The sequence below is a fragment of the Acipenser ruthenus genome, chromosome 1 (genome assembly GCF_902713425.1).
Source record: "Acipenser ruthenus chromosome 1, fAciRut3.2 maternal haplotype, whole genome shotgun sequence".
NCBI lineage: Eukaryota > Metazoa > Chordata > Actinopteri > Acipenseriformes > Acipenseridae > Acipenser > Acipenser ruthenus.
This window is the reverse complement of record NC_081189.1, coordinates 25,758,976-26,023,661: the sequence shown is the minus strand read 5'-3', so window position 1 is coordinate 26,023,661 and position 264,686 is coordinate 25,758,976. Positions and strand designations below refer to the sequence as shown.

At 36.7% G+C, this 264,686-nt stretch overlaps 5 protein-coding genes and 1 long non-coding RNA gene across 14 annotated transcripts; 4 read left to right on the top strand and 2 right to left on the bottom strand.

Moving 5' to 3' along the window:
* Positions 1-12,966: 12,966 nt before the first annotated feature.
* LOC117408683 (cysteine dioxygenase type 1-like) lies at positions 12,967-22,072 on the bottom strand. 3 transcript variants are annotated; one of them, XM_059022650.1, is made up of 5 exons: positions 21,840-22,070; positions 19,398-19,475; positions 18,765-18,922; positions 16,493-16,662; positions 12,967-13,772 (listed from the first exon to the last, which is right to left on the bottom strand). In XM_059022650.1, exons 1-5 carry the CDS (start codon positions 22,007-22,009, stop codon positions 13,743-13,745), a joined length of 606 nt encoding a protein of 201 aa, XP_058878633.1. In that variant the 5' UTR covers positions 22,010-22,070; the 3' UTR covers positions 12,967-13,742. The 3 variants fall into 3 exon arrangements, with proteins under 3 accessions (XP_058878633.1, XP_058878637.1, XP_058878644.1); XM_059022654.1 differs by having other exon boundaries at positions 16,496-16,662; positions 21,840-22,069; XM_059022661.1 differs by lacking the exon at positions 19,398-19,475 and having other exon boundaries at positions 21,840-22,072.
* Positions 22,073-30,311: 8,239 nt separating this feature from the next.
* On the top strand, positions 30,312-61,239 carry LOC117433313 (AP-3 complex subunit sigma-1). 3 transcript variants are annotated; one of them, XM_034057266.3, is made up of 7 exons: positions 30,312-30,603; positions 35,389-35,480; positions 38,225-38,336; positions 41,160-41,231; positions 47,029-47,136; positions 54,441-54,482; positions 60,635-60,771. In XM_034057266.3, exons 1-6 carry the CDS (start codon positions 30,535-30,537, stop codon positions 54,474-54,476), a joined length of 489 nt encoding a protein of 162 aa, XP_033913157.1. In that variant the 5' UTR covers positions 30,312-30,534; the 3' UTR covers positions 54,477-54,482; positions 60,635-60,771. The 3 variants fall into 3 exon arrangements, with proteins under 3 accessions (XP_033913157.1, XP_033914791.1, XP_033912507.1); XM_034058900.3 differs by having other exon boundaries at positions 30,313-30,603; positions 54,456-54,482; XM_034056616.3 differs by lacking the exon at positions 54,441-54,482 and having other exon boundaries at positions 30,317-30,603; positions 60,635-61,239.
* A 13,557-nt stretch (positions 61,240-74,796) lies between these two features.
* On the top strand, positions 74,797-98,638 carry LOC117399700 (aminopeptidase Q-like). The gene is made up of 20 exons (XM_034924737.2): positions 74,797-75,666; positions 79,045-79,187; positions 79,801-79,940; positions 81,194-81,320; positions 81,631-81,785; positions 82,615-82,728; positions 82,826-82,966; positions 83,744-83,809; positions 83,945-84,010; positions 84,607-84,776; positions 85,369-85,439; positions 85,630-85,766; positions 88,473-88,528; positions 88,933-89,080; positions 89,168-89,262; positions 91,989-92,099; positions 94,702-94,869; positions 95,194-95,334; positions 96,104-96,179; positions 96,728-98,638. The coding sequence occupies exons 1-20, from the start codon at positions 75,041-75,043 to the stop codon at positions 96,881-96,883; spliced, it is 2,907 nt and encodes a 968-aa protein (XP_034780628.2). The 5' UTR covers positions 74,797-75,040; the 3' UTR covers positions 96,884-98,638.
* Positions 98,639-100,972: 2,334 nt separating this feature from the next.
* On the top strand, positions 100,973-157,945 carry LOC117408713 (COMM domain-containing protein 10-like). Of its 2 annotated transcripts, none has more exons than XM_034924735.2 (7): positions 100,973-101,220; positions 101,800-101,890; positions 104,595-104,705; positions 105,994-106,149; positions 107,419-107,529; positions 157,290-157,349; positions 157,421-157,945. In XM_034924735.2, the coding sequence occupies exons 1-7, from the start codon at positions 101,192-101,194 to the stop codon at positions 157,442-157,444; spliced, it is 582 nt and encodes a 193-aa protein (XP_034780626.2). In that variant the 5' UTR covers positions 100,973-101,191; the 3' UTR covers positions 157,445-157,945. The 2 variants fall into 2 exon arrangements, with proteins under 2 accessions (XP_034780626.2, XP_034780625.2); XM_034924734.2 differs by having other exon boundaries at positions 100,984-101,220; positions 157,441-157,945.
* A 20,849-nt stretch (positions 157,946-178,794) lies between these two features.
* LOC117409078 (semaphorin-6A) lies at positions 178,795-236,419 on the bottom strand. Of its 4 annotated transcripts, XM_059022605.1 has the most exons (20): positions 235,930-236,419; positions 215,317-215,460; positions 214,398-214,515; positions 209,335-209,395; positions 208,848-208,910; positions 207,902-208,003; positions 204,549-204,639; positions 203,358-203,477; positions 202,603-202,691; positions 201,257-201,474; positions 200,168-200,299; positions 199,206-199,361; positions 198,451-198,624; positions 197,597-197,737; positions 197,283-197,360; positions 195,962-196,020; positions 195,550-195,570; positions 195,343-195,396; positions 191,929-192,087; positions 178,795-182,593 (listed from the first exon to the last, which is right to left on the bottom strand). In XM_059022605.1, the coding sequence occupies exons 2-20, from the start codon at positions 215,414-215,416 to the stop codon at positions 181,425-181,427; spliced, it is 3,105 nt and encodes a 1,034-aa protein (XP_058878588.1). In that variant the 5' UTR covers positions 215,417-215,460; positions 235,930-236,419; the 3' UTR covers positions 178,795-181,424. The 4 variants fall into 4 exon arrangements, with proteins under 4 accessions (XP_058878588.1, XP_058878597.1, XP_058878589.1 ...); XM_059022614.1 differs by lacking the exon at positions 191,929-192,087 and having other exon boundaries at positions 235,930-236,418; XM_059022606.1 differs by lacking the exon at positions 195,343-195,396 and having other exon boundaries at positions 235,930-236,418.
* Positions 234,986-245,441, top strand: LOC131736913 (uncharacterized). The gene is made up of 3 exons (XR_009328501.1): positions 234,986-235,215; positions 244,479-244,592; positions 245,348-245,441. It is a non-coding gene; the product is annotated as an uncharacterized LOC131736913 (long non-coding RNA).
* Positions 245,442-264,686: the final 19,245 nt, after the last annotated feature.

The window sequence follows — 264,686 nt, the reverse complement described above, 5'->3', positions numbered from 1 at the left end:
GTAATGTTAGACATTTATGGTTTTCTAAAAGGAAATGTTTGCCTTGCCCAGTGAAACATTTGGTCAGAGATGTATTACATAACATTTTACTTTGAAAATTTCCAGTAAGCCTTTCCACAGTGATGTAATACTTCTATAAAAAAAATAAATAGAATTTCTGACCAACTAGTTTTAAAGCAGCTTTAGTTTTCTGTTTTAATTCTCCTTTGGAATTTGAAATTACGCTGCTGAAATTTAAGGTACAGTTCAAACCGAGTTTTGTATTTCTAAAGTGCTATTCATTTAAGAGGGCATCTGCCTGTGGATAATTTAAACTCAGAACCTTTATAATAAAGGACTGTTTTCATAAACTTGAGTGTCAGGGACCATATACAATATATGAGTGTAACAGGGTCAAAAATGTCCTGTTCAAATTTATTTGTGTGTTATTTTTATAAAATTATTTTATGATTTGATTAGTGCATGCTTTGTGTTGTCTGACACTTTTTGATAATTGAATTATGACGTTATGTTGGCTTCTCCACCCGCTTCCCTATGTTTGCCCTGTTGAGCACCTAGTAATTGAATTATTGATCAATTTACGCACCTGAATATAAATAGCACATGTTTTCACAAACGGGATGACCATCCCAGGGTTTGTGTATCTGTGCAGGAGTGGGAATGCAGTGTTTGGAGCGGGGAACGACGAATGCCAGAGACGGAAACGGACCAGTAAATGGAGCATCCCGACAATAAGTATTGGGCTGATGGTATGCCGGTGTGGAATAATGAGTGCGAAAGGCCCGAGTGTTTTTAGCCTGTTTGGTAGTCGATTGCACAGGATAGGCTATATTGCGATGCTGGTTTCTCTCTCGCGCTCTCTGTGCGTGTTCCCTCCCCTGCACGGACTGTGTGTGTGGTGTGGGAATTTTTACTTTTATACCGTGGTATTGTTTTTAGTATGACAGTTTTACCGTGTCTTTGAATGTGTATCTCCACTTTGTTCCTGGGAGGCAGCGTTGTTGCATTTGCACTTTAATACATGATCTAATTCATGTGAACCTTGTTTAACTGCTTGAAATCTTGCTACCTGTTAATAAAAATTCCATTCACCTAATATCAGTACTGTTTGAAACTAGGTGTTGCTATTGGAAGTTTACAATAAACAAACGCTTGTTAAAATATCTGATTTTCTCTTGTTCCTACATTTTTAGATCTGTTATCTGAATAAAAAAAACCTAAAGGATCTTCTGTAATTTGTTCGGTGCCTTATCGCACTGAACTGGTGTAGTAAGGCTACATTAGTACTTTTACATTCAACACTTGCTACATCTTGTGATATTTTGTAGTTAGGCAGGTTTGTGGTGCGTTTGTACGTTTCCGTGACCTTGCAGGTGTTACATTTTGGCATAAATCGGTAGGATTCCGATTTTTTTTTTTTTTTTTTTTTGAACAGGTCTTTGTGGAACAGAGTCTCCAACATAACATTTTAAATGTGGTATATTGTTGTTATTTTAATACGTCCTCTGAACAGGGTAGCTGTAGGGGTGACGTCAGGCAAGAAAGAAACAGACAGGCAGGCGTTGAAATTGAGACGCTGTGGTGCTCAGTATGTTTAATGACACACAGAAAATAAAGGTTTGAACAGAACACGGCACTTGCGGCCAAAATAAATAGACAAACAAAATGAAGACAGTAACACACAGGGACGAACACTAAACAAACACGTACCGGGCTGGCCCTCCAGCACCATGTAGCAATTGCTGCTGCTGCTTCTTCTTATTATTATAACTCTTTTTTTAATCTCCTTACTCTCTTCCGTTCCTTCGCCCTGAACACACAACCCCAAGTGAGTGCTTTGTGAATTAATTCTGTGCAAGCCCGTGCTCACATATTATTACATACTTTAAATGCATGTGAAGTGCAATCCCCGTTCCTAAATACAATTATACATTTTAAACACTTGTGCTCATTACCCACATTATATCCTGTGTAACTACAATACATCAACATTAACACACCACACGCAACATATAACACATAAATGCACACAGGGGCGGGGCACATTGCCACATACAGCCCCCCCCCCCCCCTTTGTGCGCAGCACACATGGCCTCAATGGCCACCTCCCCCCTTAGTCTCAAAGTCCCTGTCGTATTTCCTGCCCAGAAACAGGGGCAGCAATGGTCCATGGGGGTGGCCATGGTGGAATGTCCTCCTCCCAATCCAACACCCCTAGTGGCCAGGCTGACCGTGCCCCGGCTGGCTCTTCCAGCCAGGACAGTCTTGGCTGCGGTATTGCTGCTTTATCCCTTTATCCTGCAGCAACTGCAGCAAAGCAGGGCTGGCAGCGACCCCAGGCAATGCGGAGCAACAGGCAGCCCCAGGCGATGTGAGGCAGGCATCCTTGGGCGGTGCTGTGAAGGCATCCCTGGGCAATGGCAAACTCAGCTGCAGCTCCTCTAGTGGTGGAGGGGGGAGAGGCAAGCAGTCCTCCCACAGCAGTGGAGGCGGAACCAGCAGGTATTCAACCTCTGCTGGTGGAGGTGGGAGCGGCAAGCCGCCCTCCCATGTTGGTGGAGGCAGAGGCAGCTCCTGCTGCTCTGTTCCTGGTGGTGTAGGAGGCAGAGGCAGCTCCTGCTGCTCTGCTCCTGCCGGTGAGGGGTGAAGAGGCAGCTCCTGCTGTTCTGCTTCTGGAGGTGGCGGAGTCAGAGGCAGCTCCTGGTGGTGGAAGCGGTTGAGGTGGTGGAGGCAGAGGCATCTCCTGCTGCTCTTCTCCTGGGGATGAAGGTGGTAGAGGTGTTGCAGGGGACTGGTGCGGCTTTCCCTCACTTGCAGGGGACTGGTGTGGCTCTCCCTCACTTGCAGGGAACTGGTGCGGCTCTCTCTCACTTGCAGGGGACTGGTGCAGGTCTCCCTCACTTGCAGGGGACTGGTGCGGCTCTCCCTCACTTGCAGGGGACTGGTGCGGCTCTCCCTCACTTGTAGGGGACTGGTGCGGCTCTCTCTCACTTGCAGGGGACTGGTGCGGGTTTCCCTCATTTGCAGAGGACTGGTTCGGGTCTCACTCGCTTGCAGGGGACTGGTGCGGCTCATCCTCTCGCTCTGGAGACAGTGGTGGGACCTCTTCCTCTAGCGCTGGAGATGGCAGTGATGGCTTCTCTCCCTCTGGCGCTGGAGACCTTGCTACCTGGGCTGCTGTTTAGTTTATCATTGCCTCCAAGTAGCTGAGGACCAACTCCACACCTTTCTCCAAGGTGCTAGGGGTGTGTTCCCTCTCATATGCCTCCCATCACTACCTGTCCATCAGCCACAGGACCCAGATGGTCAGCACTGTCCAGGATCCAGTCCTGCAGCCTGATGGCGTTTTCTGTCATTGCCCTTTTTTTCCCGCAGTACTCTTTCTGGCCTGAGTCTTGGCGACGCTGTTGTCCCGGTTCTGACACCACGTGTGAACAGGCTGGCTGTAGGTGTGACGTCAGGCCAGAAAGAAACACACACACAGGCAGTACTTGCAGTTGAAACTGAGACGCTGCGGCGCTCAGTATGTTTAATGACACACAGAAAATAAAGGTTTGAACAAAACAGAACACGGCACTTGCGCCCAAAATAAATAGACAAACAAAATGAACAGACACTAACACACAGGGACGTACACTAAACAAACAAGTACCGTGCTGGTCCTCCAGCACCACGTAGCAATTGCTGCTGCTGCTTCTTTTTATTATACCTCTTTTTTATCTCCTCACTCTCTCCCGTTCCTTCGCCCTGAACACACAACCCCGAGTGAGTGCTTTGTGCATCTATATATACTGTTGTGCCGGGATTCAATTACTAATTCATTATTCACTTGAATCCCAGCACGTGAACTAATTCTGTGCAACCCCGTGCTCACATGTTATTACATACTTTAAATGCATGTGAAGTGAAGTGCAATCCCCGTGCTTAAATACAATTATACATTTTAAACACTCGTGCTAATTACCCGCATTATAACCTGTGTACCAACTACAATACACCAACATTAACACACCACACGCAACATACAACACACAAATGCACACAGGGGCAGGGCACATTGCCACACTTCCTGTCGCTGTTTTTGTGTTTCCTAATGTTTTGCTTTGTTTGTTCTTCCGGTGGGTGTTTGTGCGGCGGCAGAGGCAAAATATACCCCCTATTTAAAGAGTTTGCCTGGCAGGGAGACCCTAAGGGATAAGGCTAGGCTGAGCGTGGGGACCGGTCCTTAAAGGAAATGAGAGGGGTGGTTGAGGCCAGAGGAGAGTGCCTGAGCCAATAGGCCACTTCCCCGGTTACCCATGTCTGCCTGAAAGCCTGGCTGTCAGCTCAAATGGGTAAGGGTGGTATGTGAGGCTGGGGATGCTGGTTGGAGTGGCAGAGCTCTTATGGAACGCACTCCTTCAGCACCTGTGTGAAGCGGCCAGAGAACCACACCCAGAAGACAGCAAGGGCAGGTTTTTATCCATCCTCTCCTAGGCAACGCAGGAGAATGGGGGCGTATAGGAGCGGAAGACGTGCTTCTGTCGCCGGGAGCTATCCCGCGTGGAGGGCGACTAACTTTGCAGTGGGGGCTCACTTTAACTAGACGGTGGTGGTAGTTTGGTAACAAAAGCAATTCCTTAGTCAGAGTGGTTAATGATTGGATTTATGTGGTGCTATAATGTTTCGACTTCCCAAAGTGAGCTTAAATTTAAAAAGCTCTCATACAGTGACTAAAAGTGAACGTTAATACTTCCCTTTGAGCTGTAAAAAAGTGTCAGTTACATGGGAACAAAAACAAAACGGGAATAGAGGCATGAGTTGATCATAGCATACATCTCAGCTGCATCAGCCAACTGAATTGAAATTGATAAAATTAAATGTAGGTATTTACATTACTGGTGCATTTGTTGATTTGTCGCAGGAGCAGCGCCACGCTTGGGCCTGAGGGGCCTGGGCCCACCCATTTTGCTCATGGGTTCCAGTTATGGAGTGATTGACAATTAGAAACATTTCATGCCAAACCGTATCAGACTGTAATCCGCTGAGGCGAGTCTAGTTCATCCTTGTGTTTCAAAAAATATATCCGTCCCACCCACCTCAGCACCGTTGTCATGGTTATAAAAATTTTTTTTAAAAAATTGGTGATTGGACGGCTGAGATATGAGATCTTACGTCTTCGATACTATAGTATAGAAATTACAGCGCGTCGGCAGCATACATACAGGAACTTTTCTTTCATTGCAAGGCACGCAAGCAACTAGCTTGTGCAGCTGCTGTTTAGTTATTTTTTTTTACATTTGCAATTAGCTATTTAATTACCTACACAGGGCAACATGTGGAGTAGTGGTTAGGGCTCTGGATTCCTTACTGGAGGGTCGTGGGTTCAATCCCAGGTGAGGAGGTACTGCTGTTGTACCCTTGAGCAAGGTACTTTAACTAGATTGTTCCAGTAAAAACCCAACTCTATATATCGGTAATTGTATGTAAAAATAATGTGATGTCTTGTAACAATTGTAAGTCTAAGAAATATAATAATACCAAATGTTTAGCCAACTTTGCAGTAAACCATAGCTATATTTGTGTCTTATGCATTAGCTATGTCCCGACAAATTTTGTAAAAAGAAAACGAACCGACGAATAACAAATGCGCCAGTAATGTAAATACCTACATTTAATTTTATCAATTTGAATTCAGTTGACTGATGCAGCTGAGACGTATGTTATGCTCAACTCATGCCTCTATTCCTGTTTTGTTTTTTGTTCCCATGTAACTGACACTTTTTTTTAAAGCTCAAAGGGAAGTATTAACATTCACTTTTAGTCACTGTATGAGAGCTTTTAAAATTTAAGCTCACTTTGGGAAGTCGAAACACGTTTGAGAGCTTTTGTCAGATGCTAACGTTATAGAATTTGTGCTGCTATGCCTGTTGGTGGTAAATCGGATTTCCGACTGTCAAAATGTTTTGGTAGAGTGTGCGTTCTTGCAGAATACGGTGCTATTTCTGACAGTATAGAGTCAAAGATCTTCTAGTTACTATAAAGATCTTTGATAGAATGTCCTTAGTACGCATATTAGTAATTACGTCATTGCGTTTACGTCATTGTCATAAACGGCCAGTCCGTGAAAATTTATGGCCCAGCCAGGATTTAAATTCTGCAGCCGCTACTGATACGTCGGTTCGTTTTCTTTTTACAAAATTTGTCGGGACATAGCTAATGCATAAGACACAAATATAGCTATGGTTTACTGCAAAGTTGGCTAAACATTTGGTATTATTATATTTCTTAGACTTACAATTGTTACAAGACATCACATTATTTTTACATACAATTACCGAATATATAGAGTTGAGTTTTTACTGGAACAATCTAGTTAAAGTACCTTGCTCAAGGGTACAACAGCAGTGCCTCCTCACCTGGGCTTGAACCCACGACCCTCCAGTAAGGAATCCAGAGCCCTAACCACTACTCCACATGTTGCCCTGTGTAGGTAATTAAATAGCTAATTGCAAATGTAAAAAAAATAACTAAACAGCAGCTGCACAAGCTAGTTGCTTGCGTGCCTTGCAATGAAAGAAAAGTTCCTGTATGTATGCTGCCGTCGCGCTGTAATTTCTATACTATAGTATCAAAGACGTAAGATCTCATAGCTCAGTCGTCCAAACACCAATCTTTTTTTTTTTTATAACCATGACAACGGTGCTGAGGTGGGTGGGAGGGATATATTTTTTGAACCACAAGGATGAGCTAGACTCGCCGCAGCGGATTACAGTCTGATACGGTTTGGCATGAAATATTTTTAATTGTCAATCGCTCCATAACTGGGTGGGCCCGTGAGAAAAATGGGTGGGCCCAGGCCCCTCAGGCCCAAGCGTGGCGCTGTCCCTGGTGGAACAGAGTCCCCAAGATAACATTTTAAATGTAGTATATTTTGTTGCTATTTTATTACCTCCTGTCGCTGTTTTTGTGTTTCCCTACTGTTTTGCTTTGTTTGTTCTTCCCTTGGGTGTTTGTGGGGCGGCAGAGGTACAATATACCCCATATTTGAAGTGTAGGCCTGGCAGGAAGAGATGGAGACCCTAAGGGATAAGGCTAGGCTGAGCGTGGGGACCGGTCCTTAAAGGAAATGAGAGGGGTGGTTGAGGCCAGAGGAGAGTGCCTGAGCCAATAGGCCACTTCCCCGGTTACCCATGTCTGCCTGAAGAGCCTGGCTGTCAGCTCAAATGGGTAAGGGTGGTATGTGAGGCTGGGGGTCCATCCTCTCCTGGGCAACGCAGGAGAATGGGGGCGTATAGGAGCGGAAGACGTGCTTATGTCGCCAGGAGCTATCCCGCGTGGAGGGCGACTAACTTTGCAGTGGGGGCTCACTTTAACTAGACGGTGGTGGTAGTTTGGTAACAAAAGCAATTCCTTAGTCAGAGTGGTTAATGATTGGATTTATGTGGTACTATAGTGGGATAGAATTGGGTCTTGCTGTATTTATTTTGTAACAGAAGCACACGGGAGGCTTTCTGCAAAGAGGGCGGTTGACACTGCAGAGCGGGCCCACTTTAACGGAGCAGTGGTGGTCTGGTGCTGACCCCGAGAGACGAGGAAATGGAGGGTCATGAAACGGAAGAGGACCCCTGCCAGATGGCAGGATACTGGGATGGAAAACCTCGACGGAAGATTGTGAGACTGTTTTGTTTATTGCACTCTGTTTTTATTGTGTTTTTTTAATATTCTGTCCTGGGCGGAGATGTCTTTAAAGGCGCGTGATGGTTACTGGAATTCATTTGACAGGTTTTGTAGGGTGCCGGATGGAGAAGCAGCGGGTGCTGGTGATGGGTTTGGCATGATTTGTTTTATTCACTTTAATTTTATTTTTAAACGCGAGGACATGTTTCGGAAAAGTGGGCAAGGGTGTAACAGTGTCAATAATGCCCTGTTCAAATTTATTTTACACTTGTATCTTATTATTTTATGATTTGATTAGTGCATGCTTTGTGTTGTCTGACACTTTTTGATAATTGATTTGTATCCCGTTATGTTGTCTTCTCCACTCGTTTCCCTTTGTTTGCCCTGTTGAGCACCTAGTAATTGAATTATTGATCAATTTACGCACCTGACTATAAATAGCACATGTTTTCACAAACGGGATGACCATCCCGGGGTTTGTATGTCTGTGCAGGAGTGGGAACGCAGTGTTTTGAGCGGGGAACGACGAGTGAGAGAGACGGAAACGGACCAGTAAATGGAGCATCCCGACAATAACTTAGTATTGGGCTGATGGTATGCCGATGTGGAATAATGAGTGCGAACGGCCCGAGTGTTTTTAGCCTATTTGGTAGTCGATTGGAGTTTAACAAGTGCACAGAATAGGCTATATTGCGATGCTGGTTTCTCTCTCGCGCTCTCTGTGCGTGTTCTCTCCCCTGCACGGACATTGTGTGTGTGTGTGTGTGTGTGTGTGTGTGTGTGTGTGTGTGTGTGTGTGTGTGTGTGTGTGTACTTTTATATTGTGGTAATGTTTTTATTATGACAGTTTTACCGTGTTTTTGAATGTGTATCTCCACTTTATTGCTGGGTAGCAGCGTTGTGGCACTTGCACTTTAATACATGATCTAATTCATGTGAACCTTGTTTAACTGCTTGAAATCTTGCTACCCGTTAATAGGTGAATGGAATTTTTATTATATCAATACCATTTGAAACTCAAGAGGGGCTATGGAAATGTAACTCATTTAATAGCTCTGCCCCGCTGTCTTGGATTAGACCTATTATTATTTAACACTAGCACACGGAACACATGCAAGCATTTATCATTTCAACACTCCTCTCTTTTGAGGCTGCCAAATGACTGGCAAGCCTTTCATTAGAATTGTTTAACGGAGAAGTGTCAAATCAGAGGCGATTAGAATTTGTTTGTAACAACCCCAGTTCTCTGGGAGGCTATTTCTTTAAGAGAGCCTTCATACAGGCAAATGTCCCAGGTCTCTTGTCCTATGTAGAACAGCCCTCCACACCTTGCAGAACTGCTTCTTTTGACTAGTCGTCTTGTGATAGCTAAAATCATTTCCGTCCCTTCTGATCCACAGCTCTCCGTTTTTTTCACTTAAACCAATTAGGCATGTTTTTTTCTCGGAAGTCTTGCATAATAACTGAACTATAACAGCACGGTAAGCTGACTAAATAGAATGCTTTACAAATCCAGGAATGAAGTTAACACAACAATGGTTTTTCAACTAAGGCTGAAACTGAAAATAAGCTTACAAGTTTCCAAATGATACATTGGTTTATTCAGGACTAAGCTTTTTCACAGATTATACCATGGCATTATGTACTTTTATTTTATGTAATGTTAGACATTCATGGTCTTCTAAAATGAAATGTTTGCCTTGCCCAGTGAAACATTTGGCCATGGAGATGTATTACATAACATTTTACTTTGAACATTTCCAGTAAGCCTTTCCACAGTGATGTAATACTTTTATATAAAAAATAATAAAAAAAATAGAATTTCTGACCAACTGGTTTTAAAGCAGCTTTAGTTTTCTGTTTTAATTCTCTTTTGGAATTTGAAATGACGCTGCTTGAAATTTAAGGTACAGTTCAAACCGAGTTTCCTATTTCTAAAGTGCCATTCATTTAAGAGGGCATCTGCCTGTGGATAATTTAAACTCGGAACCTGATTGGATGTTATGTTTATAATAAAGGACTGCTTTCATAAACTTGAGTGTCAGGGACCATATACAATATATGAGTGTAACGGGGTCAAGAATGTCCTGTTCAAATTTATTTGTGTGTTATTTTTATAAAATAATTTTATGATTTGATTAGTGCATGCTTTGTGTTGTCTGACACTTTTTGATAATTGATTTGTATCACGTTATGTTGGCTTATCCACCCGTTTCCCTACGTTTGCCCTGTAGAGCACCTAGTAATTGAATTATTGATCAATTTACGCACCTGAATATAAATGGCACATGTTTTCACAAACGGGATGACAATCCTGGGGTTTGTATGTCTGTGCAGGAGTGGGAACGCAGTGTTTGGAGCGGGGAACGACGAGTGAGAGAGACGGAAACGGACCAGTAAATGGAGCATCCCGACAATAAGTATTGGGCTGATGGTATGCTGGTGTGGAATAATGAGTGCGAACGGCCCGAGTGTTTTTAGCTTATTTGGTAGTCGATTGGAGTTTAACAAGTGCACAGAATAGGGTATAATGCGATGCTGGTTTCTCTCGCGCTCTGTGCGTGTTCCCTCCCTTGCACTGTGTGTGTATAGTATTGTTTTTAGTATGACAGTTTTACCGTGTTTTTGAATGTGTATCCCCACTTTGTTGCTGGGTAGCAGCGTTGTGGCACTTGAACTTTAATACATGATCTAATTCATGTAAACATTGTTTAACTGCTTGAAATCTTGCTACCTGTTAATAAGTGAATGGAAATTGTTTTATTATATCAGTACCGTTTGAAACTAGGTGTTGCTATTGGAAGTTTACAATAAACAAACGCTTGTTAAAATGGATCTGATTTTCTTGTGACTTGTTTCTACATTTTTAGATCTGTTACCTGAATAAAAAGAACCTAAAGGATCTTCTGTAATTTGTTCGGTGCCTTATCGCACTGAACAGGCGTGTTCAGGCTACGTTAGTACTTTTACATTCAACACTTGCTACATCTTGTGCTATTTTGGAATTAAATGCAGATTTGTGGTGTGTTTTGTAAGCTTCTGTGACCTTGCAGGTGTTACAGAAACAAGCCATTCTGAGTATAATCATGCTCCCCCCATGTTCATACTATCCCTTGACTTTTTTTTTTTTTTTTTTTTTTATAAAACAAATTTGCACATGAAAAGGAGTCTAACAAACTACTTGGTTCACCAACTAAAACATTGTGGTAATAGAAAAAAAAAATTAACTGAATGGAATAAAAAAAATATGTACGAATCATAACTTTGTATGGTCAACACTTGGTAGAGCTTAATCCTGTTTTCAATAAAGAATCATTATTTGTCAGACAAGTTGGAGGTCCTGACAGAAATTGGATGAGTGAAGAAAAGTCTGCCAAACACTGCTGTAAAGTAACTGATAACATGTTATTTTGATACTGAAGAACAGTCATAAAACACGCTGTCTCATTGCCTTTTATATTCATTAGAAACAAATAATGTTTTCCAGTCTGCCAAAATGTATTGCACAAAAAGAGGGCTACAGTACTGTGTTATTTTTGATTAAGTGTTGGATTTTAATGGGCTAAAAATCTGATGGACCAAAAAAATAAATTAAAAACTACTTATAAATCCTTGAATTCACACTGTCCTTCATTGCATTCCTGCAGATATATTCTGCTATTGAAGTAGTTACTGGAGTTAAGAGTCTATTCAATTTAACTAAATAATGCTGTGATAAATAAAAAGTAGTAAAATGAAACATCTAACATTGCATGCATGTCTCTGTGCTATATTTCTTTGTAAAGGAAATTTAAGTAACAAAGGCGAGTTTTGTGCTTAAGCGTAATGGCCAACACAAGGCTTGGTATTAATACAAGCATCTGTGTTTAGGACTTTTGCCTTTTATAGTCCTGTATAGGTTTGAGGTGGTAAATTACAAGTGGAAAGGGGGTGTGTTGTGTCACGTGGGTATGTGCTGTGAGTATTGCCAATACAAACCAGCTGATCCACATGTTAAACATGTCCAGTGAAGCTTTTTTTATCACATTTTTTTCAGTGGTTGTTGAACTTGAAGCATAACGAGGCACAGTTCATTGATGATAAGGAACTTTTGTTTTAACATGAAACCATGTTATGGTTGTCATAAATGCAAGCGTGAGCATTTTTATGGCTTGTTTTTGTTCACAGTTCAGATGAGTCCCTCCGGAGGTGAACTATTGTTTTCTTTATGCTTGTATCCAAGTTCTGGACTGATATGACAATATTATTGTGCATGAGTGACCTCTTAAATATAGGCACATGAGCTTATGTTTGCAAGAATACTGTATGGTAAATGCAGAAAACACGGTAAAATGCAAAATTACAGAAACAATTAAAAGTGGTACACTTTTTATATGGATCTTGCTAAAAAATAAAAGAAACTAGTAAAGTTCACTAGGCACAGTGGCATAGGCCTAGTCAAAACATTGGTGTACTTTACCAAGTTTCTTTTAGTTTTATCAAGATCTTACAATAGAAGTGTTTGAAATGATCAATACACTTTTATCTGGAGTTTATTCATCTTTTCTTTTCCCGTGTCCAAAGTTTTTGGATGTGCTCAAAGATCTTGGCTGCGAATGCTATAAACATTTGGTTACAGTCGGCCATCTAAGCACCATTCGAGCACTACTGCTGACTGGATTTGAATCGCAGACCTAACTATGACCCTATACAGTGTCGTCTTGCCAACCCACATTGCCACCTAATAACTCAGTGCTCACATCACAGGGGTAGCCCCTAATCTCTTGCCAACTATAAAATCCATGGAATCTTGGCATAGGAAATAGTATGGAGCAGTTTAGGAAGAGACCTTGTCTGCATGTTACTGCGCCTAGTTTGTTCTGCATGATTGACACCTGGCTGCAGAAAGCATATCGCTGCAGCTTGTGTTTTTCTTACTGTGCTTTCAGTCCATGATATCATGATACAGCATTTTTTCCTGGTACAGAGCTCTACATTTGATCTTTGGCACTACAAGGAACCTCCTGCCAAAGTTTAAATGAAATTATGTGTTATACGTGCGAGAATGTCTCTTGAGTTGAGCAATGATGTGTTTTTCTTTTTTTAACAGAAGATTTTATGAAATTGGATCCCTTCAGAGGCTAAGCGGCAGTGCCAAGTCTAGGATACAAATCGGTACCAAGGAACACATTTTGTATTAACACCACCATTTATCATACAGATTAATTCATAGAGTGTATTCCCTTTTTATACTAGGAACCACTAGAGTAATATATAAAAAAAACCTCAAACTTGGCCATGATAAATGTATTGGGTAGTACAGTGCAATTAGAAGCTATTTGATTTTTTTTTTAATTTAGCTCAAATTAAAAGGGAAGTCAAAAGAAGTTTACAGTATTGTTCAATGCATTTGTCATTTAAACACAATACAACATATTTCAATAATGACCAATCTTAAAGTAAATACTTCTTTGTAATCATGACTTTATTACAGCTAAAAAATAAAACATCTAAAAAAGGCTTTTACTTTAAAATATATATATATATATATATATATTCAGCATTATCAAACTCTACAATTTATCTGAAACAAGACTAATTTAGAATGATAGTAAAACAAATGTCTGACACAATCAACAGATCTACAGGTTTAATAAAAACATGTTACTTTTTTGTTTGTTAAAAATATAGTATTGTTCTACTCTGTTATTGATGGCACAGAATAATAATTAAAAAATAATAAACTCATTATTTATTACATCCACAAGAAGACAACCCTTACACTGAAAACTATAACAGTACAAAGTGAAATTTCACAGGTTTGGGAATAAGCTTGACTGAAAATAATTCTGTTATTGGCAGGGTGTTTCTCAGAGCTTACTGAACAAAGAGTAGATCTATCCCTCTGCTCACTCTCATGTCACTATTCGATGATTCAGTGTCCATTAATCAGCATTAGTTAGGATTAAAAAGTGATGTAATACATGTTGCTCTAATTATTGACACAGGCCTTCAGAATGCCTCAATTTTATCTTTCTGCATGGCCAACAAAGAATGGGATTTTGCCTGGATTGTCACCAACAAGGTTTATTCAATTGGGTCCTTCAGTTGTTTTCTTTTGAGACAGTGGTTTCCTGTAAAAGAAAAAGAAAATCAGTGTTAAAAAAAAACACAGCAAGCACCCACAGTAACAGAAGATCTCAAAGAAATAAAGCTGTTTTTATCCTTTGATGTTTTTTTCTGCATTTTGTGCACAAAGGAGTATAAAAACAGCAGGTGTAAATACCACCATTGCTTAAGTTATTAGAATAGGACCCTCCCTAGATATTTCCTCACTGTCAAGAGCCCCACCACTAATCACTGATTGGTCTAACAGAAAAGTTTTATGCCATTTATTCGAGAGCTTACCTTAAACAAAATATTTGGAAACTTTGCAAATGTTATTGAAAAGGAACTTGCACTTTAGATAGGATGCATGCGTAGCAGTTTCAACACTACCGGTATGCATTATCAGCACCGTGATTTAGCAATAAGTTACATGTAATCTGGCTGGAAGTTAGCACAGTGAAACAGATTTCATGAAAATAAACCACTTCCAAGGAATTCTCAGGAGTTTAAAGGTTATCCCTGGCAAGTGTTTTCTTTACATAACCTTAGTGAGGATGGTGAATCCATGCTGGCAGGCACTGCCCTGCAAACTCGCCTCTGTTAACATCACTGCACATTTCAAACGAACATTTGTACAACTTTATTTGCAGCACTGGAGGACTGCAGAGTTTCCTTTCCCAGTGGAATGAAACAATAAGATTCCCAAATTGTTTAACATCATTTCACTTCTTGAGTAACCAAACATTCAAAACAGGAAATGTTTTCAAACTTTCAAAACAGGAATACCTGCTTCACAAAAACAAAAAAACAAAATTGCAACACTTGGTGGCAACACCAGTGATTTTCCAAACTATATATATATATATATATATCATGTATTGTGCAGATACTAATACTTGTTACCTTTAAAGCTCTTTTGCTTTGGCATAAAAGGTGGAAAGGTCTCCAGCAATGTTCTTTGTCAAGTTTAGTAAAGGTTTTAGAAATGTAATGTTTTTAACAATGATTAAAAAAAAAAAAAAGTGTGACTCGCACTAGCAACGTGTTATACTTTCATTAGTGCGATAAGCAAAGAAAAATCGAAATTGCAAAATTCAACAATTAGTTTTATGAATATGGCCCTACGTATCTAATTGCAAATCTTAACCAGTAATTTGTCTGTTTACTTGACTTCATAAGTTGGTTGGTAATAAAACAATCTCTCAACCAGTATTATACATTTCAAAGCAAGTACAAATAAATATTATTACATTCATTTATGATGGAGGTTGTAAAGAAAGTCAAAGTACAGGTAAGACTTTTTTAAAGACATTTTTATTATCTGATAATTTCAGATAATATGTAAACAACTTAGGATTGTTAATTGCATTGTACTGAATAAATATCAGAATAAAACAAATGTGTACACACGCACATGTTTTATAAAGGACCATTTTAATTTTAAGAATTAAACTATGCTGTCACTGAACACAAAGGGCCAAATTCACAAAGCATTTACCAAAGTAGTAAGTTTGCACAATTTGTAAGTATAATAAAGGAAAGGCAAACCGATTATATCACAGAACAAGCAATAAATAATTAACCTCCTAAATTATCTATTTGAGGATTTTTAGAAAACCAAGGGAAACATTCTCAGAAGATGGCCTTTGCCAAAAGTAGTTATAGTATTTCAAATTGGTGAAATTACTCCTAGTATTCTCAGAAGGTTGTTATAGGTAGTCATAATATCAATATATATATATATTAGAGGTCGGCATGGGTACCCACCATGAAAAATACCCAGATCTTTTTCAGTTAATGATTTAAAAAAAAAAAAATACATACAGTATATTAATGTTTTAAGTACCATATAGTACACATACATTTAGTCTGTTCAGATTTGTAGACTTGTGTAACCTTTTTCAGTACTTGAAACATCTAAATAATAATAATAATAATACATCTCGGTTTAAATACAGTTATTAATGTTAAATGCGCTTCATGCTGAGGGATTCTTTGCGACATATATTGGCCATGTTCCGTTGTTGTTAACATGGCTGTTATGTTCAGTTTTTAAACTAATGCCGTCGTACAGCACCGCTATTACGTTATGGACTGTCGCAATAGCTACCGTAAATTGAGCCAGCTGGGTTTTGACGGCAGTCGCGTGAGACATGTGCGTCTGTTTGGTTAACAATGAAGTGCCGCTCCTGATCATCACTAAATTCTGTCTTGTGAATACATAACAATGGCATCCAAGCAAAGCACTGGGTGGAATTTATTTACCAAGCAGGAGAAAACGGAATGTGCAAACTCTGCCAAGGAAATATTTCATTCAAAGGAGGAAGCACACACTTAATGTGCTCCACATAATTTTATTTTTATATTATTTATTTGCTTATTTACTTTGAAATAAAGGCTACTTATGTCATCTTTTGGTACAAACCTATTTCATTTTCCTTTTCAGGGTATGAATACTTTAGAATTAGCATTTTTGGAGGAGTTTTACAAAAAAAATTGCTGAAATAATTAATTGTAGACATCTATTTTTTGTAACTTTTTTTTTCCCCTCATCCAGAAAAGCAAAACTTTTGCTACAAAAGATTTTCACAAAAAATATTTTTTGAGAAATTTCTAGAAATTATAAATGTCCATTGGAGTATGTAAGCTTTTGACTACAAGTGTGTGTGTGTTTGTGTGGCATTTTCACAACAAAGATGAAAGCAAACTTAAAATAAATAAGAACATTAATAAGAACTTAACGTACAACCTGAATTTTTTCTCCGTATTTGCTCCAGAATGTCATTTTGACAGTGTTTCTGTGCCCTGTGCTTTGATCGAAAGTGTTGCAGTGGTCGAATGGAGGGCTGTACAAGTGAAGGCTGACAGCAGGCTCTGTGTGGCTCACATTTTCCACTCTATGCAGGCCAATGGAATCTACAAAGGGCAGAAGAACCAGGTTACGTGGCAGCTTTTTTAAAACATTTAGTATAGACTTCATGCTGACATTACTGGTAGGATTTAAAAGCTGAAAGGCAGTCTAGAAAAATCTTTTTACTAGGGCATGCTGCTAGTTTATGATTAGCATGGCAGCTATTTCTTTCCATGTAAGACACAAAGCACATGCTGTGCTTGTAAATTTATACCCAAGCAGTGAGTCATACTGATCAAACATGTTGCAATAATTTGGCAGAGAAGAAGAGCCCAGGGAGCAGGCATAGGATTCCAATGAATACTTGATAGTCACTAAAAGTTAAAAGCTGTAAAAATGCGGCGTATGTGAAGATAAAACGGTGTTGACTACAGGTTTTGGCTGCAACATTCCTATGAAATGTGGATATTTTATACCTGAGCAAAGTGGCCAGGTAATCTTAAAGTAAGCTCCGCGGAGTGACTACTTATTCCCTCGGTAGGCGGGACCGAGGACGTCACTCCCCGGAGGGGCCTATCGGGAGTACTGACATAAAATGCTCAGTAGATACCTGACCTGTGGCAGGCATATCCCAAATGTATTGGTTGGTGGTCATCTTCTCTTTCGGAACCAAGGTTACATCCGTAACCTAACGTTTTGGCAATATGTTTTAAACAATGTCAATCATGCACTACTCTCTTTCTACATAAAGAAAATGGCTTTCAGAAGGCGGGCAGTGTGCAGCAAAGACATTGCTACTGACCAATCATCATTTTTGTGGACCTACGTAATAGAATACACTTGTTAGAGTGACTTGTGACTGGGGTGGGTTGAAAAAAAACAGCAACTCTATGGTGTGATAGATCATGGGCCGTATCTGTTACTTCTCACAATTCTCGGATTCAAAATGCATCCAGAGTTCTACAGCTAGGGCCAAAAGTTTTGCACCACCTAAAAGGATTTAGGTGGTGCAAAAGGATTGAGACATAATAACAATAACAATATTAAAAAAAAAACATATATGAACATAATTAAGATGTTTTATTTAACATCATGTAATCAAAGAAACAACAAAATGATATCGCAAAATTCTACCGTAAGTCTTACTACTGAAAACTAAATGTGGATTTCCTCACTTCAACACAGTAAGTTAAGCTTTGTACATGTCCCGGTATTGGTGAAATGTACATGCTATTTATTATAGAAACTGAAAGTGGATGCGTTTGAGTGGTGTTCATTTTTTATAACCGATTTTGCCAAATATAAAATAAAATTCAAGCCATAAATATTCTATATGTGTAAAATATATTCTAGTTTGATATGTATTCGCAGAGCAAGTTGAATTTGCAAAGCTTGACAAGTTATGGTCTTAAATTTATATACCATAGCTTTAGATACAAAGTAATAGCAGTTAGTAACAGCAATCAGTCACCCATCATTTAGTACCTTGAACCGTGAACTGGCACTGAATTATTGCATAACTACTAAAAGATAAAACTGCAATGCATGCAATCAGTGCAATAACACCTCGGATCAATAGATGTTATCAATGCATTCATTAATTGATTGTTTGGTCAGCTCCAATATCCAACCCTAAAGGCACATATAAATATATCCCAGTCTGTAGACCATCCATTATTTTATATATATCACATTTTACACATTATTGTGTTAAATTAAAATGTTCTACATGGTATGCTACATCCCCGACTTCAAAAGGTATAATACCATAATGGTGGGTTTTTTTTTCAGCTGGTTTAATAATACAAAATCCTCCTATACATAACATAGGAGTAACATTTGAATTGGGGCAGACACCAAGGTTGGAGATGCCGCAGTTACTTACCACTGTAATAACCAATGTAACAATGTAAAAAAAAAAAAAAAGATTCAGTTTACACAATAAGGTCATTACTGTATAAGCATGTATACACCTGGGTTCAAATACACTGTCCATCTATGTGGGTGTTGAACATACCACTTCAATTCAGAATAAAAACTGCTCCTGACCGCAGCTGACCAGGTTTTTCTTTTTTTTTTTTAACCACAAGCCAGCCTGCATGCATTTGATGTCATATTGCCCACGAAGTTAGACCATGTTTAAAAAGAAAATGTAAGTCATCCCTACCGTTGATATAAGCGCACTGGTTTTCATGTAAGATCCTTTCTGATTTCTTAGTCATCCCTCCATTCATTTTATTATCAGGCCATTCAAAGAGGGTTTCTTTCAATTGGCCCTGGAGCATCTTCATGAAGCAGTGGGAATCTGTGTGATCATGGATACTGCTACAGATGGGAAGGAATGGGAAGGAATAGAACTCAGTATATATGCCCAATGGCATGTACTGTAGTAAATTGTATATTCACATACATATTCCACCTTTCTATAATAACACTCTCATAACCTTTTTTTCAAGAAATTAGGTCAAGTAAACAAACTTCATAGCTATGATAATGCAACCAAAATATATTTGCCTGTTTGATTTATAGTTTCATCTGTTGCCATACCACATACCACTATGCTTTACACAAAAGTAAAATATAAATACATGTAAAACATTTAATGACACACAATTACCATTTACACAAAGGTTTTAAAATAAACTTCATGAATTCATTTAATAATAACACTATATAGACAAGTGATCAGTTATCCTCTGGTGCAACAATTTTGTCTCAATCTATTTATGGGGAAGACCTGTATGATCCAAACAACCATTCTCACAATGATTTGTTTGAGCAGAGTTTTTCGACTCCTCACCTGCCATGACCTTCTCCCCAACATAAAATGATGAGATTGAACTTTCCATTTCCTTCATCAAGAAGGTTCCTTGTGTATCTACAAGAAAGGAACACGGTTGCTTACACTTTGCATAGACCATGATTGTCTTTTCCTTATACTTGGTGTTATGGCTCTTTTACCAAGGTAGAACTAAGCAAACATGTATATAACATCTACCATTAAAAGTAAGCTACAAGTCAATTGGCAATTAATGAAGGTTACTGAGGAACACGTCTGTTCTGTTCTAAGTCCATGGAAGAAGAATATGAGTAGACCAACATGTGTCTATAAATGCTGGCAGCACAGAGCACAGCAAAGGGCTGACATTACTGTGCCCTGTGGGGATTAAACTTGAACACTGTTGGCCAGTTTGTATTGTGTGGCCTCTGTGTAGACAGAGAGATTATGTGGGGAAAAAAAGCATGTTCTTACAGAATTAGTAATTACAGACAATATACCATGCTGGCGATCCCCCTATGAAGCAGCTGTTAAATGAGATCAAAATAAAAAAATGTCATTGACAATGACAGCTGCTACAGCATGTACTGTGAATGTAAGTGACTGCATGTCACCTATTAGATTTGTCTGACACTACAAGCCTACAGACACATTTTTAACCACCAATACCCAGATGTTTGCGTTTAAAACATGTTTCACCATGATTTTTTTCATGGTTCAGCCACTATTAACATTCTCAGATTCAAACCATGTTCATCTACAAATCTTCACAGTCAAGACCACGGAGATTCAGCACATGGTTGTACATCAGATCATTATTCTAGTAATTTGATTAATAATAAAAAATAAAAATCTACTTTATATATAACCATTTTTTACTAAGCCAATGTGGGCTCATTTAGGCGAAGCACTGCTGAATGCATTTTCTATGGCTCCAGCAGGGGACTTCTAATAAGAGAAAGACCTTCTGCAATAGACTACTGTGCCCCCTTTGCTGGGCTGCATGCTGTAAATCACATTTGTACAGTTTTTGTCAAAGCTAAATTTGTAACAATATTACATATTTTTTTAAATTCAGTATTAACAATAAAGGATATTTGTTTGAAAGCTCTGTATGAAAAAAGTTACGTATTTAATTTAGGACAGATATACACATGTATTTAAAACACTATGTTAAAATAAGTGAATGTTTTTATAAATCAAAGCCTAAGAAAAATGCGTACAGTTTAAGTTTTGAGTGATGAATACTATAGTATCAGTTAAAAGTTTATGAATATTACATAACACTATTTTAGATAAAGTCATAAATACAGTATGTGTTCATGGTACAATCTGGAATAGCCCTCAGGATCAAACAAGTGAAGGCACATGTAAACTGAGAACTACCGAATCACTACAGCATTCATTTTAGGAAATCGATTGGAAGACCAGAAAGTTATTGTATGTAGTTATAATTAGAACTGATCATGCAGTTTGTATCGTTGTTATAACGTTGCTGTTACGCCACTTACGTTACCTAAATGTCTGCTTTGTGATATATTTCACTTGCTCTGCAGTGAGCGAGTTGTGAATCTGAGCCGTATGTACGGTGGGTGTTGGTCTCGACATAAAAACTGATTGGTGTATTGAACCCCGCCCCCGATTCTGCCTATAAACATTGCAATTTTAACTCAGTCACGAACAGCCATCGCTGGAATTCAAAACAAAAATAGAAAGCTTAAAAAAAAAAAATAAAAATAAAAAAGCCACCGTGTTACTTTCTAGATTTGTTTATGTATTTTTGTTACAGTGTTGTTTGCCCCAGTTTTTTTCTAAGCGGTATATATTTATTTTCAAACGTAGTAAGAAAAAAACATTTTTAGAAAAGTGGTGTGTTTTGCACCAGAGAAAAAAAAAGCTTATTAAAGCAATTGTTTATTAATTGATTGCTTCCAAAAATGTGCAACCAGCTCACAAAGGCATGACACAATTATTTAGGATAACTATGTATGCGCTGTGCTAACAGCAGATTAGTTAGAAATGGGCATAAATAAGAAAACAGAAAAAAAGTCTGACCGTCTTCAGTGACAAGTACAGTCTTAAGAAGGACTACCTTCTGTATTCTAAGGGAAGCGCAGCAAGAGTATCATAAAATAAAGCTTTCAGAAAGTAAATGATACCCAATTTAACCATTCGCGTGTCCTACTATATACTTCTGTGTTCGTTTGAGCACTACTGTACATGGAAGATAACACCGTAATAAAAATTAACTGACATAGAACATGTTAATATTAATACGTCTGGTTTAGATATGTCTGGTTTAGTGTATAAAATATTGCAATTCCATAGGTCCTGATAATAAATATTCCTAACATTTATATCAAGTACATTTATCTCATTAAAATAATAAAAAAGAACTGTGTTTATATAAATAAACATTTGCAGATTAAATAAATACATAAAACAATATATTTAAATTGATACCTGAACTTGTCAAACTTTGCATATGCCTTCCATTCCTGAGGTTTACTCTCATATGATTCCATTAGGTTCTGCACCTCTTCAACATTAACTGTATCGCTAGAAAAAATCTGATGCAAAACTTTAATTAAATCATTTAAAGTTTCTGGCTTCACCACCTTGGTTTGCTCCATAGTAAATTTTACTTGTGCTATATTCACACTCCACGGGGTTAACTGCTTGTTGTCAGTAAAATTGTACTGTATTTATACAATCGAGAATGAAATTCCATTGGACTGTACCAACTGTGACAAAAGTAGAGGATGTTGTAGCACTGCAAATATAATTGCTAATGTATTTCAGAAAAAGAAAAACAGATCATTTAAAACGAACAGAATATTCAAATAGTCAGCATAATTACTTTAAGAGTTTTGGTACACAAACATATTTTATTATGAAAACGCTTCCAAAAAAGTTCTACCCTTCAAAATCTGAGGGGCGGGTGATGATCCGAATGGCTAGTTCTGACTTTCTGATACTTTGTCAATGCCCGCTGTTGCTACGTCAGTGTGTTTTCAGGCGAAACCAAGGAGACAGATGACCGTGACCCCAAAGTGACAATTTCCAGATTCAATTTTAATCAGGCGTATTATTTTAATGTTGACGTGCAAAATAGAAAAACACTATTTTGAAATAATTACAGTTTCAGGTACATAAGAAAAAAAAGAAAAAAACACACGTTTAAATAAAAACCTAACACATATAGATATTTATGAAAAAACAGTAGTTCAGAAACATTCTGTACAATTGTTGTTTGCTTAAGTGTGTCAAAGGACTAAAGGTAAGTAAATGTCAGTTGCTTAATGCATGCTGGCTACACATTAACCCAGTTAACATGGACACACAGATACGGTGCTAGGCTTAATTGACAGTATAAATCAATATTTTCTTATACATGTATGGAATTGTACAGAGAATCTGGTGACCTTCATAAATTAAAAAACAGTTCTCATGCGGTTTAATTCCTGGTTGTGAAATTGTTGCTATACATTCTATTTATTTGGTCATTATTGTTAAGGGGACATACCGTCAATGCATTCAACTCAAAATACTGTTTTTTCTGCTTTCTAGAAAACCCATTTTGAATTAGTGTTTAAATCCTGCATATTTAGTGAACGCAAATAACATTAAAATCAACATCTGAATTTAACAAGCATCCACTTTTATTTGGGGGGGGGGGGGGGGGGGGGGGGGGTAGTTTCTTTGATTACATGATATTAAATAATAAATATAAATGATGTTCATAATTTTTTTTTTCCAGTTATGTCCCAATCCTAAAATTCTAGGCGATGAACAACTTTTGCTTATAGCTGTATATGCAAAATAAATAACCCCAGACGAAGTGGTCGCTTGTTATGTAGAAACAAAAATAAAAATAATTAAGTATTATCAATTATAAGTGAACAATTAGTAGTATATGGAGTAAATATGAAATATAAAATACATGTACTTGCAATTGTACATTTCTGCATATCTTGAGTATTCATTAACACCTGTTTCAATCCAATGTTACAAACTTATCTGAACTAATTAAATATAATCAGACTCCTTGTTCTTAATGATGATCTTATGGTTCTTTGTTTGTGTTTTATTCTTCAGTTTGAAATATCAATGCACGGGTATTTCCAATAGAGGAAAAGTCACTGCTGCTTCCTGGTTTCTGATCACCTCATCTGTCTTGTTCAGACTCACTATCTAGCTGCAATCAGACCATGGGACCTATTGCAAAGATATTTATTGCTTTTGAACTATTTGTATACCTTGAATGAAAGCAAACAGAAACAAACGAAGAACTAGGGAATGTTCACAACAATATCAATTGAATTACACGGAATGAACTATGTGTGTGTGAAAGACAGTAGATTAGAATAGTGTTGATCGCCCTAAACAAACCCTCAAATTACGAAACCACCTTGCAGCTCATTTTCTACATGTGGCGTTCCCTCAGACTGCACAGAAAGCAGCTGTTTGTGAACCTGTATAAACCACGTGTAGCGTATTTTGCCTACAGACAACATAACATTATCCTTAAATGCCAACTTGGTACAGGTTTGAAATATAAGTTGTCTTCGTGTTGTTTAGAATCAATTTATTCATCACAGCTGGTGCATCTGGTTACAACCCATTCCCCTGCAACACTGCCCCCCCGGTGGATGTAAGATATACCACATTCCTTTAAGATTTTAAATTTTTTTTTTTATGAACTCAGGTATGGGCAGAGCGTTGCAGGGGGAAGGTTAATGGTTACATTGCGCTACACCAGCTGAACTTAGAGTGAAGACATGTTCGAGAGCTCTACTGAAGCCTTTAAACCTTTGAGTTTTCTGAAAAAAAAATTATAAACAAAGTGAATCCAAACAAGAAGAAACATGCACACGATAACTATGTGCCCACTTTTTCTAAATGATCAGTCATTGCTTTTCTTCTTTCCTTTGCTATTTATTTTTGCTTCCGTTTCCTCTGTACAACCTGTAGCTGTTTTACAATCTTTTTCTAACCCTTTCCTCTGCATTAAACTGATTTCCTATTTCCACCCATGCCTTTTCTGTCTGTCCTCTGTAGTATCTTTATATTGCCTGATTATTTCGACAGCAGAAATGTGTTTCTATATTGGTACAACTACTGTAGATGCATCTACTGTAGATGCATTGCAAACAGTATATCATTCTGCAGAAATGTTGGATCATTTGAAATGGCTGGTGCAACCTTTTTCCAATTTCCTTTCAAGGAGGCATCAGGCATGTCACTGAGATGTTACAGAAACATTCATTTCTTGGAATTGACTTGCCTATTTGCAGTAACTGCTTTTCCTACAGTCGTAGTCACCAATATTTTTTTTATTTTATTTTATTTTATTTATTTATTTTTTTAGGTCAGACAGTAAGTTATAACAATACCTGTAATATGTACTGCACCCTGCTGTGCTGTTACAGTACCTAACTTCCCAGATCATTTGAATATAGGTTTAGTAAAGCAGGCTAGCACAGTGCTAAGTCACGCTTTAACTGGCAAGGCTTTTTTTTGTTTTCCAGTAAAGGAAGTAAAGGAGACTGTATTTTGTGGCAGATGCTGTAATAATAACAGTGGTGGCCTATTTAAAATGGACAATGTGAACATGGACTGTACAGCATTGTCACGTCCTGGCCAGTTCTGCAATAGAAATATCATTCAAAGTATATGTTTTACTTGGTTAATGTTGTTAATTGAAAATCAATGCTGTATCTGGGCACAGACTACATTAAATCTGTTATATATATATATATATATATATATATATATATATATATATATATATATATATATATATATATATATATATACATATGTGTGTGTGTGTGTGTGTGTGTGTGTGTGTGTGTGTGTGTGTGTGTGTGTGTGTGTGTGTATGTATCCAACTGAAAATCTCAGCAATTGCTGTACAGCTGGTAACAGGTAAGCGTTGGATATGGAACACACACTAATATCTAGCTGCTACTGTTCTGTATTTAAAACACTGGTTTACAGCTAAAAAGATTTGAAAGTGTAGACAACATCCAACTGACTTTAGAATATTGCAGTTAAAGAGGTGTATTGCTGGTAATAGCTGGAATGTCCCACTGGGTATACATATTTGTTTTTACCAATGATTTGACACTATGTATTATACTTTTATAAATACATGAACTGCTTAAAATGCAAAGGGCCTATTCTTTTGATGAAATATGATGGTAACCTAAAATACATTCGCTAAATTATAGGAGGCTGTGTGGTCCAATGGTTATCGAACAGGGCTTGTAACCAGGAGGTCCCTGATTCAAATCCCACCTCAGCCACTGACTCATTGTGTGACCCTGAGTCACTTAACCTCCTTGTGCTCTGTCTTTTGGGTGAGACGTAGCTGTAACTGACTCTGCAGCTGATGCATAGTTCACACGCCCTAGTCTCTGTAAGTCGCCTTGGATAAAGGCATCTGCTAAATAAACTAATAATAATATAAGCTATAGAACAAAATACTGTACCTTACACTTGTGGAAATGAAACGAGCAGGAACTTCACTTTTACACACATTGTGTATGCTGTAAGGCAACTGAACAAAACAAGACGTGGCATACTGGATTAATTCTTTTTGTTTGCAGTAAGCCTGCCATCTACTGGCCCCTAGTTCATACATTTTTTTTAAAACTTGCACTCCATCTAGTGGAATGAAATAGAACTGCTACTTATTTGTTTACTTTTGTGAGGTATGCAGCGTCTCACTATTCAAGTAGGTTTAATTAATATTTATAATAATATTAATTCAGTAATGTGATGCTGTAGCAAACATATTCCTGGAGGCATAATTCAAAGTAAATTATTACATGTTCTCCGTCTACAGAAACATTGATTGGATAAAGGATTCCTGTATTATTTTAGTTTAAGAAATATAACACACTATTTGCGCAGTCATCTCGATCTGTTTTTTTTCTGTTATTTAATTTTCCTATTCAGAAATTGCTTTGTGATCTAAACAAATGAAAGCACTAGTTATTCTGAGGGTGCTGTTTTGGATTCTTGCCTTTTTCAAGCGCTTTGATAAAAGTCAAAACTGGAACTGCAATCAGACCCTCTTTTGCAGCCCAGGTTTTCATGTGAGAACAGTTCAGTGAGAAGATACCAATGGTAATAATGTACTGTTGTGTGCAAAACGTGTTGACCACTGTACACCTTCAGTGGCACTGTATTGCAAAAGCTTGCCTGTATGCCTATGCCCTCCTCCCCCTTCCATGATGCCATTGAGTGTAATTACATGGAAATAGCTGGTACCAGATGTAACTACATCAGCCCTTTACCAGGTAATTACACCGTAGTTACTGTGTAATAATCGGCTACCTAGCTGTAACCTAAAGCACTTTGATCTGAAAAAGGAAGTCGGTTCAGTGAGGATCCTCAATAAGTTCAAAGACAGGTAATCAATACCTGTTTCCAATCATATGGAACCAAATCCTGACATTTATATAAAGGCATCACCATTGGAGAATATGGCCTTGCAACTTTGCTGTCAGGTCAAGACAGAAATTGCCATTAATTTACAAAATAAATATGACCAAACTTGAGACTTTAGAACACATCTTTCTCACTGTCGGACTGTGTATCAGGTCCACAGCACACTGCTGTGCCTTTCAGCTTTTAGTTTCAACACTCTTTCTCTCATCACTCTCCAACCCAACTAACCAGTTGGTACGCTTCCTTGCCCTACATACAGTACATATGCCCAGGGTTAAATGGGTAATCCATTATCCACCTGCAAAATAGCAAATAGCAAATGTCAGGTTTTGTGTTATACTGTTGTGCATGTATCTAGATACAAAGTAAAATAAACAAGAAGTGGAACCTTTGTTTTGAAATTCATGTGAAGATTCCAGTGGATATATAGAGTCAGTAGCAGTGCAGTGCTACCTGCCTTGTGGATAAACAGAATTGGTTGTAAAAACTTAGCAGAGATACTTTGGCTAAAGGCTGGTTGAATTCCCATGGTTGATGACCTGGAAACTTAATTCAGCACCCACAAGCAGTTCTCAAGTGAGGTGAATTCATTTGTTAATGTTGGGTCAGGGTACAGTTGCTGGAGGAAATTTCTTCAAGTGAAATACATTGAGGCCAATTTAATTTTGTAACTTGCACAAGAATTAAATTAATAACCAGTGATTACTTTTAATTGTGTTTCATATTCATATTCATATTCAAAAGAATATTAACTGTTGCAATGCAGACATAAAAATAAAAAGAGATATCAATGTAGTACAATTATAACACTGTAGGTAACACAAGTTTGTGATAGATTTCATGTGTGGATATATATATATATATATATATATATATATATATATATATATATATATATATATTGTACACCCCGCCCCTGTTTGGCTGAACGGGGTTTTTATACACATGACCGTCTCCAGATTAGCAGTAAATCAATCATCTGGAGACGGTCACATTCTGCACGAGTTTAGCATGGATGGGGCATTTTAACATGTTGCAAAACAACAATAACAAAACATTGTGTTTTTAAAATACCAAACCATGCATTTAAATAATAATGACACAACACAAATACAAAATAATACATATACACACAAGGGCGGAGTGTACCCCATCACATTATCTCTCTCTCTCTCTCTCTCTCTCTCTCTCTCTCTCTCTCTCTCTCTCTCTCTCTCTCTCTCTCTCTCTAGAGAGATAGATAGATAGATAGATAGATAGATAGATAGATAGATAGATAGATAGATAGATATGTACAAAAAAGCAATCATATCAGGACGTCGGACTACAAGTCCTTCTTCAGCTGGATGGACAAAGCAATATATTGTAGCATTTTGGGTTCTTTGGGATAGAAATTAGACTGAGGCTAGATTGAATCGAAAGGCTGAAGCCGTTTATTTTTACACAATAGTCGACAAAACAAAAGGCATAAAGAGAACATAAAGTAAGAGGAGTCGAAAATGAAAAATAAAGTAATTATTTTTGTTAATTTCTCTAAACAATTAGTCTTTCTCTCTCTCTCTCTCGCTACCTCTCAATCCACACTCTCTCTCACTTCCCTGGTCATTTTTAATCACCCCTTTATATCCCCTCAATCCCCGCCCCTTATGCCAGACCCCCGCTCGTCTTTCATGCCACCCCTGCAACCCATTCCCCTACACACACACAGCATGCACCATGCAACCACAGCACACACACACACACAATTACAACATTTACAACTATTTACGTTGCACATCACTGATCCCCCCCAGATCGCTACATTGCCCCTCCTAGCAGTGAGATGTTCCACTCACTGCCCTAACCTAGGAAACTGTCCTGTAGCCATCGCGGGACCTGACGGGGTCTTCTTCTCTGACGAGGGAGGCCCTGTGGGGGTGTTGGCTCTAACACAGTCCTGGTGGGCCCCTCCCCTGCCAGTGATGCCGGTGGAGCACCTGAGTCCAGTGGTGTAGGGTTGGTCTCCTCTTGGCCAACCCTCGGCTGATAGGGGGCAAGCCGGTCCCGGTGGAGGACCACTGTCCGCCCCCGAGTCCGTAGCCGGACCTAATACACCACCTCAGAGAGTTGGAGAAGAACCTCACAGGGCCCCTCACACTGGCTGGTCAGTTTAGGGCTCAGTCCCTTCTTATGCCAGGGGCAGTTCCGCCCCCTGTTCCGCACGTCGTAAGCTCTCTTCTGCTGAACAGTAGATCCACTGAGGTGCGCTACTCCCTCCTGAACATTAAAGCTACCAGCGTACACCCCATGGACTCCTGGACAGCTGTTCGGTAGGCGAGAGCCAGGGGTAAGTGGCGGTCCCAGTCCCATTGGTCCTGGCTGATCCAGATGGCCAGTTGCATGGCCAGGGTGCGGTTAATCCGCTCAACCAGCCCGTTGCTCTGCGGGTGGAGGGGGGTGGTGCGTATCTTCTGTATTCCCATCTGCCTGCACACCTCGGCAAATTGTGGCCCTGGTCGCTATGGAGCTCCTCGGGCACCGCAAAACGACTGAACATACCACCCAGGAGAGCATCGGCAACGATGGCCGTACTCTGGTCCAGTAGAGCATATGCCTTGGGCCATTTTGTAAAATAGTCCATAGCCACCAGCACAAACTGGTTCCTTTGCTCGGACCATGTTCGCTACAATATCATACTTGTACTTGCTAGAACCAAAGTCATTGTATTTATCTTGCTCTTAATTGTATTATTACTTGTACTGTGATTCTTGAAATGTATTTTTGTTTATGACTGTAAGTCGCCCTGGATAAGGGCGTCTGCTAAGAAATAAATAATAATAATAATAAATAATAATATATTTAAAAAAAACAAGCAAAGCTTTATTTTTGTATTAATTCCCAGCATATCCCATAGATAGAATAGACAACTTAACACATACATGTACAGTATTTAATGGCTTATTGATTGTAGACAGATACAATATAAGTACACTTCAAAATGTGGCCCCAAAAATACTACATTCGCTATATAAATTTATAAATTAAAGAAAATGATTGGGCTATTTTAACATTGCCGAGAAATGTTCTATAACGTGATAACCAAAAATATAGTGGGAAAGGTTCATTAAAATACTTTTCATTATTTCTGCCATTTATATGTTGCAGGGCATTGCCATATATATCAAGCAGTACTAGCAGTCAGGTTACAATGGGCACAGACACTATAGCTTGGTAAAATGAGCCATCTAAATTATGCAGTGGGTGTCAAAGATATCAGAAAGATTAAGTAACATTACACAGTGTGAATACAGTAAGAATGCAGAACTTAAATGCCGTATGGACAGGTAAACACTCACGCGCATACAAATGGAAGTAAGATATGATATGATAATATGTTTATCTTTGACGCTTTTAAATAAAATTAAAAAAAGATGAACCAACCGTGCAGTATCGTAATCACACGCGAGTCGATTATTGAGGCAATGGTTTAGCCTATTGGTGGAGAGTGGTTGCTTTTGTCCCTCTTCAGTTGCTGTAGCTGTGAAGATGAATTGACGTGGAGTGTTTCCGCCTTGCGATTGCAGAGAGGGTGTGTAGCTGATTTTCAGGTGGAAGCGGGGAGCAAAACAATTACAGACCGAGTCAGAGTGACAGTTACCCCACAGTCTAACACAGACTGACCCTCATACCTTGACCTCTGTCCTTTTATTCTGACACCATGATCAAAGCCATCCTCATATTCAATAACCACGGCAAACCTCGGCTCTCCAAATTCTACGAACACTATGTGAGTATCACATGATTGAATGATGATGTACTGTAGTGTGTAGCATGTAGCCAAAGTTAGAATGAGCAAGAAAAAAGCCGTTGTTATCAATCTACGAAACGATAAGGTCAAGTCTGTTGTGAGCAGCTTCGAGAAACATTTTTGTTCACATGGATTTCGGATTTCATTGTGTTTTTCTGCATCAGCAGGTGCAACCAGTCAAATAAATACTATTGTTTGACCTTCTCACACTCATCACAGTACTGATGTCTAAGAACAAAAGTACATATCTATCTATCTATCTATCTATCTATCTATCTATCTATCTATCTATTATAAATGCAGGACATTTTAATATACCGCTACAATGTATTGCTAAGGACGCGAATCTTCTTGCTGTCAGGTCTTGATTGCGCTCATTCGCCACTATGTGATTCATCATGCTCAATGACATCTAAACTGGTCAGAGGTGATTTCATAGGTGTTTCAGATTTTTTTTTGTGTGTGTGTGATGTGTCTGTGGGTTTAAACGTGTGTTTCAGGGTCTCATTTAAAATTATAATATTGTAGTTCATAAATCACAAACGAAAAACTTGTCTGACAGGAAATACCAGAAATATCCAGTTATTCACCATACTGTACTTTGTACATTGTTTTATTGGTATTTACAGTTTATAATGATCCAGACAATTTAATGCGAGTTTAATAGACGGGTTCCTGTTTTGTACATAATTGTGGCCCAGTTAACACCCACAAAAAGCAGGGTCAAGGTAGGGGTTTAAAAATGAAAACTTCAGTCAGCCCTAAGGTCCGGTTAAAAAGTGAACATTTCCACTCACATTAGCATTCAGTTGTTGGGTTTTTTAAATTTTTTAAATTTTTTTTATTGAAGTTATTTGAAGAAAAAAAACAGAGTTGGGTAAGGCTTCATTTCAATAGGCGGTAACATTCAAATCCACATTAATAACAATCAGCCACTTGTGCAGTTGCATTCTCTTTTCAATTGTCTAAATCACCTTTGTGAAGTGTAACCCCTCAATATGCAGAAACAGACAAAAAGGAAATTACATTGCAGTGTTTACCGTATATTCAAAATGTAAAGACAATGGGATTTATTGAATTGATCTGAACAGAAGCATATATATATATATATATATATATATATATATATATATATGCTTCAGACACCATTGTGTTAAAGTGCACCGTAGAATTAGTGCTTTAAAGTTGTAAGTCAAAGATCATTAAAATCACTGTGAAGACAAGCTATCGCATAGTGTCACCTGTTTGTACAACTGAATTATTCTGTAACGATTAAACAAAATAAATCTCTTTCACTTTCCCATCAGCTAGTTGGCATTAAATAGAAGTGAAATGTAAATTTAAGTCAAATACAATTTTATTTTCTCATTTGAAAATGACTTTTTTTGGTATCTTGATTAAAAAGTTGATCTAAAAAAATCTAAACTGACTTGTTCCTTGAGTGTCAAAGCACTGAATGGATTGGATATTTGTTTAGATGTGTGTGGGGGATATACAATACATTGTATAAGATTTCTTTTTTCACAGAATGCATAATTGTAGTTCTGAATAATGCTTGGAAATAATCAACTAATTGATTAGATCAGCAGATCAGCATTGCTAGGGGGATATTACATAGCCCTGCTCTCCAGTGTCATTTGCTGAACATCAGGATGTGTTACAGGCTCATGCAGCTGCAGATGCATTTCAAAAGAGACTTGATTCAGTTTGTTAGTAGCTTGGTGGAGTTGGTATGTTTTCCCTCCCCTCCCCCAGTTGACCTGCATATTCTCAGCACAATGCTGCATGTCACATGATTTAGTTCAGTCACATTCATGTAATAGGAAAATGAGCTCTGGAAATGGACAGACCTTCCCTTTTTAATAAACTACGAGGAGATGAGATTCAAGGGCAGCCACACCAATTGTTCAGGTTTGTATTCTTTTCTGGAAAACCTTGAATAACATTTTTATGCCTGGAAGTTTGCAAAGTGTTTACCATTATTTAAAATACTGCAGCTGTAATTAAAACACAGTGAGATACTGATATTTTGCACTAAATAAATGTATCTTTATTCCCCATCTTTCCCCCATCTTGCTCTTTTAGTTCATAAGTATCTGTTTGTCTTCCATATCTTTCTACATGTACACTGTAGGTACAAAATTGACCTATATGACATTTACAACTTTATTTTGTATGCAATCCATTTATTAAAAAAAAAAGTTCTATCTGTACTGTCATTGGCTGTTGTCATATTAGAATGATAATATGTACAAATATACATTGCTTGCTATCTCTTCAGTTAAAAAAAACATACTTGAATAGATACAAGCAAAAAGGAGGTAAATGTTGTGCAACTGTATTAGATATTGTTGACTTGCAATAAAAACACATTTCAGAAGTAGAAAGGAGTGTAAAAACGATTGTGATTTTCATTTGGATGTCTGTATATCAACACTAATGAGTCTGTCATCCAGCTCTAAATCCCTCTGTTTTGTAACCCAGTGGATTAAGTGAGTTGTCCATTTAAATCCCCATTCAGTAGATTAAGGCGACCAGTCTTGACTATGGAAATAGGGGGGTAAATAATTCAGTCACGGCTAAAGATATAGAGTTTAAACATATAAAGTCCTCTGTTTAATAGACTATAAACTATCACTGTGCAGCTGACAAGCCTGTACAGTAACAGCCTTTTGTTTTGCATTGCATTCCAATCACATACTAACTCAATGGCATTCCAGTCCAAACAACTGAACCTTAGGTCACACTAAGATGTGTTGTGTTTTTCTTTATAAAACGCACCTCTTAAGAACAGCCTCCACAATGCACCAGCCTGGGCTGTAGGAAGGCTCAAGTGCTTGTCAACAGTTTAAAGGAATGTACTTATGGCTCCCAAGTGGCGCATCCAGTAAAAGCACTCGCTAGAGTGCAGGATGCGCTCTATAGCCTGGACGTCGCGAGTTCGAGTCCAGGCTATTTCACAGCCGACCGTGGACGGGAGCTCCCAGGGGGCAGCGCTTAATTGGCCGAGCGTCGCCCGGGGGGAGGGAGGGTTAGGTCGGCCAGGGTGTCCTCGGCTCACCGCGCACCAGCGACCCCTGTAGTCTGGTCGGGCGCCTGCGGGCTTGCCTATAAGCTGCCCAGAGCTGCGTTGTCTTCCGACGCTGTAGCTCCGAGGCGGCTGCACGGTGAGTGTGCAGAGTGTAAAGAAGCGGGCGGCTGACGGCACACGCTTCGGAGGACAGCGTGTGTTCATCTTCGCCCCTCCCGAGTCAGCGCAGGGGTGGTAGCAGTGAGCTGAGCCTAAAAATAATTGGGCATTTCAAATTGGGGAGAAAATAATAAAAAATCTAATTGGCAACGACTAAATTAAAAAAAAAAAAAAAAAAGGAATGTACTTATTTTTGGGACAGGAAAAAAGTCGAAGTAGAGTTGGTATTTTAAGTGACAATATATCAATATATATAGACTAATAGTCTACCTCTGTGAAGTGATCGCATAATTCTATTCTGTTTTTCTAAAGTAACTGATTTAGTTGTTCTACCTCACTACAGGGGTGCAGTGTTATGCACTGGTTGTATGTGAAGTACTATTTCATCCCCAATCGAAAGATCATGGTTTTTGTTTTATTAATTTAATAATATTTTCAGTACAGTATGTTTGTATTTCAAGGTTCCTTTCATCACGCCATGCTGGCATCTGGCAAATTGTGTTCCCACTTATCAGTGCTTTTTAAAACTACCAGATAAACATCCTCAAGGGCAGTATTTTTAAATTTTTTTCACACAAATTATTGATTCAGGCAGACATGACTTTCTGAAAGAGCAACATCAAGAAGGGAACTGTCTTCAGTATAGAATGTATTATTACATAAGCAATGAGGGTCTTGTGAAGGCTTGTGCTTCCTCTGGGTGAATTGTGCTCGTCCCCTCTCAATGTCTTTATCAATTTAAGAATACTTGTTTGCCAAACTCCTGATGAACTAAGACACAAGTACTGCCATAGAAACGGAAATCACTTATCACACGATTCAGCATTGTATGTGCTGAAGATACACACTATGTGTTGTTACAGTGCATCATTTTGTAATTAAGAGTGTAATGAGTTGGCATCTCAGCCCATTGAATTGAATGGAAAGGCAAGGGTTGGATGCAAACCGTTTCAAAGACCAATGTCTTACCATTCAACTAAAGAACAAGCTTTGTAATTGAGAGGTATGTATGTGTCTTATGCGGATGCCAGTATTAGTAACTCATCAGCTGCTAGGAGGAGATTCGTTATAAGTGCATGCTGTATTTATAGGGATATAGTTGATTAAGGGTTTACCTATGTTGTATTTTCCCAAAATACAGTATATTATGCTTTCTGTATTTAAGTGTCACTAAAAATGGCCTGACACTGGCTGTGTTATTTTTTCACATGTCACACTTTTCCACATACAGGTAAACCACAGTAGCCATTGACTTTTGGTACTGGTGTCTACATATAATTATCAGTTTGAACTGGATCCATCCTGTAAGAGCTTGCTGAAGTTCTTCTGTTACTACAAAAGGCTTTTCTGTAAATGTTATTTTAGCGGGGGTTCTGTGGAAAAGTGTATACTCTGTTCAATCAGAAGTTTTGTTTAAGAAATTCAAAATACTTTTACTAGTTGGCAAATCTTTCCAAATCACACTGTGCTGGTTCTGATCTTATTCTTTGTTCTTGTTCGATCGTGATGTCATTCTTTTACAGTACAATTCACTCCTCTTCTAAACCTTTCATCTTTGTCTCCCCTCCATCCAGAGTGAAGATACAGAACAGCAAATTATCAGAGAAACATTCCACTTGGTCTCAAAAAGAGATGAAAATGTTTGTAATTTCCTGGAAGGTGGAATGTAAGTATTAACTTATAGGTGGCTTATAATGAAATTTCAGCCAGCAGTCATGTCTATAACCATTTTTGGAGTCATAGTACTATGATATTTATATAGTTACCCATTTTTATTTTGCAGCTGGTAAACCTTCGTAGAAAAAAAAAACATGTTCTAAAGTGTTTACCAGCTGCAAAAAACACTCAAACAAAAAGTATAATCTGGTTAGTAAACAGTAGATGTCCTTGTAAAGTAAGCTATCAAATTTAAACTATAACCGGTAATGCAAGCTGCTTTGTCCCATGAAACCTGATAGAGTTAGCCCAGATGGCTGACAGCTGCTATTGTACCTGGGGCAGGAAGGCATTACTGTCTCAGAAACAATTTGATACAAACTACTGTACTGTAGATACAAACATTCTATTTCCAGGGTTACCAGTACAATATATACACATCTCGGACAAAATATGGTTGTCGTTTTGCTTTTTAATGTACCTTTTTGTCATACCAGTACCTTGAATATACATTTCTCTTCATATTAAGCTGTGCCATGGAATGCTTTGTTTTGTTCGCTGAAAGTGCTAAAAATAATTAAACTAATGATTACTTATACTGTAACTTCCCCAGGGTATTTTGCTGACTTGGGGCTCAGAGACCAGTAGGTCATAGCACCTTGCTGTATCTGAGGAAAACCTAGACAATTTGCAAACTATCCATATGAAAAAGTGTGCCACTATGGATCCTTAAAACAGGGGTGCTGACTGTCTCCTTGAGGTACTATGAGGTCCAAAAGCAATAATATTCAACTTTTTTTTTTTTTTTAGCACTGGCTCAGACTGCAGTAACTTTGCAAGCAGTCGTTCACTGTACTGAACACCTGCAGGTTTATTTGCTTTAAAGATGCTTTGATAACAGCGGACCATTTTTGAAGGTTAAATAATTTTCTGTGCATTGTACTCCAGAATGTTTTTTCTTTTGATTGTTCATTGTTTGTTTTATACATGTTTTAAGTCATCAGTTTTTAGTTTTCGTCCACATACTTTAATAAGTTGAGGTTTGAATTGGGCTGTGGTTCTGGTTTCTAGTGGGCTGTATACACCAACACTGTTTTCAGTGATCCAGCATGTACCTCATTTGTAGCCTGCTTGTTTTACTCCTCACACAATCTTTTTGGTATATTTATTGATTTGGTACCCACCTATACAGGTACGCATCTCCTGAGTGACATTTACACGTACAATATATTGTAGACCCTGATTTGATGTGATACAGACATCTGAAATGTCTTTGTATGAGATAGTTTGGCTTCTATGAGCTGGAAGTCACATTAAGATTTACAACGTTCGAGCGAGGTAGATGACAGAAAAAAAAAAAAAAAACCTAAAATATTTAGACAGCAACATGATCAATTGATCAATAATATTACAAACACTGCACAGAAAACCTTTGCAGGCATTGAAATAATTGAACAATACCAAACTAGGCTACAATCAGTCAGTGAGACCTGGCAAATATGTCAGATCCCCTTGGATTGAAAGAACCACAAGTGAGTACCACTGGTAAACAATTTCTAAATCTTACTGCATGTCTCCTAGTCCTATTTAGAAAATACTGCAACAGTAACGTTCTCCCTGGAAACATCAGCTTTTTTTAGTGACATATGGGAAGAAACCCCGTGTGGGGAGCTGTCAGAAAAAAATCAAATAACTACAGGTTGATTCATGCTGTTTGTTGTGAAAAGTTGTCCTTTTGTATGCTACAGGTTATTGGACAAATGTTAAAATACAGTGTTTGTTTTCTGGCCCTGAATAAGGAACAAAAGATGAACATTTCTCACAGTGTTAATCTCCCCTGGCAGATGGCCTTGTGTGGTGGAAGATTAATATATCCATTTGAAGACACATGGCATGTGGCCAAATTGTTTCATCTTACTGAGACTGGCTTCAGAATGGAAAAAAGTGGCACATTAGCAGGTCAAAGCCCCATGTCCTTACCTGTAAAGTGATGGGGGCATTTTGGATTATGATTCATTTAACTGCTGCAGTAATCATTTTTATCCACAGGTCGTGCAAGTGTTTCCATAATTCATCATGAAAAGATTCACTGACCCGCTTTGCTCCTGTGAGCATTACATATGACTAGCCTCGCTAACGATGTGGAACAACATAAAATCACAATCAGAGCGCATCGAAAATGTGCCTTTTTTTGGAAATGTTTCTTTCTTTTCGGGTTAATATCTGTAAGCTTTTCTTAACTTGAACTCTTTCAGCAGATCTACGCACACGCAAATGCAAAGAAACTTAACATTTACAGACAGATATCAAATTATCGAAACGGTATATAACTAGCAAGAAACTACTGTCTAAACAATAAATGAACTGATGCTTCCTGTAATCTGTTGTTTTATGCCTTTTTGAAAATGTGCCTTTTCTTTGCACTTCAAAATATGTTCCTCAGTCATTTAATCCTGAAGTAAAACTGCAGTATCTGTGCTGTACACGAGGAATGAGGATATCAAATAGTGTATACTGACATAAGTATTTGTTGTTTGTATAACTTAATTTGTTTCTTTAGTTTTGCCTCGCTCTAAATCTCCCTTAACACTAATTTATGCTTTGTCTTTACAGTTAAGATATAGGATACCGTTGTCAAACTTGAAAATGCCTTAATTGAAGCCAATTATTTTGTTAGCTCTGGCCATCAATACTTTAATGTGTAACATTTAACCTTGTCAAAAGCTCTTGTGTTTTTCTATTTTTATTTTTTAGGTTGATTGGAGGGTCAGACAACAAGCTTATTTACAGACATTATGCTACATTATATTTTGTCTTCTGTGTGGATTCTTCAGAAAGTGAACTGGGAATCTTAGATCTAATTCAGGTATGTTACAAATGCATAAATAAAAAGACTGCTCAAAGAGCAGCTTGGTAAAAGTGTGAAGTTTCACATTTCACTTCAATGATTTGTTGTTATCTTGCTGTATTTCATTTTTCAGCCATTGCATCCCGGTGGCTTCTTAGAAGTTGAAAGCACCCTTGAAGCCTCGAAATGGCTCAAACATGTCTTCTCTCTAAATTCAGCGGGTACACTACTAGCGTGTAACCAGTAACCTGAGAAATACCACACAGATCCAATAGTGGCAGAGTGTTGCAATTCGACAGGTTCTGAGTTTTAAAAAAGTTAACATGATGCGATTTAAGGTGCCACACTTAATGTGTACACTGTTCATATTAGTTTACCACATCAGTCATGGAATTAATTTGGTACACTGTTTACTTTATGTATTATTTATTAGCACAGTTCCTCTCAAAGTCTGTATATTGGTGATTTATGAAAAACATGCTTGGTACTTTATATACTATAAGAAAGGCAGGTTTGTACTTTGAGCATGATCCCTGTGCTGCAAACTAACAAATAAAATACTCTGATGCATAAACTAAGCCCTTCCACTACAAAATTTTACACTATAAACAAATTACATTGGCTTTTATAGCTGCTGCTGAGGTATTTGGCCTGCTAAAAGACGTCAAAGCAATTAAATCAAAGATCCACCTTATATCATGTAAAAAGCGCCTTTTCCAGTAATAAATGTATGCATGCAATTTATAGAAAAGTGAATATGCTGGGTAGTCTGAGAGGTGACACGTTTGTGTCTTGTCTGCAGCATATAAAACCACTGTATAAAAAGAGGAGCAGGGACACACGTAACCTGCCTGAACAGTATTGCAGCATGTGATGCAATGCCACCAAGACTCAGTGTGTAGGTTACAGTAGCTTTTGTTTGTAAGGTGCAGTGCAAAATCTCATTTGTAGAAGTGCAATACAGAACTGAGAAATCTATGAGAAATTTTATCAGCCATGTGAAGTGTGAAAGATCAGTGACTGTTCTAGTTGCGAACCCTGTGATTGAAAATGGTGCCTTTAGAAATGGAGCTATGCAAACGTGAATAATTTTGTAGTGTGTGTATTACTTTTTGATCCGTTTGAATAAAATATAGAAAAGCATTGCTAATTGGCTTAATGCAACTTGAAGTGTGATGTGAAAAGCCACTGAAATATTAATACCTAGATGAATGAGGCACATCAAATATGAATGCAGCTTTGGGAGCTGGAGCGTGCATTTTTAAAAGCGTCATTGCAGTGTGCTAGCTTTTCGTGGTTTAAATTATCTAAGGAGGTAAATAATAGGATTCGGCAAGTAGGCAAATTGCAATATCTGACACCTTATTTATAGCAGACACCCATGCATTGGCATACATAACCTGTGGAGATTTAAGATTAGAAAAACAACAAACATGCGACATTCGTGTACGTATATAGCAATATTCATAATGAAACTTTTTATTGAAGACAATTGCATAGACAATCAATATTTAAAAAATAAAATTGTATATAAATGACTGGAAATGTTTAATTTCAATAAAAATGAATAAAGCAATAAACTTAAATATATGGTGTCATTATATCATATATGGAAATCATATGTTAACAGTAAACATAGAACTGTCTGTGTCTGCTGCTGCTAGAAGAATATATATTTTTGTGCTGGCTGTTGCATGTCTCTTTTTAGAAACTAATGTGGATTAGACTGTGAAAAATACAGGATCTGGACTCTCCACAACAGCACTCATAAGGGCACACTTCACAGTTTAATTACTTAGGCTATTTTTATTGTAGTATGTTGGGTCACTAGCAGAGAGGTGAACCAAGTCAAATTATTCTATTATTTGTATTTAAATTTAAAACTAAATTAACAAATATTAATGGTTAATTAACAGAAAAATGCATTATTTTCATTTCTATTGCCATTTAAAATAACAGAATTTTTAAATTGTATAAGTGTAATAACCTTGAATAAATAGTCACACAAGCTATTTCAATGTAGTCAAAGGGTTATAGTACAATAGGGTATTTATACAGCTTGATGTTTTGATGCATGAGGAAAACAGCAGAGGGCGCTATTTGTACATGAAAGCTTAGAAGGTGGACTGGAGCAGGCGTATGGGCTGCTTTAAAATCATTAGAACTGTGTATTCTGATAAGTACTGAAATCCTGTGTCCAATGTTATTTTCACTTTAACTGAAGTGAAGTCCTATTACCTGGAACACAGGAAGTGAACAGGGGGAGGTAACTATCATCAGATGTACATTATTGTGGCAGGTTAAACAGGCTTCACTCTGGGGGGGGGGGGGGGGGGGGAGTGTGGAAACTAAGGAACTACTACAGTGCGTTTCCTCAAGCTGCTACATTGTAACTGGCGCAGAATACAGTTTCTCTACTTCTAGGTTTTCCCAAGCACAAGGAGGCGACTGTCTTGCATCAGTGTCTAAAATGTAATGTCTGTGTACTTTATAGCCTATAGCTGGAATGGCATTTGAAAGGTGGTGTTTTGTTTAAATACATCAAAAGAAAAGAAAAGGGTGAAAAGTTAATCTTTGGCCTCTGCCAGGAATCAGTGTAGGTAATTGTCTTCCAGACCCTGAAGCTCAAGTTCTGGTTATGTTTTCCTTAGCTCAGTATGTAAGACCATCTTGTTTCATTTACTCTCCCCTCTGCACCCTGGACCCTTCCCAACATAGTGGGAGGTGGCCTAGGATATTGAGATATTCATGTAAAATATTGTATGCACTACAGGTATTTATTTTGATGTCTAGTTTTACCTAATTGCAACCTAACTGAAAAACACCCTTTTTTTCCAACAGGTATTTGTGGAAACACTAGACAAATGTTTTGAGAACGTCTGTGAGCTGGATTTAATTTTCCATGTGGATAAGGTACAGTGATAGAGTGTGCCCTTTTGTTAATGTTCATTTCATGGAAGTGTTGTATTGGGGAGAATGATTCAGATATTTGGATAGGGTGCAAAGACCTGATGTGGGCCAACCTTGTCTTAAACAGTGCTTCAGGTCTAAATTCTGCTTCTGGAGAAACTTGGGTGTGGAGTACTAGAGTATAATATAGTGTGTAGACTGTGCAAAGCATCTATTGATGCCTTGAACTTCATTGCAATTACATGTATTGTAATGCGTTGTATTCACTCTTGCCTGCTGGACATACTCTATGTATGTAGATACCATTAATTAATATATAAATAAATAAATACATTTTATGAATTTGAACAGAAACCAAAACAACTGACTGGAAATGGATGACAAAGTAAACATGGGTGCAGACCAGAGTTTTACACACAGCTAGAGAACCACTTGTTCAATTGTGGTGACTGGCTAAAGACATTCGTATTGAATGTTTAAGAATCTGGGGATACAGGGGGGCTCCCGCGTGGCGCATCCAGTAAAGGCGCTCCACGTGGAGTACAGGATGTGCCCTATAGTCTGGATGTCGCGAGTTCGAGTCCAGGCTATTCCACAGCCGACCGTGGACGGGAGCTCCCAGGGGGGCGGCGCACAATTGCCAGAGCGTCGCCCGGGGGGAGGGAGGGTTAGGTCGGCCAGGGTGTCCTCGGCTCACCGCGCACCAGCAACCCCTGTAGTTTGGCTGGGCGCCTGCGGGCTTGCCTGTAAAGCTGCCCGAGAGCTGCATTGTCCTCCGACGCTGTACCTCTTGGGTGGCTGCATGGTGAGTCCACAGTGTGAAAAAAAGTGGTCGGCAGACGGCACACGCTTCGGAGGACAGCGTGTGTTCGTCTTCGCCCTCTCGAGTCAGTGCAGGGGTGGTAGCGGTGAGCTGAGCTTCAAATAATAATTGGCCATTCCAAATTGGGAGAAAATAATAAAAATAATTGGCAACGACTAAATTCATTAAAAAAAAAAAAAAAAAGAATCTGGGGATACTGTATATTTAGTCCTTCAGTCTGTTCAACCTTCTATCAGTGTCACACTTGCACATGTACATGACCTTTATCTAGAGAACCGTTTATGCAACTGTAACAAAACTTTATAAGGACATATGAGAGTATGTGGAGGCATCTGTCCATCAGTCTGTTTGTCATAATTCCATTTTTACAAGTGCATGTAGGTTATGGTGACTGATAGCTCTGTGTTTTTACAGCAGTGTGAGGGGGTGCATGTCCCAAATTAGAGAGTGACATTAGGACGGGGCCCGCGGACCCCACGGGATTCCCACGGTACGGGAATGCATTTCTCTTTGTTTGTGGGTATGGATGGAACGGGTGGGACCGGGAATAAAGAGTTTTAAATCTCACGGGAAGGGATGAGAGCGGAACTGAAGGCTGCGGGAACGGGTGGGAGCAAGACTGAAGGCTGCAGGAAGTACAGTACCACAAGTAACCCTTGTATCAACGACGCTCATTTTAATTGACTCACCCCATTTAGTGATGTCACTGGCCCACCCATTCAATTCAACCACACTACATCTTGCTGTCGTTGATTGCAACTAACATTTACAGTAAAACTGTAGAATACCTAAAACCTTGGCAAATAATTGGATTAATTAAACTTATTGGGAGTTCAAGTTGGAGTAAAACTCAAAAGACTGTGGCCCTCAAGTGTTTGTTTTTTTTGTGTGTGTTCTCAACACGTTATGCATAATAAAACGGTTGAAGTAGGTTTATGTGGTTCTTGTTGTTCTTGCAATAGGCCATATGACAGTAATGAATTAAATTTTAAAAATTCAACAAGGAACAGGATGAGAATGAAAAACACAAGGAAAAAAATGTCATACAGCGAGAGGCTAAAAGAAATCGGTCTCTTCTCTTTTTCTTAAATATCACGACACGGGAGGGGACAGGACATTTTTTGATAAGACGGGAATGAAAAAAAACATGTACGGGATGGGAAAAAATTCTGGTGGTACAGGATGGGAACAAAATTTACATTGAAACATTTTTCACAGGATGGGATGGGATTGAAGTCAAGTTTCATTCCTGTGTCACTCTCTATCCCAAATATACTTGTTGAGATTTGAAAAATGCAATTGATGGCAATTTCACATTTCTTCAGAACAAAGATACAACCATTGCAGAACTCAAAAGCTGAACTTTTTTCTTGTTTTGGTAATTTTTGTTGAAGTTAGCAATTTTATAATGACACACAGCTGCATAGCACCTGGGGAATCTATTGCCTTTTCAGTATGTTGACAGTACCCAGGCAGGGGTGCGTTCAAACATTAATTCCCTATGTATGTTTACATGGAACTTGTTCAGCTACACTACTATTTAGACTACTACCCAAATGCATAGGAATTTATTGGAATAAAGGTTTGGTATGTCCATATGGTTTTGAGCATTCATTTACATAATACAAAATGTATCTTGTGCTAGAGTTGAGCTAAGCCAGTCTGCGTATAACCCTTATTTATAAAACACTCTAAAGTACTGTAATTTATTATACATATACTAGTGACAGTACTGGATATTCTGGATGGTATGGCGTAATGACCCAGTAACTCATAGAAATGTAAGCCTTCCAGGAAGGAAATAGAGGTAAACCCCCAATATTCTGGTGTTACTGGTGCTTATCTAAAAATACTAGTAGTTGTATTTCCATCTCTTGTTGGGGGTGTATTTCACAGGCGTTTTAAGTACTTTTTTAGGGGGGGGGGAGGGGGGGGGAGAGGAGGGATTAGAGGAATATAAGTCATTTCAAAACATCTCCTCAAAAAGTGTATTTCCAAGTTGTCTGGACAGCATTACCCAACTGTAGTACAAAGCCCCTCACTCTGTTAATCCCCTAGATAGCTGTTGGTATTTCCTATCGTTCTGCAAGACTGAAAAATATTTGGCTTTCCTGAATTCTGATACCTGAATGTCAATGCAGCATGTACATTTTAATGTTTTTTTTTAAATCCCGGTTCTGTAATCGGTCCCATTTGTATTTTGTTAAACGTCCACTTGATTTTGAAAGATTTCAGCCCCGACTGTTATATACCTTGAAAAGCAAATGTTTCCTCAATGCCAACAGAGTCAAACAGCTGTTTGCTAATCTGTCCAGTGTAATTGTCAAAATAATGACTTTTCACTTTTTAACTTATTTATCTCAAATCGAGTTGTGGATCATCTTCTTGAAGCTTTTGACTCCCACACAAGTGGAGTTTGTCTTCCTGCTGTGCCATGGTACGTTGTTGTATGTAATGTTTGTTAAAGTGTCAGTTTGATTTAAGAGAAAACACTCCGGTGCATGGATAACATCTGGATTTGGGCAGGGAAGGGGTTGTTCATTTCAGAAACAGCACATATATTGTCTATTTAATTAACTACGTAAAAAAAAAAAAGAGTTCTGATTTATGTTAGAATTTAGTAAGTAGATTGCTGGAAAATAATACTCAAAAGAACCATTTCAGTTACCTTTCTAGTGTATTTAACCAGCCTCCATTAAACCCAACATCTCACAAGAGCTCCACTTCCCACTGTGATCAAAACAGGACCTCACTTGACCATATAGAACCCATTATTCTTTTGTATGTGGATCACTGTTTTAACCTTTATTTAACTATATATTTCTGATGAGACCTCTCATTTGGCACATTTGCATGTGAAAATAGTGTTTTATTTGTAATAATTTTGAACTTTTAGACGTTATTTTATTAATTAGGAGAGACAGATAAATGCCAAGATCTTTTGTCATAGGCTTTGAAAAGGTAAAGACAACAAGAGGGGACATACAAGAGTGACACTTTGCCTGGATATAACAGGCTGCCCTAAAACTTTCCAGGAGTTTTTTTTAAAGACTTTGAAGAGGAAATGTTTTCCTCGACAAGTTTTATGTGATTCTTATGACGCATTCTTCAGTGGTTTATTTTTCAGCCACATATGGTGTAAATCATGCAGGTACATGCAGGCAGTGGTTTGTTTATCTGGTTCATTGGAAGCTGAGGATGTTCATGGAACTGGTGCCAATAACCACTGTCCTGCCGTCTTTATACCCGATTTGTGGAAAACTTTGAATCTTTTAGACAAGAAGCTGCCATCCTTCATCTTAAGAGGAACAGAACTGAAGCCAATAGGAGTGATATATTGCTGCAGTCTTGGCATTAAATATAATGAAGCTGTGGGTTCAAAAAGTCAACTTAGAACCCAGTGAAAACACATAGCTTCAGAACAAAATATACTGTTGGTGCTGCACGACTATTAAAACACACCTGCTTCTCTGCTAGTGCATTTTAGCTTAAACTTGCTAAGTCTTGATGTCCTTCAATGTCCTTTTTAAACATTTAACTCGGATTACAGCTGCGTAAACTGAAGACACACTGAAGACACGCTAAATTCTGCACCCTTGGGGTACAAATAAGATGCACTGTTTTATGGCATAGAGTGATTTTAGTTATTTAGTTATTTATCTGCCTTCATAGGATTACTTTTTTCCATCTTGAATGAGAAAATTATATTGAGAAATAAAACAGAATATATATATATATATATATATATATATATATATATATATATATATATATATATATATATATATATATATATATGATATTTATTTTTACTTATATAGTAATAGGGGACATTTGAAAAAATTGCAGTAAAACATCAAAAAACTAAATCTTCGATCAGAGAATTACATTTTTATTTTTATTTATTTTTTGTACAGTATCCTCCAGCTTTTAAATTTGTAAAGATATTCTGTAACTAAGATTGTAGTAATAGCAATATGATGCCATTGCCTTTTACATGAGCAAATACATCTGGCAATAAATCTCATAGAGTACATGTCTTCTCTGCACCTGTAAGCTATAATTCTCTCCCACCAGACCTTGGATATGCTGTTAAATCTTTTCATCATTATGACCAACTTTTTTGGGTTTGTTTGATATAAAAGTAAGGGTTTGTATAAAGGAGTGAGTGTTGTGTATCATTGTTTGACAGCAGTCTCCCTGAACATCCGCGTATCATCATCTTAACTGTACTGTAAATGATGACCATCTCTTCTGTATCTTACTAATTGACTGGCAGTCAGAGAGGTAAAGGCTTGCTGACTGCTAGACTGTCTTCTTTAGGGCAGGGCTGAGCTACATTTGCACTACAGGGCATGATAATATTCTCTGTTCAGTAGCTGCCTCACTTGCTATTTGGATTGAGGAATTTTAGGGCAGCAGTGTGGACTAGTGGTTAGAGCTCTGGACTCTTGACCGGAGGGTTGTGGGTTCAATCCCCAGTGGGGGACACTGCTGCTGTACCCTTGAGCAAGGTACTTTACCTAGATTGCTCCAGTAAAAAAAAAACCAACTGTAAAAATGGGTAATTGTATGTAAAAAATAATGTGATATCTTGTAAGTCGCCCTGGATAAGGGCGTCTGCTAAGAAATAAATAATAATAATAATAATCCAGTGATTTTGTCTTTTACAAGCACAAAATGCATGAAAAAATGAATATTTAGGGTAGTCCCTTTGATAGTTGGTATAGATAGATTTTACTGCTCATTGGGTGCATAGAACCATTTTCTTTACATTGGTAGAGTAATGCATTTTGAAATTTAAAAGTAAAACATTTTTAGAATCAAATATAACAATACACCATTAAAAGTCGTGACAAAATTTAGTTTTTTTGTTCTTTACTTGTTACTTATGGAAAAGTATTCTCAGTGTTTGCTTTTTATACATGACAGAACTGAAGAGTGTGGAGTAATTTCTTGTTTTTGTTTTGTTGAAAGGTTCACAATATCCTGGCTGAGATGGTAATGGGAGGAATGGTGCTAGAGACGAATATGAATGAAATTGTTACTCAGGTTGATGCTGAGAACAAAATGGAGAAGTCTGAGGTAAGAGCCCATATAGCAGACACTCTAGCTATTCTAGCATGCCTGTGGAACCCTGCATGTCCCCACTTCCCTGGGATGCCCTCATGCAAGGCACCAGGCCTGCTTCTGCTTCTTCTGCTATTGTTTCAGTGTCACTTCTGCACAGTGTGGTTTTGTAAAACATTAACATTTCTACCTCTGCTGCAATTTTAAGTTAGATGGTTCCTTTTTATGTACACTTTTTACCACCTCAGTATCTACCTCAAGCATCAGTTATCCAAACCTGCAGCGCACATAATGAATGCTCTTCAGTCTGTCTACATATATCCATATATCAGAGGTACAAAGCCAGCATCACACATCCTCTGCAAGTGCACAGATTGCTAATAGAAGTTTGATCTCTTAGCTGTGGACATAAGGCAGCTCCTTGCTCTCTTATAACAAAAGAAAAAGGTTTTGTAAGATTTGATGGTGCTTAAGTCAAAGATGTTAATAAATAAAATAAGATATACATTCTAACCTGAATGATTCACCCGCTGTTTTAAAGTACTGGGATAAGCAAATATTTGTCTTGTGTGTCGCCCTGATTTGCCTACATAAATGTGAATACACCACTTGATCCTTAAAAGATACAGAAGGACCTTTTTATTTTATTGTGTTGCATGTTCCCATGTGTTGCTACAACTGTTTACGTAAGGTGTGTGTATTATTATTATTATTATTATTTTTTTTTTTACATTTTGACCACTTTTTAAAACTTTTTAAAATTGCATTATGTGCCTCAAGATGGCTTCCCATGTACCCGCATGGACCTCTCAGAACTACATTTCCCACCATCCCCCTGCTCACTGGTAAATCCATCTCCGTTACATATGGGAGCAGGAGGATGATGGGAAATGTAGTTCTGAGAGGTCCATACGTATACATGGGAAGCCATCTTGAGGCAGGGAATGCAATTTAAAAGTTTAAAAAAAGTGGTCAAAATGTAAAAAAATAAAAAATAAAACAATACACACACCTTACATAAATAGTTGTAGCAACACATGGGGACATGTAACAATAAAATAAAACGGTCCTTATGTACCTATATATATATATATATATACAGTATATATAATGTATGTGTGTGTGTGTGTGTGTGTGTGTGTGTATATATATGTGTGTGTGTGTGTGTGTGTGTATATATGTGTGTGTGTGTGTGTGTGTGTGTGTAATTAGTTTAAAAATAATCTTAGTTAGTGCACTTCTAAACAGTATGGATTTTACCATGGCCTCATTGAAGATTTTACAAGTTTGTAACGTCTCATGTAGCAGAGCCATAAGGGTAAGGCCTAACAAGTAAGACATCCTGAAATGTAGTTGTCCGAGTTCACCAGGGACAGAAAAGGAAGGAGGGACATGGAGCAGGGTTGCTTATTTATATGTTTACATGTAACAACTTAGCAAGACAGAGAGATGGTTTGCTCTATTGTTTAGATTGGATGTGCTGTCTTGTAAACTAGCCATGTCCAATCTTGCTTTTGAGTAGTCTGGACAACTATAGTTCAAGTGAAGATGAAACACTTGAAAGGGGAAGGGCCTCAGCAACTGGCAGTACAGCATGGCAGTGATAGGGAAGCAGCTCATACTTCTAGCTGCTTTTAGAGCCACAGACATGCTCACTAATTTGTTTTAGGTATTGAATTCACATATAACATTCTAGTTCAAATTTGCTCATTACTCCACTAAATGGAACTATTATGAACATTGCCAATCCCCATGATGGCCTGTCCAGCCTTGATTTTTAACAACTCTTCTGGGAGTCCACTTTAGAAATTATTTGGATCTGTTCATATACTCTAAGAGAAATAATAGATTCACATTTACAAAAACACAAGTACAGTTTTCCACTTAGTTAATGTATGCTGTATCTCAATGATACCTTTCCAAGCACTGTATTGCTACAGAAGGCTCGATGATCCTGTGGGGTTTTCCTCCTAGAACTCACAACCCACAAGCAAGAAACTGATACCAGTGGCTACAGACTTTCCACCTAGGGTCTTAAGACATGCTGTCTTCCGCAGCAGATGTACGTATAATTACTTTAGCAGAGTTTACAGACATTATGTTGCGAGCAAAAAAAAGAAATATCTTAATTTTAAGACAGCAAACACTTAGTGGTACAAATACCAAAAATAAAGATGATGGTTGTGCCCATTTTTAAACAATATTTTAGCAAAATCAACTATTGTACGTGGTACAGCTGTACTGCAAGACTGTCTGGTACACTAGATAATGATTTCACTTGGTGTTGACAGTGTGCAGGGGGAAAAGCAGGGTCTTCAAATGTTCTGAACATCCTTTTCAATGAGAAGAGTGATGATATCCTGCCCTCCCTCTGCAAGTTCATTCAAGACTTGGCAAGAATGGTTAATAAAGCATTCCTTTGCCGATAGAGTACACAGGGTTCAAAACTGAAAAAGCTGTCCTAATTCAGGATTTAGAATTTTACAGGTGTCTTGCTGTAGTTGGAAATTATTTATATTGCCTGTTTCACAGACCCTGATTAGTACTAATCTTGGACTACCTAATATTCCTTTGGATAAGGAACCCAAGTGGTAATCAGGGTCTGTGAAAGCAGCCAGTACTGCAGTTAGATTGGTTTAGCATGGCATGTTTACTAGAAAGAGTACAACAAAAGTATTGTTTTTATGTCATTGTTTCACTATAGGTAGATGCACATAGTCTAACAAGTTTTTAAAAAAAAATATTCACAGGTTATAGTTTTCACTGATTTCACAAAATTGGTAACTGTGTTTGCTAGAAAGGTTTGCCCATCAAAACTTGAATTACAGATGAATATCTGTTTTTGTAGCATCAGGATTGATTTAACCTGTATGCCAACTTAACTGTTTCTCAGCCTCTGTCATTCCTAGGTAAAGATCTATTCTAGTGACATATATGACATTATCGAAACTATGTAGATTAGGATTTGTGTTAACTGTGATGCTAAATTACAGTAATACAGTATGTGTAAGAGTAAGTACTGTAGCTTCAAATACAATATTTTTTTTTGTTACTGTTCATGTGCCTTTTAATGATGTTTGCAATCATTCTTAGTGGTACTTATTGCGATTTACTCAAATATTGTGTAGGTCTGTGCTAAGGCGTCCAGGAGCTGCTCTTCAGTTGTAGTTACCTGTCTTAGACCTATGTTATGTAGGATTGATCAGATGTGTCTTTATATTAGTAAGCACCAGCACCATCTAGTGCACAGCAGTATATTGCCAGCAAAACTGTTGACAAATGGCAGCTCACCAGATGGCACTGGCTGGTACTTGTATGAAGACATTTTAGTTGATATTGTAGCCCAGGTTACATACATCTGAGGCAAGCAAGTAGAAATAAGGAGCAATTCCGGTGAGTGCAGCTAGAACCACTCATAAAAAGTTAAGGGTAAATGCATTCAGGGGACGAACATTTAATTTGAAGCTACTTGCAGTGCTCTTAAATGTATTTATGTATTTTAGATGACGTCCTGCTAATCTCTATCATAGCCTCAATGGTGCTCAAAAGGAGCATATCTGACCATGCACTTGAGAAAAGAACAGTAGCTACAGTATGTATACAGTCGTAAACTAAAAGTATTTGGGCAGTTTAAAAAAAAAAAAAAGAGAAACACCACAAAGAAAGTGATTTTTATAATTTCTAATTGTTCTATTAAAATATATAAATTAAAATAGAGCTTTATAATAAAACAACATTGTTACATAACATGCATAAAATGAAAAATAACATGCAAAAGCACATTTCATACTTTGACAAAAGTATTTGGGCAATCAACGTATTTCATATGAAACCCATTTGTTGCTAATTATTGACAGTTATCATTATTGAAAACCAACACCTGATAATCATAGAATAAATACATAATCAAGTGCTAAAAAATAAATTGGACAAAAATGGTTAAAACTAAAGAGTACAGCAACGATCTCAAAATGGCAGTGATACAACTAAATGAAAAAGGAGAAACTACCAGAAAAATAGCAGAAAGACTTGGTTTACAGAGGAAGCACTGTGTGGGCTGTTATTGACAAACACAGGAGGACAGGAACTACTGCAACTAGCTCCAGGTGTGGAAGACCAAGAACAATTTCTGCAAAATCTGGAATAAGAATTGTTCGAGCAGCCCGGCAAAATCATCGGATTTGCAAAAGATTTGACACAAGAATTGAGAGAAGGTGGTCAAGAAATTCAGGAGCAAACAATTCAAGGATATCTTAAGATGAATGTCCATGGGTGAAAACCAAGATGCAAACCTTTGTTAAAAACAAAACATTAAAGAAAGCAATTTTTAGTTTTCCATTGAATATTTGAAGAAGTCTGACGATTTCTACAACCAAATTTTATGGTCAATCCAAAATACAATTTTTTTCACCAAGAAAGCAACAATATGTTTTGGAGGAAGAGAGGAGAAGAATTTAAAGAACAGTTAATCATGCCCAGTGTTAAACGTGATGGAGGTTGTGTGATGGTAGGGCTTGTTTTTCTTCCTCAGGCACTGGCAACCTTTGTATCGTAGAAGGATCAATGAATGCTGCAAAATATCAATAAATTTTGCACTCATTTGTTACCGACTGCTAGAAGGCTTATTGGACGGAAGTTTGTATTCCAGCAGGGTATTGACTCTAAGCATTTTGCGAAGTCTACAAAGGGATTTCTGAAAAAAAGGAAGATTGCCGTATGTGTTGAAGAATGAGCAAAAATATCTCCAGAAGATGCCAGGAACGGTTTTCAAAATATATAAAAAAAAACACTGCAAGCTGTAAAGGAAGCAAAGTGTGGGCACACAAAATACTTTTGTCAAAGTATGAAATTAGTTTTTGCATTTTATTTTTCATTGTATGCATGTTATGTAATCATTTGCTGTTTTATTATAAAGCTGAATCTCTAATTTATATCTTTCAGTAGAACAATTTAGAAATTATAGAAATCACTTTCTTTGTGTGTTGTTTTTTTTTTTTGGTTTTTTTTTTAACTGCCCAAATACTTTTGTCTGCGACTGTAATTGTGAATTACACTAGAATGTAAGTTTAACTAAACTTATTGATTTCTAACTATCGACATCTTCTCAAATTACAGGAATAGCGGCAGAAATCACATTGGCTAACACATGTTCCAACCAGTGCAAATATGTCACCATACCAGCACGACTCGGAACTTTATATACCACTCTGACTGATTCATTTGACAACCAGATAACTTTGGTAGGGTAGGTATGGGGTGCCATTTTAGAAGCGCAGCAACACATTCATGTTTTTTTAAAATATGGTCCAGTATCCGCAGGTCCAGTCTACCACACTCAAGTCCTCTAGTAAATGTTATAAATTCCCCACTAAAAACAAAACAGCTGCATCCCAAGCCAATGAATCATTCATGCCAGATGTATACCTCGTCTTTGACTGTTCCTAAAGCATCAGATCTGTTCTCTTCTCTTCTCTCTTTGGACCTTCCATAGACTTGACTTCCTTAAGGATTGAAAGATGCTTTCAAATAAAGATAGTACTGTATATTGAGTCTTGCTATAGCTAATGGCTTATATCAAGGTACTGTTCAATGCAATATAGCTTGCATTATAGGGCTGTGTAACTAAATGCAAGAATTGAATAATACAGTTACATCAAAAAGTATCTGTGCAGTTAAGGTTTCTAACACTAACTGTACCTTGCTGTCTAATTGAACAGCAAGGTAAATAAAATTAGCAGTAAAATAAAATTACCATTTAGGAGACAATATTCAGTGTTTTGTGTGGTTTTTTGCATATTCTTAAGAGTAACTTGGAAATGTACTGGTATTTGGACCTGTATGTATACTTCTTGGTGAAATTGTATACTTAAAAACAAACAAACACTGAATGCTTTTTTTTATATATACAGTTGTAGTCAAAAGTTTACATACCCCAATGGAAATTTATAATTTCTAAAATCTTCTCAATCAAATAATTCTAGGAAAAAATCTTTTGTAGCAAAAGTTTTGCTTTTGTAGATGAGGAAAAAAAAGTCTTCATTTAGATTGGGACTTTGACTAGGCCATTCCATAACCCTGATTTTATTCTTCTTTAACCATTCCAAAGTAGATTTTGAGATGTGCTTTGGATCGTTTTTGTGTTGGAACATCCAGTTCCAGTCCCATAGAAAGATATTACCACTTCCATGCTTGACAGTAGATATGGTGTTCTTTTCTTTGTACGCCTCGCCAAACTTTCTCCAAACATAACGACTATCAGCGTGACCAAATAGCTCGATTTTTGTTTCATCACTCCATAAAACCTTTGACTAGAACTCATATCCCTCATTTTTGCTAACTTTAAGCGATTTGTCCTTTTGACATTTTCCTAAGAGTGGCTTTTTCCTTGGCCTGCGACATTGAGACCTTCACCATGCAATACTCGACCTATGGTTGAAATGGAAACCCCAGTCCCACTTGCAGCCAATTCATTTTGAATATCTTTGGCAGTCAATCTCGGATTGTTATTAACCTTCCTCACAATTCTTCTACTTGCTCTTGGTGGAAGAATCTTCTTTCTTCCAGACCGAGGGAGCATCGTGACAGTACCATGAGTCTTGTACTTCTTGATAATAGAAACAATAGTTGAAACTGGGACACTCAAGTGCTTGGATATCTTCTTGTATCCTTCTCCAGCTTTGACAATAAATGATTTTCTGCCTAAGGTCTTCAGATCGCTTTACTTTTTCCCATATTGGCTTATTGGCAATGACACCAATCATCCTATGCCTAACCCTTTTCTACTCTCTAAGAATGTTCACCTACAATCCAGCATTTTCTATAATTGTAGACATCTATTTCTTGTAACTTTTTTTCCCTCATCCACAAAAGCACAACTTTTGCTACAAAAGATTTTTCCTAAAATCCTTTGTTTTCGATAAATTTCTAGAAATTATAAATTTCCATTGGGGTATGTATGTAAACTTTTGACTACAACTGTATACTTAATTATAACAACCAACTAATGAGGTATCAACCTTTTCTTTCAGCCCCATGTGAGCCTAGGCATTGCCCAGTACTTGATGCTTAATTTTCATGAGTATTTGTGCTAGTAGTTGTTCTCTATTTCAGTTTAAATGTTTGTGCCAATACAGTAAAATAAAAAGTCAAAGTGACACATGGACAGTTTTGTCAGTAGGTCTATGGTTGGTCACATCACTCTTTCTATTACTGTGGTAGGATGTATTGTATTTTTAATCTTTGTGCTTTAAGAATCATTCCTAATTTCTTTCCTGAACTCCTGACTCTTTTCTAGTTCTTTCCATTCTTCTCTCTTACAGACCTTTATCTTTCAGTCTCCCAGGCAGGACAGGTAGATACAGGTACTGCTGACTTTCCAACAAAAGCCAAAAATCGATCCACATACTTGCTATACAGTAGTCTAAGAAATAGAAAGCAAAATGATGTCAGTTGGTTTTGCAGCAGACCCAAAAATGACATTCTAAAATAGATTTTCTTCACCATGCTACCCTTTTTGCACTGTTTGTATTTGTTGCCTTAGCTTACCCTGTATTTGCTTCTCTTACAACTTTTTTTTTTTTTAAAGGTTAGCTGCATCTGCCTTTGTCTTCCTTGTTTCTGGCATTGCAAAGAAAGCAAACCTACAGTCTGTATGGACTGTGGCTGATTTTTAAATTGGGTATTTGCCAGTTAGTCCATGTGGCACGAATGCAGTGCTTACTGCTGTACGGGTTAATAGATGCCAACAAGCATTAATTGGAGCTCAATGCCTGTACTTTAACATAAAACCACTTGCCTACCATGTAGACCCACAGATTTCAATAGAGGGGTGCAGAAAATTCAGATTAGACATGTAATGTAAAAATGCTTTACAAGATTTGCCACTGGGCAAATATCCTGTTTAAACGGCAATTACTTCATTGACCACCTGACGCCAAGTAAAATTTGCTGTATTAAAATATGACTCCCTTTTTTAAAAGGACCAAAAAGTGAAGGAAGTTAAGGCAGACCTACATTAAACCTAACATAATATTACATTCAGTCACGTATTGAAAGGCAACCTTCAGTCTGAATGGATAGCATTTAAGAGAGAGAACCTGTGTTTTTTGTTTTGTTTTTTTTGGGTCTCAAATCTCAAATCTAAGGAACCACCTGGAAAACAAAAAAAAAACACATCTCTCTCTTAATAGTATTATTCAGATGTAACATACATAAAGACTTAATGTTTTCTTTTGGTGCTGGTGCTCACAAAATTACACTCATTAACAGAGAAATTCAATCCGTGTACTGTGTCTTTGTACTCAACCCTGTCATAGTTTTTAGCCAACTTTGCTCAAAGTTTGTTTTCATTCCTAGGGAGGGTGGGTCAAAGTGAACTGATGTGTGTTTATACAACATAATACAAGTTGTTTTTGTAGTAACTGTAACCCAGAACCATTTAAGTTTAAAGGTAATTAAGGAGTGTTTTGACTCATTTCAGCAATAACTGGGTATTTTGGTGCTCTTGGGAATGTGGCTGAAGCACTAATCACCAAGTCAGACATTTCCTTTAGATGGGAAAGTGTGTCGGAGGTAAAAAGAAAAAGGAATACAAACTGTTTCCAATGTCGTCCAACACAATTTGATTCATGTTGCCAGGAGAAATAACTACTGACCTAAAACATACTTGACTTACTTTATCCCAGTAATCACTACGCAGACCGTCATTATCAATACTCTGCTGACATTAGTTGCCTTTTGTCATGCTTTTGCCAATTGTAATGAAGATTTGTTATCCTCAATTGAATTGCTTCTGTTCCTAAAAACCTCAGCTTTCCATACTGAGTATTAGAAAAAGAAATGTATTTCAATGTCACTTAGTCCAGTTCCTTATAAACACACCACACTTACTAAATATAATTAACTGCAGCAACTTTAAGAGTTTCTAGTGGGGAAGAAAAGGTTATCTAACTATTTTACTTTCTAGCCATCCACTGTTACGTGGGTACTGCTATTGAAGCCAAGCATATGCTTTCATGGTAATGAAGTCAGCTGGCTCTGAACCACAAGATGTAACTAAGGTCTAGTCTCTCCCAAAGTACACAGTAGTTATTCCCACCTTGTGACTTCATCCACCTCATACATTATTCCCAATTGCATGCTGCAATTTTAATTTGAACTGCAGCTGTGTGCTACAATAGTACGCTGCTGTAAGTTGTTCAAATGGCATCAAACAAACACATGGTGTTGCCTTTTTTCAGAGTTTAGGAAGACAAGAAGGTGAACCCAGTAATTACTGGAGGTCTTTATCACAAGCCTCACTTTATCCCATCTAGTTATTTATAACAAATGATCAGCCCAGACGGATAATGTAAAACCTTGTTATCCTGTGTTATCCGAACAGCTCCCTGGTACCCTGTGATGTAGTGTGCTACGCTGTTCTAAAACACCTTCAACCCTCTGCAGTACAGTACAATATAGGACATTATAGATTTGTACTGCATCATTTCTGGAGGTTTCTTGATTTGGTCCTGCGCTATTACCAATTTTAATGTAAGATTAGAGGTGCACTATGGGCTGCTCTGTGTTGCTGCTCAGTATTCCTCTATAACACACAATGCTTTTTGTATTTGTGCTTCTGTCTTTTGATTACACCCAGTGTCTTTGCATGTATACTAACTTGGTAGACATTGTAACAAAATAGCCAATGGGTTCAATTCAATAAAATATACAAAGTCTAAGTCATGTATTGTAGTTACCACTAATTACTAACACTAATTCTTCAGCTTATAAGACATTATCCATTAGTAGCTACTACGCTTATATCTGAAGAGTCTTCTCTCATAACCAAAGAACGAACAATTCTTTGGTTGAAATACCAGTGGGGAAATGGAAATCTCAAACATTTGAGGTAAAATTTGTTTTAGTTAACTTGTAGCTTTCTGATATTGATGAAACCGAAAGGTAGCTCTTAAACAGTTTTAAAAAAAAAAAAAAAAAAAAAAAAGAAGCGGTTAATCAAAATGTGTGATGTGCAGATTATCATTTATTGAATTGAAATCATAGCACGAGATAGGACTTTACAACTATAATTATATTTCTGCTGGCTTATTTTCAGCATATTTGTATTACAAAATACATATTTAAGTTTTAAACCCTTTCAGTTAACCCTTTCAGATTCTTTGCATGACACTGTTTCCCTTACCAGTTACCAGTAAATGTCCCATGACTGTGCAGCATGAGTCCTAATGTATAGCTATGGCCAAAAGTTTTGCATCACCTAGAATTTTAAGATTGAGACATCTATATGAACATAATTTCAATCTTTTATTTAACATCATGTAATTAATGAAACTATAAAATTATATCTCAAAAGTCTACCGGAAGCCATAATGGTAGTACAGTATTTCATGTTAGATTTCGAAATGTCATTTTTCAGTTTGTCAAAACTACAAAGCGATATGTATTCAATAATGTTAATGTAACATTATTCAGCGGGTTTCATTCGACTTTATGAAGCAAAAATAGTTAATTCTATAGGGTGATGCAAAACGTTTGGCAATAGCTGTAGTCTGTAGTGGTTGTATGCTTGCTGTCAATTTGATGGAACTGATTAAATGGAATGCGTGACTGTACAAATATATTTTGGAAACCCTATTACTAAGGATATATTTAGAATTTTGTATAATCTACATTAGTTACATGAACCCGTTGAATAAAATGTCACTCTTTATTGACTTGTGTAACTTCCAACACTTTAAGCAGTGTGAATGGGCTTTTGCACAGGGTACCACATGTCCATCTGTGCCACAATGCAGTCTGTAAAGCTTGATTTTATCCCGTTCCACCTGAAGTATGCAATCCAGTCCACTTTTTGAATGTTACAAAGATCAAAAATTGCATTTAAGTTTCATGCTTCCCACTTCCATTATATCAACAAGTATAGCATTTTACCATCTCTATTTATATGGAATGATTTTTGGGTCTCTTCCTCCATCAATTTGGAGAGTTTAGCCAGACCACAATAAGTGTCCCGGATTGATTTCAAACCCCTTTCATCTCTCTCCCTCCCAGTTACAGATGTACAGTGTAGGGAATACACCTTCTGTATAAAGGATTACATTTTTAAACACTTTGGAGTGAGAACCTAATCATGGTGGCAAGGGCCTAGACTGGGAAGTCACTACCTGGACATGGGGTTTCTTAAAAGTTTGTATCCACTTTCTGCAAACTAATAACATTCGAATATATATTTAGAATAAAATGTGATTTTAAAAATGCGATTCGTTTGTGGTAAAAGCATTTTGTATTAATAACAAAACCTTATTTTAAAATGACATTTAAATCAGGTTTAAAAAAATATTGTCGGGCTCCTGAGTGGCGCATCCAGTAAAAGCACTCGCGTCTGTCTGGATGTCTTCGGTTCGAGTCCAGGCTATTCCTTTGCTGACCGAGGATGGGAATTCCCAGGGGGCGGCACACAATTGGCCAAGTGCCTCCCGGGCGGAGGGAGGGTTAGGTCGGCCAGGGTGTTCTCGTCTCACCGCGCACGAGCGACCCTTGTAGTTTGGCCGGGCGCCTGCGGGCTTGCCTGTAAGCTGCCCAGAGCTGCATTGTTTTCCGATGCTGTAGCTCTGAGTGGCTGCATGGTGAGTCTGCAGTGTAGGAAAAAAAGAGGTCGGCTGACTGCACACATTTCATCTTCGCCGCTCTCGAGTCAGTGCGGGGGTTGTAGCGGTGAGCTGAACTAAACAAAAATAATTGGACACTAATAAATTGGGGAGAAAAACGAATTGGTGACTACTAAATTAAAAAAAATATATATTGTTTTCTGAATATTTATTTTTTCTTTCGTTTCACTACGATTTCAAGAAAATTAACTTTCGCCATGTAAGAATTTAAAAAAGTAAAAGAAATATTGAAAAAAACATGTTGACTATTGTCAACTGTCCAATTAAGTTACAGTAACAATTGCACAGATCAGTTACCATCTACTCCACAGACATTCCATGAAAAACATACAAGTGTATGAATCGACGTTTCTCACACATTGTGTTCTTAGTACTAGTAAAAGGTTTGAACTGCCCAGCTCAGTTAGTTCTGACACATACTTTACATTACTTGAAGATTGAAACCAAATAGTCCTGTATAAAATAGATTTTTCCTCAAAAATTGAAGAAATGTAATCTCTTTTGGGTTTGTGGGACTTGAACAGCTGCCTACCATAAAACATCCAACGTACTTTTGTTTCTTACAGTCTAATTTTTTTAATAGGGTCATGTGTTCAACACATTTTTTTTTTTTTTTTTTTGTAAATGTTCTGTTAGGAGCAATTTTACAAATTGAACAGCTTTAGTGTACAGTGTGGATTATTCAAACACAATCTGTGCATAGCGGTAGCATGGGTGTGCACTGGAAACTATTTGAGATGTAACTGACCCCATGGCAAATTAAAATGAGACTGATAAATCTGTGTATAATATGACAAAGAGACACCCATTTTGCTTCCTCGCCACTCGGATTCTCTTTTTCTAAGGTGGAATCTTTATGGTTGTTAAAGACGCAACTAAAGTTGGGGTAATAATTATGGATGATAAAAATGTTATTGGATATGTCCATGTGTTTTTAGTTACACATTAGATTCTTTAAAATATTTCCTATACAATAAAAACACAAATCATAAGAGTACCAAAAGTAAACTTTGCGTTGGGATACTGTAGCTTCTGGTGTGCAGTACAATATCAATATTGTTTCCTACTGCATTTTGTATGTCTCTTCCCATCAGTTATGCTTATTTTTTGTTCATATTATTCTCTGAATAAAGATCAGGATTGTTAAGGTTAGCTTTAAGAGTCTTCAAGTTAACCTGACCACTATCACCATTTGCTGGTTTGGAGCCTGAACTTGATGTGTTCATTCTAACATACTGTAAATGGTTAATTTGTGTATACCAATGTACCCTTTATGAATCAATAGTATCAGATATGTATGGTTTAGCATACGATATACCATAGTCTATGTACAGAGGGTAAAAGTGAAGGTTAAAAAAAAAAAGTCTGGTTCATACACGTCTCCTTTTTCATTTATGCAATTAAAAACAGATGTTCCTGAACAGATGTTTTGCAGAAATATTTAGAACAATCAACAAAAAAACACACAAATAGGTCACTATTGCATAAAGGAAAGTAATTGACCACCCTGATCTAGCAACAGGAGCAGTAGTCAGAACTATAAAGGTTCCACCTTAATTAGTATAAAATAAGTTCAAAGTCTTGATGACTACAGTGTTTATTGTTAAAATGTGAAATCTTTTGACTTGGCTTTTTCTGGGTATAAGACAAGACACCTAAAATGTGCATGTGCATCTTTTCAAGTAGTGTTTTGTATATGTACGTCTGTATGTTTTGTATGTGTTTCGTTTTATACTTCACACAGCGTAGGTTTGCTTGTCTATGTGAATGTATCATATCTAGTGTTTTGCATGTGTATACCTTGGATGGTTTTGGATCTAATAGTATCCTCCTGTTGTGTGCAGGCTGGTCTAGCAGGGGCTCCAGCACGGGCTGTGTCTGCTGTAAAGAATATGAACCTCCCAGAAATGCCTCGAAATATAAACATTGGAGATATCAGCATAAAAGTGCCAAACCTGCCCTCCTTTAAATAATGTGGCTGCTTCCAGTACACATGAGTTAACAAATGTTTACGATGCAACTGTTTACCAAATCAAAGAAAGGTTTAACTTTTATTATCCAGAAAAAAATGAAGGTACTGTGTGATTTTTTTCCTTTTGTTTTGTACATGATCTTATTGAAAATTAATGTTATTTTGTCTTGCTTTGTGACTTTATTAAGGAACTGGAAAGTTATTGTGTGCTTTCTTAATTGCATTCCTCTGCCCCTCAAAAGGCATGTTGCTGTGTCTTGGCTGCTCAGTATTTAAAAAAAAAAATCATATAGTATTTAAAACATTTCCAGGACTTTGTAAAACCAGTTCTACAAATTATTCACATATACATTGTTTGGTTTCTAAACCTTCAAAGCATTATTTTTATTTCCTTTTTTCCTGCTTTGCTTGTTATTTTACAGTTGTTGCATTTTTTTTTTCCTGTTGCAACGTAATAAAGTATTAAAAACAACTTTATTTTTGGCCTGGAGTGCTGTTCCCTTCCAGGTTTTATAGGTCAGAGGTTTAATTGGTTCAATGTAATAAGTAAGGACTCGGTTAGAACAAAGCACAGGAAGTACTGCCTACCACTGCACTAGAAATATGAGTCAAACTATACAGTATAATTATTTATACAACAAATGCTGAGAAATCTAGCATCAAATAACTTTTTCATATTCTTACAGGATCTCTTCTTGCATTTGTTATAATCCAACGGCAGTAAGACCGGGCAAATCGTGCTGTTCCAAATCACCCTGCATTGTTAAACAGATGTGGAGCTTGATCTAAAGAAATTCATTCTCATAATTCAGTTGTTTAATTCATATTTAAACATACTGGGCCCTATTTAGCAAATATGTGCGCAGCCACTTTCACTAGGGCAAAAATGACAGCCTTAGCGAACCGTCACGACAGCGTACGAAAACGAGATTTAGAACTCGGGTCTCATGCATGGGCTAACACATAGCGAATCATGCGCCCAGCCAATCAAAGCACAGTGGGGGGAGTAAGGTTACAACCAATAAGGATTCAACATTCCCTTTAAGAGGACCTGTACGTCTGCGATAGTGAACGCATGGCATTTTGAAACCCCTAAAAAGAAGAAAGGAAACAAAAGCAGAAGTGAGGAGGATGACCAACACCCCAAGCAAGGATATTGTTATTATTGTTGTTGTTGTTGTTGTTGTTTGTTGTTTTTTTTTAGCAGCCTGGAGGTGGAGTGTGAATACTTACGAAATAAAAAAAGTTATCTATAAGGCTTTGTCTGACCTGCCTGGCACTTGGAGCATCTGCAATTTCCACCACTGGGGCTTCAAGTTCAGCATCTGCTTCCCTCAGACCCTGTAATCTTTCCTCTAAGTTCAACATCACATCCATTATAGAGAGCTATGTTATGTAAAACACAACCAGCCAGGAGGAGTGTACTGTAGTGTTCCCCCAGAGACATCCAAACATCGGAATCACATTTTGAGGATTCCAAATGTTCGCTCAATTACAGTACCCACCTCTGCCACTGCCACTGACTGACTCACTGTGTGACCCTGAGCAAGTCACTTAACCCTCTTGTGCTCCATCCTGCGGATGAGATGTTAAATCATTGTCCTGTTGTAAGTGACTCTGCATATAATGCACAGTTCACAGCCTACCTCTGTAAAACGCTTTGTGATGGTGGTCCACTATGAAAGGCGTTATATAAAAATAAAGATATTATTATTAAGGCGGCTGTTTTTACATTACGTACCTCATTGGTGCTTGCAGATGGCTGTCTTGGCAAGTTGCTATTTCATTGGTCCACAAACAAGTACTGCAAATTAAAAAGTTATGGTGCAGTTCTACAGTTCACATTGCAGAAAACTGTGAAAATAATGGAACGAATGGAAGGTGCTGGCAAAAAATTAAGATACATATATATTTTTTTTCTGTTTCACTTGTGCAGCGAGCGAGCGATGGGGGGGGGGGGGGGGTGGTTGATCGCAGACATTGTTGACAAACCCTGTAGACCCCCACTCTCCTGGAATAATCCATACATTAGGATTAGACATAGTCTAACAGTAGACATAATAAATACTCGTCACAGTAACTACAGCCAGTAAATGTCAACTTTGTGCTTTTAAAATAAACATTTACAATATTAAATGCTTAGTATTGCAAATAGGCCCAAACGAGTGGATGATTAGCTCACGTTCAAGAGCTCTTGCCTTGTGTGTGCCGCACTGAAAGTATTTTGTGTGGCTTCTTTTGTAGGTTCAGTGTTTAGGCTTGTTATTGTTATTATTAAAGCTCAAACAACAGGGGGAAAGGAAGGTGCCACAAAAATAGAAATTAATAAGAACAATTGAAAGTGTTCATATTCTTTTATGACCTTTACCAATTAAAAGGGAGTTACTTTCTGATGTAAACAAGTTGCATTTGAGATCCAAAGGAACAAGAACATTAAAAGAAAACATTTATTTCAGCCCTTGTGCACAGGTAAGAAAAAAATTGATTTCACTTGAAACTAAATATATATTTCACCTCAACTTTATTTGACTGGATACTTCGATCAAGTTTCGCAGACCCTATTTTACCGTCCTGACTTGTCAAATAAAAAAAAAAAAACATTTACCTAATTTTGCTTGGCAGGTGCTGTTTTGTTCACTCAAGTATTGGCATCTCTAGGTTTGTGAAACCAGCAGTTAAAGTTCACGTAGTGTTTGGTATACATTCTAATTCCAGGTGTAATCTGAATCTTAACTTCATTCAATTTGGGTTCCTGAGCAAAAAATCCAACATGGCAGTGGATGCCAGATTCCTGCCACTTTTCAGCTTTTTATTTATTTATTTTTATTTGTTTTACTTCTCCTCACTTTCATCTCTAAGGACTACAGCTTTCCTTCCCCTGCTCTGCCACATAGGATACACAGTCAGAGTGAGAAGGAAGATGATGCAGTTACAGTGCCGGTACACTTCACTTTATTTCACTTCCGGCAGCCGCAGCAACACTTTCCTACCATGTAACTCCCCTGAGTCTAATTATTAAGTGAATGCATGAAAGCATGATATTGGACAATCATCTGAAACCCTCCGCTACAAAACTTGGTTTAAAGCGCTACTGGACGTGCCAATACAACAACGATCCAAAGCGCACATCAGAATCTACTTTGGTTAAAGAAGAATAAAATCAAGGTTCTGGAATGGTCTAGTCAAAGTCCCGATCTAAATCTGATTGAGAATCTTTGATATGAGATGCAGAAGGCTGTGCACAAAAGAAGTCCTCAGAATTTGAATGAACTGGAACAATTTTGCATTGAAGAATGTACAAAAATCACTAAAGAATCATGCCAAAAGCTCATTGACAAGTATCCTAATCGTTTAAAAGAGGTTATTATTGCTAAAGATGCCCCAACTAGCGTTTAATTTCACTTTCCTTGTCAGGGTATGAATACTTTTGAATTAGCATTTTTGGAGTTTTGCAAAAAAAAAAATGCTGAAATGCTACAAAAGATTTTTTCTATAATTATTTGTTTTCGAGAAATTTCTAGAATATCTAGATTATACATTTCCATTGGGGTATGTAAACTTTTGAACAACTGTATAATTAGTGTGTAGTGACAAAGTTTACCTGGTATAATCCCCCAACAAATATGTCTGTTCTTTTTCAGCATAAAACTATTTCTGTTTTCTTGTGTATTAGCTTTGCCAATTGTTATTTATCAAGAATGCAGAAAGCAGTTAGAAGGTTTCCAGTCATGCACTTGGGGACTCAGTAAAAGATAATGCAGTGTTTTATCAAGTTACTACTGGCTGATTCTGAGCCCTAATACCATACATTCATTATTGTAAATGGTTCACAGTGTGTTATATGTTTAAATAGCCAACACAAATAAAGACTTGGACAATACTACTAATTCAAGGGCTGCTGGGAATTATCAGTGACCCTGACCCTCAATTTTCATACCATTATTTTAGATGTAATTTGTTTTTAAGTGTAGTTTAAGCATGTGAGAACCTGGAATGTTTATACTTATTTCACAACACAAACCATTGCTGCTATTACCAGTAAACACTGTTACATTATAAATAAAAAATAGAGTAAGAAAAATTGTAAACTTGGTTTCTTTTCTGCAAGGAGAATCCGCCCCTAACCAACACATCATCAGCAAGCGCATAAAAGCTCTGTGTGTTATTCTGCCATGTCACTTCTTTTGTTTCGGCCTGTCAGTCACGCGCTGGGAAGCCGAAACAGGAATCGACAGCTTAGAGCCTGGAGGAAGGGCTACCCTTAGCCACGGATTCCCTGAGGTTTCCCCCTACATCAAAAATAAAAAATCTGTGAGTAGGGGTTTTTTCCTTACCTAGTGCTGAGTGGTTCTTATTTAGTTCTGTGGGTTGAGTGGTCAGGCTGGAGAGGCTGGGCTCTTTCCCCCAGTGCAGTCATGCTCTGGGGGACGGGCCGTGTCAGCTGCTCATTTTCATAAATTTTTCAATATTTTGGGGGGTAGGTGGAAGTGCGCCACTGGGGTGCGTTAATCATTTATTATTATTTTGGCGGCCTCGTCTTTTGGGGGGAGGTGGCCCATAGCCACTTCCTATCAGCAAAATGCATGTAACTGTTCATGTTTTTCCAGCCGGCCTCGCACAGGTAGCTGTCGAGGACCCACGGACGAGGCCTCCAGCCAAATTTATCATTCACTCAGGCCCTGAGCGCCCATCACAGTCATCGGGCCCTGAGCACCAATCACAGTTCATTAAATCATCTGAAATTGCAATCAATAAATCATTCATTCATTGCAGATTCTACGTGCTGAATAAATAAATATATTTATTATTTATAACAGTGGTAGTAAGTGTGTTCTTTAAGTTAAGACAGGTATATGATATAACCTGCAACTGAGTGAACTGATTGGTTAAAAACGATTCTGTGGTGTAATGGTTCTAGGATCTAGCTGTTAGAAAGTTTAAGTTAATAATCGTATGCAACTTTATATTTTACTGATAGTGTAGCACACTTTTGTTGGTAAATATCAATCAACAAAGTTCTTTATACAGGTTCTCAGTTAATGCCTGATACTATATATTTTTCCTTCATCTTGTTAAATAATTTCTTAATGGTCCCTTACGCAGTGCCTCATAGTCTATGACTATTACAAGCCTATTGAGTATCTGTAACATTTTTGTGTGTTATCTAACTGGAAGCCTGCTGCATTGCTTTTTATCAGCATACGTTTCTTTGAAAATAGTAAGTCTGGGAAAACAATGAGATAAAATCAGGCAGCGGTTTTAATAAACAAAATGACAGCTGGCAGGACATAACAGGCCCCTTCTTATTCTCGAATAGCTTAGTGCTTTTTTTTTTAATGATGATTGCAGAATCAGCAGGGAGATCAGGCATACAGCCAGTTACATCACCATGTGACAACCATGTTTTCTCCATTAGGGGAAATTAACATCATTAAAGCACACGCACAAAAACAAAACATTACAGCTTGAAAAAGGCTGCTATCACTGTGCAACGTGGGCCTGCTACACTGTACGATTGGAGAAACACCAGTCATACTAGACTCCAGTAATATCATTGCTGGTGCCTGTACTATAGTTGCAACCGTGTTTTTTATAGATGGGAAAAGGACATAATTTTAGTTAACTTTCATAAATCTAATTTGGTTCTTGTGGAGTATGTGGGGTGTTGTCACCCATGTAGATGTGACATTACTCATGGTACTCCCAATCTCTACTATGGGTAACAAATAATGTGAAAATAATTTAGGCTTAATTACTGTACCTTTCTGGAACAGACACTGTCACTCAACCCAAACAACCTTGCTTCCAGTTGAATGACAATAACGAAAACAGGTCTGGTCCAGCACTGTTTCAGACCTATGTAAAATCTGACATAAATCAACTCATATTACGGTGAAATCGTAAGTAAGTCCAGTCAGACAATAATAACCTTTACTTTAAGTCTGATTTGACTTATGTCCGACTGTGCTTGGGCTGAGTTGACAGTGAACTCAGACAAAATATATTGGTTGTCACTTGAGAAAGTTGTTTAGTTCTAGATAATGATCTATGGTAAAAATGATATAAGAAGACTGTGATTTTTTTCTTACATTTTTCTTGGGGAATAAAAAAAAACACTTGTTCAAACTACAGTATTACAGTATTTTAAATTATACTATTTTAAAAATAATACACAGAGAATCAATTTAGCTACAGAACATCATGTTCAACACATATGGGATTATTTACTTTGTTACTGAAGAAAATTGAGTAATAGATGATGGGCCTCCTGAGCTCTCGGAGATACAAATGCTTTTCCCTCATCTGTGCTGTTTATGATGTTCATCCCCCTTTTTGGTTATCCCCGAACACGACCCAATAGAAACTTCAGAACCTTCCTTAGTTACTCCATCTGGAGCTGGCAACTGACAAACCAGATGTTTGATGAAAATACAAGTAAGATTCTTTATTGACAGTTACATGAGAGCAGCTGGACAGTAACAGGAAACTGTCCTGGGTTTTGTGGTATTTCACCCGCTGCTCCAGTAAACAGATTGGAGTGTTTGGTGTCTTTTGATCACATTTTTTTTTGTATGTTTTGGTACTGTTGTTTATTACAATAGGAGGAAAACTACTTGGAAAAATTCTATCCAAAAACATTTGGCTTTAATTGAGATGAGAGAAGAATCTGTTTCTTAAGGATGACGATACATACTAGGAAGGTACTGGAGTGGCTAGTGGCGTGCCACTATCGAACTCCACATGAAACACAAAAATAATACATGAAATTTGAGAATATAAGTAAAAAAGTGACCCTTGGACGTGAATGGCTTCTTTTTATGACCTCCCTGTTTTTTAAGATCTTACCTTTGAACAAATTCCCCCAAAAATAAATTGAAAGATTGTTTTCTTCTCATGAAATATTTTTGGGATGACACAATCATACACCATCTGACTCACAAAGCATGGAATTAATCATTGCAGTCCCACCTGGAAGCATAGAAGAACATACTTTCAGATGAGGCTCATCGACATCATCAAGTTTCATCACGACCGTCTTCCATTCAGGACTGGTGGATCAAGTTACCAGTTTGTTATTATCATCAAAGGCATCCCAAAGATCATGACAGCAAACCCGATCAAGTTTGTTACCTGTAACTGAGACCCAGTACCGCGGTGGTTGAAATGGGACATTTATCTGTTTATCTGATTAATAATGATCTAAGGAGAAATAGCAACACTGAATTATATTAAACACACATAATAGGATATAAAACAGATGAACAGTTAAAGATTCTGAAAATGTAGCTGGTATAAAATATCCCTTTAGTGGTTTACAGTATTTAATGGTTGGTGGTATTAAGATCATTAGTAATTTCTTAGTAATTAGAGGATTAGATAGCCATCAGTCAAGTGGTCTCATGAGCCAATTTATCCACGTAAACAGAAGATATGTTCCTATTTAAGGCAGTTTTTTTTACAACAACTTTAGACAGATTGAAGGCAGCGACAAGGTTGTGCAATTTCTTTGATTTGAAACAAGGTTTGACTATCATTCAAGTTCAACAAAACTATTAATTAGAGCATTTCATACTTTACAAACAATGAAACCCAATGATAGACCTATTATATAAAAGTCCTGACACGGGTAGTTAGATATGTAAATGTTTTGAATCAAAGACTGCAAATTAAATCAAAGACTGCAAATCCTCATGTAACCTTTGTCTTATTGCAGTTAATCAGATAGTCTGGAACAGACTGTGTGGATTTGAAGCCAGCGCACATGGAATAACAGTGCAGAAGTCTGCAACACCCATTAATCATTTGTAGTCTTCTACAAAAAAAAGTGTGGTTTACCAAACGTGTGTTTGTTAAGATAGGATGCTACAGTACAGTGTGTTACATCTAGTCTATACAAGTGTCTTTCCTTTCCAGCAGGATATTTTGACCAAATCGGTTCACTTTTGTGAATATTCTACATCGATTCCGAATTTGAAACATGTAAAATAGATCCAAGTGACAGAATAATAAATCTACAATCACAATTTAAAATGATGGCATATATACCATTTAATTGTACATTTTAGGCTTAAGTTTTGGAACAACAAAAGGTGAAAAGTACAAAAAGTCAAGCAGCTGTTGTCTTTCTGAGGTTTTTGTCATTTCAATATTTGCTGGATGTCAGCTGGATATTAGTTTAAATGATTTCCTCACCAGGGGCTATATATTTCATTTTTACATCTGCAAATTTGACCTGTAAGAAAATAATTGTATGTAGAAAAGAATTACAGAAACACATTGCTGCCAAGTGAAAATCCCCCCCCACTCCCCCCCCCCCAAAAAACATGTCTTTACAAGTTAGTGTCATGTAATTGCGTGATATTTTTGATGTATTTTACAAGTAAATAGAAATCAGTTAGTGGCTGTTATTTGGATTACGAAGCTTGAGCTCACGGGTTAAAATAAAGTTTGATATCAATGAAACTGTTAAAGAAACCAACAACAGACTCAAACAGCTTTGTGACAGGCGCTGGTTTAGGCACAGCACGTGGAAACCCTTCTTGGATCAACCACACTCAGACTGAGAGAATGCTGCTATGCAATCTGTCCAGTGCGGTGTTGAAAAACAAAACTTCAACAAGTGGCTGCCTCAGCACGTAGCAAAAGCTGCAATTGTACGTACGTGCTGTTGATAGTAAAAATGAAACCAGACCATAGCAAAGCTTTATACAGTTGATTTAACTTTGATTTATTTCTTTAAAAGTCTCTACTCAAATAGTCCTGCATATAAGCATAAGTGATTTACATATATACTGTAGTCCCCTATTAGTGTAACTAATGGAAATCATAAAACAAAACATTGGTCTCTTTCTGCACAGCAGTAGTGCTTCCACTAGACAAACACAATACAAGGTAAGGTCTGTTGTCATCGTCATCAGCCGTATCTGTTCACGTACATTTTTTTTTGGTTTGTTTGTTTTCAGGGGCACCCTGTCAGCATCACAAAGAATCCTTGAATTTTTAATACATTTATCAGTAACTTGTGATAGAAGTACACTTGTGACCCAGTCAGGATAAGTAAGTCTTTGTTTTACAATAAAGTGATTTGCATATTTTAAATTGCTCGTAAATTGTACATTGAATTATCTTTTTCACCCTTAAACACATATATAAATGGATTAGAGAATGAACACAGGCCCCAATGAGCCTCTCTTACTTGAAAACAGATATTTAATAACATGTTTGGCTTTTATTTTAATCCACTGTACTGTGAGTTATTTTATTTCAAACAATTACATGTCATACATGAGCCAAAGCTAATTTCGAGCGCAAGATGATGCTGCCTCATTCTACTCCTTTAACTCTTGTTCATTATCATTAATAATAATATAATTATTATTAGTCATAAGAATGCCATCAGAAAACTTTGTAGTGCCAACTGTAAATATTAACGATGAACAAAGCTACAAAGGACATACACAAATACACAAAGTCTATAATTACTTTTCGAACCCTAGTGAATACTCTGGAAGCATCAACAGTACATGTGCTATGTTATTATTTTTTTTGTGTGCTTTATTCAATAATTGTTAAACATGTAAAAGCATGAGCTATTGGAGACACATGAATAGTAGCCATTGATTATTAAACATTTTTTTAGGATCCTCATTCAAAAAATGGGGATCCTTATGCACTGATCATGTCTGTCTGTCTGTCTGTCTGTCACACGCTACATGGTGAACACGATAACCTTGATTTTGTACCAGTCTTCATTTACATAGCCTATACTCCTAGCCTCCTGTAGACATATAATCAGATAAACTATTCATACAAAAATAACCTTTCAGGTGCTGTGTGATTATCACAAGATTGTGAGGACCCTCTGTATGTGTGTGCACTGGTTTGCAGGACAATCCGTAGCAATATTACCATATGCACAAATCTAAATGTATTCGTTAAAGGAACTCAGTTGGTTTAAGCCTGTAATGCCCATTTCTGTATCACATACGATACAATGCTCAGCCACCCCTCTGTACTATTATGTTTAAAATACAGAGTCACAAGCCAGAATTTTTCATATGCAGTACATTATGTCTTGTGTTCACGGACAGGGGGGGAAGCATTTTGTGCTGAAACTGAATCTAGTTACATAAATAAAGTAGCTTTTCTCATTTAAAAAATGCGTGGATATTAAGGAGTTGAAGAGTGACAGATGCGCATTTCTGATTTCCCCCTCAATTCTTACCATGTTCTTGAATACATTTTAAATTGGTTTGATGCAGCAGAAAAGCAAAAAACTAAAACGTGGAGGAAGGATGAAAACAGTAAGAAAGAGCTATTTGACAACCAAGGAGTGAAACAAGGGAAAGCATTTAAATATGTAAAAGTAAAATTTATACATTTTCTGGTAGTCATTTGCAAGTGTCTGGTCTGTGAATGTGTCTTGTAAAAGAACACACATTTTTTCAGAAGTCCATGACTTTATATCTTGTTTTTTTCCAAACACCATCTGCATGTAATAACTTTATGAGTCATGGAAAAATGTTAGATTTGTTTAAAAAACCACAAGTATCAGTGCCACATTTAAGAATGGTATATTAGTATATCTTTTTTCCAATAATTGTTATTCTTGTTTAGAGCATCTACCCGAAAAAACAATGCTAAATTAAGGAATATTATTCACAATGTGAACTATTAAGCTTTCTTTATATGTAAATTCTTAAGGCAATTTCACAAAACAAATTATTTATTTAGATTGTGCAGCTGGTGAGGAGACAACAAAGAACAAATGATTCTACGCAATGCCATTTTTTTTTTAAAATTACAAAAGTTTAATATCAGAATTTCTTCCAAATGAAAATACAGTGGTATTCACAAATACTTCGTACCCATTGAATTTGCATAATACTGCATTTGTCTGCTTATCATCTGCATGATATGTGTTCTTATACATCATTCATTGTCAGCACTAATATAATTCGGTGGTAGCACTAATGAGCATAATGCAGTCACCAGCATATTTTACCTTGAGACAGTGTCTTAGCAAGTCTGTACTGTACTGCAGATGTGTATAAGATTAGTGTTCTGTCAAAGATATATTTTGGTTGTTGTCCGAGTAACAATCCAGACTTCTTGTTGCCGGTGTCTGTGCCTGTTTGACGCTGACAATGGAGATGTTGCCCACGAGTGTACGTGGCAAACGTGAGTCTCAGGGACCGATGCGTTCACAGTAGAGCAAAAAACAGACCAAAGCCGTCACAGAGCCCCCCTCTGGACGGGCCGCTTTTAGGACAGCTGGACCTGGGCTGGACCTAGGACGTCTGCTTTTGCACTACAAAAAAATAATAAAAAGTGTTACCGGTGCACACCGTTGTGCACCGGTAACATTTTCATCCCTGAAAAAGGGATTTTGCTAGATATTTTCCATTGGAAATCTTTACCGGGGCTTTAGGATGCCATGAATGACCTATTGCTGCCAATTGTAACATCCCCCAACACCTGCAGTATATCTTTTAGTTAATTAAACCACGCTCATTGAACTCTTTGCTATTTTTTTTTTAAATCCCATTGAGTCTCACTGTACGAATATTTATAGAGTTATTTTTGGCACACTGATTTATGTAAAAAGTTTATTCACAGTTTTTCAGATAATAACCCCCCCCCTCCCCCCGCCAAAAAAAAAAAAAAATTGGAAAAGAGATTTCTTTGTTCATGTGCAGTACAAGATTCTGCTTCCACAGCAGAGCAGGTGCAATCTGCAAAACTGTTTGTCCAGCCAAAATCTCTGTATGTATAAGGTCATCCAACATGCAAAGCACATCTGGAGTAAGACTATGCATGTGGGTTGACTTTCTCCTGCATCCTCTCTTATTCATTTCCTCTTCTCACACAGTAGCCTACTGTCCTAAATCCTACTAATGTATGAACTGTACATTGTACCTCACATACATACAAACACAACGAGCCATAGTTTGAAGCAAGTACAAAAGCAAATGCTAACTTCTTGCTTAGTTGCATGTAGGAGCAGTAATCACCATGCAGGTACTCTCAGTGCCTGTGGATTCAAACAGGAAGCATAGTATTCATCTCTCCACAACAAAGTAGTGACGAGCATTGCCATCCATCTATGCAAACCAGGTACCACAATTCAAAGGGAAAGGGAAACAGCTGCATCTCTGTTGGAAAATTCTGTTGTAGACTATACGTTTTTAGGTAATTTGACAGATTATGCTATCATTATTATTATTATGAATTGGCCAATTAACATACATACAATTAACATAAAGCGACTTACAGAGGCTAGGAATGTGAACTATGCATCAACAACTGCTGCTGCAGAGTCATTTTACAATAGGACCTCGGTTTTACGTCTCATCCAAAGGACGGAGCACAAGGAGGTTAAGTGACTTGCTCAGGGTCACACACAATGAGTCAGTGGCTGAGCCAGGATTTCAACTGGGAACCTCCTGGTATCAAGCCCATTTCTTTAACCACTGGACCACCAAGCCTACCATATGAAACAGTATAAGTTTGAAAGACATTTACTAAATTGTATGTATTTATATATAGAGGCTGTTTGGTCCAGTGGTTAAAGAAAAGGGCTTATAACAAGGAGGTCCCCAGTTCAAATTCCACCTCAGCCACTGACTCATTGTGTGACCCTGAGCAAGTCACTTAACCTCCTTGTGCTCCGTCTTTCGGGTGAGACGCAGTTGTAAGTGACTCTGCAGCTGATGCATAGTTCACACACCCTGGTCTCTGTAAGTCGCCTTGGATAAAGGCGTCTGCTAAATAAACAAATAATAATATGTATGTATGTATTTATTTGTGCATATTTGCCTTTTTGTGTTTACAATTACATGTATTCTAAGGGGGTCTTTGTTCTGCAGCTTCAATAAATCAGACAAATGCATGTCTCTCGGGTGGCTGTAATAGACCAAATTGATTATCAGTGTGAAGGGATAACATATCTTTGATGTTCAACAGAAGTGTGAATGTAGCTTGACTCTGAAAATTCAAACCATGCACAGAAAACTTTCCCTTATCTTAATAGCCCCCAAGCTCTCTTCACAAAATATAGAGACGTGCAATTAACATATGTAAGGCTTTTTTGATCTGCCTTGATTAAACTGAAAAAAAAAAACTTGACATCTATGATATCTGTACCGTATATGATTTTGTGTACTTTGGTGTCTAACTTTTATTGATAAGATTCATAACTAAACTTATGAATCCTATAATAACCATGGTAAGAAGAAATAAAATAGACCTAACAGTGTAAGATATTTAAATGTGGGTGATTTATCAATGCACTTATTAACATGAACACATAAAATAAAAATGGAATGAGCCAAAAAACTGATTTTTACATTTTTGGATGGTGGTATTAAGATCCGCCACTGTTTTGATAATTAAAATGGGCAGCAGTGTGGAGTAATGGTTAGGGCTCTGGACTCTTGACCGGAGGGTTGTGGGTTCAATCCCCAGTGGGGGACACTGCTGCTGTACCCTTGAGTAAGGTACTTTACCTAGATTGCTCCAGTAAAAACCCAACTGATTTTTTTTATTATTATTTTTCTCTTTCTGTTTTTTTTTTTTTTTTTTTGCTACCCCTGTACTTTGCAGGGCTAGTTCTGAATATAAAAAAAAAAAAAAATCAACCAAATCATGTTTTGCAAGACAGCCTTCTTTTTTATGTTTACGGAGATGGGGTCATTTGCAGACACTTTCCAGGAATGTCAGTATTAAAATCTTAACATTAGAAATCAGGAATAAAGTATGTTATGTCTTTATCCAAAATGTACCATCTAAGCAATACATGTTTTTTGTCTTTCTTGTTCTTTTCGTCACTATGTTTATACACAAGCGTTAAGTATTTCAAAACCTGTAGTAAACCTGCATGGGAAGGCATTAAACTGAAAAAAAAATGTTGAGAGAAGTATTTGCGTGGAGAGCTGAAGTTTTAAAAAAGTTTGTATAACAATTCAGTTTCTGTGTTCTGACCATTTTAAATAGGCGTGGTTAACATGTCGTGCCGGTACTCCTCACTCCCGAGAATGGTACTTCAGTTCAGTTAAAATAAAGTTACATTTAACTTGATGACTCCCAGCCACTCTTTACAGAAAAAGTTGAAGCAATTGGGTTTTGACTGATAATAGCACAACCCACTTTTCATCGCAGCTCTGTGAATGTAAACCAAGACTCCTGGAGAGGAAAGCTTTCAATATATATATTTTTACATATAGCTGGCAAGTGAACGCTGAAGTCACCCCCAAATCAATACCATTAATCCTGCACTATGGGTCCCAAATGCAAAAGTGGTTTTTACGTAAGTAAAACAGCGGCAGTTCTGGTCACAGTGCTATTTGCTGCTTTATTGATTAGCTTTACCGTTTTGGCTGCTCTGTACGCCATATCAAGAATGGGACATGGCAATGCGACTATGCATGAAGAGCCAACGCAGGTACCGATACCTTTCAGTAGCACTTTTGCCGCTACCACCCAAAAGCCCAGTCGCCCCGGGATTTGGGATCACTACCGACTACCTCAGACCCTGGTACCAATTAACTACCAGCTGGAGCTTTGGCCGCGTCTAGATCCTGATTATGATGGGACTTACCGTTTTACCGGTGAAGCCAACATCACTTTCCAGTGCAAAGAAGAAACGGATATCATTTTACTTCATATTTCCCATTTGAATGTCACAGTCAGTCAACTGGAAATCGTTTCAGGAGGTACAGAGGTTCCTTTGGTCCTGGATGTTTGGAAAGCCGAGGTTAATCCTTATATGGTGCTCGAATTGAACACAACATTGAAGAAAGACAGTGTGTATGTGCTGAGGTGTGTTTTTACTGGAGCAATCGGGGAGAAAAGGCACATGTACGGACTCTTCATAATTCATTACACAGACGAAGGACAGAACATGTAAGTACCGGTAGCTACATGAAAGATTAATAATAATAATAATAATAATAATAATAATAATAATAATAATAATAATAATAAAAGTTACGAAAACTATATGCATTTTAAGCTCCTCTCTCTCTCTCTCTCTCTCTCTCTCTCTCTCTCTCTCTATATCAACAATGTTAGGAAACTAATATGACGTTTAGTGCATAAACAAAACTGCCACGTCCATATGTTTCGATTTGTAAAGTAAGTTAGGACTATATAACCAAATCACAACACACTGTAGTGTAACTATAGCATTGAAATTCTACTGTTGTTATTTATCTTATTTATTTATATCACATTTACTACACTAGAAACAACTAAATAGGTTTATATTGTTTAAGCTTATGTAATTTACTTTTAACGAACGTTCCATTAATAGACAGTTTCAAACAACATATGTCCGTGTGAAAAAAAAACTCATGTTGTGAATACAATTATCTATTTGGGCAAGTACAAAACATAAGTTTTGTTTTTTTTTTTGTTTTACTTTGCTGGGACACATAAAGTAATAAATGCAAACTAGCTGTAGTAGGAACTTGTTGACAGTCACGTTTGTTTACACCCCAGATGTAGTTTTAGCTAGAGGGGCAGCTTTTAGAAATTAACGGAAAATTGGCCAGTGTTAAATTACCTCTGTAGGAGTCAAATCCAACACTTTCCTAGTGTGCATATGGCTCCACGCTCCACTCTTCGGCTCCGGGCACGGCACACAATCAGCCAACAGGTGGCAACGGCGAGTCAGTCCAGCCGTGCCCGTTACAATATATTAGCCTGCCTTGAACTTCTCCAGCACGGACAGAAGCGGGGTCATTACAGAAACCGCCAATTAAAATCCCGAATGTTGATATAATTACTCTGGATTAGTGTACTTTGTTTTACACTGTGAAATATACCTTGGTTTAGATATGAAACAACACCGTGTGGTGTCAAATGTGAAAATGTAACCCCTGAAATCAGCACTGACGGTTAACACTGGGATTTCAACACTGGACAATTTGCTGTGCGGATTCCTCCCCTCAAAATTGGTTATATTAGTAACATTTTTGTGAAACATTAATTTATAGAGCTGATATTTTAAGCATGTTCTTTTAGTGCAATAAAAAAGCCTCTAAAATGACATCTTAATGGTAATACATCCACTTTCCAAAATGGATTGAGAATCAATCAATCAATACATCAATCTTTATTTTATATAGCACCTTTCACAAAGTGCTTTTACAAGATGCAGTAACAACAAGAACATTCATAATACATTAAATACAGTGGAAAGTGCATAATACATGATAGTAGTATAATACATGAAATAGTAGCAGCTAATAGCAGATATCAGGCTTAAAGAGCATGGAAAGCAAGAGAGAACAGGTGGGTCTTGAGAGCTGATTTAAAGCGAGCGACGGTGGGAGCATCACACACCAAAGCTGGGAGAGAGTTCCTGAGAGTCTGAGAAGTTTCAATTTGGCACAGGTGTCAGTTTTCATAAGGTATATTTAGCTCAGACATGTCCAACCATATTGATGAACAGGGATTTCTTGAGCCATACACAAACATATGTCACTAATGTAATTTTAAAATAATTCTGAATAAATAGTAGCAAAGAAAAAAAAAATGGATACAATGACATTAGATTTTACCTGACTAGGGAACAGCCTCAGCAGATTGTGCTCAATATTTTTTAAGCACAGCATGCTCTATGTTTACTGAATATTTACTCTACCTGCTTCATTCAGACTGCAGATTGTCCTTGCATGGGACACTTCCTATAAGAACCACACTGTATTGTGGAGCTCAGTGAGTCATATGGTTAAAGGGCCATCCGTTACAATTGTAATGTTATATTTTATGCATTTGCCATAGCACAACCCAGTACTGCCTATGTGATTGCCTACTAATGTTCTCCTTACAAGCACATTGACAGATACTGTCTGATTAGGTCTCAGTTGTGTTATTTACACCTCATGTGACCTCAAGGCCAAGGGAGTCCCCACCAAAACCCAGCTAGAAATGTTTCATTTAAGTTGTATTGATTTTAAGTCATAAGGCAAATACATCTAATTGTTTTGAAAAGCTTTAGTAAATATTTATTTGAAAAGCAAAATTGTAACACTTTTTGTAGTAGAATGTGCTCTTATTTCCATCTGGTTTTGACATGCTCAAATACAAGTAAAAAACTGTGTTGTGTGATGTAAATAACTTAAAATCGCATTTCAAGCAAAACAAACACAACGGAAATTTGGATCTAAGCAAATCTATGTGCGATGGCATCTGAAGGCAGTATATTGTATGTATGACCATAGGGGTCCAGAGAGGTGGAATCTGAATTTAACAAAAAAAAAAGTTGTATAGTGTTTTCAGGAAAATGAATAGACTGATCTTTAGATCTGTGTTGCATTTTTAAAAAATGTATTCAGTTATTTTTTTTTTAAATAAACAAATAAAAACAGACTACCTCTGTTTTTATTTGTTTATTAAAAAAAAAAATAACTGAATACATTTTTAAAAAATGCAACACAGATCTAAAGATCAGTCTATTCATTTTCCTGAAAACATCCTCCCTCTTAGTTAGTAACGAGACTTAGTGTCGAGACGAGTTATACACACGCACACTAGGGGTTCTGGCTTTGTTTTCTTCCGACTTTTCGCCTCTCCTTTACAAATTAATTTCACAATTAACAGTTTCTCTGTTTTAATTCAGAAACAAAACAAATTAAACAGTGCTCATGGTTATTTTAAAAAGGGAGCTACAGTTAAACACGACGAAAACACAAATATTGGTGAGTAAATGACTGAGGGCTAAGGAAAGGTCATGTGTGCGTGACGAACATTACCATTTTGCTAATTTGCATACGTTTTGCATCGTGTTTGGTATCGTTTACGGCAGTTGTGACAACACGCGTGAAGATGTCAGCACCCAGGAGGAAAGGAAAGTTTGCTTCCAAATGTTTTTTAAACCTAATTCCATTTAGAAAAATGTCATTGATCACACACATGAAGGCTAAGAAAGCAGATGAATTATATATATATATATATATATATATATATATATATATATATATATATATATATATATATATATATACAGTATATACAGTATATATATATATATATATATATATATATATATATATATAGGGCAGCTGGCTCTTTGAGCTAATATATATATATATATATATATATATATATATATATATATATATATATATATACGTCATGAAATTTGATTTATTTTTTAAAAAATAGAGACACCAACCGTACTGTACCATCAGCACATGCAGCTTGAGCAGTATTTTAGCTCTGAATAATCTTATTACCAAACATTGGATCAGTCTTATTTATTGACACTTCTTCCAGGTCTGTGGTTGCATCCCAAATGGAACCCACCTATGCAAGATCTGTTTTCCCCTGCTTTGATGAACCGGCAATGAAAGCCACTTTCGATGTCAGGATTGTCCATCTTTACAATTATGTTGCGCTTTCAAATATGCCAGCTGTTGGTGAGTATTGTCAAAGTAACAGCCAAGAAACTGTAAAGTACAATACTCTTTGACTACTATCCCATTTTATTAAAATTTACAGAAATGTGAGGGTGAAAAAAAAGGCCCTGTTCACAAAACTCCAAAGGAGAATGTTTAGTGAAGGACCAGTTTATTCTAATGTCGTTTTGTTAAATTAAATCAGGTTTGCAGTTCTTAAAACCCTTGTTTAAGAGATGGTTAAAAGTGTATTCTAATTTTCAAAGCACTGTTTAACTTGAGAGAATGGTTACTTACGCTTCAGAAACACTCCGTAAACCACTCTAATAGTGAATCCAATATCTATATGAACCACAAATGAGTGAAAAGTAACAATTAGAATGTCTAAATATAGGATCACTTACAGGAGGCATACAGGGTTTATCTCCATAAAAGTGTTTTAGTGACTATACTGTAAATTACAATGTCTTAATATCTAGGTTGTAAAGGTGGATGTTTTGCACGATAATAAAAGCAAAGAGAATAGACTGTCAAAAGTAATATATACATATTATAAATATGTATAAATAAATATGATGTCATGTTTTCATTATTGTAAATGATTATGTTTTAATTATTTATTGTTTTGTTTCAGATGTAACAATAAGAGAAGATGAGAATGGACATAAATGGAATGTCACAACGTTTAGTACGACACCAAAGATGTCCACTTATATAACAGCTTTTGTAGTTTGTGAATTTGATTATGTTAGCAAGTTCGAAGGAAGTAACGAGGTAAACATTCACCCTGTTAGAATTGAATTTGCTGTGCAGCAGTACCCCCCCCCCCCCCCCCCACCCGATATCTTGAAAATATTTTATTTTCTGCATTAAAGTAAATCTGCAATTGGAAGGTCTAATGATATTTGCAGGTAAATATACTGCATATTAACAAATATATTAATATATATATATATATATAATTTGCAGCATGTTTTTCTGTATAACAAATATCAGTACTGGCAAACAAACATTAGTACAGTACTTTAAACAAACATAGCTTGAAATTTATTCAGAAGCACCAAAATGACCATCCTTGTGTTCCCCAGAAGTATCGAATATATATATATATATATATATATATATATATATATATATATATATATATATATATATATATATATATATATATGAATGAAAGAATGTTGTTTGACACTGCCTTTATTATGTGCCAAACTATTTATGCAACAATATCAAAAACACTGACCTGCATACTATTCCCAGTGGAATATATATAAAAAAAAAACACCAAGTATATCCACCACAGTCATTATTTCTTCATTTTTATTCAGTTGTATCAATATCTGGCTTTCAAAATGATCTTCCCTTGCTTAATCACCATAATTATATAAAAAATGTATGTATTTTGGGGTTAAAAACACCACAAAGAAACCATTACAGGCATTTTCCAGTACTGGAGTTTCTCTTATTGAGCTCAGTGTTGAGCATCTTAACTTTGCTTCACGCTCCTCTTGTCCGAAGTGCATACAATGACATCTCTATAACAATAAGAGACACCATACACGTGACGTCTTAACTTACAGGCCTAAATGACTTATGAAGGAATATTTAAAACTTAAAAATCCATGTTTTCTCAATACTTAAACTTGAGTAGGCATCTAATGGCTGGCATTTTGTCTGTTCTAATGTATAGGAAGTTGTGTGTAGTCTGGTAACCATTAACTACTGGGTACGTGACAAAAATACAACTGATCTTACCACCAAATGAATTGCAGCCTGAATTAAATACAAGTTTGTGATGTTGCCATAGCTTTACAGTACTTAGTAAAGCCATTAATCAGGTTCTATATTTTAGAGAATAGTTGTTGCATTTACAAAAAACTACCTTTAAATGTTGGTTATGTGGCTTAGACCTTTTTGGTTATGCATCCAATATGGTGTCTTGGCTGACCAAAGATGACTGACCAGTGGCCCAGGAGTCTTTTTAATAGACACATAGATGTGTTGTTTACCATTTTTCCTCACAGATACGCGTTTGGGCTCGTAAAAGCGCTATTGAGAATGGTGAGGCTGATTATGCTTTAAATGTCACAGGGCCAATCCTAACACATTTGGAACATTTCTTTAATGTGAGTTACCCACTGTCAAAAACAGGTAACACCATTTTTAAAATCAACACATTCCATACTGTATTGAATTTAGACATTATACGCTTATTGATGGTACTGTATTTTATTTGTGTATACTGCAGTCATAAAGATGACTTTTCTAAACCCTATAATTCAATTTGAAGATATACATTGTTCAATTTTGTTTTTTACATAGTTACATCAGCTGTAATAGTATTTATAAAAAATATATAATCCATCTATGTATATTTTGACAGTTCTTGGGAACAATGCAAAATTGCTTATTCTGTGGCATTGACTCACTTTGACCATTACATTGTTTCTGTGTATTTCAGATCTTGTTGCACTGCCTGATTTTATTGCAAATGCAATGGAAAACTGGGGGCTCATGATTTACAGGGAGGATTATCTGTTACATAACCAAATGAAAGATTCTCTGGATCAGAGAGCAGTCATTTGCACTGTTATTGCACATGAGCTTGGACATCAGGCAGGTTATAGCAACACCTTTCAACTTACTATATCATCATTTGTATCATATTATCATGAAGTATAATGTACACAACAAAATCGTCTCTAGTAGGGGTGTGTTGAAACTCGTATTTTCCGAATAATTACCTTTAAGAAATTTGAAGTTGTTAAGTATTAATTAAATGGAATAAAACGTGTTAATTGTTTCCCTTGTTTGCACAATTATTGAGAATCGATCAATACCAATCTGACAGTGTTACTTAATATATAAGCTGTCGTGATCAAACTAACTAAAACTCATTTCTATTTTATAAGCGATTATTTGTTTTACCTTTCTTTTAGCCTTTTGATATGAAATCTTTTTTTTTTTTTCAGTTTCCTTAGTTTCCTTAGAAATGCATCGTCTCTGCAGTGGATTGTGGGACGTAGCTCTGGGCAAGGTGTTATCTGTGATTAAAAAAAGAAATGCATATCCCAGTTTCCTTCTTAAAGGTAATTCGGTAATTAGTTGTAAAATATGAGTATCAGCACACCGCTGGTCTATAGGAACACAGGATATCAACAGGGTATAGGTACTGGTGGAACTTAAATACATTCTCATATAGTGTATGCCACATAGTCTCCAAGTTTAGAGTAACAATCCTTGTTCTGAGACCAGCAGAGGTTTAAGTTTGGAAACAACTGTAAGGAAGTGCCTTTAAACTCTTTGTATTCGTTATGTTTTTCTCATTGTCTTACAATTGTTCTACAGGGACTAGGAATCCAACAAAAAACATTTTTTATGAGTTTGTGTATACGGTATTTATTATTACATATATTTAAACATGTGTCTTGTATTTACTTTATAGTGGTTTGGAAATCTGGTGACTATGAACTGGTGGAATCATTTGTGGCTAAATGAGGGTTTGGCGACATTTGTTGAGTACTTAGTCCCTCATTATGTGGAACCTCAAATGAAGTTGGTAAGTTATTAATATTATTGAGGCAACAATATTATAAAACCATTTCATTATAAAACTGTGGGTTGTTCTTATTTTTTTATTGTAATTGCTTTTCAAGAATGAACTACATGCTTTCGCAGACATGCAGGAGATGTTTTCAACAGATTCATTTCTGATGTCTCAGCCGCTGACTGTAAAAGAAGAAGAAATACGATCTCATCAGATACTCCCTATGTTTAATTTGGTGACTTACAATAAGGTATAGTATCTGCAGCAAAATACTTATACATTGCAGTGAATCAGGGAGTATGGAATGACTCAACTAAATCATTTACAAACCAAAAAATAAATGTTACTGGGAAGACTGCCCCATGCATTACAGTAATGGCTAGCTTAGATTTCCAGTCACGCATCCAGATCCCCAGCATCCTCACTTGATTCTTAGTCATTGTTCTTGTCTGGTTCTTAAAGTTCTTAAAGGATCCTAAAGATACAACAGGGCTATTTGACCAATTCCACACCCTATGTAAAGAAGTGTCTGCTTGCCTCTGTCCTATGTCTTTCTCCACTTAATTTTCAACTGTGGCCTCTAGTCCTGCTTTCTGTGCTGTGCCTAAAGTATTAGCCAGAGTTATTTTAAAGACCAGTTAAGTTGCTACTATACTGTGGAGATATTTAAACTGTGAGTTTTAATGTAGGAATAAAGTAAAAAAAAAAAACATAAAAAAAAACAAGTAACTTGTGTAGTACTGCTTAGCTTTTATTGAACCTAAACACAAGACTTACAATAAGCTGTCTGGATATAACTTACTTATGAATCTACTTTACAACCCTGTGGTTTAAAATGTTACATTTGTTTCAAAGAGCTGGTAACAAGTGCCCATTGATTTTCTCTGCACAGCATGAGCATTTGAAGCAATACATATTAAAAGGTTAAATGAGTGACTCATTGTGGCACATGAAAAGTATATGCTGATGGCTTTTTTTACCCTTTTTTCATTAATAATTCAGATGTTCTCATTTTTTTAATCCTTAGGGGGCTTCCATTGTGAGAATGGCTGCCAGTTTCCTGACTAAGAAAGTGTTCCAAAAAGGGCTCAGCGTGAGTTTGAAAAGGTCTTTCCTTTAGTTAGCAGGCTTTCCATATATAGATTAACAAGGCGTAATAAAAAAAGCTATATTTTATAACATTTTGTTTTTAACATAATAAGCTGTAGTAACGCTTGTTTCTTTACAGTCCTATCTTCAGAACTTCTCCTACATGACCGTTGAGCAGGATAACCTGTGGAATCACTGGCAAAAAGTAGGCTACTGTGTTAATTATATTTTAGGTTTCAAACGCAGTAGTTCTGAACACTACAGGGCAGATGATCCACACATGGACTTTGCATTTTAGATTGCAATTCAAATGGCTGGAAATGAATGGCATTCATAACATTGTAGTTAACAACACACATAGCGAGGCTACTATTTGTTTGCATGTGTAATTAAAAAAATGATAATGTTTTGAAGTTAAGAATTGCTTATTGTAATAACAATGTCATTGCATGTGTAGTGTTTTTTTTTAAAGCCCACTTTCATTATGAAAGAGTTTGCAGTTCATTAAATCCTTTTCAACTGTAGGGAGGGTTCATTCATTTATTTTCATTTTCATTGACCTAACAGAATGTTAACAAACGCTGTTAAAAAAAATAGACCTAAAAGAAAAGTCCTTGAAGTTTTGTGAATAGGGCCCGTAATTCTGTTGTTATAGTGTTAATGTCAAATACAATTAACAACAAAATCTAAAACATTTAAATCTATATTCAAAGTAAACTAATCCCCTGTAAAATGATAATTACTATATTAAAGTTATTCAAATTTCGAGTGTAATAAAGGTCTTTTTTGTGTTTTAAAAAGTCTGTAGACAGTCAGAATGAACTCCAGTTGCCAGCCCCTGTAAAAGATATAATGGACTCCTGGACATTACAAATGGGATATCCTCTTATTACACTGAATACATCTTCGGGTACAATTACTCAGGAAAAGTGTTTCTTAACAAAACCAGATAATCAAACTTCACATGGCAAGTATGTGTACTCTTTCTTTTTTAATCCAACATTGCTTTAGTGTAAACAGGCACAGCAATTTTAACCAGAGATCAAACATGTCCTCATACGACACACACAAGTACAGCTGAGCCCAAAAGTATTTCAATGTAACATTTTCCAATTCACTTCATTTCAATTTTTAGACTTTGTGCTACATGTCACAAGCTGTATAAAATTGAGTCAAGGGCTGTATTGCAAAACTAAAAACATCACTCTACCTCGACCCTCGCTGATCCTCCTCCAGTTAAAGAGGTCTGTAGTCTTTGACTTAGAGATCATGCTTTAGTGCAGTTAATGTCCTGCAACTCGTACTTTCATCAAAGCTTTTTGACATCTGGAGTGCCTTTTGCTCTTATTGGCAAAAGAAAAACCCTTTCAGTGTTTGTTTGGGAATGATGTCATGCTATATTTTGATTTTTGGAAAAAGAGAGAAACAAATATTCATACAGAGCCTTTCAAATGAGTAATGTCTTAATGTGCTTTAAAATCAACAAGCAGCATTAATGTGGTGTAACATTTTAAAACAGCACACCGTATAAATCATAAGGTTCTCATGTTATATTATTTTTAGTTGGTTTGTTCCTATAAATTGGATAAAGAATGGATCTGTGCAACCAATGAAATGGCTTGAAGGAAATAACAGTAAGTTGAAACATATTTCTGAAACATATTTATAATCTGAAGAGACTGATAAAGATGTATGGTCAAAATGTTTGTCATTGAATTTAAAAAGATGCATTTAGTATTACTACTTTACAATCTAGATTGGAATGTGTAGTTTATGAAGAGGAATGCTCTGTATTTAAATATGATGTATATGTTGTTATTTTAGGTCTATTCCCAGAGATGCAGGCTACCTCAGACCAGGACTGGATCCTATTGAATGTGAATGTTTCAGGGTATTACAGAGTGAACTATGACCATTCAAATTGGGAGAGAGTGCTGAATCAACTAATGAAAGACCCAAATGTAAGTTTTAGGTCTATGTGTTTCTATGGAAAGAAAGCGGGTCAAAAGCAAGCTGTTTAGTACATGTGTGAAATAAATGTGTTCTAATTCAAATTATTAAACTAATTGTAAATAATTTGCATAATAACTGCAAATTACTTCCTTGAAGGGAATATGCACTTTTGATTTCACTACCAGTTTGTATTTTTGTTTTTATGTTTTATAAAACATTTTGCTTCAGCCTACAAACTAGACTGTGATTGTCAACAGTATATTTCTCCAGCTGATTGTCTACTCTGTCCATTAATTAAATTATTAAGTGATTACAACAATATAACCAGAATCCGAAGTACAAAAAAAGTACATTTGCATATATTACATAATTTATGTAGACAGCATAAAAAGGTAAGGACAGTAAACAAAAAAAAAAACATTTGATATTGTTACACTTCAACTGAATTGGTCATAAAAATTAAAACAAGTCTGCACAAGCCACTCCCAGTATTATTATTATTATTATTATTATTGCATCACACATGAAGACATTCCAGTGGCTTCCAGTGGAACATCTTGATGGGTCCATACAAGTTCAAACAGCTTAATGATGTTTACTGTTGCCAAATGCACAGAAAAGTATGGAAAGGTCTAAATATTAGAAAATGGGAAATAGGGATAACATTTCATCCTTGCAAAGGAGAAGAAAGGAAATAACATGCAAGTATTGCTGTGATGTTCTTGTGTAACCACACACACATTGGCTATGTTTAAAACAACATTATTTACAGCATATGCAACACAGGCACACATCCAGATGACACTGCTGATAAAAACACTGAAATCTCACTATTAATCAGCAACATCTCAAAGCGCTTTACAAACAAACAAAACAGAAAATAAAAACAGTCATAAAAATGCCTTTCTATAAAAGTAGGTCTTTATGCTAGATTTAAAAGCATTAAGAGTAGCAGAATCCCTGTTCTCTTTAGGAATGGTGTCCAAAGTTTTGGGGCATAACAACAAAAAGCCCTGTCGCCCACAGAACGCAGGTGAACAGAGGGAACACATAACAATCCAAGATCAGTTGAAGGGGTGTAGACTCATAAGAGATCAGATAAATACTGTGGAGCCAAACCATGTAAAGCCTTAAAAGTAAGAAGTAAAATTTAAAAATCAACACGAAACCTGACAGGCAACCACTGCAGGGACTCTAGAACAGGAGCGATATGATCCCTTACACGTGACCTTGTCAGGATACAAGCTGCTGAGTTCTGAACATGTTGTAATTTGGACAGTGTGCTTTTGGAGATGCCTGCAGGCAGAGTGTTACAATAATCAGTCCTCAAAAAAACTAATGCATGAACCAGCTTTTCAGCTACAGAAGCAGAAAGCATAGGTCGCACCCTAGCAATGTTTCTAAGGTGGTAAAATGATGCCTTAACAGTATTCTGCACATGAGGTTCAAAAGTTAATCCAAGATCAAAAATAACTCCCAAATTTCTAATTGTGGATCTAAACTCAAGCATAGTAACATCAACTGAAAGGGTTAACAGCATTGGTTTTATGTAACTGGTGGGCAGTGCCTAGCAACATAACCTCTGTCTTGTCACAGTTAAGATGCAGAAAGTTTTGTGACAATATCTTAATATCAGAAATGCAACCAGCAAGCACAGAGGCAGCAACATCAACGTCAGATTTAATATGCACATAAATGTGGGTGTCATCTGCATAAAAATGATAATTCAGGCCATGTAATCTTAGTATGTGACCAAGGGGAAACATGTAAATACTAAATAGTAGAGGGCCCAAAATTGAGCCTTGTGGGACACCAGATGTTACCAGCCCAACCTCAAAACTAAAACCACCAAGAGAGACAAAGTGTTGACGCCCAGTAAGATAAGACTGAAACCATTTTAGTGCAATGCCAGAAATGCCAAACAAACTCTCTAACCTAACAAGTAGGATAGCATGATTTACAGTGTCGAATGCAGCACTAAGATCCAAAATAATTAAAATTGATAACGCACCTGAGTCAGCTGCCATAAGAAAATCGTTTGTAACTTTAACAAGGGCAGTTTCAGTACTGTGTAGTTGTCGAAAAACCAGATTGCAAAAGGTCATAGGTTTATTTGCAGTTAGATGGCAATTTAATTGCAAAGTGACAGCTCGTTGTAATATTTTACCAAGATGGCAGATTTGAGATGGGACGATAATTATTAAAATTATCCAAAGCAATGTTAGCTTTTTTAGGCACTGGAGTGACTATTATTGGAGGGATTAAGTTGACACAGCTTTAGCACACCATATTAACATACATTTATTTTGGCTATAAGGTCATCTTAAGGGAATCCTTTGTCCAATAATAACACGTACAATATAGTAACCATTCTCAGAGGTGGAGAGAAAAAAAGCTATGAAAAGTGTAATGGTTGAAATATATCTGCTGTAAACCATTGTGTGGCCATTGTGAGGTCAGTAACATTTGAATGTTTGTGTAATAATATTATTTTGAAATATTAGCATAGCCCACTCTTAAGTATCATAAAATGACAGCCACTGACACAGCACTTTGAAGTTTGTTGTAAACCCATGTTGTGGTAAAACACGGGCAGGGTTAAATGGATTTCAAAACAACAACATAGCCTGCTACCTCTTTGTTGTAAACCTCTGTTGGCGTTATAGTTGGTGTTGTTTTGTCTTTGGCTGACTCTCTTTCCTCATCTTTCACAGGCAATACCAGTGAAAAACAGAGCACAGATAATTGATGATGCTTTTAAATTAGTATTGTGAGTATTCAATTCACTGAGGTGATCTTTTATTGTGGTGTAGATTACAGTATATTGTGATGTATATTTTGAAAAAAGTATGCTGATTTTAAATGGCACACAAATAAAGAATATAGCCGACACAAATATAGCTAACCATTAACACTACATATTTTCCTGGTAAACATGTATGTGTTTTTTTTTTTTTATTAATAACATTTTTCTTGAAGTGAAGAAAACTTTGCCAAGCCTTACTTTCATATTCACTGCTGCACTTTCACGTCCAGTCCTTAATAAAAAAACACATGTCATAGAAAAAGACGGCTCCTTGTTGTTTTAAATCAGTGATAGATATTTATAGTTTGTATTTGATAAATTAATGTTTAAACATGCCTGTTTTAATACCTGTTTCCATTTCAATTTAGGTCTGGGTATTTAGATGTTGAAACTGCTCTAAGCACAACTAAATATCTCTCCAAGGAGACAGAATTTATGGTATGGAGTACAGCACTAGACATCATAGATTTGCATCTGAACTTTCTGTCAAACACTCATTTATATGGATTATTCAAGGTATTTAAAAACTAAACATAGTTCACATGCCCATCATATTAAACAATGTTTAACATTTTTTAAATAACATTTTTTTTTTTCTTTTAGCAATATTTGTTAAGAATATTTTCTCCGCTTTATAAATATTATATGGATTTAATAGGAGGAGATGTCTATAAAGTGAAGGATGATGCGTTTATGCAGTAAGTATCATAAAACAATTTTTTATTGTATTACCATCTTTTTATTTGCATTTGGTATTGTACAGTGTTGCCGTATTGTATTCCCTATTTCAAATTATTTGATATTTACATCGCATATAATTTGAATTGCATATACAGTACAATGTAAAATAACCAGACAAATAGGGGTGTAAGTAGGCTTATTGATTTTCTGGATAACTGACCAATGCCAAGACCAAAAACTACAGCAAGCTCCTAGCTTTGCATGTATTAAATACACAACAATGACAGTTATTAACCTTTATAGTCTGCCAAACCCAATTTAACGTCTAAGACCCCATTCACACTTGCGATTAAAGGTGGCCCAGGGCTGCCTCAGGGCCACAGTTTCTCATATGTGAACCCTCCAAAAAAGAAAAGGCAGCTGTGGGCCGGCATAGATTTAGGCCACCGTTTCGATGTGGCCCAGGGCCTGCAATTGCAGGACCAGGGCCAGCCTTTACTATATATGAACGCAAAGCAGACTTAGGGCCGCCTTTTTGTATCACATGACCAATGTGGTCATGTAGCTCAGTAGACAGTCCCATACTCCCACGCGTGTGAAAGGTACATAGAAAAGCGAATGCTCTGCTAGCCAAGACGGCAGTGGATCAATATTGAATGGTAATTATTTCTACATCATTCAACTTTAATTATAAAAGTATTAAATTTAAAAAAATCTATCGGGTTGACGTTCAGGTTGTGTCTTTCACATAATATATAAGCTGGTGCATTCATAATTAAGCTTAATTTGTTACAATTAACTTTTCTTCCTGTTATTTAATAACTAAGCAATAAATATAAAAATTGCAAGATTGTGGATCTCAATAATGATCAATAATGCTGGCTACATTGGCGACTCATGGCTTGAAAAACTGGTGGGGCACAGATTAAATAATAAACCCTGGCAACAGTGGCGTAGCCAGGATTTTTTTTCGGGAGAGGGTGGCAATGGTAACTTTTTTAAGGTGAATAGTCACAGTGGTGAAATTGGCAACCTGACTTTTAACAGAAGATCCAATAACCAAATACACTGTTGTGCAAAATAGTTAAAAAGAGAGATTCAGTTCAGAACACTTCCGTTTAAAAACAAAAAAGGAAATACGAAGCAAAGGACTTGAACTTTTAACATGCGCATCAGATTTCAATTTCACATCATGATAATAAATAACTATATATAATTTCATTCGTACTTATGGTTGTTCATTTCACATTTGGTGTTCAAAGCAAAGCAACCCATTTTATCTAATTTCACAAATCCTGACTAATGTAATTACTCTTTGACTGACGCAGGACTGCCGATGGTACCTAATCTTCTGGAGGTTCGGGGGAGGAGGGACTTGTGCACACAGTTGCATTAACTACATTGTATTACTACAGCGCCTTTAAAAACAAAACAAATGTACAAACAGCTGATCCAACAAAAAACTTGGGTTGATTGACAGCAAATCCAACCACTCATTTTTTTTTTTTTTGGTATCACACTTCACTGACATTCGCTAGTTGAGCTGACGGACACGCTGTAGCCTAAACAAATAATCAGAATGAAAACAAGTAGGTAACCAAACTCAGGAATTGAAACAGTTTTGCCGGTTTTCTCTCAGCAGCGTCCAGAACTGTTTTCATTCTGATTTATTTCTTTAATTATTCAATTAATAACAGGTTGTACATTTACCACTCCATCTCCAAGACCTGGATGGACTTGGTTACCGTCCCTTGATGAAGCTGGCTGCACAATCCGTGAAAAATGATAATCTTATTAGTAGGCTGGCTGCTGGAGAGGTCAGCTGGCAATAAGATATGTCATGAGGCGAGTGCATTCTATGTAAATACATAGGCTACTCATTACATAGTAGATGTCCTCTACCACATCTATGTGTGTAGTAGCTAGGCTACATAGCATATACAGTAATCATAGCCTATATGTTTCATGCATCTGTGTTTGGGGTTGAGCAAGTACAGCTTGCTTATGTTTTCTCATTGGTTGATAGCAACGCGGTAAATAAAAAGTTCTTTCCGTGAGCGAAAAGAAAAATCAGCGCCGCCCATGCCACGTCCGCCCCGCTATAATGGGAAGCGAAAAATATAACAATATTGCAATTTCTTACACATGTTTCAGTGTGAACGACCCTAACACAGTGGCTAAGCCACTGCCTGGCAGAAATCTGGGGGGGGGGGGGGGGGGGCACGTGACCAGGCGTGCCCCCCCTATGCGTCGCCACTGGCTGGCTACTTGGCATATTCAGCCACCATTGTTTATTTGATGCACCATAACATTAAGTCAAAATAATCAATAATATATATAGTTCTTTTTAAATATATACCATAAAATTGCTACTGTGCTGCATTGAAAAATATATATATTAATAAGAAACATCTGCTACAAATCAAGGATTATTGTATATTCTGGTAGTTCTTCCATTCTGAGTGCAGACTATCTTTCCATAAAAAAAAGCAATTTGGCACATTTTAGGACTGCTTTTCAGACATGTGAACGCACAAAGGCTCCTTAAACCGCAAATGTGAACGAGGTTGCAGACCTAAATATGCGGCGGCCCTGGGCCAGCACAGTACTGTGAACGGGGTCTAACAGATTTAAAAAAATCATGTGGATCCAAGTTGTGTTCCGGTTAATTAACAATTTCACTGCATAGGTTTCAGCATAATAGATGGTGCAATACTGTTTTTGTTCATTTGTTCTCTTGAAGGGTATCAGTGCACAGATCAGTGAAAACAGCATGCTGGTTGGGTCTTAAAGAATGTCTCCAGTTAGCAGCTTCACTTTATGGAAGATGGATGAGCAATTCTACTGAAAACAAGTAAGTGTGATTTTTAGACAGCAAAGATGGAAAGTCAATAAGATACCTATTGCTATGAGTAGCTGAAAAAGTACCCGAATTGTTTTCTATTATTATTAATTGGTTCTATCAGCTGCTTACACTGTGAATGTTTGTTTGTAAACTTGCATATGTAGTACAGTTCTCCCTTGATATTTTGTAATTCAGTCATTTACAAATTGTATGGCCTGTATCAATATTATTAATATTATTTATGAATTCGCCAACATCCAATATTTTCCTGACACTATAATATATTCACAGTTTAGTCAACGTATGTTTTTTTTGGCTGTCTTGAGATTTAAAACCTGCTCCAGTACATTGAATGCTCATTAGATAACTTTCACCATCATCGCGAGTTGGAGAGATGGAGTTCTGCCTGCCCGCCATCTCAACTGGGGCTCAGGGAATTCCAATGGAAATTGATTTGATGTCAATCTGCCGCTGATGGGAATAAAGTCCTTTTTCAAATCGCTATCAGGGTCGATCCCAGTGGCAGATTGTTCAGGTTCCACTTAGTACAGTATCACGTAGAAAATACTGCCAATTGACTCAAGATGATGACTTTTTTAATCCTAGTAAAAATAAAATATATGACTGTACTTCAGAAGTGGGATCTAAAATGAAAAGATGCTAAAATATTGTAGTCATATAACACAAACCGGAAATAATGTATAAGAATATAAATATATTTATTTTGTTTCTAGTGTAAGATGAAGGAAATTAACTGCAACCAGAACTAAAAAGTGTTTGTAAACAATTCCATGTAGCTTCCAGTGCTTATGAGTGACCTACTGTAGTTTCAATATAAATAGAGGATATGTCATGAAAAACTATGAATTACTGTATTTATGTCATGGGCGGAGTCGGCAATAACAAAGGATAAACGGTACCTTTTTGTGTGACAGTTTTCCAATAATGAACTGCATGGAAAAAACAACACTTTTTTTGTTGTTGTTGCAGAAAGAACTCTGTATACATGACACATTGTGAATGAAAGACAATGATTCTTGGTGGTAAAGCTCCCTCCCGACTTGTGAGGGCGCTAAGTATTGGGAACAGAGTACCCTGGACTGTTTTGCCTGACAATTTATATCCCGGGTTAAAAGGAAGTCGGTCATCTAGAAAGGGGGCGGGGCTTCGGTGCACTAATACATCGACCTGGAAGGGAATCGATGTGGCAGCCGCAGATTGGAGGAGCTGCTACAATCGTTTACCAAGGGGTCATGTATGACGGTACAAAAAGGGGATGAAGTGATGTAATCTGTTCCTTCGTTTTGGTTAGACAACAACCTGGAAGGACCTGTGTTTTGTGTGGAGAAAATCGGGAGTGTTTTGTTTGTTTATTGTCATGTCTGAATTATACTTGTGTGATTACTTAGACAGCTAAACACGATCCAGGAGCTGTCGCTAAAGGCCAGCACGAACCTGGACAACACTTCACTTTGTTTACACAATAATAAGTACTGTATTTTCACCATGAGCACTAGAGCAGCACTGTGGAATGGTGTTTGTGTTTGTGTATGTGTTACGTGTGGGTGAATTAAAACGGGACTGTTATTATTTCGGGGCAAACCCGCGGATTATAAATAAGCAATACACGACGCTGTATTGCTTTTCATTGACATTGTTATTATTTACTGTTGTTCGCCATCAGCATTGGGATTACAAAATACAACCATTAACCCTTTGCGGTCCTATGTTGGACCAGGTCCAACATTACAATTTTCCCTTTCCGGTCCGATGTCGGACCCTGTCCGACATCATCAAAAAGACGTAAAACACAGGTCTCTAGTCGTTTTTTCTCCGGAAAAAGCCAGGAAAACCATTCAATGGCCGAGTGAGACCGATAGGAGCCGAGAGAAGCCGAAAAAAAAACAGAAAAAAAACAGAAAAAAACGGGCGGATCTGAGCATTACACATAGCCTGGCACCACAGAGATAACATGGACATAAACAAACAAGATAGCTGATTCTGTATCCAGGGCTCAAAGAATATCACAGATTTTGCAGAGCTTTTTGAGATATTATAGTAATAAAATAATGACTTGGATCATATTATTGAGGAGTTTGGTGATAAAATGAGTGATCAAGAGATCATTTATTGGTATGCACGACTATGAAGAGGTATGTGAAAAATACAGCGAACAAGGGGTGGGGTGGGGCGGGGCTGGAGATGCAGTACTGAGTGTCCTGTTGATATGCAGTGTCTTTTAAACACGTTTTACTGTGAAAAAAATACTTCTAAACAGAGCGTCTAAAATAAACTGTGTGTGTGAAAATAAATTGGACCTGACGCGCCTGAAATGCGCTGAATAAATGGACAGCAAAGGGTTAAACAACATTACACCTTGATTATAATTGTCTATGTTTATTGATCACCTGCACACTGTTATCCACTTTGCCACACACGCAGAGTAAAAAAAAAGCTTTCCTGTTCCATAAATGGAATGACAAAATATACTGCAACAATATATTTTAGAATGTGACGTTTATGAGTATGAAATTAAAGTACCATTTTTTTTTACAACCAAAGTGGCGAAACGCAAAAAAACTAGTGCTTTTTTCTTTTTTTCCTTTTTCAGAATCCCATCATATTTAAGATATGATATTTATTGTTACGGAATTGCCTCTGGTGGTGTTAAGGAATGGGAGTTTGCTTGGGAGATGTTTCAAAGTCAGAATGGCACAGAACAAGATCAATATTTACTCTTTGCCTTGAGCTGCAGTAGAGAACCATGGCTTCTGAACAGGTAAAATTCCTCATTATAATGGTATTTCACATGACAAAATCATGACTGATTACACTGTTTGGTGAAAAAACTGTTTCCCTGGAGCACCCCTGAGTGAGTTCAGTGCACAGGGGGTCAGTTAACGTAGAGTACTCAGAAAACATTACAAACCAAAATGTCCTTGAGTTATTCAGCACAGGTCAGAGCTGATTAAGGATCAGCCTGCTGTCAATATGGCAGGTGGACCTGCATTTTCTATAATAGAGAGTATGTTTTTCATCTTACCATTATCACGTATTTATTCGTACTACGACCTTCATTTCAATTTCAACTTTGTTCTTGAAGGTACCTACAGTATTCACTGGATAGCTCATTAGTTCAGAGGCGATATACAGGATCTTTATTGAACTATGTGATAGAAAATGACATTGGTCAGTCATTAGCATGGGGCTTCATCCAAGAAAACTGGAAACATTTTCAAACAGAGTAAGTATCCACTCTATTTGTTTTATTTGTGTTTTTGCTGGATAATTCTTGCAAATTTTATATATATATATATATATATATATATATAACGTGTAAACTTCTTTATTTGAATATTGAATTTGAATGTCTTGTAAAGCAAAAGTAATATTATAATGACGAAAAAAAAGACTCAGAAGGCTGAGGCAATGAACAAGTTATATTATGTTTTGTAACCAATTAGTGGTGGTTAGAGGAGGCATTTTTCCAATGAGGACCCAATGATTCAGCGCATAGTGCAAAGCTAATAGGCTTCCCCACGTCACTGTCCTACAATAAGCATTGTGGAGTCGTTTGAGAGACATTTATTTGCTGGAATAGTTAGTAAGCACAGTAAAAAAGGGTATGGGTAGCAGTGTGGAGTAGTGGTTAGGGCTCTGGACTCTTGACCGGAGGAGGGTTGTGGGTTCAATCCCAGGTGGGGGGACACTGCTGCTGTACCACTGAGCAAGGTACTTTACCTAGATTGCTCCAGTAAAAACTGTATAAATGGGTAATTGTATGTAAAAATAATGTGATATCTTGTAACAATTGTAAGTCACCCTGGATAAGGGCATCTGCTAAGAAATAAATAATAATAATAATAATAATAATAATAACAGATACAACTATGGAAAACTATGACTCGTTTGTAAATAGAAGCAGTTACATTGTTGTATTGAGCTGGTTACTAAAGAAGCAACTAACAACTCCAAATACTGGGAGGAAACTTTAACTGTTTCTTACTTTTCAGGCATGGAGGCCATCAATTTACATCTGCACTAGGAGACTTGGCTGAGAGGTTTTCAAGTGAATTCCAGCTTGACCAGGTGTGAAAATGATACCATTACTGTAGTTTGGAAGGTGACAAGTCATGTGCTGTTTGCACCTCATTGAATGCTTACCCTTTTCACATATGGTTCATTGCAGTGAACCGAACCAAAGCCCTTTGAACTATATTTTTATCTGCTACATTTAACTCTGTTTCATATGCAGAAATGTAAGTGAAGTATTTAATTGTAATCTCCCATATCAATTATGTATTACAATTCTGCTTTGTTCCTGTTTACGGCTGTCCTCACAAATGAAATAATGCAACATTCCATGCTAGTTCATGGAGTGTTATTATCTTTATACAACAAGCACAATGTATGGAAAATAGCGAAAATATCAAGCTCTGCATCTGCATTGTGGTGTAATTATTCTGACGTTTGATTTGAATGAATGCCAGATAAGATCTGGTAAGAAAAAAGAAAAGATTAATCCGACTGTTGGGCTGAATTCACTGTGAGAGCTTTTTTCTTGGATCTTTTAACATATGCATATAAATGTGGTGATTGACTAAGTGGTATTGAAACCATTCTGTTTATATTTTCAGCTGGTGAAGTTTATTACTAGCACTATGGATGAACACAAGCAACACGAGGCTATTGAACACATAGAGGAAATGAAAAAATCCCGTATCTGTTTTAAAACCAAATATTATTCCAGGATTTATAACTGGTTAAAAGAGAATTTACGGAACACAGGTTAGTAGTGGCTCTCCTGAAGAAATCAGCCTGTGATTTTGTTACATTTGTATTTTCTTAATGTAACTGATAAAAAAAAATTAAATAAATAAAAACTGCTGTATTATATAATATTCCATCAATGTCAATTAATACAAATGAACATTTTAACCTTGCACAATAACAACTGCTACCATGTACCATTTCATTCAGATCTGCAAATTCGTGTTTTTGAAATGATGAATGGATTTAGTTATCTAAAAAACACAACTGGCCGAAAAAAATACTTACATTAAGAAAATATTTAAAACAACAAAAAAGTAGCACCATGCTAGTAGTTACAAAATGTAAGCCATTTCAGTTAATGTGGTTTTACTATACCATTCAACCTGAACTGTCACCAAAGGGATTACACATAGATGTCTGATATAGAAACAGTAGGTGGCTGCTAATTCTCAGTCCTTCACTTGTATTGAAAAAAACTCAAATATAAAAATGGTACAATAGTAAAAGAGGGTCTTGGCTTATTGAAAGAAATATAGGCTTATCTCTGTACAATATGTAAAATGTCACGTTCAGGTTAGTTATGCCAATTAATTTGTGCTGAACATGTAGCGTAAATGCTGGAAATTCCAGCAACTGCTGGTAAGTTGGTGACCAACAAGTGTTGGGGAATTAGAACAAATATTGACTGGCTTCCTTAACCTGGGTTAGCTATAATTTGATTACTTGAGGAGAGTAGACAACAATAGTTCAATAATTGTGCAGTAAAGGGATTTAAAATGATATTTTATCTAAATCAGCATAACTAATTATTTAACCAACACAAAGCCTCTTTGATCAGTTTGACTAATTGAAAACCAGTAAGCTAACAGTTCAGACCAGGAAAGACCTTTGACCTCTGGAATTAACATCAGGGTTTGTAGTTTTGTCCCACCCTTCTGTCAGTATAAAGTTATAGAATTCACTGCTACTTTTCGATCTGCCCATGAAACCAGTCTGTAAAACATCAAACTACTGTATGGCTGCCACCAGTTCCATCTGTAGTCCGATCTACAACACAAAGGTCAAAGATTGCAATGTCAGATTATATTACATTTTAAAATCATTCACCTACAGTACTTCTAATATTTCCCTGATAAAATAATTAACTGCAGCAGTGTGGAGTAGTGGTTAGGGCTCTGGACTCTTGACCGGAGGGTCGTGGGTTCAATCCCGGGTGGAGGACACTGCTGCTGTACCCTTGAGCAAGGTACTTTACCTAGATTGCTCCAGTAAAAACCCAACTGTATAAATGGGTAATTGTATGTAAAAATAATGTGATATCTTGTAACAATTGTAAGTCGCCCTGGATAAGGGCGTCTGCTAAGAAATAAATAATAATAATAATAACTGACAGTCCTTCTTTCTGCTACTCAAAGTTTAACATCCACATTTGCATTGGCCACAGTCATAACTAGTTTGATTTTGGCTTCTTGTTGATAGAAACGAACAGGACACATTTCAAAGAGCTTTCAACTCAGTTCTAGTAGCAGATGGAAATGCAGCATGAGATAATTAATAAAGGGCCTAACATATCAAAATGTGCCTAAGTACAGACTTCTACAGTACCAAATATAAAACAGATGTTCTATTGTTGTGTTAGTTTTTGTATTTGTTATACACCCCATTGTATATTTCTATATGAACTTCTTTCTTTGTATAAATTATTACTGTAACTTTCATAGTTAATAGTATTTTAAAATATTTGCTAAATAAGTCAATCTTAATAAAACAAATTCAAACAACACTGTGTCTGAATGGATTAAATGTATTCTATTGAAACATGCCAAATAATGTTACATCAGGATGTGAACAATGAATGTATTAGTGTGTTAGGTAAAAGTGTCATTTGGGGAACTTAGTGGAACATGGAATTGGGCACTTTTTCCTAGAAACATATTTGGCATGCTGTTTGGCATATTTACCAAAGTAATTTATGATATAGGGCCTAATTTTTTTAAATTGAAGAAGGAATCTATGAAAAAGACCTAGGAGTTTCTGTAGACTCAGAAATGTCTTCATTTAGACAATGTGGGGAAGCTATAAAAAAGGCCAACAAGATGCTCAGATATATTGTGAGAAGTGTTGAATTTAAATCAAGGGGAAGTATTGTTAAAACTTTACAATGCATCAGTAAGACCTAATCTAGAATATTGTGTTCCATTCTGGTCACCTTGTTACAAAAAGGATATTGCTGCTCTAGAAAGAGTGCAAAGAAGAGCGACCAGAATTATCCTGGGTTTAAAAGGCATGTCGTATGCAGACAGGCTAAAATAATTGAATCTATTCAGTCTTGAACAAAGACTGCACTCAAAATTCTAAAAGGTATTGACAATGTCGACCCAGGGGACTTTTTCAACCTGAAAAAAGAAACAAGGACCAGGGTCACAAATGGAGATTAGATAAAGGGGCATTCAGAACAGAAAATAGGAGGCACTTTTTTACACAGAGAATTGTGAGGGTCTGGAACCAGCTCCCCAGGTATGTTGTTGAAGCTGACACCCTGGGATCCTTCAAGAACCTGCTTGATGAGATTCTGGGATCAATAAGCTACTAACAACCAAACAAGCAAGATGGGCCGAATGGCCTCCTATCATTTGTAAACTTTATTATGTTCTTATGTTCTTATTTACTAAATGTTGCTAAATTTAATGGTTTTAAATTAGTGTGTATGTTCGTGATTGCCGGATTTACTATTGCAATTTTATTCATTACTGATATATTAAAATGAGTATACGCACTAATAAATGATCACTTTAACACACGCACTAAAATGAACGCCCTTTAGTAAATACCACGTGAATAGAGCTCATCTCATTATTCTGAGCTGTATTCACGTGGTATTTACTAAAGGGCGTTAATTTTAGTGCGTGCATTAAAGTGATCATTTATCAGTGCGTATGGAAAGTAGGCTTTAACCACTGATAGGCGTAGGGTTGCCATCCCGCCGGTATTTTACCGGACTGTCCGGTATTTTTATGTACTTTGACCCACTGTCCGTTTTTTTTTTGGAAGATGTCCGGTAATTCTAAGCATTCTAATCTACTGGATATATTCTTAAAAAAAATGTGTTACAATAAACGATTTAATATAACATGTTGTGCTTGTATGAGTGGAATTCAAATACTATAACACAGCGCTGTGTAAATGCACCAGAAAGAATTGAGGTAACAACGTAAGCAACCAAAACGCGGTACCGTCATGTTTTTAATTGCGTGCTCACCGCTGTGTGTTATCTGGTATGAGCATGCGCGCTGCTGTTAAGTTTGACAGCCTTTGAATGAAGAAGCGCGAAACTATTAAGTAGCATACTGTAACGTTAGTCACAATGGCAGAGACAAATGAAGAAGTAAACAATAGGAGGGGATGGGGCGTCCGGTATTTTCGTATCTCAAAGGTGGCAACCCTAGAGAGGCACGATTTAAACCTATTTTTCTCGGCTGTAAACCAGTGATGTGCACTTTGATTCTTTTTACTGACTCGATTCGTTTGGTTCAAGAGCATCCAGCTTATGTTCTTCCACAATGTGAGGGAACTGCTTGGTCATGCGGATCACTGAAAAAAGAAAGGCTAAACATTATAAAAGGCTGAATTATAATTACATTTAATAGATGTATATGCAGTTGTCCTCTTCGATTTTGTACAGTAATGACGCTAAAAAACAGAAACTAATAATATTGTTAAAAGGTTCCCGGGTGGGATTTTTCTGACCGGGAGATTGGTGTTCAAAACGCGAGGGTCCTGGTCAAAATAGGTGACTTGACAGGTCTGTATACAGTATACCCAAATTCAAATGCAAAGGTGCTTTATTAGCATGACAACATTAACAGTACAGTATTGCCATCGCAGTTAGAAAGTACAGTATACAATATAATACACCAATACAAGTAAATACATTAAAAGGAATAATTAAATAAAGAGGTAGCCAGTGCCCCTGTGCAGAATGTTCACTTTGCGTCCCTCGGGCTGTGACAGGCACAGACATACTGGAGCAGGTGATCACTGAGTCTGTACTTAGTCAGGGTCTGCCTCTGCTCTGTGTCTTTCGCCCTTGATCAGGTAATCTGCCAGGGTAAAGTCTATTGTTAGGGCCCGATAACATTCAAGTTTGTTTTGTATTTTCGTTTCTTTGTACCAATGAGTGCGAGGTAGTATTTGAGGTGAGAAGAACCGAAAAAGTGTTTGACAGTATCGGTCTTATTTGACCCTCTTGGGCTTCTGTCACAACAATTCTTACAGCTGACTTAGAGCACGTGACTCCCAGGAAGAGAAACACCGAGCACAGACAGAGGATGGCTGCGATAATTAAAGAAACTCAAAGGTAGCTGTTCATGAGTATTTTTTTTTATTACGATTATGCTGATCATTTGTCTATAAAGGTTTTTATGTTTTAAAGAAAATATTTCTGTTACCTAAACACTCATTAAATGTAGGAAATGGGTACCAACATTGAATTGGGTTGTAAAAGGTATCTGTTATAGACAAATCTTATATATATATATATATATATATATATATATATATATATATATATATATATATATATATATATTACATTTTACTTTTAAGAATTAATTGTGATCGCTTTATAATTTGACAGTTCTGCCTCATAAAGTCTTTATTTACAGAATAAAGTTGTATCATCTTACTGCAATGACACGACTTATTAAAAAGGAGCCGAGTCTTTATTGATTCAGTTCTGTGGATTTTCAAGCGACACGTCATACATTTTCTACACCACAAAATCATAACAAAGAAAATATAAAGTAACCACACTTGTTTGTTTTTGTTTCTTTTATACTGTTTATTACATTTTAAGTACATCCGGGTGTACTTTCATAATAAGATTTACAGAGGAATGAAACACACAATTCTGTTTATTTTTTATTTTTATATATAGCATAAAACAAGCAGTGACCCTTATCAATGGCATTGACCCTGGTAAATTCCCAAGACTGCTTTCCCGCATCCTTCAGAAGCTTCATTTAAAGGTATGGTATTGAAGTATTGAATTACTAGCAACCATTACATGTATACATGTGGTGTGTTCTTTCGGAGTATGTCCTGAACCGATCTGCACATCATTTGCAGTTGGTTTGAAGGTTTCCCTAAAATCATTTTTATCAGAGTAAGAGCTGCACAAATCTTCCATCTAAAGCTGTTCTGAATAGAATGCAGGAATTGAGTGTGTTTCCCGCTGCCTAATAGTAAGAGCTCGGTGCTGGATGGAGGGAGTCTCTTCCCTGTCGGAGAAATCCCAATATTCGACCTGAGAGGGACACCAGGTAATTTGTATCTTCAGATTGAAAATGGAAATGTAATTAAGAAAGAAATAACAATAAAAATGGCCAGTGGTAAAAAAGAACGGTTGGAATATTATATATATATAAGTTGGAATATATATATATATATATATATATATATATATATATATATATATATATATATATATATATATATATAATATACTACTCCTGTAGAAATGAACTGTTCTCAGTAATGCAGAATGACCTGTCTGTACAATCACCTATGTGTAGCCAGTGTAAAATAAAGAAGTGCAGTGCCATCTTATGGCCAGAAGGCAGTATTACAAGTCTTGAGGTTGACGCGGTGGCACAGTGCTGAGGTAGGCAACACCAGCTATGGAGGTTTAATAGGTAGAATTGAAGGATGAAGCAAGCGCTAAAGTGCAAGTACCAAATCAGAAGCAACTGACATTCCCTTTAAGAAAGCTGTGATTTTGATGAACAAAACAGTTCTTTATTGCCATCACACCATTTGTTAATGAAGTATTTAGAAATATTTACTTAATTGAATAATTTTGCACGTGTATTCATTTTATATATATATATATATATATATATATATATAGAGAGAGAGAGAGAGAGAGAGAGAGAGAGAGAGAGAGAGAGAGAGAGAGAGAGAGAGAGAGAGAGATACATACTTCTACTTTGAAATAAATGGCTTATTTAAGATTTATATGGGAACTGTGGTTTGGAATGTGGCTTAATGCTTCTGTGAAAAATAAATATTTGTAAGAAACATTTTTTTATATACATAGGCCTACACCACATACTTCATAATTTCTGGAAGTAATTTAGTTCAACACATTTTATATTTTGATATGAGCTTATTATTTTACTGTCAGTCTTCCAACTATCTCTGTATATGTTTCAAACCCGATACAAAGAAATGGTGCATTAAAAAATATTAAATGATCTGGAATCAATTACTAAACACAGGTATAAAATATGGTCTTATATTATTATTTAAAAAAAAAAAAAACAACACATTTTTTTTTATTTTTTAGAAACCTTCAACATTGTAGATCAGTACTAAAGTTTATGCAGCCTGTAGGAAGTGTTAGGTGGGAAAACAAAGCACAGGAACTGTCTTAAAAACCAATAAACTTTAATAAATGTAATGTTTAATTAAATAGCAACTGAGTCAACCAATACACTTACTAACTAATGTTTACTAACACCTGACGTGTGTGTGTGTGTGTGTGTGTGTATATATATATATATATATATATATATATATATATAAATAATGTACAACTTCTCTAATAGAACTTCTGCTAACTCAGGTAGCTGAATCAGTTACTTGAATGATAAAATAATACATTTCCTGTTGGCTTGCACTTCACCTATTCCTCATAAGGAATTGAAAAGTTGCACAGTGAGCTGTTTAATAGTGATGACCGCAGTACAGGCAATTCATCTTTGATGGATGCAAGCTGTGACCATCATACAAGAAAAGTGTCTGTATTAACAAATTACAAATACCAAAATAAAATGTTGACCTTAGGTAACAAATAAGTGATGGAGCAGCGCCCCACCCACGATAAAAGCACCAACACTCTGCTCCTCTGCGGCCCAATTGCACCTCTGATACTGTGTCACACAGCAGAGCCGTGTCCACTGTATGTCCTGTACAGAAGCAGTCAATCAGTCATTTACACTCATTTCAAGGTACTTATAACATTGTTTCTGATGTAGCATGCTGGAATGTAAGTTAGGTCATACAATAGTCAAATGCACTGATATCTAAGGAAATGAATACAATTGCGTAACTTTGTGTATTCCATTGTTATAAATTTGGTGTTGTGCTAATCCAATACATCAATGGAAAGGGAAGAATCTTTAGATTTCAAAAGCGTGGATATTATTTGTCTATGATAGTTTTACAAAATGCATTTGAAATAAACCACCTCTTACCTGGTTAGTTGAAAATGCAGTTTCCCCTGTCCACACCGACATCAAAAATCGCTCAAAGCTAACATGCAAATGAGGCTACATCCCTACCACCAATTCCAACCACTGACACTAACACAGACGGAAAAGGACAAGGCAAAGCATGTCACCAAAATTGCATGACAGTGCAAAGGCAGTTTGCTCAGTTTTTTCATCAAAGTTAACGGTTTGCCCCGTCATCAAAATCGGATCCCTAGACTTGTGTTGTGGTTACCTATCCAGTACAGTATATGGCTATGCTGCACAATTTGGTAATATATATATTTTTTTTAACTTATTTGGCCTTCTACTATCAGAGCAATATATTATATGCCTACTTTACATAGTATTTTTATATTAGTAGTATTTTTTATATTAGAAAAATTGTAGCATTTTATGCAGTTTATTGTATTGTTGATAATAATTGTGCATGGACTTACAGTAACACTTCATATTGCAGGCAGAACGTTCCTTTAGTGAGGAGGAAGAGGAGAAGCTACAGTCTGCTTTCTCACTGGAAAAACAAGATATTCAACTAATCCTAGAAACTGTGTCGTTTATTCTAGAACAGGTAACGTTTTTACCATCTGTAGATTCTTGTTAATTTTTAACCCCTGTTTTTTCAGTCCAGTTTGAATGTTACCTCACCGCTGCAATTCTACCAATCAGGAGAACTGAAGATCAGTGGGTGGGCTCCTTTCCCGATGTCAAGCCAAACACTTTTTTTTAAAGCTGCTGGACCTTATTCTGCTTTCTTGCTGCTGTTATAAGAATTTAACTTCCCAACTGCTCAGATTCCCCATGACTTCTGTTCATTTCTCACAATAAACTGCACATAATATGGGACTATCTGTTTATTTATTTATGCATCACTGTTTATCCTCCATTCTGTATGTCTGTCAGACAATCCTTCTGTTCTAGTATACCATTTGGAATAATTACACTGTACATTAAATATCTATTTAAGGGTCTCAACAGCTGGGGCTCTAAATACCACTGCTGTTTAGATGATTGCAATGGAATTGTTTGCATAGGAAGGCTATGAGAGGAAGGCTGAGAGTTTTGTCTCTGAAAGTGTAGGTATTTAAAACATCAGGGAGGACCCTGTTTTATTTATTTAATAGGTGATGGTATTTAGACCCACCGCTGTTTAGAATGATTGTAAGATAATGACTCCATGTGTGTTTTGAACTTCAATAATCTGTTGTTTTAAACTGGAACATTTAAACAATGCAGTCACATCTCTTAATTCATGATACATCCTCTATGGACTACTTTGTGTTTTGTTTTATTATTATAAAGCATCTCTGGGAGGGGAGCTTTTATGTTTTAGTATAACGCTTAGAGAGCTTGGCTTCATACTTGGTATTCCCACACCTCCTACTCTTACCACAACACTGTCAAACAGTGGACAACTAACTTCTTCATGAAGGAACCCTGACTGACACAAAATGGTCTCATGTTAATCAGTTCACTCAGAATCACTAATACATATCAGCTACAACAACAACCTTTATGCCCCGCGGTGGTAATCCTGGAAGTGTGTGGCCCATCATTTGAAATGGTACCGCCTCCTGCCAAGTTTCAGGTTCTGGGGTACATTTTTTTTTTCCCGCTGCAGCAGCACAAAGCAGGCAACTGTCTTTGTAATCAGCCCTGTATATTTAAGGTAATGCTCTGATTCTCCTAATTTGTTGATAACCTACTGTACTATTCAAACCCACTACAATAAATTTTAATGAGCAAGCTATGAGTCTAACACAACTGCTGTGCCTGGAATTGCTTCATCCTGGTTCACCAGTGTGCTGTAGTAGGATAACCCATCTCAGTATTTTAATGTATTTTGTGTATCTCTGCAGGCCGTCTACCACAATGTAAAGCCAGCTTCTCTCCAGCAACAGTTAGAAAATGTTCACCTTAACCCTGAGAAGGCAGAGGCCTTTGCCCAGGCATGGGCCACTACTGGCCAAGAAACTGTTGAGAAATTCAGACAGAGAATGTTTGCACCGAAGAAGGTAATAATAAAATGATATTAAATGCAAATGTATTATAATAATCTAATCTGAAATAGAATAGATAATAGTATAATAGCAGCAATATGTAAGATTTATTTAAAGCACATCGTATTATGGATTTTTAAAAAAATATATATATACTAGTATTTGCACAATGAATTTTGTAAAAAAAAAAAAAAAAAAAAGACCTCTCGACAGTATGGCAGTCATTTTTAAGTGATCAGCCAGTCTGTGGGATTATAAATTTGGAATTACTGCACATTTTTCCAATCAATCCTTCTTCAAAGTGTGCCCATGGGCCATTATGTGTCTAGTAGAAAAGTCCTTACTCATTACCCTGGCTTCATTAATTACTGCCTATCCAAACCATCACCTTCTATAGTTCTGTAGTTAAAGAACCAGTAATAATTTGACGAAAATGAATATATAATCTTTTGAAAGCCTACTGGGTTCAGCTATGCTGTCAGCTATGTAAGTACAGATTGTTTCATTTTGGGGGGGGGACGACAGACACCACAGCTGTATCCTGACACAGTGATATACAAACAGGACAGACGACAGATCTCTCCATATAGCCACATTGTGATACTATCAATAACCTCTGCTAAAGGATATTCACAGCAAGCTGTATTACAATTGGATAGAGGGTTCTAGACATAGTGTGACTGTGTCCATTATATCCATATAAAAAAGGATGAGAAAAATTGTTAGATTAAAAAGCAGAGGAAGAACAAATAAGGGACAGCCAGGAGAAGAAAGGGCTGAGGAGGTGGATGTTTTCAAGCTATTAATTGGATAGAATTAAATGTTTTGAGGATTAGGATTTGCTTTTGAACATTGTCAGCTACTAAGGTTTTATCAGCTGTTTATACCTAGACTCGTTTGTGTGTGTGTGGGGGGGGGGTCATGGTGAAATGTTTGATGGTACATTTTAATGGGATTCCTCTATGCTGGAGGTGTTTATTATTCTTTTCATATTCAATGCTCTGTATTGCTCTATAAATGGCATAACAGGTAGATTTAATACGAGGTCTTCTGAGTGTGGCAGACGAGAGTGGGGGATCTAAAGGTGTCACATTTACATATTCACAGTACATGCAGTTTAAGGTGATCTAGTTTTTTCGTCTTTTACAGCAGCGATTGTTCTTATTTTAGATTTACAGCTTTCCGGGGGATGTATTATTATTTAAGGACATTCAATTCAAATGTTTTTCTTTTATGAATATATTCATTCTTCGTTCTGTTTTGCACTGTTCCTTTTGTTTTAAGCTCGAGAGTGTTGGATGGCAGCTCAGCCTACAAATGGCACAATCCACACAAGCCAAAATGAAGTCACCTTGTGCTGTTTTAGAGCTTGGGGTCCGCAGTGAAGATTCAGAGGTAAACATCTACTTACATGCCTGTATGCTGTAAAGTGAAGTGAGACCATTCAGATTTTACATTTTTAGGTGTATCCTGTGTGGTTTCCATAAACATATGCTAGAATTTAAGTATTCAAAGTAAATATACAAGGTTTGAAGGCACAGAGATACACACTGGGAACCTGTGTTCATTAAGAGTCCTTTGTATATTCTTCTAGAGCTTCTTCATAATGTTAGGTTACGGATGTAAGCCTGGTTCCCTGAAAGAGAAGACGACCACCAACCAATACTTTTGGGATATGCCTGCCACAGGTCAGGTATTTACTGAGCATTTTATGTCAGAGCTTCCGATAGGCCCCTCCGGGGAGAGACGTCCTCGGTCCCGCCTCCCGAGTGAACAAACAGTCACTCCACGGAGCTCACTTCCTCTTTTGCATCGAACCTGCAAAAGCAACCGATGCGACCTCGCAAGGTTTGGTGGTCGTCTTCTCTTTCAGGGAACCAGGGTTACATCCTTAACCTAACATTCCCTTTCAATTCAAAGATGACCACCAACTGACTAATGCTGGTGTTTGTGGTTAACACTGTTGTGAAAGAGGTGCAGTGAATGGCAGTTCGGGGAGGGTTTGGGTTGTGTTTTTGGAGTAAAGGTAGATTTATTTGCTTAATGGTTGGGTAATAGAAGCAAATATAATTTCAGTAATTTAACCTTCAGAACTAATACAAAAATAATGTTAGGTGTTACTTTGTCAGTTTGGTATGTATGTGGCCTATATGCCTAATTTGTCCAGCTATTCCCTTTTTTTTTTTTTTACAAAACTATTTCATTAAATGAAAAATGCAAGTCAACTTTTAAAGTAATCTGTGAAAGGTTATCATGTAGCCCAATGCACATTTTAGTGAACCATGATTATAGCTTGTATTTTGCATGCTGTGTTTCACTGTGGTTATTACTGCATTTATGTTGTCTCTAGCATGGTCTGGCCAATTACATAGCAAACTTTTTTTCCCAGAGGCACATATAATTTACCTACTAACAAAAGTACTTCATTTAGGCCTGCTGATATATACCCTGCTGAGAACCAACAATGGCCCCTAGCAGAAAAGCACAGTTAGAAAAACACTGGTATGTGTGTGTGTTGGTAAAAAGGACTTTTCTAGCTATTGTAATTATGCAACTGTACAGCTGGTGGCAGTGTTGCTACACCTAAACTAGTTGTCTGTTTCCATGTAACAATGCATGTTTATCAAGAAGTTGCTAATAAACAAGTTGCTAATGATTGCTACTTGGATTAAAGACTGAGTTTGAAATACGTTCCAGCATTATAAAGTTTTTAAGATTGGATATGCTTCAGCACAGTAATAAGGAAAGGTATAAATAAATGAGAATCCTAACGTGATGGAAATATTCAGGAACCATTTGCCTTCGCAACAGTATTGCTGCCTTGTCTATGTGAAAAGCTCATTTAATTAAACAAAAGGGCCGGTTCCTTTTTACGCAATTCTAAACTCATATTGACCTTTTCAACAATTTCCTACTGCAGATTTTTCTTTAACCAGTGTTTTTCTTTTACCAAGAAGAATACATTGAAACTAAAATCTGTTTTTCTTATTGTTGGTATTTAATTGAAAGAGAGGTGGAGTGACATGTTTGTGTTCAAGTGCATTTAAAACCAGCTTTAAAATATTCTCAACATTGCACTGCTATTTTTCTTGCATGCAGTGTTGTGTGATTCAAAAGAAACATACATTCTTAGATATTTCAAGTATGCTGGCATTGAAATAATATCTTTCTATTAAAAAAAATGAATACAAAATGTATCTTCACAGATACTATTCATGTCTGAAGATAAAATAATAAAACAAATTTGAGTTAACAATTAGTAGTATCAGTAAGTAGCAAATCCATTTTATGACAAAAAATGTCAGCAGAAATTAAATTGGTTCATTTCTAATGCTTTACAGGTATTTGAGGCTGCAAATTCATCTGACTGTATATGTACAGTAGATGCCAATGTAATAAATGCATCAGGTATAAGATGGTAGTTTGAAGAAAAACTAAATAAATCTGAATATTTAACAATTATTGCTCTTTAATGAATAATGTACCAGTGTTTAAGGTGTGTAGCACTCAAAGAAGGCCTATTCAGCAATCTGTACAAGTCACAAAGACAAGTTCTTCAAGGTGCGCCGGTAGCAGATCTAATAGCTGAATGATACAGAGTATCCACAATTGTCAGTGAGGTCATTTCAACGAATAAACTGATAAAAAAAAGCACACAACTTAATATAAAAATGGGAGTATATGGGACTATAGTCAGTGAGTGCCCTGAAGCTACAAAATCTAATCAATGACATGAATGATCTTTATGAAGTACAGAGAAAAACTTGCAAGGTAGCTAGCTATGAGGTTACAAGGCATGAGAGTCACTACTTCAGCAAAACTGAAGGAAACAAACTGCATCATAAAAAAAAAATGTTTTATGTTATTGATTTGAAATGCAACCATTCCATGCAAGATTCTGTTTCTGTTCTCTGAAGAGCTTCAGAAAGCAGTAGAGTTCAATATAGTTCAACTGGCTGGTAGTAGACAGATGTTTATTTTAGGAAACTCAAATCCGAGTTGGAGTAGTGGTTAGGGCTCTGGACTCTTGACCGTAGGGTCGTGGATTCAATCCCTGGTAGGGGACACTGCTGCTGTACCCTTGAGCAAGGTACTTTACCTAGATTGCTCCAGTAAAAACCCAAATGTATAAATGGGTAATTGTATGTAAAAATAATGTGATATCTTGTAACAATTGTAAGTCGCCCTGGATAAGGGCGTCTGCTAAGAAATAAATAATAATAATAATAATAATAATAATAATAATAATAATAATAATAATAATAATAATAATAAGTCTGTCTAGAATCAAAACCCTCTCAAATGTTGTGCATCTGTGAAAACAGATAACATAAATTGGCCCTATCACTGCCTCTGTTTCACCTTTTGTCCGACAGTCTTTCCGTCTGTCAGTTATTTCCACTCTACTCATTGGCATATGGGTGAACTGCATTGAATTGCAGTGACTTGTGTCAATTTTTATTTTAATTATACAAGCTTTAAAATTGCACTAATTTCATTCAACCCTCACATGGAGAAACTTTGGGTCAAAGGCCATTAAAACAGGTGTTTTTATCACCTTGAGTTACACTTCTGTTTTTTTGCATTCGCAACACATGCACCCTGGAAGCCCTTTCTCCATTATAACCACAACAAGAAGAACCACCTCCTGAGAATTTGGTCCACCTGAGCTGGAATGACCCTATAGTGACTGGATGTGTATTCCACTATATGGGAATATTTTGCTTCTGACAAATGCGACAACCTGCATTAAAGTACAGATTCTAAGTAAGTCTAAGTCTTGCCCCTCCAGCTTGTCCCAGTAGCTATTTATGCAAATGTTTTTTGTAAATCCTACCTAATTTAGGTTCATGACAACTTTATAGACTTTTAATTTTAGCTTGGTTTTGTTTTGCGTTCTTTTCTTTATTAAATGTAACACTAGGGCTACCGTTGCTGGTATCCTAGTGTCAGCACTTGTGTTAATTAAATCTGCACACCTGCTCTGCGTGTCAGCACCCAATGCTCTGTGTCTGCCTCAGTATTATTCAGTGACGACCCACGTATGTAACCTCACCCTGTTACAGTAGTCAAAGAGTAGAGCTAATTAGGATCTGTGAAACCAGCCAATAGATATTTTTGACCTCATCTCACCATCCAGTTTCAGAATCCATAACAATAGTGTGTCACACAACACTCCTAGTTACTTAAAAAAGGTGTCTTGTTTAACTGGGCACAATTAATAAATAGCAAAGGAGAGATGACTGCTGCGCTATTCCAACTACTCATTTTGCCGATAACTGCAGTTGAACTGTAAAACAAGATTCAGTCTTACTCCTGTATTTTTTTTATCATTTCTTGTCATTAGCTGATTTTGTTTTGTGCATTTAAAAATGTCAAGAACAATGACTAAATTATTCTATGTTTATAAATGATATTGCACTTTTAGAATTCCTGTATTGATATTTTATCTTAAACAGATGTGTTCAGTAAAAACATTATTCAGATTCTACCTCCATTATTACTGACCAGGGGAATAGCAATTTACTGAAATCAAGTTTTGAGGTACAGTATTTTTTTGATTAACAAATATATTGACTAAAGGTAAGAAACCACACTTTTTCTATTGACCTCTTGTAAACCTGTAGTTTTGTCGTGATTTGCCGAACATAATATCCTTGACAGATAATAAGCAAAATGTAAAACAGGTGTTTGAGTTTAGACAATACCACAGTTTTAACAAAACTTATAAATGCGTAGAAAACTGTAAATGTGCTGTGTCTGAACTCGGTATTGGTATAAATAATGGTCTCCTTATGATCCTTTAGAGACATACGTTTTATTACAATCTCAGCTGGACCGAAACAGAAAGGAAGTGTTTCACAGAGAAGGTTTCAACAGCTGAGCTTTAGCATAGGGCATACAGGCTTTTTTTTTTTACATCAAGGTTCATGGAAACCAGACAACGTTTACATGGTTTATACGTTAACTGACAGCTATTTCCACATTTAGCCTTGTAAATCACTACAGTAGTGTGAGCTTTCTTTTCTTCAAGGAAAGATCCACTTATTTTTGCCGGGTCTATAAATTGCCTGCATTTAAAATGCATTTTGATTCTACACTTTTGTAAGGTTCCATTCTTTATAACTGCAGTCACTGCAGGATCAGACTACCGGGAACCAAACTGTGCTGTTGATGGGGTAGGGATTATTCCTCTAACCTTGATCATTCCAGTGGGAATGTTTTGTCTGTCCAGATCTGAGTCATTTTTTTGCATTAAGTACAAACTGCTGACTGACAGCATTTATAAGGATGAGAGCACTTGACATTAGGCAATGGAAAAACTGTAACATAAGACCGCTTGTTCATGGCTCATAAAATTGTTATTCACTTGGTCAAACAATGGGTGTTGAGATTTCTGTAGATAAAGTATAACAAGCCTACCAAGTTGTAGAAAAGTGTAATACGAAATGTCAATATCAAATCACCCGAAATCAAGGTAAGCAACTGAAGGTATAGTAACACCAAACATGGCATGTTACTTCTTACAGAAATATGCATTGTAGTGTAACAACAGGAAAGCGTATCAGACTGAAACCGCCAAACTCCACGTCTTCATCGTCTGAACCTTCCGCGATATTTCCCCTCAGGCATTATTTACTCATGGTTATTAAAAAATTGAAATTAATGGTGAAAATGTTACTTTCATCTAAAAGTTGGGGGGGCGGGGATAGTGTTGGCTTGGCAGAATCCGGTAGTTAAGTACCACTGCACAAAGAAGTATTTGTTATATATTTATTTGTTTATACACTTGTTTATACAACAGCTATGATTTATGGTACCATTGTGTTTTCTTTACAGGCTTTTACACTAATGAGTAAAGGCTATTATCTTAAATATAAATACAACCCTTCAGGAAAATATGGCCTGAAGTTATTATGCTGGATGTGCCCCTTACTCAAAGAACTAATGACTGAATACAGTGTTAAGCCACTCTGGCCTTTCATTAATGGGTCTGTAAAAGATGTGCTCATTTTACATTATTGTTGAAATTAAATGTATTTCTAAGCTTGTATTTCATCATGAAAATCCAGTCACCCTTAAACACCAAGGGTTTGGTAGCTGTGAAATGACTTCTTTCAAAATTAACATAATATATTAAACTGCAGATCATTAAATTGATGCAGTTCAAAGTGTCATGGTCTCTGATAATGAGTGAAGCAGAACTGTAAAGATTAATTGTAAAAGCTACTTGTTTGAGCTCCATAAAACCTACAGTGAGACTGACACTAGGAAGATGCCTGGAATAAAAGTCTTTCTACATGTCTCCTAAGATGTTAATGTACATTTTATTCAATATATGGTTCTTCAAAAAAGTTATAAATGTAAAACCCTTTCATTGTGTTTAATGTAAAGTAAATATAGTAATACATAGATTGTGAAATTGTTTTCTGAATGCTTGTAATTGTCATTTTCTGTTATCATTACCTGGGAAGCTGTTGTTAACATACTATCTGGCCACCTAGTATAATCACATCTGTATTACATAATTAAAAAAAGTGCACAAACTGTGTGTGTCACTTATTCTGATCTACTGTAAACATTTTCAATCAGAAAATAATGGATCTCTCTGCTGTCAGCCGCAGACTGAAGTCAACAGTGACATATTAGGAGTTAGTGGATAATCTGTACTTGTAAGCCTCTCCGCACCATTTCTTCTGATATAGATTGCCAAAATAATTACATTTCAGTATCCGAATGTTACAGAGAGCAAATATTTATATGTGTTGTCGCTATTGCAGCCTCAGTTTTAATGTGTAACTTAATTGCAAGCTGGATAAGTGCTTATACTATGGGGTGAACTACAGAATCCCCCTGTAGCCTCATTTATTTCAAATACAGTTCCAGGGCTAAAATATAATGGGGATTGTTTTGTAATGCTCCTGCATTTAACTCTTAACATAATTGCCTTGATTGAGAACATGTTACCACAATCTTGTTGCATTCTAGTGAATAAATAGAACAAAAAAGGGAAGTTGCAGAATAAGATGAAAGCTTCTTTTTTGAGTTCCTACCTCTAGTCTTGATCTTTCTTTTTCTATGTGTTTTCTCAGTTTCATGAAGTGAGATTATTGTTTGTCTCTTGCTCGTAAAATGACTTCAAAGGCTTATCTTGAAAGCAAGATGATGTATAATGTATTTTCCCCACAGTGCCTTTGAATTGCATAGAAGGCTGTGAACTCATTTATTATCATCACAGAGATACAAAATATAAAAATGATACCTAACTCCTCTTTGACCTCTGAAGAGGGCGCAGTGATTAGCTTGTTTGTCACCCTCTGAAGATCTGAAAGGAGTCTAATCAGGGTTTACATCCAGTCTTTGCCAATGTTGCCATCACTCCTGCTAAACAACACCAACTGGTGTAGATTGTGAATGCTTATGGGTGTTTTAAACCCCTGAATTTTAGCAGTTTGCGGTTTGACAGATTTTAACTTGTGCAAAGTCATTTGTATACTCTTCCACATGACTTGGATCTTAGATTGCCGTTAACAAGAACTGGTACACTATACAAGGCTCGGAGAATAATCAGAATCTGAATTTTCACTATTATGGATAGGGAACAGACATAGCTAAATAATAACAGTTAATATACAGTACAATACAGAGCTTGGACAACAAATGGGGAAACCCCTGCATTAGTGAATATTTTTAAAAGCAGCATCCCCCTAATTTGTTGTCTAAGCGAGGTAGAAAGATACAGGGGGCCAGGGAAAAAAAAACAAAACACTAACATGCACTGTGACTCTCACAAGAAAAATTAAATGAAGAGCAAATATTAATTTGCGGGCTATTAAAAGAAGAATATTGCATTCTGGTCAACAAAGGTGTCTTACTCAGTTATCAATACAAGGAGACACATGACAGTAGATTAATTGCCATCCCCATATTAATTAGCTTGCCATGTGTAGTCTTTCAGGATGATAAAAAAAAGTAGAACCACTTAGAAAAAAACAGGTTTTGATCTTTCAGACATGTATTATTTGTCTTTAGGGAGTGTAGTTTTAAGGGGAATCTTTGGTTCCTCTGGGGATCATTGTGTGTCTCGTAGAGTTTTCCCGGTACTCTTGGCTACATTGTAAAGAATAACTCTTCCATGACATCTTGAAAGATTACTGAAGCTTTCACCCGCTTGTGACTTAGGAAACAGAGACTGTAGATGATGTATCACCAAAGTGGTTCATGCAAGGTTGCTTTCATGTTAGCAAACTGGAGGCACTGTTTACGATAATGAATAGGCCTGAACTGCGTAAACTCCTCTGATCTGAGATTAAGTTTAATGCTGTTATGTGAAGCATTATAATACCCTTCTGCTGAAGAAAAGGCAGAATCAAATCTGTTTATAAGAAGCGTTGCACAAAAAACTAGTAGCATTTTCACCAACATTTTACAGTGATTTTAATAAGTTTGTTATTGTTTATTTAAGGGAAAGGTTATAAGACTGTTATGCAGGAATACATACACAACAGTAGACAGCAATGCTAAACCTGTTCAAGCAATCCACATTTTAAACTTTTAAATTGTGAATTAGATGATTACATTGTGCATTGGTATTGCAGTATACACACGTAGTAAGGATATAATGTCACCTGAGGTCAGGATTGTAAATATTTCCAAACACATGCTGTTACACCACCACATGAACTGTTTATAATTACAGCAGCCTTCCTGGTAGTCTAGAAACTCTAGAGGAACTCATTTAGGTAAATGCAGTTTTTTGATCCAAGGCTGAAGGGGTAAAGTAAGATTCTGGGACCAATGAGTAAAAGGATGACATTACATCCCCACTCATACACTTTGTTAAAAAATAATGAGGTTAATTAAATGAACAGTTCTTGTACTACTCTGAAATGTAGTTCTGTCATTGTAACGTCTTATACAGTCTTATATAGTTTCACTTACTTTTTCTTTAGGTTTAATTATGTATGTTCTATCTGAGATGTAATCTGGATGTAAGAAAAATAGTTACGCTTGTGGAAAATTAAGCTTTGATGTTGCCCAGAGCTTCAGAAATATTATACAGTACACACAGTATTATTGTGTGTTCTTCTGTAAATATGAACCATGTTTCATAGAAAGAAAAATGCTGACACTGTTATATGCAAATCTACTACCAAGGTCACCCTCCCATTACGCACCTGATATATTTCCCACATTGTTTAACTTGCAGTGAAAGCACAATGAAAAATGATGTTTAATATTATTTTATTTCAGCATTGAAAAATACAAAAAGGTGTACAAACCAGTTGGAATATACAGTTTAAGTATATTTTAAAATAAACCTGTTCAGAGTCCCAAACAGAAAAGGCCAGTCTCCGCTGCTGTATGCCTGCTTTATTTCTTATGTATTTCTTATCTTGCTGTTGGATTTGTCAGCTCCTGGTTCCCATTAAGGTCTATTAAAAGCAGGGTTTGCGTTTCTAACTTTAAATTGTTATTTACAGCATTGGCTACTGAACATCTTTGATACTCAAATAGACCATACTAAATACAGGGCATTAGTGTCTGGTAATCTTACAAAACAAATGTATATTTGGAAGGTGGAGGAAATGTGTTAGCAATTTCATGTTACCATGTACTTTCAGTCTTTTTTAAAAAAATAAACAGTTTGGTGTGTTTGTATTGATTTGGGGATGTTTTTTTTGGTCTTAAAAAAGAAAGACCACATATATTGTTGTGTCTCACAGTTGCACAGTATTTTCATGGGTATACTTTATTGTATTAATCATATAGTCAAGTTATTCCGAAACCTGTTATTTAAATTTTCTCTGTAACTATATTGTTTTGATGACTTACTCAAATTTTGTTAACTGCAAAAGTTAAGTTTAAATGTAATTACTTTACACAAATAATAATTTGGTACTTAATGGGTTAATCAAAGTGTATCCTGACATAATTTGTGTTTATTTCACGAGACAGTGAGTCCATCCAGCTTAACAAAGAAGTATGAGATCTTTGCAAAATTAGATTTTCAACCAGGGTACAGACAGAAAAGTAAGTTTGTATTAGAAACTGTGTGAAAGTGGGCGTTTGTCAAGACAAAGTTGCTGAATGTCTAGTTAAATGTAACCTTCCCCCCCGCCCTTAGAAACTGCTGCAAGAAAAGAAAAGTGTCTTCGAAATGACAGCTGTTTACAGTCACATTATCAAAAGACCATCAGAAACCATTAGCCTGCACTGTGGAGCTGTTGTAAGTTGTAATTGGTGGATGATTCATAGGTTGTCAGAAGTCTTTATAATGGGTTGCTGTCTGCAACTTCAAAAGACATTGAGGGGTAGGCAGGTCACAAATATTGAAAGTGGCAAGGTGTTAAGCCTGAGTTGTCCTTATCCTTTCACTTTCTTGATATATAACAACAGTCATCAGACGGCAGTTGCCTTGACAGTTATGCATACTGAAAGACCTAGGAACATTTTTATAAAACATATCGCTTCTTGCGGCTGATTATGATTATATTTGGAGCAATACTGTGAGATGCTTTGCATATCTGACTATTAATGTATGTATGGTTCCTCACTATGCTCCTTTAACGCAATGTAAAAGCACTGAATTAGTTGTTTGTATTGAGTTGAGAAGCTGAAGCTCAGCTGTGAATATCTGGCCGGCTGGGTGCCTGTTTCCCACAGGCACACTGTAAAATAGAAGAGACGCTTTCACTCTCAATGGCTGTAGTGTCTGCATACCAGAAAGATCAACTAGGGTGTCTTGGCAATAATTAAAGTTACCACACTGAAGCCATTTTCTTGAGTTATAAATGTAAACTATGAGACATTCCCGGGGTCAAGCTATAAATGTCAGTAATGTATTGTGGTTAAAAATGGATCCCTTGGATGTTGCATATATGTGTTTTAGATGGTTCTGAAAGCTCAAATTGGCCAAGTTGATTGTGCCTAGAGACAAATCTTTGTTCTGGTCTTTTGCTGTGTAAAGGGTTTTATATTTTCAAATGAAGACAGAAATGTTATTTTTTTATTGAAATAAGTTTTTTTTTTTTACTAAAACAATTGTTCCATATTTAATTCAGTTTGGGTCATCAAAGGCCTGAGAAAATACACAGCAAATAAGTCGCATTATTAACTGTATCCAATAAGTAGTTTATAATGGGGAAAATGTTTTTTTAATTTCAGGTGTCATTTAACAGAAATTTAGTAGAAGAAAATAACTAATTTTGTATAATAACTAAAATTGTAATAATAAAGTGTAGTAACAGTTTTTAATGTTCACTCCACTGGGGTCTATTTGAATTATTTAACATGCTAAACACAATAAAATACAGTAAAATTAGGCCCACAGAACACCTGATTCCCTTTTTAAAAATAGGTACACACGAGGACCAATTGTATGAACCTCCCACCACAAAAATATCCCATTTATAAGAATAAATTAGTAAATGTTCCTACTTTTTCACAACTACAGTGCTACCCCGTTATAACACGACCCATTAAGTTTTATTGTTGTTTACATTACCGTATTTAAACCCATTTTAGTTGAAACTGGGACATACAGTACTTATAAAGCTCTTGTGCTTGCACTGTATTTTTTTTTCTAAAAGTAAAAACAAACTGTCTGTTAATGTTACAAAACAAGTATGAAATAATACAAGTGTGTATAAACGTCCTTTGATTCTGTGTTATTTATTTACAGTTTACAACATTTATTATAAAAAATATACAATTTAAATGAGTGGTGTAACTGGTGGAATAGCAGTTTCTATATTGTAACAACCCGGGATTTATACTGTTGCAGGACTGGTCTACGGACCGTGTGTTTGTTTGTGTGTGTGTGTGTAAGTGTCTGTGTGTAAGTGTGTGTGTGTGTGTTTGTTTGTGTGTGTAAGTGTAAGCAAGCAGGGAAGCGGTAAGCTTGCCTCAGCTGGGATTGATTGACGTCTGGGTAGGCGGTGACATGAAAGCCCACATCAACGCTGACAGAGCTGACAGCTGAGTCAGATAAGCTGCTCTGTGAATGTGCAAGACTGCTTGTTGTTTTTGGTGTGGCCCAGGCTGACAGGGGCCAGGAATAATTGTCCCAATAAACCGTGGATTTGAGTACCTCCTTCATTTTCCACGGTACACTACAATATTAATTTGGCCATTGTAAATCATTTCGAGAGCAAAAATGCCAATATTCTTTATAAGGCGAGACATAACTAACACAGTCTCCAATTATGGACCCCGACAAACACGTTATAACGGGGTAGCATTGTGTATGTTACTTGGCTGTGTTGGCTTGAGAGTTATTTTTTGTATGCAATATATGAGTGCAAGTTAAAGTGCATTAAAGGCAGAGTGCTATATTGTCCAGAAGGAAAGAGTTGAGTTTTACAGGTGTTGTCTGAAGTGTGTCTTGAGGAGGCGTCGGAAGGTGGTCTGGGACAGGCGGAGCAGAGAGGTCGGGTGGAGGTGTAGAGTGAGATGAGGGTCTGGGGGTAGCTGGGTGCAGTCTGGTCAAGGCATTGGTAGCCTAGTACAAGAGTCTTGAACTGGATGCAAGCAATGATCGGGAGCCAGTGAAGTGAGCGGAGCAGTGGAGTAGCGTGGGAGAAGCGAGGCAGAGAGAACACCAGGCGAGCAGCGGAGTTCTGGATGAGCTGGAGCGGACGGGTGACGGACTCAGGGAGGTCGGCCAGGAGGGAGTTGCAGTAGTCTAGTTGGGAGAGTACTAGGGCCTGGCCGAGGAGTTGTGTGGAGTAGTTGGTGAGGAAGGGTCGGATTCTTCTTATGTTGCTCAGGAAGAATCGGAAGGTGCGTGCTAGAGTGGAGATGTGCTGGGAGTAGGAGAGGCAGAGGTCCAGGGTTGCTCCAAGGTTCTTAGCTGAGGAGGAGGGACAGAGGGTGGTAGATTCCAGAGGAATGGAGATAGAAAGATCAGAGGAGTGGGAAGAAAAGGAGGTCAGATATAGAGAGGTTGAGTTTGAGGTGATGCGAGTGCATCCAGAAGGAGATAGCAGACAGACAGGTAGAGATACGGGAGGGAATGGTGGGGTCAGAGTGGGGGAAGGAGAGGAAGATATGCATCATCAGCATAGAAATGGTATGAGAAACTATATGATGTGATGAGGGGGCCCAGGGAGCGGGTGTAGAGAGAGAACAGGAGAAGACCCAAGACTGATCTTTGGGGGACTCCTATTGAGAGAGAGGGTGAGGTGTGGAGATTGAGCCGCGCCAGGGAGACTGGACGGTAGTTCTGAAGTGAGGTGGGGTCGAGGGTTTTTGAGGAGGGGGTGGTAGAGACTTGTTTGAAGGCAGAGGGAAAGAGGCCAGAGAGGAGAGAGGTGTTGAGAAGGGAGATGAAGGGGAGTGGAGCAGGAGCAGTGGAGATGGAGGAGGAGGAGGGGAGGGAGGAGAAGGTAGAGAATAGTTTCCGGCGGTTGTTACTGCATTTTCAATTTACTTTATTTTCAATTCATCCACCAATGACGAAACTCCATTCCCAGGCACTACCACACAGTTGCCCATAGAACATTCAGAGAGAGTGTCTATCTTTAAAAAAAAAAAAAAAAAAAAATGGAAAGAAAGCAAAACTTTGAAAAGGTAAATAAATACGCGTTTTAAACAGAACATTTTTTTTTAAAACTCTGATTTCTTTTAAAGGAAGAACACAATTTCCAATAAGCAAATGCAATAAATAAATTAAACGTTTCCACATAAAAACCTGTACAAATACTATAAAACTGTTTAACTGAATTCAGTGACTTGTGAGAATGACAAATATGATAGCAATCTGCTTTACAAAAAAAACTAGTTTTACCCTGTGAATTACCTTCACTACAACTAAAAATGAAAAACATGTTTTTGAGGAAATGTTAAGCAGTAAAACAGATCCAAAAATAATTTCAAAGCTACTTTGAAAAAAAAAAAAAAGTACATAAAGTACTTTAAAAATGAATCTGAATATAAACTCCATGTCAAACACAGCCTTCTGCTTTCTGTCAGGCATCTAAAGGAGGGTTATCTGGTTTTAGATTCTTGGTGACCCATTGTGGTGTCTGCCTGTCATCTTGCTTTTTGCAATCAGAGCTAGAAACCCCTGTTTGCACTGAACCTCAGACGAGTCAGTTGTAACAATATTCAGATAATGTGTTTATAAAAAAGCATTAAAGGAACTTTACCTTGGGATAGCAGAAGCTTACCTTTGTCAGGCTCAGTGCTGGTTGAGTGTTGTACATCCTCTATGCAGGCACAATATACTGTAAGTAATATTCCGTCTGTGAAATAAATACCCATCTCTAGTGTTTTCAGCTGACTGAACAGTGAATAATTCTTTGCTTCCAGTTTACTTTAGACAATCAACTAAATGATGTTCATTTACATTTGACAGTTGTTAGTAATAACCGATAAATTGGGCCAGTTACAGTATAATAATAATTATGGGACTATAATAAAATTTGCATGAAATCATAAGATTTACACACTGGAATTTATTGAAGCATTTTACAGCGCCAGGCGAATTATCCTGGATTGCTTCGACCACCGATCCGTGGTTGTCCTGGTGTTTCCCCTAAAAAATGTAGGGAGATTCCCGGTTCAGTAAAATTCTCTAACAAAATCCTTGGATGGCTTATCTCAGCAAGATATAAGTTGATCAAAAGAATGCCTTATTACTAATTTACATTCCTACAAACATAGTTCATTAGAATTAGTTTGAGAATTGACCCTTGGTCCCATACCAAATATGCCTTTTCCCCTTTACTGCTTAAGACATGTTGTTTCAGTTGTAGATGTAATTTGTACTCCTGGACAACCTCATGTAGACAATGGAGGTTTTTCACGTGAAGTCATCACAGCATGGCGGGGCCACACTTGCGGTCAAAAAGCATTGGCGGGCAATAACAATTTAACTAAGAGCAGTCGTTACACTTTGGATTTTACAATGCCAGATGTGTGTTGTGCTGTTGGGTGCACCAACAGAAAAGAGGAACAACTTTGCCCTCCTATCTGGAGGGCAAAGTGGATTTCAGCCATTAACATGGCAGTAAAAACACAGTCGAAGCAGACAAACTGGACTCCAACTCAGTACACACGTTTAGCTGTCACTCACTGAAGTTAATTTTACAGGAACAAAGAATCTTCAGATTCCAGTTACTGACACTTTGTAGAACAAAATTAGTATTATTTTTTTAATCCCCATACAAAGTTATGATACTGTAGTCTATACCAAAAATGTCATATACAGTCAACCTCAGTTAACTCATCTGGTAGATAACTCAACACATTTGCTTAATTCGACAGACTGTCTTGGGCCCAGATTTTCACAATGAGTGAGAAGCAAAAAATGAGTTCTCGTTCAATTGGCTTTAAAACCTCAGGTTATTTGGGATAACAAGCTTGTCAGCAGAACTTTCAAAGCACATGTTTTTGCATGCGAAACAATTGGCAATGCTTGATTTCTGTGTGAAACTAGTGTGCTCTGTGGTTGCAAATACATTACATTTTTGTGCAGAAGATACCGTATTTGCATTAGCCGTCATGGTTGTTTTGACCACCAGTATAGCGGCTTAGCCTACTGGAGTCACATGACTGCAACACCTCAATTGACTGCGCCATTTAAATGTCCCGAGCTAGGTAATGACCTCTGCAGAGAAGTAATAGCATTTCTAAACCAAACAAATGTTTTAGTGTGCAAATCATTTTTTTATGTGTGTTTACATTACATTTTGGATTGCTAAGGCAGCCAGAATTTCTGTTGATGTTTTAAGTGAGTTTCAAGATTCTAAATGAATGTTAGCTTTGTCAGGCATCTACCACAGGGATAAAGACTGCTCTACTCGGAATCAGATTTGCTGTGCAAGTCATAAGGTTTACAATCTTTAGCATGGGAAGCATTACTCTGATCACGATCAGCAACCACACAATAGAGCCTGCAATAGAAAAAGATTTTCCCCCTTTTTTATTTATTCATTTATTTAATTTACTTAAATACATTTAAAACTTGGATTCAGATTGTTCATTGATTTGTCGTGGAATGTAAATATTCCTGATAAGTTAAATAAAAAAAAACAAGAACAACATTCATATTACGAGTTCCATGCAATTTCGATCAGTAAATATCATCTTCCCAGCATGCATTTGTGGTTAAGTTGATTACATAAAAAAAGTTGCGTGAACGCACTGTGAACTCTCTGTCAGTAGTATCAGGATAAAGTGATTGGTGTGGCTGCTGTTTATGCAAAACATAGGGCTCATGTTTTTCTAGCTTTTGCCTGGATGACTGTGGAGCCTTTTGACCTTGGCCCCTGTTACAAAGAACATAAAATTAGTAATTAAAGAATGTTGTTTCAAATGTAGTCCAGTGTATGATCTGATGTCAAGTACATAAACCACATCCAGAATACTCCCATCCCCTCAAAATTTGAATACCAAAGAAACTCGTGCAAGTCGTGCTCATGTGCTGCCTTTTTGACTCCTAGGATATTATCTCCTTCTCATTTCCCCACTGTCAAATTCAGGAATTTGCAATATTATTCATCATATTTTTAAAACATAACTTGAAATCATACTTATCTATATATATATATATATGTGTGTGTGTGTGTGTATATGTACACACACAGTACTGACACAAATTATGGAAGCAACAAATGATTTACAGAACAACTAGAGGTGGGATTTTACTACCCATTTTTACTCACTGAAACCTCTTACTTACTAAATATCTTGGTATCCCTTTAAAAATATACAAAATATTTGAATAAGCAAGACTAATCATAAGTAGAATGGTAACCCAACATATTCTCCTTTTTCTAGGAAAGCAGTGCAGCTAAGAGCTTGCTGCCAGATAACCTCACTCAGACTATTTGCTCACTAAATATCGTGGTATCCCTGAATAGATAACTGTCTCCTCTTTAAAACTATTCTAACGATTTTCAGAGCAATCTTTCTCACAAGTTCAGTTCAGTTTAGTACCAATGCTGAATGACTGGGTGCTGCATTTGTTCTCTATTTTACCCCAACAATGAGTGGAGAGTGCCAAGACTGGTACAATATTCAATGTGTAGTAAACAATATTGTTTATCCAGAAACATATTGTTGACAGTAAAATTACCAGCAAGAGAAATTGCCATACCCAGTAATTCCGCATTGGCTGTATTTGGATCATATTTGGGGTAGCACTGCAATTGTGGACAAGACGTCACATTAAAATCTTTTGCACATTTTTAAAGAGGAGACGGTTATCTATTCAGGTCGTAGTTTGAGTGAGGTTATCTGGCAACAACCTCCCCATTCCCAGTTTTACAACTTTCCTTTAAACAGGAAAACATGTTGGGGTACCACTGTACTTGTGAGATGAATTGCTCCTTAAAATCTTGTGCATAAATAGGTAGTTGTATAGTCAAAGATTCCAAGGTATTTAGTTAGTAAAGGGTCTAGGTGAGAAAATAATGGGCAATAAAATCCACACCCCTAGTCTTGCTGTAAATCATTAATGTTTTCAATAATTTGTCTATATTGTATAGATTTTTTTATTTATTTATTGTGTTTTATGTAAGGTGACCAGATTTGCAAGTCCTTAAACTGGGACAGTATGGAAATATTGTGAGGAACTTCCAATGTCAAATCTACGGGGAAGAGCTAGGGTTTTTATTTTCACTTTGGCAGTGTTTAATCTAATATCATATTGAAAGTGAATGCAGAGACTCATGGTGATATTCAGAGTGGAATCTTTTACTTGCAAAAACTTTTTTTGTGAATAAATAATCTTATTGTCTTTGTAATGTCATTTCTACTAACAGGTATAGTTATTACATTACACAGTAGCAATTCAAAAATATCAAATTCCGAGATTCTATTTTATTGCCGATTACTGCTGCTAATCTAGTCCCTTTTCTGCCTAATAAACTGCATCTTCTCTCTTTGATTTCCACTTTACACCTCTCTCTCTCTCTCTCTTTCTCTCTCTCTCTCTCTCTATCCTCCAGTGTCCAATCTGAAAACAAGGCCCTTCCTGTATAAAACATTACATATCTCAATATTTCTATTTATTAAATGGTTACTTCATGAAATCTAGTTTTCTGAAAATATTGAATTTCTTACCATTTAATATTTTTTCTACTGCAGTTTCTGCTTGGATTCTTAGTGTGCTGTGATTAATAGATAGTATGATTTTTTTTTTTTTTTCCAGCCACTTTCTACTATTAAACTATGAAATGTGTTAAATATCCTATCTTTTGACTGTGTGCAATAAATGAAGCCCACTAATCAGCTTTTCTGAGTTTTGTTTAGAAGCTGTCCTGATTGCAGAAACAGGAATTTCCATCTGAAGTAGTTATTAAGTATGGTAAACAGTAATCACATAGGCAAACTTTTAATTTTCTCAGAATAGTTGTATTTCCAAATCCCCCCTTTAACATGCTGTAAACTGACAGGCATCACTTAAAACAACAAGGAACCTGTTAAAAACGTGTTAATTGCATGATAACATTTCCTGCCTGTTCACTTTCTCATTATAATTGATTGGTACTGAAGAATTGCATAGACAGGAAGGCAGGAAATGTCATCATACAATCAACACGTTTTTAACAGGTTCCTTTCTATTTTAAGTGATACTTGTTGGCTTAAAACGTGTTAAAAAGGGAATTTGGAAATAAAACTATTTGGAGAAACTTATGTTTTTATCAATGTGTTGTTTTTCTTCTATTAAACTAAAAGCTGTGATAAAGTAAAATACTTATAAACTACCTTCTAGAGCTATCACACCTACGCAACAGATAGCGGTAATTGTAAATATGAGTACTCCATTGTCTATTTTATTAAACTTTGCACGATAAAATATACATTTAAGAGAAATAAAAATAAGGGGCCGCCAAATTAAAAAGAGATGCCTCTGCGGTAGCTTATTTACATATTATTTAAAGAAAGGTAAAATGAAACGAGGGCGTGGTTCTTTTTTTTTTTATTGTTTTAAACTATTTGTATCCAATACATTACTCAACTATCAATGTAAATATTTTTGTTTTAAAGGAATTAAATTTGCACCAGGAGACCTGAAAAATTGTATTTCATTATTGCTAAAAACAACATAACATGTATACTTAAAGAAATAAAACATTTTCTCACACTTAATATTTTTACAATTTGAATTTCACAAATGTAGAGAGTAATAGATAAAATAATAGAGGGTACCTGTGGTGAACTGAAAGTGAATATAGACTTATTTCAAAAGAAAATATGTTTCCAAATACTTTTGTCACATTGTACAGCCCCTCCTATCGTTGTGATGGGCTATTTTAATACACAAAGTGTTCAAACCATGACAAGCTTCAGTGCACTGCATTGTAAACATGTCAAAGTAATGGGACATGACAGCATTGATTTCTGCAATTGTCGCCTATAGCTTCACACGAAGCAATGTCGTTTGCATGCAGATATACAAATATCGTGGATGAAAAGATTAATTCCAATACAATACAATGGTACCTGTATGAGCCATTAATGTTAGACTACAGTAGACTAACCTCTTCAGGCAGCTAGAGTGATGATTCAGGCGAGGATAGCCGCCAGTTTGTTTTAGCAACAGTCAGTGGATAAACCCGCCCGCAGTTCTCTTTGATTGGTTGCAAATATGAACGTTGACTGTTCAGTAATTCTCCAGAGTTGCACGGTGCTGTACAGCTGCTTTTTAATGCTGCTGGTCGTTCAACCTTCTTTAGTCACATCAAGTGTCATTGTACTGTAACAGGTTAGATATGGTAGAAACACAGAAGCCTGCATGAAAAGACAATATTCTGTAATCTTTGTTACCACCGTGACGATGCTCTGGGGAAAAAAACAGGACAAAATGAGCGTCCCAAGAAAGGTTCTGGGGACACCGGGACCTGTGCTTCAAAAGTGTGACTGTCCCGTCCAAAACAGGATGTCTGGTTACCTTATTTTTATGTGTTGATTCTCACAACTTTACCATATTCTATTTGTAAAACTGGTACTTAAGAAAATAACTGTAAAATAAACCAAGACCACTGCAATAACCAATCCCTACATTAGAGATTTACTTCCTCTTCAAAGTACTGGCGGCTGTAGAATATGTACCACATCCCAAATGTTATTTAAAGTCCACTGATGCTGTTACACTTTCATTACATTATTTAAAACAGATGTAGTCCAACTAATGGTGACATTATATTTAATTAACAGTTGTGTATTGAAAAGGAAAACTAAATGTGTAAATAAATCTAAATCAGAGTGGCAGATGTTGGGGATACCAGATACACCAATGTCATTACTGTTTAACCTATTTAAAAGTGCATTTTCAACCCAGTATAAATAAACTCCCTGGCTACAAAAAGTAGGCACATATGAAATCCATAAAGTAAATGTTGGTTGCCTTGGTTACCTGTGAGATTCAGGTCGTCACACATGAAAATAATGGTCATCATTACTTTCTTTTTGAAAAACAGAATGAATAAAAATGAAATAATGGATTGCCTTTTGGTTTTTATACTCACCTCTGGCTCAAGGTGAAAAGTGTACTAACACTGTTGTAGTTTTAGTCACTGAAATAATAAGCAGTACCTGCTGTCTCACACACAAGTACTAGTTGGGATAAAATACATATTTTTCACAGTGATGTTTTGCAGAATGAATGCATTTTGTTTACTTTGTTTTGGATAATACAATGAAAAGTGCAGCATATACTGTGTACAGATGGGACTGTATTTGCTCAGTACACAAAATGAATGTGTAGTAAGAATTCCGTGGGCTGGCTTATAGATTATTGATAGTATGATGCATTTGTAGTGACACTAAAAAGCACTTATCGGGCATTAAGAGAAGTTTCTTTGATGTCATGAGTGATGGAATAGCTCTGTCTGCTCAGTTCTTGCTTATCAGATCCTCAACCGTCTCTTGAGTGCTTCATACTGTCCTGCTTCTACCAACATAGAGACAAGCTCAAAATAACAATTTCATGTTTTGCTTCTGTATATCAAAGAATACAAATGGCTTATTCCGTCTGGAAGGGCAATTATATGTCCACCTGATGGAAAGTAATTTATGAACGAAATAAAAGCCTGTAGTGATGAATTATCTTTTTTATTATTTTTTTCGCCATTTAGCAGAATGGAATAGACATTGGAATAGCAAATAACGGAAGTCTGATTTCCTTTTATTACTAGTAGTTTGATTTGTTCTAAAAAAAAATTTGAATTGGATATTTTTTTTTTTTTTTTACAAATTACCAGCGAAGTAAACACATTCATTTCCTTGCAGCAAACTAACCAAGTCCTCATGTAGCATTAGTGGGGGAATCAGACGTGTGCCAAGCTGAAAAAAACTACAGTGCTACCGCGTTATAACGCCACCTGTTATAGTGCGAAATCAGTTATAACATGATAAAGTTGTGACTCCCATTTCCCCCATAATGCAATTTGACTCACAAACTTTGGGTGAACATTCCAAGTTATCCTGGTGATGTTATCGTGAATTATGCTAGGATAAATTGTAATAGAAACAACAAAAAAGGAAAGAAAACGATAGGTTACGGATGTAACCCCGGTTCCCTGAAAGAGAAGACGACCAACAACAATACTTTTGGGATATGCCTGCAACAGGTCAGGTATTTAGTGAGCATTTTATGTCAGCACTCCCGATAAGCCCCTCCGAGGAGTGACATCCTCTGTCCCGCCTACCAACGGAATAGTAGTCGCTCCGCGGAGATCACGTTTCTCTTTTGCATCAAACCCGCAAATGAGAGTGATGTGACCTCGCAAGGTTTGTTGGTCGTCTTCTCTTTCAGGGAACCGGGGTTACATCTGTAACCTGTCGTTCTCTTTCAATTCAAAGACGACCAACAACAATACTTTTGGGAAAGTATATCAAAGCCATCGAGGGGGAGCGTGAGCAGACAGCAGATGAGGGACGTCTCGCTACCACCAAAGCTTTACGACCTGCTTCCCATAGGACCCTCTACTACAGGACCGTCCTGAACCCGCAACTCGCTGCAACACCGTCTTCTTATCCCCGACCCGACCCGCTTTAATTAGACCTGCAACCCCGACCCGAACCCGCAAGTGTTTGTCCTTTACCTACTGCCTGCATCACGACTCTCTCACGCAAAGATATCTCTACCATTCTCCACAGATTGAGTTTACACAATAGGCTGTACAGCGTGGTAGATTTCTCTAGTGGCCTGGATATATTTTAACATTGTGACATATTACTGTCTCTATCGCTACTTACTATACTATAAAATACCTGTCTCTTCCTTTCGTGCCACCAGATGAAAGGGAGTTACACCTGTGCTTTCACAGAGATGATGTACCAGTTTTGTGGCTGTCGTTAACAAAAACATAATGACAGGTTTTACAAGCAACGAATCCAGTCACATGTTCATTATTTTCATTTGCTATGATTCCAAAATAATTCCACACTTCTGATTTACCTCTCGGACTATTATCCACCTCATGATATAAACACTGAGCTATCTTTTGTTTCACCTCGTTCACACACATTTTTAATATCACCAAGCAGACGTGATAAAAAAGTCAGCTGACTCCTCCCTAATCGCCTCCTGCTTTAGCAATGGAAATACTGGTATATTTACCTTCTACTATGTTATTTGGTAAAGGGTTACAGACGAGTACGCTGAAAGGACAGAAAACATTTTTGGTGATTCAAATTCAGACCCGAACCGCAAACTGGGAAAAAGTCCACATTCCGACCTGAACCCAACCCGCTTTTGCCGACTCTAAATCAGACCCAGTGGAGGAAGCACACGTTGTTTTTTTTTTCTTAAACTGCAAGGCAGTGAAAAAACTGACACACACACACTTACACACAGCAAACGCTGAAGGGTAGGGTTTTTATTATTTTTTTTAGGTTGCGTAGACCGAGTGGGCAGGCTGAATCAGCCCAGTGGCGTCGACTCAACAACGGTTGCGTCAAAAAGCAGAGGAAAAAACACAGACAGCAGATGCTGTAGGGTTAGAAAAAGCAGACTACAGTCGCCAAGCGATGTAGGCTGTTGAAAGAAATATATATTTTTTTTTTAAATGGCTCGCAGTTCTGCAGCGTTTCAAGCTCAGTCTTCAGAAACTGAGTTTCAGATTCCGGGGAAGTGGTAAGCCGACGTCCAGCAATAAATTACAGGGGAACGAACAGAAAACTCGAAGTGAGAGCTTTTTTATAAAGACTCACGCAACTGGAGAGCTTAGTTTGTACCTACCTTACCTACCTGATTGTGAGAAGCAAAAGAGAACGCGATCTCCACAGACTACTTATTCCCTGGGTAGGCGAGACCGAGGACGTCACTCCTCGGAGAGGCCTTTCGGCAGCTCTGACATAAAATGCTCAGTAAATACCTGACCTGTGGCAGGCATATCCCAAAAGTATTGTTGGTCATCTTTGAATTAAAAGGGAACCTACAACACTGTGATTTTGTTTTATTATTATTTTTACATTGCCGTATTTAAACACATTTAAATTGAAACTGGGACATACAGTACTTATAGTTTCTATTATACTGTATATATTGTAACGACCCGGGATTTATACTGTTGCAGGACTGGTCTACGGACCCTGTTGTTTGTGTGTGTGTGTGTGTGTGTGTGTGTGTGTGTTTGTTAGCAGGGAAGCAGTAAGCTTTCTTCAGCCAGGATTGGTGGGTGATGTCCGGGAAGGCGGGGACATGAAAGCATATAGGGGGTTGCCAACATCGCCGCGGGCAGAGCCAAGTGAGACAAGCTGCTGTGTGATACCAGGCTAACAGGGCCAGGAACATTTGTCCCAATAAACGGTGGATTCGAGTACCTGCAAATTGTGTGTGTCTCCTTCCTTCATTTCCCACCATACGCTACAATATTAATTTGGCTTGTGGTCATTGTTAATCATTTCAGGAACAAAAACACCAATATTCATTATAAGGTGAAACACAAATAATGCGGCCTCTTAATTATGGACCCCGACAACCGCATTATAACGGGGTAGTACTGTAATAACTTTTACAGTTCCAGTCTAATAACGACACTACTATCCTCACAGCAGTTTTTAAAAGTGATCAAATTACAAAATAAACAATAACAAAGGGTTAGCAAATCTTATTCATGCATTGTTTGTGATTTTTCAATAATTTCTAAAACATTCTTAATTGCTGTTAGAGCTCTGCAACATAATTTATCTTGTAACCTGAGATATCAAGGGCCCAACATGCCAGGAACTTGCAGTACAGCAGTCTGAGCATGCAAATTGCTACAATGAGTACAGGCAAAAAAAAACATTTGTAAGTATTTTACTTGTTATTGCAGTATAATATGTTTTACACTTGGAATTACATCGTAAGAAGATCAAATAAGGTTGAGTAACCAGAATTTTCAGTTTTGTGATTTAAACCTATTTTTCAGAAGGCCATGTTAACTCCTTGGCAAAGGATGGAAGGTTATTTTTAAAAGCTTTCCACAATTTGCTGAGTGATACATTGAGTAATGAAGTCTCTTTTTAGTTAGATTACATCTGCCGCAACCACCACTGCTGGTGAGTATTAATAATGCAGGTAATCCCATTAGGTCTGGGCATTTGCTGTCTTGCAATTTACACAGATCATCAAACAGTCAGAATGTATGGTGTGTGAGATGGTGGCCAAAAGTGAATAGATGATAATTGTTTTATCCAGAGCTGGCAAACTCAAGCCGTTATTTATAATTTTTTAAAAAAAAAAACGAAAAAAAAAAGCTCTGTGACTAGATATAGCTATTGCTGTCAGCATTGCAATATGTACATTGATGTGCAGTACTTAATAGATAGAAAAATACCAAAATAATGAATGTTTATAAATGATCCTTTTAAAGATTGCCAGTGATTAACACATTGGGAAGCATTCCACTTTCTCAAAATTAATATATTATTGAATTAGGTACAGTGCTTGCCCTTGAAACTATCCTGCTATTTTTCTTTTTTATTCATTGTTTGTTATTATCTGATCTTCATCCCTGACCTTATACGGTGATTTAAATACCCCTACATTTTTATTTTTGTGCTCTTTGGTTGCAGTATGTTTGTAAAAGCTAATTTTACAAGTTGTTCTTCAAGTATGTAGCTATTTTGAAGCAGTCGGTGGTGCAAGTATTAATTTGATTTTCATGGAACTATTAGAAAGAGATGTGACAGTGAAGAAATAAAAGGAAATGAGCTGCGGAAGCTAAAAGACATATTTTTGATTGTATCCTTTTATTGTTTGAGGAGCAATTGATGCATAAATTACAGTACATTTTGATAGTCTTATTAACGCAGTGTCCTACCTCTGTGTTCTGTTTTGAAAATGTGGTTGTGGTTTGTTGGCCAGGTTTTTGGCTTAAATGCAAAGAATAATGCAAGTCTTGTGATAACTAATTGAATCTAGCAGCTGGCCCTGCTCTGAGCAAAGTTTTTGGAGGGTTTGAAGCTTTTTATTTTAAAGTTTCAGCATTGTGAATGCTGAACACGAAGGCTGCTGGTGATGACTTTGCAATTTAAGTGAACCATTTTTCCTTGTCCTCCTCATCTTTCTTTTCCTCCTGATTTGATCTCAGAGATGTGCTGCAAAATCACTTCCACTTTTATTTTTGATTATCATTGATTACACCTGGTAGCAACTATATACAACAGTGGATGTGCTCTGCTTGTGTATGTGTTCTTGAGAATGTCAGATCTTAAGTCATAATGACCTACTGACTTTGGGCTTGTAGTTATAATGAAGGCTGTCTTAAGAGCGGTCTGTCTGAATTTTAATAAAACATTATAGGCACGCTTGTCACAAAGGTATTGAAATTACTCTGATTTATTGGCAAGTGTCTGTATATATCATACTTTCATGTTTTTACTTGTTATCTTAAGATCTGATTATAGAATGATAATATCTATATACATTTTTATTAGTTTTTTTTCTTCAATGAACAGATAACAACACATAAAATCTAATCAATTTAATGATTGAATTTAATAAAATAAATTCTTCTGTTAATTACAAATCTTTAACTTTGTTTTCTGAGGTAAATCAAACAGATTTTTACGGTCATTAACAGATAGGTTAGTGTCACTTGTTAGCCAAAACCCATTGGAAATGTCATGTGACTTGGTTGAGACCCCCAGCAGACTGGTAGCCTGTGGCAACCTAAACAAAAGATGAGCTACATACTGTTTGTTTTGACATAGTGATATGTCTGTCTCTTGTGTATTTTATGAATTCCTTTTACTTTTCTATGTATAAATCAGACTTGGTTAACAGTAATCCAGATTACTTTGTTTCTATTAGACATATCTGGATTAGGTTATGGACATTATTTTGCAGGTCTGGGAACATCAGTTGTACATGCTGGAGTGCTTTACAGATTCAATCCATGTCAAGCAAACACCCTTCACTCTACCTGCTCAGATGTTGCTGTTCTCTATCTGTTGAAATCATCCCGAAATCTCTCCCATGATGCTGAAATTTGAAAACATGAACAAAACTCGCAAGACAAAGATGTTGAACATTTTTGTAATTGTAATTGAGCTTTCCAAATTACCCAGTACAGTTCCATTGGAACAGAAATGTTTGGATAAAGACTGTTGGTTTAGCTACAGATCATCCAAGTATGGCTGTATGTAAGCTGCTGTTGATTGCTGTTGTAGTGGTTCATACTGTTTAAAGTAGCTTTGGCTTTCACTCTTTCTTTATGTAGGTCTTCCTTGTGTTTTTTTTCTTTTTATTAGTGCCAGTATAGCATGTGTTAAAACAAAAACTATAATGCAAATGATTTACACAAAAGAACAAGTGAGACACTTATATACTGTGTATTGTCATAGATGAGAGCATTGTGGACTAAAAGACAGCCACGGTAATAAATTGCCTACCAATGTCTGTTGCACAATGGACATAAGGTAAGAATAATTAGCATAGTGTATTAGTTTCAAAGCTGTCATGATGTCCATCCGATGTGAATGAAGTACATTATGAAACCTAACACAGAACTTCAGTTTTGGCATATTGCAGGCACTTTCAACAGGGAACCATTTTTAATTGATTGAGTGTTTTAATGGTTTATCTGATTTAATGTGATATGCTTGTTCTTGCTGCTGGACCTGGCTTTATCACTAGAACCGCTGCGGTTATACTCGTACCTAAAACCACCGCCGGCAGTCATTATGACGGTTACATTTTAAACAACATATTAAAATGAAAGACAAACTATCAGCTACAACTCCAAAGTTTTATTCAAGGGCATCATGTCAAACATCTGCACAGCCAAAACACCGTATTTAAATGAACAATTAAACATAAAAGGGTTTATTTTCTAACTTACCACATATAAACCACTACTTCAAAAAATTAAAAACTATAATAAAATAAACATTTCAAAATAAACTTGTGTGTAAACAGGTATATGTACATACAAAATTGTAAAAACTAAATTATTTTTTAATTTAAAACTAAAGTAACATATTTTCTCTTGCATGTGTGACTCGGTGCAGCACTGAATCCAGGTTGAGCTGCAGCAGCTTGCTGCTTTGCAGTTTTCTGTGGCTAACTTCAAGATTAAATCTCTCCTACTGATATTTTCCCTGAGGCATTCCTTGAACAAAACGAAGGATTTGATGACTGACAGGTCCAGTAGAGATAACAACAGGCTTGTATATACAAAAAAATGGGCAGGATTATAACTTCCTTATCATGATCCTGCCTTTCAAATGCCGTCAGGGTATTTAATACATGTATTTAGGAAAAGTCATGAATGGACAACCACATAACTTTCAGACACGCAGAGTAATTTAAATTTGAAAACCTCAAACATTTTCAGCTCATTTGTATGGAAAGTTTTTGCTTGCAAATGATTTACCATTGCTACATATGACCCCTTATTGAATATGGAATTGATTTAATGATGCCGTTCAAATGTGATCTAGCTCTGAAGGACATTGGCTAGAACACCAGGGTTTGGGTGATCCCACAAAGTAAAAATGGTATCAGCATCGCATTGGTAAACTCACGCAGGCTAGCTCAGCAACAACAAGTACAATCTTGAAAGTTATTACTGGTCTCTGTTTTTAATGCTTTAATTTAAAAAGGCTATGCTTTGGAAGTTGAAGTTACAGTAGGCTTTCTCCTTACATTTCATTGTCCAGGTTTTCCACAAGGAAATGTACATGGTTTTGTGTTTTAAATCTTGTTTAATTCTTCTCTTCCAGTTGTCCTGATTACGTATCGGAAACCGTTCACAAGCTAACTGAAGAGTAACTAAGAGTCCTGCCAATACAAAACATTTCAGATGGTTTAAGATTTTTCATATGAGGCATTCTCATTTGGCAGTAACTGCTACAAATGACCAACTTTCTTTATAAATAGCAGCAAACTAAAAGTGTATGATGAGTCACTTTCAAAAGGGAACTCGAACATATGCTTGCTTTTTAATTGCAGGATCCCATATGTCAGTTCTTAAGACATTCCTAATGGATTGGCTTTCAGCTTCATTAAGCAACAAGGGCTTGAAGTGGGCAAACAACAAACTACACAAGCAGTTCAGAATACACACAAAATATATTTTTTTAAAAGTCCAAATTTCTTGAGTGGAAACCTTAAAGAATATGCTACGCAGTAGATTGGTCATGATGCCAGAAACTCTATACAATGTTGTTTTACTTCTCTGTTTCATATGTGCTCCCGGAGCCAACAGAAATCGCGTGCATAAGCCACCCAGAGAGAGAGAGAGAGAGTATGTTTTTCTATGCAAAATGAATTATACATTTTGAAGATGGCAACATGCATCACTGTTTGAATTTGTTTTGAACACTAGGGATTTTTAAGTATGTTTCATAGTCCCTGATCTTGTTCCCCAGATTATTCCCCATTCATCTTTTGTTTAAAAATTCTACATATCCGGAATGGCACTTTTTAGACAAAACATTTTCAAGGATGACTGGGAGACTTTGTTTTCTACACTAGTTTTGGATAACCCAAAACCTAAAAATGTCATGTTGGAGAAAACACTGTGTCCTATATAGATTATATTATTTGGTCTCTGGAGTGAATTGAGTAGTGAAGCCTTTGATAAAGCAAAAGGGAGGAATATTGACATGAATGAGGGTCAATAAATGCATATTTTCTCCCAGACTCATCAAACCTTAGGCAAACCCAATAGTAATATCTTTGATGATATCAAATGATAACCTGGAAGCCTATAAGAAAAGTCGATAGCCTTTTCCCATGGTCTCGCAAAGTCTGCTTTTGTAAATGTAACCGGCAGGTGTGATAAAATAAATTGTACAAGAACAAACCTACAGAGATTTGTTAAATTTAGCCTCATGGCTTGAAAACCCAGGAAGGTAGAATAGGAAATATGCTTGTAATATTGCATTTCTTCAGCACTTGTGAAGAAGTATTTCTTTTTAAGTAGAGGTTTGGAAAAGTCAGTAGCTTCTGATGTTAATTTCCATACTGTGAAAGCATCGCTAGGGGTAATCCGCGTGTGAGCACAATTTGTCCTGATGATTGCATCTCATAAAGAAGCAGACTTAGCTGCTACAAGATTACAGGCTCAAATCAACGTGTTGCAAAGGGACACTGTTCTAAGTAAGGCATTATTCTTCACAGCAAATGATCGATCGTCCAGAGTAAAAGATTCAGGCAATGAGGAGGTAATATTCCACTTAATTGGGTTTGGCTCTTTTTTTTTTTTTACAGTGCTTAGAATGCTGGGCTGGCAAGTGCTAGGTAATAGGTACATCTAAAAACACTAAAGGTGGAATGAACTTAACCATTAAATGTAACCATTTGGGGCGTACAAAAGTGAACATTTCAGGTTTGCAGATATGCGTGGTCGCACTAACATTGAATTTAAATAATTGAACACAGGACTGCATGACACTGTGATGATTCCAGCACATTTACATTAACATAAATCAAAGGAAATAAACATAAATATGCATTAACATGCAGTAACGTGTTTCCAGTGTGCACTTTTCCCTTCTTGTGGCTTTAACTCACCCACTATAAACTGTAGTCACAATATTGTGGTTATTGAGGAATAGAAGAAAGGAGGGCGAAGACGAACACACGGTGTCCTCCGAAGCGTGTGCCGTCAGCAGACCATTTTTTTTTCACACTGCAGACTCACCATGCAGCCACCCAAGAGCTACAGTGTCGGAGGACAACGCAGCTCTCGGGCAGCTTACAGGCAAGCCCGCAGGCATCCGGCCAGACTACCGTGGTCGCTGGTGCGCGGTGAGACGAGGACACCCTGGCCGACCTAACCCTCCCTCCCCCCGGGCGACGCTCGGCCAATTGTACGCCGCCCCCTGGGAGCTCCCGTCCACGGTCGGCTGTGGAATAGCCTGGACTTGAACTCGCACTTGTGGGTGGTGTCAGACCAGGGAGTAGACAGACACATCACTGGAGTATGCAAGTGCTGATGTGCAGTTTAATAATAAATAAACAAAACAAAAGGTCTGAACAAAACACAAAACACTGGTACAAAACAAAACGGCACTGTGGCCAAAACAAATAGACACAACAGACATGGAACCGACATGGAACCAACAAGTATTTTAACCAGCACTGTCAGCAATTGTTTTCTCTTTATGCTTCTCTCCTACTCATGACTCCCGTTCCGCCTCTGAACACACTCAACCCCTTTTCAGCCAAAGCTGCTTGTTTTTATATTGTGGTAGAGGGATTAACTGGCTATCAATTACCTAGTTTTTCCCTTGACCACATTCGGCACAGTGTTTCTCATACCCGTGGTCAACAGCCAGTTTGTCAATAATCACTCGCTGTTGACCACGCATTCTCACAATTTTATCTGGATGGACAATAACAATAAAACAGCATGTTTTCAAATAAACACAAAACTGTATAATTTGGATCTTGCTTGGATACAATTATTACAGTCTCCTGCAACTGTTAAGGTTTATTTATTTTTTTAATTCAAGACCTTAACACCAAAAAGTCAACCTTGGTAATATATGCATAGGGTAACCAGACATCCCAGTTTAGCCAGGACAGTCCCGGTTCTTTATCAAACGCCCTTTTTATTTTTATAAAGTGGTTAACAGAGACATACATGCTTATTCTTCAGTGCACCGTGTGTTTTCATTTAGTTTATTTCTAAACTAGTTTTGAATCTACAATTGTGTGTAATACGGTAATTTTGTAGCTGTTCAGTTCTGGTGGGATTTGGCCCAGACACTTGGTAGAACAGCGAGAGGTTGCAAGCACCCAAAGAAAGAAAAATGCCAAAATGTAAATGTATTTGTAATAATTGAATGTATTATTATTATTATTATTATTATTATTATTATTATTATTATTATTATTATTATTATTATTATTATTATTATTAATAAACCCAATATAAAAGTAGCAATATGTATATAACACAGTATGACTAGTTAAACTAATTAGCCACAAGTTATATACCGAGGAGTGTACTGAAAGTAGCTAGCTGCTTAAAAAAAAAGAAGATAATACTAAGAGTGAGAGGATGGCTATTTAAATAACCATAAGAATATCCAATATTTAAATTGCTTATTTAGTCTTATCAATTATTTAACAATGTGTCCCGGTTTTGAGCTTTGAAAATCTGGTCACCCTATAATATGCACGTCAATAGCTCCTCAACCAAAGTGCGTGCCCAGACACGTCATATCTCCATGACGACTTGCCGCACACAGAAAGTAACGTTTGTGTACTATGTGCAGAGTAGTTCTTTATTCTCTATGTTTACAAATGATTCAAACATTCCTTGTCCATTGTATGGTAAATATGGTCAATCAGGAAGTTGGCACCATTATAACCGTAGTATACAGTAACTAAGGTTAATGTTTGGGAAATAATAACAATAGTGGAAGCAATGAATATCACATTGTGTATTGAGTATTGCTATGGGTTTCTTATTAATTTATTGTCAGGGAATGTCTTTGAAATTGAATGAGTGCATAGGAGTACACTTTACCATACAACGTATTTGTAATGTATTACTGAAGTATGCATGACATGTCTGAAGTAAGCATAGGGGATAATATGGTATAAACTAACTGTAAGCTGGGCAATAAAAAATATTATCTTGTCTGTTTCAATGTCAATATCACGCAAGTGTACTCTTTGTGCAAGTGCTAGTAGCCGCCTGTCAGTGGTTACCAAGATAATCGTTCAGGATCCTGCAAGTTGAGAAGGCCTCTATTATAGCTTCCTCTTAACACCATTTTACTATCCTTAATTGATTTGTTCCAAGAATTATGCTGACAGCGGTATTAACACAGATGTTTTAGCGCTCTTGTTTATTAGAACAAGATCTGGTACAGGAAGCATATTATTAATTCCCATTGTTCTGTGAATCACTCGTCCTTACTACTGTGCACTGGAGGAAAAGGGTGAGGTACATTATGTATGAGAGATTCTTGGATGTTTGCATGCTGTTTCCATCAACATGTCCTGAGGCAGGAAGTTCGAGGATAATACATCCTGCAGGTGTGTTGAACAGAGCTTTTCCAGTATTGATGTGGTTTGCGTGGTCTCTTTACTTTGAGTCCCTCTTCAGACTCCCATGTCTTTGAGGCTTTGCAAATATACCTGTGCCAGAGAATGGTAACCTCATGAGCAAACCCCATGGTTCCTCTTCCGAGAAGAGATGCAAAACACTGGTCCACCTTTAACATTGTAATGTTTGTTCAGCTGAGATAAGTGTACTGGTCACTGGAAACTTACTCCTACATCTGTTGTATGAGATTTGCTTTCCATTTACAGTATTTATTTTTTACAGCTTTCTATTTTTTCCAACACCAAAAACTTTATCTCACACACCTGCCATATATTTGTGAAAAACTATTATGTAAACGTATTGTCACAAAATCAACCAATAACAATACATTTTTCTAGATTGCTCTTGATAAATCAGCGAGATGCTGCCAATAAATTGGCTAATTCAACGGTTAATAAATAAATAAATTATGTCCGCAATTGCATCCTTATAGCGTTAATGTGGTTTCCTGATTTCTATGTGTCCGTTGGCTTTGTTATTAACAACGATATTCTTCTTGCCAAGTTATTTTTTTTTTTTTAAACTCAGTCTCCACCCGTGCTCTGCTGGATACGTTATCATCAAAGGCTGTGTCGTGAGATCGTACCTAGATTAAATGTTCACCTCATCCTGAGGGTGGAACCTCTGAAGGCACAGCTTGTCCCCGCACCAGGTTATGAAGTTGGCAGGTGGTGTTAATCTAGGTTTCTCACTTGGAAGATTTTAACCTATAACATTATGGCTCATTGAGAGTTTTACCTACATGTTTTTGCTTCAAGGTATAATGCTCTTTGTTCTGAACAGTAGGAACAATTACATGTGTGATATATTTAACTAATTAGTTAATAATTCAATCATTTTCATTTCTGCTAGCAACTTTATATTTTCAGTGTTATGGAAATTCCTCAGGGAAAAAACTTAACGTCAGCATTCACTTTGACCTGTGACTTAAGATAGATGCCATATTGGAGTCATGTGAACTGTGTTTAACAAATGAATTTTCTTCATAATCAGGTTCCTTTACTATATTCTAAAGCACATTTTATTTTCTTCTATATCACAAAAAACGAGTTCTTTAAGCAATTTGATAAACTGTCTTTGGTACATTAAAATGTAGGTTGTTGTGTGGAATCCTTACAATTACAGTCTACAAACCACAATTTCTATGTTAGCTAAGTGAATCATGCAGAATGGCATTTGTAGACTGCACTGAAATAGATTAACCCATGCACCTGCTCATTAGAAATATATATTCAATTTTAGAAAACACTGACAAATTACTTCATGGTGGTCCAAAGCCTTATAGGAGCAGGTACAAAAAACAAAAAACTGTTAAGTAAAAGTCATGGTGACATCCTACAGCAGACATAAAGGTGTATTGTCAGAGTGGTTCCTGTGAACCCTAAAACTGAGTGTAAAGATCAGACATAGATAAAATGAAAAGCTCTGTTTCAGGTGATCACTCATCCAGGCCTTCATTCTCATCATCACCTCCCAACAGCCAGTCGACTCTATGGGGGAAGACACTCAGTCAGACATTAGTCTTTCTCGCTTGATATTTTCACAATACCTCACACAAACATCTGAGTGTAGATCAGTTGTTCCAACCCTTTTCCTTTAGAGATTTTTTTTTCCCCCCACAGACCATTATTTTATTAGTCTGTCAGTACTGATACTTTGTACATGTATTACGTGTAGCGCAGAACAGTTTTGGGTGTGGAACTACTATTGGTCACTAAACATCTGTTTATGAGTATTTTGGTAATTACTGTTAAAACTATTGGAACATTGAAAAAATGTGACTACTTGAACTGTCTTGTAAATAAATGTAAATCAGTAGTGGCTCCTGACTTTAATAGGAGGCTGTGTGGTCCAGTGGTTAAAGAAAAGGGCTTGTAACCAGGAGGTCCCCAGTTCAAATCCCGGCTCAATCATCCAGATAAAGCTGAAGCACTAACGGATAACGACATTGAACGTCTCTACAGCACTGAAACACTACGTTTAAAAAAACTCAACTGTACTGCTGAAACTTGTGATCTTTAATATTAGCATCACAAGGGTATCCATGTATTATAAAAAATAATAGATGGGCCTCTTCAGTGAGTTACAGGAAAACAATTCCATCTCGGGTTTCTGAGACAGTTTATAAATTACTCGACCTTCGGTCTCGTAATTTATGATGTCACAGAAGCCCTAGATGGAATTGTTTTCCTGTAACTCACTGAAGCCCATCTATATATATATATATATATATATATATATATATATATATATATATATATATATAGACACACACACACACACACACACACATGCTTTTTATTATACGCAATCAAATATAACGTTGCACGTTTCAAAAGGTACTTCGTAATTTAATAAGAAATGTTATACAACAGAAGCAACAGAATATAACAAAAACATTGTGGACTTACTTGATTGATGAATCTTGACTGATGTCGTTTGAAGAAAAAATATGTTTTACAGTCCGTGGAAGATTTTTTAAAACACTAGCCCACAGAAATCCACTGGGAAGATGAAGAGCCAGTTTGAAAAACCAAACAGCAAATACTCGCAATCAGCCATTTCGTTTTTTCGTACCATGAGCAATTAAAAAGGCAATTTTGTTTTGGGCCTCCCTGTAGAAGAAGTTCCAATTTAGGGTTTGGACGACCTTTATTGTTATTTTTTATTGTTATTTTTTTCCTCAATTGAAAGTGAGGAAAATGGCATATGAATTAAAAAAAAAAAAAAAAAAAGTAAAAAAAAAATATCTACAACGTACTTTATGGAAATCGAAACTTAAGCGAGTAGCCACACTTGACTCTTAACCTGCCTGCCAACAGACTTGTCAAGATTAAATGTAATTATGAGTGGTAGAGGCTAGCCACAAACTTGCATCGTGTAGCCAATACAAATACATTAACACTTGACAGACAGAGGGTAATTGCAGGTTGAAGACACACAGAATCCCACCTATTTTGAGGCTACATTAGCCAATAGTAATACAGTAGACCTTTGAAAGCATGACATAAGGTAAGCTTTTTTTTACTTTTACAAAATGACACGTAGGCTTAGCTCTATAGGCTCTTATGACGAGCCGCCACTGATGTAAATCCTTGGCAATTCATTCTCTATTGTATGCAGCCCATACCTTGTTTTGCCTTGTTTATTGCTGTCTTGAGACTGTAATATATGAAAGAACTCAGAACTGCCAGAACAATATATACTGCTTTATTGAAACTTTCCATGCTACTCAGGATAGTTCAATAAATCTATCTTATTGACTGTTGGGCTATGCCGTTAGTTCAGTAGTTACATTCTGGATGTTTATAAAAGCAAGCTCTCTACTGCGTTCATCTTAAGAATATTGAACTCTATTGCAGACAAATTCTACTATATTATACAAATCAAACTTATTTCTTATGAGGTTTTTTTGTGTGCTTAATTACTGGTATTAAGGAATCACTTGGTTGTTTATATCAAATATTATTCTGTTGCAGGTATATAATCCACCTGCAGGAAAATGGCATGTTCATTGCTTCACATTGGAGCATTTCTATACAGAAATAAATCAAATCCAACAGTTGTCATGTGTTTGAGGTAAATACAATGTATCGTTTTCATAGTTATCATTTCAATATATATATGTAAATGATAAAGTGAATGAGTGCATTGGCACGGTTGGTGACACTATTACATTGTTTAAAATGTGACCATAACAATTATGTTTAGATAAGTGAATGTATTATTTTTTACACTTACCTGTTTTTTAAAAAAAACATTGCAGGATGGGCAGAACAGCACCATCAGCTGCTGTTGTGTTGGACATTCTCCAAAACGATAAACTAGCATAGCACAGATTGTTTGAATGCATGCTGTTTTGGCTTTGGCATATGTGAATTGATTATAACAGGTTAACTGTGGGTCCCTAGCTAAGTAATAGCTTGTGACTGCTTTACTGCTCTAACCCTCTCCCCACTCTACAGCAGGGATGTTTCATGCAAATGCTTTAGGGCCTAGGCGCATACAACCTAAAGTGAGGATGTAATGCATTTGGTTTAGAAATATGTTGGAATAAATATAGTTCTGTTGACCAATTGCTGACAGTAGGAAGCCTTTGCTTCCATATCCATATAAATGACTGATGTTTCATGGCAGTGATTCTCAAATGTTATTACTTTATGGGTCATTCTGGAGAATGGATTTTAATTAGAAGCATTAAACACCTTGATGACTTGTCACGTCAAATATGTGCAGTCCTGGTGCAGGATTTTTTATTTTATTTTGTCAAATCCCTGTACCTAGTCCTTCATGTTTAGAGTCCATTTTACAGAATAATGTTTGTCTTTGTTTTCCAAAATATTTTAAACAGACACATGACTGTAAATCAGGTATGCCAAATCAGATGTGTGCTCAGAAATGCAAAAAGGGACCCCAGATGCTTAAAAGGGCAGACAAAATGAAATTTGATGTAGTTGATGGGAAGAGCTCTTTATAGTTTGCAGTGTTAATGTGATTTACATTGGCTCATTAAAAGGGTCATTTGCCTAGCCCACATATTTATTAAATGAGATGTGTCCTACATATATATATATATATATATATATATATATATATATATATATATATATATATATATTTTAAATTCTGTTGATGTGTTAACCCTTTATAACTGCTGGACAAAGTACATCTTGTGCTTGGCAGCAATATTATTTTTGCAACTGGCACATCTTTGTTTGAGGTGGAAGGGGGAAGATGAACCTACCGTGAAAAATGTATTCATGATTTTTTTAAAGCTAGAATGATGATGACAGGCCAAAAAAAGCCTGTTTCCTGGGTTAAGAAGAAAGCCTAAAGAAATAAATGAATTATCTTTCCTAAACTATACAGGATAATGTGAATGGTGATTAAATGTGTTCCAGTATTCTTATTGCACATGAAGCTGTAGGCTTTTCTTTGTAGAAGAATTGTATTTGTATTTTATTTTTTTACAGCCAAACAAATGTTTATATTGTAATATAGATTGAATTCAGTTTCATTAACTATGTTAGCTCCTAATTGGTTCTAACTGGCATATATTGATTGATCAGCTGTGAGCATATTTTAATGATCATGTTTTGTTGAAAGACAAAAGAGGATTGTCTGTTTATTATTTACTGTACAATATGTGCAATATGATAATTACATTATTTCTTCCAGTAAATTATATTCTCATGTACTATACCTATTGGTGCAGTCAGTATCTGTCAAAATGTCTGCATACCACTGATAGCCCACCCATAATTGGTTTCCTTTGGAATGTATTATTTTTAATCAAGAAAAATGACTTTGCTTTGCATTTTCAGCTTTAACTGCAGAATCTGCAGGATGAAATATGTATCCTACCCTTGCAGTATTATTTTCAGAGCTCACGTTAGATGTGGTAACCTTGGCAAGGTTATTGGTTGTTTTTGCCAGAAATGCTGTTGTAAGTAAATTATCGAGAAACTCATATTACATTTTAAACCTGTATAAAAGTGTGATTTTTTTGTTGTTGCAACATAAAAGATATTAAACCTTGAAGGTTTTATAGAATTACAAACAAAAGTGCCTTCACATCACAATGATTCCATTGATTACATAGGTCACACGATGTACTATTTTGAAAGTACACACTGCCCTAAGTATTATTTGTATAAATATAGCAGTGAGAAGTAAATGTTTAATAATGCTTGAGGACCTACAGGAATTGTACCTGTAAGAATGTATGCCGTACTTCCTGAGAAACACTTCTACTCTGGGAGACACTGCAGGTAAAGTATACTAAAAAACCTTCCAATCCCATGATTCTACAGTCAGATATACTTCAGATACCACAGAAAGCTCTCCAGTGACAAATGACTTCCATACTATTCTCCATATAAGTCTGTAAATTTTAGTACACTACTTATAAGATGCACCAGAAAAGAAAAATCTATAGCCTGTGGCAACAATTTTATTATGAGCCACAAAAAAATACAGTATCAGTATCAGCCAAAGGTAACTAGACCACTCCGTAGCATAAAAAACAAGATTATTATATGAAGATGGCCGCTATTCACAAAACGTTTTTAAAAAGTTAAGGATTTTTGATGGACTGTTTTTTGAAGAGTGTTTAAAAACAATCTGTAATTTCAAAAATGAGAAAAATGGTCTGAAGATAAGGACAGTTGTTATCTTAGACCCAAATCCTTATCACAATCCTTAAAGATTTGTGAAGAGGGCACAGTGCTTATCAACAGCCAGTTAAACAGCGACAATTCCTTAGCACAAGTACAATTGGTCAATATAAGGTCTCTAGCACCTAATAAAAGGCCACAAGTGTTTTATTTCAGGCATTGTTTAATCTCTGTTGCAAATCAAGCCACCAGCAAATATGTAAATATTCATTGAAGTAATTTGCCTTTTTTTCTACTTGATGAAGGAACATGTCCATTCTAGTACCTCTGAATGTTGTCTTTCAAATCATGTAGACTAAAGGTTGCTTCCTCGCTGTCCTGTAGTTCAATCTGTCTATTTAAATTTAGTTTAGCAAATAAAGAAAAACAAAAGAATGGAAAATGGTATTTGGTGAGTCAGTGGCAATATAACCACAACAATAATAGCAAATATATTACTATATTATAGTTTATTATAGTCTACGGTTTGAAAGTTGTAGAAATCACACTACTGGAGGCAGACTGATTACTTTTGGCAGTTTTATTTCAGCATATCATAATATGCTTCTCTAACAACGACAGGAGTATTTGAATAAACTTTATGAACACACTGTGAATAAACTACTGAACAAAGAGCACGATCACCATTAGTGCATGAAGGCTACTAGATGTTTTATTGTTACAAAACTAGTTTTTTTTTTGGTTTGTTTTTGTTTTATACTTGGCTAATAAATTAGTATTGGGACCTAACGGTACCGTAAATGCTAAAATGTACACATATACTCAAACCTGCACTCAAATCCTAATTAAAAAATAAAAATGTTACTGATACTTTTATTCTTTTACAGGTTTTTTAAAGAAGTAGATAAAAACAAAACAATCACAAACCATGTTCACTTTTATTGGGAATACCCATGATGCAATATTGCCTACTACTGGTAATTTAAAGCTTGATACAGTACACAAACCTGAGATTAACAGCCTCGAAAAAAAAATTATGGAAAAAATACTGAGGAACTCAATTTTAATATTGTAAAGGCCTCTTAATTAACCATTTTAACTGGGATAATGAAGCCTGGAGGCTACGACCACACATTCTAAGCAAATTGCATTACTCATGAAATATTGAGGAAAATGTTTGTATTCATGAGCAACTAAAACTAGTGTGGCATAAAACCATGAAAAAAACAAACTAAACCTTTAAATGTATTTTTATTTTTTTTTAACACAGACATTTTCTAATAGAAATAGAACCCTCACGTTATATTAAATGCCCGCGCCTTCAGCTCAGGACATTTTACTGCATGAGGCGGTAAGCCCTCTCACATGTGTTCTCTTGCTTAAATAATCCCTTGTTCCTCCCTTCAACCTTTATTTTACTGGTGTTAAATACCTTGGCATCACGTTGCAGTTTTCTGATTTTCCTGTCCTAGTTCCTCAAGGTTGCGTTGTTTACAGTATTTCTGAAGACTTTAATAGGTTGATGTAATATCTACAGGTGCAACTCATTTGGCAATCTGTAAACGATTATTAGATACACAATATGAGTCAGTAGCAGAATAGAAATTGACTTTCTGATTTTTTTTTTTTTTTTTTTTTTTTTATGGTTGATTTAAAACAGAGGAGTTCCAGAGACAGTCCTGTTGTCTGTCATGTGGCCAGCCCTTTCAGACATCGCTAGCTTTGCACCACAAGAAAGGCCTAGGTTAGCACTTTAAAAGAGCCACTTCACTTGGGAAGCACAGAGTATGCTCTCCAGACATATAAAAACAGAGCTGGTTAAAAAAAAAATATGACCTCTAGATGAGAACCAGCAGATACAGAACAGTACAACTGAGTCAGTGATCTAGAGGAAGCAATAGGCAAGAAGTCATGGAAACTAAACAAAAATAAAGGAGGCTGGATCAGAGGTTATTGATGGACTGGAATTCGCTTTCTATCTTTGACTGGGGGTTGATTTGAGTAAATATTTTCTTTCAATTAACAAAAAAAGCTCTGTAAGTGGTAGTGTGTGTAGAAGTTCAAATTTGATTGAAGTTGTGCCTTATCAGAAATAATCTGCATGCTAAAGTGCTGAATTGAAAAAGAAATGTAATCAAGGAGGACAGTGCAGGTTGTAATTGCGTGTGCAGTATTATTTGAAAGTGAAGCCAAATACAGCTATCCATTGTACCTTGGGATCAAGACTCTTCAGTGGATATTAAAGTTTTGGAAAATCTCAACACAAAATGTTTTTTAATTATGCCATTTTTTGTAATCCGATATCCCGAGAATTACACAACATTTACCCTATTGTGATGAAACTTAGAATTATTATTATTATTATTATTATTATTATTATTATTATTATTATTATTAGAGCAAATGTATTGATTTGTTAGCCCTCCTAAAACAAATCAAAAACACTTATTTTACTTTGAAATCACTTTTAGTTTTTAAGGGGGAGTGTTAATAAATTGACACTGTAAGTTTGTCAGTATAAATCAATTATAAATTGATTTATACTGACAAGTCTGAATGTAGACAATACATTAGGAATCTAGAGCAGCCTATCTCACAGTTTTTGTTGTACTCTATACTGTATATTTTTTCTTCTATGGACATGGACAGACAGACTAATGGTGGTTTGTTGTTCTAAACTAAAACAGATTCCGCTTGTCTGAAGGCAGACGTGTAGGCTGCATGTTGTCTGAAGTAAAGTGTGGTGCAATTTTGATAGTTAAGCCACAACAGAAGATGGTTATTGTAGCAAAGAGGAAACGCCTGCACATGTAAACCTAAACCTTCTCTTTGGAGTGGCATTCCTTACTCAGATTACACGGTACACATTCGTTGTTTTCCGTTTTAATTGGGATTCATGTGCTTAAATTACAGGAGTTGCTTTGTTCATCCTTCCTACAATATTAATGGTGTTTATTCAGTTCCTGGCGGGTTTGTTTTAAGGCCTACGCGCTTGTTTTATTTAAGGATCATAGTCTTCCAGTGATGATTGTGTTTCTGTAAGTGGTGCCACTTGGGTAATGGGTTGCTGTAATAATTGACTTAACAGATCTTGTTTTCTTAGTTTTGCAAGTACATCCTATTTGGCTTTTTAATCTATTTGTTTCAAGTTTTCTTTTGATACAGTTTTCATCCGTTCAGTATAATTGGTGTAGTATTTGTGTATTATTACCTAATACAGTAATATTTATTCAACCCTTGCAGTAGAAGCTTTGTATATCATTACCTCATCTCATCTGCAGTGGTCCAGTTTGTTTAAATAGTTTATTGTCCCTAGTACTGGTACTATATTATTCCTATATACATGTCAGTAGCCAAAATAGATCCATAAACCATGTTGACCGGCTTGAGACCAGGTATCCTTGGATTTTTAACATAGTGAATTGAAAGAAAAAACAGCCATACAGAATATTAGGCTGCAAGCGTGTGACTCATTCTGGTTGATAACTCTTAGGCTTGTTTAAAAGCACTCAGACCTGCTTTGCATAAAATGTGTGGTGTTAGGTTTGATTGAACATTTTGATTGTTGAAAAACTATAAACTATTATTATTATTATTATTATTATTATTATTATTATTATTATTATTATTTTATCCTAGATTTTAATTTCAATAAATAATTTGGTGCTGCTTCCACTCAAAGTCTTACTACAAGTGAATCAGTCATTTGGCTGCTGTGACTGTGCTGTCAGTGGACCCTTTGGAAAGTTTATTTATCCAAACACTGTATTATGTTGTTTTATTGGAGGACAAGGGAATTTGGAATCCCAATAGGTTATTGGCAGACATATTCTACTGATTATTATTATTATTATTATTATTATTATTATTATTATTATTATTATTATTATTATTAATAATAATAATAATAATAATAATAATAATAATAATAATAATAATAATAATAATAATAATAATAATAATAATAATAATAATAATAATAATAGTAGTAGTAGTAGTAGTAGTAGTAGTAGTCGTAGTCGCAGTCGCAGTAGCAGTATTAACACTGATCCAAGCTTGATGCAGTTTGAATTGGATGGTTTCTGTGGAAACCAAATAAGGTTGCTTTAGACAAATGGCTTGAGGCTCCTTGAATGCTGTATCTGTTATATTGTTGCTAACTCAGTTGTGGAGAGGAAATAAAATAGCCCTTTCCCAGCTGTTTAAAGCAGGTGATTAGAAGTAATGTGTAACTTATTTTTCTATGTTGACTGTTTTGGGAGAGTGCTAGGGGATTTCATGGATGTTGGTAGAGACACATTAAGCTTAGCATGAACTGTGTGTACATTTCACTGGCAACTTTCATAAACAGTAGGGAAAGTACACCAGTAGTATACATACTATTTTGGAGAAACATGATTAGATCCCTTAGGGAAAGATAATTAGATCTCTCCAGACTGATCTGGTATTTGTTTAAGGACTGCCATCTTCTTGACTTTTAATTTTTAACTAAGAGGCATTGAGGTTTTTTTGGCATGTGTTGCCCAAGATATCCAGGACATACAACTTTGCTGCGACAAAGATAAAACCCTTGGATAACCCCTTGCCAAGACCACCCATCTATTAAACATCATTCTACTGGTCCAGCAAGTGGTCTTTATGCAAGTTTCAGTGTTTCTCATTGCTAGCGTTTCCACAATATAGATTGTACCAATAATTTGTTCTGTTGCTTTTAACTGTAGCTTTTATGTGTTTTTGTTGCTGGGTTGAACCATACTTTGACCAAACACTAGACCTGCGCGAGTGTGCTCTTTGACACAAAGCTCTTGTTTCCTACCAACATTACCATTTCCCTCATTAACATGCTGGCAAAGACTTTTCACACACAGACACGACGCTGCAGAAGCCATGTCCCCAGTAAGGTCAGAGTAAATGGTACTGATATTTGAGCTTGACGCATGCATGACAGTGACATGGGGGAAAAAAAAAAGCTGTTGTGCTGAGACACTCATAAAGCCAGACTGTTATGCACAAATAGAACCGGATCTAGATGCATTGCTATTGTGCAACACCCCATGCAGTCTTTTTAGTGAGCTCAGGAAAGCAGTGATATTAACAAACTGAATAAAAAGAGACAGGGACACCGGGGCCTACTAGAAAAGTGTACTAAGCAACTGAAATAGTTAAGGTATTCTTTACAGTGGGATGTTATGATGATTAGGAATATCAATTATCAGTCACCATGTCCACTCTTGAAAAGTAGTGGATAAAATACTTGTACGAATATTTTTAAAAAGTAATTTCAGTACAGCAGAAATGACTTCATATAAATCTAAATTGTGATATATTTTTTAAATGAGCTCTCTATGGTTTCTTTATATGCATCTAATTTGATTGAACTACTTTAATAGTACCTGACTTATTATCTAAACAATCAAAACAATGTTTTAAAATAAGGCTTAGCCCAGTGGAGCTCTCAGTATGGTTTCTTTTGAAAATGTAATCTCAAATAAAAACCTTTAAGTAGGGTTTCTTGCTGTCAAACAGCAATCTCCGTCTTTATTCCACAAGTGCGGCACTGTCCGGTGCTGATCAGGGTCTGCAAAACCTGTTTTCTAAAAAGTGGTAGTTCAGCTACCAGTGTTAAATGTTAATCTTTAGAGCACAAGTTTGTGTTTTAAATACATAACTGCCATGGTAGACTTTTAAGACTTTTTTTTGTATGAAATACAAATAATTGTGAAATAATTTATTTTTTATTTCTTAAGAATATTGTAAAAATCACGGTATTGAGTTAATTTCACGATTTCCGCACAGCCCGTGAAATCGCGATTTACACAGAGCCTTATTTCTGAGAATATTAAATGTTTAAGAAGCATACTTTTCTTTTTTTTTCTTTCTTTCAAAAAACAGTGATTAGACAAACGTGGATTGACATTTGGTTTTGCAGTTTAAATACTGTGTATACAGTAGTCTTATAATATGACTAAAACAATCAATTTAATTGTGATCGTTTTTTCCTCTAATACTGTATTTTCTAAATAACAAGGCGAGAACATTACGAATGTTATTTCAAACTCGCTTGAAGGTTAATGTTTAAGGTCACTAGCCTCCTAAATTGCTTACCACAACCCCCTTGCAAATTAGGCCATGGTCTCAATTGGTTTACTACCTGCATAAATATTAAATACATAAATAATGAATCAATGACCTGTATCTTATAAATTATAATTTACTGATTTTATGTTCATTCAATAAAAAAATATATATTGTATTAAAAAGTTTTGATTTCACTTGATGCCCATTTTAAACACCACGCAATTAATTGCTATTTGCAGCATCTTCAAAATCTGTTTGGGAACTGTGCATTTGCTCAAACCACATTTCACAATTTGATTGTAAATTTTACTCAAAGACAGAAGAAGCTGGGCGGTCCTCGAGTGGCTCATCCAGTTAAAGCGCTGCCACTGGGAGTGCAGGATGAGTCACACAGCTTGGACGGCGCCAGTTCACGTCCAGGGTGTGCAAAGATGCCAAACTTTGCTGGGGACCGTGGTAGGTGGGCGTCACATTGGCTCTGACGCTCCTGGGGTGGGGGATGGGAAACCGGCAGGGCTTGCTTCTCCTCATCACGCAACAGCAAACCCTACTGGCCAGACACCGAGCACATTCAGAGTGGATAAGATACGGGACTGGTGTCTGTTCTCCGGGATTGGTAGTGGGATTGTAAAAGCGACTGGCTTTAGGCTTGTGAGATCGGAGGACGCTCGCACGCCCTCAGAACGTCTGTGCTGTGTGGGGACTCGCTATGGTAAGGAAAAAAAAAGCATAATTGGACATTCCAAATTGGGGGAAAAGAAATAAAAATAATAATTGTTTGGTATTTTCCATTTCGCAATTTGAGCAACACTTGCTCAAAGACCAAAATAACCTTTTCTTCCTTTCTGTTTCGGTCTTTGTATTGCTAACTGCTGGTAAAACCTCTTGGGATTATCTTGCTGTGACTGTTGATGGAGTTAACAGATGAGAAACCCATTTAGCTGTCTCCATTGTTTTTTACTAAACAAGTTACTACCTTATCAGTATGCTAAGCTGCTTATGACATATTTACCTTTCCCTCTCTTAAATGTCTGTAACCAGAATGTGTTGAGAAATACAAATTGACTTGTATAAAATGTACAAGTCAATCATACAGTATCTAAAACAATATCTATTAATTTTAAAATCTGTCTTGAGATTAATTCAGATACCACCACGGGACAGATGATAGTTTGCACTGTAGCCCCCAAAGTCTTTAACAGTGGTTTATATCCATAGCAACAGTACTAGCAATCGCTCTAACGTAGACTGCCGTGCCCACCTTTCACATCAAAAAGAATAATTGTAGTGGAAGAGCGTTTTCCTCAGCTTTATGAAGATGATCTTCAACCAATTCTAAATGAAAAAGACACTTAAAACACACCTTTTTATGGCTTTTTAATAACAGTAAAAGGTGCAGTAATTTTGGAATAAAATAGATTGACCCTTGAAACTGTTATGTCTATACTAGTTCAGTTACAAACACACCCTGGCACCCTTTTTTTTTTTTTTTTGGTGTTAACATTAGTGGTACCCTGATGCCCAGCATCAGTTAGATATTTTAAATGAACACGTTGTATGTGAATGCAGTACTGTACTTGACAAATGGCTGCCGTATAGAGGTTATGGGATATTTTAGGTTTCTGCATTAAACAGACAGCAGATTTGCCATTCCACTTACATTGTGCTACTGGTGAGGCTTTGTTTTTCACAAGAATTATTATCACCCTATTTGCTCATAATAGCACACAGGTGATTATTTTTCTTCTCTCTACCAGGCTGGTTATTTGGATAAGAGCATCTGTTTGAGAGTAGGTGATAATTGTTGACTGTTAAGTCATCAATGCAGCACCACTTATATTACTTATGTGTGCTGTATTATTATTATTATTATTATTATTATTATTATTATTATTATTATTATTATTATTATTATTATTATTATTGTTGTTGTTGTTGTTGTTATCATTTGTGTATAGTGTATTTATTTGTATTATGCATTATTATTTTGAATTGTGTATTGTGGCAAGGATGGGGTTAATTCCCCATCCATAAAAACCTTGTGAAGAATGTGGCTGGAGCCTTAATGAGGTCATTGCTTGATTGATGAGTAGTTAAGGCTCCAGCCAAAGGATAAAAGGACCTACTCTTGGCTCATTAGGGGTTGGTTAGAGAAGGAGAGAGACTCACAGAGACAGAGCTCAGGTTTGATTAGACTTTTTGTATTTTGTTTTGTGAACCCTTTGTTTCGGCCCGCGTGTCTTTTTGTTTTGTGTTTTCAAGAGTGTTTTTTTTTTTTTTTTAAAGTCTTTTGTTTGTATTTAATAAACATACTGCTGCTGCAGTTTCAGTCCTGCATTTCAGAGTTCTGTGTACTGCTTCCTGGTCTTGTCACACACCACACGGCCCATCCTGCCACAGAGTTGTACTGAGTTTGTATAGAATTGTATACTGTAATTGATTCATTCATTGCAGTGCTTTCAACTGTTTTGATAAGGACATTTAACAAAAATAAACTGATATAGATATAGATTTATAATATATATATTCACTAGATGAAATGGTAGCCATATCAGTCCAGAGATGAAAAACAAAGATAAGGCTAATGAAATGGGAAGGCTGAGACATGGACTTTTTTTTTTTTTTTAACCTATTGAAGAAGACAAGGTTGTTTGCAGGCTTGATTTGCTTTGGTAAAATACATTTTGAAAGTAACATAATATTTTAAAATATTTCCACAAAATGAGTGGGTGGGGGGATGGGGCTTTTTAACCATTGGCCAGTAAATCTGGGTGCTAATATGAATAAGGGTTGACTGGACACTATATCAAGCATATGGTATTATGACTACTATTATTATGGCTCAGGTAGACAATTGGACCAAAAGGGGCTTGTATGCACTGAAACCATTTAAATGTCTTTCACATAACACTCACAATATTCAGAAACTGAAAACTACTTCTGGTCTAATGATAGGCTTTGTATCCTAGTTCCAATCTTCTGAGACACACACATTTTCTGGTATATTTTTAAGGGGAAGTGACTCAGCTCTTCAAAGAATTACTAAGACAAAGGGAATGAGAATGTGGCAAGTCCTTAGATGTTGGAGTAGTGTGGAGGATGGTCCACTTGGGAGAGATACGATCGTGCCAGGAAGCAATGCTGAACCGAGAGGAGGCCCTGATGGGTATTAGCTGTGTGGAATAATTGCAACTGCCCTGTCTGTCCCAGCAGGTGTCGCTCTATTCTATTGGTGTGTGAGGTAGTGAAGGGGTAGGGGTCAATACTTGGGATTGTGTCCTTAGATTATGAAGAAAAACCTAAACCTTTATAGAGATCAGACTCTTGTTATATTTTTTTATTTATTGATTTCAACCTTAAAAAACATCCATGTATAAGCATATTGTGAGTGAGAATTTCAAATGTTCTGTAGAATTTCAAACCTCAACAGCTGTACCAGTGCTTTAAATGTCCAGGTAAGGAGAACAAAAAAAGTTTCAATAAAACATTTAGGCCACACATTGGCCTCCTCTTGTCTGTGATTTAAAAAGCATTTATACGCTTTTGTCTTAGCAGAGGGAAAATATTTTGTGAAGCCTGAGATAAGAAAGGGTGTACTGTGGTTTTTCTCCTTAGTAGATTCTGTGTTCCTTGTCTAAATGAAACACCCCTAACCAGCTGAATACCCAGCTGCTTTAAATCCGTAATGAGGGTCTGCTGTTCCTTGAGAAAACCTTGAGTAATGTGACAGCATTTTACTTTAAAATTAAAAACCATACTGTTATTGATACCCCAGTTTAAGGGTGTAGGATTACACGACCATGAGTCATAAGTTATATACAAAGTTGCTCACCGGCTTGGGTATGATGTGCAAAATATTTGGTGCCTTTATTGCTTTTTAGAGGTTCATGGCAGGTAATAGTAAGAAGGGGAAAAAATCATTATAAATATTATATTAGTCTTGTTATTCCCTGACTCTTGTCTTCATTGGTGGGCTTTGGCGTTGCCTCGTCATGTTTACCTAGAAATGTCAAGCCTGTCAGGACTGTGGCTGTCTTTGCATTGAAAGCTTTTTTAACCCTTTTCCTTTTGTGACAAAGAAAGCATGAACCCAAGCCTTGGACAAAGAACAGCAGCTTCTGTGCTTCACCAAGAGCTGTCAAAGGCTGTCAATTTGAGTACCATGGTAGAGCCATCAGTATGTGCAATATTGAAGGTTAATTCATAGCTTGTCAGTTGCATGGTGATTTGAGAAGGAAGCAGTTGATGGTTTTAATAAACTGCATTTTAAATATGTTGTTTCAGTAACTTCCCAAGACCTGCGTTAAACATTCCATATGTCCAGTAATGGTTACATTTGCTTATAGATTGGGATTATACCGTCTTTAACCTGAAGAACTAGTTATGATAAAGCTGATTCGAGGCTTTCAAAGGAATATATATATATATATATATATATATATATATATATATATATATATATATATATATATAAAATACTGTAGGACAGTCATAGATCTTTTAAATATTCTATATTATGTACTGCATCTACATACCTGTATTTTAGAAAGTGAAATCTGATTGGTGAGCAAATTACACTGCTGTTTTATTCAGCCTCAAGTAGCTGCAGGCAACTGTGTTTAAAAGACTGCCGAGTTCCTAACAAATCTCGTTCATCTAGATGATTAGATTATATTTGTCCTCAGAATGCATTATGCAAATTGATAATGTAATGCCCCAAAATTGTCCTTATAGCTAATTTGGCCCAACATGTCCTTATCCTTATTACAGTTCCGACCAGACCCCAAGCGGCAGTGCACCATTGGCAGTCCTCTTCATATCTTTGTTTAATGCTGTTCAAATGAGTTACAAATATATTAATCTTAAGGGAAATTCTGTAGAAAGACGTATTGATTCATTGGCAAAAGCTCTTTGAATAGGAACATTAGTAGTTTTAAAAATGTATTTCCTATAAACAGTTATTTGAAAAAGATTTTAAGGGACAACATGCCTTTTACAACCAAGGCACAATTGGAAATGATAAAAAGAAAGGGAATATGTCTGGTGGAAATTAAAGTATCCCTGCTACTCCATGGAAGAAAATACATGTCTGTCGTCTTGGTATCTGGCTGCTTCAGTAGTGGTCAATGTGGTAGGATGTGAACTTCCTATAAAAATCTGTCTACTAATAAATTTTTGTTTGTGCGGTTTGTAAATAACTTGCAGCAGAATCTATTTTAATAACAGGTTTCAACAGTGGAAAGAAGTGTCTGCATTTGTTTTTAGAACTCTATGAGGCAGATCTGAGGGAACTTAATTGAAAGATTGAAGACAACTAAGTTTTGAAATGCAAATATCATATATATATATATATATATATATATATATATATATATATATATATATATATATATATATGATATTCTAAATGTGATTTCTCTTCCCCCCCCCCCCCCCCTTCTAGAACTCTGAGAAAATGTTTGTGGAGTTTAGCCATGAGGAACTTCTTGACTTTTACAACAAGGTTGGTAATGGCTTTTATTCTTCAATAATTCCCCTAAAAATGATGTCATTCTGTTTATTGTTTAATTATAGAATGTGATTTTATCTTGCAGCTAGAAACTATACAAGCACAGCTGGACTCTCTCACATGATGTCATTAAAATTGATCTGAGCAATTAATTTGTGACTGTGTGATGTTATTAATTGAAGACCTGGAAGAACACATATGCTGAATATAACCTTTATCTTAAGAAATGGAAGTAACAACCTTTATCATAGTGTGAGAATTCAACTGTAGTGTTTCTTCCTTTTTTCAGATTTTATCTTCATTTCTGTCTCAATGTCAAAACCAATTCCGTAATATTAGGCTGATTGTGTAGGATTATTTAGTCTAAAACCCAATGTTTTCACCAATTGCAAACTACTATACAACACAGAAAATGTATTGGAAATGCGTGTCATGATTTCATGTTTGTATCTTTTTGTGTGCTAATGTGGTATCAGCCCAAACTGTTTTAAGCTGCATTGAACTGACTGACCCACAAGCTCCTTTCACATTGACATTTTCATACAAGTCACACTTTGTTTTAGATTTTTTAAAATAAATAAATACTTGAATTATTGTGTCGATCATTCTTAATACATAGTAATGTTGACCCAGTTTTTCTGGTTTGTTTTTTGTTAAAAAAATCTGTATTCCTTTATCAATATTACACTCTTGTATTTTTTGCTTGATTATGCATAGTAAATTCAGTCATGGTTAGTTAGCTAAGTATTATAAACCTCATGGCATTTGTACTTAATTGTTTGTCATGTGATCTGAAGCATTGCTTCAGGAAAAGTGCATTTCTTCTGGTAATAAAATTGCATTGTTTGTAATCCTTCTGGGTCATCATATAGCCTGCTGATTTCCAGCTTTCCTGGGGTCTGTAAAGATAGCAATTTAGAAGAAGAATGGTGCTATTTCTTTCTTTCAGGGGTATTATTTCTTACGTCTAGGTTTTAGTTTTCTCGTAATTGTTCTTTGACACATCCGTTTGATAGAAATAGCATTGTGGCATGGGAAAGGGGAGGGTACACATTATTATCCATTATTACTAACCACTGACCAAGCTCTGTTGTTGGCAACCAGGTGTTGTACAGCTGGAGGTGGGGTGTTGTCTTCTAATGATTTAAGGCCAACTAAAGCCATTTATAAATGGGGCTGAAGCTCAAGTTACTCATCTTGTTACTACCTGGTCTACTAAATCAACCAAAACAGTTCTCCAATTAACAAAGAATTTCAGACATTCGATATTTATTTAGAAAATGAGTCATTATTCACCTCCATTTTAGGTCTAATGTCCCTACAATCTCATAACAATAGATTAAACGCAAGACAAGAATGTCGTCATAAAGGGTTCACTTGTACTGTATGTACTGGTATGGTCATGAAAAGTATATACCTAAGACTGGCTTTGCTGTTTGGCAGAATTAATAATAGCAGATGATAATTTCTAAACTGCAGAAAGAAAAGTTTAAATGCTTAAAATAAAACAATTGAAAACATGAAAAGAAAAATAATTTAACTAGATATTTTAACAACCTTTATAAAGAGATACACCACTTTGAAAGGCACATTAGAGTAACAATTTGACAATATAAACAGAGCAAAAAGGCTGTTGTGTTAAAGCAGTATCATTAAATACTGAATACCTTTTCATTAGTAGCTTTATGTTCCCATAACCAGTAAATTAACATTGCAAAATAAATAGCACATAAATACAAATGGGGTTAACAGTATGGCCATTACCAGAGTGATAATTGACTGCCTAAAGAAAGCCATTGATTCAGTAGGTTTTATGCTAACATGTATCTTCTGGTGTGGTGATGTCTCTATTTAGCTGAGATGACTTATGAAATTTAAAATAGCATGTATAACAGGAACAAACTAAAGTGAAAATTAATAAATGTTTGGCATTGTCAACAGTGTTAGTAAAAGCTTAACCAAGAGGGTCATTAAAGAATCAATTTGAGGTCATCCTGGGAGAAATGTTGTCCTTAAAAGGGAAGGGCCTCAAAGAAACCATTAGTGTATCTCGTCAACATCTAATAACTACGGAAACTGACAGTCTGACAGCCTGACAACCCAGAAATTGGCTTCAAACAGTTGGCTTCAAACAGTAAGCTTCAAGCAGAAATTGCCATAACCTGAGGCTGTTTTTGCTACTGTTCTCCCACTTTAGAGTCAAACAGATTCTATTTATGGTTAGGTGGTTTAACCATTGTTTAGATCCCAGACTCCAGACATGAAGCTAAGAAGATCCACCACAAATACCACTCATTATTGGCCCATTGAAATAGGCTAGTAGGAATTTCTGTCCATTGCCACGACACAGGGTTTTATTTTATCCCCTTATTGCTGGTGCCACATCCCAAGGGTACAATGGGCTTGCACAGGCATTACTGCAATTGAACAAAACCGTCTACAGTGTTAATGATTTGACAGTGGATCAGATTAATTCATCAAACGTTCAATGGCTAGATGGGTTTGGGTCAGCCAAGCTTCATTTCTCATATGACGAACCACTTTAATCAGTCAACCAAGTGTTAATGGATATGTGATGTAATGTCAGAAAGGTCTCAGGAAGGCGGGCGTGACGCTGGTCATTACTGGCCCCTGGGGACACTGAAACAATAGATCCTGTCCCATCAACCTACATTTGGTTTAAGTTTCCAATTTTACCTTAAGCAATGTAGACAATGCCTTTGTATCTCAGGGTTAACATTTCAAGAGTAAAGTACTCAAAGTATCTCTTTGCAGACAGTCTGTACCTTGTGCAATCAGATGCATATTACGATAGCCATGCATGTGGAGACAATCGCTGATGAGCTCTTCCTCTGCTAGGCTTAAAATCCCAGTGCTTTTTGGTGTACTCAGACATTCCAGAAGGGCAAACAATGCAATGCAGAGTAATGATGCTGAACTGATGCCAGTAAGATTTCCTGTCTGTCTTGGTTAAACACAAGAGCAATGCCCAGCTTTCCTTTATCTAATTTAAGCATGGATTTTGCCAGAAAATGTTACGCACAATAGCAGAATAGAACAAAACATAACATGACAGCTTTGGATTTCCGAGTATTATTCCTTTATTTTTTTGTCACTTTTTATTTATTTATTTTTATTTTTTTGTAAAATATTGAATTTTAACCTGAATGATTTGGATAACGAATAATACACACACATGTAAACACAGCCATTGATTCATTGGCAAAAGCCTTTTGAATAGGAACGCTAGTAGTTTTAAAAATGTATTTTCTTGTAAACAGTTAATTGAAAAATATTTCTTTAAAAGACAACATGCCTCAAATGGGCCAGCTGAAATAAATATTATATACAGTGCTCCCTCGCTATAAGGCTCTCGGTTATAATGCGCCTCGGATATAACGCTCCTACAGCATGTCTCCCAATTCCCTATACTAGTGATGCATGCAATATTTCAACAGTAAATACAGTACCAGTGTTGTTCAAACTGTAAACAACTTCTCAGTCTAACTTCCGTTTCTGTTTCTCCCTTTTGATACAGTATGAACTGAAGAAAAGCTGTGCTGGCACTTTATAACACAGACATCTTATTCAGCATTCGTTTTATAACTAAATAAATATTAGGCCTATTACGTGGTTATCTTTGCTAATGTATTTGCTTTTTGCTGCAAGAGGAGCTGTGGCTTTCTCCGGGAGACGAGACACTTCAGCCCTGCTCCAGCAACCGAACCTGTGGTTGGCCCATTCCCTCTTCCTCTTGGTTTGCTTGCCTGTCGCTTCAAACTGAACTCCCGACTGCCGTGGTTTAGACAGGCTATTTATGGTTTAAAAACTGCTAATTAAAATGATCCACGATGCATGGTTAATTCACGGAAAGTTACATTTTTGCTTCACTATATGTGCATTATAGAGAGGGAGTTATTTTATTTTGTATTTTAGTCAGATGTGTGTTGTTATGTGTCCCGCTGCACCCCCCACCCCCTCCCCTGTTTATAACACTCTTTGATTATAACGCTCATATTGTGTGTCCCCTGAGACCCGCGTTATAGCAAGGGAGCACTGTATATATATATATATATATATTGCCCTACTATTCCAGAAGCAAAGGTCTTTGTAGGAATCAAAATTACAATCTTTTAGTAAACACTATTTTAGCTCACAGAGAAACATCTGATGCCACAGATGGTACTGTGGGAGTATTGGTGAAAGTGCACAGGAAGCACTTAATTCTGATACTGACCATACTGCACCAGACCTTGAGATCTGTAGCCTTGAGCTATTGGGTTTGTTTCCCAGGCTGTCAAACAAGAGACAGTTTGAAACCAATTAGTTATTCAGTCTTTTAATGATACACCCTTCACAGTGCTTTCTCCTTCTTCATGTGTCACTTTAAACAGCTAGAAGCAAAAGTGTTAATATTAAACTTGGAATGTGCTGTAGCTGCCTAAGTCATTTTCAGAACTTTGTCCTATATATTCTTACACATAACACTTAACATAAAAATAATAGATGTTTAAAAGATCACTCTTTATTCTGCAAACTATTTGTCACTAGGGCATTAAATTAGACTTAAACTCCCTAGAATCAAAGATCTAGGCAGATGCAAAAGCGTGATAAAGTATCCTGCTCTTTTTAATGGCTTTCAGACATGCAAGATGTTTTGCCACAAAGTTCCAATTCAACAGAAAGGTTTTTTTAGTTTCCCGTACAAACCAATGATTGAAAACTATAGCTGTCTAAAAGAAAACAATGTCATTTAAAATTAAACTGGAATTGTATTACCATGGCAATACAACCTTGCAGAATGACAAAGTAACACTTGAGGCCCTTAGCCATGGCAACCTTAAAAGTCTTTCTGCGAATTTAGACCATACATAATCTCCTACCTCATAACCCAACTCACCACATTTCATCACAGTATCAGAATGGGCTGTTGACCTCAGCCAGTACCAGGTACTGTGATCTTTGAGGTGTGGCCCAGATTTAATCCTGTGCAACTGCCTCTGAATTTACTCCACACACAAAAGAAACAAATTATATCTCAGTCCCACAAGGCACGCATCATACAGCAAGCGATATAAAACACTGGGCATGGTGTGTAGAATTGCAAGTAGGTTGGTGTATCCTGATTGAAACATTTAAGTGAGGAAAAGAATGTTTATTTAGACCTGTTCTTCAGTTTATTCAAAGTACTGCGGTATGTGCTTTTCATAACATAAGGAAAATAGGAGGAAATGCAGATCCACGACTTGTTTACAGAACATTAATTTGTTTCTAAATGTTGAATGTTTTTTCACTGATTGTAGATAGAACAGCATTGTATTTTGTTCTATATACAACAGTCATTGCATCTGCAGTAGCTTTCAGAAAACCTTTCAAGACAATTTGCGCTTTTTTATAGATCTTATCTTAATATATTCCCCAAAGTAACTACTTTGCCTTATGGCTCAGGTTTGTTTTGCTCTTATAAACACAGACCCAGACACAAGATTTATGATTTTAGTGCTTCTGCTCACTTTTATTATTTACAATAAATAAAAGAAAACAAAACAAACACAATACCTTTAAACCACAAAGGTTTGTTCAGTGACAGCCTCGCTTCACACAGACTGGAGACTGCCTTGAACAAACATTTTCCTTTAATTATATATATATATAATTATAGCCAGGTGTACCTCTTCCTGGCTCCCTCCCCTGGCATTCTGGGGGATGTAGTTCCTTAGCCCCTCCTGAACTACATGTATTTTTCTTCCTCCCCTCAGTCTGTCACAATATATATATATATATATATATATATATATATATATATATATATATATATATTGTAGTATCTGCATATAGCAACACCTACTAAGAGAACACTTCGCCTAAGGGAGGCTGTGTGGTCCAGTGGTTAAAGAAAAGGGCTTGTAACCAGGAGGTCCCCGGTTCAAATCCCACCTCAGCCACTGACTCATTGTGTGACCTTGAGCAAGTCACTTAACCTCCTTGTGCTCTGTGAGATGTAGTTGTAAGTGACTCTACAGCTGATGCATAGTTCACACACCCTAGTCTCTGTAAGTCGCCTTGGGTAAAGGCATCTGCTAAATAAACAAATAATAAGGGACCACACTTGTGGTGAAACAGATTTTTCCCATTGTAAAGGAACAGGAACTTCGCTTAATAGAACACCTTCTTGGCACCGATACTGATTAGTTCTCAACGGATACAGTACTGTTTTGTAACCTGATAACTTATCACCATCAAACTTAAAATAAAATGATTTATTGTTTTTTTCAAATGCAACTTGTCATCGCGAGAGTGTCTTGAGGCACACTAATTGGTTTATATATATATATATATATATATATATATATATATATATATATATATATATATATATACAGTATACAGTTTGCATTTAAAATGATCCAATTCAGACCATTCTTTCGTGGCTTTCATTTATTTTTAAACCTGGCCCCATTAAGGCCATATGGGCAGAGGGATATTTTTAACCACACACATACTGCCACCACCTGCCATTTATTTTTGCAAAGATCAATGTACAGGAACAGAATCTGTTCATTCAGTCCTTGACCTGCTTTTCACTGGTCATTTGAAATAAAGATCTCCAAGAATACGCTTAGCCCAGCTTTTATTTGAAAGGAGATTTTGAAATTGGAAAGGTGAGGGAAAATAAATGATTTATGTTTTAGAGAAGCCTCCTCTAGTCATTTCCTTTTGTCTCCTTTTTTTCAAAAGCTCTGCAAAGGACTGAAAAAAAATCTCTTGAGTGGACACCACTCCTTCAGATTATTTAAATTGAGGCCTCTCATCACCCCCGCCAACCTCTTTAGTATAATTGCTAATCCTGTTTTAGAAATCGTTGCTTCCCAGGAGAAAATAAAACTGCCTTCATCCCTTCTCATTAGGAGCTTAAAAACACCTTTGCAATAATTATTTTGTTTTTCAAAATGACTTTCGAAAAAAGGGATCAGCACAACCATTTTCTTTAACTACAGCTTATTGTGTATACTTTTCTTATCCACAACACACAATGTGAGGTGCAGGAGATTGCTGTAGGGGACATCTATTCCATGCAATTTGCTAGACTATATTCTTACTCCTAATAGCTTTCAAGCTGACTGAAACTCATTTAGTCTATGTGTGTATGGCTATAGACCAGTGGTTCCCAACCTGTGGTCCGTGAGTAAACTCCAGGTGGTCCACAAACAACTCCCAAAATTCGGTTACGCAATTCTTGCAAAAAACTACACAATCACACCCTGTGCTACTAATATTACTAAGCAACACAACAAATAGCTGTAACCACATGATATGTAATTATAAGATATGTATGCAGTCTGCATGTTTCCCCTTTATCTGTTTTCTTTTATTACGGGTGTGTTTAGCAGTGTGGAGTAGTGGTTAGGGCTCTGGACTCTTGACCGGAGGGTTGTGGGTTCAATCCCCAGTGGGGGACACTGCTGTTGTACCCTTGAGCAAGGTACTTTACCTAGATTGCTCCAGTAAAAACCCAACTGTATAAATGGGTAATTGTATGTAAAAATAATGTGATATCTGTATAATGTGAAATAATGTATAATGTGATATCTTGTAACAATTGTAAGTCGCCCTGGATAAGGGCGTCTGCTAAGAATTAAATAATAATAATAATAATAATAATAATAATAAATTAATATATATTACAGCTCCCTTTGATGCAATACCAAGCATCACCACAATTAACTGAAACAGATTTCTAATGTGAAACAAATGCTAACTAAATAACTTACACATTATGAAGGCACATTTGTCTTTTCAAAATGACAGACTTCTTTTTCTTATCCAGCATTATTTAAAAAATAAAAAACATCTACATGTAGCATTCCCGTAAATGCACTGCTTTCTTATCTGTGCTCATTCTACTGCTTGTGTTCATTGAACTTCAGTAAAAAAAAAAAAAACCTAATCTGGCTGTTCCAGACTTTTCACTTGGCATTAAAGTAACGCACCTCATTGAATATTCCTAACTCGGTTTGAATAACGAAATAAAAAAATTAACAAATAAATAATAAATAATAATAAATTAAAAATAAAACTTGTAATCTTATTTATATGGTTAGTAAAACTGAACATGTAAACACTTTTTTCTGCCACACCAGTATTAGCCTGTTCAGTTTTCAAACAGTTTCAACTTTAAAGTTTAAACAAAAATCTTACACCAGACCAATGCCTGGCCTTAATTTGTCATTGGATTGTCTTGCTTTGTGCTTTTGCATGTGAGCCAAAGACTGTTTTTTTAAAAATACAGTTGTAAAAGTAAGCAGAAGGATTTAATCATTTAAGTACTGGCTCTTCTCTTAAACCAAAAACATTGAATGACTTTGCCTTAACTGAAAAATATTGATTTGCTTCAAGTATTAGGTTAGAGAGTTCAAGATGATGCAAACTTGCTGTTCTGTGAATACAGTAACAGTTTTACATTGATGTGAAGTACTGCTTTTTTCACTTCATGGTAACTTACTGGTGATAACATCCACAGCAGTTATTCCCTTAGACATTTTCAGTAAATAGATCATTAAAAGAAAGTGGAAAGAAGAACCTCCAAATAATTTGTCTAAATGTAGTCATTATCACAATACTGTATTATATGCATCATATGTTAACAAAATAATAATAATGATATGAAAGCGCTGTTTGGTATTTATTCCACATACTATGGTCGTGATGCCATACCCTACTTTTTCCTGGTACTCACTGGATAAGCTATGTGATGATATTATGGTTCTGCTTGCCTACATTTGATGTACTGTAACATTTATTCCATGTCCTTTACTGTAGGTCATGGTAATAGTTTTCTCAGTACTCCTGATTAACCAAGCTACTGTAAGCTATTGATGTCTTGGAAAACACTTGTCATGAAACTATACCTGGCTTATGAGATGTCATCCTGATGCCTTTAATGAGTTATTTATATCCTTGGTGGGGGATATGTTACTGACATACCTTGTTGCTTTTGACTTTATTTGCAAGTATTATAACCCCAAAGTCTCATTAAGAATTGTGACTTGGTGCTGTCTGATCTGTTACCTGTTTCCATAACCTTACATCAAATCAATAATCATTCTCAACAATAAGGCAAAAATCTTATTAACCCCAATTTTTTCAAGGACTGGGTTTCTATTAACCTTTGAAGTCTACAACACCCGCTACCTGTAATCAAATTGAAAAATGTTTTTTTTTTTTTTCTTTTTTCTGTCAGACCATAACATTCGCCATTTTTACATAAACAAAATTGTCCCGGTTAGAACCTGACAGGTGTCATTTAGTCCCCGAGGTGGGAAAATGCTGCTTTCTGAGCAATTAACACCAGTAGGAATCAATGTTCTTATTGTAAATGAGAATTTGCATGCCATCTGCCAGCCTTGCGTTTTTATTTTATACTGGCAGACCTAATCCCTGTTTTGAATTCATCACCTGAACTCACGATTACTGACAAGCAACTTGGTTACCCACCTTTTTGTTCTTCTATTAAAGGGGAAGCTTCATGGGATGCCCCCACTTAATAATGTAGGGTAGAGTATCTTTTAGTTGTCCCGTTCCTGTATTTCCTCCATGTTTCCCTTTCACCACGGCACTTCTTATTATTATTTTATTATTAGTTTCTTATTCGTTTATTTGACAATACTTATATTTTTCTCCAGGAGAAGAACCAGTACTTCATATATTAAATGCTAAATATCAAAGATAAAAAAGGATTTGTGTGTATTATTTTTCTCAAAGTTTTAACATGAGGTAGAACGTAGTGATAGACACTAATACTGTACTATGTTTATTATACCATTTGAAGTTTCCCCTTTCAGTAATAAGGAATTAAACATTTCTATAAATGTAGTTAAGTGACGTGGTAATGATCATTTTAAAATGCATTTAACATTCTTAGGTTGACTGAACACAAAAATTGACAAAACTGACCATTATGCGTCTATCTGTATTTTCTTTTTTTTTCATAGCTGCAATTTTAACTCATGGGAAAATGAAATGACTGCTTATAAAACAAATATCAGAAAGTGTTACTGTACCAATTAAATATCAGCAAGCCAACAGAAAGTGAAATAGAATCCCTCTGATCACTCCAGTCTGCATTTGAATGGAACGATGATTCACAGCAGCCTACAGCTCCTGTTCTTCTACGGTATGTGCGTGACACACCTGACTCAAACACGTCTCTACTGCAGTTAATTAACATAAATACTGTATTTAAACAACACTGTTTGAATAGAAAATCTTAGGCTGATTTGGTCCATATTATCATAGGGAGTTCATATGTCCATGTGCAAGACCTTCGTACTTTGATTAACAAAAAATATATCTGACAGTAAAAGAATGTACATATCGTGTACATTACACAGTTATTTCCATTTGGGTATACTCTTGTTTCTTGCAAAGCCAGCTATTTAATGACTTTCCAATGAGCTGGTTTACTACAGTAGCATCTATTAAAAGTCTTACTTCACATGACCTTCCTGTTACAGTATGTCTGACGAGGTCTACACATCAAGGGAAGGCATTTGAAAAGACAATGAGTCTGCAAGGGCAGCACATTTCAAACTATGAAAAAAGATGATGCGCTCTCATGGAATAATAAAACACAGTTTAACCTTTCAAAATGTTTTCTATGACCTTGTCTATTTCAAACCTGCCTTTTCCATTGCTAGGCAAAAAGTAAAAATACTGTATCATGTCAAATAAAGTACATTAATGAAATGCCTTCCTTATAGGTGTGCATTTCTCCAATGTGAATGTTTATTCCATGCAGTGTGAGAAGAATCCAAATTGATAATGGTGCAGTAGATACATCCTTTTAACCTGTGCAGTGCCGTTGATGAGGTATCATCTTACTTTCTACTGTTTCTCCTAATGTACCAATGAAGAGGTCAGAGGCGGTTTAAAATACAGATGCGCAAAGGAACTGCAGTGGATCATCTGATTTTTCAGCCATGTATCGTACTTCAGAAAACACTGATGGCAGTAAGTACAACCTTTGGAAATCTAGAAAGGATTCAAAAATAGAAAACAGTTCTATAGCCAAGGAGAATCAGGATCCAACAGAATCCTCATTAATCACTAGAAATACTTTATGAAGATGAAAAGTGATTGATTCATAATTATAATTATATATAACCCACCAATACCACTTGGGAGTGTGCTTCTATATATATCAAAACTAGATTATTTTAGTAGACTGGGGCAATACGGTTAGTAAAATAAAGCCATAAGAGGCACGGTGAGGCACGAGAACATGGTGTGCAGGGTAAGTCATACAGTCAGGGGAGCACAGGTTTGTTTGCTACGAGTTAGGGAGGCGAAATCACAGGGACGTTGCTGATCACCAGTTCTGTGAAATTGCTGCGGTGAATGAACATATTTTAATTGGACATTCTAAATGAGAGAGAAAAATTGGGGCAAAATAATTAGGCACTACTGTATGTGAAATGGCTATTTTTACCATGGAGTGAAGAGAGAGGTGGTGTTCTGTTTAGCTTGCCAGTACTTGAATAACATCTCTTTGGGTTTGGTTTGAACTGCTATGCCTATCTCTTATAATGTTTGTGCATTAGATTGATTTAAAAAAAATCCTGTTATCCTCTAATAGCAATGTTATTTTCTTTTTATTTATTTATTTATACAGGAATTTAACTCATTGAGACCTAGATCTCATTTACAAGGGCATCCTGTCAACAAACATGTACAATAAAACAACACAACATCATGTGTGGTACTGACTTAATCATTTTAGGAGTCATAAGCAAAAGAACATTCACCCAAACATGTGTGGATCCTTAATCAAGATCAAAACATTTACAAGAAGCCCTAAACAATTTACAGAGATCATTTAAAAGAGAGACTATCAGATGTACTCCTTATATCATGGTTAAAAGAGTTCAGAGTTTTTGGAAGCCGATAGGCAAAGGACATTTTACCCAAACATGTGCCAAGCCTTGGAACGACCAGGTTGGCAGAATCACAGGAAAGCAGATTATAGTTGGTATCATACCTATTAACCAGAGCAGTTAAATAACAGACACCAATCCTTTAAGAAATTACAAGCACGGCATGAACATCATGTACATAATACATTTCATATGGCATGCCAGCTTGAAATAATATTTCAATCATTTTGTCATCCATTACTCTCATTTAATGTCATGCTTGAATGTATTAATTACAAACAATAGTACAACTTTATAAAGATTGGATGAGAACCAGACTTGGATTGAAAATGCCTTTTCTCCCAGAACTTGATTTATTCAAGAGTTTATGACATATGACTTTGTTTCAGTTGTTAATCTCTTGTAAAACAGCTGAAGTGGTTAAGATACTGACATTGTATAAAAATTACAAGATGATTAAAAGCTCAGTTTGTTAACCAGCAATGTTTTCCATTCAGAACATCCCTAAGCTTGCTGGCAACACCCATCTCTTCAACAAATAATTCTGGCACAAGGTCTGTTTCTACCATGTTGGATTTACTTAGCCAGACAGATACTCATTTTGTACTTATAGTGTGATGATGTAACAATGGGCAGCAGTGTGGAGTAGTGGTTAGGCCTCTGGACTCTTGACTGGAGGGTCGTGGGTTCAATCCCTGGTAGGGGACACTGCCACTGTACCCTTGAGCAAGGTACTTTACCTAGATTGCTCCAGTAAAGACCCAACTGTATAAATGGGTAATTGTATGTAAAAATAATGTGATATCTTGTAATAATTGTAAGTTGCCCTGGATAAGGGCGTCTGATAAGAAATAAATAATATTACCTTTGGAAACATTCCTATGAATAAGCATAAGATATTCAATTATACAATTTGGGTTATAAAATGACTAGGGGTTAGATAGAATCTTTTATTTACTGTTCCCTTTTAAAAATCCTACCGCCAATAAAATATTTATCCACTGGTGGCACTGTATGCCAGGAAAATGAAACTTAAATATTTCTGTTCATATGTGTTTATCCATAATATAGGTTCCACAACCCTAAAAACTATATCTGATTGTTTGAACAGATATTCCCAATTTTTTGAAATGCAGACACAAAGCAGTTTAGCTGCAGTAGAAGTGTCTAAAGTCTCTGAAGTCTCTTTAGGGGCCAAGGCATCCATTCCTTCAACTTTTTTTAAAGGATGAGGGCACCTCTGGGATTTTTCATTGCCTGGGTGTTATTGCTGTTTCAGGTATTTCAGACTTTCAAATCAAAGTCTTTTATGTGGGTGCCTTGTTTATTACAACCAGACAGCATAACCAAGCTTAGATAGATTCACGGTACATTTAGCCGCATCTGTAAATCAAAACAGTTAGATTACTGTAGGCAGTGCCAATGCCAAAGAAAATAGTCTGTCGATAACACAAACCTGCTCCTGGGTAACTAATACTCTGAGACATCACTTTATTATTTACCTATCATTATCTTTTTTTTTAAATTAATTGTCCATAGCTTTTTGATTTCTCACATATTAGCCTTGAGTCAGAACATTTAACATTGCACTTAACATTACCTTATTAAACCAGACAACTGCACGATGCATGATAATTAACCTTGCTCTGTAATGCACAGACCAAGACACATCAAGGGCAGCTCTCAATGCAGCTTAACACATGAGCCAAAGATTGATTGAATTAATGGTTCAGTGCCATTATTGACACGTTTTTAATATATAAAAAAAAATGACTTTTGTGCTGTGCTCAGCAGTTGCTTAAATACACAGAGTAATTAAAGCCAGATCACAAGATCCTGAGCTCTGTATCTGAAAACTTCTCAAAGCCTCTTTGGACTATGCCTGAAGGTTGACTTCAAAGTGCTTTATCTCTTTGTAACACAACCACCTGTTCCCAAGGCTTAATAGCCTTTACTTTTAAATATTACAGTCTGAAGCTGCTCTTCAATGACATTTCATGCAAGGGCTGTCACTTGGAGCTTTAGCAGCGGTACTTCAATTTCAGAAAATTGAAGTGATTATATTGTTCTTTCTATAAATTCATATCTTATATTTGAAGTCCTCTAATTTGTGAAGGCTTTATTTCGCACTTCCTGTTTTCTTATGTTTTCTTATCTAAAATAAGGTTTCACTATGCTATGCCTTTTGTCATTGAAAGCACTAATCCCCCACTGACTTTCTATTAATGACAAGTTGGTTTATAATAACGTGCAGAGAGCACGTCAATCTGCTGAGATTCTATCAGACGTACTCCTGTGTTAAAAACCTTCCATCGGAGTTCAATTTTCCCACTAGTTGGTGCCAGCTAAAGCTTTTACTATACCCGGGACAACAAGGACTGCTTTATCCTGTATATTCACTGAGTGGCACACCTCCAAAAACATATCTACTGCTAAGTGGTATGTATGTGTTTTACAGAAGCAGCACTTAACCAATAGTAAAACAACATCTCCAGATAATTGTTCAGGTTTGATCGGCGTCAGACATTACAAACATTGACATGTTCTATTAATGAAAGGAATGAACTGCCAATATCCAGCAGAACAGTACATGAAAAATTAGGCAGGATGAATATTCATAGCTGTAAACCACTCAGGTAACCTCTTGTAACAGAACATTACATGCACGTTATATTCTTCAGTGGTGCAAAGGACAGCATCAATGGATTTCAGATGACTGTAAAAGCATGATGTGGTTTGATGAATTGACCTTGTTTACGATTAATTACAAAGTATGAAGGTAGTCACAGATCCCTTTGTCTTGACTTTGTTTTGTTTTTTAAGCTGTCCAGGCTGTTGGTGGCTGAATAATGATTTGGGCATGCTTTTGTTGACATAATCTGGGACCAGTTATACCTTCGGAATAAATGTCAATAAATGTCTGGGCATCATACTTCATAAGGTGCACCCCACAATACTTACATTCTGGATGAGGTGTGTTTTGAGATTACAATGTGGCAATTCAATTGCTACTTGTGTTTGAGTAGTACATGCATCATGAACCAGAACTAATTTCTACACAATCACATGTTGTGCAACTACAATATGTATTACTAAGCAACATAACAAACAACTTTAACCACATTGTACATCATTATAAGATATGGATATAGCCTGCATGTTCCCCCTTTATCTGTTGTCTTTTATTACGGGTGTGTTTATATATATATATATATATATATATATATATATATATATATATATATATATATATATATATATATCACTGCTCAGGAATAAAACAAAAACGTATCTGGCTGCCCCAGTATTTTTCGCTCTGCATCAAAGTAATGCACTGCATTGAATATTCCTAACTCGGTTGGAATGACTAAATTAAAACAAACAAACAAACAACAACCATTAAAACCACAGTTTTAGTACTTTTCATTTTCAACAATATAAAGGATGTGCTACAGTGTTGCCAGGGATAGGAATAGCCCTATTACAGTATGTCCATGTTATATGTTTTAGAGAGGTTAGTTGCATATAGTAATAGAAGTTAATGCGACCACATTCTACAACAAGGACTATCTATATAGGTGGGATGGACTTCACTTAAATAAAAAGGGAACTAATCTACTCAGAAAAAGGATAGTCGAGGAGATTCAGAAGCATTTAAACTAGAAAGGAAGGGGGGAGAAATGAACAAAAAAACAGAAGGGAGACTACATCAAAACAAGGGCAACAACTCAGGTAAGATAGCCATTAAATGTATTTATCTAAATGCTAGAAGTCTCAAAAACAAAATGTTAGAACTTGAAACTACTGCACTAACAAGTAACTATGAGGGATAGGTGTTACAGAAACTTGGTTATCAGAGAGTGATGGAGACGAATATAATATTAGTGGGTATACACTGTATAGGAAAGACAGGCAGGACAGAAGAGGCGGAGGGGTAGCGCTATACATTAAAAAATAGTCTTGAAGCCCAGGTGTTAAATTAAAAACAATGCAAAATCAATATGGGTCACAATAATGGACAAAATAGAAAATAATTAGAAATGCACGTAGCAAAGGAGAAGCCATACTTCCCCCATATAAAATGGGAAAACCCGGTGGGGAGCACGACAGATGGAAATGAAATGGTAGAAATGACAAATGACTGCTTCCTAATGCAATTTGTCAATGCACCGACTAGGAGGGGAGGCATGCCTTGATTTAATCTTTTCAAATAACGAAGACAGAATAACTAAAACAGAGATTAGAGAACCATTAGCAAACACTGATCACAACATGGTCTCATTTGAAGTGCTAGATAAAACCCCAAAAGTAATAACTAAAGCTAAGGTTTACCCTTTTAAAAAGGCTAACTATGAAGGAATGAAACAGAGACTAATAGAAGTAGATTGCAGTAAAATAGAGAAAACATCTACAGAAAAAGGATGGCTATTTTTCAAAAAATGTGGTACTAGAGGCACAAAACAATTACATCCCAAAAGCAGACAAATCAAAATCTAAAACAAAATGGCCAAAATGGTTTAACAGAACAATTAAAAAAAAAATTCAGTGAAAAAAGGCACTTTACAGAGCGTTTAAAAGGGACCAAGAACAAAGTACACAGAAAGACTTAGATTCTGGTATAGTAAGCAAACTTGTTAAATTTACAGATGACACAAAAATAGGAGGAGTGGCAAACACCGTTGCAGCAGCAAAGGTCAAAATGATCTAGACAGCATTAAAAACTGGGCAGACACATGGCAAATTACATTTAATATAGAAAAGTGTAAGGTACTGCATACAGGCAATACAAATGTACATTATAAATACCACAGGGAGATACTGAAATTGAAGAAGGAATCTATGAAAAAGATCTAGGAGTTTATGTTGACTCAGAAATGTCTTCATCTAGACAATGTGTGGAAGCTGTAAAAAAGGCCAACAAAATGTTCAGCTATATAGTGAAATTGTTGAATTTAAATCAAGGGAAGTCATGTTAAAACTTTACAATGCATTAGTAAGACCTCATCTAGAATATTGTGTTCAGTTCTGGTCACCTCGCTACAAAAAGGATATTGCTGCTTTAGACAGAGTGCAAAGAAGAGCGACCAGAATTATCCCAGGTTTAAAAGGCATGTCATATGCAGACAGGCTAAAATAATTGAATCTATTCAGTCTTGAACAAAGAAGACTATGCAGCGATCTGATTCAAGCATTCAAAATTCTAAAAGGTATTGACAATGTCAACCTAGGGTACTTTTCCGACCTGAAAAAATAAACAAGGACCAGCGGTCACAAATGGAGATTAGATAAAGGGGCATTCAGAACAAAAAATAGGAGGCACTTTTTTACACAGAGAATTGTGGGAGTCTGGAACGAATTTCCCTGTAATGTTGTTGAAGCTGACACCCTGGGATCTTCAAGAAGCTGCTTGATGAGAGTCTGGGATCAATAAATACTAACAACCAAACGAGCAAGATGGACTGAATGGCCTCTTCTCGTTTGTAAACTTTCTTATGCTCTTATGAAACAAAAATAGGCTATATTTGTTGCTTGACTTGTGAACTGTACTGTAGTGTGAATGATCTATTTCAGCTCCATGTTATTATATGGGTTTATTCAGCCAGGTTTAATATCTCACAAGACTATATGCCAAAAGGAAATTCTCTTAACATTACTTCTGGAAACACTCTCCATTCATTTTTTTATTTTCCCAGCCACCTTGTCTTCGTATTCCGGTGTGTTTTTTTATACGTACATCAAGCGAAGTTGGCGACTCAGTGAGTGCATTTAGAAATGTTGCGGGGACCAGCACTGGTATTCACATTTACTGTTACTGGATCTGAGGATGACCCAAAGCCCCAGTGCATTATTTGTCAAAGCATTGACAGTATGAAAAAAATTACTTTTTAAAAACAAAACAAGCAGGAACTTTGCCTTCAGCAACTTTCAATGTGCAAAATGACAACATTCCTTGATGAACTGGTTGCGAAGAGTCAAGCCCAGGAATCTTGTTACGTTAGGTACGTTATATATATATATATATATATATATATATATATATATATATATATATATATATATATATATATATATACTTTAAACATGTACTTATACATACAAATTGCTGTTGTTTCAAAATGCTGTTGTGAAAAAATGCATGGCAAGTGGTCTGTGGGAAAAATCTAAACACCAAGGTGGTCCCTGCAGTGAAAAAGGTTGGGAGCCACTGGTCTACAGGCATCAACATCGTCTGACGTAAGCAACTGCACACAACACCACCAACTGAATGGTATTCTGCTGGATTACTTTTGAAGCTCTGGGCAAAAAATAAAATGCATTACTTATATTGTCACATGCCATAGGTTTAACAAAACTACATTTGGAGTCCTCAAAACAACCTGCCCTATATAAATAAAATATCAAATGAATTATTGTATGAAGTTAGAAAGTCTCCTGTATGAGGACAAAAAGAAGCTTATATGCTGTAGAAAAATGGAATGTCTATACTTATGAAAAAGAGTATATTAACAATATACTGGTATCAAGAACCACAGAGTACAGATGCAGATAAGAAAGAGGCCTTCAAAAATGTGACTGTGAATGAATGTGGATAGCAGTTAGATATGGGGAAGCTGATGCTTTGCAAGTATAAATGTGCCCTTTGTTTACTCCAACAGTACAATGCAAAGCATTTACGGGGGTAAGGTTATGAATTTCTTCAACTCCCACCGAAGCCAACATTCCCAATTGATTATTGTAGGTCCTGTTTTAAAAAGAATAACATCTGTAGAAACGTGGAATGTTTTGCTGCTGTAATGTGCCACCCCACAGGAAAGGCCACAAAGTAGCTTACTGTTCCAGTAGAGACTGGGTGAAACATGCCTGCAGGAAGCTGGACTGATCTTATTTTCTTTTATTATCTAACTATTTATCACATTTCAAATACTGTTCAAGTATTTCCATGATCATAATTGTATACGGTAATTGTAATCAATGTAAACACTCAAAATGTTTCATGTGCACTCTGATTATATTACACCTCCACTGCTGAGATACATACTGGGATTTGAATTTTCTACCTTTATACAGTACTTTGAATGAGTCAGTCTGGGCACTATTAGATGGACCTCTAAATACCACATTAAAGTCAGTGTTGTATGTACACTGCTAGATTTTGGTACATGTATAAAACCTGTCATTTATAAATATCATAATATGATTCAGTCAAATTTTTTTATACTGTGGTATAATCATTTATTTTATAAATGTGATTGTGGCAGGGTGAAAGCCCTACATGTGTGTTTTGGGAATATTGGGATGGCAGGGAGGGGGTTAAAATTCTTCCTGCCATAATACATGTGAGAATGTGGCTGGCGCCATAATGCATGTGAGAATGTGGCTGGAGCCTTAATTGAATAATTAATGGTTAATTAGGCTTCAGCCACATGGTATTTAAGGAGGAGAAAATGCTTTGTTTGGGGTTGGTTTGAGGTTTGAGAAGGTGGCTAGGTGAGTGTCTGTTTGTAGTGGTGTTGTGTGGTAACTTAGTCAGTGAAGGCGAATACCCAGCCCCTGCTGGATTGCCTTGCCATGCCAGAGTGCCCTGTGCCGCTGCCAGCTTCACCACCACCAGAGGGCATCACTGCCAGCAATGGGACCACCCTCTGTAGAGGAGCCCTGAAAGTAGTCACTCGAGCTTAGGGGGTAGAAAGGGGGTTAAATGAACTTCCCCTCACAGAAGCTCAGGGGTCACCAAGGGGGTTAAACGGGCCCCCTCTTACAGAAGCCCAGGGGTAACCATAGAGGTTAAACGGGTGCCCCCTCATAAAAGTACAGGCTATCTTTAAACAATATCATCTTTTAATATTTATCACATCTCATAATGCTATATCACGTAATAATGTAGCATAAGAAATATATGGCTTCATACGCCTGGCAATTATATTAAAGGTCAAACAACTTCGATAGTAAATGAGGTATACTCAGTAAACCATTACTGTTATAGAATAGCTCTTTTTCCAGCATATCTTGTGATCGTGGCATAATCATGTAAAACACCAGGAGCAATATACAGTTATTTAATTTGAAATAGAAAGGTAATACACTGTCTTGGGTGTGAAGTAGTATTCCTGTGCAATGTTTTTTTAATTCTGCTTCACATACATTAAATTCAGAATGGATTTCAAGAGATATTAATGTTGCCTATTATTAATACCTGTATTAGAAACATATAGCTGGAATATACATATTGTACAGTAGTACGGCAACTGACATTGTATTGATATTCCTGGGATGAAACATGGAACATAATTTAAGGGACTGTTTTCAAAAGACATATATACACCACTATATTACAGATTTTCTCAAGCTCATATTTATTTATTTATTAGAACTTATTTATTCAGGATCATCTATTCAGGCACACTATGCCTGCAATTGTCACAGTAAATTTCATCAGACTGGGCTTATCTATTAATATATGCATCCTGAGTTTGAAGAAAATTGGATTAAGGATGGACTTTAATTAAAATGTATTGTGTAGAATAACCTAAGGGCATCCAACATGTTTCAAAAGGATTTGCGTGAATTGAATTTGATAGTTTTCTTTAACTTTAACCTTCAAGGTTCAAGGTGACAATCACTCAGTTTCATTATAGAACATCACTTTTTCAATCCCTATTAGGCACTTGCCACAGGAAAAGGAACATGTAAATAAGAAGTCACAAAGCGGTGTGTATCTATGCAACATGTAAAACAAAGAGACCATTTTAGAATTTATTTCTGACCTGGGAGGCAATGTATCCTATTTCATAATTCCCAGTCCCTTTGATAAAATAAAAGTTGAACTGACAACAACACTTCCCAAATATTAAGTGTATTTACAGTCCCCTGCTCACAGTCAAACATGAAGTGCAAGTGAAAAGATGATCTGCTTCATTGATCGGTGTTTGCATTCTGACAAAATTGTGTTCCATAGTATGTGTATTATGCTCATGTGTAAATGATATGGCCTTGCTTAGCATTCCTTTAACCACTCACTAAGTCTCCCTGGAAGATTTGAAGGGTTCGTCTTCTTCTGCATTGTCATTTCATTTAACTTGTTATCACTGATTTACTGGCTGTAACCTAACCTTCCTTAAGTCTGACTCACCATTCAAGGAGATATACAGGTTCCAGTCTGATCGTTATCTTATTTTTGTTTTATTTTAGGAAGCTTTATCAGGATCGTACCCATATTTATTGGCTTTACACCAGTTTAAAAGTATGTTTACTTGAAGCAAGATAACAACTAAAAGAAGATTGATATCTCACCCTATTGTCTGACTTGCAGACCTTGTATACCGGGTTCTTCTGTGGTATTGCGAGCATACCAACTAAGCTCAAGGAGGAAAACTAGGTGTATTCATACGCTGTTGTAATAAGACTGTGCTTTGCAAGCATGCATATTTTAAAATGTGCAAAGATGTAGCTTTTTTTAAACCTTCGATTTGCAGTGCTAGTTGACAAAACTCAATGACAACATCAAATAGAACAGTCGTTTTTTATTTTATTACATTTTGCAATTATTAAAGAGAATTTCTTTACAACATACATTTAGCTGTGAATCTGATGTTAGGGATGTGGAGATGGGGAGAACTTTGTGACATCACAATATTTTACAAGGTTACAATAAAAAAAAAAAAAAAAATCAGTCTGACTTGGTTGCAATCAGTGGTGTATATCAAGGGTGAGAGCCAAAGGCACACTTAGGGACACATAGCCTGTATATATGCTATCAAGATTGTTTTTGTATCTGTGCTTATCCATTGAGAACAGAACACATGACTGAGTTTTCCCTGAGTGCCAAAATGAGAATTTCTGTACCAAATCTCCAGGACAAAATCATCCAATACTGGACAAAACCGCTATTTAACATTTAGAGTTAAGTGCAATTAAGTAAAAGTACAGGAATTGCCCATTTTAAAACAAACTAGGAAAATACCCTCCTATTAATTCTCTTCACATAGGTTTTCTTCATTATTATTAAAATGGTAGATATTAATAAACGGTGACAGAAACGCAACATGGAGGAGTGGAGGAGTGGAGGAGTGGAGGGAGGTCATGCATGCACCCTAGTTACACACTTTGGTCCAGTCAGCCTAGATTTCTCTATCTAGTTTCTAAACACTACCTGACACGCAATCTTCCTGTCCATTTGGGGGAAAAATGCAAATGAAGCAATTTTAGGTACAAAAATAATAATTAAAAAAAAAAAAAAGAGATACAGATCAGTAGATAAAAAAAACTAATTTCTACAGTATGTTGACATCAATATTTAATAGATTAAAAACACACTAATCTGCATGGATTAAAAAAAACAAACAAAAAAAACAAAGAAAAATAAAAGGGAAACAAAAATAATTCAGAAACCACTCCAAAAGGTTTCTGAAATCCTACTGGTTGCCCTTATTGTTGCAGCTTTCCGTTAATGCAGGATCCAGCCTGCTTCTACTGCCTATTCATTGTTTTAAATCAGAATTTACATTATTCATGTTGGGAAGCCTTTCGTCTACATCATAGCCAATCAGATAGTGTTTCATATTGCTGTGCTTCCACCAGACACAAAGGGACTATAGTAAGAAAGCACTCTGTCATTCTGTATCGACCAGTGGAAACACAAACATTAGGTCTTTGTGATAAAAAAACTAAATTACAGAAAATGCCACCCACAGCACTGTGTCTACACTGCCAGCACAAAATAGGGATTTGTTCAAGCGCATAATTGGCACAATTAAAAATGAACCACAATGAGGGGCGTGGTGCCACCCTCCAATATGTCTAGAGACCAGATTTACGACAATAACATCTACATTCTTTTTTATTTGCTTTAAATCAGACTGGAAAAATAATTTAAAGTAAAAAATAATTGAAAAAAGGAAGTCTATTAAAACAGCTAAAGAACTATACACAACTCAGGGTGTAAGGCACAAATGTACGTGTGGAAGAAAAAAACAGGCTATTCACAGATGTATTCCAACTAAGAACCTGTGTGATAAGACTAAAACTTATGTATTTCAATAGCTGGCATATAATTTAGTTCACATCCTTTATTTACTTCTGCGTGATTTTTTATTTTATTATTTTTTTCCATTTAATTTTTTGCATCTTTACATGCAAAGGTGAAATGAGGGCACGTCACAAGCCAATGCCTTTGAAAAAAGTATCAACTACTGACAAAAACCATGTTACTTGATATTGACAGCAATGGTGTGATAAATGTGCAGTTCAGGAGTTCCTTTTGTAGTTCCTTAAGATTCGACCTTGGAGTTTCTGCTTGCCTTAGATCCCAGATCCAGTCAGCAGCCACGTGGCACGATTAAATAAATATTTCCCCTTTTCAGAAAATGCATGTAGAAAGTTCCAACAAAGTTCAAGGACCCAAGCTCCACATTGTTAGTGGACCCAACTGCTAAAAAATAAACATTAACTGGCTCCAGTTAATTGACTTTAAATAACTTCACACTTCATGTACTGTCTCAAGAGATATTCATAGCCTCATAAGTAAATCCGTTTTTTTTTTTTTAAAAGCACTTAAATAATAAATACAAGGAACGATTAGTGTTAACTGTCTTGTTATTCAGTAAATCAGAACAGTAGTAGAATGACAAGCCAAAGCACTTTGACCCAAGCAGTACTTATTTGCAATGACCAATTGACATAACACAGAGAGGCATTTCACAGATATCTGCACATAGTAAACTCTAGCCATTGTGAAAGTCTGAGTCAGCTTTGTCAATTAACTTTTACTCCTCACAACTCCCTGGGTTGAAAGGGAGCTGTACAGTACAAGAGTGATTTACACATTCAATGTAACATTGTGCTTTTGGCCTGTTGGCTGAAATTTCCAGTGGGATTACAGTTCTTTATAGCCGCCTCTAAACCTTAAGTGGCTGACTGTGCTGCTTTTTTGTATTGATTCTGTACTTGGTGTTGTTGTTGCACCATTTGAGTTCACAAGCTTGATAAGCAAATATTCCACTTTTCCCAGGGAGTGAGAGCAAATATCCTGAGCCCAACAACAGCCTTTTGTAAAAAAACAAAACATGTGTGCATTTGCTGGACACTGACTGAGACAGTAAAGTCACTGGAATTGTATTCCCTCTCTCCCACACTGTGATTATGTACATGCATCGTTAGGGTTGATGTTTGCTGAAAGGGGAGATAATGAGGGTTTTGGTGGTACATCAGGCTTTAAGGAAGGTGTGCGTTTCACCCCCGACCTCGGCAGAGAACTGTATGAGCTCATGCTGGGCTGTCTGGATACAGTCACGGCCTGCATCTGAGACGACACAGCATTCATATGTATGGAGTCCACTCTCTGTGGAGCAGGGGGTGGGTTTTCTACCCTGTTAAAACTATGGTTTCTTGAAAGATGTGAAGAATTTGAAGAGTTAGTATTGTGTCTTTTCAGAGTGGAAGTTTGATGGTTTTTCTGTTGAGAGTTAGCAGGGTAGCCCCTCTTGTATTCGTGACCATACACCGAAGAATGCACTTCTAACCGCTTGCCCATCTGAGGTACAGAAGTGGGAGGTCCTAGCGATGCCTCTCTTTGGGGAACTCTTGGAGGGATAGTATTATTTTCCACTAAATTGAGGCTTTTGCTGCTCAGGTGCTCCTTGATAGCTTTGTATTCCAGCGTGGCATTCTGGTCTTCCAAGGACATCTGTGTCATCTCGACCCTGTGTGGCTGGTCCACGTAATCGTGCTGATAGGTTTGCTGGGTGATAGGGAGGACCACCACGCTGGGAATGTGGCCGGGAGATGCACGCAGAGGGAGATCAGTTGGGATCACTGGGGAAGCCATGGAGGCCAGGTCTTTTGCACATGCATTTATCAGGTTCTGGTTCCTCTCCCACTCCCGGCTGCCTCGGCTGGGTTTTCTCTTCTGTTGTAAGGTAGGTGTGGACTCAGGAGTGGGCAGAGCGGTCAGATCCAGGTGATGCTGATCGGCTTTAATCAACAATTTGGCATTGCCATTGGGAGTACCCATCTTGCCATTATGCATCAGCGGGGTTAGGATGGCTTCTGGTTTAGGGTCCTTAGATTGGGTCTCGAAAATCCCAGTTAGCTTGGTCACACTGTTCATGGAACCCCTCCGTAAATGGACAGAGTCTTTGTCCTTCCGACGCACCATATCCACATCCCTTCTCCGGTGATCGCACACACAGTAGACAATTATCCCAGAGAAGATGGCTCCCATCATAAAAGCAAGGATGACTGCTATCGCCAACAGGGTGACAGGAACAAGCTGGTCATGGCCCTTCTGGTAGCTCTCCCGGATCACTCCTGAAACAGATGTGACACTTGGTTAATAAAAATGGATTTACGCCAAGTTTTGGTTTTGGTAACAGTGAGGCTAAATCTCACTTTTCAGACTACTCTACAACCTGGATATAAGACTGTATTTTAAAATACTATGTTTAAATACAAATTCTTGAGTGTAGTTTACACAACAGGAATTTACACTAATTACTTAACAGGAAGAAAATTGTAATTAGGACTTGACAACCTCTGTATCAACCTACACAAAACTTCTGATGGTGCTACACAACAGTTCACAATGATGACTTGATGTTATGCGCTTTAAACAGCTGTGATTACTAGGGTGGTCTTTTGTTGCTTGCAGTTTCATGGGGATGAAGGTTAACTGAGGAGGTGGTTTGAAGAAGCAGCTGGCATCCTGCGCAAGAGTGCCATTTTGTAGACTTACATCTTTCCTTACTGTTGAAAGATATCAAGCTAAGTGTAAAGCCCTCATGTGGAAACTGTATCAGTTCATTAAGCAAAGGCCCCAAGAAGTTTCAGGCAGACTGTTGACTTAATTTAATACACAAAATAAGTTTTGATTTGAGCCATGTTTGCACACTGTAGCATCTCTGCCTTCCAGGAATGATGGCTTTATTGAGATTAAAATTATTGTTTGCAGTTATAGTAAAACATACATACTTTTGTCATCATGCAAAATAGATTCTTGCTAAGACACTGTTATTAGTTATTTTATAGTTTTTAAATGTATGTGACTAACTGAACTGTATCTGAAGAAAGTCAACAATATTGGGTGATTCAGTTGCTTCCAGTAAGGCCAGAATAGCATTTCAGATGACTGGTCTTGACAACCAGAAGATGGCTCTGCATGGAAGACTTTAAAAACATGTTTTTATTATTATTATTATTATTATTATTATTATTATTATTATTATTATTATTATTATTATCTGCTGAGGATGAAATTGACAAGATATGCTACCAAGTGTGTAACCACGTGCATGAGCCACATGTATTTGCTTACGATTGTAAGTCGCCCTGGATAAGGGCGTCTGCTAAGAAATAAATAATAATAATAATAATAATAATAATAATGAGCCTGCCAAAGAGCCTGTTTATAATGGAGACATGAGAGACCCGTAGTGCTCACAGCAACATTTATCCATCCCGACAAGAATAAGCACAACAGGGCATTAAGGATCGGGGGAAAGTCAAACAAAGTCCTCCTTCTGGAAGGGACAAAGGGAGATTATATTTATACACACGCACACCTATAAGGCTGCACAAGACCTTTGAAGATTTTAATCTTTCATCTTCTACTTAGGGTTTCGGGACTCGACTCCAAGTGAAGATGCAAGAGTCTGATTTAATGGCCGTGTGGAATTATAAATGGAACAAAAGGGACTGTGAACTTTATAGGTTACACTGACTTTTACTAGTTCAAAGCTCTGCAAAGTCTGGCTAATTTAAATGTTACACCCCAAAGCTATCTGAAGACAGCTACAAAGCCATTTATATTTGATGATGATCCTTTGTATCTTACTATGCCCTAAGATTTATCTGGTATCTATTTTCAAGCCCTGCTGTTATTTACGATCAAGCAATAAATTCATACTGAATTAACCTAAAAAGGTCCTTCATGCAGACATGAAAAACAGGCTTGACACTTAATATATACATTAAAAGGATGGCATTAGCAATCTTTTGCTTGTGAATGTTTCACAAATTGACTATACCTTCAAAATTAAGAACAATGTTCTTTTGACAAAATCTGGCTAATCAATTCAATTAGTATACTATTTACAGAGTATACATATTATATTACAATATAGCTATGCCCAAATTTTTTGCATCACCTAGAATTTTAGGTTTGAGACAATTAAAAAACAAAACAAATAAAAAAAAAACCTATGAAAATAATTTAACATCATGTAATCAAATAAACTACAAAGTTATAGTATACATGAAATGTCATATTTTTCAGTTTTTGTCATTTTGTCGTTAAGTATATGGAAAACTATAAAGTGTTAAACAATTCAATATGTTAACTTAACATTATTCAGCAGGTTTTATTCGACTTTATGAAGCAAAATTAATGGCATTCTATAGGGTGATTCAAAACTAATCGGCCACAGCTGTACACTTGCTAACTGAATAAAAAAGCTACATTATATATATATATATATATATATTATATATTTGTTTTAGGATTGGAGAACGTTTGTGGGACAGGATGGCAATTTGCTACATTAAAGAAGCCTTTTCTAAAATCATCGCAACAGTTTAATTGTAAAACTTTAAAAATAGACCCAGACATGTTTTGAGTCATTCTTGTGCCTGTGACTTCAGTTTATTTAATGGGTGGGTACTGTTATTCTCCAGCTGGTGCTATCAAGTCCTTGTGGAATATTCGCTACCCAAGACGGTTGTTTATGTCCACCATCTAAAATTGCACCCAGAGTGACTCCATTTCTTTTTAAAATATATCATTTTTTCAGAATTGACCGGGGATTAAACCCATCACCCTGCCAATCAAAGGCGCCTACGCTAGACCCCTACACATTGTGTCAGTGAATCCTAAAATGCTGTTCTTTATGTGTTACAGAGGCTGCTCTATATTTTCAAGCACTTAACAACCCCCTTACCCAGGGCCACTGTTACAGTTCAATTCATCTATGGAGACATCAAAGAAGATTACGCAAGACGCTTCATACAAGGTCGTTAACTTTAAAGAACCACATTAAAAAACACTGAATCAAAAGCCATTGTTTTATAACAAAAATGCAGTTTTGTCCCAGCATTACCTCCCAAACAGTTAGAAAATGTGTTTTGTTGTGCGTCACTACGACTTAAAAAGGAGTTTGACGGATAATTACTGAAATGATTAATTGGTGGTGGGTGAGAAAATAAAATGCAGAACTTTTAGGTTTTTGAAGAATTACTCAAAATCAGAGCCCTTTTTCACCATGAATTTAAAATAGGCGCAAGATGACTCTTGTTTCATGTTGCACATTATCTTTATTATTCAATGAGTAATACTAAGGAGAGCAGAGCCCTAGACAATGATTTATATGTTTACAGCTTTACGTGTGTAAATGTCCCAGTTTAGTTTACAAATTATAATTTTTTTGAGAAAATCCATAAACCAAAACTAACATTGATCAGTTTTTGCATGGCATTGCAATCACATACTGACTTAATGACACTCAGGTCCATTGTTAAATAACTCAGCCTTGTTTCTCGTAAACTTTGCAAGTCCTGGTATATCTATGTGTGCCTCTGCTAAAGAACTACAGCCTCCACAATGCACAGAGCCCTGTTGCCAGGCTCATCCTGCCAAATGAATAATGTAAATATGGAGATTGCCTTGCTTGCTTTTCATATTGCAGTCATCAGCATTTCAAATTATGATACTTCCCCCCCCCCCTCACTAATTGGTACAGGAAATACTATAAGAAAAATGTAAGTGAAGTTTAATTGAGTTGTTTTCAAAAAATAATTCTAGCCTATCTTGAGGAAAGTAAAGCAGCAGTTGGTATCTGTTTAACTTGGCATTGTATTAAAATTGGCCATGTGCTTTTCCAAATGCAATGTACTCCACCACAGAAGCACCTGCCAGCAGACACATGGCACATGTAGTCGAACCAATTTCAAAAGGCCTAACTGGCATTCTCAGTACTTAAAAAGATCTATGCAGGGGGAAGTCATATGTTTGGACGCTGTGAGAAATTCCACTAATTGGCTAAATATGTCACATTCTCACTAAAGGCCAAATTGCAGGGTCTTATACCTACACTCTGACACTGCAGCCCACCAAATAGGAATGCAAGGGAGTGAGGCTGTATATAGAGATGATGTTGATTTCAGATAAAAACAACTTCAGCCTGTCTTGTACTCCCACCCCCAGCAACAGTACTCTTTAAAAAAAAAAAAAAATTCTGAAGGAACATAAAAAGGCATAACAGTTTTCTTTCCTGTTTGGATGTTACCAGTTACAGGGCACAGTATTTTAGCACATAAGACACACCTGGCATTGTCTAAATTATAATAAGTTAAATATAAGCTAGACGCTTTTCCAAAAGGAATAAAAATCCTGTTTGATTTGATGAATATTAACACTGGGGCCAGAAATGGCCACTCTGGAGACAGGCAGTGGCAGAAACAAAAATCCTTTGAGAATCAACATATTCTGTGATGCTGAGTAGCTCCACCACAGAGCAGCACTGAACCAGATATTACAGTGGAACTATTGTTTCTTGGACCACACCCTGACAACCACACTGATCATGGCGATATAAGAACATTAGAGGTAATCAGAATTCCACAGCTTTCCCTGTTAATTTAGCCCAGATGGTGACTATCAACATAAGCAACTGCACATATGAAAACAAGCATACAGTTTCAAAAGTTAAGATGAATAGTTTTTTTGGCAAGAACTACTAATTTGGGATTCTGCTCACTGTCAAACAAATCTGCCAATGTGCACCCTTGTTACACATACTGATTCAATTAGACAAAATAATAAAAAAAATAATCACCACTTCTATTCTAACGGCTTCTCTGCAACAAATCAAATTTTCATTAATGTTAAATGCGCATCACGCTGCTGGATTCTTTGCGACATATATTGGCCATGTTCCGCTGCTGCTGTTGTTGTTGTTGTTAACATGGCTGCTCTGTTCAGTTTTTAAACTAATGCAGTCGTACAGCACCACTATTACGTTATGGACTGTCGCAATAGCTACCTTAAATTGAGCCAGCTGGGTTTTGACGGCAGTCGCGTGAGACATGTGCGTCTGTTTGGTTAACAATGAAGTGCCCCTCCTGATCATCACTAAATTCTGTCTTGTGAATACATAACAATGGCATCCAAGCAAAGCACTGGGTGGAATTTCTTTACCAAGCAGGAGAAAACGGAATGTGCAAACTCTGCCAAGGAAATATTTCATTCAAAGGAGGAAGCACACTTACTTAATGTGCTCCACATTAAAAAAATAATAATAATTTAGTTGCTTATTTATATTTAAATAAAGGTTTCTTATTTTATCTTTTTGATAAGAAACTATATCTGTGCAACAACTGTAGATAAAGCATTCTGTATTGGAAGCCATACGGTTATTATTAATGGATCAGTTATCACTGACATAAACCAACAGAGTGTTGTTATGTTGTTTTGTTTCTGATTTAGTTCCTGTAAAGAATAGTCACCGCAGTTCTTATTATTGAGGTGTACTTGCCGCTCGCTGTGTGTTATTGTTTTCTGTAAAACATTGATATCCTGTCAGTTCAGAAAAGGCTTAATGCAAAAGCTTGTTTTAACTTTGTCTTTATTACGCCAGCCAGAGACCCGTGCTTACAACTGCATTGTCATAGTTTCTACATTTTCTTTAAATTCTCAAATTAATAAATCGATACCCGGGTAATAAAAAGAGACCCGGGAAGTGTTAGGTCATTTAAAACCCCGACGGGTACTCTGGGTTTTCGGATACCCGTGCCGACCTCACAAAATATACACATTGCTGTGCAAAAGTCTTAGACGTGTTGCATTTTTCTACTCTGATGCATTATGAGCATCAACAATTTACTCAAAGCCTCCACTAGTGTTTTCTACTATTATAACAACCTTGACTTGCATAAAGAAAGAAAAACATTGAGTGAAATAGCTTGCATCACTCGATTTTCAAGGTGTGGTATCCGAAGCATAATCAACAAGTACAGAGAAACATCATCTGTAATTGACAAACCCAGGACTGGAAGACCCAAAAAGCTGTCTAACAAGGATGCACAATACTTGAAGATAATATCCCTAAGGAATAGAAAGAATACAAGCATTGAATTCACAACAGAGCTGGCAGAAGGCACAGGTGTTGTTGTCCATCAAATCAACAGTACAAAGGTCACTCTTGAAATCAGGACTTAAAGGATGTGTTGCAGTAAGAATACCTCTGTGAAGAAAGGCGAACAAGACTAAAAGGCTAAAATATGCACAAGAACACAGACATTGGACTATGGAACAATGGTCAAAGGTGATTTGGACTGTGTGGCACCTCATCAAAACCACTTGTCTAAAAGTTTAATTCAACATCCTTGCTACTATATCTGCACCAATATAAATGGGTGTATTTATGGGTTGGGAAATCTGTTCTGCTGTGTCAATGCTACCGTTAGTGATGTTCATCCCACCCCTTGTATGTGTTCAGTACTTATGCTGGCAAGGGCAGTATTTTATCTATTGTTATTCAGCCTGGCAGAGTACTTACACAAATTGTCAATTTCTTTTCAAGTGGTATGCAGTTTCATTTTAACCAAATCATTCTGGTTCTTAATAAGCATGATTTATGTGAAAAATACATTTCAGGTATATCATTACTAAAGGCCAAGTAGCTTCTTTGTATCCTATTTCATTGCAACACTCAATTTTAGAGTTGTGCCACTGGTACTTTTAATAAAATGTCTTAGTGCTTCTGCCATACTTTAAAATGTGTTCAAATGTATTACCTGCATGATTTTTGGCATCGATTTCTCAGGTTCTGCTGCAAAACTGACACAATTATTTGCTCTCTGATCCATCACTGACATCATTTCATACTTTGTGATTCTTAAGGGCACCAATCCTTGAGTAGGGATTTCCCCCACTCTGTATCACTACTTTTACTTTAATTTAGAATACTTTTTTTTTTCCCCCAAAGAACCATAGTGTAGATTTGAGTGTGGTTTCTTAGTACAGCACCATCCTTAGATATAGTTCCTTAGGTGAGCTTCATGCTCTACATTAGTAATGACTCAGTAATCAAGTGTGAACAAGGACAGAAAAAACTGCAAGCTCTGTTCAAGATAAAGGAGCCAATGTATGGTCATGGTGCTGCAGGAAGGATCCTGACAAAGACTACATTGGAATTACTTCTCCTGGGTTAATTCTTGGATCCAGCCCAATTTAATGCTGCAATTTATATCAGTTTAATTGTACATGAGAAAGTAATTATGTCACGTATCTCACAGAGCTGAACTCATTTCCAGTACGTGCAAATAAAAGCTGACCAGACAAGAACTTGCATCTGATCAGCCTGAGGTCTTATCGCACAGATAAAATCAGTTTATTCAACTGTACTCATCTGCTAGTTGCTGGGTTCTTTATACTCCTTTTAATTTTCTATGAACAAATAGTTTATTTGCACTGTTCAAGAAATAGAGTAATGAGTTATTTACAGTTAGACTGTGAAGTTGATATTGCTGAAAACAAAAAGCATTAATTCTTAAAACAAATTTGAAAAACTCAGACATATGGTGAACTCGCCAAGCTAAACTTCTGCCAGCGTTTAAATTTATCAACATCGTAATTAAAAGCAGAGACTGCGAAGGTTCCAGACATCTATTATCTGAGAGATAAAGAAAGGGAAGTATGTTCTTGCTTTTTCTAATGACTCTAAGAACTACAAAGATAGGAGTTTGTACACAAGAATGGCAAGGGGAGAGGGAGTCAGGGAGGAGGGAAGAAAACAAACACAGAAATTGTGTTAAGCCACTACAGATTCTCCAACAATTCAGTTAGTAATACAGTTGCACTACATAAGGTAAAGCCTTGGAACATTCCATCTTGGAAGATGAAATGTCCTGTGGAAGGGGGACTAAGTACAATGGCAGCAGATGGTAGGGTTAGAGAAGGTGATTGGAATTCTATATACAAAAGCAGGACCCACACACATACAGTTAGTAAAACTCACACAAATGCAGAAATAATTAAAATGTACTCTGAAACCAGCCCTACAACTTTGTTTGTACTTTGTTGTTGAATAGTTTAATAAATAACACATTATAATGAAGGCATTTTTTTTAAAGGAATTGGATTGACAGCACTGGAGGGAGGCTCTAAAACATAGCCTGCTTCCCTGACCTGGAACAGTCACAAGAGTCTCCATGGCTGTTCAATCCTCAGCCTTTCTGAGAAACAAGGCTTGTAAACTACTGTCTTTTCTGATGGGGGGTTTCATATTTAGACACTTGACCACAAAAAACTGGAGTAACCACGCCAGAAATTATATGACATAGTCCCTCAAGACTGTCGTTATAAATTTGGTTTACAATAGATTTGGGTTACAAAGGCATGTACAGTATATTTGATGTGGGCATTCTTATCCAGTACGAGAAACTTTCTACATTTTCAGAGTATATTTTGCCTCCAAAGCTTGCATTTCACAAATGTCACCTCTACACAAACCAGCATCTCCAAAGAAACACCCTTGAGGATACTTTCTAGGAGATGAAAGCTTGTTGAAAAGGCAGCACATAAGGGAAGTGGCATTATCAAGGCAATAGTGTCCACACAGAATGAATAGTCTATATATGTGAGTGATGATGATGATGATAATACAGAGCTGAAAGCAAGAACAAGAGACCAGAAAGCAGCAGCAATAAAAACACCATGCAAGAATTTAGCAAAACGAGGGAAAATAATGCTTTTAAATCCATCAAATGCTAATTAAAATCAAATCAAAGTATGAGCCAAAACTGAAAAAGCTTAAGTTACCACAAAAACAGTAAAATAAGTGTAAGCTTAATTCAAGCATGTTCAGCAGAACACCCCAGTGCCTTTACCCACATGTAAATCATTATAATTTGCTTTAAACAAAGTATTTTGATGTATACAGGCAATGGCAAAGGGGGGGGGAGCAACACAACACAGTAATGTTATACATCCATGCAGTCACCTCTGCCACCATTGTTTTCTGCCTGTAGGTACACTGCTTCCAGCTTTGTCAACAATAATAATTATGCCTATAGAGTCTAGGAGATTAAGCTGACCCTGTTTAGTGCTAATAAGCGCCCTGTGTGGCTCGTGCCGCCTGAGGAGACTGTAATCGACCGATGCCCAGCACATCACTCTGCGAACCAAAGTGAAACTGATCAAGCTCAGGGCAAAAAGGACAGCACTTAATGGTAATGAGTTTGTAATGAGTTGATGAGTTTGCAAAGGATCATGTTAATTTATGTGACACAAGGGCACTGCCATCACTGACATTGTTAACTGATATGGTGCACCAGCCAGTCCCTTTATATTCTTATTTTATTTTCTCTTTTTTTCATTAATTTGATTAAACTACAAAAAGGCTGAGCTATTACATTTACTAGGGTGCCTAAATAAAACTATTGCCAGATGACATTTCAAATCAATGGGTGGCCAATCCAAGTTATCACAGACTCATGCTGGAAGGGGCTGAAGTTTAGATTCAATGCTTTGAAAGCAAAACATTTTTCAACAAAAAAGACTTGTTACTCATATCTGATCCAGCTGGAAGCAGCTACACTATAATTCTGTTTTCCCACCACAGGAAAATATAAAATTGGTTCCAAGGCCTTACCATTTGTATCCTGGTGATTATGGGATGGGACTGCCATGTATGGGTCTTTCTTATCAGAGGAGACCATTGGATCTTTCTGATCAAGCATGCGCCCACGGTCGCTGTGTCCTTCTCTGATTGGAGAACGGGAGGTGGTGAGAAAAGGGGAGCTTGATTGGCCTGTTAGCACCAGAAACACAACAGAGGTTATTTTCTGTTTAAAACCTTTTCACATTTGGGTGAATCAAAAAAATACATCATTTGATTTTGTGATCTACAATCACCAATCCACTAGCTGCTCTTATCCGAACCAGCTGTGTTACATTCTGGTAATGTCAGATATAGTCAATCGGCATTCCCAACTTGAAATGCAAGATGTTCTGAAGCTGCATTGCACTTATGAGTGGAACTACCGAAGATATTTGGAAATCTCACATCTAACTACAATTATATCTCAGATATAACAGGTAAAAGGACAAATTAAACTTCTGTGAGTTAACCCATTGTAGCTGCCCTGCCAGTGAGACCCTGCGTGTGCAGGAGCTTCCCTGACTCAACATCTCAAGTTCTCGTTCTATCTAATCTGAGAAGACAACGGCTGACATCACTGAGGGGAAGGAACCCCTGACCTCCTTTTTGGGTTAGATGTTTTTTTGTTTTTTCTAATTACATGATTTCAATGCTTTTTTCTGGTCTGTTTGTTTTTTCTAATTTATGATCTACAAATCCTTTCAAATTTGCAAGAAACTGTGCCATCTCATGCATTGGAAATTGACAGTTGTTAATACTGTGAAAACGGAAGCCAATACAGTAGGTGATGCATCTGTTTGGACAGTAAGGGACTGAAACAAAGTGGATAATACGAAGAACCATACTAAACAGAAAAAGCAAAAGGTAATAAAAATCAATATCTGGACAAAACTAATTATTTCCCTAAATAGTGTTTTTTTTTTTTTTTTTTTTGTAACTTTCTGTAATTTTATAACTTTTTTTTTCAGGGTATTTGTTTCTTACTTTTTAGCCCTTTCACCCCTTTTTTACCATGCTGTCATTCTTTCCAAATAAATGTTATTTTCAAATTTCAATACCACTACCCTTTTTTAATTCCTATTAAAATAGACCAACTGTGTTTATTTATAATACAATGTTTCTATTATATAAAACATCAGATTATATAATGTCATGGTTCTGGAGGTTACCATCCAAAAATACAAAGTCACTTTTTCCATTTGAGAAAGGGTGAAAAAAACCTCTACTCTGCCAGCAGGTCATTTGCTAGAAACTAAACCTCTGAAATGAAGCCCTGGATTGAAAAAAGGGACGTGAACCTTTGTAAAGCACCATCAGATAGACTGAAACATAGATCAATCCAAGGTTTTACAAGAAACAAATTGTAGCAAGCCATTCCTGTGAAAAGGGTCTTTGAAGCCAGCTCTGCTTCTATTAAGCATGCCAGATCTCCAGACTGCAACATGTAACCATTAAAATGATTTATTTAGCGACGCACTGAAGGTTGAAATATTAGTGTGACAAGCCTATACATTATTCATTATCAGCCCTGACAGGAAGTGGAGTCTCTAGAAGCTGACATGAATACAGAAAACTAAGGCTTAATTTCTGTAACAAACAAAATGTTTGCTGACATGGCCTTGTGGCAAAAAAAGACATACTAATGATGCAGAAAAAAAGATCCACAGATAAAATGTTGGTAATTAATTACAGAATGTCAAATCCTGTCTGTACTTAAATCATGCTAATGTAATCCCTTCTTTTCTCTATCTTGGGATTGAGCAAATCTAATTCTTATTTCAGGGCCTACACCACTTGAGTTGCAATAGTTATTTTTTAGTAAAGCATACAATAGTAATTGGTACAGTACTGTAAAAAAAGAAAGAATAATTTACTATCAAACCTCTCAATGAAAGCCTTTTTCTAAAACAAAAAACACATTGAATGTCCCAGACATTTTTTATTACCTTCTTGTTTTTTTAATCTGCTGTTTATGTATTTTGTAATAATGTTGAGAAAGGTCATCAAAATAAGGACTGTTAACCACCAGAAACATCCCACATAAAAATGCACTAGACACAGTACATTTACTAACAAGCAGGTGATTACAAACTTTGAGGCATTCAGTATTAGGCAATATTAAAATGCGTAAGTGGAGAGACGGTGCTGGATGACCTGTAATTCTTCCAGTGTTTTCATTTTGAGATATATTGGTTCATTGCAAACTGGCAAGCACTATTGATAAACAAATATGCTGTTCCAAGACATAAAGGCGCCTAGAATAGTTTTCAATCCAGTAAAGCAGTGTGGTGTTCATTGAATTGAAACTGAAAGCACAGCAGGTAATTACAGAAATGAGAAAAATCGATAGAGCTCTGATAAAATAAACTACAGAGCGAGCAGATGCCATCGGGGCTCTTGAGCCTTCACAAAAGGTGTTGGTAGCACACTCGGCAGAAGGTAAATCCTGTCTACAGATAACCTGGCCTCTACTGAACCAATACCCTGACATGGTGTTCACTTAGACATACAGTCCTTTAATACCCACAAAGCAGATGTGATTTTGTCCACGTATCTAAGAAAATGAAAGGTTTATAAATAAAAAGAAGAACACTGGGGAGCCTGTCCACTTTCCCTGCCCAGTTAATTGCTCCTACCCCAACACATGGACTGAACCTCCCAGGAGTTAAGAATGGCAGTTTTAAGAATTCCCTGAATAAACATCATCAAATCGTAACAATGGGGCTACAGAAGCTGGAAAAAATGCAGTTTCTACTTTCACATTTAATGGCTTTCACATTTCGAGATAATTTTAACAGATTTCTAACCATTTATTTAACAAACTCTGTCTGTGTGATATATGTAAGAGACTTATAACCAGGAGAACTACAAACTCAAATATATTGTTTGCACCAGATTAACCATATTTCAGAAGACAAGCCCAGTACAGGGTGTTGAGTTTCATCATTTCCCAAAAGTGAAAGGTGACATCATAAAATAATACAATAACACATCTCCATTAGTCAAAAGGCAAAGCAAGCTTATTTTTGTCTTGATTAACACATTCCGTGTTGTAGCTTGATTTATTATTTCTAGACTGCTGAGAAAGCAAGCCTATGTTTAGCTTTCTACAAGGGCAGCTTCTCAAATTAGCCATTATTGTTGCTCTAATATGCGCAAGTCAGCAAGGCCCAAGAGGCCCTGAAGCACCAAGCTCTATCCTATTAACAACTATTGCAACCTAATTAGACTATTAAATGCCATGACAGAATCAATGCTACAGGAGGATAGCTGAATGCAAAACAGGACAGAAAGGGAGACATAAGGCAGCTGGGAAAATGTTCAATATTTGAATTGGTAATAGGTTATGAGGGTGGGTTTCTAGGAGCTAAAACAGAAGATAAAGTGAACAAATAGAAAACTGACCATGCCTCACTGTGTCTCGAGACTTTTCATTATCATGTGGACTGGATGGAATGTCTAAGAAGAAAACAAATGCGGGCTTCAATATAAGAAAGGAGGAATGCAATATTGTTTATATGGAAATAGGTTTTATTTTTGTATGCCAGCTGCAAGTGCTGAAATACTTGATTTTTCTAGTTAACTAATAAGAGATATAACATGCAGGCTTACCATTAAGCGCCACAAAAGAATCTGAAAAAAATAACAATAAATACATCAAGACAAAATTAATTCACAGTAGTGCAAATGTAATCAATCTTTTCTGGAAAACATTCACATATAGCTTTATTTACAGTCTAGTTATAGCCTAAAAGATAAATATTCAATGCAGCCATACTATATAAATATAACTATAATTACAAAGACAACTGTAAAATACTCAGCTTTCTTTTTTAGGTCCGGTTATGATAAAACAGTACAAAGTTGACACTTTCTTTTCTTGCTATTGTTGCTCTTGCTTTCTATTATTGTTTGTCTTCATTCTTACTCCAAACAGAAACCTGTTAAAATAACTCTGCTCTTGCCAGTCACAAAAAAAGACTCTTTGGCCCAAGATAAACAAAGGGGGAGAAGATATGCTTACTTTGGCAGTCGCCCAGCCCATCTGTGTTGCCCAGCTCAATGTCCTGCTCAAATGCCAATCTACATAATGAAAAAAGACATCATGGTGAGCATCTCAGCTTTCAGCATAAAGGAATACCTAATCGGATAAAGATGGCAAGACCTGAAAGAATGCAATGTATTTCTTCATAAAGTCAAAGCCTACCACTCACTGTTTAGTAAATCATAACAGCTATACATGGTGCTTCCAGTAATGAAGTTTGGGAAGACAAATATGAATGTTATGCCTCATTCAACCAATGTGTGTGTGTCTATCTATCTATCTATCTATCTATCTATCTATCTATCTATCTATCTATCTACATCAAGAGAGAGAATGAGAGAGAAAAAGAAAGAAAGAAAGAAAGAAAGAAAGAAAGAAAGAAAGAAAGAGAGAGAACCCTAGTCTTTGAGGAAAGGGAGCTGTAGAGTGAATGGAAAACCAGACATCTTTGCAAGGTTAGTGATTATAAACAGTTCAAGATATATGGTTGTGCTGTTCAAATAAGGTTTGAAGGGGGTGTAGCTCTGCTGATAAGTGGGCCACAACATGCTACTGAAATGGGCAATAGGCCAAATACAAGCAACTTCCAGATGGTGCAGCAATACCCTGGAAAATGGAAAATGGCTGAATGAATACTTTGCAAAGGTGGTCTTTGCTGCATTTAAAATACTACAAACCCTTAGTTTAGTTTATTGATTTGTATGTGTGCATGTGTTTGTTTTTAAACTTTGAAGTACTTGTGGCTTTGTGCCTAGTGCCAAGGACTAAGAGCCAAGATATTCTGTTTCTCTAATCCCAGCTCAGCCACTTAATAGCACTGCAACCCATGGGCCACTTCACCTCCTAATGCCTCTGTCCACCCACCTGTCAAAACACACTATAAGTAGGGACCTACTAGAACACTAGAACTTCAAAAAAATAGCTTAAATGCCAGAACTTTCAGGACAGCATCAAAAATGTGTTTGTGGTTTTGCCTTTGGGACTGAGTGTATCTCGTGCTCAGTCGTGCTAAGGGGAAGTAACTTCCTGGAGCCGTCTACTTATTTCCTCTACTAGATACAGGAAATATATACTGTACATTAATATTTGGGGTGTGTTTGCACTTCCTTCTTCACCAGTGCACACAATTACTTCCATGAAATTTCAACACATTTCCTGTAACCTTTGTCTACTGAAAAACAGGAAGGGAAAACATCCTGCATTGGAATACAGACAAATTCAAAACAACATTGGTAATCCTCAGACGAGAACAATAATGAATTCAGACAAGTAAATATAATAGATTTTAGCAGTGGCTTACTTGGTGTCAGGTAAGACTTCTGTGCATGCTCCTTCTTTCACCCATCCACAGTAAGGGTCACGTGACGCAATACAAGACCTTTATGAAGAGAGATATATATAAAAATAAATCATTAAAATGACCTGAGAGATTTAGCCGTTAGTTTGCATTATTTCAACATTACACTTTTATTGCCCTCAGACTCTTAGCCTGGAATAAACTATGAGTTTGTCTTCTTGAAATTTTGGTTCTCAATCAATGATTACATTGACTCAGCTCTTTTTAGAATTACCGTGTTAGTCGAGTTGTTATGAGTTATTTGCAAGTTGACTTACTTTTTGCATTTGCCATGCCACTCACATCTTGAGAGTGGTACTTTCACGACACAGGAGGAGAAAGCCACAAAAAGAGAATTGCCCTGCTTGTCTAGCTGCATACCAACAATCCTCTTATCCTCCACACCATCAATGCTGCATCTGATACAAACAAGGACACATATGCATGGTAAGTGACACTGTTGAAAATGACCTAGGTTCATAATGAAGAAGAGGTCAGACATGTCTACTCTTCAGCTGCACAACATTCTTAGTTTCTCTCCATTTATGCTTGGCAGCAGGGGGCCCTAAAGTAATAAATGTACTCTCAGTATCCATGACTGAGAGGCTAACTCTTGTTTCTTGAGCCAAGTAGGATTTGTTAATCTTCAACATACTGTAAGGCAGACAGCCTGCATCATAGTTCTCATTTAAGGCTTTTGTAGTCTGTGTAATACTGTCAGCAATCAAACCAAACAAGCCCCTAATCCAAAGTCACCTACGCTAACCACAAAGTCATTTGGATGAAAGCCAAGGTTACTGTTTGTAACAGAAAAGGATTGGCACATCCATTAACATGCACTACCATTAGAAAATCTCTGGTAACTTACAACTACATTTGGAATGTATTTGATTTCCTATGTTTGAGTTTCCTTTGGTTGGGAAAAGTTAAATGCAAAGGAAACCTTTAACAGTGATTATCCGTTATCCACATGCATGGTATTTGTGGAAAAAAGGAAATCGGCAGAATGGTTCCAAGAGAACTCTCTAATTTGCTAACCACTATATTGCAATGAAACTTAATAAAACAATTTAAATGACAGAGAAGTAATCTGCTTGGAAGGCTTTCGTCGGGGACCTAATGAGATACACACTTCTCTGGGTTGTAGACATTCAGCTCCTCCAGGAATAGGCTGTCATTTAGGAAACCGCTGCTCATTTTGGCCAGGAATTTTAAAATAATGCCTTTCTCGGATCCAAGGAAAACAACAGTGTGATTCTGATAAGGTCCAGCAGCATTATCTACAGCAATCCGGGTTAGCCGATATCTACATATAGTAAAAAAAAAATAATACAAAAATACAAAAGAAAAAAAAAAACAACACGATTAATTCAAGCTCATTTGCCAATTAATTGTAGATAATTTTACTCATTACTTCAATGACACCTTGTGCAGTATATTTTATCTTAGTCGTAAATGTCTAAAGTGTTCTCCTGTTTGCCAGGACCCTAAAGAAATGTTCACATTTTTGTTGAAACAAAACTACAAAATAGACCAAACAAAGAAGGTAAGAAGGCAGAAAATCATAATTAATGAGTTTACTACATTAACAAAACAATGTCCTGAATTGCCAACCAGGAAAACTCCATGAAAAAGGTAGACTCCAAATTAATTATACAGGGCTGAGGACACTTTACAGTCCATCCAAATCCTTTTAATACCTGAAAAGCCTGAATAAAATATCCAGGCAATCAGCTGCCATCTTGAGATGCACAGCAATCAAATGATACAATTAGGCTGAAAGCTGGCTAATTTGTAAGTGAACACTGGAAGGCTACAACTACCATAGCTCACACTGTAACGAGGCACTTTGTAACCCTAATCCACAATACAGGCTTGAGTACTCACCTGACCATTGTCTTTAGGAACCATGGTCTGTTTGCAATGGAAGATACCGACTCATCCATTAAGGGGTGCATTTTAATGAAGTTCAAGGTGTCATCTGGGAATTCATTGGACGTTTTGTACTTTTCTAGCGATGCTGATCCGGCACAACAACCAGGCCTGTCACGGAAGGACAAAGGGGGCGATTGTGAGGATGAAAAAGCAGTGAAAACAGACAGTACTCTAAATGAACTGCTTAGTAAACATGGGAGCTTATGAACACGCATACTAATAGGCCGACAGAAAAAGCTAAACATTGCAAAATGCATCCGATGAAACCATTTACTGGACATCCTCTGGGTGCATTTCTTTGTCATTAGTTAGATTTCACTGAACTGAATACAGATCCGATGGGAACAATACTTGGCCCTTCACCAGTTGGGGAAATAAGTACACAATGGAGACGCTTTGATGTTTAAATGCATAACTCAGACGCTTGCAATACAATATTCAAGACAAAGGATCCATTACAGTTGTCGGGAAATTAAATGCTAATAACAGTTTTCTCAACTGGAAGAAGTAATTTTCTGGGAAACTTGGAAATCGCTTTGAGTTTATGGAAGATATTTATTTTGGTACATCAGTTAGTGTAAGTGTGTTTTTATACTTTACTCTGTCAACCCTTCCCTTTTCATGGCATAAACAATAATCACACATTGTATTTAAAAAAAAAAATCTGTTCCACAAACTAGATTATATGGAGTGCTTTTTTGTTAATACTACACAGTTTAAAACACATTTTGTTAAACACATGCTCCTAATCCAACAGAAGCCAGAACAAAGAAAGTGCAGTTACAGAGATATAGTAAGCTGTATGAAAAAATAGTTTGTTTTTAAGCCCAATTTTTCAGCTGTATTTCCTTGATTGTTATTTTTGCTTCTTCAGTTTTTTTGTGTTTGCAAATGCTGACAGATGTCATGTTTACCTTGGTTTGGGTACTTTCTCTTCAGGGACTGGCGTCCAAGTGGAGTCCGGGGACTTCTGCTCTTTGAATCTTCCAGTAAAGGCGTTAGCAACATCTTCCATGTCATAGGCACAGACAGCAGACCCAGGGATGCTGCAAATTGACATTTCCAAGCACTTATTACTTACTCCGCTAGGAAACATGCATACAATTCACAGAAACACACTTTCAATTCAAACTTTGCTTTTAAAGGCTAATTATTTAGAAACAAAGTAAACCTTGGATTCATGACAGTAACTGGCACCTGCAGACTGCAGCAACAGCAACAGAGAACAGATTCTATTATGTTCATAATGTTAGCTGTAAATAACACAAATATGGGAGAATTAGTTATGTCCAGAAACAAAGGCATTACATGTAGGCCCTCTGTCAGTTTAATGATTGTTTAGCAAAGGCTTTATCTCAGTGAAACATAAAGCAATGCGTAACCATGCTTCTTATTTATTTATCTTCGTTAATTCAAATATATGACCTAATCAAAAATTGATCTAAATGTTCAAGGTCTAAATGGGCCGTTAAGACACATGTTATGTTTATGGTTTTATTTCTTAATTAAACTTTGAAATAATAATAAAAAAATACATGTATGAAATGGAGGATCGTGGCTTCCAGATGATTTAGTATGTCCCTTTATTCTTTAAATAAAGAATAATGTTATCTTACATTTTTATTCATACCCACATCACACAAATACAAGCACACATTTAGAGACAATATATCTCCCAAGATAATACCTATCCATTTTGTGTAATTATTGCTCTTAACCCATTCAGGACTTATAACGTTTTATATAGCTCTTTAAATGCACATTACCAGATGAGAATAAAAAAATGCCTCGAACGGCATTATCATTTTTTTTTTGTTTTAATAATTCACTGTCTAAAAGGTACTGGTCATATAACCTAAAATAAATGGGATCTACTAACACAACAGGGCATGCTTCAGTGACACATACAATAACAAAACTATTTAATGAGGAAACAAAAAAAATCTATATAAAAAAGATATTATGTGAGAAACAAATCTGGCAGCTGTAGAGCTCCTAGTCACCTGTTATAAGGTGTTGAGAATGTAGCCATGACAACATCGCGCCCGTTTATCCGGATGACGTCGGTCACTGCCTGGAGGATGTTGAAGTAGAAGTGTGAATCCCCGGGGACAGAGCAGTTGAGGCGGGCTTTGAGGAACGAGGTCCACTGTTTCTCAAGCACCCTCTGAGATCCTCCCCGATCACTCTTACACACCCGGGCAACCCTGGGGAACACCACCTGAACACAAATACCCTGTGTGTCAAACCTGAGCACTTCAGCTCATCGACTGCCTACTGTATTCATATGCTACATTCACTGTACACTGGCATAGCAGCATTTTGTAATAATATTTAATAGCGTATAATAATCGTCCCTACAGTTCCCCCCACATATTGCCCAAAGCATATTGTATTTCACTGTTTAACAGAAGATCAAAACAATGTGTGTGAATTCTAAAGCAATGACTACATAGCTAGGCCGTTATTTCTTATCTTTCTAAGTGGTGTTCTAAAGCAGAGTATTCAGAGACCTTTCAATTCTGACATTTATAATAAGGCCATAAATCCTTTAGAAGCCAGTATGACACCAAGCATTCAAAAACTCATTTTCACAAAGGTTACTTAGCTTTGGCTTTCTAACCTCCATATCGTGACCTTCAGAATTACAACATAAAGCTATCATATCCAAGATCGCCTTGCAGTAGGTAATATTCCTATAACATAAGAATATAATAAAATAGCTTAAAAAATGTGCAAGCTTGGTTGATTGTCCTTTGATGGGTTTAAATAATAATAAAAAGGTGTTCCTATTGTCCTATCTGATGATCTTTCAATGTGGGATAAGACTGGAAGGATATTTTTTTTCTATGAGCACATCACAAAAACAGTATTCTTCACTTTTGTTTACATCCTCTATATTGAAATTCAAGAAAATGTCCCCAGGTTCCAGACATAAAATGTACAAACAGCGTGGTCCTTCATAGGACACTTTATGAAGTAGCTACTATCTTGAGCTGCAATACTAAGAAATAATTTAAAAAATAATATTAAAATCCATTTTATAAGGATCACAAAGCAGGAAAAAAGCTTAATATTATAAACAAATCTTGGCTTTCTGTTATAAAATTGAAGTTAGAACTCCATACAAAACTGAATCAATTAAAACGGTACGTGATCAAGACTTGAAATGGATGCTGCATTTAATAACCAAGCAATACAGCTAGCTTGTATTTGTGGCCCAGCCAACATTTTATTCAGCTTCTGGTCTTATCGAGAACGCCAGCCTGTTTTCATGAACCGCTTTAAGCTCATAGTCTTTTCCAATGGGGAGAAGAGTTTGCTCCTATTTACACCAGTTCAGCCTTACCTTCCCCATGCTGTTGTACTCCACAGCGATTTCCCGAAAGAAGAAGTAGATGTAGTCGCCATAATTCACTGCCTGCACAAAGTACGGCTCTGTAACAAAAAAGAACAAAAACAAAATAAACATACAGGAAAAGACTGCCGCAAATAATCACGGCAGAGCTACAGGCAAAACTAAATCAATGTCAGTAGCCACAGAGACTATTGTTATTGTGCAAAACTTTTTACATTATTGACTAAACTCTTCCACGACTGGCACCATATTATATTGTAATTAAAGGGCTTCTAACCGCATTAATGGAAAGTCATTATATGTCTTACTTTGAAGCCCAGGCTACAGTATTTCTAAACAAATCAGAAAGCCAAAACTGTGGCTTTGAAAAGTCAGGGAACAGACAATATATACATCTTGTTTGCATTAATATATATATTGAATTCATTCTACATGCTCTGCAATGTCAAAAATGTGACCAAATTTCCAATTTAAGGTACCGGAGAAGCTAAAAGCTATTAAAGTCATAATTCAAGTACTAAAAGGTCACCACATGTTATATAACAATATTAAATCAGTGGTTGGAATGGGATTGGATACCGCCTGGCTCTTAGTTCAATAAACACCACTTCATGGCATCTGTCACCATTTTCCTCAACTCAAACTGCCAGGGCCCACTGCCTATTCTGTGATTTGACCCACAAGACAGCTAACTGTATTTCCATCCATGTTCCAAGCTTTTCAGATGCACACTTCTGTTTACTCACCTTTCAACCATTTTGAGTCGTGTTTGACTGTCCGCAAAGTTGGACTGTCTCCAAGACTCCGATAAATGACAGCATCGATTGCTAGGAAATCTGTTACCGTGGCGGAGTAAAGCTTACCATCTGGAGATGGAAGAAAGAGAACAACAATGACTTTCCCACTTCAGTCAAAAGCTAGATGGCTGGAATAATTTCAGTGTGTTTTGGAAGACTAGACTGGAAATATTAAATGCATAATTGGTGGGGCAGTAAAAAGATTTATAGCTCTGTCAGAAATTAAGGGGTAATCCTAATCCTGTTTTAGTAAAATACAAAAAAAGGATACTAATTGAGAAAGCAGCAATGCATACCACTGCTGCTAAATCATATATTCCAAAAAGCTCACACATTGGATAGGAAGTTCAGACAAAGCCAGGGATTTACATTTGAGGGAAGAACCCTAAAGATTCCCTATTTTGCTGATGTTAATTTGATGAATCCCATGTAAAGTGTTGGAATTCCCTGAAACCAAATGTATAGCAGTGTGTCTGGTTTGATTTTAAAGAGTTCGCACAGCACATATTAGTCTTGGATAAGTATCCCATTTATTCAAGCAAGCATGTTACCCAATGATGAATATCTCACTATCTCTTAGCGGTAGAAATGTGTTTATACAGTAGAGCACTGCATACAGTATTGTCCTGTCAGGAAAAGAGGAGAATGAGAGCAAGAGGAATAATCCTGGCTCCTTATCCCTGATGATTTATTAATTGAGAAAACTCCCTTTATTTACTTATGACTTATTTACTTGCGCATGTTGATAATGCATCTTGGACTATCCTGGATAGAATTTAAAGTATGTATAGTACAGATGGAAATACTGCAAAGAGTAATTGTAAAAACATTACCAATGCTGAATAACTGGCTATTCATTTAGTTACTAAAGGTCAACAGGAGCTGTACTGGAAGCAAGTGGACATATGAAAAAGTCAGAAATGTTAACCGGCACATTCACCCCACTGAATGAGCAGAACAAGCAGATTAGGACCTTGATGTGGATATAAAATGATTATTTTAACGATGCAGCAAGATTGTGCTTCTGAATTAGTGATGCTGCAGATGAATAATCTTGGATACTTCCAATCCGTCTGTATCTTGAATCTATTAAATATCTGTGAACACAAGTGGAAGATTTTGCAGGGTGTGATAACTCACCAGCAAACAGGGCCACATTTGCATGTTTTGCATCATAGGGGCACCTGGCCATTCCGCTGATCTCCTCTCCATGGATATCCAAGGAATCCATCTGAAAGTCAAACATGTATTCAATTGTGAAATGTTTTGTTCTTCAATACAAATACAACATCTCAAAATATAGATGACATGGTAAACTAATATTTCCACCAGCCAGCCAGGGACTTTTTTTTATTTTATTTTATTTTTTTTACCACATTCAGGACCTTTGTGCAGGTGTAATTACATTGTTAGGAAACCAGGTATCTGTCAAATATGACAGTCTGTCAAGAATTCACTTTCCAACTCTTCCACCCATTTTACTGAAACTACAGCTACACAGTCCCCCCCCAAAAGGGAAATATAATAAGAGACCACACTCTGTTTTCTTTCTCTAGAGCATACTAAAATGACTTCAACAACCATATTTGTTTTTTTAGTAGCTTTGGGCTTCCCCCATTGTACTGCTAATGTACTTAAATTTGTTATATTTATTTCTCGGGGGTTAGAGCCTGGGGTTAGAGTTTGTCTCACTAGAACCTTTCTGCCTCGTTGTTAAGTCACTGCAAGGAACTCTGCGGTCTGTGGTTTCTGGCACGTATTCAGCAATCTAACCTCGTCAAGTTCAGCTGAATGGTGCTGTACACACAGACAAACAGGAGATGTGAGAGGTCTATAGAAAATCGAGGTTTTTATCAAATACAGAAACAGCTCTCTTACTGTATATACAACATTTGATTTGAATAATTTTCAGTACTTTTTTAATCTATTATCTGCCCTTAAACCTTAGATTTATTATCAAATGCAGGAGAACTTGGTTAAGACTCAGCAGCTTAGAACAAATTAGAATTCCCTTACTTTAAACTAAGGCATTTGTGAAATTAGACAAGTGAAATGTAGCCAAATTCTCTCTCAAAACTACTAGTACAAGAAAGACAAGTTAGCTGTTGTGCCAATAAAACCACTCTCCTGAACAAAAGCATTTAAAAGGAGGGGAGGGTTCAATAAGGAGCTAAAAAATCCTTTTTGATCTGGAAGCTTTAACATCTTTATTTAGTTTTAACAATTCCTTAAAATTCAGCAAATGTGAAAGTCTAGTAAGTGTTAGTTGGAATCAGTTCCTGAGGAGGTACCCTAGTACATTATTTTATTTATATTAAAAATAAATAAATAAATAAATAAATAAAAACACATTTAAAACACTCTACACTACAGTAATATAAAATAAATTAATATCATAGCTTAAAGCATATTCACAAATCCATTAAATTGTGGTTAATAATTAGACTCCCCCTTAAAATCTGAAAAAATAAAATTAAAAAAAAAAATGTTACGGTGAATTATAGGGGAGAAACTGGCTTTTCACAAACTCAATCCAGCCTGGGCTTCTTTGTACTGCAGCCACATAAATGTACAGTGATGAATTTGAATCTCCTGACCCGTTTATTCAATATGAATCACAACATTCCACTCTCATCTGCACTTTCGCTCTGAACCAGTGAAGCCAAGGTATCAATGTCCACTGTTTTGGTCTGTCAAAGGCATTCCCAGTCATTAGTAACAGTGGAAAATAACCGGCAGCCAAAGTCATTGCAGGTATCCTTGTGACCTTCTGCAAACCTCAGCACAATTCAGCAAGGGTGGCAACGTGTGATGTAATCAATACAGGCATTATATCACAGAAGCAAAGCAGCTGCAGAAGCTATTAACCTGGCATTGAATCAAAACATCAGGGATAAAACAAAAGAAATAGAGGTATACAATAGCCAGCTCCCAAGAGGCGGCACAGTCACAGGTATTTGTTATTAACATTAACTGTGCCAGGAAGTGTTAGAAAAAGCTAAACGTTTGGGTTGAAAATGGAGGTGGCTGCAGACTGGGACAGGGATGATAGAAGGGATGCTACCGACAGAACCATTTGTATAAATGTTCGCTCTCCCTATCAAGCGGCTCTGATTAATGTGAAATGAGCCCAACCCTGAACAGAAGCTCCATTCACGCCTATCGCACAGGGAGGGGTGGAAATTGCAGCCAAGGTGGAGGGGCACACGTGCTGCCGCTTTTTCTTCCAGGCACTACAGCTAAGCAGCTGGTAAACCAATCACATTAAAAGAGGTCTCTTCTGCTGAGGAGGCTGCTGCTGAAACTGTCGATGATTGCAGACGGGTCTTCCTTTCAATTAGGCTACATTAGAAGATATGTTTTTGTCAAGCTAATTCTATCATTTTAAATAAAAGGGAGTGCAATTGTTTAACAAAAAAGACCTACAGATTGCTACAGCGCACAGCAGATGGAGTTGCTGATTAGATAACATCACCAAATGCACATCTTCACAACCTTTTTCTCAATCATCAAACTGTCTTTTATTTGCTCATTACTTCCCTCGTTACTCATTTCCTGTGCCACTCAGTCATGCCGCGTCTCTGCAGCACTGCAGATCTGATATAAGATTATAGTACTGGCAGTGTCCATCTCCTCACCAGCAGGAACCTTGGCTATGCTGATCATCTCTTTATTTTTTTGTTTTTCACAGAAGTAGGATTTGTCAGTTCCCTAGAGAACCAAACAGCTTATCACAATTTTTTTTAACAAACTTTGCTTCCAATATCCTTTAATCAAAAACGTGGGAATTGGCTAACAAGCATTTAAAGAGGAATCCCAGCTAAAATGTGTTCCCAGGGCGTGTTGCATGTAGCAATACAGGATGTGGCTCTAGGGATCTATTCTGCAGAGATAAACCTCTATATTGTCAAATGCACAAAAAAACAAAAACCTTTCATAATTTAGCTTTTGCTACCAACTTATAAAGATGGAATACTATTCCTGGTAATTCCATTTGGATAGGCAATAGGCAGTGAGTAAAACTAGAAGAATAAATATATTTGCATATGGTGAATTTTAAGTTGTTTCATGATTACTTGAAGAGGATTCTTAGGTTATACGGATATAAATTAGACTCAGCACAAATGTAACCACAGTCCTGCACAATGGTGTCTGGTTCTCTATTAGCCACACAGGTTTTCCATTACTCACTCGTTTATAGAACAACTGGGCTCTGGCAGCAAATCCATACAATACATATCTTGAGCTTTATTTTTTAAGTTGAAAAAAACGAAATTAACACATTTAAGGAAAAATGGGATGACAAAACACTGGAAAGATAATGTATCTGTTTCCTAAAAATGTGTATCAACCAAACAACCATATTTAGTTTTTTTTAAACACCACATTTTATGCAGCTTGTTGTACTCTCTCCTATACAGCATCAAAATGAACTGTTAAATTCATTATATCTCGCATCACCAAGAAAAACAAACCAAATAAAAAAAACATACCTTGTAGGTTTTGCAAGATGGGTTAAAGGCATTTGTCCCGCACACAAACAAGGTGTCGTTGTTTTTTTGCAGCAACACCTTGATAAAATTATGACATTCATCCTAAAAGACACAAAATAACATGAGTAATGAGCATTTTAGGAAAATATTTTAAGTAATAAATACAGTTGTTTAATTGGTACTGTAGATCTGCTTTTAATTTGTAAAGTGGATTTGATGCATGACAGTATATAAATGTAACTGGCATGGCATTAAAATGAACAAATGAATACAAATAAATACATAAAATAAAGCCACCGGTGACAGTTCTATGGCAGCATCTGCTAATACGCAAAAGCAATACTACTAAATTACTGATAATTTATTGTTAACAGAAAAAAAAAACAAAAAAAAACATAATACAGATTTGTTTATCCAATGGTCAAGTATGTACAGTACCACAAGAAACCCAATATTTCTGGTGGAGAAACCTCCACTGAAACACCAAGCAGCTGTGGCAGAGCAAAAGCCCTGCTTATGTAGAGTGTGTGTGTGTGTGTGTGTGAATGTAAGGTTAGCAGGGATGGGGTTAATTCTGTCCCTGACCAACAATCACAGTTTGGTGTGAGCCTTTTATTTTCGTGCCGTGTTTATGGTGTGTCACTCCAGGACACACTATATTGGTTTACTTCAAGTATCCTCATACTGTATGCCATGGTGCCAGATAACTAAGACAGCAACAGGTACTATATTTAAAAAGATGAGCAATAGTCTTGGCATGGCAGCTGATATTCCCAAATACTTTAAGAATGTGTGGGACTGGACATCACTTCAACTGCTGCCAACAGAGCATGTGGATGTGTGGGCAAGTGTGTCTATGAATGAGGAGAAAAGGTACAGTACATGGAAACTGAAAACGAACCTACAGTACAACAGAATATTCAAGTTCCAACATAAACCAGCATACCTTGTGTTTTCCCTTCATTCTGCAAGTGTCAACGTCAGCTTGTCTAGACTTCCATGTCAATTTCTACAAAGAGCAAAAAAAAGGCAAATCAATTGAGGCAAAGACGTTATTGTACTTGATGTTCAAAGCAACTGCTTTCTTGAGGCAAAGAAGCAAAATCCCTTTCAATTCATCTGATAGCAAAAAGCAATTTAAGAAAATAAAATAAATCTAAGCATATCTATATAAAATAGGGGAATGCAGTAGGCCAAAAGGTAGAATTCTTTTAATGCTTCCATTTGTAAAAGTCATGACAACAAGGACAAGTGTTTTTCTCCTCTTTGCTAAGGAGCACTTACTGTAAACGTCACTTGATTCCTGATAGGATCATGTTAATAGGGTCACAATTTGATCCTTCTAAGGCTTCGGAATATTCAGGGAATTAGAACACACAGAGGTAGCGAGAACTAAAACTACAAAGGCTATTCAAAAATAGGATTTCACTTACTTTGTTAAAAAATATTTCTTCTGAATGTGATGTATCCATATCAACGGTATAAATATGATCCCTGGAAAGAAGGAAAACAAAGGAAAAACATAAAGAAAAACGGAATTGTGGAAATCTACATTTTAGTACAGGTATATGATATATATTTTTTAAAACAGCAGCAGGGTTTTTTAAAACATTGGGCTAGCTGTACTTTGCGTGTGGCTGTTTTATAGAACCATCAGTTCTCAGAAGTCAGACGTAGGTAAGTGGTTTACTGCCGTTTCAAACAAATGCGTTACTGTTTCCCTGGAAGGCATTGTATACAGATGGAGTGTAAAAAAAATACACTTTACTGTTGTGTTTTTTCTACAGAGTTCAGGTCAATTACCCTCAGATGGTTTTCCCTCAGGAAAGTTTATATTAAGTGTGCATACACTGCATACCTTCCTGTTTTGCTGAGAATTCTAGTTCTCTAAACATGCCAATCTTTGAGTCAAAAAGGCAAATAGCAACAACATGTTTTTTAAAGATGTTTATTAACCATTCTCACAGGTCATACCACTACATATAATAAGGAGGAAAGGTGATGAATATATTAGCTAAAAAAAGGGTTGGAACCAGGTTCATCATTGTTTAATTGGTTTAGAATTACCTACAAATGTATTTTTGTCTGGACGGCAGGTTATTTCGGTTTAGTGAGCCTCTGCGTGATTATGCTTTACAGTTAGCTCTAAGAGTTCAATGCTCATTAAACCAAATTATTAGAGTTTGGGGAAACAGTCATTTTCATTCATTGCTCCTCCCCAACACAGGAGGGTTTTCAAGGCTACTGCACTGCCACCAGCTCCTTGAACATCAAAATTGTTTTATTAGTGTTGAGCGAGCTGTAGTGACAAGGGTATCATTTTCTGTCCTCAAACACACAAACTACACGACTGAATCAAAGCAGCTGTCAAATGGTAATTTTCATATTAAAAAGGGGTATTTTAGATTTTAATTTGCCCATCTAAAACTACTCCCACATACTGAACAATGCGAAATGGCTATTGTGGCATTTCTCATTTCTGCCTCTGGCTCCACTTAAGAGAGGTGAACATTTAGTCTGTCTCTATACAAATTGCTTATTTACAGCTAAACAGCCAAGAGACTAAATGCGTCATTGTAACTAGAAACATCTCGGAAAAGCTGACTCTATATAAACAAGGCAAGGTAAACAGTGCCTGAACCTTCAGTCATGCCTATGCAAGCCAACATTTGTTTCCTGCTGTGCAATGTTCCTGCCCCTTTTCCTTACAAGCTGCGTAACAAAAGGACCATTAGCACCATTGTTATAGGTTCCAGGCTGTTCTGTCATGTTTGTATGAACCAACATGCCCGTTTCATTATCCCCATGATAAAAAAAAAAACTATTTCAAAGGTGATGAAATTCGGATTATAAAAGAGAAGCCCCCTAACAAAGGCCTTTTGAAATGGCACTTATGAAAGTACTAAGCTCTTGTAACAGTTTGAATGGGCGGAATCATCCATTATAAGTATGATAATGGATGCTATATTACTAAAAGCAAATATTAAAGTAATATCTACCTTCACAAAACAGGTTTACCATTAATAAAGATAAAATTGAATTTAGATACACCTGATCCATGTTTATATGCCACAGGCTTGTACCTGGACATGAGTGAGCAGGTCGTTTTCTTTCTTTCATTCTAGAAAATCCTGCTTGGTACCAACATTCTGATGGAATTAAGATACAAATATACCTATATTAATTAACAGGACGATTTTTAAACGGAAAGTACCTTATACATTTGACCACCGACCAACATCGTGTTTTTTTACTATCATGTGAAAGTCTACATCAAATATTCCTATTTACATAAATCTTTCCTTATTTAATTCTACGTTTCTGTATCGATACAGAATATCTACAACTATGTACTGTGAAAAAAAAAACACATTTCACTGAAATCGTTCTAAGCTGAGACATTTTTACAGGAACATACAAAAAGGGTATGTGTGTATATTTTGAAGAGAGTAAATGAATGCCAATTCAACTATTTAACTGAACAGATATTTAGACTTCCACAAGAAAACAGGCGATGAAATACATAAAAAAAAAAAAAAAAATCAGCCGTGTGCTGTAACTAAAACACAAAACCATGTGAAGGGGGCCCTTAGTCTCAGGACTGCTGCACCCCTGGTAATAACGCTTGCACTTTTCCTAAAACCTCATTTCTCAAGTGCTACTGTTAGGCAATGCAGTGCATCCCAGGGCTTTCTGCAAAACAATCTATCACTATGAGAACTTGAAAAAAGGAAACCTCATCAGTATGCATTGGGCAACTATTAACTTCCAATAGAGCTCCCCACCCCCACTATTTCCTTTGCTTTTCATCAATGGCGAATGCATGGCAGGGAACCTTAATGAATAATAATAAAAAAAAAACTATGCATAAAGCAGATCCTGATATCCTGTTAACCAGCAGTATATATTTTATTTTATATATTTAAGCCATCACCCTATAGCAACATCTAACACAATGAACCCCATAAGAGAGCTTTAACTGGATTTGACATACAAAATAAGAGACACATCCTTGTGAAAAATACTGAGGGTATTTTAATATTTTTTGTTTACAAGTTGCAAACATAATTAACTCTTTTGTCTCCCTGGTCATGCATGTAAAGCCTTTTGTTCAGGAAGTTATTTTAACACAGACTCCCTTAATCCCAAAACTTCCGTTTCCCACCTTCAGTCAGCGAAATTGGATTTGGTTGCCATGGTGTAATGTAACACAGGAAGATCATTCAAACAATGCCACTGGGTAAAAAAAAAAAAAAAAACTGTTGTGAAACCTGCAAATGAAATGGCGCTATGAAGAGTGGGTTGGATTGTGCTGGTGTTTTAATTAGGTTTGGCGCTGGTTCTGTACTGTATACGATAAGCTTTTGGATAATTCCCTTGTGTATTCGTTTTGCAATGCTAATGAAAAAAAACACATTTTATATATTTTTTTTTATTAGCTGGGGAATATGAAACAATTTCTTTGAGATAATGTTGCATCCCAAAATAACAAAAGTTGTTAATTGATGCACCTTTGGTGCTCCTATGTCTTATATTTCCTGGAGAATTAAAATTACATGTATTGATAACATAGAAACAAAAAATGAGCCACCACTAGTACTTTAACCTAATATATGTTAACAGTTTCAAAAAATTGCTCCGAATCACTTCTTAAATAAATGTAATCTGGGCTCACAAAGAAACCAGTGCTGGAAAAAGCACGCTCATTTTAAACCCCTTTTCAGCAACGTTTCTTGTGAAACCGGTTATCTAATTTGTTCCTATAATTCAGTTTAAAAAATAATGTATCCTAATCAGGATCCAAGGAAAACTTATTTAAAACATGAATAATAGATTGTTACATTTAATATAACATAGCAGCTCTTTGTAAGATAATAGTGTAGTGCGGCAATCGCGAGGGTCAACCTGGGGCAAAGCAGGATCAGTAAAACGACAGATGTTACTGATGGAAAAGCCCACAGAAATGCACAACAAACATACTGCCCATACAAAACAGCTGGCTTAAGCAGTGCTGTTCATATTTTGCTTTATATACAGTATAAGCTTTTCGTGTTAAATAAGATCACCTCACTCGAACTTTTGAAAGGGAAGGGGGGGGGGGGGGGGGGATTTTTGTTTGAGACTAGATTATAGAATTTAACAATAGCAACAAACAGCTAAGTCTCAAAAATATAAATACATTATTATTATTACCATGGCGGTAGAAGACATGAGCATACAAACATCGGCATTACAATCCACTGGTATATCCAGTTGATAATGTGCCAGGACTGCACATTTGGTAAAGATTAGGAATATTATTCTAGAAACCAATTATATTTCTCTCATTTCAATTCCTTCTGGACAAGTTGTAAATAAAACACGAATTTGTAAACAAAACTTGTGAACAAGTAACCATGTGTTTTAAGTTAACTGGGGAAGACAGCAAATGGGCATACAATACTGGTATATCTTTAGCAGTTTCTGACCACACAGAGCATGCCTGGGAAGAATAATCTAATATTTTCCAGTATCACTGTTGTGTTGTAAAAATAAATATCAACTCATAAGATGCCTGTATGCTAAACAAATAATGTGGCGTGTTGAAGCATCACTTGTGCCTTTTCCATTTAATTAAACAAGTGACGTGTGTGTATATGTCTGCACCCTTTGTCCTGTTTAGTTAACAGACAACCTCCTTGTGTGCTTGGAACTTATTTATTAAAAGTGAATACAATATATGTTATAAGATATAATGTTAACCATTGTTAGTAATGGTTGTGCAATATTCCATATTAAAAACAAACAAACAAACAAACAAAAAAACAAACACTTTTACTCAAACTTATTTACTGGGCTAACCAAACCATGAAGGAAAATGTTGAATTGGGTCTCTTGTTTCTACTCTCACAGCTGGGAGGGAATGCAGCATGCAAAGGTCACAAATTGAGACAGTGGCAGAACATGCATTAAAAATCCTCCCCCTTATACATGGTTACCTTGCAGCCTTATGACCTCTTTATCCCTGTGACGTTGCAAAGTCGTAAGGACTTCATTAGAGATTTTTTGGGGGAAAAACAAAAATCACAATAAAACCGATACAACAGTTTCTCATGCTTCAATCCCCATGCAATCTCATATCTGAAAGCCATTAAAATATACTAGCAGTAGCATTTTATAGGTAAGAGGAAATGAGACACTTCAAATAATAATAATAATAATAATAATAATAATAATAATAATAATAATAATAATAATAAATCAGCCCGCTACACCTCTAGGGTTAAAAATGATGACAATCCAGACACTCAGGAAATGCAATGGGTAATTGGTATTACTGATGTAGGCAGCAACCCAACCAAATACAAACATACAGTCCCCTGCTTTCCCCTGTAACCTTGTCATGGAAGAAGGTTAAGCCCCATTGGTATTGTGATAACAGCTTATATGTCCAACGCCATTTCAGAAATTCCATCCCTGCAAGGCCCCTGGAGGAGGCTAGTAAAACAATACTGACCTAGCAGCAATGTAGAGTGTTCTGTTCATTATCATGATCAGCTGGATGTCCAGCTTATGCCTTTGCGTGTTGTTTCTTCCCGGCTTGTGACCAACGAAAGCTGGATATTGTTTCGTATCTGTGAGGGAAAGGGACAATGTAATCATTTTAACCTGACAGACTCCTGTCGAAGTCCCTATGGCCAGTGCTCTTCTCTCCTGCAGTCCTGGGCAGGGAAGAAATAGATAAGGGTTCACTGTCTTTCAGCAACATAATCCTCCTTTCTGTCAGAAAAAGCCACCCACTTCAATCCTTTAATAAAAGCTTCAACTATACATATATTTACATCATCATAAGAAATGCATTTCTAGTTTTTGTTGTATGTATTTAATCATTTTAAAACAACTGTTTGGATAAAAAATTGACTTCTCATAAAATTATGATGATGAAATTGCGTTTTGCAGCTGCTCCCAGCATGTATTTATGTATTTCATTAGGTACTAATGTATAAACTGTATAGCTGTACTAACTTATAAACAGATCAGGATTTTAGAAAAAAAAACAAAAAAAAAAAAAACATTTATTATATATATAACTAGAAATAAAAAGCTTTTTTAGAGGGTCCTACGTCTATTTTATTTCGTACTAGTTGAACAAATTTCATTCTGTAATTCCTGTTAGTAAAAGCAGGGCAACCTTTGCCCTAAAGCAGACATTTAATTTATTGAATTTAAAAATATGTTTCTTTTCGAGGTAAAGCAAAAGCATAACTGTCTGTGAAGGCTGATTTTTCAGGGAAATTAAATACATGTCAAATGTATTCATTTTTAGGTTATGTATTTGAAATAAAGCTATAGATACATCATAACAGTTAGACATACAAGTATATTTCGAGACATCATTATACATTAAAAGTTACCGTTCTTTGCGGTATACTTACAGTTGCCATGTGCAATACTGATTGGCTCAGAGTCTTCTGGGAAACCAGCCCCAGCAATCTGTAGTAGTGTAAAATATAGCAGCAAGGCCTCAGACCTCATAGTAGCACAGCTAGTTCTTTACTTGGTTACTTCTTTACTTTAGCCTGAAAGAGAACAGAAAAAATGAGTTATGTAATTGCATCTTACTAGAAAATACATCCAGTTTAGTTATCATGCCTCGGCTTACATTAAAAGTGGTACTGGTATCATACGAATTGCACCTTGTGCCACAGTACAATAAATTAGCCGGATTAGCATAGCAATGTGCTACAGAATGCACCGAGTTAATTGTATGAAAATCTTCATTCAGAAAGCTGGCATGGCTGATTATGGGAATCCTCGAACTTCATGCAGAGCTGAATCCCTGCCCATGATACTGAATTAATTACAGGCCTACACAGCAATGGAATACTTTCCACCCACAGTACCAAATAACTGTATAAAACAAGGCAGTTAATTAAACTGACAGCACTGCTACATAGTAGCACTTAAATACTAACCCAGTAGTAAAAGTTTAGAATAGTTTTACATTTTTTTTTATAGAAATCCCTTAGTGTGTACGAGTGTAAAACATCTTGATGGGTTGAGGAAGTCACCCTTCTTGCAGAGGATTTTGCCAGGGCAGACGTTATCAGTCAGGATGCTGGCTTCATATCCTGCCCAAAGGAAAGTGTCTTTAACAGCATAGGGTCCCCACCCAAGATGCTGAAGCGACTGAACATAAAAGACACAAACCAAGCTTGCTTCCCAGGAGCTTTTGAAGTCATGACCTTTCCCAGAGGAAAGTATCTTGCATACTGAATTACCTTAAGAACTAGATCTAGATCTGGGATTTCAGTTAGTTTGGGACCTAAAATTGCAGCATGACATTAAATCTGACAGATAAGTGCTAGAAAACCAACACTGTATCTGGCATGTTCCAACAAAACCTACAGTCTACAATTCAATAACTACAAGCTCTTTCTGCAGTCAATTATAAACTAAGGGTTTTCTACCTGTAATCATTCTTAATTCATTTAATCTCAGTGTGAACTTCTGATTTCCATAGCGGCAGAAAAGTGTTTATAAGCAAAGCACTGGTATTTCAGAGCAGGGATTTTCATCATCCCTCTCAGAACTTAAAGCTTTGGTGCAGTTTACCAAGGATAACGTTAGTTTAAAGCTCAAAAACCATTCCCGGCAGCACGTCAATCACTCAATATAATTAAGTGTGGCTTATATCGAAATAACGTTTACTCAAAAACAGCATTACTGTACATGCATCACCTTGACGTGTGTCCGGACTCCTTCCTGATTTATTTGTCAATCAAAAGCTATTAATATGAACCTCTGCCCACTGCTGCTTCTGACTCTCCACAAAATGAGGTTTCCTCCAGTCAATCACAGCAATGCGAGGAGGAAATGAAAGGGGCCGTTGTTGCTCAGCTGACATGTACAGTTATATTTTTACCAGGGTACACAGTTTACGGCACGCGGTTCGGCTCTAGTCAGTATGGCTCTTGTTGTTAAACATCTAAACCCACATACCTAAAAAAAAACAGCAATTCATTCACACAAAGTTCTGTCCTCAAAATTCTGGTCATTCCAGAGCACAGTTATTATTATTATTATTATTATTAGTTTATTTAGCAGACGCCTTTACCCAAGGCGACTTACAGAGACTAGGGTGTGTGAACTATGGATCAGCTGCAGAGTCACTTACACTTACGTCTCACCCGAAAGACGGAGCACAAGGATGTTAAGTGACTTGCTCAGGGTCACACAATGAGTCAGTGGCTGAGGTGGGATTTGAACCGGGGACCTCCTGGTTACAAGCCCATTTCTTTAACCACTGGACCACACAGCCTCCCTGTGGCAGCAAAGCCTGCAAAAATTTAACTTTTTTTTTTTTTTGCAGCGTGGAGGTGACAGCAAAAATCAATATACACTGTATAAACAAATGATAAATCAGATACTCCTGTTTTTACAAATACACACTGTTTAAATGATAAACCTAAGTGGAACAGCTTACTGAAGCAAGGATCTCCATTGAGTAAATGCACCTAAAGAAAAGAAAAGAATGTTTTCACTGTTTGTATTTCTACCTCACTCTGATCTATTCTGATTAAAGTGCCAAATGCAACAAACTATAGCAAGAAGATTACTACAGAAGTTAAATCAAACATGCCATTGTGTTCATAAGCCACAGAGCCAGTAAAGTGGTTTTTTGTGCAATTTTCCTGGCCAGCCTTGTCATATAGGTGTGATTGGGATTTATAGCTGCTGATTACAGCAGTACCATTTAGAAAAAGAATGGGTCACATGAGTTTGTGACACCCATGCAAGGCATTGGGTGCTGTTCCTTACTTTTCCTCATTACAGTACATAGGCTACTTTTCTTCAGATATGCACCTTAAAAAAGCTCCAAACACACAGCTGTGAAAACTGTCCAGAATAAATCCAAACTGTCTACCCCAGCTGCAGCTTTAAAAATAATTCAATGAAGATTGACCAGCAGGGAAAGCACATTCAATACACAGAGGGGTCCTTTTTATAACCATTTTACCTCTATGTAGGACTGATGAACAAATAGGTATTGCATTGTTCTCAAGAGACAAGTAACTCATACCCCAGTTTGGATTTGAACACATGACTCCAAGACTCTGTCCTCATCTTTATTATTATGCCATATTAACTAGAAGTTTAGCCTGCAGTTAGTTACTCTAACAATAAACCAATTTCCCATTAAAGCTTCAATCTAAGTTATAGCACAATGTGCATAACATTACAGTAGCTTATGCAAGCTTGATTGATGTTCATATAGTACCTTATAAAGTATTAGCTTAGCTTTACTGTGCATACTCTGAAACACATTTTGTTTCTTAAAAAAACAAAAAAACAAAACAATGCATGAACATACATGTGGTTCTGAAGATATGAGTGAGAAAACATGACATCATTAATATGCCACTGTGACAGGGCAGAGTCCAGTCTAATATAGTCTCAGTAAATCGCCTTGGATAAAGGCGTCTGCTAAATAAACAAATAATAGTAATAAATTATAATAATAATAATATATGGGTTTCTGTGGCTGGCAGCCATCTTGGCTCAAGGGTAGGGGAACAGCCTGGCGCCAAGATGGCCACCCTTTGTACAGCAACAGGGTTTTAAATGAGATAACTGATTTGGTGTGGTGTCTTTCTGGGGAGGTTGACTGTCTGATTGATCGGCCTGAGAATGCTAGGTATGCAGTTCTTGGTCGGCTGATCAATCAGTCAATTAACCACCTGGTGAAGACACCACACCATTTAAAAAGAACACAGCAATGTTTGTTGGGGGCAGATAGAGAGATTAGTTTAGACAGAAGACTGGGAGCAGTTGGTTGTGCTCCTTGTTCATGAGCTGTGATAGCTTGGCTTGGGTGCTGTTTTGGATCATGTGGTACAAACAAAAGTTCAGTTAAAAAGTTCTAAATATTTGTGGTGGTAAAAGGACTTGGCCTTCCCCCACAGTTAGTGTAGGACGGAGTTGAGGAGAACTTACCTCCTTATAAGTTTAGCTTAGTTCTCCCAGAGGGAGTTTTTGTTTTGATTTGTATCTCAGTTTGCCATTTCTACCGCTGGCCAGCCTTGACCGCCACTATGCCGCCACCACCACCATCTATTAATTTGCCTTTGTTCTCAGCATACTGTATCAGCAAATGTAACAGTGAAAACACCGATACATGGTATAAACAATCTGATCTCCATGGCTGAGAAACAAGGGCGCTTAGCTTTTAATGGGTTTAGGAGCGTAAATCAATAAAGGTGAATAAAACATCCACTGCTACTCATTGCTAGTGTAATGGAAGCCATAAATCAAACAAAATCCAAGTGTCAAAGGTGATATTTGGTAGTCATGCAGCCTAGTTGAGACAGAGATAAGCCCAAGAGATACAGACAGCTCCACTCCACAGACTGACACTTGGACAGCTGCAACAGATGAATGTCATCTAAACAAGAATACATGAGATTGATTATTGGCACAACATCTCATACCTCTGAGAAAGAAAGTGTTGCTCGTAATGCCCTCTGAAGCTTGGAGAACTTTACAGAATAAATTAAGACTTTAAATTGAAGAACCCTCTCTTGGCCTACAACGTGCATTTAATAACTCTGCCCTTAATGGGATATTGTCCCTTATGGTCTGGGCTGCTTGATTGCAGAGGAACAATCCCTCTGTAATAAAAAAGCCTCAGAAGGCCAATCAATTCTGTTTGCAACCTTTACCACAAACAGTCCACAGGGACCCAACATACCACCTGGTCAGTGTTTCACAGAAACACTGAATTCAGGAAGAGGCTGTCATTAAACAGAACACCCTGTTTTTTTTTAAAGGTTTCATATTCATCAAAGCACATACAATAGTCAACTACAAGGAATACATTAATTTATGCATTTCTTATTGATATTTTAAAGGGTATCATTTTATGTCAGAGTGGGTGGAATAGTTCATGCAACCCCCTTATTCCCCAGTCTGGTTCTGCTACACATTCAATTGCCAGTGATCATGTGTCACTTCCAGATGCAGTAGCTGGTTAAATGAGTTCTGGTCCTTGGAGTTCCTAACTTACAAGAATCCACATTGCAACTGACACTAATGGGCACTTCTACAAAAAGGGTGGCTAAGAGGACAAGGGTTGGATTTGAAGTGGTCAAAATAACTTATTGACCACACACACCTGAGTGGGAATTCTGTACTTGCCTGTGCAGCACCTGGTCTGTGGATAAACAATAACCAACTCTAAAATGAAAGCTATTCCTTGTCGCTGTCTAGGAAACTAATTTTGGTTGAGAGTCCACTTGAAAAAGAATGTCTCGTTAGCTTCATAAATTAACACAAAACTTGTATAATAAGAACACAGAATCTGTAGATCTTTAAAATAGATCAGTAGACAGCTCTTTAAAAAACACAACTTAGACGTACTGCCTTCTGCACTATCCTTTTCTCGGGTTCACATACTGATTTACCCAACACAGTGTCTTTCGTCCCTTGGAAGCAACAACAATATTAATCTTAAAATGCATGACAGTTACTCGATAAGAAGTTCACCCACTGAATCTGTTTGATTTTCTTTATGGAAGTGTTTCATTAATCCAGTCATTTGTGCAATACAGCAGCACAAACAACCACTATAGCAACTAGACAGAACGACAAGAAGGATATTCTGATTTACTTCATCCAGGACACAGAATATGAATGTGTTGATTCATTCAAAAATGGGACCTTAAAACTGTTTATTAAATATAACATTTGAATCGCTATAAATACTGATATGTTATTAAACATGCTATAGATAACCTCTATAGTTGGTCTAATGGTTGCACATGGGGTCTTTTTTATTGGGAAATCATCCATTTAATCTCCAGCACAGATCAAAACCTTTGATGACAATACTGAACTCAGCCAATCAAATTCTTTGTTCAGTAGGCCCTGATAGTTGATGTCCGCAACAACTACTATTTTTCCATTACGAAAGCACTTTTTGCTCAGAAAGCTGCTTTGGCAGTTAAAAGCTTTTCTTAACAGTGACAGAGTTGAGATGTACCATACTGAAAGCTCAAAGCCAATGGAGTTCTCACAGTGAACACAGGCACCACTTTTGGAGTACTGGATCACTTAAACCTGTCAGAGTGCATTATGTAATGCTTGATATGCAAGGATCTGAAGTCTCTTCTGCAGTAAAAGTACATGAAGTAAAAAAGATGAAAAGAACCAAATAGGCAGCCTTTAGACAACTTGGTGGCTGATAGAAGGGAAGAGTTAAAATCACAGTCTCCTGTGCCTGGTAGCAAATTGATAATGGTCCAGCTGTAAGCCACATAAACACAAAAAAACAGGCGTTTTTGGCTACCCCAAAACAAAACCCATACTAAGTATCTAATTTAGATTTATTTGCTAAATCTGGATTGATGACGCACTGAGAATGTTACTCAACAGCTTTAAGGTACTTAATGAAGTAGAGGAAAGAATCACGCTGACCTTGGGCTTACAAACTACCCACAAACCTTTGGCTGTATATTAATCGCACAGGCCTACTCATAATGCCACACAGGAATTAATTTTAATCATAATGATGTACAGTCTTGGCAAGTACACAGAGTGGTGGTTTTCATGATGCAATTAGGCTATAGGAAAATACACTGGATTTGTAAGCTTTTTCCCCAGTTTTTCTTTTTATGTTTGCTTCAGTGCTTGCTTGATGTGGGTTATAGACAATGACAATGCTACATTTAATATGCTCACATATGCTCATTGACATGGGAATAATAGCAGCTTTGCATGATATGTGTCTTATCGTATCTGGTGGTAACAGTAGACCCTCCAGCAAGAGCTCTCTGAGCAGCTGGTCCCACCTCCTAAATAAGATTTACTGTAGCGAGCCTGGTCAATATTTTAATAAATATGCATTAAAATGCATGTCAAAGATGCCGGGTAGGTGTAGCTATCATTTCTCAATACTGTACATTTGTAACTACATCAGTATTATTGTTGGACTTTTTGTGAGCATAACTAATACAAAGATAGTATATGGCTGTTTAGATAAATACACACAGAGCAGCTCCAGTACAAAATTGGCTAGATTTTCTTAAATCTACAAATAAGGAATTCAGTAACTTGCTGTATATATATTTTTATCTGATAAGCAAGTGTATTCAGGGTTTCACAACTTTTAAAAATCAAATGATAGTTTCCCCATAAAACCAATAATCAATAATCTGAGACAAGAATAGCAAAATACACTGCATTCAAGCGAAATATACTGAATGAATGCATCAGCATCTAACCTTCTAACCATGAAATTTCAAAAGCACTTCACTTTCACACACAAAAAAAGGTACAAAAAGGGGATGCACTTTAATGGTATTGAAAACAGATTCACAGTTCACATCCCGTTCTTAAAAGTCACAGGTAGATCTAAAAAGCAAACAGAACTGAGCAAACACAGTGAATCGCCCCTCCTGATCACATTTTCTATGATCACATTGTTTTGCGAATTCTGACAACTCACCATTTCATTCCTAGAGGAGCTGTATCCAGTTTCAAACGCATATTCATGACAGTTGAATAATGCATTTAAATTCCACTTGCCAAGGTCCATCATCATTGCTGAGTGAAGTCGCATGAACTTGAGGCTGACCTCAAAAGAGGTTAAAGTTTTGATGAGGACACTTCACAAGTCAAATACGTGCTAAATGAAGAGAGTTGCCGGGTATTTGTTCCCCCATAGATACCTATTAGAGGTAAACCCTGGAATGCTCACTGAAACCGGCTGCCTAAAACGTTTCTGCAGTCTCTGTTGTAATGGTAGGCCCAAGTTGGAATGTTCTTCATCTGTTTTTCTTATTTTACTGGTCGATGAGTAGATTAAGGCTGCAGGGAAATTTGATTCATGGGTAAGCTGAGTCCTGTAAATTAACTTAATGGAATCGAGGACTCTGTGACCATCCTTTTGATACTGATTAGGCTCAAGTATCCACTCAACTAATGACTAAAGCAACAGATCAACAGCTGCTGTGTTCAGTGTCATACTGTAGTTGGACAGGCAACTGCCTTCTTCAATACATTTAGTTAATATCTTGTCATCACCTCCATGCCAGGACCAGTGAGACTTCCAGGAAAGTAGTTAACAATCATTGTCAGTTGGCAGTCTGAGACAATCTTGACATAACAATAAAATCTGCGTCTACTTTACTGTCGGTCTCAGTCATTAAGACTTAAAGAAGTTAAACCTACTCATCCTCAGCCCTAAAGCACTTAACCATTTGAGAGTTGGGCCAACATAGACATCTTAAATTCTAGCATATCAACCACAGACTTACCAGGGACAGCTGTGATTCCCCCCAAAAAATGAAAAATGTTTCAGCAGCAATTCTGCTGGCTACTGTATAGATGATGTTATAGATCTCTCCACAAGTATCCAGGTACAAAGAGATTACCAAATGCATTTCCTGTGAAACCTCAGCCAATTCCTATACGTCACTACTGTATGTCTGCGGCGTCAATACTGCACTACACGATCGCTTAATCTGGCCCCTTTATAAACTTGGCTTCAGAGCTTGCTTGATATAGGTTACGGGCACTGTTAATTCTACATTTAAGGTAAACATCCTGTCTGCATCAATTATGTTCATTGATATGAGGGAGTAATAGCTTCTTTGAGTGAAAAGTGTCTAACATCTGGTGGTAACAAACGCCCCCAAGCAAGAATTATGAAACAAGCAGCTGTTTGTTTCCTTCCTAAACAATATTTACATATCCCAAATACAGCTACCATAAAAAAAAACACTTGTGTGTTATTATATCATTACTGGTCTTTAAGGTTGTTATCCCATAGCCATCCAGTATCTTAGAGTTATATACTGTACACGCATACATGTGTATCAATAATTTCATTATAATATGCATTTCCATTACTACTGTACATACCCACATTCATAATATCATGGACTCGTATGGCGTGGAATTCTAATGAAAAGCAAATATTAATCCTCAAATTCCTACAATCGTTAAACCATGAATTCCAGTCTGGGCCACTGGAATCTTTGCCTGGCTGCTTCTAAAATAAATAAAACTGGAAGATCAGTGTGTTAAAGAAAGGAGCTTTGTCCTAAAGGTGACGTATTGCTTCATACATGGTCACTGTCTAATCAAGGTCCAACATAAGCTCATTGAGCACAGTTCCGTACCTTAATCAGGCTGCCAACAAGCTGATGTGAAACTGTAATAAAACACTTAAGAAACTACTGGCAGCTGAATAAAAGCCTTAACCGAATGAAACTCATTATATCCCTCTGATCCAATGAAAGAAACGGACCAGTAGCTGTGTTTGTTTCAATAAAGGCCCTCTATGAATAGCGTTGTGTGCTTACTGAATACTTGCTTTAAGAGAAATACACTAAACTACAGTAAAGTCGAGGTGTACCAAGCAAACAACAAAGAAGTCACAGCTTATTGTTTACCATGAAAGTAAGCAGTCTAGAATATTACATTCCCAAACACTACGTTGGTGGAACAAGGGCTTAATCTTCATTAAGTGGGATTTTCTTTCTAGGAATACATAACTAAAATGGAGGTAATCCAGGTGGAAGGTACTGACAAGGTCTTGTTAATGTCATGCAATACAAATGTAGTTCAAGGCAATGTTATCTTTTCATACATCTAAATAATATAAATACTGTGTAGTAGAAATAGTAGGGTATGTTTTGCCATACATGGCTTTGTCAGCCTTTTACAAAGCCCCTTGATAGAGTGAACAATATAAAGGTTTAATCTCCTTATAGGCCTAATGGATACATTCTGCACTACTTAGTATATCAAACCTGCATATTATACCTTCAAGAAATGTTTAACAAAACAAACTAATTGTTCCAGTCTACTGTTGAAAAGAAAAAACTGACTTACACATGGATGAGTATCTAGGCTACAGAAACTGTAACCCAGCAGCACTACAGCCCCACTTGATAAATTCTTGTAAACTCCACATAGCTCACTCTTACAGTCAATGCTTTGTCTTGTAGAAATGCGCCCTTTGCCTGGTCCCATCTTTAACATGCAGGCCATGTGACAGAAGCTGATGCCTTCGCAAAAGCTCTTGAGCGAAAGGACAGAGGCAGCAGAACCAATTAGTGGAGCCACATGGGGTGACAGCAGTAACTCAATGGGAAAAAGAACCAGTACCAGATAGCACAGTCACAACTGGAAACATTCCTTCCACTGAAGCCGGCCATTCATTTATTTATATAATAACAGACAGCTGCATTCATACATACAACAAACACAACAAAACTGCATCAGTCCTCTCAGCTTGGTTTACTTTTTGTCATTAAAAAACATATATTTTTATACAATTGATCAAGTCATATTGCTTGCCCAGAGTAAAAATTGATTTACGTGTTTGCTACTGGTGACTGATAAAAAAGCATTGCAATACACAATCCACAGCAATGCTGTAAACAGTTGTCCAATGGTGACAGACAGTAGCTTAATGTTTCTGAAATAGTACACATTAAATGGAACTTAATTTGTTTATCTCACAAAACAGGGTTTAAAGGAATGTGGTCTAAGCCCCAGCAGACAATCAGGAGCAAACGAGCTAGAAGGTCACTAATGACATCTTGAAGAAATGTAAAAATGGGATACCCCTCCATTTCGGATACTGTAGCATACAAGAAATAGATTTACACTACAGTAGGAGCAGAAGGTGAAAGACAACCGAATATACAACGCACAGGTTCTTCCCTAACAGAAGGAGGGACACAAAGGTAGGTACATTTTATGAACTACAAAAATAATGTAGCCTAGTTGAGGAATTTTTGCTAAATCAATCAACATATTAGGTCACTCACAGAAATGGTGCCATGCTGGTTTAACCAAGGTTGTTGCTAAGCAAGTGTCTGGAAGCTGGCTGTTTAATAAGCCTGTTTTGGGTCATTTCAGTTTTCTCAAATTCATTAACTCCCAAAGTGCAGAAACAAGGAAGGTTACTTTTTGGGGGTTCCAGGAAACTAGAAGACTCTTAATTGATGGTTTTGACCTTTATTTTTTAAGGCTCTTCAATAAATATAAATATAAATATAAATATAAATATAAATATAAATATAAATATATATATATATATATATATATATATATATATATATATATACACATGAACAACTTAGTCAAGCTAGGTAACCAAGATCCATGTTTTTCTTTTAGGCAACAAACAAGACTGCATAACCTTACAGACAATATAATGGAACTCCAAATGACTGTATGAAAAGCTAACATTGGGTTAAATATCACAACTGATGATAAGAACAATAATAATAATAGAGAACAACATTTAAAACATCATCATATTTGTATTCAAATACAATTTTGGAAATTCAGGATGAAGATCTCAAGGCACAGACATTGTTTTCCCAATCCAAATTGTGCCACAAAGCTAAAGTCACAAGGGATTTTGTAGGTCCTTCTGACAATCTTATCCTCACGATGTAAGCACATCCTACATGAGTGATAACAGAGCCAGAGACCTTGAAGCAGTTGGCTCTGCATGCACATTTTACAGCATGTTTTAGTCTGACAACCAGAGATTACAGAAAGGCACCTCTGAGCTACAGGGCTGGTGATAAAAAAAAAAAAAAACATTTCCAAGGACAGAGCAAATCTGCAAGATTATTTTCACTCTCCTATTGAAAACAGCAATAGAATTCAAAGCTTTTTCACCGTCTGCCAAAATGATCCTGCTACAGTATGTATTTGTATTATTATTATTATTATTATTATTATTATTATTATTATTATGTGCATATTCAGTCAGACTGTTTAATATCTCTCCTCTGCGGTAATGGTAGTTACTGTCCATTGTGAAAAGGCAACACACTAGTTCACTGTCTGTGAGAGTTTTTCCCTGGGCGGTTGTGTGCACCCTTGGCTATTAAACATAGCACACAATAGATTTTACAGCACTGACAATGCAAGTGAATCATGCTATGGTTCCTTTAATGAGCCCTGCACTCCATGCGAGGGTGGAGAACACAATTAAAGCACTTAAATACAAAACGCTGTCACATTCCATACCGCAGCACCCAGTGAGTGACAACTTCGATCAGATTAAACAAACTCTGTTCGGAGAACTCGTTCACATACGACCATTACCATATGAAAAACGACATCATCATTTATAATGTGGATTTGACAGCCTTCTGCTGGGCTCAAACCGCCTAAATGAAGCTGTGTTATTTGCGGTGCACAATGAGTGCTTGTGCCACACAAAGATTTATGAGTTACTGTACTGAATGTGTGTAATTAATCCCCCTGAAAACTACTCCTTCCGATGCACTTTTAACGTTTCAGCAAGTTAGCTTTTTTATTTACTTCAAGGTGGTAAGCTACCAATAATAATCAATCATTTGCTAGCAGGTGTCTTAACTACCTTGTTAAGTGGCATTAGCTGTACCGTTAACGAAACAGCACATAGAAAGATGAATTCCATGTGGTTATGCCATTGAGAATTTTGTTAACAGAATGTCAAGATATTTAGACACACTTGGTTCTACAGAAAACAAGGTAATAAGAGCTGTGCTTTACATTTTACCTGTTTACTTTTACAGTCGAATCACCCCAGGACAACGTGGTGTCACAACACTGTTAAGCTGTAACTGTATGAACAATAAACTCAAGCAGTTACTTTATACCTTGTTTGTTTAAGATAAGAAGTGTTTAAACATTGAACACTAAAGAGAATCTAGTCCCAGGCCTCAGATTATTGAAACCCTACAGGGAAGTCGCATGCATTACTTAATGTTAAAACTGATAAATGGCAATCAAAATAAAACATTAATAATTACTATACAAGAGACACCACCGGCCCATGGAATTCTTTGGTTTACATTTTTACTGGTAATATTTAAAACTAATTTTAGATGTATTGTACAACTGGCACTAACTGAGCTGCATTAACTGAAACAAACAATAGAGGGCAGTCTAATAAACCACAAGTATGAAAGCTACAATTACTGACAAAGACATGTTAACAAAAGATTAATACTAGTCTTACCACTGAATTTTTTGAAACTTTATAACACATTCTGTCTGTATGTTAATACTATGTATGCCCTTGTAGTATAACTGCTTCAGGGATGATCTTAGCACCATGTGTGGAAGAAAATAATTCTGTATGGCCTTTTAGACTGTTCAATGTTTTTTTTAGTCAGTCTTTCTATACTAGAACAACAACCTGAAGCTGCTGAAACACTGTGGGCCTTGTAGCAGGCCTTTCTGGACTTATTCTGTAAAGCACATGGAAACAATTTAGCTAATTAACACAGTATAACCTGTGTTTTTGCAATATATTATTTTCTGACAAGGTCAAAAAAGAAATTATGAAAATCAACAGAGTCAAATACAATGCCTAATTTGTTGTAGTAGATGGTTCTGCAGAAAATACATTACAATATGTATTTGCGGTTTATGAAATGACTATTTAGTTCAGCCCAAAAATATAAAGCAAGTGAAACACCACAACAACAAAAAACTTAGATGCAAAAAGAAAATAATGAGCAGCATTGGACTTTGCTTCATGGAAAAATCTTGTCATATAATTTGTAACACACATTCGTTCGTACTAATAATCCAGCTTTTTCTGCACAGTATTTCTTTCTCATGAATGAAATACATTTTTTATCCCTGGGAAAAAAAAATAATTAAAAATAAATAAATAAATCATATAAAATAAAATTGAAGTCGGACAAGAGACATGAAAAAGAGGAACCCAACCCTGAAAATTCATCTTTGAAAAGGGCACCATTCAGCATGTTCAATTTCCTTTAATCAGAGTTCAAAAGGAAACACCTTTCAGATAAAAAAGAGTAATCTCCCCTAGCACAAGAGAAGCAGCTTTGCCCACTTCCAGTATCAATTTTCAAATAGTCCTTTCTTGTCAAATTAAAGACACGCTACCCATTTTACAAACTAAATTCAAGCTATTTATTTCCAGTAATCTCAGACTGCACCTGGCAATGTTTTCACAGAGATCCCAGTGTACTCTGGTAAGATCACATCAGTTTAAAGCAAAAACGGTGTAAGATTGCTGCATGAAAAAGTCCAGCATCTCCCTTTTGAATGTAGCAGAACATTATTTCTGGAAAAGGTCACATATCGGAAAGGATCACAGCACCTGTGTCATCTTGTCTGGATTTAAACCCAACAGCATTTACAGGCTTGAATGGGCTTGCGTTATTCTATCAAACTGGAGCTGCATTCAGACAGACAATGAAAAGAAAAAATACAGAATCATAGGGTTATCTTGTCAAAGTTTAAAAAATCAATTCAATAACAAAAACTCAACACTCTTTTTTAAGTAACAAAGAATCTGTATATACAATCTTTGAAGATCAGACCAACGTTGTAGTTCAATATTAATAATCCCACAACAATGCAGCCTCCACAGGTCCTTAAAATCCCTTAGGCCTGGACACAAACCATGTCATTTAGAGGAATTATGTTTTTTTTAAATTTATTTTTTTATTTTTTTATCAAAGCATGGCATCAAAATCACTGCGAGACAGAAGCATAAAACTATAATTTTCTTTGTAGCTTCTGTCTCTGGTCTTAACAATAAATCACTGCCACAACCACTCACCCAGGCAGCTTTATCAGATGCAACGTACAAGGAACAGACCACCTACAAGCACATTCTGAAATTGTATTGCAAATCTAACAGTGGAAAGCGTTTGAAGACACAGCTCAATAGAAAACTGTTCAGCCATTTTACCAACATCATCATAGTTTACCAACATCATAATGTTACTGACTAGTTTTTAAACTTGAGCAGAGGCTATCCGGTCCATGGTTTAGCACAACTGCGTGTGGTTTTCAATGCCACATTATCAGTGGTGTGCCTTCCCTGATACCTGAGCCTAATCACTGTTTTACAGATGTCCAAAGAATAAAAGATCACTGAATTTGTGTAAGTAACCCCTTTGAGAATTCATATATATGTATATCAATAGTCATTTAGCAAAGTATAAAAGTGAAATGTTGGAAATAGGCATTTCCTTATGCCATCAAAGGTCATTGGGTTACCAGAATGTAGGATTAGCTAACACATGTTTTCTTTACTTAGTTAAAAATGTTGTAGGTGATAAGTGCAGCCTATGGGATAGATGTACTGTAAATGCATGACTAAAAACTGCTTTGACACTTGAAGTGCAAAACTCCTCCATAAGGAATAAACGAGGAACCGGTCAAAGTGGGCTTCAGGCACTAAATGAGTGTGCTTTGTACCTTACACATCCTTTAATCAGTTGGGAACATCTAAGTCTACACAGTGAAGTCTGTAAAAAAAAATCTAAAGAAAGACTTACAATGGACTTATTAACAGTGTACTAAATCACATTTCCTCAACACAAAAAAATGGTAGTTTAAATAAATAATAATCCTCTGTTTGGTTCAAATAAAGTGCTTATTGAATAGTCTTGTTTATTTTAGGCTTTAATGGGCAGTTATCAGATTTTTCTGTGCAAAACAGAGAACAGCTGGACAACAGTTATAAAAAACGAAAACAAACACATTTATCAAAAAACAACAACAAAACACTGTTTAAATGTACCCCTCTGCCAGCCATTCTTCATTTGTTTTAATGATACAGAAGGCATCAGTCTTTGAACTGTAAATTACTAGCAAAACCCACAGTAAGGCAAACTAACGCAAACATCAGATGGAACTTCACATAACAAGCTCCAGAGAGACGTACATTTTTTTTATATATTCTAAAACAAGATAATGGAAGCTTTTATTATTTTCAGAGCAAATCTGCAGTCAAAATGACTACTAAGTGCACTGCCCTACTATATATCCAGCCATTCCCAAGGCACCCCAACACTATCTGCGGCTTTGAAACTATGGCAACTGAATAAGAAAGCAGCCTCCATGATTAATAGATGAAGATCCCAGTGACAGAGTCTACCAAGGCCATAACTCAGGATGCGCACAGAGGCGCTCACACCAAATCCATCTCTTAGTGCACTTGGGCTTACACTTGAATATTTAGAACATCTGTTCATCTACCTGGCCCTGGCCCGCTGAATGTGATTTCAAAGGATAGTATCCTGGAATCTGAACTGTTTCTCTCTCCCAATACTCCAGTTTATTAATAAGGCAATACCCAGCAGGGTTCTAGGAACAATGACCCAGCATTCAGCTTTAATGAACTGGGTAACCTAGACCCTAGTTCGTTTGACCCTTTAATGTGGATTGAAGTGCGGTTCGGTTTGCTTGGAGTAATAGGTGAAACCTCTGAGAACCACGTGATCGCACCAGAATGCGCATCAAACCAAGGCCTTGTACACACACACACTGTGGTTAGCGTGACAACCATATTAACAACCTGCACTCGCTGTGGTTGTTTGTTGTACACACACACACATTATATATATATATATATATATATTTTTTTAGTCATGTTTATCACATGGAAGTGATTACTTGCGCAGAAATCCACCAAGCACCTACTGCGGTTGTTTTAGTGCACTTTTAATAAACACACACACACACACACACACACACACACACACACACAGCTGCTGCACATTAACTAACCAAACTGAATAACAGAACTCACTACTTGTTCTGAACAGGATTAACTAGTGCGGTTGTCGCTGCCTTTTGCAGCTGAACTGTGTGTGTAGTTAAACTGCATTTAGGCTGTGTGTGTACGAGGCCTTGTGAATTGGAAGTGGACTCGGTACATTTGCCACTTTGCTCCGTTTCAACTTTAAAACAAAACATATTCCAGTTCACTTGGAAACTAACGGCTCCAAACAGCGAAGCAAGTCGTTGAAGGGACGTACTTCAGCAAGCACCAAAAAAAGTGCCTCACCTTGTGGCACATATGCAACGCAGGGCTTGTCAAAAAACACACACATACAACTAGGCAAGAACACCATAATGTCACATGTACACACCAGCACTTCACAAACTGAAAAATACTATGGGACTGATTTACTAACTGGCAGAACCCTGGGCTATTCAATGAAATTACGCTAATAGTGTTTGAGATTGAATTACTATTGCAGCAAGCGTGTTCTTTAAGCATAGCAAAACTGTCACAAGCAAAGAAAAGTATGAAATGACAATTGAATAATGATTTAGCACATGTATTACATCTGGCTTTATTATAATTGTGCCATATACTCTCGCAGGGAAAACATTGTGCCAGCACAAAGTGGTAGGCCACTGTCTGTACAGACATTAGTCACTGTTGCATTTATGCTGCTGCACCTGATTTTAGAAAGCCATCTCTTGTTGCATCTGTATCTCACCACACTGTCAAGTGTACGACATTTACAACAAGCTATTATTATTATTATTATTATTATTATTATTATTATTATTATTATTATTATTATTATTATTATTATTAATAACAGCCAAATTGAAGTTGGTTGAATGTACAATGTCGATTTTTTTCATAATCATGACTGCCTCTGGCATTTCCTCCAAAAGAAAAGTGTTTTCTGACAAATACTTGACGCTCTTTCGGCGTGTTGTTTCTTCGGCAATGATTTGGTGCTGTTAGCATTAAATAAAACAAAAAAACACGGACAACAACCACATCAAGTAAAAGGTTCCATGTTGAGCACCATCATCAGCAAGAGAGCCCAGTGTGTTTGGAAAGCGCAATGTGAAACCAATAGAACTCTGGTCTGGATGAAGCTGCACGTGAACCGAACAAGCAAATCGGAATTCACTTTAAAAGAAACTCAAGTTTGCTTGAATTTTTCTGGTGTGAAACGAATTGAAGCAAACTTTAAGTGAACTACGATTCGAATCACTTGCAAGTGAACTAGGTGTGCAAGTGCCCTACGTGCACACACAGGCTGAATGCAGGTTGTGAGTTCACCTTTTGCTCTTAATACGGTTTGTATACACACACAGTTCGGTTACAAAGGGCAGCGACAACCGCACTAGTTAATTCTTTTCAGAGCAAGTATCGAGTGTGGTTGTTTATTCAGTTCGGTTAATGTGCACTAACTGTGTGTGTGTATTACAACCACACTAACACAACCGCAGTTGGTGCTCAGTGGATTTCTGCAACTAATGATGTCATTGTGTATCAGACATTTCCGTGTGATAAACATGGCTAAAGAAATTATATATATATATATATATATATATATATATATATATATATATATATATATATATATATATATATATGCCTGATGAGCCAAGTTGATTTTGTAATACTAATAAATAGTAAATTCATAACAATGGTAAATAGTGCATACATAGAATATACGTTTTTTTATTATATTAATATTTTCTTGTAAGAAAATATATATATATTTGGGTTTGCAACTAAATAAAACAATATGGGTCAATTCGTATCCCCAAACGCCACAGTGAGACCTCAACTCGTTTTTCCACCGATACCGAACGTCTCATCTGTGTGTTTTGGCACTCCAGACATGCATTTAGACATGCATACATTTTTAATTCAGTCATTTGGAAACCACTCAAGTCGTTCCCCACGAGCCTTCTGGTTGGAAGATCGCCCAAATGTTTTGATCTACCATCATGGTCCTGCAGATCGTTGCCACTGTATTTAGCAGTGCAGAAAAAGCAAAACGGCGTCTCCACTGGTTTTGCAGAAAAGAGCATAGCTGTGCTTGACGAGCTCTCGATCGATTACGTACAGTACTTTCTTCAAAAACAATAAACAAAAACACAGCCTCTGTGTTGTCACACAACACCTCACGATCGTGAAGTAATGATGGTCCGAATTCAGTGTTTTTTTTTAAACCGGGAGTCACTCACTTCAGTAATGAAAGGTGTGTGTGTACAACACACAACCACAGTGAGTGCCGTTGGTAAATACAATAAAGATCTGAAACCCTTACTGTGACATTCTGGACAATAAAATCATATATGATAATTACTTTAATAAAATCTGCATATTAACATCTCCATTACAAGTCTGTCTTATAGTTAATGATCTGCACTGTATTAACATCATAATATTGATTGAGAAAAAAATATGTATCTGTATACTTCTTTACATTAAGATTTCGTGCAGAAGTTAGTTTCCTGAAATGGTGTCATTGACTTGCGATGTGTAATGTGTTTATTTGGTTGGCTCGGTTTAATTTTACCGAAGAGGCGTTAGGAGAGGTCAATTTAATTCAGACTCTTGTGTGCTGTCGTTAGTTCTGCTCTACCCCGGGGGGCTCCTTCATTTTACACCTTCCGTTCTTAAATGCTATGCTATAACAAAAGGGGCTAATTTCGCCTCTTCTTTACAAACAGGCATAAAAACTAGCTTACTGCTATTTGCCATTTTCAGCACAAGCAATTCCTACTAGATTTGGACACACAACATCAATTATTGTCTTTCCTTTGTCACGAGAAGGGCAGCCGTTTGTCTATTCAATAGACCACAGACCTCATACCTCGTCTGTTCCACCCACTTCTGCGAACATATCTCAATTCTCCGTTTAAATTACCAATATTGTCAATTTAAATCTTTATGCAGCTGGCAGTAAATAATAACCTCCTTGATAAAAGGTTGATATCGTTACCCCATCTACATGTAACAAAGTGTCACCTTAAATGCTAAAGCTGGAACAACCCTACTATTCAGAAACCCCAAATACATGGCATCACGTGGTCCGTATATATTAATATCACATTTCATCTACACGTAAGAAGTAGGCAACTAATTTTATGCCGATTATGAGAAAATAAGATTACACACAATCGCTAGATTTTGTGCTGAACGCGTTTACAGGATAGAATTGGTAGATTCCGAACTTCTGGCAGCCTATTCATGAGCTGCTCACATGTGTAAACTATGGTTGCCACATTATACTACACTCATTGATTTTGTTGAGAAAAAAAAAAACATATATAAGCTGCTGTGAAAGATGTTTAGTCAATACATATTTACCTAATAAATAAAATGGACCAAAAAGTGATAGGGCAATGCTCAGTTAGTATATATATATATATATATATATATATATATATATATATATATATATATATATATATATATATATACAGATCTTAACAGAAAGAAGGCTACAGTATGACTTATAGGACACATCGTCAGTGTTATTGTTTCACTTCTGAATGGAGTTACAGTATACTCCGCGCGAAGAAGAAAAAAACACTCAGCCTCGCGTTCTCAATCTCACGTCTGCATTCACAGCCGGTGCACATAATGCAGGTTTACTTTGGGGGAAAAGTGCTTTCCACTCCGACCCGGGGAATGACCACCCATTACAATTTACAATCCAAGGCACAACTAACAAAGACGGACCACTCTAAATACCATCGCAGGAAAACAGGTGACGACGTAGGTCACTATGAAGTTAAAAAATAACTACTCTGTAAAGGCGTTTCTTTGTGTTCAAGTTACATCGCATAGTTGTTTTTAATATTTAACATACCGTAGAGTCGGCTACTGTGCTAGTTCTGTAATGTAGGCACTATTCAATAAAACACGCACTGTTCTATTTCAGTATTCCAAGACAGCTTACTTGAATCTGTGCCAGCACTTTAAATTACTTATTTATTGTACAGTTATTTTACATGTCTGCTTTTTGAAAACATACTGCATGATTTTTTTTTTTTTTTTCAGAACAGACGTGTATAATAAAAACGAAACCAAAATACATAGGTTGGATTACTCAAGATATCAGTGGCTGTTTATGAATTTATTTCTTTATATATATATATATATATATATATATATATATATATATATATATTATTGTGGGAAAAAAATATCTTTTTTTATATTGATACTGGTTGCACAGAAACAGCACACGGCGCACTCCCTAAAAGTCATTGTTATAATGGACATGAGGTAAGCCATGCAGCCAGTAGCCTATATTACATTTTAATAATACTAGCAATTATGAGTCAGATGCAGCGGAATAACACATACATAAATAAATAAAGCCCAACCAAACTATTTAAATCAACGTAAACAAATAAATAAATAAAAACGACATTCGTTTTTATTGAAAATAGATAAATAAAAACATAAAATACCCTACCTTCTGCTCCTGAAAAGGCAGCAGGCAGGGGTAGAACTAGCTGCAGTATCGTCCCGTTAGTAATCCATTTAAGAGGTTGTCTTTGAGCAGTTCCAATAAGTGTTTAACTGTTTTCTCGGTTTAACTACATGGGTGTTTTTAAAAAAAAAAAAAAAAATGTTGTGAAAAATATACGAAGAACACACGCCTTTTTATCATAAAGCCCCGTGAGCTTAAAACCAACTTTTGTTCTTCAAACGGCAAAATCCAGTAGAAATCCACTTTCACAGAGACCGATGTTTAAATCCTTTGAGGTAACTGAATGAGTATAATCTGGCCTCCAACCACTGACCATGTAGTGTCCCGAACCCTGTACATTCACAGCAGGCTGAAACAGTGCTCCCCACAAAAGCTCCGAGTCATCCTATTTGGAGATGAAGCTTTCTTACTAGTGTGTGCGCTGATCCCAGCCTACAAACTCCAGCTGTCACTCGCTATCTACTTCACAAGAGGTGGAGCTAAGTTCTGGACTGGAGCGCTCAGTATGGATGTGGATCCCTGCAGTGAAGATACACGATAACGGCAGCACACACTCCTAAGGTCACTCCGCATAAATCCCTGCAAAACCAACCACTTATAAAGCAGTCTGTTTTATTTATTTATTTATTTGTACTAATTTTCCCATTCCACATTCCATTGTGTAGACTATGTTGAACATGTACTCCACGTAAACTGTAAACCAGCAGCATGCTTCAAAATCAATCTTTCAGTTTAATTTACCACTTGTTATGTCAACCACTTGTTATTATTATAATCGCGTGTTGGGAATTGTAATTCACTTACATGTTGTTTCTTTGTTTTGGTTATAATAGTACAACGTTGACGAATTCATCTTAAGGTGTTTTCAAAAGTACTGCTGACCTACTAACTACTGTACCATACTGAAAAAGGGGGCCCCACACCCTCTCATTATAGTGAATGTGTTTACAAACATAATTCAGAGCACTCTTTTTTACTCCTCGGTTATGTGTTCAGTTCAATTAGCTGTCCACGGAAAATCCCGACTCCACCGTGTTTCACGTGCCTGTTCACATTTTAGAAACGTCCCTCTCTCTGATCCACAGCCAATCAGTTCAGGGAGGGAACAGAACAGAAAATCCTGTTAAGTTGTTGCTATTACGAGTTCAGGTGTTCTGTTGACCACGGCTCATTTATGCCCTTCCGTTTTCATCTCCTCCCCGGTCAGTGTTGCACCTGGTTCTGTGTGCTGAATAATCGCACGCACAGGACTTCAGGGAAAACGTAACTGGCAATATATCAGACCAGAAAGCAAGTTGATTTAGGATACTGGCATGCTAAGAATTTTGCTCTAGCTTTCTGAGTAAGCATAATGACAAATAATAGTTTTATATTATAAAGGGGGTGCTGTTTCTGTTGAAAACTCATACTAGTTACCGGTATAAAATGTTATTTACTTATTAATACAAACGTATTAACCGTGGGATAAAGCGTATTTTAACTGTAGACAGTTCTACAGTTAAAAGGGGCGCTCGAGCGCCTATGAGTGCTTTCCGTCTGGCTGATAATACTGCTTTTAAATAAGCCCTCTAAAATGAATATAATTAAAAAGCACGTATGCTTGATAAAAAACAAAACAAAACAAAAAAACATTCTATCAGAAACATGCAGAGCATAGTTTATTTGCCCAGAGCACCATGTTTTCTTAACTTTGAAAGAATTGAAATTTTAAATGTATAATTTTACAGAATACATCTTTTCTGTTTATTTGTGTTTTAATCGACCCAGCAAATTTAACTCCTCAAAGAGAGATTTTTTTGTTGTTGTTGTTTATCCACAAAAGCAAGATTTCTACTGCTTCATAATACTTAGAATTAGTTGTAAACTAGAGATACATTACTACTTATTCTAATTGATATGGTTATTTCCCCAATATATCATTAAATCAATAGAACAATTTGAGCTGTTTTTGTTATAAAAAAATAACTTTAATAAACATCAATTTGTGTTTCTCAGCCCAATTCAAAGAACATCTGATAATATGATGCACAATGCCGTTTACTAGTTTTATAACAGTTTTTTTTAGTTTGTTTTAGAACTAACAAGTGTAAGGTTTTGAAAACAGGAACAGAGACCAGCTGTACTGTAAAAATATAACATTGTAGTATTTCCAGTGCAGCCACAGAAATGTGAACGAAAGCCAAGGAATTAGGGCCTATTTAGTAAAATGTGTGGAAAACTTTGCTCACTGTAAAATACAAGCAATATCTGTCACTTGCATGAGGATGACCATGTATTGCAGCGGTTGTGCTTGTGCAGTGGTAAAAACTCTCGCATCCAACTTAGAACAAGTGGGTGGTGTTTGATTATCTGATGTAAGAATTGCCATTGTTTGTGCAGTAAATACAGATCAGTGTTTTCTGTTGTGCATTAATGAGCATGGGTTGGGTTAAAGAATTTGTCTGTTTATTATAAGCAAAAAAATCCCTTCCTAACAATATTCCTTATGCCACATCTCCAAAATACCTAGGGATGTTATTGATCAAACACTACGAATTGTGCAGAACTGTGCCAAGCTGTATGGTGATTTTGTGATGTAATATAATGTCTACAGACAGTAAGCAGAGGAATGAAGGGAAGTTGTAATCAGATGTTTGATATGCTCTATGGCTTTTTGATTCATGACATCACTCATCACAAACTGCAGCCAGGGTCCCAGTATATATACTTGTGCAGTGTTCTATTCCCAAGATGACCTTAGTAAGGACCTTAGTATGCACCATCTTGTGGAGTTCAGAACAAGACAGACAGAGTTTAAGCTTTGACCCCAAGGTTGTGGACTGTAGTGTATTGAAACTAGTCTTTATCATGTGTCAGGCGAACAGACAATACTTAGTTGCACAATGTGTGTTTTATCTGAGATGAGCCACAGAGAAAATTGGACGCTGAAATCTGACATTTCAGTCATTACTTGCTGTCCAGTTCTAGAGACATATAAAGACAAGAGTAGCTGTGTTGTAAAAGATCAAGTATAAATTAATCCTGAGGGGCACAGCAGTGATCTTTCATTTATTTATATATATATATATATATATATATATATATATATATATATATATATATATATATATATATATATACACACACACACACACACACACACACACACACAGGCCGTAGCCAGTTATGAGGCACCAGAGGCACAGGGCTCAGTTAAAATCATAGTAATAATTAGTTATTTAAGGACTTTTACACGCTACTTTGCCACACAAATAAAATGAATGTCATCCCTGGTTGTGTGGATACATTCATTCCCAAGTTTGATTTATGTGTTTAGTAGGCTACTGTCTGTATTTCAATTTTATATTGGTATTTAAAAAATAGAGTTTCTATTTTTTGTTTCTTTTTCTGACAAATGTACCTGCCTTTAAATGTGTTTTATGCCGACTCGCTATTTATTAAAAAGTTAAATGTGCCAATTAACTAAGACTTCTTTCTACTCCAGCGAATAACAAGCAGAATGAAGGTGGAGGACTAAAAAGAGGCAAGTGCCTCAGTGATTTTTCATGGCTTGCTACGGCCCTGTATATAATAATAATAATATATAATATCTTTATTTTTTTTATATAGCGCCTTTCATAGTGGCCCACCATTACAAAGCGCTTCACAGAGGTAGGCTGTGAACTGTGCATTATGCAGAGTCACTTACAATAGGACATTGATTTAACATCTCATCCGCAGGATGGAGCACAAGGAGGTTAAGTGACTTGCTCAGGGTCACACAGTGAGTGAGTCAGTGGCAGAAATGGGATTTGAACTGGTGACACTAGCCTTTATATATAGGGTTTGAAACTAACGCTCGCCCATTCGCCCGAGGCGAATTAAAACTGATGAGGACTAGCTGATGTCTGTGCCTCAGTAGTCCTGTCGACGAGTGCTTAAAAAACAGATATACTCTCACGTTCACAGGCTTGCGTTTAAAAAATGCAGGAAAAGCCAATTGTCTAACGGGGTGTAGCAGTGGTGAACAAGCATTCATAATGCTTACAAAACATTGAACACAGAACTGAAACCTCCCTTCATCTCCCCTTGTCATGACAAATTTTTCAATATGCGAATGCATCAGCATTTCATTGAATTTTGTCCAGGTGATTACTTACACTATTAATTTATTCATTGCCATGGTTTAGTGAACTTCTCGGTATGAACAAAATGTACTTTTAGACATCAAAACAGTATAAATATGGCCATTTCCTCACATTACGGTTAATTTTTCAATGATGTATTTCTTTTTTGAAAAAGCCGAATTGCTTGAACACAACACGCTTATTTGGTAGGTCAATCTTTAATCAGAGTAAAATATTAAAGTATTTAAAACTATATAGATTTAAGAGATGATTGCTTGACTATGTTTTATTACTAATGTATTCGTATTACAAGATTTAGTGTAACATATTATAATAATTTTGTATGGTTCGTTTCAAAGAAACGTAATGTGAGGAAATGGCTATATGCTTGTGCTTGTTTGTGTTTTGATGTTTTTATACTGTTTTGATGTCTAAAAAGTAGATTTCAGTTTATCAACCCGTTCCGACCCAAAACCGTTTTTTTTTTAACACCAAAAAACTCCCGGAACAGTTGGTTCCAAAGCTGCAAAGATGACAAAAATTACATATAATACAAATAGGATAGAGGATAAGATAACACTGTTGAGAAAACCGAATCCACATTTAATTTCCCAATTCGGTGTAATAAACAGCTGTATAAATAAAACCGCCCGGAACACTGGGCTCAGAGTATGAAAATGATACACATAATACAACTAAGTGAGGATAACACAACATTGTTGAAAAAACCCACCTGACCCACCTTTAACTTCCCATTCCATGCAATAAACTGCTTTATAAATAAAACATCCCAGAAGCTTCACAGGGGACGAAAAAGATACAGCTGACACATAATACAGCTATGTGACTAACATACTGACAAAAAACATGTTAACCGACATTTAATTGCCCTTTCCCTGCATGAAATTAGTTAATATGAATTGAACTACTGCAAATTAAGAATGGGAATGCCAATTGTGTGAATGATATTCAGCTGAGGGGATGTTCATTGATAGAAGCAGACTTGACACTTTTCAGCCTTGATAGAAACATGTGCAAAGAGGCACTGATCAGTACGTTAATACTGTTAATACTGTACTGGGTCAGAACACTACATTTGCCTACAAATTCAGTGACAACAGAGAATATCATGTTATTAACCAGATAATTTTTTTTTTTTTTTTTTACTGATTATGCACTAGAAGCAAATTTCAACTATTTGTTGTACTCTTAAAGTGAAAAAAATTGAGCAAAAAAGGTTCTGTCTTAGATGTGGAGCCTTTTATCTGGTGCTGTTTGAAACCACTTGTAAGATTCTGTATTTTTACTTTCTTGCTGAGAACACTGTACTCGTTTCTCTAAAATGTGGTGACTTCTGTAAATGGCTGAATGCGCTTAGCGTTGGCAATCATTTGAGGTTGTGTTGATAGGTTTGTGGTACACTGGATGTTGTTGTAGACTGAATTATGAGAATATAGGGGTTAGAGAACACCAGCTTGCTCCTGGGTCCCCATGCGCTTCTTCCTGTCCCATGCATCACTAATAGATAAGAATGGTGAGGTACTGGCTAAGAATTACGTAAGAGCGAGAGTTAAAAAAAGGTGAATTAGCTAGGTATTCAATGAAGCTTGGGTAACAGGAGGCTTGGTGGTCCAGTGGTTAAATAAAACGGCTTAATGCCAGGAGGTTCAATGTATTTATTTATTCTATTTTATTTATTATATGTATTTGTTTTTTTGTTTATCTGTTTATTTATGTATTAGTTTATTCTGTTTATTTATTTTATTTATTTTATTTATTCATGAATATGACACACCGTATTAAAATCTGCAGTGTTTGCTCATTTTTCATTACATGTAGTAAAATCCCTTGAGAGTTAATTTAATCCCTTAAATTGGATTTCTGCAGCTCTGGCAGACTAGCTATACCCCCCCCCCCCTTCCCCCCTTCCCCCCTTCCCCTTCGTTCCCTGCCTCCAGAGCCCGTGCCTTCTCCACTCTTGCCCCTCAGTGGTAACCGTACTCACATTTTTTGTAATTGCTCTTATTTGAAATCATTCTCATCCATTTATCAACGTGTTCTTACTTGACTTTACTCATATAAGCAAATATTTACTATAAGGTTTAACTACTCTTAGTCAAATTCGCTCTTATAATTTACTGTATTCTTTATTTTGCTCTTACTTGAATTTGATCTTATTGTACTTTCATAACTGCTCTTATCTGTATTATGATATTTTATAATGTGATATTTTATAATGTGATAACTTGTAATGTGATGTTTTATAATGCAATACTTTGTACTGTACTGGATAAGGGCATCTGCTAAGAAATAAATAAATAAATAAATAAATAAATAATAATAATAATAATAATAAATTTGTCACATAAATGTGTTTTTGTATCTAACAGGGAGTTGAGAAAGTCAATATTTTTTTGTAATATTTGCTCTACATCTAACAATAATTACCAATTTTTCTTTGTCAAGGGATGAAGTGATACGTGCCTGATTTGGAGTTGGTATTGTTGAAGGAATGCAAGCCAGACATGTTTGAGCCATGGCATCGATTATAGACGAAACATTGCACAACCTTCATATGTTCTTCGTGTGTTAGTCAGTTTATCGTAATTAACTAATTGCACAGATGAATATTTAAACTAGACCTGTATTTATTTATTATTAGGGCTATGGCAACCTCTTTGTGAGTACTGGAGGGGATGACAGAAGAAGGTGTCTGCTTTGCAATGAACATATCAACTCTCAGAAGTAACTTCAGCTGGAATTGCATCTCTCCAGGAACTTGCTGAATGATGGTTAGCTACTGATAAGAGCTTATGCTCTGAGCAACCATATGCTGAATTCAAGTTAGCATCATTAAGACTGTCCACACCATGCAATGTGTTTGTCCACAAAGGGTGCCGTTACATTCAGAAATCTGGTGAAACATAAGGAGGCTAAGTCCAGCAAACTCAAGTCAGGCTCTGAATCTGTTTTTGAGCCTGGTGGTATATCTGGTGGTACAAAACATGGCCCACATAGGATTCTTAGAGAACTGGCAAAGAAGAAGTGGATCTGGTTCATAATGGTGGCCAGGTGAGGTGCTCAAAAGAACATGCTTTCAAGAAACTTAAAACTCAAGTGCACTGAATGATGAGGCGAATAAATATCATGCTGCAGCCAAACGCTTGAATGTTTTGCTTAGTGAAGCATCCTATGACATATTCACACTTGACCTTTACTACCACAAAATATGTTACCTAAACTTTACCTGTGTTTATGATCCCAAGCAACCGACCGCAGATGATGTAGAGAAGGAAAAGTTAGAATCACAAGTTAACACCTTTTTTTGGTTATTTGAGCATAGAGAGGTCAAAGATCAGGATGTCTATCTGCTGATAGCTGTTGGAAGATTTGAAAGAGATAAGCCAAGATCATGATCTTGATGAGCTGCCGCACATCTACTCTAAAGCAAAAACTGAAAGAAAGATTTGGACAGCTTTTGTATGTGCTTGGTAGACGACTTTTAGTTCATCCTAGTGTAGTCAATCCTATTCAGTAGCTACACTTCATGGCCACGGACTCCGAGAAGATGACCTAGCCAAAGTGTTCTCAAGACTAATTCGTCACAACCTTTCCCAGAGAGAACCAGTAAAATGGCCCCTAGAAGCAGATGAACGGCTTATTCTGCTTGATACCCATAATAGACCCCTAAGCTGCATATATAATGCCTAGGAGATCCAAAAATGTGTTGCCTATGTCAAGGTTCCAAGCAAGTCTCAAGCAGGGAAAATATCAGTAATCAGCCAAAGCTGGAAAAAGATGATCACCCATGAGAGATCATCATTAGGTACTGCTGATGAAAAAAAAACAGTTCTGGGCCGGAACAGGTTAATGACAGTGCAGTATTAATCGCTTCTCACTTCTAAAATATTCCCGTCACATGTGTGTAACTTTCTCTGTTGGTTTTTAATGCAATTGAATTAAATAAAGTGTCGTTCCATCTCGTTATGGCTTTTACCCCATCCCTAAAGAAACTGTACATTTAAACCACAGCAATGAATACAATTAATAGCGTATTTAATAGCGTAATAGCGCATCTTTTAAGTAAGTGGAAAAGTAATTTTACAAAAATGTTTATACTGGGTTGCGAGCCCCCACCACAAAAAAAAAAAAAACATAAGAACATAAGAACATAAGAAAGTTTACAAACGAGAGGAGGCCATTCAGCCCATCTTGCTCATTTGGTTGTTAGTAGCTTATCGATCCCAGAATCTCATCAAGCAGCTTCTTGAAGGATCCCAGGGTGTCAGCTTCAACAACATTACTGGGGAGTTGGTTCCAGACCCTCACAATTCTCTGTGTAAGAAAGTGCCTCCTATTTTCTGTTCTGAATGCCCCTTTATCTAATCTCCATTTGTGACCCCTGGTCCTTGTTTCTTTTTTCAGGTCAAAGAAGTCCCCTGGTAGACATTGTCTATACATTTTTTAGACGGTGATTCGCAAACACAAGGAATATGACAGAGAAAAGAGGCAGCACACTTTTCAAGTAACCTGGTTGCAGTAAGTTTACGCCTTCAGAAAATAAGCAAGGTTTGTGTCCAGTATGACAAAAGCCAGAGTGGCACATTTGTGACGGGGTCGTCTACCTTTAAGACAATCGATTTTAAAGAGCATGAAAAATCAAGTAATCATTATAACTGTGTGAAACTGAAGAAGGCAAAGACTGCCAAACAAAGCACACCAAAAGTGTAACAATTACTACACCCCATAAACACCTCTATGATTTTAAAGCTAGAAGTACTTTTTAGAACAGCTCACACCCTTGCAAAGCATACACCACCGTATTCTGATTTTGAATGGATGTGTGACCTGGAGGAGACTAAAGGATTAAATGTGGGGAAAACCTATAGAAATTCTAAACAGGCACAGGAGTGTGTACACGCTATTGCGAGGACCCAGCGTCCAGCCCAGTTACCCAGAATCGCAACTGCTAAATATGTGTCGGCTATCTTGGAAGGTTCTACAGATAGTTCCATTACTGAGGCAGTGATATGCTATGTGAAGTATGCTGTCAACAGTGTTGTTCACACAGACTTTACTGGGTTTACAGAATGTGGCAAAGGCAGATGCAGAAACCCAATCCATGTATCTGGGAATGAGCATTAGTGTTTATTGTATCTGGGTTTTTTTTAATACAATAATTTGTCTGTGTTTTTTTCAGTCTTTGTTTTCTTCTATTTCATTTAGCTGTTCCTCATCTACTGTTATGTGTTACTCTTGCTGGAGCACTTATTTTATTTATTTATTTTTTTCAGGTGGGCTGCTGTCTTCACTCAGAAAGTTGGTGTTGTACCAATTATGTTTCATCCTCAAATATATTAAAGGAAATAGGTGAAATGCCACTCATTTGTAGCTGTGGTTTTGTAACTAATTAAATAAAAAATAAAAAATGGCAGTTTGTCATGGAATTTAGAATGTAGTGGCGCATAGTGATTTATTCAGTGAAGCGGCTCATTAGTATGCAAGCCTTGCTATACACTATATATACGCACAGTCATGTGATGCTGTTTAACCAATCAGAGGTTGCAAAGGTTGTTTTATATATATATATATATATATATATATATATATATATATATATATATATATATATATGAATTGGCTTTACAGAAGACATGGAATAGTTTCACAAGCAAGCAACATTCCAGTGCAAACTACCATACAATCAACAACAAACAAATATTTTGTTCCTGGAGTAGGTAAAGGAAATTAAAAAAACAATGTGGCTGGTTAAAGATTAGCTGTTTCTGGCCAGTTCAGTATGTGACACCTCTCCTTATCCTAGTTAATTAATAACACAATTGTATGAAGTAAACAATACTTGCACCAGCAGTTGGGGGAAGAATCCAGGCGACGCATACAATCAGTTAGCACTTAACAAGGGTCTCCTCCAACATCTGCAAATGCAGCATAGCTTAGACTGTTAAATCAATCAACCTCTAAAGCAGCACAGTAAACATTGGTTATTGACTAGAGATAAAGCCTTGCGTAAGCTCAAGATACTGATAATGCCCTTTTCTGCAAATCTAGAGACTTCAAAAGTCTTTTTATTTTTATTTATTTATTGTACCGGTACCACTTTGTTCTTGCTTGACATCAAACAAGTAAAAAATAAGTTGGCTAAATGTCAGCACATGAAGAAACAGCATTGTTTCTATAGAGTATATTTTGTAGTTGGGGAATCACAAATAAATTAACACTATATAGTAACACAATAATGAGGTTAAATGCAGGCATCACTACATTCGTATCTTACTCTGGTCTATTTACAACAGATGCCCAGTTGTATATGAAAGTTTTCTCTCTGAACTACCCAAACCTTGCCCTCTAAGAATTTCTGTTTTGAGATATTTTCTGGTTTATTTACTTTACTATCCCTTATTTTCATATAGGTTACATTACACTTTGGGACTTAGAGCCTGAGGCAGTTCAGAAGGAAATCTAAAACAAACAGGCCCTATTTTAAAACATCAGTACAGATGTCGAGCCTGGGATTTTGATCTGTTCTTGACTACAGGGATATAGTCTACAGAAATAGTACATCAAATATGCAAATATAAAATAAGGTCATCACTATTGAATCTTGAGGTTTATTATACTTTCAAAATAATCTGTTCATCATTGTAACACAAACTGGTTTCATTTCTTTAATGCATTTGTGTGTGTGTGTGTGTGTGTGTGTGTGTGTGTGTTTACACAAGTTATTCGGTGTGAACTGCTCTATGTCACCAACTCACAATCATTCGTCTGATATGCAACACCTGTTTGAATTTTGTACCAATTATAAATGCTCATTTGGAGGAAAGTAATTTAGTTATTGGTTTTGGAATGATATTCTGAATGAATGAATCATTTCCACCATTGCACCCTTTCAAACATATTTTATTTACCTTAACAAATCTTTAATAGCAATGTAATGCTGCTGAATGAATGGCCAATGGTAACTATGATAGTATGAGCCATTGATAAAGCATATTGCGCCAACATCACCTCAAACCTTAATTTAAATAGTAAGTGATAATAGTTCCTTATCATATGTTTGCTGTTTGACAAACACTGTTTCTGAATGCTTTATGTGCAAATGTAGTTATGAATGCCTCCTGAATGAGCTTTTATATGCTTTAAAAACATTTCAGTGTAGAACTGCTACAGTTGGTTAAGCTATACATATAGTTATACAAAAAGTAGGGTGTTGATCCTGCTCCGACACCCTTGTGGAGCCCAATTTGAGGATTGCATATTTTCTGAGCTGCTGTAATATTTATATTACAGGCTGGCTTGATATTTCCTAAGGCATGCTCCTGTTATAGTTTTACACTTTAAAAGCACTTGCATTAGCAGCAGAAAAATGTTGAGTACATTAATGGAATGCACACTGAAACTGGTTTGGGTAAGTTAGGAGGGAACATGCATATTTGAACTAGCTTTGTTGCTTGTCCTATACTTTTACAAAACAGGCCAATTAGAACTATAGAGCCCTAGCTAGCCTGTAACAGTTTAAAAACTGACTAGACTTAGTATTGTCAAAGAAACAAGAAGCTTTACATTGCTGTCTCTTGAAAACTCCTTGACGAGTGATTAGGAAGAGCATACCCTTATCTTAGTCTCCTCCTGCAATTCTTCATCCTGTCAGGCTAGACACACCAAGAGCAAACAGAATTATGGCAAAGTTCATCCCAATGGTCATCTAAACCAGTCAATAGACCCAGGCTGTAATTAAATCAATAGCACAAATCTGTAGCTCACGGTATACTGCACTTCAAGAAACGGCATTTAAGACATTCATTGTTTGTGTAAAAACAATCCTTCGCATCATCAGCGCTAATGAGCAGAGTGACTAGCAGCGCATCCTTCGACTGGTTTTCTTATGAAATCAAAACACCAGCGATGTATAACATGCTTTGAATTCAAAGTACCAGCTGCATTTTCACTTCCAATTTATTTATCCCTGCATCCATTTAATACTGTTAAGTGCAGATGATGCATCATGCAGTCTCAATAACAGTGCAGACCCCTTTGCAACCAATACATTTCAGGATTAGGTCGGGTAATGCTTTATGCTTTGGCAGCACACTTGTTTTCTAAATTTAATGACGCTGCTTTGTGGTGGGAGATAGGTATATAACAGGTTTAGGAAGTAATCTTAACTTCATTTATGTTTTATAACAACACTTTGTACATCTACAAAAATAATGTCAGAAAACTGTGAGCTACACTTTAATTATGTGCCAACAATATTTTCTACTTTATTAAATAGTAATAGGGCTGCTAATGTGTTATCCCTAGTGAAAAATACAAAACAAACGAAAATAACCACTTACATGTAAGGATAAATAATACATGCTTGAATATATGTTGCTCCTTCAGAGTCAGACTGTAGAAATATACATAAATAGATGTATGGCTCTGGAGTGGGATAGGAATATTAGATAAAGTTCCCTTTATCTAGAATATGTATATGTCATCTCAATTAGAGATGGTAACTGGTGCAGGTTTGGCGAATAATGACTGCAACATAAAAAGGCATGCAATGTAATATGTAACAAAATATTTAATTCCTTATTTTAGTAATTCTATTAAGATATATTAATAACTGTAGAGCTGACATGAAAAATAAGGTATTATAAAATATTGCAATGAAAAGTAATTAAACCCAGGTTACATCCACAAATAGATCATTAATCAGTGTAACTTAATAGGTAAATGATGTATAATGTCAAAGTAATTTAAAACCTTGTGAGTGATTCATTTTTAGAAAACTGTCTAGAAGCATTAAAGTATACGTTATAACAGATAATTGTATCATTAAATCTCACAGTCCTCATTTTAGATTTGAGAAAATGTGGTTTTTGGTCATTTGATCCCTATTTACTGTTTGCTTGGGAGTCCACAGAATGATTTAGTTGATTAAAAACACAGCCCTTCTTTTTCCCTTTGCGGAAGGCTAACTGTCCAAAGGCCTGTCTGGTAATTTGAGGTTCAAATTACTTCAGTGAAGGTTAACTGCTGGGGCCTATGATCAGTTACATGAAAGTCTGAGCTTTTTCCTTCAGCATGGAGCGGTATAATAATCGACTTTTAGGAGACAACATGTTAGGATTCATTTCACAGTCTGTTATTAATATAATGTTGCACGGTTGCAGCTTCCTTCCCCCCTTTTCCCAAAACATCTACTTTGAAGCATTATAGACCAAACATTAAAACAATTCTGCTCAGCATAAAGTATATCGATGTTGATGACAAAGTCAACAGGCTTGTATGTTTGCATATTTTATTTTATTTCAGGGCAACCAAAATATGTTTTTCATCTAAGGACACAAGATTGCATCATGTCAAAGACATGGTCAGAGTAAAATATTTGAAATAAAATAATAACAAAAATGTATTGCGCTGTTATGTTCTAGAAACTTTATATTTATATTCAGTGATTTGGGGGAAGTTTTTTTTTTTTGTTTTCTTAACCCTAACCGTATTTTAACCTTTTCATTGATATGATTACCCAAATCCAAAGGAAATGTCAGTCATACAGGCAGACAAACAGGCTCCATATACCCCAAGATTATAATGATATGATGATATAGAGCAGGGGTGGGCAATTCCGGTCCTGGAGGGCCGGTGTCCCTCCTGGCTTTTGTTCCAACTTTGCCCTAAATTACTTAATTGGACCAATTATTACCAATTATTGGTCTAATTAAGTAATTTAGAACACAGTTGGAACAAAAGCCAGGAGGGACACCGGCCCTCCAGGACCGGAATTGCCCACCCCTGATATAGAGAAAAAAAAGATGTCTGCCTCCTCTATATAATACGTGTCAGTTAAAAGTTCCTTCATAGAGCCCGTTCTCTCCAACCCATTTGGAATCATATCTGTAGAGTCACCAGCAGAGAAGCCAAATGGACTGATGATAAATAGAAGAATCTTCTAGTAGAACACTGCCTTAGTGACCTTCCGACCTTCCCTCAGTTAACACTACCACCCCTAATATACTTTTAAGGTATTTTGTGTACCATTTTATGGGTTAGGTCGATTTAAGTTGCCAATGTAAAATGCAGCTGAATCCAGATTGATTGTGTAATGCTTGTCCTACTGGACTGGTGCCATATCTGTGATAAATTAAAACAGAAGCCAAGACAACATTAGATATAAGAGATCACCAAATACTTTTGTTTGGTAACGACATGCACTTGGCTCACATAACAAAAACATACAGTGTGCTTTAATGTTCAGAAACCAACTACCCATAAACAAAGGACGATCTGTTTCTGGAATTTAAAAACAGAATTGCTCTGCTTCGAAGTGCACAATACAATGATTTAAATCCACTGCATCTGTAATTCTACAAGCTGAAACAGATGACCAAAATCCTAACATTATCACTGGGGGAGTTTCCGTGTGTGTTCTAATTTTTCTCGAGACATTGTGCTCGAGCCAAATGAAAAATGGCCCTATACATTTCGGGTTTCCATTGGCTCAGTTTATTTTACTCAAGAAGACCCTCTTTTCACCAGACATCATGCAAATGAAGGGGAAAGAAGGAGGATGATATGCAGATTAGCCACGCATAACATTCTCGTGCTGTTTTCGCAGACAGCTCGGGAAAATGCCGTTTCCATGCACAGAGAACAGGTACAGGAGAGAATCTCACCTGGAAATCCATGGTTGTCAGGTGACATCTTGTTTGAGTGAAACTCTAAAGCACAGTGTTAAGCTCAAGTAATAATGCTGTGATTTGTAAATGCATCATGCCTGGTTGTATTAATAATGTCGTTTACTGCTCTTGCTCAAATTGTTTTTCAAATGTCCATTGGTGGGATGGCATGTCGTTAGCAGTGAATAACATTTCAACTAATTTATCACATGACTTATTAATTAAAGGAAAAAGAAAATAATTAACCCAAGGTATATAATGAAACTGTCCAACCCAGCTATTGCAGATCACCATGGCTGAAAACCAGCGGAGACGTAGGATTATCGAGATCTGTGCCAGACACCTTTTAAGTATGCTCCCAAGGCAGTCTGGATTGGGAGCAGTGGACGTTTTCACGTGAAATGCGGGCTTGCATGTGAAAATAGGCGTGTATTTCCCGTGTTTACGTCATGCTCACGAGTAAATGAGATTTACCCTATCTCTCTATATGGCCGTTATTTTCGGCCACAAATCTGATCCTCTCGAGCTGTTCGCGTGTAAATAACCACACATGGAAACTCCCCCACTGTCAGCCTCATCGAAAGTGTAGAGTTTCTGCAGAGAAATGTAAATGGTTGAGGAAGCGATAAAACAGCACAAGATCTCTTAATTTAGACGTGTTAAGTAAAGATGTTTAACACTTTCATTCATATTATTGTAAGTAAATCTAAAATGGACAGAATTACCAAAGGAATGGTCTAATTAAAACAAAAGACTGCACTGCAACTTGATGATGCATGCCAGTACTTACTTTATAGTAAAAAACAAATTTGATTTGGTTTCCAGAACAAAAGGGTCGTTAAAATTACTGTGATCTATATCAATCACTTTTTTTCCACTTATAATCTCAAAATATGTCTTAAATAACTTACTGCACATTAAAATGTTAAGATGGTAAATCTTTCACATTGAATGGTGATTTTCATTATTCTGAGTATGTATTTACACAATGTACATAAGAAGGTATCCAAAAAATATGTAAATAAAGGAATGATTTTCTTTACGTGAAAAGTCTTTAGAGAAAGTTTAATTGAAAAGCTACGACATTTTTATTATGAGAAAATCTTAGAAAAATCCTTTATTTAAATTCACCATTTTGAAATGGGGCTTTGTGATGTCATGGGATCACGATTCATTTTTCAGTATAATAAGCAGTTCCACTCAGGAAAAAACAAAAACAAAAAAACAATATGCATATTAGTACTTGAAGAGCTGATTGCTGCACCTCTGGGGTTGTTTTACTCAAACCCTGTAGTCACTACTTACTTCATTCCTGCATGTTTTTGTAAATTTGTGGTACAAAGTATCTGCAGACACTGGCAGCGTTGTTTTTTTTTATGTTTATGCTGTTGCTCAGCCTTGAGGGTTTAATCACTTCTGTAGTATATTCATTGTTCAGGCTGGTACTGTACTATACTGTTCCCTATTTCATCATTCCAAGGACCAGCCATCACTAGCTGATTTGCAGCAGGAAGCTAGGACAATAAGAGCCTAGAAGATGAATGTGAGAATTGCACCCCTCTGTACAGGAGCATCAACAAGAAATAAAAAACGATAGTGTCTCCCACTGCTTGTTGCCACCATCTAATGTTCACGTGTCTGTAACCAGTGCCTTCCCCTTACGTTCTTTCAAGAATAATGCCCATATTGTTTCTGTCAACAGTAAGCAAATGTACTAGGAAAGTGACAAAGACATCATAGTTTCAAGGGCCATTTGTGGACTGTTAATTGGCAAGAGATGATGTTTCTCTGATAACTAATGTACCAACAATGTATAGTTTTGTTGAGCGCTTTCAAACTATAAAACAACTGTAGTTACTTTGTTTATAATGTATAAAAAGTATCCAATGCCAGACAACTGTCACATTTTAATATAGTTTATAACCAAGCAAATTAAAATATATATGAAGGGTGGAAACCACTTGCTTCAGACAAAGTTTGTCTCTTAAGTTTGGCTATGTGGTCTGGATAAAATCGTGAATATCCAAAATCCAGAACTTGAGGTTAATGTCTTGTATAGCGAGTTAGAAAGGGTACTAGAAAACAGAAGACACATACTTATTTAAGTATGGTTAAATTTACCATACCTACATACACTGAAAAATCACAATGACAGAAAATGTATGCAGCTGTAAATGTGTTATGCTGTGGAAAAAAAATATGTTGTAGAAAAATAAACAACTTTAAATGCAAGTGATATCCAATCATAAAGTGAAACACACCATCTTTAGTACAGTATTGAAAATAAATGGCTTCTAAGTGTTCCCATAGCAAATGATTCAATTTTCTGATATCAAGTGGCTTTGACCATAATAAAAAATCTTAATATTTATTTATAATGGTATTGTACATGTTATGACTGAATAAACATTAACAAATAAATACATAAAAAAATAGCACAATCTAAAACTAAAAAAAAAAAGTATGGTGCATTTAGTTCATTTTAATACAACCAATAGTATTATTATAGTAACCTCAAAATTGGTTACCTGGCAACAGAAGTAGGGGTGTGGGACTCATTTACATGAGATAACAGTAATTGGGACTAGGGAGTTGAAGAGATAAAGATAATCCATTAGAAACCTCTGAGAAGGTATTTTATCATTGAATATCATTTATCTATCACAACTCACAAGCCTGGTGTTCAGTAATCCAAATAATCTTCAGTCATGGGGTTATTATAATCACAATAGGCATATTGGGCAACATATGGAGGGAGAGACTGGTTTCACATCTAACAGGAACAGCTAACCATGTAAAATCTCACAGTTGTTTAATGTTTTACCACAATTTTCATTTTTTTAAGCATTTCAATGTTGTCACTGCATTGTTTTCCAATGCACATACAATACACATACTGTCTCTGAATAGTGTAGCTACAGTGTTCCTCCTTGAGACTGCAATTCAGATTAAATTAAAAAAAAAAACGGAATTTGGTGAAACAATACCCTGAAAATGTTTAAGGTATTCGAGGTCTGAGGATTAGGGTTGACCACACTGATACATGTTTAAGGTATTCAAGGCTGACCACACTGATTTAATGATTCCAGTTTAAAGAGTTTAAAAGCAGGACTCAAACAGTGTGGGAGGTTTTCAGTTACATTTCCTGAGGAAAGGTCAGTCAAAATTCAGTCGGATATGAAGCAAACAGTGTACTGATAAGCAAAAATAAACTGTGTGGTGACAAAGCTGATTCGTAGGCTGAGACTGCTTACTGTACTTAATGCACAGAACATGACATATGCAAAGGCTAAGATTACATTATATTTGCATTTTTTACATCACACTGTCTTCAAAAGACTAATGGGATCTGATGTATATATATATTTTTAATCTATAAAAGCTCAGATTTAGGAATTCTGTCTCTAACATAGAAGCACCTTAAGTGGCTTAAATTCCTACTGTGGACCATAATAATATAATTAACATGCCATAAATGGCCTGATGTTGTACCAGCAGGGCTTTGTCACATTAAAACTAAAATATTATAAAATAAATACATTCACTTTTTATAGTCACATTTGTACTGGTTAATGCTCCACTGCCTTTAGCTAGGTGTTTGTTTAGGCTGTACATCATATTTCAGCCTAATCAGCCACACCAACGGGGAGTAAGTGCTGGCTTGCATTTCAATTTTGTTCATTCAAATTAGACTTACAAACATATTTCAAATGATCAAGGATATGACAGATCTCGAAAATGACCACATCAATCTCAGGAGAGCTTTTCTTCAAGGACTAAATCAAATCCAAAAAATCCCATGTTTTTACATGCAGAATGTATTTCTCCAATGTTTTTGTACATGAGAAACAGAAAAAAAGCATACTTGAAATAAACATATTTTGAATACAATATATTATTCATATATTTTTTTGGTTAGAATATATTGGTTTAAAATATACATATATTCAAGCAATAAGCGATACACACTAGTTTTAAATGTTTAAAAATTTGACACAAGTCATCAAAGACATAGAATGATATACTAATGAAAATTTGATGACAGGGTCCTTTGATCTTGTCTTTAATCCAAGATTCAACAGAAAACTGTGGATTCATCAAAGAAACCACAGTAAACAAATCCACAGTAGTCAACCCTGCCTAACTGCAACTGAAAACCATCTAATTACAAAACTGGAATACATTTTCAGTAAAGGGATACAGCCTTATACTGTAGCTTACCACAGTGTAACGTTACACTTTAATGTTGAAGGTATCATTTGATTCTACTGTGCATTTACTTTGCTTTACCTTGGTTAAACACATACTGTACCTGCCTTGACCATGCTTGCCTGTGACTTACCAAGATTTCAGAGCGCATTAACATTTCTCATGGAAACAATCCAAACAAAACACAAATAGGCCAATAAAAAACATAGAACTAAACTAAACAGTAACTAGGATACAAGAAAATACAACCTCTGTAACAATACAAAGGGGGTACTGTACCATGAGATTCAATTATTAACTTGCAGGTAAGTTTGACTGACAAACCACAAACTGTGTCTATGTTATTTGCTGTACAAAATCAGTATCTACCACATTTGCACAAGACAGATTGATCTTATTTGTAATAAACACAGTTTCAAGAGCAAGCAAGGATCTCAACCACTCTAAGCCTATTCAATGAGAGACCTTCTAATCCACCTTAATTTGCTGTATGCTTTGCTTGTACTGCTCATGTTGATTTTGCTTGCATTTCCTGTATCAAGATCAGTTTGGAAACAAAAACAACGGGATTCTAACATTTAGAACATCAATGGCATAGAAAAAAATATATATATAGTTTGGTCCTGTATATAGACTTGTCACAGCAGTTTTTCTTCCCCTTTTAGTCTCAGTAACTACTGTGCATCTATATTCTTTACTACACTTTGCTTGTTACTTACCATAGTGTACTGCAGTAAACTTCAAAGTCCAATAACAAACCCAGATGAGACATAAACAACCCGTATTGAACTGAAAATAAGTCACAATTGTCATGCTTTTAAGGGTATGAGAATTATTTCATGTTGTGCTGTTTATCACTGACATAATTAGAATAGCAGATAAATATTAATCCATGGTACAAATCCTAGTTTACAGAAAACATTACAACTTTGAGGCATGAGTTATTTATAGAATGTTTTTTTCAAAGCCTGTTTTTAAGAATAACATTTGATGTTCCTCAGACTGTTATGGATTGTTGTTTATGAAGCCTGAGTTTCATGAATTTCAGACTTTATTTTTTGTCATAAACAAACTTTTTTCTTTTGAATAAATTGTAACGGGGTACTGTCATGTGCGCGGGTCGTCACTGAATGATACTGAGGGAAACACAGAGCACTGGGTGTTGACACGCTGCATAGGCACACAGATTTAATAACACAAGTGCCGACACTGGGGTACCAGCATTTAATACAGAAAACGAAACAAAACAAAGCTGAAAATAAAGGATTACCACACAAGGCGAGTGCTAGCCTGACTAAAAGAGATGTCCTGCTCCAGGAACCTACTATAGTATGAAAACCCTCTCTATACTGTTTGGGATCAACCTCCCCTAAACTAACCTACTTCTGTGCTCCCGGAGCCTCGGCCTCACGGCGACTCCTGCCTCTTCACACGGCCTCGGCTGGGCAATGCCTTCATGAATACCGTCTTGCAGTTGAAGGGTTCCGTACTTGTTAATCCTGCAGAGCGGACGCTCTCCTGGGTTGTGGTCGTGTGCAGTGGTAGATGCTTCCGGGGTTAGCGCTGGCTCCATAGCTTCAGCTCCCGGGTTGATACAAGTCTGCAACACATGACACAAAACAAAGCAATCTTTCTCTCAGTGCCCGTCTGTATGGCTATGGTCGTGCAGTAGACTCGTGCTGTAGAGCAGACACTTTCTGAGCTCCGCATCCCATCCAAGGGCACGACCCCAGCCAGTGCCTGGCAAGCCCACCTGCTCAATTATTTCCTTAGCAACGTGTCTCCTGTTGTGCGTCCCAGCTGTTTCCATTAAGGCACACATGCACCCAAGAACCAGCAACATGATCTCCTGTCACATAAAACATGAGATAGTTTTGTGAGTAACATTCACTGTGTCCTTTCACATCACATTAATAATAATTTTTAAAAAAAAAACTGCTACTGACAGACTTGAACAGACTTGGTAACTTCGGTTCTTGGGAATCCAAATAAAGCCCCAATAAATCATATTCTTTCTTTGGTACTTTAAACTAATTGAATTTCTTATACTGTGGTTAGAAATTCAACTGTATTAGTAATTTATTCTTTTGAAAACGCAAAAAAAAAAAAAATCCCTCTGTCATGTGAAATTGTTAGGTTTGGATATCAGGTAACAGTTTAGGTCTTAATGAAAAGGAGGCACTCCCTCTCCTTCCCTATAAATGAACTTGCTATTCTGGAAGGTGACACAGTGATCTTAATACTGAGTTTAATACAATGACTGCAACCTGGAAATACTCTTGATTTTGTGCCAAATTGTCGCTAAGGGACCCTTGACGTCTACATTGCCAGGGAGTGTTGAAAAATTGCCTTCATTTATTTCCGTTTGCCATTTTTACAATGACCAGATTTATGGTGTATTTATAAGCACTATTTTCTATTTAAACAGTTTCTATTTCTGACCTACATCCTTGATCTATAACCACAAATCTCCAAAAATAACAGATTCATTACAAGCGAAAACTTAAAAACAGCAGGGAATGTTATGATAGCAATACCACCACTAAACAGGGATGAATAATTCTCTCTCCCCCACAGCTCTACATATACAGGCATAAGCATTATTATTCTCATGGCAGTAATGCTTCTTAATTGTTTCATGAAGTTTCCATTTGTCCCTAGTTGTGAGATCTAATTTAACTGGACAGAATGTAATCTTTTTGTTAAATGTTTCCACTGTTTTAGATCCTTCTATTCCATGCCTTTATAACTGTCTGTGTAAAAAGGCACTTCCTACCTTGAGTTCTAAATTAAATTTTACTCAGCTCATGCCATTACATCCTGGAATCGGCCTTGCCGCCCCCTTCCCTGTACCAAAACTGGACACATTGTATAACCTTAGCATAACCTCCCTACATTTATATTCCACACTTTTTGCAATATAGCCTAATATTCTACTTGCCTTTGTAATTGCCTCACCACATTGGCAAGATACTTTGATGAATGATGAGTCCACTATAACCCTGAGATCCTTTTCAGTCTTCAAATAACTGTGCTCCTATCATTAAGGTGTAAGCTATCTTTCATGAGCAGCTTGTTTTTTTCCCCAAAAAGGTGCTCCAGTTATCTACTGTATCAAACCAAAACCCACTCTGCACTTATTTTCTAACCATATATTTAAACCCATTATTCTGCTGTCTCTCCTTTACTGCTTTCTGCACTGGAAGCACCCCAGAGAAGATTGCTTGTCTTTCCCTTAAGCCTGGCAGCGAGTTCTGTGTACATCGCTTTCAATACTTTTGACCTCATTTCCTGTATGTTATTTGTCCCTATATGGGCAATCACTGTTGGTTCTGTACCAACCCTGCTAATGGCCTGATCAGTGAGAAAACATGTCTGACTGAATTATATACATGAGCCGTTTTTAAATAATAATAATAATAGTTTCACGAAACAAGCAGTTTTAAACAGTAGTGGTTGGTAAAAACGAAACAGTATGTAAAAACAAAAAGCACACTACATGCATTTGATTTTCAGAATGCCTATTCCCAGATGGTTGAGCCGTGTAGGAGCTCAACGTCATTTAGAATGAGCCTCATAGGACTAATGTTTCTGGCGGCGCCAATCTCCACTCCACTGAGGCTGGAGCAGGCAGTTCCCATGGTGATTTTGTTCTAAACACACAGATGTACCTGCCCTTGACAGGCAGACAGTCGGAATCAGAGCACTCATTTCTTGACGTCCACCAGGTTGAATAAGCCTGGCAATGGATTAAACCTTCACAATCCCTTATCTATCGAACACAAACTGCAATACTCCTACAATGAAAAAATCCCAGCCTTATCACAAATACAATATACAAGTTGTGAAAAAAAAACACAGATTTGTGTTATAGTTTTTACCTATTTATTTTTATTTATAATAGCATATCTTGTTGCAACAGTACATTTTCAGTTTGGATCTGCTTGTATCTACTGTATTTGTACTAAGGCAAGAAGTGATGTACTGTACAACAGTGACTAAAAAGTGCAAAATATTATAATATATTTTCATTTTATAAGCTGAAGATGTTTCAGACGACCAGAGCACCAGTTTTGCCTGCTGTATCCCATGACCACAAAGAGGCCCCATACATGACATCAATCTACCTCCCATACTGAGTTTCTGTCGTATTGTATACTCAATAAATCATAACCTTCAGAAATCCCCTCAAATCCAAAGTCAGTTCAAAATGATGACATCACCATCAGCCATGTATCTCAGCCACTTAAAAGTATTTCCTTCTTAAAAAAGTTTCCCTTTTTTCAAAAAAGAAACCAATGGATTAATAAACGTTGGTTATGAATAGAAAAAAAAAACTATAGTTATTGACAATGAAGCAGTAAATTATATAAAGTAGAGCGTCTGTGTATGAGTTTATCAACAGACACAGACACCCACCTTCCTAAACCCTATAATTAATTTTGTTATATATTTTAATCTATGTCTACCAATGGCTGTAGATGTTATTTCTGAATTGCAATGCATACAACTATTGCAATTCACCTCACACAAAGCCTTCTTTGTTTCACATGAAGTGAGTGATTATATTTAATCAATACTGTATTTAATAATGATCTTAGAGAATAATATTGCATGTTTACCATTCCTCATTACCTGAAAACATTGTACCCAGTCAGGCAAAACATTATAATTCAACATATTTGTGAATGGATCAACCTGTACACCAGACACAACTCTTTGTTTTGTTCTCAGACACCTGCTTATGAATATATCTCACTGTTATACAGTATAAGGTTTGCTCATCAGAACCGATCATTTGTGTTCTTCCAGCAACATTCAAGGCCAAATGGTATCAGGGTTCAATGAAGCATGTTTTACTCCAGTCAGTCTTTAAAAAATCCTAATCTATTAAAAATGTAGCAAATAAAAATTAAAAATGGTATTTACCCTTAGCAAGAGGGCCAAGATGAGACGGCTAAATGTGTGTTGTTTGTGTCATGACCCAGATATGAACCCAGGCTAGTGTATTAACCCACCCAATCAAGCAACTGTGCATGATTGCATGTTAAGAATTACTGCTGATTTAAAGACTATTCAGTGTTATCTTCAAAATGTTTCTTTGTCATCAATGTTTTCTGTATGGGGGAAGGTTGTTATCATTCATTCATCAAATCATTGTTAACAAACCTTTTTCTTGACCTGTGTTTAACCCAGTTTATAATAGCACTGGGTACTGTATAATGGAATTCTGTGTGGGAAAAGAAACTTAAAAGTGTCTTTTCATTTTATCTTTACAGAACTCTTTTCTTGTTCCAAGTGAAAAAAAACAAAAAAACAGACAAAACCATTGTGATGAACATAAGAAAGTCTCCAAACGAGAGGAGGCCATTCGGCCCATCTTGCTCGTTTGGTTATTAGTAGCTTATTGATCCCAGAATCTCATCAAGCAGTTTCTTGAAGGATCCCAGGGTGTCAGCTTCAACAAGAAGTAAGTGCTGAGCAGGGTATATCATGTCACTCACACATTACTTATCCAAACCAATACGAGACACCTGTAAATTATTACACTGTTTTAACTCCATGGAATGACAATGGAAATTTCAGTTGAACTTACCCTTATGTGTCTAATATTTTGACACCTGACACTTATAGCACTCCAAAATGTTCACAGTAAGATAGATAAAATTAACGCAAGCATCCTTTAATCAATTTGTTTTTTCCAAAATTTCAGTTTACTTTTGAAGAAGTGAAGTCCTGTTTTTTTTTTCTTCCCTGATCAGCTTAACTGACTTTTTTTCTCAAGTATATCTTAACCCTTAAGAGAGCGAAATGCAGGTGCTGTTTTTTCTTCTTTAAATAATGGCCTCTTTTCAAGGAAAACATAAATAAACCCCCCATTGAGCTTCCCAGTGCAATTGTTTTGCTGCAACAACAGTTAAGCACTGTGAAAGCCACCTGAACTCATTCCATAGGAGAACTGAAGATCCAGCCAATCAGATTGACTTCTGCTCACTTTGGTCTGGAGACCAGCTTTAAAGAGGTGAAAGATGAAAGGCCAGCATTAAGGCAGAGCTTTGTTCCAGCAGTATATCCGTGCCCGCCCATGACTCTGGAGTTTCATTATGCACTAACTCTTGAAAGTGAATGCCTTTACATAGGACTGCAAAATATTATCATTATTTCACTACACATAATTCAAATTAGACCTAAAAGAAGCAAGTCCTTGTCAGCTTTAGTAGAGATTTTCATTCCCTCGGTTTCATTTTCTACTTTAAATCTACTTTCTCAATAGTTTGTTCTTATTTTAATCCATAGTTCAACTGTGAGCTGTGTTTAGTTTAAAATGTTGTGTATGTATGTAGGAAATATGTAGGCAAATTGGAATGTCGTCTTTACATATATATATATATATATATATATATATATATATATATATATATATATATATATATAAACTGTTTGATCCATTTCTTTTTTGACCTACTGATCAGAGCCCAGAAGCCAAATCATATCTTTTCAGAAACAAATATATATATATATATATATATATATATATATATATATATATATATTAGATTTTACCCCTTAAAACAAAGTAACCAGCCCCTGACAAAGCATCTTGGGAATGTTTGAATTTCGTGTATGTACAAGAAGCTGCAAAAACACTTCAGTAATGCTAGGTCATACATCACAATTTTAAAATGTAAATGCAAAACAAAGAAGTGGGATTCCATCATTAAAAATCAAAACAGCCTATTGAAAAAAAAAACCTATACTAAAGCTACAGGTCCCTTATGGAAGGTGTATTTTATTGTCAAATCAGAGAGATGCTAAATAGTTTTCCAGATGCTGTGGAATGACCCAGCTGTTTTGCATTACTTACGCTTTCTGTTCTGTTTCTTGTTTCTGCCCTGTTTTCCATTATTTTCTTTAACAGACATGCTTAAGGTCATCTTCTGTTGTAAAAAGACAATAATCAAACATAATTTTTTTCAGGGGGAACACTAATATAGTTAAAGTTTGCCATTTTCTTTGATATTTTGAATTCCTTGAGAATACAACAGTTTGAGATTTGAATGTTAATCGCTCTCAGGAGCTCCTTTGTTTAGTAATGAGAAAAATAGGTTGCTTTCCATTGCTATTCTTCTTTACAATGGCTCTTGGAGCTTAAGGAATCAAAGTTAACTCTTTTTGTGGTGCATCTAAAAAAAACAAGCTGTTTTCTTATCAATAGGGTATTAAAGTCATTAGAAAAGGGACAGTGCAGCTAGCAGGTGCAGCTCTGGCTTTCATAATTGCCTTCAAGGGCCTTCTAAATCCCAGGTGGCCTTTACTTGTCAATGCTCTTACCCCTTGCATACCATCAGTGACACTGGCTAAAAAATATTTTGCACATCCTGTCATCAGCCCTGGGCCCCTTTCATGTCAATGCAATGGCAAGCACAGCTAAGCACCAACCTATGTCCTTAACTCTCTATTTCCTTTGTCTTGCAGGTTGTATTCAAAGCCAGTGATAAGTCTGCTTCATTTGGCACCCACCAAGCACCTTTTTCCATCCTCGATGGAGCAAAGCAGGGGGAAGAATTCTACAACCGCCATTCAGAGCATCGTCATTCTGCCTCAAAAGAAAAGTCACATCTGTTACTTTGTCCATGCACTGCTCAGCCCCCTTCCCTTGTTAGCTTCCTCCAGTAATTTATTTCACATTAAGCCTCTATTTACAAGTATTGAACCAAAGGAAGGATCACCCCCATGGGAACATATTGTAGAAATGATGCTAAAAATGTGTACTAGTTAATCCACAAAGATATGTGTGCAGAATCTAATTTAATAAAAACAACAAAATAAATGAAAAGTGCTAGATTAAAACCATTTAAAACTACAGTCCTTGATTAATATCAACTGACCAGATCCAGTAACCCCAAGGGGGTAATACAGACACCATATCCTGCAAATTTCAGGCTTTTCTTTGTTAACAAAAAAACATTAACATTAACATTAAGTTTTGTGAAAATGTTTAAAACCATGGTTGAAAACAGCAGAACTAATTGCACATATGCTTCTAAAAAGCCACCAGACGGTAATGACTTTCAATTACAACTGACTCTGTTTTGCTATTTAAAATGCTATTTTACTTCATGTGCCTTTTGAATAATGTATAACTATTTTCTTCTGACCTCAGAAACTGCTCCCCTCCTATTTTTCTCCTGCCTATCAAAGCTATCTGCCTATTTAAGCCACGTCACAATCTATGTTCCTTCTCTTGCATTTTGCTTTTTTGTTTGTTTTGCTTTTGCATACGTTGCCTGATTCTCCTCAAAATATCTTATTAATTTCTCTGATGGACAGTCTACTTTTAATGCAGACCTCTACCCAGCACCCAGACCTGCTGCCCAGGCACTACGGAGATCAAAACGCCCCCGCCAGCAGGCTCTGCCTTCCGGAGCAGCTATTTACAAGGATCGGGCACTCAACAATCTCTTAAAAACCCTGCATGAAACAATATCAACATCCTAGCTGGAAGCAAGTGTATGGCGTTGCTCAATAATAAATGTACCTTTATATTTGCTTCATCCGCATTGCCTCCTTCTCTCATCTCTCTAGACATCAGAATGTGGTACACCTTGCTGCAACACTGGAACAATCAACGAATAAAGCTCATCGTCAATAAAGATCACCAAGTCGCTTCACCATCAACTGCTGCTGCAGTTTTTTCTGCATCTGCCCCTCCATCCCCCTCAAACATTTCAGTGTCTCCCTCCCTGCCATAGCAACCCAGCCAGCCCCTGCTTCAACTTCAGTTCCAACTATCAACATCCCAGAATTCAACCTCGCTTCAGCTTCTCAGTCTGTAGCAGCTATTCACCGCCACACTCCTTCCCCTCAATTTCACTGTAAAATTATTGAAGATCACTAAGTTTCCCAGTCTGGTCCCTTCAGCAACTCCAATCCCTCTTCAGGTTCTCCAGTTCCTTCATCTCATATTCAAGTAAACCCATCGCTCTCCAATCTACTCTCATCTGCAAGAGAATACATGTCATCAGCCCTCTGTCCATCTACCACGTCCTCCTATGCTACAGCAGGTCTCTCTCCCCAGTTCTATACCCCGCAGTCTTTCAGGATCGGCACAGCCTCATCAGCAGCAAAAGCCAATCACAGTCATCACCTTATAAAATCTATGGGTCATCTGGTCATCAGCAGCAGTTCACTCCTACATTCGTTCTATTCCTACAGACATATCAGCAGCTCGCTAATCAATTGCTAGTATGCCCAGAGTGGGGGCACCCTTCCCGCCAGGACCACCAGAGGTTTCTCCTAACAGAGAGGTTTTGTTTGTCTTCACAGGGGCGGTCCTTGCAGGGAGCCGGTGGTCCATCCTTTTGGGAGGATAGTGAGTCTCACTTCCCCGGCCTCGAGTCAGCCGCAGCTACTCATGCCTTTGTTAAAAGGGGGGTCCTCGCCACAGCGAGTCAGAGGGGACCACCTACCACACTGTTCTTTTGCAGCTCTGCGCTATTTCTTGTCTCACCCAGAGACTCTATCATTTCTCTCTCACTGTACCAGTTAATCATTATACAGTTTTAGATACTGTGATGGCTTTGTTTAAATCTGTTATCTTTAGTTGCTTTTGTGCATTTTCATTTGCAAGTGAGCTGTGACATTAGGGCCTTACCAAGCACTATACTCTGCTGTTGGGTCGTTTATGGGGAAGTTTACATACTGCTACAATATGTACCGATTTAAAAGTACAGTA

Excerpts from the sequence above, each read along its gene's own strand:
- LOC117408683 (XM_059022650.1), bottom strand. The coding sequence starts at position 22,009 with ATGGAGCAAACCAAGGTGGTGAAGCCAGAAACTTTAAATGATTTAATT. Across the intron at positions 18,923-19,397 it reads TGGGGAGAAGGTCATGGCAG|CAGTATCCATGATCACACAG; the intron begins GTGAGGAGTCGA and ends TCCCATCTGTAG. Across the intron at positions 13,773-16,492 it reads ACGGAGAAAAAATTCAGGTT|GAAACCACTGTCTCAAAAGA; the intron begins GTACGTTAAGTT and ends TTTCTTTTACAG.
- LOC117433313 (XM_034056616.3), top strand. The coding sequence starts at position 30,535 with ATGATCAAAGCCATCCTCATATTCAATAACCACGGCAAACCTCGGCTC. Across the intron at positions 30,604-35,388 it reads CCAAATTCTACGAACACTAT|AGTGAAGATACAGAACAGCA; the intron begins GTGAGTATCACA and ends CCCTCCATCCAG. Across the intron at positions 35,481-38,224 it reads AATTTCCTGGAAGGTGGAAT|GTTGATTGGAGGGTCAGACA; the intron begins GTAAGTATTAAC and ends TTTATTTTTTAG.
- LOC117399700 (XM_034924737.2), top strand. The coding sequence starts at position 75,041 with ATGGGTCCCAAATGCAAAAGTGGTTTTTACGTAAGTAAAACAGCGGCA. Across the intron at positions 85,440-85,629 it reads ATGGCTTGAAGGAAATAACA|GTCTATTCCCAGAGATGCAG; the intron begins GTAAGTTGAAAC and ends TTGTTATTTTAG. Across the intron at positions 96,180-96,727 it reads GTGAATTCCAGCTTGACCAG|CTGGTGAAGTTTATTACTAG; the intron begins GTGTGAAAATGA and ends TTATATTTTCAG.
- LOC117408713 (XM_034924734.2), top strand. The coding sequence starts at position 101,192 with ATGGCTGCGATAATTAAAGAAACTCAAAG. Across the intron at positions 101,221-101,799 it reads ATAATTAAAGAAACTCAAAG|CATAAAACAAGCAGTGACCC; the intron begins GTAGCTGTTCAT and ends TTTTATATATAG. Across the intron at positions 104,706-105,993 it reads TGTCGTTTATTCTAGAACAG|GCCGTCTACCACAATGTAAA; the intron begins GTAACGTTTTTA and ends GTATCTCTGCAG.
- LOC117409078 (XM_059022605.1), bottom strand. The coding sequence starts at position 215,416 with ATGAGGTCTGAGGCCTTGCTGCTATATTTTACACTACTACAGATTGCT. Across the intron at positions 202,692-203,357 it reads CGACTCAAAATGGTTGAAAG|AGCCGTACTTTGTGCAGGCA; the intron begins GTGAGTAAACAG and ends TTTTTGTTACAG. Across the intron at positions 198,625-199,205 it reads TTCCTAAAGACAATGGTCAG|ATATCGGCTAACCCGGATTG; the intron begins GTGAGTACTCAA and ends TACTATATGTAG.